Source organism: Dermacentor albipictus, chromosome 2 (genome assembly GCF_038994185.2).
Source record: "Dermacentor albipictus isolate Rhodes 1998 colony chromosome 2, USDA_Dalb.pri_finalv2, whole genome shotgun sequence".
NCBI classification, from domain to species: Eukaryota; Metazoa; Arthropoda; class Arachnida; order Ixodida; family Ixodidae; genus Dermacentor; species Dermacentor albipictus.
The window spans coordinates 109,822,252-110,110,609 of NC_091822.1; the positions used below are offsets into that span (position 1 = coordinate 109,822,252).

General features: G+C 47.8%; 3 protein-coding genes across 5 annotated transcripts; 1 reads left to right on the top strand and 2 right to left on the bottom strand.

The window, feature by feature from the left end:
• Nucleotides 1-29,843: 29,843 nt before the first annotated feature.
• On the bottom strand, nt 29,844-145,096 carry LOC135900770 (optomotor-blind protein-like). 3 transcript variants are annotated; one of them, XM_065430333.2, is made up of 6 exons: nt 144,187-145,096; nt 108,857-109,124; nt 59,763-59,909; nt 46,578-46,654; nt 33,934-34,154; nt 29,844-33,330 (listed from the first exon to the last, which is right to left on the bottom strand). In XM_065430333.2, exons 1-6 carry the CDS (start codon nt 144,591-144,593, stop codon nt 32,477-32,479), a joined length of 1,974 nt encoding a protein of 657 aa, XP_065286405.1. In that variant the 5' UTR covers nt 144,594-145,096; the 3' UTR covers nt 29,844-32,476. The 3 variants fall into 3 exon arrangements, with proteins under 3 accessions (XP_065286405.1, XP_065286406.1, XP_065286404.1); XM_065430334.1 differs by having other exon boundaries at nt 33,934-34,151; nt 59,763-59,912; XM_065430332.1 differs by having other exon boundaries at nt 59,763-59,912.
• Nucleotides 145,097-156,114: 11,018 nt separating this feature from the next.
• LOC135900806 (proton channel OtopLc-like) lies at nt 156,115-157,084 on the top strand. The gene has a single exon (XM_065430385.2). It carries the CDS (start codon nt 156,226-156,228, stop codon nt 157,045-157,047), a length of 822 nt encoding a protein of 273 aa, XP_065286457.1. The 5' UTR covers nt 156,115-156,225; the 3' UTR covers nt 157,048-157,084.
• A 64,407-nt stretch (nt 157,085-221,491) lies between these two features.
• LOC139056035 (uncharacterized) lies at nt 221,492-227,135 on the bottom strand. The gene is made up of 2 exons (XM_070533849.1): nt 225,672-227,135; nt 221,492-221,699 (listed from the first exon to the last, which is right to left on the bottom strand). Exons 1-2 carry the CDS (start codon nt 226,957-226,959, stop codon nt 221,524-221,526), a joined length of 1,464 nt encoding a protein of 487 aa, XP_070389950.1. The 5' UTR covers nt 226,960-227,135; the 3' UTR covers nt 221,492-221,523.
• Between the last annotated feature and the right edge of the window lie 61,223 nt (nt 227,136-288,358).

A 288,358-nucleotide genomic window follows, 5' to 3' on the forward strand; every position in this document is an offset into this window, starting at 1 on the left:
TCTAATGGGGGGGGGGGGGTGGAAGGGGGGGATGACGGTTTAAGGCGCGAAAAGCCAAAGCTGCACCAGCAATGCGAGCGAGGTGCTAGATGGTCGTATATTAACGACCCGGAGCTTGAAGAGTCGCTTATAGGTCGCGTATGACGTAGCTATAGGCATGCAGTTTGCTGGCGTATGTGGAGAGGGAGAAAGGGGCATCCGTTCGGCTTTGGGGAACATTGGAATACTTAATCACGCGTGCTCTGCGTACCTTGCGCAAAGAGAGAGAGAGAGAGCATCAGAGCGAAAGTTCCGATGAAACGCATGCGCGCCTCTGCCCGCCGTAAGTGAGAATCATCGAATTTCCTAAAAAGAGAGATTCCACCTGGATACATAGCAGTAGGGATCGTTTGCCACGAATAAAAGCGTATTTTCTATTTCGTGACCTGGTAGAAAGGAAAGAAAGAAAGCATATGGTAAATAGAACACAACGTACAGCTACACGGATACGTCGCAGTTTATCCCAAGGAAGCCGAACGTATCGTTTCTTGTGCTGCGTCGAGTTCGACACTTCAAAACTTAACGTAAAACCCGTGGTAGTGTTCTTGGTGTACGCTGGAGCGTGTTTTTTACGTTGAGCATAACTCAGCAAGCAAGCTGCTAACTAACTCGGTAATAAACTAAATATTTCTCGCTCAAATAATGTTCGCTTCACCGTTTTTGTTTGTTTGTTTGTCTTCCTTTTCTACAAATGTACTACTCTTCGGGGCCAGAAATAAAGGCCAGCAAGTTCTGATTTCCCCCTTGTGTGTATAGCATGGTGTCTCTGTATAGATATCGGTGACACAGTATACGTACATCTCGACACCCAACGTGTCCGCGCTGGTCGCACATGCCCAACTACAGAGGATAGAAGATATACAGAGCCCCGGGAAACTCCATTCGCGCCATCCGTGTGACTCTATACGCACATCGTCGCGGCGTGCGAGATCGGCAAGCAGCTAGTTTCCCGCCGGCTATAGCAGGCGTTGACAGGGGAAACAAGAGCGTGTGCGACCGCTGCGGTAAGTGGCGTCGCCAGTCACCCGCCGCTGCAAAAAACAAAAAACAAAAAAAGAAAGAAAACGCTTTGTCTGTTTCTTTCTTTCTTTTCTTCACGCTGCGAGAGCCTCGTCGAGCGAGGGCACGCCTGGTCCCGCGCGCGAACTCTCTTATCAGCGGCGTTTAGGCGTCGCGCACCTGCGCACAATCTGTATATGCAGCGCGGTATACGCCAGCGCTCGCGGTGGTTCTGTGTCCGCGCGTGCGTGCGTGCGTACGCGTACGCACACGAGCCCCGGTCGCCGCGGCGTGCGCGGCCGCCACCTCGTCGTCCGGATGCCCGGAACGTGCCGAGAAGCCGAGCGCTTCCTGCAACGTGTCCCGACGCCCTAATGAAGACGCGGCGACGCCTGTTCCCGTGGACCCCCGCGCGCTTTGCGCGGCCGCCATGATCGCTCCCTCCTCCTCTTTTTTTTTCTTCTTCCCGTTCTGTTGAATCGCCAGCGTTCGCTCACCCCCGCACAACCCTCCGTGCCAACTTCAGCGCCGGACGACGTCCTCCCGTGGCGCGCCTGCGGGGCGTTGAGTGGTGCCCATATCGCTTGCTGCTTGCTGCGTTATACAACTCTGCTACATGTGCGTGTGTGTGTGTGTTGATAAGGGGAATGGGGGAAGCGTCGCGGGGCGCGTCACAATGAGTCGCAGGTGGCGACAGCTCTCGTTCGGTCCGAGGTTTGTTTGGTGGCGACGTCCGGGCAGCCGTCGCTGCGCGCCGGCATTACGACGCGCGGACTTGTTTGTCTCCTCTCGGCTGGAATTGTGAAACGTCTCTGTGATAACCGTATGCTAAGCTTTTCTTTTTCTTTCTGTCTTTTATTTTTTTCTTTTTCGCCATTGCGAATTCAGTCGTTGCATCCGCGTGCTGACGGAAAATCTATACGCGTGGCGTGTATACATTAGACGGTCGGACCCGATGTCGAAACAATGACCTCCATAACATTGCGGTTGACAGTGGGCTTTCTTTTTATTTTTAAGAAAGGAATTGCCGGTCAAAGAAGCGTTGGGATTTAGACTCGTGTATATTTGTGTATGTGTGTGTGTACACACACACACACACACACACACACACACTCACACACACACACACACACACACACACACACACACACACACACACACACACACACACACACACACACACACACACACACACACACACACACACACACAAACTCTAGCCGTGGAGTTCGCAAGGCTGATCCACTTGAAACAGATTCTCAGGTTGACACTAGTTTCGAGATATTAATTCCCGAACTTAGCGAAGAGATGCATTGGCGCTCCAGTCACTTTCTTAACAAAGCGTCGTTTTATGCATAGCACTAAAAGAAACAAACAATAGCAGCACCACATAAAACATTGCTGGTAGTTTATAAGAGCGGCAATATATATATTGCTATAGTTTCTCATCATCCATTGTGCAGGAAAAAATATTCCACGAGCATATAAAAAAAAATGAAAATGCAGGTCAGTATATAGAGCCACGCGGTTCTTTCTTGCTAAACATTGTCAAGTCAAAATATAAGAGCGTTAGGAAATTTACAAAAAATTCAATGTTATCGTCAACCAAAACCATCTGAAACGCTTTTTTTTGAGGGGAGAACTGGTGCTTTCTACGCCTTAAAAGCAGTTTATTTTATTTAGCAAAATAGGTACCTGCTATGTGGTGTTGCCGTCGTCCGTTCAAATCTTAGGAGTCCTTCTAACGTGGGTGCGGAAAAGGCACGGAAGATCCATAAAGTTCTGCAAGCAGAAAAGCGTATTGTTTTTTTAGGGGTGTGCGGATATTCGAAATTTCGAATACGAATCGAATATTTTCCTTATTCAAAGCGTATTCGAAATGCATATTCATAAATTCCCGAATATTGGAGGACGGCCGTATAATGGTCGATACGGCGAATATTCGGACAGACTGTGAATCATTTAGCAATTAACGAATTATATTCTTGCTCCACATTCTCCTAAGAACATGTTTATTCACTGAGAGCTTCACATGATCCGCTCATTATCTGTATGCTCTGCATCAAGATGGCAAGTTGGGCCAGTTGGTTGGGATTCATAGTAAGGTTCGTTACAGCGCAACACAAAACAAGGACAAAAGAAGGTACAAAACGACGACACAGCGTTACAGCACTGTGATCTTAAGTGCTGTAACGAACCTTACTATGAATGTGTACGCTCTCTTCCAGTCTATCTGCATCAGGCCCGTGAGACATGATCAGTTTCGATTTTTTTTTTACCAAGCTTTATTCCAGGGCTCTTTCATAACAATATATGATGTACTTTAGGGCTTTGTAAGTATGCGCAATAAAATATGCACCTAGAAAATGTTACCTGAACAAATGTTGTCACAGTGCATAGAGAGCCCTTACTTTCTGGACATGTTGAGCAGTCAATTTTCCTTCGCGATAATCTGTAACAAGCGTTTACCTGACAGAGCATTACCTGGCATTACCTGAGTGCATTACCTATAATGAGTGCCTCTTTAACCTGAAGCAACCTCGTAAAATGCAATATTATTTTTAAAAGGGTAATAAAGCTATTGTTACCTCGTTTTGCAATTTTTTTAAGACTACACATATATTCGATATTCGATTCGATATTCGAAGACAGTTTTTTGCCTTATTCGTATTCGATTCGTATTCGAAAATTTCAATATTCGCACACCCCTATTTTTTATATATTCCATGGAGCAGTTTGAAATTGTAGATTTGATTGCCTTTTATCATACGGCACTCATGTGTTCGCAGCTCGCGGGGTACGCCACGAATGTTTTTGAAAATTGTCAACACGCATCTTTTTTTGCAACTAGATTAGAATTGTTCATCGTCGGTATACTCGCATACCCAGGAATTGTGGACATTGTCCCTTCGACCATCTCTTGAACTTTACCGCAGTGCACAGCGTAATTCAATGGGCAGCAATTAAAAAAAGAAAGAAGATGATATTTCAAAAGATTGGCCGAGTTTCGACATATTTATGTAGGCAGTCGCGAGAGTACCATGTCTAATAACATACGCATTTACGGCAGTTGTAACTTGCCTGCTCTGTTATAGCAATGCCTTTTTCAGGACTAAAACATTCCTCTAACGCAGCATGGAACTTGCGATTAAGTGCCGAAATTGCGTACGCTATTAGAAGGGAGTGCGCTCGCAATCTTCCTGAACTCATCTGACTTTCTGAAACATTATTTTTGAACATGCAGCTGACACTGCATTGCGATTCTCGAATTAATGGCTGAAGGGGCCATCTGTCCAGAATCTCTGCACATGTCTCACCAACCAGAGTATTTCAGTCAAGTTGCAGCGAATTTCCTTAACCAGTGTCAATCGAAGAAGCATCTTTCGCGGCGACAGAATAATAATAATTATAATAATAATAATAATAATAATAATAATAATAATAATAATAATAATAATAATAATAATAATAATAATAATAATAATAATAATAATAATAATAATAATAATAATAATAATAATAATAATAATTATTATTATTATTACATCCAATCATGTTGCAGTTACAAATCCTGCCCGCGTAAGCAACATTCCTTGAGTGCGAGGTTGAGCAGTCAGCGGGTAGTACTGATATGTGTACACAACAAAAATAATGACACACTAAAAAAATAATAACAATATTGCAGAAAAGAAATGTATAAAGAAGCATTGACATTAAAGATAACTTCACAATCAGGCTCGCACAAACAGGTTCGGATAGTTAACAAAATGGGAAAAAAAGCATGGCACATAGTATAAAGCCTTCCGAATTGCTCCCTCCTTGTATACACGCTTCAAAATCCTGAAGAAGTTTAACAACTATGGGCATGACTTATCAGCCATGACCTTAAATGGTATTTTATTTGTTTCAATGTTCCGGCGATATCATTCTCATTCGAATTCTTAAAATTAGCCGGCGCGTAGAAAGCACGAGTCCTCTTGCCGTAGTCTATGTGAACACGAGGTACCACGTGTCTTTCTGTCTGACGTAAGCTGCGAGATTTCACGTTCTAGTTCTTGAAATTAGTAGAAAAACAACTCTTACGCATGGAGTCGAACAACAAAACTTGTTGCTCGACAAACAACATGTCTGACTGGTACACGCTCAGCGAGACATCTTCCCCATGACCAAGTGTGCCATACGAGAGGCTATAGGCAATTTTCTTTTAGGATGCGGTTAATTATTTTAAGTTTACTAGAAGAAGCAAAGCCATAACTTCTTATTCCGTACCTTATGATCGATTCACCGAGTGCTTTGTAAGCCATTTTACGAACATTTACGTCACAGAAAGATTTTAGGGCATACAAATGAGCGCACACAGCACGTAAGCGCCTTGGGTAGCAAACTGGACTCAGTCTGGTTAACCTCCCTGCCTTTCCTTCTTGGCCTCTCTCTCTCTCTCTCTCTCTCTTCAATGTGGACATTCCATGACAACGTGTCATCGAAGTGCAGCCCCAGATATATCAGATGATATCTAGTGGTGATAGCGATAAATCTGAGTGGTATATAGGGGTGGATTCCCTATTCCAGGGCCCCACTGGCTTCTGCGGCTCGCCAGGCTTGGTCGAGGGTCGCCCGCTGGCTTCCTAAAGTCCAGATCGGTGAGTCGCGCCTGCCACGACCAGTTAGCGAGTGAGTCCGTAATTAACGGCGAGACGGTGTGTGCCGGGCCCCTCGGGCATTCGTTGTGATTCGACCCAATGGTGGATCGGGAATTTTTCATAGCGGCCCACAATTTGCTGACTGACAATTTTGCTCTGATGATAATATTTGAGAAGATAATTAATTAACGGTAACTAATTATGTGGTTACGTAAAATACCACAAGAAGTGTGTGACTAAATGCCATGACGTGATGCCTTGACTGAATACATGACTAAAGAAATGGGAAGTTTCACGTTTGTCGCACAATGCTTTGTTGTACTATCTTTTACAGCGTATTGTTGGATTATTACCGTTATGTCGTTATGTTTAACGTTCCGTTGGAATGTCGCGTTAGTATCTTTTGTGTCTTTTTTTAAATTAATAATACTGTTTAACATTCTGGTCTTGTTAATTGCACGACTTCACTGAAAACAATCTGTGTGATTTATCCCTTGTCATTATATTATCTTTTCTTTGTTTCCCTAGTGAATCGTGAACTAAATAATTCTTTTTCATCTCGGTTGCACTTGCGGTTGTAGTTTGTAAACTGATACGGTTTATAGGCGTCATATATTCTATGTACTGCCCCCTTTACTCAATGCCTGACTTTGAGGACTCTAAGGTATTTTTAAATAAATAAATAAATAAATAAATACTCATGGTTGTTTGACAATAAAGTGTTCAGTTCAGCTATTCCTAGCGGTTAATGAAAAAAAAAAAAAAGAATCCGTGTCGCCGGTTCGAACTCCGCACAAAATCGGTTTGGAGCGCTGCACGCTGCTCTTCTTGCCTCCGGGATTAGAACGCACAGTCTGCTAGAGCTCTTCTCATGTAAATACGGTGGCCCCGTATACAGTATATAATACGTAGGCCTCGCAGATTCCTTCGTTAATGCTTACGCATGCATAATCCTCCCGCGAAGACGTCAGCATCGGCGGCGAATAAAAGGGGCGACGGCATCGCGTGACGCGATCAGCGTCCGTTCTGACTCCATCTGTAACCGGACGAGAGGAGGGAGTGTGGAGGGAGGGGGGTGGAGGGTGCAACACCTGCGTGAAAGCAATTTTTTTAAAGCAAGCCGCTCGTTAACGCGACGTTGCCGCCGCCCGACTTCGCGCTGCCGAGGGCTTGACCCGGCCGCCGCTTCCAGAAAACAAGCGAGCACCCACAGAGAGAGAGAGAGAGAGAGAGAGAGAGAGAGAGAGAGAGAGAAAGAGAGAGGCACGCTCATTCAACAGAGACGTAAGCGCAAAATCTGGGAAGCCATAGCATACATAGGAGAGAGAACAGCGCCGCCAGCTACGGACGGACAGACACGGAAAGAAATTCAAACAGGCGCGCATCGCGCTTAATGCCGACCACGACGATATGGATCGTCGTATATAACAGCGGATCGCGCATGTGCCCCCGCGATGCAGCTCTCATGAAGGGGAGAAGAGAGAGAAAGAGAGAGAGAGGGGGCTCGGCGGCCGGCTTCACATCTCTGCCGAAATCTCGCCGGCCCTCTCTGATTCCTTCCATATAAGCTTTTCGCTGGCGCGCGCGCGCGCGCGCGTGGTATGTCTCTTTCTCCCCTCTCCTATTTCTTCGTTTGCTGGAAGGCAATTCGGTATGTGTGCGTGTGTTGCGGCGCCTAGGGGGTGCTTTTGATTGGTCGCCCAGCTCCTGGCTCTGTTTGTTCAACGCCCGCTGTTGTGGTTCAACGCGCAGTTTGCGAACCCATCCGGCGTGCGTGCGCAAAAAAAAAGGAGAGCCGCCTTTCGGGCCCCGGCGCTTTAAACCGGCCTCGAAAACCGCCTCGCCGCTGCGGGTTTCGTAAGGACTGTTGCTCTCTCTCTGAGTATGTTCATCGCTCTCGTCCTCCAACGCGATCTGCCGCTTCGAGGCCGCGGTCGGCTGCCCCGAAGGCGAAAGCAAATGCAACTCACACGCACGGCCGCACGGCTTTTTTTTTTTTTATCTGTCTCTCCGATCACGAGGGCCTTTCCCTTCTTCCTTTTGTTTATTTTACTCTGACTTCTATACTAGACGCTCATGGGCGGCTCGCGGAGCAATCATGACACGCCGTTTCTCGAAACCTCATCCGACCCGCTGTCCCTCATTAGGTTTACACGTTATGTCTCGTTGGGGCCGAGGGTCCTGCTCGTCCGTCTCTTTGATCCTGTTGTTGGTGATCCGTGGACTCCGAGATCGCACCGGCGCCTGCGGTTGCGATCTCGGGAGCCGTGTGTAGGCGGGCGCTTTCGGTAACGTTATAGTCGCCGTGCGAGCGAGGTCTTCGCGCGTTTAATTTTTATGCGGTCCGCGCAGTCTCTACGTGAGACTGCGAATTTAACCTCCGGTAGCGATGCGCTCTGACAAGTCATAGATGGAATCAGTAAGTCCGTGTGCAGGAAGTGCGTAGAAGCTGTGGAGGACCTATAAGCACTGACGCTGTCGCGGTAACTCTGATGTTGTGCGGCTGCCACGATGTGTGTCTCTCTCTCTTTTTAAGGTTTGTCATAATTCGACTGAAACACTATGCATATTCAGTGGTGGTGTTAACCGGCTAAGTGACAACGACATGCAAAAACGACGTCATCCAGCTACAAAAGGTAATCTATGAATGTACCTCCAATAGTCTGTTCTTCTCTGAGTTGATCAGTTGATACACCATCCACATTCATTCATTGGTAGACGAATGCGTGCATCCACCTATCCGTTCATACGTAAATCCCGTTCCACTTCTGATGTGTCAGTCCATATTGGTTTTGGTTCTTTATTTGTAATATCTTTCACTTTCTTTTATTCCCGGTGGCAGCGTCAATCTCGAACCCGCAGGCTTTCTTCCTGAGCGAGAAAATCGTTCGATCGATCAATTCAATCAATCAATCAGTTTGGTCCTCCTCCCCCGATCCTAAACACCTTCTCCTCTATGATGGAGCGAGGAAATAACCGCGCGCATCGGACGGCACGATCAGTCCACCTCCTCCACCTCCTCCTCCTCCTTTTCCTGCGGCGATATCGAAATGCGGCGGAATCGGTGAGACAGGTCGCTACAGTGGGGACTTTACAACGACACGCCGCGTCGCGCTAAGTGCGGCGGGGCGTCTCTCCGCCTTATCTGCCGCTCCTATCTTCCCTTTCCAAAAAGACGCGCCGCTGCCGTCAAGGCCAGGTCAGACCAGCGCGCGGCTATTAGAGAGAGACTTGCCTACACACCAAGCGTATCAGCGTGCGCAAGTTGGTGTATGTGTGTTACTGGAGGGGAAGGGAAGAGGGGGGAGAAAGAGAGAGGCGGGTGGTGGTGGTGTGGCGTTACAGATAGCCGCAAGATTGGAGAAGCAGGTTGGCAAGTGTTCTGCTCGGGTCTCTCTTTCGCCGTCCCTTAGTGGTGGTCACTCACCGCGTCGTACAAGAGAAGTCACGTATGAGAACGCCAATGCTAGAAATCACGTTCTTTACACAGTTCTTTTTTTATCTCTCTCTCTCTCTTTTTATCTTTCCTTTCCGGCCGTTATTCGGCTTTTCGGAGCCCGGAGGTGTGAGCTGCCCCAAAAATGAGATCGCAGGAGGCCAAAGAAAAAAGGGAGAATGAACTCCTCGTTGAAATAAACTGAGAAATAAAGGTAGATAAACTAAAGTAAATGTAAATAAAATAGAAGTAAATGCAGACAAACAACTACATTTGTAGTGTTACAAAAAAAAAATTAACGGCAGCACCTGTATAGACGATTAGATAACACACATTTCAGCGCTCGCGGTGGAATCCTCGGAGGCGGCAGCCAAAAATATATGTAGAGTGTAACGCACACGTTAGGTAAGCGGCGATATGGCGTAAAAGAAGTGCCATCAGTCGCGGACTTCGTGCAGTCATTCACGAATCCCAGAGAGAGAAGAAAACAATACCAAAAGTCGCCGTCAGGTCGGGAACTGACGGTGAAGAAACGGGCAATAATGGGGGGGGGGGGGGGGGGTGAGTAGGGGAAGTGACCTGTCGGGCCTCCGCGAAGTGTCGAGAGACAGCGACCTCCACAACCGCGGCGGCACGGCTATGGTGGCTTGATTCTAGCCACCATAGCACGGCGCCGACAACGAATGACACACCACTGTGAGCTCGAGGCGGCCCTGCGACACTTTTAGAAAGCGACCGCGCGCGCGAGTGTTTGTGGTCGCCCACGGTTGCACCGCGCGAGAAGCGCTGTTCGCGATGGCCAGCACCGATTACAGCGGCCGAGGCAGCCGGCGGTCGGTCGTCGCGCGGCGCTTGCGACACCGTCCTCCGCGAGCGCTTCTCCCACCGGCTGTCGCTTTGTCGCCTCGACCTCGAAGGTGGCCCCCTTCCACGGAGGAAAGAACGTTTGGCGCTGGCTGTGAGCGCAGAGGAAGGACAAAAGATTGTAGGAGGGAGCAGCAGGTGGCAATTTTTCGAAGCCTATGTAGTCATAAAATGTACAACGTAAAGTCTCGTGCGATATAGGCGTGGCTATGCGCATATATATATATATATATATATATATATATATATATATATATATATATATAGAGAGAGAGAGAGAGAGAGAGAGAGAGGTGAGATTTACAGAAAGACAGAGAAACCAAGTGAACTAAGGTGGTTGCTCGGGCTAGTTGGTAATTCATGATAAAAACGATGTGCAACAGGAAAGACAAGCACTGCGAAAGACGACACACACTGCGTCGTTTTTAACAGATAAATAGGCTGGAGCTTGCTGTGGCCTGCTGCTCTACACTGGGGAAATGGGACCGGGACGAAAAGGGCTGATGAATGACGATGATGATAGGAAAAGGAGGTGCGTAATATATACAAGTTCACGGCGTTGTGGCATCTCTAAAGCCGTGCGTCCAGCCCAGTGGCTTGGAGAAAGGCTATAGCGAGACTTGTAATGAGGGCTAATGTGTTTGCATCAGGCCATTGACCCAAAAGAAACTCGTCTGATGGCGGAATACGTACGGAAGGAAATAAACTATGGGAGAAAGAACTTCTGTCATATAGCCAGCTTTGACAAGCGAATTCTTCGTGAGGCCATTTCCACCGCTTTCTCCCTCACCTTCGCCCAACCAACACGTGACCTCTGAGTCTCGACGTCATGTAGGAAAGAAAAAGTTAGGAGATAGCATGACGTCACGCAGCTAGCCTTCGCAAGCGGACGCGCCTTGAAGCCATGGCAGGCCCTGGGCTCAGTGGTGGCCCAGCACGTGACCTCTTGTGTCGAGATCACGGAGCAAGAATCGAGATTTGCTGAGACACTTGGTTCCCACCAGCTACATGGCAGTAGCTTTTATTCGGTGCGCGCTTGAATTCGGCTGCCCTGCCACGCATGGCTCTGCCTGCACAGCGGGAACACTAAAACCAATGACGCACTTTGACGCGCGATCACGTGTTGGGCGGACAGGTGTGGCTTACAATCGCGTTGCGCGATGCTCCCTCGTAACTTTTTCCTTCCTACATGCTCGGCTTATTGGCCGGGAGCGTTTGGTTCCCGGTGGTTTTCAATCAATGCGCACCAATTCGGCTCTCCTGCCATATAGCTCTGACTGCAGAGTGGAAACACTAAAACCTACCGCCCGCTCCGATGCGACGATCAGGCGTCTTGGACCGACACGTTTGGCGTCAATCGTGTTGCATGATGCTCTCCGCTACGTCTTTCCTTCCTCCGCGGAAATACACCCTCACCATGTGATAGGCAAGCGCCAACTTTTAGCCGCCGAGCGTGACCACGGAATACGGGTAGAAGCAAGAGCGGAGAGCATGCAGGTGGCGAGGGCCAATCGTAACGAGCACGATCGCTACGCATGCTACCAGTAACCAAACAATGCTTTGAAAAGTCCGGCAACCTTTGAGGTCCTCATTTGGGATTCCACCGGATTAAGTTTGACCAGCTGGCATTTTTTAACGTTCACCAAAATCTGAGTATACACGAGGGCCGGATCGGGCCCACGACCTCGAACTGAGCGGCGCAACGTCATAGGGCCACTGCGGCGGGTACGCGGGCCAAGAGAGAGAGAGAGAGAGAGACGAAACACGTATACGCAGACGTGATTAGACGATCATTGCTGCGCGCACACGAAACACTCGCTTGAACACACACGTATTGAAGTATGTCTTTGTGAAACACGCACGAGATAACTTGTGTCGACAAGTCCATCGCTGTGTGATGAGTGACCACGCCGGGTACACCAGACTGTGCTTCCTGTCAGTCCCAGCTGCGCGCGCATGGCGCCGCTCTCTGGGTGATGCACTCTGTGTTACGGGCGACTTGCTCGAAATCGAGCAAGTGTGTAGTGTTTGTTGATACTGCTTTTCTTTTTCTTGCTTCTCCTTTTCTTAGGTATGGTTAGTTGGGATTTAACTGGGCAAGTTCACTTCTATGCAAGAAACTAATGAAATTAATTTGAAATAATAATAATAATAATAATAATAATAATAATAATAATAATAATAATAATAATAATAATAATAATAATAATAATAATAATAATAATAATAATAATAATAATAATAATAATAATAATAATAATAATAATAATAATAAAACAAATGCTTGTTATAGTGCCCAGGAAGAGCTACGGAGCCTTTGTACTGGTGCGCTTAAAAGTAATACGCGAGGCAAAATGTACACAGAGGACAAATGTGGTGGACGAAGCAAGGCGAAAGCGGTGAAACGACATTTCCACACTTCGCCCCGCTATCGTCCCACATGCACCGAATTTCAGCCTATAATATAAGATCTACCGCATACAAAATTGATCTTTTGGACATCAAACCGTGCCGCTCATGACCTCCTCCCCGAGAGATTTCGTATATACTACGTTTCTAACTTTTTTTCTTCCTTCTCCTCTTTCAATTCCCTTTCCCCTTGCCCAGTGCAGTGTTGCTCGCCGGGCTCAGCTTGGGTAACCTCCCTGCATTTCCCTTACTACATCTCTCTGTCTCTCTCTCTCTTATTGCTGAACAGTCAAATGGTGTATTCTTCTCCATGTTCGTGTGTACGTTTCGCGGATTTGTCCACTCGTTCATTTACATTTAGACTTACGTTTTATTTACATTTACATTTACAGTTCATTTACAGCCGCTACCACAGGGAACCTATACTGAAATACAATTTCTTCATCGCGAGATCCAGCAAACTTCAGTCGACTGAGCAATTTTCGCGATAATTTTATTGTGTGCACTTACTTATTAGCGTTAACGGTTGCAAAAACATGCTCAAGCGCAGACCGCGAATCTGCGCACACTAGCCATTTATCTGAAGGGCTGACTACTCCTCGATGAGCCTTGCCACTTCGAAAAGCGTGTAGACTTCGGCCGTCGTTGGGTGGTATGCATGCCACAACAGGGCTTGTAAACATGCGCTGCGTCGCTTTATTTCGGGATAGCAAAAGCAAACGCTGGACTGTCTTTGGTGCGCGAGCCATCGGTGTGCACCTGTTTTGCGAACGAATGCTGGCTGTTCACTCGAAACAACACTAATCGTACCGCGACTATTGGTGAGATTTCATATTTTTTCTACATTCTCTCGATGCTTACCTAAATCTCGCAGCTCTGGATACATCCATCATGGCAGTGATCCATCACTGTGTTCGAAAACGAAAACAATTCGTGCCCAACCAGTAGTGAATGTAAATTACGCACTGCCATTTTTCAGTCCTTTACAAAAATGTATTTAGACGGTCTACAGGTTGTCTATAGACCATTCTGTAGAATTTGTCGATAAACATTGTATTACCTGTAGTCGATAAAAAGTGCGAGACTACAAGTCATTCGACTGTCTATGAGCATAGACCCATCTAGATGATTCTTCCATAAACATTATATAGCCAGTATAATTGATAAAAAGCGTCGTAAAACATCATTTGACTAGATAGAGCAGTCTATAAAGTTTGCCTTTAGGCAATTCATCTAACTTATAGACAAATGTCTATTGACTGCCTATATAATACGTAATTATATTTTTTTTTTAATGGGGGGACACTTCCAATACATTGCCTCTCTTCTTTTACTCCTGTTTCCCTTACCCAACGCTGAGAAGCAGATAAGAACTTTCATTCAGGCCGACCTATCACCGTCTCTATCTTAGTAAATGTCTCACTCCTGATAGCTTGTGACGTTGATGCTGAGCTTTTTCTGCGGTTACTTTTTCTTGCCTAAGTAACGAATACGATATTTTTGGGAAGCCTATTGTGTCTTCCCATTCTACGGAATCTAAAACAACAATAACAAAGCCACATGCACCACTCGCATAGTCCGCCCGGGCGCCATGCGAGCGGCGCGAAAACTCGTCTTGCGGGAGCCAAGTTGCGAAACCGACCAACAGGTCCGATTCGGATCTCTCCGGCGAAGGCGACGACGCTGCTCGCGGTCTGTGATGGCACCGCTCTCCTGCTTGTTGGCAGGCGGGACTCGGCGCGTAGTTCATTAGTCATTCGCTGGTACACGGCGGCGGTGTCCCCAGACGCTGTTTCTGTTTGTGTACACAGCGCCTCTCGCCCTCTTTCGCAACCCTTTCCCCCCTTGCTTTTCTCCGTTCCTCCCCACTGAGCGCGCACGTGCGTATACTTAAAGGTCGCTTTCGCGTTGCGTCGTTCCTCTCCGTCTTGGATCGCTGCTCAGGCAACGAAAATAGAAAAGAAAAGAAAGTCACAGTTTCGCCAGAAAGTCGAAGCATCGATTGCGACAGCATATTGGTTTTATAGGCGGTGTAAACTTGTAAACATTCACTTACTGACTAAATTTCGTCGTCACGCGCGCACAAGCGAACGTGAACACATCACACCCGATGACCGCGCGCGCACACATCGCTGTCAAAACGCTGGAGTGAGAAAGCGCGGCGGCAGCGGCAGCGAGCGAACTGACCATCGTGCCGCCTCTCGCTTCAATGCCAAGTCGACGGCCCGTCAAGATCAACGCCTAAAACGGCAAGACGGTGACGATGACACGCCGAAGACAAACGACATGACGGCAACGACGACAGCACGGCGGATGGCACACATGTCGCGAACCCAGAATCGAATCCTTGGGCTACAGGGAAGGACAGTTTTCTTCTCCGAAGTGACTACTCTTGTCGACAAATATGACTGTGGCCAAGATGATGATGAGTGTGATGCAGGCCACACGACAACAACAACAACAACAAAAGCTGGAGGAAGTACATTTAGGAGACTACCCTTGCGAAGCTAAGGAGTAACTAATATAAGATGAACGAGAAGAAAGGGGGTTAACCGAGAGGCCAGTTTTTTATTAGTCATCATAAGAAGCAGTGTTTGTTGGCTTCTTATGATATATATATAAGATGGGCGCTTTTTGGTCGACCGATTATGTGGGAAGGAAATGTCGAAGAAAAAGCGACAACTCTGATAAAGCCTCAGAGCAGCGTGCCAACCGGTCGCTTTCTTGGGCCGTCATGGTCGAGGAACAGCGGCTATTCCACGATAACAAAGGTATATAAGTCCGTGCTGATGGGAAGTTCCATTCGAAAATGCTTAGATCTGCTTGAAATGCGCGCGAGCCTGCAGCCGCAGTAAGTGCGCTTTCGCAAGTGCGAACATGCGTGTACTTATGCTAATGCAAGAAAGTTATAAACTGCGCTTGCGCATACAATAAAGAACTGTGCAAATGGGCAAGGCATAGTCCCGCGTGTCTACAGAGACGATTCGCCAGGAGTGCTCAGTTAACGCACGGCGCTTAATAGAGCTGTCGAGGAAAACAAATAGAGCTTTAAAAGAAGCGCGTGCTGGGGAAAAAAAAAGAAAGAAAAAAGAGAGAAAGAAAGAAAGAAAGAAAGAAAGAAAGGAAGAAAGAAAGAGAATAAGAAAGGGTAGAAACGAAAGCCGACAACGATTAATTACAGAACGCACAGGTGTTTAGAAGAACTGCACAGTTTTATGTAAACACTTATCTGCATCGCTAACTACACCCGCGTACACCGCATGCAGGCGAGTATGTATATGGAGATGGATGTACCTTGGTGGTGCCAACGCGCCGGGGCCGTCGTTAAGTTACGCGACGTTACAGTCGCACTTTCCTCTTGCCTCATCCTTCATCTCCAAGGTCCAGTGGATCGAAAGGCCTTCCCATTCACGCTTTTCGGACATGCAGCTGCGCTCCCACAAGGCGAGTACAGCATAACAGACATACTGGATTGATCGCGCAATCGTGCAAACGGTCGAAGCCACTTTTTAGTGACCATGCATAAAAAGAACTATCGCTTTCTACGAAAAGTTTCTAATCATCGAACAAGCGTCACTAGTGTCCATTCGTAACGGCACTCACGCAGCGCCTGTTCTAAGCGAACGATTGAGTTCGGTGAGGAAGTTCGCCCTTGTTATGAAACCATTTCTCGCCAGTCGCCCTTCTTTCATTATTATTATTATTATTATTGTTATTATTAGTATTATTATTTGTAGCGTTCCTATTTAAAGGACACAGTAGACGTAAAGCATTGCTGTGGAACTGGCGTCCATCTTGTCTACATTTTTATTCCCACTTCCTTCTTCTCTTCTCCTGTCTCCCGGTTCTCGCGCTTCTTCATCTTCTATTCGAAGGCTCATACCGCTTCACCCTTCCAGGTTTCTTTTGCTAACCCCTCCTGGGGTAATACTTGAAAACGTTTCCAATCGAAGCACATTCAACTGCGCCTCGTTCACCAATGTACCACACAGTCTTCAATATTCCTTTCTGAGTGGCTGTCTTTGTCACAGAGTAAGGACCATAAAATTTGGCACTGGATCCTCTTACTCCTTTCCTAACTAGAATGAGGTCGGTGACTTGAATGTCTGGGATATCTAAGCAATGTCTCTTGTCAAAATTTTGTTTCATTCGTTTACGGTACCTCTCCTCCTGCGATTTTTGTTTCCTCTCCTCGACGATCTTGAGATTTTCTAACAGCCCCAATTCACGGTCCGCCTGAAGAATAGGGGTCTCTCCTGAAGAAGCGAACTGCGGGCTACATCCCAAGCCACTGGTGTAGGAGCGATTGTGATGTCGTACAGCTGCTTCTAAAGAGCATTTCCAACCACCAGGGAAACTATCGTACATCCTGATGTATTGTTTTACATCTCGTATAGCACGCTCTGCAAGCCCATTCGCTGCGGGATGGTATGGCGCACAGAATTTGATTGATATATTATGGTCTCGAGCCCATCTTGCTAGCTTTTCACTCTTGAACGCTGGACCGTTGTCACATACAATCGTCCTGGTTGTCCTAAACATTTCCCGTTCGAGAAGGGCGATGACACTATTCGCATCTTCTTTTCCTGCCCGTGCCGCGACCATCCTGGTGCATTCATCTATGGCCAGAAGAAAAGCTTGCGTTTTTCAGACTCCTTCTCGTTTCTTATTCAGCTCGGCAAAATCAAGGTGTATAACTTCAAAAGGCACGTTCGAGTGGCAAGGTATTATCATGGCGTCCGTAGGCTGCTTATATTTCACTTTGTTGACTTGACAAAGGTGGCATGAACGAACGTATTGCTTGACGTCTTCTTTCATGTGAGGCCACGTAAATCTCTTGACTAGCTTGTTGTAGGTGCGCCAAAATCCGTCGTGTCCTCCAGATTCTGGGCTATCGTGGTACAAATAAAGAACCTTTGAAATCAGCGTTGGCGGGACTTGATAGCGACCTTCCATAAACATCAATTGTTCAGTGCCTTCCCACAATTTTACTTCATTGATTTCTTCAGATTGTTCGGCCTGTATCATCAGTCTAGACAATGCATCTGCATCAGTCAAAAGGGGTCCAGGTCTGTGGGAGATGGTGAAATCAAATTGCTGCAAATAGTTCACCCGTCTGGCGATACGTCCCTTAGGTTGGGTCATATTCAAGAGATGAGTGAGGGCTTGGTGATCGGTGAACAAAGTAAACTTCGCACCTTCTAGGTACGTACGGAAGTACTGAATTGCTTTAAGGACTGCAAGCGCTTCCTTTTCAGTAGTGGTGTAGTTGACTTCAGGTGGCTTGAGGGTGTAGCTGTAGTAGCCTACTACGTGTCGCTTTTCTCGGCCGGATGCTTCTGGACATTTCTGGTACAAGACTGCACCTGTTCCATAATGTGAGGCGTCGGTATTCAGTTCAAAGGGTAAAGTGAAATCTGGTATGCGTAGAATAGGGTCAGCAGAGATTCTGTGCACCAGATCACGGTAGACTCTCTAACATTCCTCATCCCACTCAAATGGAACTGCTTTCTGCGTTAGGCGCGTGAGGCATCTTGTTTTTATGGCAAAGTCTTTTATGAAAGGTCTGAAATGTCCTGCTAATCCCAAAAACACACGCAATGAGTGGACGTCATATGGTTTTACCAGTTGGGATATCCTCTCAACGGACTCTTGTTTCGTGCTTTTGGTAGTCCCATCAAAGACTCTTCCAAGAAACACAACTTTTCTTTGAAAGAACGCACTTTTCTTAAAATTAACCTTGAGGTGTGCCAAGCTCAAGGCATTTAATACCTGGGACAGGTGTTCCTGATGCTCTGCCTCTGTTTTGGAGAAGACGATAATATCGTCGATGTACACGTTACAAAAGACACCTAGGAAAGGCTTCAGGACTTCGTTCATTATCTTCTGGAACCATGCTGGTGAGTTTTTCCAGCCGAAAGGAAGCCGGTTATACTCGTACAGGTCGAAGGGCGTGATAAAAGCAGTGTACATTTTTGTTTCTTCGGTTAGCGGGATCTGCCAGAAACCTTTGCACAAGTCAATACGTGAAAAACATCGGCAACCACCTGTCTCATCTATAATCGTGTCTATCTTCGGCATGGGAAATAGTATAAGCTCTGTCTGGCGGTTGAGAACCCTGTAATCTGTGCACAGTCTGAAAGTTCCATCTTCTTTCGGCGCAATAGTTATGGGAGAGGCGAAGGGTGACACCGAAGGCCGGATTATATTCGCGTCTAGCATCTCCTGCAATTCCTTCTTCAACCATATCTTGCGCTCTCTTGACATGTTATAAGGCGATTTTCGGATGACAGTCTTGTCGGTTAGTTCGAAAGGCACCTTGTGTGACGTCATCGCTGGTGGGTAGCTTCCTATGCATACCAGTTCAGGATAGGTCGTTGCAATATCCCTCGCGCACTTGACAACTCGCAGGTTATCTTTTCTATCAGGCTGTGTCTCTTGCCTTGATAGTCCTTCCACTAAAACAGCATCGTCCCAGTAAACGTTGATTTTTAGTTTCTTTATATCTGGTCTGGATAGCAGAAAGTCATACGTCACCCCCTCAATCACCAGTACTTCACTCTCTATTTGATGACCTTGGAACTCGATGTTTACTGAGGCCCATTGATTATGCATTGTCACTTTTCCGTCGTAGCCTTGCACCCGTAGTACTCTTCCACTATGCAGGTGACTTGCATCTACCAGCTTGGCATTAATTATAGACACAGAGGCACCGCTGTCAACCAAAGCCATCATATGTCTGTTTCCCACTTTGACAGGGATGTGAAGTAGGCTAGAGCAAGTTAAATAAACAGTCTCAGTTGTTGTCATCGGGTCGGACTGATTACCCTTGTTTATCAGTTTTGTTGTCGCCGGAGCCTCTTCAGCGTCCGAAAGGAGGGGAACGGGGTCGCTGTCGACGTTATGCACCCGACCTCTGGGAGCGCGCCAACCCAAGTTCTCTGTGCCGCCTGCAAGGCGGCGCGGTTCTCGCTGATTACGGCTTGACCAATCCGCGCCGGACCGTGTGAAGCGACCGCTTGAGCTAGCGTTTATATTTTCTTCTGAAGTAAATGATATGTCGTGAAGGCACTCCAGGAGCCCGTCCATAGTTTTAGGTGACCGTATTTGCACTTGCTTCAGGACTTGCGCGTGCAGTCCGTGCATTATTAGTGCTACTACGGCAGACGGAGGAAGCAGAGGCTCGGCCAGCTTTAAAAGGCGGCATTTGTCAAAGAAATACTCGACGAGGGAGCCTTGCTTGAATTTGAAATTAAGCGCGGCGTCCCACCTTTGCACTGGGTTGCTTCGGAATGTCGTCAAGAATTTTTCTTTCCACTGATTCCAAGAGTTGCCAGCCTCTTCAATAATGTGCAAATCATACCACTTCCGTGCAACACCGCTTAAGTAACTACGCATGTTAGTAATCTTGTCCTCATTAGAGTGCCAGTTGTTCTTCCCAGCAGCATAGTCATAGAATTCAAGCCAACCTTCTGGACTTGATGACATGCCGTCGAATGCATCGGGTTCTACAAATTTAGTCACTGACTTCTCAGCGTTTAAAGAGCTTATAAGCGATGTCACTAGCTGGTTTTGTTGCGAAATCTGTTCTTGTTGTAGCCGAAGTGCTTTCAAAACGAGGCTCACCTCTTCCGTCGACGACTGTGATCCAGAGTCCTGTCGACGCATCGGTTGAAGAACTAATTCGTCGAAGATCACCAGAGGCAAGTTCACGTTCACAGCACCCTTCCGACGTAGTTCATCAGGGTCCATGGAAGCCTTCTCTAAAACCAGGTTCATGAGTTCTGCCGAGTTGAGTTCGCGAGGTAGTTCCACCGCTGGTTCATCTTCAGCTTGGTATCTCGAAAAGATGATCTTGTCCGCGGAGGTCTCCTCAAGGAAAAATCTCACCCACATGTTGGAGATCCTGTCGGCTGCGCCAAAATAATGTAGCGTTCCTATTTAAAGGACACAGTAGACGTAAAGCATTGCTGTGGAACTGGCGTCCATCTTGTCTACATTTTTATTCCCACTTCCTTCTTCTCTTCTCCTGTCTCCCGGTTCTCGCGCTTCTTCATCTTCTATTCGAAGGCTCATACCGCTTCATTATTATTATTAGAGCTTCAAGCGAGATAGCGAGACTGAGCCTACATTACGTAACTTGAGCATTTCTTCTGTTATTTTTTTTTTTAAGAAAGAAAAAGGAGAGCGGCATATCTATAACACAAACGGCATATTCTTTGTATGGTCGCTGCGAGATTACTCAGTCTATTTCTTTTTTAGCTAAATATTTAAATACCAGTTTTACCCGTTAAGTTGTATTCCGTAAATTGTGCAACTTGCTCAGAAACACCCCAGAATCATCTTTTCATAACGTTATCGCTCTAAAAAAAAAGTTTGCATCCCTCGAGGCTCATCATACGTGTCCCCAAACAATAAGCGGCATCTATATCTTGCGTGGCTCTCATGCCTTTAACGCTGAGCACCCGGTACCTACACGTCACGAACGGCATGGACGTTAGCGGTGGGGAGTAGCATCATTAACAGGAAAGTAGCGAGCACACGGTTTTCAGGAAGTAAAACGCAAACAAAACAGATCTCGATTATTGTTTAGGAACCACCCCAAATGGTGGAAGTTTTTTTTAGTGTGTGTTTCTTGCGCGGTTCGTCTTTAGGGGTGCTCTGAAGAGACTTCGCCGACATATGGCAAATAATAATAATAATAATAATAATAATAATAATGGTGATCATGATGCTGATCATGATGGTGGTGGTGGTGGTGATGATGATGATGCTGACAGCTTGTGATTCTGGGTTGAAATGCTGTTAATCGTGTTCCCAAAGGACAAAGTACGCATGCCTATCGTTAAAATAAAATTACGACGCTTCGATTATTCCTCAGTAACGGTGCATTTGTCGCCATTTAGACCTCTGGCGGAAGCCCGTCTTTACAACTGTACGGTGCTGGCACAGCTGCCTGTTTTTTCGTTTGGCATCAGAAGAACATGTAGTTTGACGCAAACGCGCTTCGTCTGTCGCTCGTCAGGCCGCTGGTGTAGAGCGAAAAGAGAGCGAGAGAGAGAGAAAATGGTAATAGAATTAATCGTTAAACTATCCCGGCCCCACAATCCAGATGATGTGTAAAGAGATGCCAACGTCACCTTATACGGTCACATCCAGAAGTAAAAAATAAAAATGGCTGTGGCTTAGCTAAGGTTAAGCCCAGGATGCGAAGCATACTAGCCTTTATTTTAAGGCGACAGCGTTAAGGAGCTCGTGTCGCAGAAAAGCCGGTGTCGTCGGCGTCGGCTCAGGCGTGCGGCGCTTGCTCAGGCGCACATTTCGTTGTCGCGCCGAACGCTGCGTTGCTCGACGCTCACCGCGTCCGATGCGGGGGGCGACGCCGCGAGCGACGGCGCGAGTTGGAGCCCCGTTTCTCCTCTGTCGTGACGTCACGGTGTCACGTGGTATTGAAGGCGACACCGCCGCGCCTGAGGAGCTGGGTTGAGCTCCAGTAATATGCTTCGCATAAAAGAAAAGAAAAGAATACGAAAACGTAAACATGCCCCCATACTTGCATACGGCGCACGCTCCGTCGTGTCGCAACATTTAACCCGGGCATCGGTACACAAGCGACTTCTGGGCAGGGGAAGTCGCGCGGGCCGCTCGCATCTTAATTCGCAGAAATTAGCGGCGCGGGCGCGAGGCAAAACGCCCCCCCCCCCCGCCCCCCCCCCCCCCTCCCGTCCATGCTGCTGCTGCCTCTCCGCCGCTCGGAATAAACTTGGCAGGCGAACGTGACGCACCCCTTTCCCTTCCCCTCGCCTCCTCCGGCCGGGCACCACTCGTCGACTCGTTCGCGGACGTGTCCTCTTCGTTAGAGAAACACGTTGTTGCGAACCGTTACATTACGGCTGCCATGTCGAAGGTCCAGTCGTGAGGGGGTTCGCTGCCGTGTATATACTTGTAAGCGAGTTGCTTTATTTGCGGAGGCATGAACAAAAACTGCAGCACTCACGGCTAGCGTGTGAAGGCGCCACAGATACCTTGGCATTTTAGACAGGCCGCCTGTTTGTAAAAGATAGTATGTATATGTATGTATATGTATGTAAAAGACAGTATGTATGTATGTATAAAGTTCTGGGGGAACTTTAGTAGGAAATTATATGGTGTCTTTATGTGCGCAGGGCTAAAACGACATGCAGAATGAGAGAGAGAGAGAGAGAGAGAGATTTTGGTACGTGTTCTACATTGAAGGCAGATGCGACCAGGAAAAACGTGCGAAACCCAGACGCGCACAAAGACGACTCGCCGCTCTGCGCGGCGCTAATTCGCGTTGTCGCGGTCCCTCCATCACGTCCCGCGCGACGCTATCGCGTAGTCGAGATGTCGCCTCTGTCTGCGCGAGAACTTTCGCGTCTCCGGTTCACTTACGCCGTCGTTTTTTTTTCCTTTTTAGCTTGGAACATGCGTGTCTCGTTTTTTTTTTTTTCCGCACCCGAATAGATCGCAGCGTCAGCCACGAAACTGCGAAGCCGACGCATGCAGCCAGCAGCCGCAGCAGCCGGTTGCAATTAGAAAAGCTTCCCCTCCTGTGTTTCTCCTGAAAGTTGGTCTCCTCTCTGTGCCGCTCTTTTTTTTTTTTCGTGTTTTCTCCTTTCGCGTTCTGTCACCGTGTAACGAACGGCGCCTCTTCTCGGGAGTGTTGTTTTTAGTACAACCGCTGAGGCTGTAGACATCCTGCACACGGAGAAAACCATTTGTCACTTTGTCCAAGCGCCCCTCCTCCCCCTCCCCTTTCCTCTCATCCTACGTCCCTTATCCTCTCTTGCCTGCCTGGTGGAAAAAAGAAAGACGAAGGCACAACAGAAAGACGCAACCGAAGAAACTGCCGCTGCTTTCTTTGACCGTGAAAGCAGCGTGGGCAGCCTGCATAAGAGGCGACGTGCCAATATTCTCCGACAAAATTGGCAACAAGTAGATTAAATTTGCACGCTTTCGTAGCACTTCTGTTGATGCTCCGCAACTTTTTAACGTTGCTTTTAGTTTAGCAGAATGTTATCTCGCGAAACTGCATAGTAGTTAGCTAAAGTGGAGTTGCTGTAGAGCTGGGGGTGGGAAGAGAGAGGGGGTAAAACTGCGAAGGCTTCAAGAACAGCGGTTTGCTTGGCACGAAGCAAGAAAGCGTTGCTTTCCGCTGCTTTCTTTCTCAGAGTGTCACAGGTAAGAGCGTTGAACAACCTGGCCTGTGAACACATCGGCTATAAGTTAGGTTTCAAACTTGACCTCAATAACGGTAGCGCTGCCTACATACAACACTGGCACATAGGCTATTACGGTTAAGTAAAGTGGAAAGTTGGGCTAGTTGGTGCGTGACTATCATACCTTGCTGGTGAAGCAGCGCACTGACACGGACACAGTGAAGGCAAACAGGAAAAGACGGCACTCGCCATCTTTTCCTGTTTGTAAAGTTGTAAAGTTGTAGCGAGTGCCGTCTTTTCCTGTTTGTCTTCACTGTGTCCGTGTCAGTGCACTGCTTCACCAGCAAGGTATGATGATATTACGATTAAGTCTGGCTCAACCACTATGACATATGCTGCCCAAGAAGTGCGACCGCGGCAGCAGGTGCACTACCATCGCCATAGCTCCAACAAGTGCAGCAGTGTCCGGAGCGACTAATTCGACGTGGTATAACAGAAGATGGGCCGATGCGCCAGAAGTAACTGTGAAGAACGAAAAGAGTGCAAAAAAGAAAGACAGATTTATCACTAATGTAGCCTACACACAAACACACGTACACACCACTTATTCTAGTGCGCTTAGTTGTTGTATGATATAGTTGCCGTTACCTGAGATCCGCCAGAAATCTTTCGTATATTTAATAAGAGCGACGCGGTCGCGCTGAGGGCCCACCGCTGCACGCGATCTCACAGTGCTCCTCGGGCTCGGTTAAACAGCGACGCTCGCTTTCCTCCGCATAAGTTCGCGCTGCCGCAAGTTCAAACCCCACTCTTGCGGCGCGCAGTCAGAGCCTCGCCTCTCCCCCTCTCCACCGCGGCGGCGGCGTCTCGCCAAGAGCGCGCGGAGGCGCGGCGCGCAGCCGGCGCTCCTCCCAGCGGCGGCGTGAAATGGCGGCCGCGATTGGACACGCGCGTTACGCGCTTGCGCCACGCATGAACTGCTGTCGTCTGCAGCGCGCGTAGACGCGGCGCCGCCGAGCCGCAGCGCCCGTGCGCGTCTCCATGTGTGTGCGTTGTGCGTTCGTGTCGGACGGCAGAAGGCAACATCCGGGCGCGCGAGAATGATGCGCGCCGTCCCGGAAGGAAGTCGACGCGCCTCATTTTCGTCTCGAAAGGCAGAACGCGCAGCCTGTCTGGGCCGTGGCCGTGCAACCGCGCGCCGCCCGTACCGACGCAGGCAACGCTTGGTGCGCGTACGAGCGCGCAGTGTACTTACGCGAGACGCCGGCTACAGCGAGAGGCCGGAGGACGAGGAAAGATTTGTCGCAGATTGTCTTTCCCCTTATGACCCTCGACGAAAGGACGCACATTTCGGCGTCAACTTTCACGCCACCGCCGGCGCTGCGCGCACATGTGGGCACGACTGGGCGATGTTGTCGCGCGAACCGAGTCCCTGGACCGAGTTTTCTGGTGGGATCGTCTTTCCTTCCCTTGGAACGTCCCGTGAACTTCCAGTTTCGGCGAGCAATGCGATTTTGCCCTGGCGCCTGCCTCGCAAATATATGCTCTCTCTCTGCCTCCTGTTTTCAGTGTGTTTTTGTTTTGTATCTCCACTATAAGTAGGTTGTCCTAGCCGTCGTCGACGTCTTTATATAGCGTACACCGATCGCTTTGGAAAGTGCGACGTGGCTGGCACTGCGACGCTCCTGCAGTTCGTAGTTGTTATTGGAGCTATACTGCAGTCAAGACCGAATTAAGAGCGAAAATTCAAATACTGTATTTTTTTAAAGCAAAGCCCCTTTTTCTCCCCTCTGAGATTCCTTGCCTGACACGCGTTGCTTCAGATTACACGCTGCTTAGAATGAAACCTCAATTGTACGCATCGCAATGAATCGGTTAGCATTTAATTGACCCAATCGCCAAAGTTTCGCTTCACATACAGATTCCAACATTAGCGCTGGATCTGTGGAACTTTTTTTCCCGAAAATACTGCTCCGAACACAACAACAGGATGTTCGATTTTCCGTTGCACTTTTTTTCAAATGTTCCCACACGACTACAATAAACGCACGGCAGAAGGCCATGTTTAATGCACACTTTGCCTAGGCAGTCCGTGCGAAGGGTTTATTTGCCTGTGTACTTCCCAGTCACTCACACAAGCCGTACAAACTTATGCGGATTGAGCATGAAAAACGTATATATTGTCACGTACGAGTTTGTGCCGCTGTGGACGAAATGATGTTGTGAGGTGAAGAGGAGGTTGAAGTGTCTCGACGATCGGTAGATGGTGGTACCGTGACTCCTGAGCTACAACCTCGCAACTGTGTATATTGTAAATACGTATATTTTCTTCCACGCAACATTTTGTTTGTTTTTTTTTCTTCTAAGAGTAAAAATGTTCTTATTCCTACCTTAGCGACGTACGGGGAAATAATGGCTGCACGACACGCGCGAGCCGTACTTCCGCTGAGCCTTCTTGAGGCTTCTCAGTGGCACTATTCGCAACTTTCACGGCCTATAGGGGGCGCCACCTTAAATCCAACATGGCTGTCCGAGAGATTAAGAACTAGAGCAGTCGGTGCAGTGCTGCGGTCGTCTTGCTCAGTGGCATGTTGTTTCGCGTCGTTATGCTGAAATGCCTCTTCAATTTACACGCCCGCTGTCGTTAGCGTGCGTAATGGCTCATATTGGGCGAGCAGAACCCGGAATTCGAAGCCAGCTTCGCTGATCTTCTTGTGTGTTGCGGCATAAAAGCGTGCACGTCGACGTCTGTGACTGTTGAAGGCCTTTGCTTAAAAACTTCGCGACTTCGAAGCAAGCCACATGAGCTGTGGTTTCAGTTTTACCGCGACGGTGTTATTAAGAGAAGTGACCGTGCTTTTTATTTGCTATTCTATTAATTTGACCTCTTTGAGTGGGTACCATGAACTTTTATACGGTGTGGTGCTCTCTGCAAGTTGTTACTTAGACCGCTTGAATAAGCTGCCGTGTCGAGAAAAAAAAAACCTTCCTGGTGTCGCGCGACCGAAGTCATTTACATCGACGGCGTGAAAAGCAGCCCTAAAGCAGCGTTTTGTGTGCGAAAATTTCTTGTCTAGTTATCCCTGCCTGTGTTCACAAAGCTGTATGTTGAACGCCAGAAGTAAACAAAAAACCACATCTGACTGCTTTTGCGAGCTAATACGATAACCGTTCACCCTTGCAATTTGGTTATTGCGCTTTATGCGTGCTGTGCAAGCTACAGTCTTACGGTAGTTTTACAGCCTGCGTGAGTCCTACCGCGTCTTGCCTATAGACAGATCAAGCGATACATTGCCGACATTTACTGGTCCGCGGTAATGCTCGCTTCATTCTTCCAGTTATCTTTATAAAATAATATACACGCAGATCAGCTGAGGGTTCGCTACGCAAACACTGCACAGTAGTTTAACGCTTGTTGGACTAGGATTTGTTACTTTACGAGTGCAGTCATGCGCACCTGTGCACACGTTGCAACCGCGCATCGAAGTGGCAGACGAGGTACGAATTCCAGGTCCCTCTACGCCTGCGTCACTTTGCTTTGATGCACAAATGAGAAACTCGTCTCTCTGTTCGAAAATGGCGGAATGTCAAGCCGGCGTTGCACAGCACGAATGTATGAACGAGAACAAGAAATTTTGAAGCAGGTACAAGGCTTCAGGGAGAATGTTTGCGCTCCAACGTAGCCGCAAGGGCATGAGTGGCAAGAACGCAAGCATCAATCATCCTACAACACATATGAGTTAAAATTGCGCGTTATTTCTTTCCCTGCACATAATATGGTGCTATGCCTGCGTCTTTATGGACGTGCGTCTATTCGTGATTTCAAGTGCTCGGAATTGTCACTCATCTGTCGTATTAAAAAAAAAAAAGTCCTCCGGCATGAAGTACGCACTGCAAACCTTCATCGCTTCTGTGAAACCTTTGCTGATTCGCAGCTTAATAATCAATTTCTTCTTCATGGACGCAGCCGGTGGGAATGAGTGAAGGCTCACATCACCAACCGCATAACTACCGCTCGGCACCCATTGCGGCACGCAGCAAATACGGTTACTTCTATGTTTGCTCATTCTGAGCATGTTAAGTGTCCTTCAGGATCCCACGGGAGCTTTGAACGCGTTAAAACATCAACCAAAGGGAAGGAAAAGCGTAGACAACACCAATACGCCACACTAACGGGCGGCAGCCAGCGGCGAGTATAATCTTTCGATTATTTCCGGCCGCCGCCGCATGACGACGCCACCGTACGTGAAAGTTGCGAATATTAAAAGCCCCGCAAATTTCTTTTGGCTAATGCCCATTGTGCACCATGACTTGTCCGTCGCACGCAAAGAGAAACGTCACAGCTCCGAAGAGCAAGACAGAGTGAGAGAAAGGCAAAAGAAATAAAGCCAGGCACGTAGAGTCGTTCTTGGTTTCATTGTACAGTCGTCGTTCATTTTATTGTTCAGACACGCATCACTCCGCTCATCCAGAAGTGTTCTGTCCCTTGTTTTCTCGCTCCTCTTTGAACAATAGCGCATGCAGGTGGATTTATGTACAGCGATGCGGGTCTCTCCTGCATGGAGCAATGGAGGCGAGAGCGAGCCACAGAAATGTTTGTTTTTCCCCTTCCCGGATTTGCACCCGTTCACACAGTGACACGAACACACGGGAAAGTGCGTACTCACACATACAAATAAAATAAAATAAAGAAAAGAACATACAAAGGAAAGGAACAAAGGAGCGGAGACATCAGAATTTGAGCTTTCGTCAGATGTCACTTCACTGCTGATAAGCAACAATAATTTAAAAAAAACACATATATAGAACGAGATCTATGGCTAGCTTTAAACGCGCAATCCCACAAGAACACTGGAACAAAGAAACGTCCACTGGGCGCTGTCCTCCAAATTTGTTCACAAGCACGCATGCTACAACCTTATCAGGCGATATTCTATCGATGCAAAAACCAAGAACTCAAACAGACGCAAAGAATAAATGGAGCAGCGACACGGGACGAAGAACAGTGAAACGAACATCACCTGACACACCCTATATGTATATACGTCGTGTATGCACACGCGGCCGTAACCGGAATGAAAGTTTTTTTCTCTGATATGTAGAGCGACCGCTCACGATCACGAGTCGGGTGTCCTACGTGATGTTGGTTTCACGCTACTTCGTCACGTGTCACGGCTCGTAGTCCTTTGGTAGGGCAAAAATTTGGTTAGTCTTGTTCTTGAAAAGGCCATGAATGTCTGTCTGTATGTGTGAATGCTATACAGTGAATAAAGTCGCAAGACTGTGCTCTGTCTGCATGTTCATTCGTTCCAGTGTTTTTGCCTGATCCTGCGCTCTGTAAGCTCCTATCAGTTCGCAAAAGATTGCGCAGTCTCGCAAAGCGACGATGTTTTGCACTGCTCGATATACATTTATTCTCCACCCAGAATATTGTGAGTGCGTAATGACAGTCGATTTCGGTTACGTCATAACGTTTCACACGCCCACTCCGTGACGTCACGCTGCCGTCGATTGCACAATAATCGGCGACAAGTTCAAGTCAAAGAATGCAGCGGTGAATGAACCGCTCTTCAAAACAAGGAATATTTGTGTAGATGCTCCAGCCAATTGCATTCACTCATTTCGGTGACATCAGAGTGGGGGATGCATACGTCGATCGATGTCGGCGTCTCTCGGGAACTATGTTTTGGAGCGCGCAGACACAGAGGGGCCGTGTAGAGCGGCTTTCTGGGCGGAAGCTTGCGTAGTGAATTCTTACGTTGCCACTGAAGGTAAGCTTGTCTGGTCAGAAGGGCAAGAAAAAGCTAGCTCATAAATAATTATCGCACGCTTGACGAGCTTTTTTTTTCTCCGTCATTTGCAATCTATCAGTGGAAGCGCAATATATATAAAAGGTACATAGAAGACGCAATCGAAATTGTGATGCCTCCGATCCCTTGCAGTCAAGGAACCGTCTTTGGTAAGACACAAATGGGCGTTCACTGCTGACAGCCATACGTGAGCGCGCATTCTCGCCCGTCGTATATCTTTCGAACAAAGCGTTAGGAAATCACTTTCGAGGTTCTTTCAGCTTTGCTACATGGTATCTTGGTCTTTACGGCGGCGCATTACACGTATTTATATCCCACAGCAGTAAAACAACAAAAACAACAAAAAACCTGTAGACGCTGTTGGGCGCCCGGCGAGACCACACATATAGGCGCGGATGAATGCACGACTGACGCGCCGCGCGAGCGAAATTCAGTGATCGCTGCTACGTAAACACTGCATGGGAATCGACAAGGTGAGCACACTTTTGCATCGAGCTTGCTTCGTTTCTGTTGCACAGCTTTATTGTGGATTTGGCGATGCCGCGCGCAGTGAAATTTAGTCAGGACTTCTTTCAAAAAAAAAAAAAAGAATTATTTGTGGCTTGCTTCAGGTGAAGAAGGAAGCGACGTCTTCTTTTTGTTTTTTATATATGCACGGTGTAGGGTGTCCCGAGTCGGGTATGCATTCAAGACCAGGCAAGGTTCGCTGACGCGTAAGCGCAGAATTGTTCTGCATACTACTGCTTGCATTTAAATAACGACCGCAGACGATCACATGCTGTTTCAGATTGGCGAAACTTCGGGGAATAAGTACAACACTCTCGCAAACGCGAAGCACTGTTCTGGGCGCTTAGCTAATTCTGTTAAGTTGAAGACGAGGATAAGTTTGCGCAGCAAGTTTAGAAACTAGCTCTCATTCCTGTAATCTTCGGATCCCTACAAATAAAAAAAAAAGCGCTCTGGAAGGGTGTTGTAAAATGCACACAACATGGCCTGGCGAGTTTCTAGCGTCACATGCAGCAGTAGCACATGCGCAGATATTGCAGCAGTTCCGTGTCATCTGTATACATATTTATATATTTATACTTTATATATAGTTATGTCTATGTACATATCAACTAGTGGCGGTGTGCCCACGGTTCCTTCTTAAGTTCTCTCAGGGCCTCGACTTTGGGAGAAAAGTCGCAGCGACACTGTTGACACTGGCGTTGTAAGCGTTACAGAAAACGCACATAGCACTTCGTCTTCGTTTCACTCGATTGCAGCGTTGTCGGGAGGCGAGCAAAGAAAAAAGAAAAAAGAAAGATATCTAGGTTTGAGGCTGGAAACAGCGTCGCGACCTGCGGCAACAAGCCTTAACCATCGCCAACCGGCTTCTTTTTTTGTTGTTGTTTTTTTCAGAAATACGTGCGCAGCCTTCGAGGTAACGCGCCTACTTGTGACGCACATGTGTAGTCACGCAGCGTATGCTTCGCGAAAAAACTTGACGACATTTGCTTTAGATAAGAGAGAAAGCAAAAGGACGTCAGTGCACACCAAGACACAATGATTCTATAGCTAATCAGTACGTTCTCTTGAATTTAGGCGATGCGAGTGCCAGCCGAAACAGACGGGTCGCAATGGCTACAAATTATTTCCAGTTACTGCCACAGACCTTTTCTTCTTTAAAAAATAAATTACGGTGTAATATAGCATTGAACTGCTTCAATGACTGCATTGTTCCGAGTCTACAAGAATGCTTTCAGAATTTTAAACGTAAACATGTCGCTTTCATTCACAATTTTCACCGGAAAAAGACATTTGGTGTGAGTTTGGTCGCGAGGACAACGCCGAATACTTGCCGCGAGCGGTATGCAACGACTACCGACCATTCTTTCTATCATTTGAATTGCTGTCGACGCAAGTCGGCGCGGCCCTTTTAGCTTTTGCAACACGCTTACGTCAACCAACCTCAGCTTTACACGCTGAAATGCTCTTAGCTATCCCGGTAACACAAGGCCAGCAAACTTGCCAACTCCGACACGACGAGCGAGTAAAGGAAGTGCAGCTTCTAGTTACGCTACAAATCCGTTTTCCGTTCAGTATATATACGCGCGGTTTCGTAAACAAAACCTTCTTAAGGCAAGTCACGCACCACGCTCGAGTCCATCATCATCGTATTATACAGTTACGTATACGCACGTTCCTTTCGTAGCGGAGCTGAGAGATGACAAGCGCTCCCAGCAGTTGAAACAGCCTCAAAAAAACAAAAATAATTGTAACACACAGGGCACACGTACGAATGACGTTCACGTATACGGCACATAAACTCGTCCCGAGTCCACAGCAGCAGTTTCACGCACATCGTCGGCACACGGGCAGAAAGTTTGACCAGCAAAGCTTTGCGGTCCGTCGATGCTTGAGGACGTGCGTCGTCGCGCACAAACACACGCACAGAGACGTACAAACACAAGAACATTCTATAGAACATCCTGCAGACGCAAACAATGTACACTCGCACACTCCGCCCCCACTTGCTTCGCGAAGCACCCTATGCATGCTCGTGTGTGCGCGGCAGTAAGCATCACTGGCTAAAACCGAGTTTCATCGAGGCGCTATATGGATAATGATAATGCCTTTCGTTCGTATCACCTCGCTGGGTACGAGGAGCAAGGGTCGGGTAAAAGAAGAAGTCTGGTGGAGCTTGCGGTGGCTCCGCTTACATTTTGTTTGACAAAATGACGTAAACGTAAACGTTTGACGTAAACAGGCCGTGACATGCATCGTGAATTTCCCCGTCTTCCTTCTTCTCTTTTTACGCCTTACGGCATAAAAGTAACCTCTATCTGTTACACCTCGCACCTCTACATCTCTACCTCGCACTGTTACAAAACGACGTCCAAGACCGTTGTTGGCTTCTGTCGCAGCACCAACAAACAGATCAAGCGACGTTCACGCACGCGGTAGGGGATTCACCGGCACATGTAACGGCGAGACCTAAACCGGAAGCTTTCCACGAGTGCTCCGCGAAGCCACCGCGACACGGAGTGTAGCGGTGCAGTACAGGCGCGCACAGCCCGAGCGTCTAAGCACAACGCGCATTGCACACGATCTTGTCAACTAGCAGCCGGCCTTGCTGTCCTGCTGCGCGGCAGCTATGGCAGCCGCGGCCGCGGCGGCCATCGAGTCCCTGCGACGCTGCTCGAGTCCGTTCACAATGTTCTCGATGCTCCTCAGGTCGCTCGAGGTCGACCGTGAGGAGAGTGGAGACGAAGCGGGCTTCCTCGTCGACGACGCCGACGCGGCAGCCAGCGAGACGCCGGAGGGGAACCCGCCGGAGGTGCTCCGGCAGGGCGAACCCTCCGAGGACGAGTTGCAGCCGTCGTCCGAGTTCGCGGGCGTGCCGGGCTTGCTCGAGCACGACGGAGCGGCGGACGACGTCCCGCAGTCCGGTATGAGAGGGGGCGGAGAGGTCGACGAAGAAGGGGGCGTCGGGTGCCGCTGGTGTAGCCTCGGAAAGGCCGTCTCGAGCGGCGACCGCGGGGCGGGTGGCGGGGAGCCGTCTTCGTCGAGGAAGCCTCCGCCCGGCCGGAACCGGAACGGAGACTGCGGCGCCCCGAACGGACTGCCCGGCACGGTGTAGGGCGAGAAGCGGTGCTGCTTCAGCCTGGCGGCTACCTCGGAGTAGCCGGCCGGGTTCAGCAGCGGGTGGTTGGCCGCCATGAGAAAGGAGAGCGCGGCGGGGTTTGCTGCCGCTGCGGCGGCCGCGGCCGCGCCCGGGAAGAACAGCTGCGGCAGCGTCAGCCCCGGCGGGTACAGCGACGGCGGGTAGAAGTACGGCAGCAGGGGCGACGGCTGCGGCAGCCCCGAGGCCGCGGCGCTCGCGGACAGCTTGCCGCCTCGGTCGTGCAGGTCGACGGAGCCGGTGCTGCTCAGGGGCGAGCGGCCGTCGAGGCGGTCGTCGCGCCGGTCTTCTGCGGTGACGGAGTGCAGAGGAACGGAGTTGGGATCACGAAAACAAAAGCATCGCTATTTACGCGGTGGTATTATATATTGCACTTCTTATACTAAAAAAAAGAAACGCTTGAATACGTTAGCTTCATGAATTATGACAATTAAAAAAAATTCCCTTATTCAATTGAGTTGCTCTGATGTACTCACGAATACGACTTGAGCAGCTGTCTCAACGATGTATAGCGCCACCACTGTTGTAGAACTCTACTGGTTCCGCTGTTCTCTGACTTTGTTTCCGAGATATATACAGCGTGAATAAGGAAATTGTATATAGTATGCGGAAGCTACGTATTGTGTCAAAGCATATAGCTGTGTTCCCCTCTTTAATTACGCCAACTGTTTACGCATGGATATGCTTTATTGAAATCATAACGAGTAATATATATACGGAGAATGTCGGCATACTCGTACACGCGCAAAAGAGTGCGCTCAGAGTCTCGGCTTCCAGCTTGTAACTATATAATAAGGCGCCTTTCGCAAGCTACGGGCACGCCAGACGCATAAGTTATGCGCAAGACGGCGAATGTGCGCATCGTGTAGAGACAGAGAGAGAGATTCCATACCGGAGTCACGACCTGGGCTGGAGCCGAGCACGCCGTCTGGCCTGAGGTCCGACGCCTCGCCGACGTCCAGCTTGTCGTCATCGTCGCTCGAGTCCTCCTGGCCGGACACCAGCGCCGCGTGGTGGTGGTGGTTGGTGGCCGACATGCGGCCGCCCATCGACGACCCCTGGGAACCCCCGTGCAGGGAAGACGGCGCCTGCTGCAGCAGCATCGCCTGTCTCCTGCGACAAAGCAGAAGGGCGAACCCGACGGGGGTCTTCCTATAGCCACTGGCCGTGTGCAAACAGCGCGAGCCTTTCCCTCGACACAGCGAGCCATGCAACAACGACAACAACAACAACAACAACAACAACAACAGTCGCAGAGCAGTAGTATAGGTTTTGGCTCAGCCTCCAAACAACTTCCGGCCAGAATCTGAAACGGAGTTGACTTCGTCATTAGACATGACTTGAATCTTTCATTGCCATCTACAGCACACATTATAACTGGACGGGTCCAGAGGAACGTCGACCAGGAAGGTAACACAAAAATTGACACAAAGAAACGCGAAATCGACGGAGCTTTCAAGAACTCCCTATCTAGTCTGGACATGGGCGGATCGATGGGAAACTGACCTGATCGGGACGAGCGGGCAAGCGATCGACGCCGCCATCAATAATGGCGTCGAATAGGATTGACCTTTGGGACGGTCGGTGCACGTCAAAGAAGATTTTTAGCGACTTGAACACTTGCGGTGCTCCAAGTCAAAGAACGTATTAAGAGGAAGCTTTAGCTCGGGCCCAACTCCGACGCGGCCTATTCAAATACATGTAAAAACGCAAAAACGTTTTTCTGAGATAACCCCTGGACCGATTTTATGAAATTTGTTGCATTTGAGAGAGACAGTTAAATTCTAGTGACTGTTGGAAGCGGAATATTGATTTAGGGCTTGAATTTTGTTAAAAAGATTTTCAAAAATTCTGAAGTTGGAAAAACATAGAAGCACGAAGTTTACAAACTAATAGCTCTGCATCAAAAACACATATCGCGATTCTGTAAACGGCATCCATTAGACCATTCAAAGCGGACAAATTTGATATGTCATTTTATATGTTACGTGAATTTGTTACGTTATTTCCGAGGGTTCTGCAAAAGTTGTAATAACACATTGACACTTTTTTTGAGGTTCATGTGTAACATATCAATTTTGTCCGCTTTAGATGTGCTATCAGATACAATTCACAGAATTGTGATATCATTTTTTCTTGCTGGGTTACGGAGTTCTAAACTTGATAGTTTCGTTTTCTGAAAATTTGCGATTTTGCCAATTTTTTATAAAAAATTGACAACCTAAATCGAAAATTCGAAACAAACAGTCACTAGATTTTAAGTGTTTCTTTTAAATGCAGCAAACCCCGTCAAATTTACTGCAGTGGTTGCCGAGGAAAACGAATTCTCCTTTTACATGTATTTAGATAGGAGAACTCGAGCTAAAGCTTCCTCTTAAACCGTGCAGCTACAGCTGCCTGTCGAAGACAAGTCAGCAGCACTGCTATACTTCCATACTATAAGCCATCGCACAGAAACGTGGCGCTTGCAAAGTCTCAAGTACATTTTGTGGTTTAAATGCTGAACTGGGGTATGCCTTCGTCCCACGTTAACTTCATTCAAGGGCGAAGCCATCTTATATCCATGACAAAGATTCGGAACGGCCCCAAGCAAAAAGCAATGGTTTAAAATAAACGTGTGGCGATTTGCTGTTTCACAGGGGCCGTCGAAGAACGTTGAGAACGTTCCCAATTTGATCCTAGTGAATAAATAAATCTGCTCTCCGACGTTTTGTAGAAGCGCCCTGATTGGAATGTTGCCGTCCCGTTACTCAAGCGCCAGGTTTATGAAACCACGCGTAGTCAGGTATTCTTTTTATTCCCAATACGCGCATCGCCCGCTTAAAAAAAAATAGTAAAAGATATAGTAGCTATACATAGGTGAGTAGTAATTTGATCCCCTTCACTATTATGCCAAATGTGATTCGAATTCGGCTCTCCATCCCATGCGCACTATAATAATTGCATTTATTAATATTGCAATATTTCAGATTGCAATATTTGATTCGGCGAAAGCCTCCCGAGTGAAGGTTTTCTGACTTTTGCGAATACGCCTTTCGAATTCGACAAATGGCTCGAACAATTTAGGCTCCCAATTTTTTTTTTTAATTATGGGGTTATACTTACCAAAACCACTTTCTGATTATGAGGCACGCCGTAGCGGGGGACTCCGGAAATTTGGACCTACCTGGGGTTCTTTAACGTGCACCTAAATTTAAGTACACGGGTGTGTTCGCACTTCGCCCCCGTCGAAATGCGGCCGCCGTGTGCGGGATCCGATCCCGCGACCTCGTGTTCAGCAGCCCAACACCAAAGCCACTGAGCAACCACTGCGGGTAGGCTCCCGATTCAATCTATGTACAGATACGCCTTGCAAGAAAGTTCTTAGAAAGTCCATAGACACTTCCCAAGACGTCGCCTGGCCAGCTCTATCATCAAGCCCTACTCTCGCCAACTCCTCGCGCAACCCACCCCAGGTAAGCTGGGCTAAGGTAGCCTCTTCCAGCTGCTCCTCAAACCAGACTGCTAATAATGAATCCCTCCTTGAAGAAAATACAATTCTAAAAGCCGAAATTCAAAAACTTAAATTAGAACTCCAATCTCGTCACCCCTCTACTTCAACCTCGGAAGCCCCTCTCTCTAACACGACCCTTTCGACTCATCATCCATCAGCCCTACCTGAAACCTCTTCACATCGCCCTATGGACACTAGCCCCTCCACTGAACGGGAACCGCTTCACCCTCCCCCCAGCAAACGTAAAACTCCGAGCACTCCGCGATCAGAGGACACCCTGGACGAGACAATCTTAAATTATAACGACAGGCTAACCGCTTTGGAAACTAAATTCCATAATATACTCACTGCAATTGAAAAAATCAATACAGATTACACATCCAGGAATGAAAAGCTCGACAAATTTATTGAATTCGTACAAGCACACATCCAACAAACTACAAGTTGGATAGCTGGAGTCACCGCGAATCAACCTAACATAGCTGCACCTGCTCGATCCGCCTCCCCGCCAGCTCCGCTTAACAATGGCCAATAACCCGACCCGCTCCGAGCTTGAAGTGTGGCAGTGGAACTGTAGGGGGTTTCGAAAAAAGAAAGCACACCTCCAGCAGTTTCTAGCCTCCTCTTCTAATCTCCCAGCTGTCATTGCGCTTCAGGAAACTCACGGACTAATCAGCTTTCCAGGTTATAATGTTTATCAGAACAATAAGGTCTCCCGGCCCGATACGGCAATTCTTATGCAAAAGCACCTCACTGCCAATCACTCCCAATTCGACAGCGTTGATATAGAGCACGATTTTCTAGAAATTATTCCTCGCAAAAATAATGCACCTGGCCTTTACATTCTCAATATCTATAGTCGTCCACAAGACAAACATCACCGCTTTGACTCCCTTTTCGCTCAAGCTATTGCCGCTGCCACCCACCACCCCCTCCTAATCCTTGGAGATTTCAACGCACCCAATCATTTGTGGGGTCACTCCGTTTCTACTCCTAAGGGCAGAGCCCTATGGATCCACATACAAGACCACAGACTCACATTACATAACGACATCGATGCACCAACCAGGCTAGGCAATAGCGTAGCTAAGGACACCTCCCCCGATCTTACGCTTACACACAGAATCCAACATGTCACATGGCACAACTCACAAGTTAACCTCGGTAGCGACCATTACATCATTACCATCACACTACAATTCAAACACAAACCCTTCGCACCCAAACGCCTCAGCCTTACCAATTGGGACAATTTTCGAGAGGCCCGCCAGATATCAGCTCCCACAAACATTCAAGACATTTCAGAATGGGTTCAGCAACTACACTCAGACGCCCAGACGCACACTACCACTCTGCCCCCCGAAACCGCTCTCACTACGGTTGATTCCAAGCTTCTACACATGTGGGAAGCCAAAGAGTCTCTTCTCAAACGGTGGAAGAGGCAACGGTTCAACCGAAAACTAAGACTCCGAATTGCCAAATTAGACCTCCAGATCCAGGAGTACGCCACGCAACTGGCCTGCCAGCAGTGGGGCCAGGTATGTGAAAGCATGCATGACAACCTCGATAACAAGCGCACATGGCAACTCTTGCGACACTTATTAGAACCAACCACATCGCGCACACACCACAACCATAGCATAAACAAACTGCTACATGCACACAAGAACAATCTCAACGGATTCTTCGACGACCTCCGCCATAAACATCTGCCTCCCGCTCAGAAGTATGACATGCCAAAATATACTGGCGAACCCAACGAGCTACTTAGCGCCGCTATCACGGAAGCAGAGGTTCGCCATGCCCTCGCCACCCTGCGCACAATGTCAGCACCAGGCCCCGACCTTATTAACAACAAAATACTCCGCAATCTAGACGACAACTCTGTCACAGCCATTACGGCGTACTTCAATCACTGCTTTGACACAGGCACCCTCCCTAGCTCGTGGAAAGATGCCAGGGTAATTTTTATCCCAAAGCCAAACAAACCACTCAACATTTCTAATCTCAGGCCTATATCACTAACCTCTTGTCTAGGTAAAACACTCGAACACGTCATCCTCAACCGGCTCAGTAAATACATGGAGGACAACAATCTTTATCCATCAGAAATGGTAGGTTTTCGAAAATCTCTCTCATGCCAAGATATCATGCTTCGAATGAAGCATGACATCATTACACCTAATAGCAGTCTAGATACGCAAGCAATTCTCACTCTGGACCTCCACGGAGCTTTCAATAACCTTTCACATTCCGCCATCCTCCGAGAGCTTAATCTCATTGGGGTTGGCGGAAAGACATATGACTACATATGTACCTTTTTATCCAACCGTACCGCAACGATACACATAGGCACAGAGCAATCCCTTTCATACGATTTAGGTAGCTACGGCACGCCCCAAGGCTCTGTGCTGTCCCCTTTTCTTTTTAATCTTTCTATGATGCCGATGGCGCAAGCATTGCGGTCTATTCCCGAGCTCAAATTTTCACTCTACGCCGATGATATCACTCTTTGGACGACTGGCGGTTCTGATGGAGAGATTCAAGACACCCTACAGGCCGCAGCAGACGCCGTCGTGGCTCATGCCGGGGCTATGAATCTCACATGCTCCCCTCAAAAATCCGAGCTGCTGCTTCTACCATCCCATCGGGGGGCAGGAAAACACATGTCTAGTATAGAGGTAATCCTAAACCACATCCCTGTTACTAGAGTGGACAGGCTCCGGGTGCTCGGTTTACACATTCAAAGCAACCGGCTCAACACATATACCCTACATACACTCCACACCACAGTCGATCACACCCTGCGCCTTCTAGGGCGAGTCTCCAATAAACATGGCGGACTAAAGGAGGCCGAACTTCTCCGCTTGATTCAGGCCTTCGTCATCAGCAAGATTACATTCGCAACACCATATCTACATTTCCTTAAATCAGAATCAGATAAGATCGACACTCTTTTACGCAAAATATATAAATTCGCTCTGGGAGTCCCCATACGTACCTCCACCGAAAGGCTAATGCTTACTGGAACTTTCAACACACTTACTGAACTCACAGAAGCCCACCTCACATCCCAATATAGCAGACTTTCTAACACCGCAACAGGTCGACACATTCTACAAACTCTTTCTATCACTCCGGCACCCATCATCAAGACTAAATACACCATTCCACATCACATACACGAAAACCTCTGCATCCCCCCACTTCCTAAAAACATGCACCCTGTGCATCACAAACAGCGCAGGAGGCAGCGAGCAAAGGCTCTCCAAAAACAATTCTCCACCTCTAAAGACGTGCTCTATGTTGATGCCGCCGAATATGGGAACAGAAATCATTATGCAATATCAGTCATTAACTCTCACGGCCAGGTCGCTGCGGCCGCCTCCATTCCTGGCTCTTCCTCGGAGGAGGCGGAGGAAGCGGCCATAGCCCTGGCCCTCACAATTCCAAATTCATCAGTTATCGTTAGCGACTCCAAAGCAGCCATACATAACTTCGGAGCGGGTAGGGTCTCTAAGCCAGCCCTTTCTCTCCTCTTGGCCCATCCTTTCCAGCAAACTGTGGCATTAATCTGGACTCCCGCGCATGCGGGCCTTGCCGGAAACGAGGCGGCTCATGCCTGTGCCCGAGGATTTACTGTCCGGGCTCAGGCATCAGATGTGTCGGACCTCGCCACGGAGGAGGCACCGTTTACAGCGCGGGATCGACTTATTACTTACCACGACATCTGCGCACACTACCGATTAGACCGCTTAACCTTTCCGCCACTCATGGGCAAATCCCCGCGTAGGTGTGAAGTTCTGTGGCGACAGCTGCAGACACGCACCTTTCCGTCCCCTTACCTCCTCCACCGCATTCATCCCGCCATTTACCTTTCTCCCTCTTGTAAATTCTGTGTCTCTCCCAAAGCAGACTTAAACCACATCATGTGGGGGTGCCCTAAGCACCCCCTTCCCCCTTTCCTTAAGCAATTAATATCTAGTGAGGAGCAGTGGGAGGCTGCCTTGCGCAGCTCCAGGCCCGATCTTCAGGAGGCCATCCTGGAGTGGGCTGAGAGGATAAAGGAGGCCTACTTAAAGTAGTTCCTCCCCCACCCTCTATTCCATTGCCCCTTCCCTTTAAAGAGGGATAAATAAAGTTTTTCATCATCATCATCATTCTCGTGTGCTTTATTTTGTTTTTCGCTGTCAAACAGACCAAAATGGAGTGTGTGTGTGTGTGTATATATATATATATATATATATATATATATATATATATATAGGCCAGGCATTTTCCACTTCGATCTCTACTCAGCAACTCATTTATCAGAGAAACGAAAGGCGGCGCCTGACGAGACAGCGGCATTAACGATGATCGTTAAAGCGCTTGCTTTTCGATTTCCCCTTATAACGCACGCAGTTGAGGAAGTCAATGGGCACCCGGAAACAGGAATATAAAGAAAGAAAGAAAAAGAAAGAACGAACCACTCGTCAGGGCAGCAGCACGTGCGTATAAACCTCATTTCCATGGGAACGCCCTCGTTAATGGTTACCCCTTTGAGTCATGAACGACGGCGACGACAGGAGCGCGTCGGTTTTATAGCTCCGGAGCTGAGACGCCGCGCGCCCGCGCACGCAGAGAGAGAGAGAGAGAGAGAGAGAGAGAGAGAGAGAGAGAGAGAGAGGCCACCAGCGAAGCCACGCGAACGTGACGCGGCATGCAGCCCCCCAAAACCAGACCGCTTATTAATAGAACCACGAGTTACCGTAGCGAGAAAAGAAAGAAAAACCGATGCAGGGAAGAAGCTATGTGGGGCGTGCACGTGTATGTGTCTGTGTATGTACGTTGGGTTAGGGAGACTCCGGACCTTTAAAGAACGCGTACGTATACACACACCGCCCACGCGCGCTGATGGTTCGGGCGACGTGGTGACGGTTTGCAAGCGCTAGACTCGGAGAACAATGGAGCGCAAGAGAAAAAGCAACGAAAGATGGACGGCGCATGAACAAGAGCGGCGAACTATATATATGTACGCTTAAACCGCTCGCTCACGCCAGCTCCATCAATTCTGGCACTGCTTGACGTACGGTGCGTACGAGCGCGTCTAATAGTCGTATAAAAGGGTTTAGCAAAGCCGCGCCTCCTTACACCAGATGGAGCGGTTACGGCGAGGAACAAGCTCCAGGGCGTGTATGCGGCAAAACCATTTTTGTATAACCGCGTGTAAACGTTCGCTCGCGCTCGGGAAGAGGCCCTGCGAGGTCGTGCGCGCGAATGCAGGAAATTCGCGAGCGCGCTTCCCCGCATTACACATTTGCCCAACTGTAATGTTGTGGCACCCCTCGCAGTTTCAAACAAAGACGAAGTGCTGTGTGCAGCACGTGCTGCGGCTTGTACCTCGCTAACGGTTTTCACCACGAGAGCCGGGTCCAGCTGTCATGAGAGGAGCACAATTACAAAAATGACTCCACCGTAATTAGCTTGGCAGACTGGCTGGCGGCAAAGCTAGCTTTACATTTATGAAAAGAGTCCGCATGCAGAAGTATACTAACGAGCCTGCTTAATGGGGTGGGAGCGGGGGATGGAGTGGAGGCGACGAGGGAAAAGAAAGTACGCTACGTTCGTCAAGCAGGATGACTGCGGCGTAGGTCACGTGGACGTTGCGGCGCAGCATAACTGCCATTAACAGGGTGCACGGCAGTTACAAACGAGCATGGAGAAAAACAGTTGCAGGAGCTGTAGATGTGCGGCGTATGTATACGCTTGCGACTCTCTGTGACCGACCAACTGCGGGCGTTCTTACTTTTATCTAAAGCTCAGTTTTTATCGTAAAGCTTGTCACACTACACGGCAAACAAGCTGGTCAACGACGTTGTCCGCGAACAGCGTACTGTATAGGTTGTACTGTCGCACAGAAATCGAGAACACGTCGTTGCCAGTGATCCTAGCAAGTGCTGCTTCGCTGTAACAACAGAAACGATGTCAGCTCGCCGTTGTTCGTGGACAATGCTGCTCGACTTTTCACCCCGTGTGAAAGTCGCCGTTCGCCCACCCTTCTCCCCAACCCAATCGCACGAGCCCGTATCCACAGAAGGCTCCTACGCTAGAGTTCACAGCCAATACAGCCAATACGGCCAATACTGACGTTGGACATATACTTAGTAACGGTGACCGGCCGACAGCAAAACTAACTTACGAGCGAAACGCTTTGCGAATTCATGCTACGAAGATTTGCTTCTTCGTGGGCCGAAACTTCTGACATATACTTCTTGCGTTGCTTCTCCCACATTTCTTCACGTGCCTTTACAAAAGCTTGAAAGTACAACGGGGTCACGAGTCACCCGTCCCTTAGAGCTGCACGGTGCGAGATCAGTACGCGGGACGAAGCGTCGCGAAGCGCCGCGGCGATAATGCGCGTGCGTCTGCGCATAATGCGAGCAGGCGAAGCAGCTGCGCGTCTACGCTGCGAACGAGGCAAGCCGCGCACGTCGGCGCCGTTAGGGGGCGTCTCCCCCCCGCAGCAGAACGGACGACCCCGGGGGTCGCGGAAGAGGGACGGGGTGTTGATTAACGGCACGGCTTGCAAGGTTCCGCAACCATCTAGTTTATACTGCGCGCCAAAGCGAAGCGCCAGTGCTTTAAAGTACGTAAAGACGAGGAGATAAGCAGAAACAAGCAAAGAAGGGAAATCTGGCAACAACCAGAACGCAGAAGCAACTTTATAGAGCAAGGAGAAGAATAACGACCCGCGAGCGGCAGGAAGCCGCGAGGCGGAGGCGAGGCGCGATTTCAATAATGGCCGCCGCCCCCGCGGATGCATGCGCCCGCGGAGACAGAAACGGCCTATATATCGCACACACCCGTGCGCCTGCAGCGCAGTGCTCGTATAATGTACGCCTACGCGCAGACGTTAACAGCTCGTAATGAATATACGTGACACTCGTACGGAACGAAGCGCGTATATGTCTAGGTACCGGCGCTGCAGCTAATTAACGACGCGTCGCGGGTGCCTTTTAAAGCTTAACGGGCGCGGTCGGGTATGCATAACCGCGTCGCACGCGCGCGAACTACCGGGCGCTAACGGGATTCGCCGGGACATTGCGTGCGCATCTGATCGCATATTCATCGGCGATCCCGCAACGGCGGCGCCGCGAAGCTCGTGCACTGCAGAGGTGCCGAGCGCGGCGTGTAATCGCACGACATGCGTCGCGCGTATACGCACACCGCGGCGACAGACGTGATCGGGGAGCGCGCTTAAACGGCGCGACAGTTCTGCCGAAGCACTCTCTCTCTCTCTCCATCTCTCTCTGGCGCCATTACGGTTGCAGCAGGCAAGGCAACGCGCCGCGTGCGCGTTGTCACACACATGCAGCGACGGCGTGTCGAAACAGGCGACGAATCGCTCGGCGACCGCTGTCGAAACTAACGTCGATGCACGACCTATCGCGCGCGGTGAAACACGCGCCCGACGCGCGCGTACACGCGGTGTAGTAGTACGTCTCCCGCAAGGACGCAGGAGCTCATACGTGCGGACGCGATAACGGGCGCCGCTTCGGCGGAAGAAAGCTCGGGGGCGCGATAGGGCGTGGAAAAAAATGGAACCCGCCCACCGCTCCGCACGCGATAATGCGCCGCGTTGCGGACGTCACCGGCGGTAAGCGCGCAAATGTATGTGCCAATCCGAGTTCGAAAGTCTGCGGCATGCTTCTCCTATCAGCTCTATCGTTATCCCCCACCTCCCCCCGCCCACACGCATATAATACATACGCACGCACACGCTCACAGTTGCAGAAGGTAGCATATATCCCGAAGCTTTCTTGTACTGTTTCAGCGTTGTTATTCCGTTTGGTTTCAAGCGGCACAAAGCTGAACTGTTTATGGGATACGATTATCATTTAGAGCAGTAACCGGAGGAACAACAGGCAGTTGTGAAGTGTACCGGATGCTGTAGCAAAAGGGCTGAGTCACGGAGTGCAATGGTCGCCTTTACAGCGCAGCGCGTCTCAACGCCATTAATCGGCATACAGGTTCGCGGTGGTTCGATATCTGACTGACCGCTTGAAAGCAAAAAGGGTATGCATAACGACAGTAACGACACGATCCAACAAATACAACTAAGTACTCAGCTTCTAAATTGACGATACCATATTCGACAAGAAACGCGCATGCGCACTGCCGCAGCTCCGCCGAGGAGTGAGCGTGCCGCGCGCAACGGTTCACCGAGTCAAAATGCTGACCGCACTCGCCTCGATCGCCATGGTAACGACCACGTATACGGGGAAACCGGAGAGTCACGGGTTGCAAATGGAGCCTCAAAGGAAGCGGTTTTGTTGTTACGTGACTTTCGCTACAATGACAAACTCCCAGCTTAAAGCCCAGCGGATAATTGCCCTCTACGACCCCGCCATGCGTGTACACTCTTGTCTACTCCGTTGAGCCACCGCGGCACTTTGTTTTATTAGAGTCGGCGGCGGCCAACAGAAGTCAGTGGGTTTATGTTGCCTTCACGCTCAACAGAAGGAGCAGGTGGGTCCGGATGTGTAAGCGACAAAGGCAACGAAAGAAAGGAAGTGAACACGAGGACTATATGGCAATGACCAACTAAGTTCAAAGGAAGCATGGACGGGGCTTTATGACGTTACAGACAAGCCAGTGACTCCAGACATAATCTCAATGTATAGGTTTCAAATTCACCTGCCGGTCAAAATACTGCGCCGTTAGCGCGGTCGTGCAATGTTCAACTATAGCGTTAACTGCGGCGCACTTTAGCTTTGCTAATGTAAGAACGTTAACTATAGTGTGTTTTAAAGCGGCTAGCTGAAAAACGTGATTTTCCAGAAAGAGAAATGAGACAGAGATAGAGAGATAAAAGCAATGACAGGAAGGTTAACCAGAGAAGACATTCGGTTGGTTACCCTGTACCGGGTAAGGGGACAGGTGTGCGAAAGAAGAGAGAAGAGAGAAGAAAAGAGAAAACAATACAGAACTGCTCTGCAAAGGCGCCACGTAGTCATACGCAGCGTCGACGTTCCACTAATGCATTCAACGTCACGCAGTGCGCAGTCAGGACTTGTGGCACAGCCCGGAATCTCGTAGATAACGCAGATAAGGATACATGAGAAAAGAATATGTAAAAGGCAGGGACGTAAACAGAAGTGAGCCTTACGATGGCTACATGCACTGACGAAAGAGTGGGAAATAAAGAAAAAAAAAGGAAACGTATTAAGAAAAGCAGGGAACGTTAAAAGAGTTGACGAGCACTGGAGTCGCCGGCGTACTAGAAGTTGGAACCCTCAGCGCAATGTTGCAGACGGAGACGGCCGAGCAGAGCAAACAGACTTACTATAAACGCAGCACTGGGTCATTTGCATCGCCCTCGTTACCGACATTTTCCTTTTCAATTCAGGAACGCCTTTTGTGTGTGTGTCTCCATGTGTGCGCGTTCCGTTTTTTTTTTTGCGTTTTCATCTCTGTCATCTTTCTAACCCCTATCCCCCATCCCCAGTGTAGAGTAGCAAACCGGAGACTCATATCTGGTTAACCTCCCTGCCTCTCCTCTTCACTCTCTCTCTCTCTCTCTCTCTCAATTCAGGACTGTTATTAAAGAAGACTGTCTGTCCAGACAAGCCAGCTTCTAATCTGATAGGCCATGTGTTTTTGTGCCCACCCTTCATGTATCGTTCAAATTATCAGGGCCCACGAGATATTCAATAAATAAATAAATAAATAAATAAATAAATAAATAAATAAATAAATAAATAAATAAATTCCCTTTAGGCTGCAAAAGATAAGAAAAATGTACGGATTATCATTCGATAAAATACCTTAACAGGTCTATTTCCCTTCATCTATTGTTGTCCACATAGGCTACCAAACTGGTTGTTAGCAGAAACTGCATATGCACTGCATATAATGTAATTAACCAATCGTGCACTACCAGCACTTACAGGCTGTCTAAAATCATTGCACAGACCTTAAAGCAAAACACCTAATAGACTTTCTATAGAGCGCGGGCTAACATATCTTATTTTTATTGCGAGGGATCGCGCGACACTCACTTCTTTTCCCGCTTGCCGGCGCCAGTGTCCCGGAATCCCTTGGCGAACGGGTTGTTGTCGATCTTCAGCTGGGTTATCTGCGATAAAGAAACGAACGCGTAAGAAGAATGCAAGGCATCATCGGGCGAACGAAAGCATTCAAGAGTTGCGACTGGACGGTTCTTTACGGACGAGACGTTCTCGTCAGACGAAACCGCAGGAAGTACTCGCGTCATGTGTGCCACTGTATGTGCAGCATTAGCCTGAGACCCCCACCTTTGGGCTCCTCGCACATATATACACGCAAGCAGATTGTGCGCAGCTTTCCGTGATCTAAGGAGTTCCAAGTTCTGCAACAGGCGGGGCTATATAACAACAGGCTCCCAGCATATATACGACGTGTTTACATCCATCTTCCGCCGATTACTGAACGACGAAAAAAGAATCGCTGGGCGAGGGATTAAAAAAACAAACAAAAAAAACCTCCCGTGAACATTTGTGCAGTGGGACCTGAAGCGTCAGTTGCCCAGCGTACGGTATAGAGGGAGAGTTCGGGCTCCCGGTTTCGTTATATATATATATATATATATATATATATATATATATATATATATATATATATATATATATATATATATATATATATATATATATATATATATATATATATATATATATATATATATGAACTTGAGTGGTGCTACAAGGTAAACAGAACAAGTATTTAATTCCTACAGTTTCGATCGGTGGACCGATCTTCGTCAGGGTTTACAAATATGGCAGTACAGTTTCGATCGGTGGACCGATCTTCGTCAGGGTTTACAAATATGGCAGTACGACCGAACTGCCATATTTGTAAACCCTGACGAAGATCGGTCCACCGATCGAAACTGTAGGAATTAAATACTTGTTCTGTTTACCTTGTAGCACCACTCAAGTTCTTTACGTTTGAAAGGTAGCCTGAAGAAACCCTCTTTGCCTACTACATATATATATATATATATATATATATATATATATATATATATATATATATATATATATATATATATATATATATATATATATATATATATATATCCGCTCTCCGACCTTTTTACGTTCGTGCACTTTTTTTAAAGCTCTTTCTGTTCCCCTTACCCCTTCCCCAGTGCAGGGTGGCAAACTGGATATGAATCTTCCGGCTAGCCTCCCTCCCTTTCTCGTCTCTTTTATCTCTCTCTCTCTCTCACACATCGTTCATCAGCTTCCCCTTCTTTCTTTCTGTCTTCGCTATTGCACGTTTGTTCCCTTCCGCCTCCTGCCGGAGCGGAGTGCGTGTCACGTGGTCCGAGACACAGCACCATTCTATCGAGCCCCTGCAGACGCCCCAGCGAGAAGCTCCGCACACCGTGCACTTTGGACGGCGCTTGCATATCCGCGCGGACATCTTCTCTGTTCAACACCCGTTCAACGGAAGCAAAGAACGTCGCGTTACGCAAACAAAAAAGAAAAGAAAGAAAGCAGAAGGCCAACGCGAGGTGGAGGAGGAGGATCGTGCGGGAAGATACAAGTCCCCGACAGGATGGTGCCGTGCCCGCGCCGTGCGTCTCTTCCCGCGCGACAGTTGCCGGCTCCTCGTCGAAGGCTCGCGTCTCCGCCGAGGTGTCGTGTCGCGGCGCCATCGCGTGAGCCTCCACGGTCATTTGGCGCGGCGCCTGAACCCGAGGCCTAATGACGGAACAGCAGCGCGAGCGGTAGCACCGAGGCCTTCCTGCGCGCTCCTTTCTTTTTCCGCCTCGATTGTATCTTCGTTTCTCCCCCCGACGCGCTTCGCTTATAGGTGCTGCGTTGCTCCCGCATAGAAACGCTGGTGCCTTGGCCACAAAGTCCCTCTTGAGCTCCCTGCCTGCGCTCTGTGTCGACAGTCGCGCAAGCGCCCACCTCTGTGCACCTCTTTGCGGTACTAAAGAAAAGGTGGAGCGCACAAAGGAGGTATCGCTGTGTGAGTGTACGTGTGTGCGTGCGTGTGTACACACACATATACATACAAATGTGTGTGTGTGTGTGTGTGTGTGTGTGTGTGTGTGTGTGTGTGTGTGTGTGTGTGTGTGTGTGTGTGCGTGTGTTAGTACTGAGATTTCCGGATCCTGTATCATGCCTCAAAACGATGCACAGGATGTCATAATTGACATCCGGTTCGACGGTATCCCATCGGAAACGTTTGCTTTATGCTCACCGATGTAGACAGCGGCACGACATCGTTCTAATTCGTATCAGAAATCGGTGTATCAGTGCTGTGGCGAACCAATCCCGCGTCGGATCCGATCCCACGACACGATTCCGTGAGCTCTGGAATGCTACGCCATCGTAAGTATCAGACACGACATTCAGGTGTACTACAGCAGAGTCTACAGAATGAAAAAATAAAGAAAAAGAAGAATGTCAGTGGAAACACTACAAAACTTCTATAACCACTCTTGTAAGGGTAGGCTCGGCCGACCGCAGCGGGCGCATCCCAACATTTTTATCCTTGACGATAATGCACGTATAACGGTAACACCGTAAGGGACTCGCATGGATTTTACCACCAGAGCAGGAACAGGAAGCAAATTTCTCTCAAGGACATTATTTGAGTCTAACTAGCGATGAACGGACTCAACTGCGGCTGTAAAGTAGTCCCAGAACACTTTCGCAACATTATACGCCGCTAGCTCTATATAGATGTGACAACCAGATCCATCATCGGCAACACGCACTCTAAACAGCAGACGAGAAATGCTCGAAGTGATCGATCAACTTTTCGCACGACAGCTGACACACGCGGCGTGAGGTGCTGAGCAGCGTGTGTGATACAAATTGGGTGTCACGGTATACCGTACGTCAATCTAACCGCTCGTTGAATGAATGTGCACGAAGCATTTGTACTCTTTCGTTTGCTTAAAAAGTGCCCGCGAGTTTATCTTGCTAGCTCACCGGGCTTATTCAGACGGCACGGACACCTCACTGGCAATCAACTAGATTTCATCTGCGTATACGCACAATACAGGACTCAAAAGCAATGAAACGTCAGAGTAAAGAGATGGCGCATTTACTCTGAATTGTGCGCTGTTTTTGTTGATAGCTGAACGGATATGTCCTATAACATGGGAAAGTTACAGCTTTGTGAAATGTTGGCAGGCCTACAGAAACAGTCTTCCTACGCGCATTGTCTGCCCACGCTCCAAGTTGCATAAGCTTAAATGATTTCGTGTTTCAGACACTTGCACCCTTTTTCACGTAAACTTCGGTTATACGCCGTATATATGGCAAACTATAAATTCAAACAACACACAGGTTTGCAGGAATATGGAGCCGAGGAGATCGACAGCAGTCAATAGTGGCCCTGACAGAGATAAGTTTCCCATTCGAAATGTTGCTTTCAGATGCATCGCTTGTTATAGACATAGAGCGAAGTACCTGCAGGCTTCGCATAAACTTCGCACAAGCCGAGTACGCGTACGAGAAAAAAAGAAAAGGTAATCTTAAGAGTAGTCGGGTGCTTATGGCACAACCCGCAATCAAGACCCCCGGCGCAACAATGACCTTATAAGACGTCCGTGTTCGCTTATAAGACGTCCCTGCACGCCACCTCCGGGAGAATCCGCAGCCGAGCAGCGCTCATGTATATGCGCCTTCTTTTTTTTTTTTTTTTTTCAAGGTTGCAGTCACGACGTTGACGCTGAGCAGATGCCGTGCGCTTACGGGGCAGCTTGTTGTGTCTCGAGCAGCAGCAGCGGAAGAAGAAGCAGCTCTTGGAGGGCAAACAACCGCCCTAATCGCCCGCCGTGTTTGCCGTTGGCCCTGCGCCGGTAATGAACGCGCGCCCAGCGGAAGCGGCCCTGCGCTGACGGACCCCGGCACGTCAGCGTCTCCTTCATCCCGCATACGCAGATGCACGCGCGTCTTCCTCGCTGGGAATGGAGTTGTTCCCGCTGCCTACATCGGCATCCTCCTCTCTCCCAGAGACACGCCCCGGGACCTCTTCGTCGCCTTTTTTTTTCTTTTAAGTCTTTATTTGCATCGGGCACGCGGAGAGACGGTAGACGCTCTCCTGCCGTGATCTCCCGTGGAGCTTCGTGGCAGGTGTGAAGCATAAGTCAGTGCTCTCACGCGATCCTGCGAGGGGGCCGTGCTTGAGGCGGTGGCCGCACCGTCTTCTGCATGTATATACCGTAGATGGAGCGCGGACGTCGTTCGGACAAAAAGCACTGCGGCCGACAGATCGGGGTGCTCGAAACCTTTCTCGATCTTTTGTGAACAGTTGCGAAATTGAAATAAATGGACAACATGTGGCACAGAAAGGGCCTATAATAAAAAGTGGACCTTTTCTTGTTTTTTTTTTCTTGGAGCGGGGCTTCACAATACGAGGGAATTTGAGTACAAATAGTTAGCCCCCATAATTATCCTCGATATACAAAAGTACTGGACTCATATTCGCAAAAGAAGCTAGCGCCAGAATTGTTCGCAAGAGCTATTTTCGGCCAATATAGATGCTGGGCATATTAGCGAAGGCAACCAGCTAGTGGCAAAGACCACTTACGAACCAGAACATTTGTGAATTCGGCCCCAAGGGCCGAATTCATCAATCCTTTGAACTGTACGACATGTGACGAGACAAGAGACATTGAACCCTTTCTGTGATCGTGCTCCTGAAATTCCAAAATGAAAGGGACGCTCCCCTGGAAAATCTTCAACCAAAGGACCATCCACATGCGTGCCTGCGACACCTTGTGTTCGTCGTAGGACCAGTTATAGCTCGCAAAGAAACTTCGCGTCTCCTTCTCGCACTCTTAAGAGAGACTTGTCTGATGGATATGTGGTGAAACAATACTATGACAAACGCTCGGGCGGAGCAGTTGCCAGACTTGATTGCCAGGCTAAACTCGCCTGTTGCTAAGACTCACCACCATCACGGAGTTTCCCGTCTGTAAGTACTCGAGATTCACCACTGCCTGAACTCTGTTCTTACGATCAGGTTTATCGTAAGTACGCTTTTGTGAATACTGGCCCTACAGTTTAACGTCCAGCATCTGCGCACTTGTCCTTATGAGGGACGCCGTGGCAGGCTCGGAGCGCTAATTTTTGCCACGCAGGTCGAATTAAAGGTGTTTATCTATAACTGCAAGGTTAAGATCGCTCTCGCAGCATATCACATTCGGAATCCGACTGTTGCAACTGCGATTCGATTCAGCGACCTCTGTGCCGGCTCAACGAGCACAGATCATAAATCCGTAGCTATTGCGACACAGTGGCAACTGCTTTCTATTGCCTAGTTGCGACATGACGACAACACAGTGGGATAACTAGGTTGATGTCGTGTGCGTAATGTTGTCTTGTTCGCGACTTTCACACGGCTGCTGGATGAGAAGACGATCTAGGTATAACGTGTGCCGGTTCCACCGTGCTCTACGGGCAAAGTTAGGGCAACTGTATACAAAGACGTCGGTGCAGACCCCCGTAGACGCAGCACGATTACCCGAACATATAGCGTACTGCCCTTGACGTGAGAGCATGGCGCGTGCATTCAACTTTCGAACGGCTATGCCAGCGTTTGAAGCACCACGAGTTGGCGAATAACGCAACGAAGGCAAACGCCCGTAGCGAGTAAACGGCCCTCTGACGTGCACTCAGAGCGGTTGTCATCAGTACCCCCCCCCCCCCCCCCACTCCCACACTATCTTCGCAAAAGGATGCGGAGAGCAGACGCCCTCGGCGTGTTGAAAGCAGGCACGTGAAAGGGTCAGAATAAACTTCGTGTTTACGACCCTGACGCCTGTAGAGGATTGATAACAGGCTAACATAAAGTATGCAGGAGGCGAAGAGAGGACAGCTGTTTAAGCGAAGGTTCGAACTGTTCCGCAACCATCCATGCGTTCAGTGAACGCATGAGGAGCTTGTTGATGCGTATCCAAAGTGCACCGTGTTTTCTGTATTTTTTTTCTTCTGTCCCCTCTTTCATTTCTTCTCGCCGCAGGCTCTCTTACTACGCATGTGGCAGACGTGAGGATGCATGGTACGTGAAGTGCATTGAACACTTTCCCGTTGCCTGCATTTATGTTAACAGTCTCGATGCCACTCCTCGAATGACGATTCTATTATGTCGCCGATTCCTGCACTTCGGCTGTGCTGAATGCGGCCCGTTTGGCGCTGCGAATATCGCAAAAGTCTGGAACAGCTCAGTCTCATTCATTGTGGCTGTACTTGAACTACAGCTACATAATGAACGAAGAAGCATCTATATAACCGAACATTTCGTAAAGGCTTTCCAAGTAGACTTCAGTCGCATTCATTCTGGCTCCACTTGAACTAGCTACATAATGAACGAAGAAGCATTTATACACAACCGAACATTTCATATATAGGCTCTCCAAGTAGACCATCGCGAGGAAAGCCCGCAGGCGGAACCCTCCGGGCCTATAATTTTTTATACGTACGCGAGCACGCGTGGTTGCTCTACGGCTAACATGGCGGCCGCATGAGGCAGTAAGCAAATTAACGGAAAGAAAAGGTAATAAAGCAATATTACCGGCGCAGAAGTATAAGAAACAAAAGACAAACGGCTCCTCTCTGGCCATTCGTATACGGCCGTCCGGCCGGCCAGCTCACGCAGGTAGCGGGTGACCCGCCGACATGGTGCAGAGCGAATTATTCATGCGTACACGCGAGGGCAGGTCGTTCGTCATCGTCTCATAAAGCGGCATCGCCGAAACGTGCTGCGCCGCGGGGTCCTGTAGTGACGTCGCTCGTATAACGACGAAGCCCGTGTAGGGCCGGGTTCACGGGCGGCGAAGTCGTCAAATGGTTGCCAACCGCGGGGCCCTGACGTCCGTTTCGGCAGCGTTACGCACGCAATATTACGGAGCGCGCTTAGGCATATTGCGTGTTGCCATGCAGACGTGGCACGTCTTCTGCATGCCTCTGGGCTGTACCACGTACAAAGCCGTCTGCTAGACAGACTTCACCGGAAAACGCATGGGACACTCCTATTATCCTAAATGTCGACTTTACGCAAATGCGTGTGTTCGGTGCGGGTGGAAACCGAACCACCGATGATTTTGTTTAGAGGCGCACCGTTAACCGGCAAACTTTAACGCCGCCCGCAGGAGAGGTTAAATAGAGTGCTCACCGCGCTTGTGCGCGCTAAGTTTGACGGTATGCGACAGAACAAAGCCTTGGGTGTGTTTGAGATGTATAAAGAGGTCGGGCAACAGTGGGGATCGCAAAGAGCTACAAAATGCTGCAATGTGTTAAACGGACGTCAAAATCGCGAATGCAAGGAATCTACAAAATGAGGTTGAGATCTTTAATGAATGGAAAATGAGACGCCCTACTAATTTCAGCAATTGCTACAACGGAAACCCATACGGGTTCCTTCGAAGGAGAAAGCCTCGCTGTTGAAGAAAAATTCGTCCTGGTCCGGCAGTCGAGCCCGGGAACACCGCCATTCCGGGGCAGCCGCTCTATATACCATCCATTAGGTGGAGATCTGTTACTTGCTCGTAATAAACACACACACACGCACACACACACACACACACACACACACACACACACACACACACACACACACACACACACACACACACACACACACACACACACACACACACACACACACCCCACACACACACACGCACGCACGCACGCACGCACACACAAATGCTTTTGAGAGTCTACACTGAGAGCAGGATAAAAGAAACAAATAATATAGAAAACAATAGACAGAAAGAAAGAAAGAGAAAAGACGCTTCAACTAACTGACACACAGTTTCATTTGCCCCGTCTATACTAATGACGAGTGTCAGAAGGATGGAGTGAGTTCCGTTTCAACCACAGCGGCCACCACTTCAGCACTCATTACACAAAGCCTCGTGCTGCCAAACCGCTCGCCTCTTCGCGGCACGCGTTTTATACTATAAGCAACATTTCCGCCGCAGCTAGGCATTTCATTTCGGCAACGCTTATTCATGCCATTTAGTTTCTAGGTTGTCACGCGGGTTTCCTCCGCATTACTTCGGGTGCCCGCATCACGCGAACTGCGACGATCCTGCTGTGGCGTATAGAGACTGCAGCCGTCGTGAATGCAGACGGCATGACGTGATTTAAACGTCGCTCGATATGCAGCCTTTTCTATTACTATAAATTTCGCTGATGCTCGGCGGTATTTTCTCTAACCGTTGCTGCAAGTAGACGTCGTAGCGCTAAATGGACACTCTCTTTTGTGGCTATATTAAGTGACCTGAGGCGCTTTGTACGCGGCTTTCATAACCTGCAATAGCGTGCTCCTGTAATGACGCCGGCCTCACGGACTGCGCTCAGAGGGCTGCATGTATACGTATAATAGCTAAACGCATGAAACGGAAAATTTCCTCTTTGTACGTTGGAACGCTGCTGATTAATGATAGTCACTGTTTACACTTTTTTACGAGAATAAAATACCAACTACACCCCATCTTTCCATCACAGTGCATACTTGGTAAGCCAAGGATAGCAACCAGGTCGCTCCTGGTTTGCTACCCTACGCCGGTAGCAGGAAAGAGAATAATGTGTTCCGTTTAAAAGTTTGCCGTCCATTGGAACAAGGATGCATAAATAGTCACACAAATAACTACCGGACCGTGCCTCTACTGGAACGCAAATGAAAGAGGGAGATGAGTGCCGTTTTGCATCGAGGCTTTCCATAACATGCAATAATCTGAGGTATTATCTCTGGACCTGGCATCGATCTACTCAAGTCCGTTCAAGCAGCCGGACAGATGCGCTTGTCTGTATACAACCTTCGCTTAGCTTTAAGCGACACAATGTCCTGCCGTAAAGTACACGCATTCTCCTGTCAAGCCAGCCTATCACTGTAAACGAAAATAAACCCACCTGGGAGTTTTTAAGAGGTGATGTGCCCTAAAACCTCCCCTCTCAAATATTTACTCCGATGTATGGGAGCAAAACAGCGCCATCCCCTCGTTTCACTCCGCTGGCTAGCTGCGGGAGTATTAAGGCGACATGGCGCGATTTTACTCCGCTTAAAAATCTTTTTCTCCCGTGAAACTCCGACAGGGAGTTTGAAAAAACTCCCCTCCGCCGATACAGGTTGGTCACGTGGCGCTTCCCATGAGGCTGTGCGCTTCTCCAGCGACCGGGCGCGTTCGGCGGAGCGGGCAGTGCTCATGGCTGACGGTTTGTTTACGTCTGTGAAGTGTCGTTCCGTGACAGCGTTTCGTCTATTTGTTTCCCGTATTTCCTTCCAGAAAGTGTTATAGGCATGCCTGAAGCTCACTGTATCTCAGCATCAAGTACATTAGCTGTGATCGCTTTGCTGACAACGATGATTGCAAGAACCACGTTTTCAAGTGCGGAAAAAGGCTTACGTATACCTCGAAGCTGCTCACTGGCTCGTGATGTCGGCTCACGTTCTGGCTGTGTTTTCGTGCTGCGTCACCCTGTCTTGTGTTCTTCAGTACGTGAAATGCGACTTCTATGTCCTTTTGAGTACATGCTGACAACGTCCAGTGTAGTGTGTGAAAGGACCGCGTAGCAATGGCAACAGTAGCCACTGTGCGAGCGACGACATCCGTGCTAGTCGCGCCTGAATGGCGTAACCCAAGTTCGTTGCGGTGCTGTGTTGCCATTGAGAAAGACCGGAGTGCAAGCAACTGTTTTTATGTATCTGTGAACGGATATCCTCGCCCGAAGATAAACGGTAGGACATAAGTATGCGTACTGAAAATAAAGCTTCTTATTGAGCGATGTGAATCGAATTGTTATCGCGCATATATGTTTTGGTCACGTCGTTGCTTCCTATATTGCATTAACATTACGCTCTATCCGAGACACTGATTTAGACGCATGCCTGCTGGCTCCGAGTTTAGGGATTCACTCGACAGATCAGCGATGTAGCTCCTTTTCGCAACCGAGACAGATTGCTCGGACGCAGAGCAAGTAGTGCGGTGTATAAAATGTATGACTGCGCATTTCTTGGTGTTAATTATGTCGGCTGCTGCGGGTCATGCTCAAACGTAATAATTTCTTGCTACGCTACCACTATATCGCAAAAATTTAATTTTGCTATGCAACACATGCACTTACATTTTTCTTGCTTACTGTAACTAACGCACTACTTTTTGGCCGCGAACGCCGGCAGTGTGCGAAGTCGCATCAGCACTCACAGAATGGCATGATAATTTTGAAGAATTACGCCATTAACTTTTTTCTCCCACTATTTTGAATTAACAGTTTTGTGTTGCTTAAGGTATTCTGTTAATTTCAGAGAGAGAGATCTCGTATGAACGAGCATGTGAGTCGTAATTCTGAAAACAGCACAGCTGCTCCCTAGGCGGTTTCGAGGCACACAATATCGTGGCTATATATACTGGCACCGTTGCTTCTTGAGTATCACGTGTACGTGTGATGTCTTTCAAATTTCTGCATTGGGCGTTTCTGAAATGTTTATGTATGTCATGATATATGTGCTTTCATTGACTTGTTCCGTCGAATTCGACGCGGTCTCGTGTGCGTATTTCGAAATTTGACCAGCAGCCTCTGCATGTAAACATGTTCGCGCCAACTCACGCGATGGCTCTTTTTATACTCCCGTTGCACCTCGAAAAAACTCCGTCAATAGCAATGCAAAAAATAAAGAAAAAACAAAAAACCTTTCATAATTCCACGCGAAAATTCTACTCGTACGGAGTAAAAATTCTACTCCGATCATACGGAGCAAAAAAAATCTCCGAACCGGGGGGTCGCTATAGGACAAGCAGTATACTCCCACCTCGGAGTTATTTCCGTTTACAGTGTAGCCTGAAAAGCCGTATAAGCTAACGGAGCGCTCCGACAGTTGTTCAATGGTGCTAAGCGAACAAGCCCAGCGAGCTTCGCCGCACGGCTGTGGCCATGTGAGCCAGATTTTACCGGTCCTCGCGCAGCGCGAATGCCGTTCACATGCGCACACCGCACATCCGGTAACCTTCCGAGGCGTTCTCGACGCCCCTGATATCACACAACTGGCACCTGTCGCTCATCCGGCAGATAGGACATCACAAAATGAGAGAGTAACAGGCTGGAAATGCGCATGCCTGTATCTCCACGCGCTTTATGTCACCATCACACACACACACAGAAAGGTTCCAGAACTATTTGATTTCTGAACCAAAGAAGATTACCGCAGAAGCCGCGAGCTGAGGTCACTCGATGTTCGGTCGCAGAAGCCATCGCTCTCGCCGGAGTTAGGTGTAGTTTAGCCTCGAGGTCACACATGTAGGATGCGTTATGGGGCGATGAAATATTCATCAAAGCAATGCGGCGCGTTCGAACGTTGATTCACGAGCGGGGGAAGCATATGTGTTGGCACATGCTGCCTAAGTAATGCGAAACGTCATCTGCGGAGACAAGGCTCAAAAGATGGCGATTTCTCTGAAACGGTACAGTGGCGCCATCTGTCAACGCGTGGCGTGTTCACCTTGTTTTGCCGTAGCGGGGACAGATGGCACCAATGCTCCTTTGTAGTGACACCGCGAGCTGCCTGTGTGGGACCATATGGGCTGCGCTTTCGTCCCCGGATACCAAACTCAAGAACACCGCCAAGATAACGCCCGAACTCTGCTGACGAGATGATATTAAGCGCAGAAAAAGCCTACAACGCCACCTAGTTATTGTGAAGGGCATAAACGGGTTAGAAAACAGACGCCCGTTCGGCTTGCAGAAAAAAGGTCAGCACAAAGATCTTTCACTGAGAAGAACGGTGTTTTCGTTCCTTGTGTCCGTGTTTGCGCGCATTCCTTTCGGAGACATGAATGCCTATCAACTTGCTCAACTTTCAGTTGTTCTAAGCCTAGGAATGCAGGCCAGGCGCCGCCAAGTCAGACGATGACGCAATTTCCGTTACAACCGTGCAATGGAGGTCTTCGGGAAACCTCGGCAAAATCCGCTCCTGAGGTAAATTTTGTGAGTGTACGCTACAGAAAGTGCACGTATATTTTGTCGACTAATCGCTGTACACTTAACGCACTGGGGATCCTGTGGACCACGGCGGAGATAATATTCAAGATGTCCCAACTATCATGCACCAAGATTCAAAAATATGCAAATTCAATGTAGCTGGAGAGAACCAAGGTAATGTTGTTTGCCGTCGATTGGAGATCTAAGATTATTTCTTTTGCATTTCGCCTAACTACAGAGTTAGTCTTAAATAATCAAATTCTCAGATAGTATAATTGTGACGAAACGTGTCAATGAGAAAATTGTAGAACAACATGAAAAAATTCATCAGCCCTTCCACTCTGTAAAGAAGAACGAGCAGCGAAGCTGTGGTGTATTTTACCTCAATCGAAGCATCGGTGTACATATAGGTTTTATATTATTATTATTATTATTATTATTATTATTATTATTATTATTGAAGGACACAGACAACGAATACCATCTTTTGACTGTGGAGCGATTTATTCTTTTATGCAATAATGACGTGTGCAAATACCGCCGCATGGCATACGGGAATTCCACGATATTCACAACTTCACTGTGAACGAGTAAATGAAACTCGGCGTAATGACAGAGTCGTCTTAGTGGCCAATTTCAGTATAATTTTTTCCAAGATACTTACATTATATTGAGAGCTACATAGCATTCGCGAGAGACTGGGGACGAAAAATTTTTTCGTGTCGACGCGACGCGTAGACGGACGGACATCAACAACCGCCGGAGGGTAGCTATACACAGCTTCGCTGTAAAACCCCCGATACAGCTTGCTGTTGCTGTATCAATGATGCAATACGTGCTAAATAAAATAAAACAGGCTTAGCTTGGTTAAGCCAAGATTGCGTTGCATATTGCGCGGTCTTTTTTTTTTTTTTTTGAGGGCGAGGTATTGCTTGGCGGCACTCGATTTTCGCGTCACGCGCCGGCGCAGCGCCCCTAGCGGGAGGAGCGGTAAGTCAAGTGGTGGCTGCGGCCGCGCGCGACCGCGCGAGTTGGGGCCCAGCTTTTCCTCCGGCTGTCGTGACGTCACGTCACGTGGTTGGTGGCTGCCCGGCCGCGCCCAAGGGCTGAACTGAGTGATTGCAATATGCAACGCATAAAAGTGCTTTTCCCAGCGTGAAGGAAGCCCGCGTATACGGGCAATATTGCCGCGCGACTGGCCGCTCGAGGCACTTTCGAAGGCCAGTGGCACAGGAAGAATAGGGCACGTACCTTCTCGTTCTGGTAAGCAGTGACGGCGATGAACTCTGTCTCCTTGAACACGTACGTCCTGAAGGTGCTGTAGGGCAGCTTGAGGATGTCGTTGGCCCGCACCAGGTGGAACCGCGGCTGGTACTTGTGCATCGAGTTCAGGATGGTCTGCTTGAAACGACGTGGAAGGGAGCGGGGAGAAAAAAATGTCAGTGCTTTAGCTCAGTGCGACCCGCGTAAATTGTTAACAATGCTGTGCATCGGAACGCGAAAATCGGAAGAACGCGCTTGACGCAAGAGAAAGAGCACGCGCATGTGGTGCGCGTGGAATTTCCACCATGCGATGGACGTTAATTCTTGGGATGGGTAGATGGACTGCGCCATCATATGAAATTCGATCAGCGGAAATCTTGCTTCTCTTTTTTCTTTTTCTGGTGATTTTAGAAATGTCTTTTCCATGCCTTAATTTGTCCGCGAATGTATACAGCCGACTTCAAAGCTGACTTCAAAAGTTTTTGAAGCCCAGAATTCGAGAGAGAAAAAAAGAAAGAAACGTTTGGCCGCTGAAGCATGAATTCATATAGGTCGCACGATGTGCATTGTACGGAGGACGTGTGCATTACATAAGATTTTCCCTTCTCAAAACGATACGCTAACAACGCGATTTTTTTTTCTCGGATGCTGTGCTCCGATAACTTCTGCATTTAGAAGCATAGATATTTACGTCTGTTTGTGCAACGCGGTGGCAAATGTGAGACAGGAGAAAAATGGCTACTTTAACATAAGCAACCTTTGCTTCCTCCACGGTGACGGCTCAGGTTAAGGTAAGGGGAGGGAGGGGAGGCTATCAAATTTCTACCAAAAATCTCAACCAATCCCATTCATGCAGATGTCCAAGCACGCTCCACGGGCATTACCGTCGTTGCAACGCTCAGGAAACTGCGACTCGCTTATAGTCGACAAGCGAGTCGACCAGTTCAGTTTTTCGCAGCTATGTATACGTAGAATGCGTGACGCTTGGTTTCGCACTATCCGCGATACTTCCAGAAAAACTCTGTTCTACACGTTCGGTGAGGAAACCCTCTTCTACTCATGTTGTCTATAGGACTTCGGAAGCCTCTTCCTTCCAACACACTCGGAAGCGCTTCCATGACACGGAAGGAGACACGCAGGCGGAGCGATTCCCGGTCAAGTACTGTAAGGATGACACCGCCTGTAGCATCATCATCGCGGCAATCATATTCATCTTCATCAACATTACCACCACCACTCCCATCTGGTACATGCGTGCCTGCCAGTTTTCCACATTGTCCCGTGACGGGGCCATATAAAACCGAGTAGCAAACCGAGTGATGATGGTGATGATTATGTTGCTGGTGTTGTCGTTATTGTTGAGAATGATAACTATGATAATGTACTTCGGAAATGGAGGAAATGCACAGTGGGGGATAAGCCAGGAGTTGGTTGGTATAGTTCGATGAGGGTATGATCAATGAAAATAAGAAAATACAAACTGACCCGATTAGAAGTGAAACATAGAAATGTGTACTGCAGTAGCCCACTTTATTAAAGCGAGATACGAAATGAAAGCAATAAAAGAAATAAAGGAGAGCAAGGAGGGAATATGTTAATGGGATATCACGCATTTAAAACACAAATTCCAGAATTCCTGCTCTTACATTTTGAATATTACCATGTCATGAAGTAGAAAGATTCATTTCTGGTGTACGTTACTTCTTCTTCGCTTCCTCTCTCTCCCTTGATTGGACATTCTGGGAAAATTCTCATACAAAATAAATGTTGGCCCACGCTACGTGCTTTTCAGTAATCCAAGAGCAACAACAATAAGACAATCCGCGGACTTCAACCATTCCTCCACCTACAATCTGATTTGCTGCGACAGGAGGACAACGTCACCTTCTTAAGGACAATTTCTTGTTGCCTTCCTTTCAACTCGTACCTTATACCCATCACGCGGGATTGGCCCCAAGGATCGGATGAATAATGCTAATGACTCTAGAAATGAAATTTCACCTAGAAACTTGCGAAAGAGGACACGGTCAATGTCACAGATGTAAGACATGTCTTTTTTTTCTTACTTGACCCGAATTCAAATGTACTGAAGAGAGAAAAAAAGAAATAACGAAGGAAACAGCTATAGTTAGATTTAGCTGGGCAGCAGCTCGAGGTCAACAACAAAGTCCGGGGACGGCGGCGCAAACATCCCCACGGCTGTACCCGTGAGTCGAAGCTCCGAACGAAAGGATGACGGGAATTGCCAGTTCCAGGCCGAACTTGCGAAACAGAATTTCAAAGATTATTTTTCGCATTGTGTTGGAGCCCGGGCATAACAAACATGAAAAGAAGTGATCTATTGTTTTGTTTCCATCGCAAGTTCTTTGCTAAACCTACAACGTGGTCTTCGTCCCTTGTGCGGTATTGCCTGTGGGCCCCGAAACCGCAGAGACAATTTGCTGTCTCGACAGCTTCGGTACCGGTGCACAGCTGTTCCCGTGTCCACTGTGACGAACCTATGCTAGCCAAGCCTCAGACATGCAGAAAACCAGCTCCGGCGTACGAACCTCGTATATCGTACACACTCCACGGGAGCTGCCGCGGCAGTGTAATATACTTCAAACGACGCATGACAACCGCCCGGCCACAGTCCCAGAGAAACGGCAAAGCGGAGCAAATTGCGAACTGGTAAGCGCGTGCCATGTTTCATTCCAGTGAGCTCTTATTACGAGTACTAGTAGCGAGCGAGCGCCTATTATGGGTTATAATAAAGGAAGGCTAGGACCTCCGGGTGAGTCACGAAACCTCAGCCGCGAGTGCGAAGGCTCGTAATGCGGTCCTAATACGTTGCCTCCCACTCTCCCTCCCTCGCTCCCTCCCTCTATCTCTCTCTCTCTCTCTTCCTATCCATAGAGCACAACTAGCCCAGCTAGAAAAAAAAGCAGTCCATCCCTCGTTAACTAATAAAGTGATTCTATATTTTGCTAGCTGAAAAAGATGCTTTGAGCTGCAAATAGCTCCGCAGGGCGGCGGTTCGCGCGTCATCTTTCGAGATGTATACGTGTCACGTGTTCGGAAAGCCGCCACGAATGACAGAGTGATTTACAGCTGTGTAGCCGCAGCGCCGTTTACAAGGACTCAGCGCTTGACTTGAATCTGTAAGGCTGCTTTTCGCGTCGCACATGACTCACGTCGAAATAATGTTTCTTCCCAAGTTTTTCTGACCTGCCTCTAGCTTGAGTGCCTTGGAACTTGCGGGCCCTGTTCCCATTTAGTAGCCAATATTTTTTTTTTCTCTCAATGATTGCAAAGACCGGTTAGAAAGAAACGCAGAAACTGAGAATCCTCGGTCGCTCTCCATTTCAAAGACGGTATGTAGCACTCGGTTGCGTCATAATAACCAAAATACAACAACACAAAACAAGAATGTATTCTCAGTAACTTCAACGTCCCCGCAATAGCTTTCAGTGCGCGACACATTGGCTCTGAACGTAGTTGCACAAGTTACAAACAAACAGCCAAAGAGTGTTCTGGGCGACTGCACAAGGTATGGGCGTATATGCGGCTATAGCGAATTCCTTGGTGGAACGACTATACGCCCGAGTCTAAGGCGCAGAAAATCGAAGCAACAACGAAATGCGCTTACACGCGGGACTTCTCTTTCGACCACATCGATTTTTTTCCAGGCTATGAATGGACATGGGCTGATATCAGAAGACTACCCTTACCTAGCTGTCATCCTTCATTGGGTGTCACCACGGCGGTTGCCTTTTTTAAAGCGAATATACATATTTGCCTTTTGCACCCGTTTTCGTGGTTGGTGGTAGTCGGCAGTTAATAGTCGGTGGTCGGTGTTCATTCGTTCGTTCGTTCGTTCGTTCGTTCGTTCGTTCGTTCGTTCGTTCGTTCGTTCGTTCGTTCGTTCGTTCGTTCGTTCGTTCGTTCGTTCGTTCGTTCGTTCGTTCGTTCGTTCGTTCGTTTGTTCGTTTGTTCGTTTGTTCGTTCGCTCGCTCGTTCCTTCGTTCGTTTACATCGACAATCACCGTAGATGGGCCTTACGCTTCTTTTTTTTTTATCACGCCGATCGCTACCTGAAGTGGCTTACGCCCGAACGTTTGCCAATGTTGAAACGCTGCAATATAAGAGAAGGTTTGCGGACGCGGATCGTGAAGATCACCTTCTTATCTTCCTTTACAGCGGACACACAGTGTGTGAGAATGCGCGCGCAAGGAAGCAAAGTTACAATGCATGCAAAACGCTCATACAAGATAAAGAAAATGACGCTTTCTGATACATCGCGAACGCTGAACAACAGTGCGCACGTACGGCATATGTTAATCGCGCATGTCACAGCTGTGTCTCGCAGAAAGTTGCCTTTATGTCCTACTGCACAGTCTCACAAACATGATGAAATATCCCCACAGTGAAAGATGTAAGTTCTTAACTAAACTATTTCGAATAAAGCCTGCTTTCGTTTACGTAAGCACATGTGTGTAAGCACCTATATGCTATTTCCATTCATCGGGTATACTGAAGACAGAATGAGTTCTACTCGTCTAGACGGCTAGACAGGCAGCAGAGCGGACAGTGGTTGTCAAAAGTCTCGTACTAATTATGACGAAGTCGCGATGGTTAAGCTATCTCGGCGACAGTAGCATCGAAGTCATAAACGATGGAGGCCGCATTCGATATACGAACAATATGGCGGCTGACCAGCCTGCCTGGAAGCTCCGATGGAAGCTCACCAGCGCACAAGATGACGCAGAGTCACGCTTTCTTACGCGCTTTAAGTGTAAGCCACGTTATCTTTTCCTTAAGTTTTCTCATGCGAACCTTTATAATATAGCAATAAGCTGTTTTCTTAATATAGCAATTTTTTTTGTCAAAGTTAGATGGCTACCAGTGGAAGAGACAAAAGGGATGCTATCATAGAAGAAGGCAAGAACTACAGGCGGGCGCGTCACGGGATCACATTAAAGCCAGAAAAGAAAAAGTTTTAGTGACTTCCACCACCGCAATAAGGGGGGATTGGGGGGGGTGGGGGGGAGTCAAGCTCATGGCACGCTCTTCTGAAAAAAGAAAGAACGAAAGAAAGAAAGACTACGGGTGCCACAGCCACGTAGGCGGCTGCACTCACCGTCACAACGAAGAAATTGAAAAAAATTCCTGGATCTTACGCTACCGAAACCACGATCTGATAATGAGGCACGCGGTACAGTGGGGTAGCTCCGCATTAAGTTTCACCGCCTTTGGTTCGTTAAAGGGACACTGAAGACAAATATCAAGTCGACGTGGACTGTCTAAAATACCATTCCAGAAACCTCGCAACGCTTGTTTTGTGCCAAGAAATGACTTAGCTTACGAGAATATTGCATCTGGGTGGTCCGAAGGCCTTTTTTCGAAATTCAAATATCCCGCCACCCAACCGGGGCAGTGGTGACGTTGCATACGCCATCACCGCCCGACAGACGGCGGCACCGAGCCAAGACAGAGCGGTGGATTCGCCGCATGCAGCTGCTCTTTGGTCAAGTGGCGTAGACCGTTCGGGTACAGTGAACTAGAATATATTCTAGTTCACTGTAGTTCGGGCATCCCGCGACATCACATGGCAGTTGAATTCTCCGCTACTTGCAGTTTGTGCGAGCTTCGCGAGCCAACAAAACCAGCGCAGCACTACGCGATAACGAAACTGCTGAAACGCGAAAGCGTGGGCGGCGCAGAGTAGAGCGAAAACGAAACCTTTCGACCGCCCGCGTCGTTGTGAAGGAAAATTTCAATTAGTTCTTGTTGCTTAAAATGAATTAGAACTGGATAAGTAGCATTTTATTTCGTCTTCTAATAGAACACAATTATGTTTTTTGCAACGAGTTTTTGAGTACTAGTGACAGAGTTTAACTGAGGAGCGCTTTCGTCATCGGGCAAGTACTTTAATGCTCCGGGGTAGTCTCTAATTATGACCTGCATTCACCTTAATGTATAGGTCATTAAGGCTCTGTTCGCGATAACATTGACGCCTTAGAGATTCTTGAGCACTAATCGATCACTATAGCTTGACTTAATATTTGCCTTTAGTGTCCCTTTACCGTGCATCCGATGTATGTACGCGAACGTTCTTTTTTAATTTTTGCTTGCTGCATTTTGTCCCCATCGGAATGTGGCCGACGCGGCCGGGGATCATACCCGCGACCTCGATCTCAGCAGTGCATGCTCCATAGCCACTGGGCCGCCTATATACCGCGGCGGGCACCGCGATGAAGACGATAAGTGCGTATATACGTTTCACTAAACGACCGAAGTTGCGCAAGCATATCGGGAGAAAAATAAGCGCAGAGCAGTTGGCGAAGCACCCCATGCATCTGCGCGTCGATTAAAGTCTATGCCAGGAAGCGAGTAGATTGGGCCGAGTCCACCGAGATCAGGATCACGTGGCGGGCCGATCTCTTTTTCTTTAGAGAGAGAGAGAGAAATATTGAAGATGATGGCTCGACGGAGAGTTGACTCGCAAAGGCTGTCTGCGTCACGCGATCCTTTTTTCTACTAGCTTATTTCCTTCCTCCGTGGGTTCCATTCTGCATGGAGGCCAGCGAATTCCACGACACTGTTTAATTCGCCGTCGCGTCAGCTCCGAGTGGCTTGACGAGGGCGGCTATCGCCCTCGCTGATTGGCTCGGAACGCCCACATGTCATAATTTGACAGCACTTATAAAATTGTATGTATCCGTTGCAAAAGCGCTCAATGCTACTACATTGTTACGTTTAGAGACGTGTTTTCCTGGATGCGTCAATGTAGACTGGCTGTAACAGGCGACATCCAAAACCTGCCGAGCGCGCGCTTCTCCGCGCACACCTAGTCTGACCCAACCAATATGGCGGACGCCAGGCTAGAATCGTATCCGCGTTGGCGTCAGAGTGTGCCCTATAGCGCTCTCACTCCATGCTGCCATTCGTTCTTCCTCGAGAAATTTACTGGCCTCAGTGACCGATTGTAGGTGTGAAGTCACGGACAAACGCACGAGTTCACTGAGAGTGTCCCTCTTCCCTCCCTCTCCTTTCTTTCTTTTCTTCCCTTAAACCCCTTCTCTCGCGTAGGGTAGCAAAGCATACGCGCGTCTGGTTGATCTCCCTGCTTTTTTTTCCTTCTTTTTCTCCTCCTCCTCCTCCTCCTCCTCCTCCTCCTCCTCCTTTTCCTCCTCACAATATAACAAATGCTTCAAAACGTATGTCTTAGCTTCAAAACGTGCTTATAAGTGGGACTTCTGGCCATCTTGATTAAGGCAAGTAACTTCAATGCGTGGGGAAAGCCTGAATAAAGACTCTCATATCGCGTTTCTTTTTTTCCTGGCGAGAGCTGGAAACACGATAACAGAATGGAATGGCCGACGCAGCGCCCGAGTGTCAAAGAGCGAGCCACATATAAGAATGTCAAGGTGGCACGTCGCAAGGCGCAAGTAGGCGAAGCTATATAGCAGATAGCGTGCACACTATATACATTCGATAAGGAACGCCCCGGGATCGGTCAAAGCGAAAATGTCCTCTCCACGTCGTGTCTCATCTCTGCCCATCGTCCGCTTTGGTGACGCGATCCAAAGTAGCGAAGTGTACGCCGTTAGCGGAAACGAAGACCAAAGCAGGAGCCATTAAGTCCGTCTTTCTCGCAATCGTTACCCATTTATCGCCACTTCTTTTTTTCATTCCACGCTTATATCGGCTCCTCCTCGTCTATATCGTAGTAGTGCCCATTTAACGAGCCACGAATTTTTTTTTAATCTTCTATGGCTGGACAGCGCTGCCTTGGAGCGACGGCAGAAGTGTGGTACACTGGGATAGTGGTGGCGCCGAAGAAAAAAAGAAAGCGAGAAAGAGAACAAAGAAACAAAAACTGAAGGTAAGAGATGGAGATAAACGAACACAAGAGAGAATAGAAATGAATAAAAAAGGTGACGCTATATTTTGAAAGAAGGAAGGAGTGCACGTTCTATTACATAACGCGTGCTGTTTCCACACGCATAAACGCTCATGTCGCGCTTATAGCTTCGCGTACTGTAACGTGAGGGAATTCGCGTCCTTGGTAACAGTGCAGGGCATAACCAGCGGGCATTAAAAAGAAAAAAAAAAGACAAACGCGGAAAGAAACATCGTGGTGGCGATCTCGCTCTCCGATGGCGTAAAGTGGTCGGTGTCTGTTACATCACTCGTAAAGTCACAGCACGCGCGCGCGCGCGCGCGTCGTGGATATCTAGATACCACGGGTTAAAAACCACGTTCAGAAATGGGTTGATTGGAAATCCATCTCTAAAAAAGAAAATTCACTGTGAAAAAAAAAACAGAAAGAGCGAAAGAAAGAAGTGTCAAAGTGGTAAAGAGAGTGACCTTTTTTTGTTTGGTGTTTGTCCAAGCCCTCATTTGCCCAAGCCCCAGGGCCCCGTGCCTTGCACGTATACACGGAAACCTAATGAGTGCGTCGGAACGGCTAACCAGGAGCGATAAGGGGGCACTGTTGGGCCACCCCGTACGTATGCCACTTCGAAGAGCGTTGCTGCGCCCCGGGTGCTTGTCTGGCTGACCTGCCTGCCTTTCCTGTCCTTGCTCTTTTGCCAGTTGCTGCGCTGAAGGAAGCCGAAGTTCTGGGTTTCAGTTTTTCGTGACGTATATCGATAATGCCGTTCGAAAAGCAAGCGGCGAGAAACAACAGCGTCGACCAGGCTGTTAGCTAAGGTACATCATGGATGGTCGAATCTAAAGTACAGCTAAAGTTCATCATGGATGGAGTACATCATGGATGGTCGAAACGCGAGCGAACGGGAGCGCTCTCCCATCCTTCCCTCGAGTGTACAGCGGGATCCACTGTTAAAGGGAAACACACGAGTGCAGAGCACGAGCGAATTTTTCGCCCTCTCGCAAGTGTGAAGTCATCCATCTTTGTGTAGTATAGATGACTCGCATTTGGCGGCCAGGGCACTTCTATACACTCCTGCGTTCGCAGTGCATCGACGTAGCTTCATTATTAAATGTAAAATGCGGGAAGCTTGCACGGAGAAACGGTAAGGTATATCCCAATATCACAGCTAGAAAAATCAACAAGAACAAAGAAAAAGACAATGAATATATAGAACACACTCAAATGTCTGTAACGAAATATGCAGCGATGCACTGACAGCAAAACACGTTCAGCGGGCCCTTGCGGCTAGAACTCCAGCAAAGTGAGAGTCGCGCATTCGAGTGTTCCCTTCGACAGTGCATGCAGACCCGTACGAGCAAATACGCGGAATCATTAGTGGAATGTTAGACCCACCTCCGTTTTCTTTGCCCCAAACGCGCGCGCATCGGCGCCAGTCACATTACGGCCGCTCGACGAACGACTCGTTACACGGGTGCCTGCACGAGCCACGTACCCGAGTCCGATACCTGAACGTGTCCACTCCAACCGCAGGCGGAGCTCGTTCGCAAACGAGGCACGGCCGGAACGAGACGGCTGTGCAGACGGGGTTCAAAGAGATCCCCCCCCCGCCCCCCCAAAATAAAAGAAAAGAAAGGAAAAGAGAAAAAAAGAGCCTCACAGTTCAAACGCGTGAAACGCCAGGACAGGAGTCGTGCACCACGGCAACTGGCGCGAGAGGGTGCGCGGGGACCACCGCCGACAGCGCCGGACGTGACTGTAACGACACCGCAGAGGTCCGCGGGTCCCGAGCAAGCCGGCTCGCACGCCCGACCGCAGAGACACGGGACGGCGCCTGGGTCCTCCGCGTTCTGTACAGCGCACGCAGCGAGCGCACGGGCGCCTATAATGGCCGCGTGTGTCGTGCGAGCGCCTGCAGCGACGCATCTCCTCCGACAGAAGCGCTATAATAGGACCAATTTGGGAGCGGGCACACATCCCGCGGCTTCGGTCCCGCGCGCGGCCCGCGGGATCTCTCGGACACCGACGCCCCCCCCCCCCCTCCCCCTGCCTCCCTTCCATCAGCGTTGCGCGCCCGGTCGTTCTAAGGGAGTCCCTGGACCCTGCCGAACTCGCGACGGTCAGGACTTGGCTGCAAGAAGCTCGTGGCCTGTGTGCCGTATACGTATGTGGGCGAGGCGGGATCAGACGCGCGTCGTTCTTGTCCGATCGGCACGATTTGAAATATGAAAATGAGGAGAAAAAGAAAAGAATATTCGGCCGATCTCAAGTATACGTGCACGGGAATCGGTGTTAAGCGAATGATTATTTGATGTTTCCGCAAGTGTTACGCGAATGTAACGCTAATTGACGCAAATAAGCGTCAATTAGCGCTTATTTGCGCTAATTGACGCGCAAATGTAAGAAGAAGCACATGTAACACGATGAAGAAAGTGAGAATGACGCGCAGAAAAAAAAAAGAATAATCAGAACAAATTCCATACGAGCAATGAGCCGAAAGCGTACATGCATGGATATGTAATCAATGTGGAGTTATGTACATTCGCAGCAATTGTGCAAAGTATATTCGCATTCTATGCAGTACAGTCTTTCAAATTTCCATCTACACAGCGTAGCCGCAATCCGTATGCGCAGCCTATGTATAATCGGTGCGCAATCTTTCGGTAACGGTGGCGCAGTAATCAATCTGTGCATCTGTCGGAGCTTTGACTCGACGATCTTGTTACGGACGCAGGTTAACCTCCATGGAAGCGGGATGAGGCAAGCATGCTGGTTTCTTTCGACCTGTTAGCGACTAGTGATTACGAAAGCTCCTCCGAGAGTCGATGGCGCCGTTTGCAGCGCAAGAAAAACGCGTGTCGATACGAAATCTAGTGAACCAGATCTCGATACTGAGGGCAACGATTCCGAAGTATACGCTCTCATTATGAACAAGCGTCTGAAATGCTTCTTGTCAGCACCGCAACTCCATAGCAGGCTGCGAGGTGCTTAATGACATCTACAGGAGCGTGTGTAGACAAGAAACGTAAGGGGATAATATAAGAAGACTCCGAAGAAGCCGGCACTAGCCACAGACGAGGGCGCAAGTCAATGCGTAAGTGCTGCAGTTATACACTATATGAACGCGAGCGGTGTTCGTCCTGCGGTGCCTGATGCCACGTTAGGACGTCGCTGGTGCATTTATATAAGCTTATAGAGTGACAAGGCAATTCCATGCACGTGCCTCGAAATGTCCATCGACGTTCAAGCTATGCACAGCGACTGTGGCTGATATTGCAGTTCAGTAATGCAATGTTCTAAACTAGTTGACTTTTGTACCAGTCTGTGAGGTAGGCACTGACGCAATAGAAAGCGCAGCAGATGAATGCGAGCACATCTGCTCTCATACTTCTATTCTTTTTTTCTCTTTCTTTCGTTTTCTGTTCGTTAAGAACTTCATATAGCCGGTCCATAAATATGCAGTTATTCAGTTCCCAACTAATAAAGAAACAAACTCGAAATAAAATTAATTATTGCACCGCGGTCTGATATAACTAGGCTGTGCTGTTGCAACTGCCGAGTTCGAAAGCTGAATTTTACAAATTTGAAACCTTCCTTTTACAAATTTCTAACCTTAATTTCGCAAATTTAAATCCTTAATTTTACAAATTTCAAACCTTAATTTTACGAGGTAAAGCGTGAGATTCCCGGCTGCGATGGGAGCTGAATGAAAAAAAAAATTAGATGGCGATTTAGCCTTAAATGCATTAGCATAACGTCACACCTCTTGGAGGGCCCGGATCCATGATATAAAGATCAAACTGACAGTGGTCCTGACCAGACCAGTGTCCATGCACAGGGTGTCACAGGGTGTGCACTGTCTATACACAGGGTGTCCCAACAATCGTGCACCAAGATTTAAAAATATGCAAATGCCACGTAGCTACAGGACAGAACCATGGTGACGTTGCTTGACGTCGCTTGGAGGCACTCGGATTATTCTTTGCATTCCGTCTAGTTACATAATTAGCCTTACTGAATTATTCAGCTATATATATATATAGCTGCATAAAGAGTTGCTATATATAAAGTTACGTAGAGAGGCAATGGAAGAGGTCGGAAGGGCGCACGCACGCACGCACGCACGCACACACACACACACACACACAAATATATATATATATATATATATATATATATATATATATATATATATATATATATATATATATATATATATATATATATTCCAAGCTCTTCCATTTCCTCTCTACCGTGCCAAGCTTCCAATAAAGCCCCGTTCACAAAAAGAAAAGAAAGAAGAACGCGCGTGCAGCACTTTGCTTACCGTGCAATCGGTTGCAAGTCATAAAGGCCCACGTAATAAAATCCCAATCCGGAGAGTACGGCGCCCCGGACTCATAAACTGTCGAGCAATTCCAGGTTGTTAACCGGCTACAATTATTAATTTTGCAAATACGCCCTGGTGTCAGCGAAGGCGGCCGCGTTGCCTTACACCGCGATCCGCCTTCCACGGAAGCGCCAACGTAAATTCAACTCGCGCAGCCTGCGGGAAAAGCGACGCGCGAGCTTGCTTCCGCCTCGCGGAATGCTTCTTCAGGCGCTTAAAGCGGAAAGCATGCGCGCAGCGCCTTATCTTTCTTCCCTTGGCTTGGCTCGCTGTGAACTGCAGCGGCTGTCCGGACACCGTATACACGGCATAGTATACATACACAACGCGCTGTTGGTGAGATCGACCGCCAACATCCACACGGCGCCATCTAAGGTTTCATTATCAACTGTGTTTTTTTTATTTCTTTTTAAAGCAAAGAAAGCACGCGGTCACGGGACTTCAGGCGCATCTGCCACAGCGGCAGAGATAAGAGCGCTCGACGCACATGAGAGCCCGGCGACCGTCGCGCTGGTGGGACTCGCACATCGACGCGGATGAAGCGGTATACGTCTCTCCGCCACCGCAGGTGTCGCGCTTACCACCCCCCATGTATATATAGCGCGTGCGGGTTGATATGCATATGCGCGCCTTGCTCCCAGAGTCGACGGACAGGAACTGTCGGCCCGTTATCGGCGCGGTCTGCGCTCGCACAACTTACAAATATACCAACGCCACATATACGGAACGGTTAGAAGATTCGCTTAGACGTTGTCCTAATCTCTCCGAATTAGCAATTCTTACGGTACGGCGTGCTGCGGGGTGCCTTGCGAGGCTATCTATATCTGTCTATCTGAACTTCACATGCCTTGCCGGTTTACACCACCGCGCGCAGGTGGTTGTTAAGGCGCGTGTTCGTATACGTCCCAGACACCGTGCACGAGCGTGCGAATGCGGGGAAGCGCTGCGACGACGCGGCCTCGAACTATATCTACGTGTACCGGCCGTGTCCTCGGCTGGGCAAACCTAACCGGAGGCATCGGACACTCGCGAATTTCGGCCGCGTCTGTTCCGTGCATACATGTTCATCTTCGAAGGAAAACGGCGTCGACATTCCTGCGCGTTGCTTCGCTTGGGAACTGTAGCGGTGAAGCTATATGCATAAACGTCCACAGATCAAAACGAGAGCTTATATATATATATATAACTGCTATACTGTTCTCTCCGATTAAAACAAGGTTCCTTGATCATCACGGATTTGGCCTGTCCCACACTTTATACGAACGGGCTTCAAACGCCATCTTGTTTTACGGGTATCAATCTGTTCGGAGGCTTCAGTTCAGAAACGTATCACGGCAAGTAAAAGAAATAAGAGAAAACTGCCGCATACAGAGTGCGCACACTAAAACATTGTAGCAGCTCCTTCCCGTATAATTCGCCTGAGGTTGCTGTACGAAAAGCGGTGGGGTCATCATGATCACGTGGCATTTGTTGATGAAGATGTCGAGAATCCGCAACAGTGTACCTATCAGGGTATCCGCTGTAACGCTTCAAGGATTTTCGAGACCTGACACCTGCCTGAGACGCTTAAAGAAGACGTTCCTGACGATCATAGTTGTGACGCTACGCAGTGAAAACGTTCGCTGAAACATATATGGCTTAATTTTCGACCAACCCTTCTCGGGCTTGCCGCCTTCACTGCGCTTGACTTGGCTAAGTCGCGCACCTGGCATCATCACTCTATTAAGCATGAAATGCTTAACTGACTGATGTTGTCCGCGAGTATCAAGTAACCTTGGGCCAAAATCCATAGCCGTTATCCAGGCCAGTCGCGAGAAGAAAACGATATCATCCAGGCAGCAAGCACTACTAAAAAAAAATGCGGTCTCTGGCCTCCAACCTTTTGTCCAGGACCGCATTGCATACGCTAGTTACGGCTAAAACAGCTTACAAAAAAATATTGCTTCCGAGTTCTTCTTTATCACTGAAGCTGTACCTTCTAGTACGCTGAAGTTTTATTTGTCATTTCCAATAGGCGACGTTCAAAAGGCAAACACAGGACACCATGCATACACTTCAATTCTGGGAAATGGAATTCGCTGCGGACCTACTGCGTTCGCCGGGCTGCCGTGTGGCGTAGGGCCGGACGCGTCTGGAAGCGCTGCTTTGTCTTCATGGAAGGAGGGAAAAAAATTAGGTCACGTAGCATGCCACGGCAAGCGAACGTTCCAGCACTTTGCTCAGTGGCGGCTCAACAAGTGACCTCTTGCGTCGAGATCACATAGCGATAACCGAGATTTGCTGAGATTATGCTGAGACATTTCGTCGCGCCTCCTTCGGGCGCTTTTCTTCTTCCAGCTGGGCATGCAGTGCGCGTTCGGTCTCCGTGGCGTCTGTCGCTGCCTGTATGGCGCGGTGCTGTGTGGTGTGGCGCGGTGTGGTGGGGTGGGGCGTGCCGTTGCGAACATTCACTGCACCCATCTTAAGATTGTGGCAGTATCATTCACGACCAATCTACTTTGCCAGCAACCATTTCACGCTTACATCTACTCTCAATTAGGGGAGAGCAAGCATTTTTTGTTGTTGTTGTTGTTGCATATAGCGATCGAGCGCCCTTGCAGGATGCGAGATGTTCCACTGCAGCGAGGCCACGTGCTGACCTCAAATTGTGCTTGTGGATCGTTTGTCGATAGACAACTAAAAAAAAAGCGCCAGCTTGCCTTACCTGACCACCACATCTCTGAGTTGGCACGACACTCCTTGCGGCTATTTAAACGAGCAACGTAAAAGCAAGAATACGGGTTCACGTACGGCATCTTACGTCAAACGAACGTGAAAGTATCGCAGAATGTGTTCGATCTATATACAATACCATCCCCGGGAAATGACATCTACAAGCATTGGTGTAATTCTACAGTCACACGAAGCGCATTCGATCGCGGTCGGGCTCCATCGCGATCGAAAGCTCTCGGTGTACCTGAGGTATGGCTGCACGGAGGTATAGTGTTTGCTTTATTCCATAGCAATACATGGACGGCAAAGCTGCTGAAGTATACACTGCAACTGCCCGCAGCGTATCGTTCTGATATAGTATAACAGCGCCGCATACGTATACCCTCTTTCCCTCGGCGCATGAGTTTGTATTGATCGACTGTGGCGCGGAACAAAAGCTCACCTGCGGGACCCCACCGCGTCGAGACCGATCGCCGATCGGTCTTCTTTTTGCCTTCCGAATTGGAAAGCATATCGCTCGTTTCGCGAGTTCGCAAAACGACGGCCGTCGTGGAGATACGGCGCGGCGGCGCAGAAGCCAAACACCCCCCTCTCCAGTGACTGCGAGGGTGAAAGGGGGGAGAAGAAACAGAGAGAGAGGCGGAGAGAAGGAGAAAGGAAAACACCCCGGAGGAAAAAAAATACACACGAAAGTGAAAAGTAAGCAATACAGAGCGATCGCTGCCTTCTTGCTGGCGGCGGCTGTGGTGCTAACGTGTTCATACATAAATATGTTCGCCAAGAAGTCGTTATTGCCGCCCGCACACACTCTGTCCTCCATCTTCGGGCGTGCGTGTGAGTGTGTACACACATACAAAACCGGGCGAGACCGACCGCGCCGCCAGTACCGCGGCCGAGCAATCGCCAAAAATCAAGTCACAAGTGCGAGAAAACGTGAAATGAACGTGAAGCGGAGAGGATGAAGTGGGGGGGGGGGAGGCAATCGGAAGGAAGACGACCTGTGTGCTACGTTCTCCGCCGCCGCTCCTTGTGCCGCGCGGCTCGTCGTGCAAGTGCGTCGTCGTCGATTGGCCGCCGATATACACCTCGGCCTCGCGAAGCGCGCGGATATGGATGGCAGCGGCGGCAGCGGGGCACATGATCCTCGACGAAGAGGAGGCGAGCCGAAGGTTAAGACCGTTTGCGGTTGCTGCTGCTTGCGGCGGCGGCGAGATAAAGACGACGACCGCAGCCGCCACTTTCCGAGCATGCTCCCCCTCCCCACAGTCTCTTCGTCGGCGAAAGAAGTGCCGTCTGCTACGTGCTTCTTTTTTTGTCTTCGCGGCATGTTGTGCGTCCGTGTATGTGCATGTGTGTCGTTAGCGCTCTCGGAGGAAAAAGAAGCGGAGAGTTCCCCAACACAGGCAGTGAGAAGGGAGAGGGCGTGCGTTTAGTGTTTACCTGACCGCGGGGCAGTGAGCGGCGAAGGTGGAGTGCCTGCCTCTTCTTCCTCGCGCGCTCTCTCTCAATGTGCCGCAGTTCATCCGCACGTATACCATAAGCATGCTGCTCACGTATGCCGCGCCGTCGCCCTCTCGTAAAGAGAGCTTTTTTGGCCTAGGGAGAGACAGCGAGGGACCATCGCTACCCAAGCAGCCGCTGCCGCCTGGAGCCCCGCATCCTCCCAAGAACCGGCGTCGGCTTCCGAGTCTGCGAGGCCTGCGTACATGTGCACACGGTGGCGGCGGCGTGGACGCTTCTGGAGACCTCCTCGCGTTCGATCGCGCCCGCAGACCCCGAGGCTGCCGCGGGCAACGCCAGCTGCCGTTCTGAAGGAAAGAAGCCCGCGATCCCGCTCTGTTCGGTATGCCGCGTGCTGTGACCCTTTGCGAATGTGCCGGGAGAAAGGGGAGAACGTCGCTGAAAGGGCCCGCCGACCAGCGTCGCCCAGTGAGCTCACTTGCAACGCTTGGCTTGCGGTCCAACGGCTCGGCTTTTTTCTAGCGCTCCTCGACTGGCCGCACAGTGGCCAAGGCGAGGCGCAACCGCGAAGCACGTAGAAGTAGAGAGAACAATAAACGAAAGACAGATAGGTTAACCAAATTAACTGTTCGGTTGGCTCCTCTGCACTGGAAAAGGGTTGGGTAAGGGTAGATGGAAAAGACTCGTGGAAAAGAGGAGATATGCCTACTAAGATCGTGTGTCCGCGCAAACACCGTGAAGGCTCATTCGCGACGAGTTATAAGCGTGTACGTCTTCGGTCTCCCTCTATCCCTCCCTCATTCTTCCCTGCCTCTCCTTCTTTGTTTCTCTTTCTCTATTTGTATGTGCGCACAGTAGTATAAGCACGCCAGTATTCACATATATAAGGAGAAGAAGAATGAGAAGTGCCATGGAAATCAATGAGCGCGAGGCTGCTGAAACTGATAAACATAACAGACGCCGTTTATCGCCGAGAAATCGGGCATACACGGAGCCACAGACGCGGTCAGAGGAGAAAATGCTGATACCCACGTGTTGTCCGGGTGGAAGGCGTTACCGGCGGTGTTCGTGCTCGAGCTGTAAGATAAGCGGCGAGAACTACCACGGACGTGTGTGTCTTACTTTTCCCCGGCGTGTTTGAGATAGCAATATGGGAGAGAGAGAGAGAAAAAAAAAAGAAAAATAAAGCGGAACCGAGGCGTTTAAAACCGAGTAGAAGGAGAAGGGAGCCGAATACGGGTGCAACAAGCTGAATGTGCGCCAACGGAATTGAAACTATAGTGTTGGTCGAATTCACAAAACGTTTTTGTTCGTAATAACTCTGTACCACTGGTCGCAGCTGCCTTCGCCGATTCACATGCTCACCGTATTCAGACTGGCCGTCGCCTGCTCGTAGTAACGGCATACACAAAACTTGTCTTACACGGCTTTCCCTCACTAACCGGCATACGGGTGCCGAGCAGTCGGGATAGCGATTTGCGTGACAACGAGACGACCCACGACCATAATTACACTAAGTTAGCACTGCCAGCGCCTCCACAACTACCAAAGGAACGCTTGGCTTCAACAGATGTTACCCCGAGAAAAAAACTGCAGACTATGTGACAACGGGAAAACGCACCGTCAGATCCCATACGTGCCCATCTCATACCCACTAGCATGCGTATAGCCCCGTTGTCGCCGACAAAAATAACAGAATTCTGTATGTGGCAGCGAAAGTGACGCATTCGTTTTTTTTTTTTCGTTTCGTTGCTCTTCTATACCTTGAAAGCGCTCGAAATGTCCAATAGTGTCACGTTCCCAGCAAAACCAACTTTCCGCTTCAGCCACCATCACCGCCAGGTCGGAACAGTAGAATCAAAGGTGCGAGAGAAAGATCGCAATACAAATGAAGACCCGTACTCATTCTCAGCATCCATGGCCTGTGTACTACACGTATGTACTAACGTATACGATTGCTTCCTCAGCAGAGGAGAGCCACACCACGCGGCAAGGAAGCTGAGCACTATACGCAGGATTGCGTGTGCTAGACCCGCGCGTGCGTGCGCATATGCATTCGCACGCTATACGTGTGCACTTGCCGCACAGTACGCAAGCGTTGGCACTTAACAGAAACACTTTTCCTTGGGCTACTGTTTGCGCAAATCGTCGTGCTTGCACGCCTCCTCACCCGTTTTATCAGAACGGGTGAGGAGGCGTGCAGAGAGAGAGAGAGAGAGAGAGAGAGAGAGATGATAATAGGCACACGAACACACACACAAAAAGAAGAATTTGGTGGCGAAGGCGACGGACGTCCCGCTCGACGGAGCAGGACGGCGAGATACCGGTGCGGCGCCTCGGATTCACTCCCACTTTAGGTTCCTGCCTACGCGGCTGTAAAAGCGTTCGTGAAAGTATAACCGACCACGCATGCGCGGACGATAATCTCCCGGCTCGGAACGGGCTCACTGCCGCGCGTAATCTGCGTGTCGGTTGAGAAAAAAAGAAAGAAACGAACAAAGAAAGGAAGAATAAGAAAGTGAGTGCTAGCTAAACTAAGCTTTCGGTGCTGTTCGCGCGCGAGTGTACACTGTAGTATGTAGCGCCTGCCTTTGAGTATAGCCGCCGGAAAGTGATTTTCGTGCCTCCGTTCGCATTCCCCTATCGCTCTCTTTCTCTTCTCTGCGTGTGTGTGTGTTTCCGAAAGAGTTTTCGCGTCGAGTTTGTGGGGCTTCTGCGTTCCGCGAACGTGGAAAGCTCCGGTTAAGACAAAAGCACTCGGAGTCGTTTTTTTTTTCGACGCGCTGTCCCATGACCCGAGCGCGAAAAGCGGTGCGGTTTCTGATATACACGTTTCATTTTAGGAAAAAGAAAGAATGAAAAGGGTCGGCGTTGCATAGAAATTATTTTATATAAAGGTATCTCTTCGTAGTTTGTGTTCACTCCACTCTTTCAAAGATGTATATACTCTGGGAAGACTATAGATATAGACTTTATATCTCTATTTTCTACGCTGTTACTACTGCTGCTGCTACACAGACACAACTACGACGGCGGCAACGGCGATGAGAATAATGATGACGAATATACTAATGTATTACTACAAATACTAAAGTGCATAATAATAATGTAACGAGTTCTATATATATGTACTAACGCTCGTAAATGTACTAACGCACATTTACCATCACGGCATGACCTTCAGAACTGCGCGCACGCTGTCAGAAATAAAACGGAGGGGCAGTTCACGAAGAAGAAGAAAAAAAAAAAGAGGGCCCACCATTTCAATGTAGCCCGAATGTGACTCGACGTGAACGCATGGGGGGGGGGGGGGGGGACAGGAAACCCAGTGAGAGACACAAAATGTTCCAGGAAAGACGCTTTACATAATGCGCCCGTGCCTATATATAGATAGCCGCGAGGCCACTTAAAACCGCTTCCTTCACGCGGCCACGACACTCGCGCGACATTCCCTAACGAGGACCGCGAACGGACGAGAGTGCGAAACGCCGCGTAGGCCGAGAAGTAAAAAAGGAAAGCAAAAATATGGATACGGCCAAGCCAAGCCCTGCATCAACGAGGGTCAAGCAACGAAGGAAGATCGTATATATTGAACTTCGCACGCGCTCGGAACCCCGCCACCTCTCCCCGTCGTCGGCGGACAAAAGTTAGCGGACTACAAAAGCACGCAGGTATACGGTTTCTCCGGGGCAAGCTACACCACGCGATTGCGCTGGAACGCTACAGCACTTCGAGCGCGGCCGTGGCTGTATATATATATATATATATATATATATATATATATATATATATATATATATATATATATATATATATATATATATATATATATATATACACACACGCCGCGGCGACAACAAAGCGGCGATTCAAAGCACAAAGCAGACCGCCGCCACCGAAGTCAGGGCGTCGTTCACGGCATCGCACAGATCCGCGATGGCGCTCCGCTGACCTTGCATTGCATACGAGACGAGCGGCGGCCGCAGAGATGCTGCGCCGGAGACGGTGCGACGAGCAGCGGGCGATTTCTCGAGGTCGCGCGCTGCTACGGCGCCCCTGGTGGCTGACTGGCGCACACACGGCGTGCGTCGGTGCAAAATGTGCGCGCAGCTAAGAAGTAGGACTAATTTACGCGTACCTTTGTCCTTTTTATGATTTTTTTGGGGGGGGGGGCGGCGGGGAAGGGGACGTTCACGTTGCCTATGATATGTACAGCTGAATGGGCACAAAGCAGCGGCGGCACGCCTGTATACGCGTAAAAGGGATATAAAGACTACAGAGAGAGAGAGAGAGAGAGAGAGAGAGAGAGAGAGAGAGCTTGACAATGTTTGTGGACTGCGCTTCTGCAATGTCAGAGTGTTATAGCAGAGGCTTAGTATAGCCACCTGGCGAACTACGCCCAGAAGTTCATGCATTTCCCCAAAGGAGCCCTGGACTGAGGACTGCCTACAGCTTAGTGGTCCATTGTAAGATTATTAAACTTTCTAATTAATTAATTAATTAAGCCACTCTTTACCAGGTAAGCAAGGAAAGACTCAAGAGCGAAAGATGGGTGTGTCTAACGCGGCATTAGATTTCCCGGACCAACTCGCAGTGGCGTCACAGATATTGATATCGCCTGTTCGACCCTAGTCAGCTTCATATCGAGAAAAATGAACTACATTGTTTCCGAAAGGAGCCATGCGCCTGGCAAGTTTGAAGGACTGCTATTGAGCTAGAACGGCCCAAATACGGAAGGATGCACTGGAATACATGACGTCACGCTGAATTAAGCGCCAGCGCTGGGGTTCCAGGGCGAAATTAAAAAAAGAACGACGTTCAACGTATTACAACGAGGTTAGCAAAAACAGAGTTTTGAAAGATTACTTTTTCAGTCGAAGTATGTAACTGTTTTCTCTCTTTTAGTGTCAATGTTTTTCGATCGGCGTCAACCGTCTTCTAAACTGTATTCGGCTACTGACAACCGCACCCGTCCTTTCTCTCCGTGGGGAAAAATGCAGGCTGATAACGGAGGTAGTGAATATCGGACTGATCCACGGCGGAGATGAAGCAGGCTTCAAGCACTCCGCCCCTAATAATAATAATAATAATAATAATAATAATAATAATAATAATAATAATAATAATAATAATAATAATAATAATAATAATAATAATAATAATAATAATAATAATAATAATTGTAGTGCGAAATACGGGCGCCAGCAGAAGACGAAGATGCAGAAGACGGTTGTTGTTGTTGCTCGCGCGGCTCGGCCGTTGTCTCTCTGGCAATTCATATAAAACGCCGAGCGCATCTATATAGCTTAAACGCGTACTATCATAATAAATGAAATAAATGAATCAAGACGCATGGGTACAATGTAATCCTTTGTGAACAGCACATGGACTCACGAGCATGTCCAAAATGTCTGTACAACCATCCACCTTTTACTCGCAGGAGGATGCAATGCCCCCCACAGTGGGGATGTCTGTACCGTACCAAACAAGGACGGAATTGTGATATTTACTGTGTATATATATACCTATCCAGGCACACCCAACTGTGGTATGGAGATGTTCACAACCACGCACTCTGCATGGTTTAGCCGTGATGACACTACCCCTACAATCATTGTTGGAGAGTTCAATGTGGCCATTTCAAAATCAGACAAAAAAAAAAGTGGTTCACTGAGTTTGCGACAGCAGAGTTTGGCTTGAAGTGCCACACCAATCCAAGTCACTCAACTACCTAACAACGTTCGTGTACAGATTCCACTTTGGTCAAGATTCTGTCTAAGGTTGTAGCCGAACCAATCAGTGAATATCACAGTAATCACAAAGCTATCGAGCACTACCATTACTAAATTACGAAAATACATACATGTACCCTTCTCTAACCCTGTGTCATATGCAGCAGTCACCCACCTTCACAGAGTGAGATGGCTCCTCTTTTTTTTTTTTTTCTCCTCGTCACGAAATACGTTCACTCTCTTCCTGTATACACATGGATCAATAAGAGCTGGCCTACACTGGAACCAATGAAACTATCAACATAGGAGACAAGCGGAAGCTTTGTAATCACGTAGAGCGTACACTGCACAGCTTAAGCTGCGGCCGCCGCCTGCACAAGAAGCACAAGCGCGGAAGGCGTCAGTTCACGCTTTTTCGGGCGCGGGGGTCGGGATGCGAGGGTGGCCGCTCCCGGACAGGCGCACACAGGTTGTTATCGGTTCACGGCGGAACGCGCAAATGGCGCCTTAATGGGATTTGGCCCGGATTATGGCACCGATCCTGCGCCGGTCGACAGCTTTCGGAGGAGCGCGCGCGTGTATATATATATATATACCCTGCTTTCCTGCTAGAGTCTCCCGGACCGGACTCGTCGACCGAGAAGGATCGCGGGCCTCGCTATGTAATACGGATCGAGCGGCGTCCCTCGTCGACAGCGAGGCGGCCTTCTTCTACAACACGACGCTGCGCCGCTGTGATCGGCGCGCGACAGCGCCTGAGCAAAGCCAGAGTACACTTGTCAACGAGGATGTCCATACATAATGACCGAGAGTATATAGGGCTGGTAGTATACGTATAACGAGATGGCGTATGACGTGACATTTTTTAAACTAAATGCCCCCAAATAAATGAAGCGCATGAGATACAATACTTATTTGCCACGATTCTCGACGACAGGCTCGGCAGCCTGGGACATTGAACGCCGTGTTATAGAATGTATACATCAGTAACGAAGGGCGCACGCAAGCACGGTAAGCTTGAAGGCGCTGGTGATCGAATTCGATTCCGTAACTATGAGGTGCAGTAATGGCCTACAGGCATTTTGGACGAACGGTGCCTTTCGTTGGCATGAAGCAGAGACGTGAATAAGAATGTGAAAACAGACGAATGGTTTGTCCACGTCAAGTGCTTTAAGGATCACTGCAGCCACTGGATCGCGTGATCATATGGTTGTTGTAAGCTTATTCAGTGATCAAGTATTAGTGAATATACGCCGCACACACGCACACACACACGCACGCGCGCGCACACACACGCATAATACGCACACGCACGCGCGCGCGGATCATCACCATCATTTGAGACACTGTGGCAGCCGAATGACCAACAGCTCACACGCGTCTCGAAACTGCAGGCTCATATTTCGTCAGAAGAAATATGTAAACCACGACCTCTAAAAACCAAATTCCACACGGGCTGCGTATTTTTGTGTAATGTATCACCACAGACAGACAGAACAGGCAGTAAATGTTTCTCATATATATGTAAATGCCCGAAACTTATTAATAATCTATACAGGGGATCGAATTTCATCACAAAGAATCACAATCGTATGACGCAGAGCGAGCTGAGCGACGAGGACACGGTCACGAGATGTCTGCATATAAGCCGACACACGTTAAGCAGGCAACGTCATCGTGCAGCTTCTCAGGCTTTATTAGATCGCGGCATTGCATTATACGTAAGCCAGCGCGTGGTGTGTATTCGAAAGAGCATGCGGTGCCCTTTTCCACGGGTCTGCCAATAATGCACCCGCGGAACGCGATCATTTCACCGACCCTTCGCCCTTTCTGCCTTGCTCTCGTCCGCGACGACATATATAGGGAATGAAAGGGGTGGGGAATAAGAGGCGCAGGGTGCCCATAGCTCTGCTGCAACGCAGGCGTCAAATTCTTCCGGCGACCCCGACAACACCCAATCAAGTCAAGGGCTTATACAGTACGCGGTGAGCCAACACCGAGGCTGCACGAACCTCGAAAGGAATCTTGCGTTCTTCGCGTCCTTTCGTTCGCCTCGGCTGCCCCTGTGAACCTCGTGCCAAGTTGAGGCACCTCTCCTTTATGCCCCTCTCACTTTCTGCCCCTGTGAACCGTCACCTTTGCTTCCCCAACTATGAGGACCCTGCTCAATCACGCAAGAGCTGCACGGCGGCTTGCCCGTTGCATGGACGCTTGCGCATACCATGCAGTATAAGTTACGCAATGAGGTCACACAGCGACGTCGAATCCAGGCACCGTTGCATACGCAGCTAGCGCGGCGCAAAGCCTGAGGCCATGCATCCCCAGCTCAGCGTAAAGAGAAGCAAAAGGGGGAGGTCGAAAGTTCAAGCTGTTTCAAGTTCGCCATTCTTTCAAGCGACGCGAGAGATTGGCTTTGGGGCCCGATAATAGGCGACAGGGAGAGAGAGTGAACGCTGACGCTCGCACGCGACGAGCGGTGTCCTGGTGCTGACGTCAGGTGCCGAGGATCAGGGCGCCGGAGCGTTTGATCGGTTTAGCGACGGCGGCTCCGGTGGTCCGCGCTCGAGGCCCAAATGTCGACGAGAAGGGCGCAGTGCTTAATAAAAAAGCAAAAATAACGGAGGAGTACAGAGGGACATTTGTAGGAGCGCCTCAAGGCGTATTACGTACCCGCTACAGCGATTGATGTCGCGACCGTAACGACGACAATAAATAGCACGACTACACACCTACACACCTACACACCGTGCCGGCACGAAGTCGCGAACGTCGCGGATCAGGGGCGTGATAGTGGGTGATGAGGGAGTTTATTTCTTTCTTTCTTGGCACTACTGGGCGAGCAAACAATGCCGGTTATAAATGCGATGATGATCACCTGACACGTTTCAAATAGTGGAAAGGTGCGTTGCTGTAATAGAAAAGTGCTGTTATTTCGAAAAAAGAGAGCAACAACGTCTGCCTGGCATGGCTTGGTGTGAAGTTCGCGCACTTGCGACTCTTTTTCAAACATTCCTCTTGAGTTAATGTTGATCGCGAGCACACAAACATACAACAATGACTAAATGAGTTTTGCGAAAGCCTATACAAAGCTGCAGGGTGGTTCATCAAGCGGATTTATTCAATGGCAGCTTTGAGTGCCAACTGTGCACGTTAGTTGCGTTCTTAAATTAGATTTATTCGAACTTTCATACATATGGTGCTTACATCTCCGTGCTGTGCACAGGATTCATATCTCTCTCTCTCTGTCTCTGCGTGCGTGTGTGCGTGTGTGTGTGTGCGTGCGTGTGTGTGTGTGCGTGTGTGTGTGTGTGCATGTGTGTGTGTGTGTGCATGTGTGCGTGTGTGCGCGCGCGTGTGTGCGTGCGTGTGTGTGCGTGCGTGTGTGTGCGTGCCTGTGTGTGTGTGTGTGTGTGTGTGTGCATGTGTGTGTGTGTGTGCGTGTGTGTGTGTGTGCATGTGTGTGTGTGCGCGCGCGTGTGTGTGCGTGTGTGCGCGCGCGTGTGTGCGTGCGTGTGTGTGCGTGCGTGTGTGCGTGTGCGTGTGTGTGTGTGTGTGTGTGTGTGTGTGTGTGTGTGTGTGTGTGTGTGTGTGTGTGTGTGTGTGTGTGTGTGTGTGTGTGTGTGTGTGTGTGTGTGTAAGCACGTTCCATCAGTCCGTCATTACCGTATGATCTCGGCCCAGATCCCTGCGTTTTGGCATAGGTGTGGACAAGCAAGCCATGCGCGCATCACGGACCGACGTTTAGTTTGCAAGCCGAGCACTATTTCGTTACCATACGAGCTGCACAGAGAAAAATGACATATTTACGGGAAGGGAGGGGAGGCCTTGGCGTTTTGTCAGGAAGATCCATTACAGTAAGTTTACAGATGTCGTGCTAAAGGTCCAAAAGGTGTCTACACACTGCCTGTACGACTTCTTGAGCTTTTTTTTTTACTTTTATCTGCTGACATGCTATAAAAACTGCCCATTTGGGCAACAATAGGACTGAAATAAGTTGACTCGTTAGAGAATTGTATGTGTAGACAGTTTGTATGTTATATGTGGCAAAAAATGGTGTCTAAAAAAGGCAGAGCAGCTTCAACATTAATTAATCGCAGCAACCAATACGCTCTCCAAGTGACGGTTCAATAGGCAATGGCGACGTTCAAAAGGAAGCCCTATATGCATATAATACAAGCGACACTGTAGAGTTGACTGAAGCCACCAGCCAAACCGGGTTCGCAACTTGCGCTGACAAAACAGCACATTATATACATACGGGATCGAAGCCCATACTTACAAGGTATTCAAAACAAGCTGCCAGCAAACTGCTCACGCCCCACCTTCTCATTATAGGTGCAAACAGGCTTATTATCAAATACCAAACCAATCATGCACACCGCTCATCGTATAACAAAATAGCCCGCCCACATTCACGCGCTAACAACGCCACGCGTGCAAGTCGAGAAAGGCAGGATCGAAGGCGCGCGTCAACGTGTGCGGCCGCGCGTGTCATTCATCGATCCGCCGAGCGACTTTGCGAACTACAACGAAACGTGAACCGATCTTCGGAAGAAGGAAAAAAAATTTTTTCAGCAAAGACGGCTCAAATCACACACCCGGCTGCGCAGCGAGCTGTTCGAGCGGGTAGAGCGCGTGGATTCGCTCTCGCGAACTCTCGCGGGAGCGGCTTTCTCGAAAGCCGCTTACGCTAGACGCGTCGGGCACGCGGGCGTTTTCGCTCGCTCGCAAGCAACATCCGAGGAAGTGCGCTTCCCGCAGAACGCGGAAGCTGGTACAAACACAGCGCGCGGCTGCGACCTCGCGACGCGAATTTCTTTCCACGTAGTACACTACACCGGCCGGCACAAGCGAAAAGGTGTTTGTTAGCTGCGGCGGGTTTCTTTACGCGCTCTCCTTTCCTCGCCGAGCCAGATAGAAGAAGGCTTAGTGGGACTAATCTCCAATGGCGCACGGCGACGGCAATCTTCCGTGTTTCTGCGTATCGCCCCCTTCCTCTCCCCCCCCCCCCTACCTTAGCTGCATTCGCGCATACTTCGCGCGTTGGTGCACGCACGTGCAGACACTCCGGGGAGAGCCGAACGAAGCCCTTTGCACTGCGAGCGCGTTGGAAGGAAGCCCGTGCTGTCCCGCTATAACACGAGCCCTTATACACGAACTGAATGCGTGAGAGTCGACGTTTCGCCTCTACCTTTACTGCGCTATGCGGCCTTATACGTAGGTGTGGGTATATGGCGGTGTTCGCGCGCGCACGCGAGATCCCGCCGGCGATTTGAATGCAGCATTTGGAATGGAAGCACGCGTTGTGAATTTAAGCTTCCAGATTGCAGATCGGGGGTGCAGCTTACAAAGAGCAGGTAACGGAAGACGAGGGAAATAAAATGAAATGGGGACAAGCGACTGGGTTCGGCAAATAGCGGTTGCGCCTGGTCCGTTGTTTTGTCGAGCGAGACTTTATAGAACGCATCCGTGCGAATCGTTATAGTACATATAAAAGGCACAGTTCGTGGCAATGAACGTTATGTACTGTCGCATCTAGGAATGTACTAATCTACGCAACTACGGTCACTCATACCTCCATATATATATATACATATATATATATATATATATATATATATATATATATATATATATATATATATATATATATATATATGCGTGCACGTTTGTTCCTCTTCAGCAAAGTGACAGATATGCTCGTCTGTCGTTATCCATTTGCTAGTGTACTGCGTACAGTTATTGTACAATCAGAACTGTTACTCTAGTAATACAGTTTTGCAGTCAATACGAACTGGGTCAGCTGTCGAACGAATAAAAAAAAAATTAAGTGCGTATGGATGTGAGCGCCTTCAATAATTACTATTACTTCAATTATACTTCAATTATTCAATAATTGCTTCAATAATTAGACTTTTGTGAAATTATGCGGTTATAAATCGGATCATCTTGCGTATAGAAGAAAGGGGGCATTCTTGTTACGAGATACTCGACAACAGCTCCCCTGGTGACAATCACTGGAGCGACGTGCGACACAGGAAAAAATTTCCTGTGGTTTTAATCGGAACGAAGAAGTGATAAGAAAAAAAGAGAAGAAAAAATGCAAGAAAAAAAGAAAGGAACTTGCCAGCGATGCGAGGCGAAGCCACATTTTCAGGATTAACCGTTGGGACGCGCTACCAATTGAGCTATACAGACCATCCCTGCGAATTTCTTGGGTAGTCACGTAATATATGGACACAATGTCTTATACCCTGGGAGTGCGTTCTAAATGTAGCCAGTCACAGACATGGTGGCCGATGTCGAAGATGCATCGCTATGGCCGATACAAATCGAATCGTACCAAATAGGAAAGAGAAGCGAATTAAAGAGACTCTTACTTTTTTAAAAAAATAACGAACAGCCATTTCCATCATTTACATCAAACAAGGATCATATTCTGGCATATTCACAACGTTCAAGTTCCTAGCTTCCGTTCCGTTGCATTTCACGAAGCGTATAGTTTATTAAATGTCACAAGTGCAGCGTCAGAAACAAATAAGCAGTTTGTTCGCACATGCACTAGATATAGCGGCTCTTTAGAGATTGCGAATAATCGTTATTTAGCCGCAAAAGTCTAGCGTGCTGCACAGCATAGCCCCCATCGTCTTTTCCCTCTTTTGTAAGTATGGCAGCCAGGATTAAATTTACAAGCGTGAAATTTGCCAATTTTATACGTATGATCGGACACAGCAAACGATTCGAAGTATTTTAAAAGCTAGTCGAAACATATTCTTATTTACGAATAGTGACTAATTCGATTTGAATAGTCGAATCAAATAGGACAATACTGCAATGTAGCCCCGCGTGTCTACAATGTGCGGACGTTTTTACTCGTTTTAGCTTACTCTGCACCATAGACTGTCACGTTCCATTTCACCTTGCAATATTTTTCTCGTTATTATTCCTAATTGTGTGAAAAGGAGTAGCCGTCGCCATTAGACTGTTACGATACCTTTCTTTCATTTTCATATATTTTCTACTCGTTCTTCGAAAATTTCGTATATTCGCGCACCCGTGCACATAAATGTATATATTCTGCCATGCATATCGTTTCCTACAATTATTACTCGAGGGAAACCTGGCGGCGCTGCGATTGTTCAGCCACCGTACATGAGAATGACGGTTAGCGCACGGATTGGTCTAGTCTTCGTGCTTGTGGCTTGAGACGTTCTTGTGGCTTCGCTTATTAAGCTTTATTTGCCTCCCTTCATTCGCCCCTAAACTTCAAAACGATCTGTACTTTTTTTTTTGAATGCAGAATGCAGTAAGACTGCCAACACGCATAATCACTGCTTTTTGCTCGCGATTGTAGAGTAGGTGTGCGCGGGGACAGACAGGCGGCAAGCAGACGGCAACATCAACGCATAGCATATAGCAGCAGCTTTGCTATAGAAAACCGCGCTGAACCACCCGCCAATGCGCCCATTGAGAGGAGAGAGAGGGTGGGGGGGGGGGGGGCAGCCGGTTTTCAGGGAATCGATCGGAAAGGGAGAGGCGGCTCGTCGTAGTCGTCGGTGTGGCGCTGTTCAGCAGGCCGCCGAGCGCGACGGCGGCGGCGGCTGTAAATTGCCCTTGTCTCGCTTATCGTTCGCCGGAATCTAGCGGATAAGGCCTCTCTTTTCCGCGTGGCGGCGGCGGTGCGGTTCGCATGCCAGACGGCCGCAGGCCCGGGTTCCTGTCCCGTATGCGTCGCCGATCTTCACTCGGGCTGCGGTATTCACTCCGCCTGAACACGAAGTCGACTTACCGGACGGTGGACCCTTAAATGCCGAGATACACCCGTCGGGGTGGCTCGCGGGCTACACGGCGGCTTGGCTACAGGGCACTACTAGGCCACGGCTTCGATTTCCAACCACTTATGCACACATAAAAGGGATTTGCTGTCAGGTAAACTGCGGGCCGAATAAAAAAAAATCGTTTGCAATTACTCTTGGCAGTTTGGGGCGGTCGCTTTCGCTGATGATATATATGGCCAGCGACAGGATTGGCTGAAACTTTCTCTTCTGTACGAAGGATTCTTGCGTAAGTGCTCCTCTGTAAATACGGGTGCTGGATACTTTTATCCATTGGGAGATATATCGGACTGTAGCCACCTCCCCGTCCGGGGTTCTGAGACATTCCTCCACTGAACACGCCACCTGAAGAAAGTAGATAGCAGCGCCAGCCCCTCGACAGAAGTGGTCATCGCAGCCTTCACGGTCGTCCACGACAGTTCTTGAGAAGTGCAGCGTGTTCAACAGACGCCGAGGACAGGCGCTTGTGCGCAACACGGCGGAGTAGATGGACGAGCTTCTAATCGAGGATCGTCCGAGACTACGGAGGCGAGTATACCGGATACATGGACTGCCATTCTAGATAACTTGCGTTCGTGTCCTCCCTCAAACCAAGCAGGGTGTTTGTCATTACAGCATTATGTTCGGAGCGTCATCGCACGCGAAACATTAACGCCATACGAAGGTCGCAGGCAAACGCTAGCACACCGGTTCGTATCGATTGTAGAGAAGTCTGACAGTAAGCGAGAATGAAGCGAGAATGCCAGTGACGTTAGGGCGATTGTAATACGTACACCGGGAGAGAGACGACGAACGCGGAAATCATGAAGGCGCAAGTGGATCTGCGAAGGTGAGGCACCACCGCAAGGGGACTGCTAAGGTCCGCTCTGTTGAATAATGAATGCCACGACGTGCGAGAATTTGCGCATGCGTAAATGCTAGAGAGTGGCCACTTCCTTTGTCGCTGTTTTTGCACTCTTCTACTGCGGCAGCGCTTAACATTACGAAACTGAGTCTGCTATAGGGCGCTCCGTTCGGTTCTTTTTTCTTTTTGTTTTTTTTTTCTTCGTTACGCCGGTGGCGGCTGGCCGTCATAGTCGAGTCGTCTTCGTCATCGTGTCGTAAATTCGAGGCCACCTTCTCATCGTCGCATTCACCCGCGAAAGAAGGCAAGACCATTGCTCATTACTGCCACTCCAAACGCGTGCCTTTGTGGTAATGTGCTGCTGGTATATCTGCACGCACACGCAAACTATACGGCGGGACGCCCCTCATAACCTATCAGGGAGGTCACGTATGTCCAGGACGCCACTTCATCTGGAGGGCCAGCAGCAGTAACATGCACTCACAAAGAGAAGTTGCGCACGGTGGTATAAATGAAGGCGATCTCGCGACGCGCATGGTGAGAGCAAAATAAAGAAAAGCTGTCTCACAGGTTGACACTGCGCCTCGGATATTTACGCTCTTCGCGACCTTTAACACCAAACTGCTCAAAACTGCACCAAAAAGCTTTCCAGAGTGCTTCCCGAAGTATAGTGTTGCGTCTCTACCTTATTATGCTTCGTACTTATACCGTACCAACACCCTTCTGCACTAACACACGCATCATAACTACGGCCGAGCAGTGAGATACTTTGCTACTCCGACTGGCCGCCGTCTGAGGAAGGGGAGGACTGGGGGTTAGCCTCCCGACCCGCGCCACCCCTGGACCCCATCAAGGACACAATAAAGTTTTATCTCTCTCTATACTCAATGACAACCTACGAATTCAGCAGAAGCTGTACCCAAATAAATAAAGCAGTACAATTACACGTATCCTACGCGACACTGGTTCGCGATGCAATACATTGTTCTTCAGACCCGCGCCGATATCGGGAGTATATACAGCTCGCATCTGTCGCGACGTCGCTGCACTAGCACAAGCGAACGAATTATCTTCGAGTTGGAGCGCGGCGTACACTTGCCACTCATTCTTAGGTTGTCACTGGCTGTCGCCTTTTAAGTCGCCGTGTAACACGCTTGTGTACGGGACTTTGTTTTTGCCAGTTTTCTGCATGCAGTGGTGGCAAGAAAAATGGCTGTGGCTTAGGTAAGGTTAAGCCCAAGATGCGAAGCATACTAGCCTTTATTTTAGTTGTTGAACCACTGTTTAGCCTGGTGAACTGCTGTTGCTTGGCTATATTTGGTTCGGCTAGACGAAGAAACAACTCATGCATTACTGCTTCGCCTTCAAGAGTGGAACGCGACAGCGTTCCCGTCGACCCGGCAAGGGGTGTAAGACAATGGGCTACAGGGCAGCGACTACGCGCCCCACATTGGACGCGGTGAGCGTCGAGCAAAGCAGCGTTCGGCGCGGCAACGAAATGTGCGCCTGAGCAAGAGACGCACGCCTTAGAAACAGCTCGTTTCTAAGGCAACACCGCATTCACTAGAGGCGCTTTTGTACCGCGTAAGCATCGTACTCGTGGCTCAGTGGTAGCGTCTCCGTCCCACACTCCGGAGACCCTGGTTCGATTCCCACCCAGCCCGTCTGGCAAGAGTTGAGCCAAAGCCACTTCTCCTCTGTCGTGACGTCACGGTGTCACGTGGTTTCATGGCGACACCGCCGCGCCTGAGGAGCTGGGTTGAGCGCTCGTAATATGCTTCACATAAAAAATTAATGTGCCCGAACCCATTTACGATGACTGTCTAACTTATGCGAGAGCATTGACACAGCGCACGCGCTTTTATTTACCTTCACTTAAGCCCGTCTCGGCGGAGCATGCCGGTACAACCGTTCAGCTTCGTCGCTACGGGCAGTGCGCGTCGATATCGCGACAGCAGGATGGCAGCGGTGGTGCTCACCCGGTCGACTGTCTAGTGCGATAGCGTTAAGGGCCCGGTGTCGCAGATATTCCGGAGTCGGCATCCAGCGTCAGACGTCGTCTCGGCAAACGTAACTTCGAACCACGCATACCCAAACACGCAGGCCCTCCATGTAACGCAAGGAAGCTGCTGAACTAATTGAATTTCCCAAGGTAAAATTCGTCACGAAAATCGTAAAGTGCGACTTACACACACGCTATAGAGGTGATAGCGTCGGACTGTAATTTGGATATGCGAGAAAACATAATTCTCTTACGCGGAAACTTAAAGAAACACAAGCCCCCTTTTTAACGTTCCTACCATTCATAGAGCGGACACGGCCTCCGAGATTTGCGCACGCCGGCGCGCGCTGGACATAAAGGGGCGCGCCCGGTTGCTTGCAACACCTCCAGATGGCGCTCGCCTCCGCCGCATCGCGACCCATGCAAGAGTCGGCGTTTCTAACAGAAAGCTCGCCTTCGTGCATAGCGTTCGGCGTCAGCGTTTCCCAGTAAACATTACGGTTACATAAGCTGCAATTGGCGGAAAGCGTGACAAGCACTTAGTGATCTTTGAATACCATCGCGTTCCCCTCTTAATGGCGAAGCTTAAGCATCCTCCATAATTTTTCGTGTCTCGTCCCAACTATACTGGCATGGCGTCGAGGATAAGTACTCGCCTACAGTGCGTGTGGCCCGGGTTCGGTTCCCCGTTTGCAGGGGGCTGGATTTTTCATTTTACGCAGTCATCGTATACCAAGGCCAGAAAAGCAAATCCAAGTAAAATTGCATCGTTGTTGCAATCTCGGAGGCCACGGTATGTATGCCTGCTTTCTGACGGCACGCACTGTAGACGCGGGAGGGTCTAATTTAATGCCTTTATGTAGGAAATGACAATCTGGTTTTTTTTTTTTTTGCTTTTGAGCGCGACGCGAGAAAAAGCACGGCTATAAATCGTACAAGTCCTGTACCTGCAAATCAGCTTTTTGCTTGCCTCTTTTACTATCCTCTTTGTCTTCCTGCATACGCGACCTTGACGCTGGTTAACGCCTGTCACGCGCCACCAGCGTGCGAAGCCTAGACGGCCTGTTTCTTTCTCCTCCACAAGCAGCAATGACGGTGTCGTCCGACGGCCATATATATATATATATATATATATATATATATATATATATATATATATATATATATATATATATATATATATATATATATATATATATATATACACTAGCGGAAAAGCGCAGCTGCTGGATGCAGATATGAGCCCAGTGCGTGGTTTACTGCAATATATTCGATATTATAGTATATGCGTGAAGTTCCTGCATGTGACGCGTGACGGACGCGGCAGTCTAACTATACAGGGCATCGGGGCAATCGCGCGGGTATACAGACAGCGATATCCTCCTTGCGCTACTATTAACGCCGCGGGTGTGCATGTATGCAGACTTTGCCAAAAGTAAGCGGGCTATATATATACATACCCCTTGCCCTCACCATATATGCAGTTTAGTTGTGTGTCGTGGTTCCCGTGGCACTCCTGATGATCGGGACCTCTAATCGGTGTACGCTCGAGAATCCCCAGCAGGACGTCGGAGCTGATACGGCGCGCATCGCAGGAACTCGATTAAGCGGCCCGTATAGTCAGCCTGGCGGTCGCAGGCAACGTGGGTCGTCTGTTCTTTTTTTTATGCGAAGCATATTACGAGAGCTCAACCCAGCTCCTCAGGCGCGGCGGTGTCGCCATGAAACCACGTGACACCGTGACGTCACGACAGAGGAGAAGTGGCTTTGGCTCAACTCTTGCAAGACGGGTTGGGTGGGAATCGAACCAGGGTCTCCGGAGTGTGGGACGGAGACGCTACCACTGAGCCACGAGTACGATGCTTCAAAGCGGTACAAAAGCGCCTCTAGTGAATGCAGTGTTGCCTTAGAAACGGGCTGTTTCTAAGGCGTGCGTCTCTTGCTCAGGCGCAAATTTCGTTGCCGCGCCGAACGCTGCTTTGCTCGACGCTCACCGCGTCCAATGCGGGGCGCGTAGTCGCTGCCCTGTAGCCCATTGTCTTACACCCCTTGGCGGGTCGACGGGAACGCTGTCGCGTTCCACTCTTGAAGGCGAAGCAGTAATGCATGAGTTGTTTCTTCGTCTAGCCGAACCAAATATAGCCAAGCAACAGCAGTTCACCAGGCTAAACAGTGGTTCAACAACTAAAATAAAGGCTAGTATGCTTCGCATCCTGGGCTTAACCTTACCTAAGCCACAGCCATTTTTTTTCTTCATAAAAGAGCGTGCCTGGGGAGATTGAGAAGTTGCGAAACAGAAGCCTGGCAGGTGCAGGCCGCCTGATCTCCAGCTTTCCGTGTGGCGATGGCAGCGCGCGGAAGATGCGAATCTCGTCGTGTAGCAGACGCTATATACGAGCTCGCGGTTGATCTCTAGCCATATATACTGTTCGTTTTCGTGAAGCATGCAACATTATAGATGGCGTGTCACCTACTGTACAGACCGCACAACAGTGATGCTTTCGAAATCGTCACATGTACGACAATGGTCGTCTTCATTGGCAACGCCATAGTATACATAATATACATGACGGTTGATATATAGTATAAGGTTACAGTATAGGTTATAGTACATAGCCGACGCTTTATAAAGCGGTATCTGGTCAATCACCAACTGTGCGTGACCTTACCAGTGGTTATGTCGCGGGATGGTGATGCAGAGACGCGGATGTTTGTCGTTTTCCCCTCCCGTCAGTCGGCTTAGAATGAGCGGAATAGGCAAGCACGACGGTGACTCAGTGCATGGCTGCGGTGTCCTGTTGCTTAATCGGGTGGTCGATGATTCCCGATGAATCGATGGTCCCGTTGAGCGCTTTCTTCTGCGTTTTTGCCGAACTGGAACTACGTATATTTTTTTCATTTTGATTATTTTGGTTGCTGAAAACACTCTGCGTTTACGTAGACACCTTGGTGCACCTGTGTATATCTCGTCGTCGTTGTCAACACCCTGTTTCATGGTCATTGCAGGACCCTTATATTGCGTCAGCTGACTCCAGTCTATGCCTACAAATTTCCTCGTGTCATATCTCACCACCTGCGGTCATCTGCCGCCCTCGACTCCTCTTCCTCGCTTTGGGAACCCATTTTCTGGCTATCATAGACCACCACTCATCTGCCCCACACATCATATGGCTTGCTTAACTGCATTTTTTTTTTTCATCTGAACCCCACACAGCCCAGAGTATCATTTTTGATGCGCTGAATTGGATACCTAAACACTCCGATTTAGGCGCTGGAAATCCACTGCAGGGCTCATACAGTGAAAGCTCGTTAATTCGAACTTCAATAATTCGAATTTATAGATAATTCGAACTGTACGATTTGGTCCGGCCAAGCTCCACAGAAGTCTATGTATAAAAAAGTCCGTTAATTCGAACGCGAGAAGGTTCCCTCACGGATAATTCGAACTACGCTCGCCTGGCACACGGCCAGAGAAACGCGCTTACTGCCTACACCCAAGGCTGTATTGCCTCCGAAACGGAGAGAACGGCGAGAAAAGGCATAATCGGAAAAAAAATCTAACCGACGCGGGGTCAGCCAGAAGGCAGCGGCGGCTGCCGCCTCTCCGTTCTACGTAACCTCCGAGACTTCTTGCCCGTTGCGAATCTCGGAGGCTTTGCAAATCTTGTACAGCTGCTAATGTTGTGCAGAGATGGCACGGCAAGCGCCAAAACACAGCGAATCAAGTACGTCGCAGCTGCGCTTGCAATCAAGAACCAACGAATCAGGGCCTTCGCCACATTCACATGTTCAGCGTCTTTGTCTCGGTAGTCTCCATCGGTTGTGCACCTCTGTTTTCAGCTTAGGAGGTATCGGCCGTAGCGATTCATTGTGATGGTGTTAAGCCTCGGCTAACGTTCGTTTCGGTGGACATCGGTGATGTGGCACAGTCGGACCCAGAGCTTCGACTTGAAGGTGGCGTGTGCCCGCGGCACAAGCCATCACTTTCTGACACGCCAAATTTCTGACATGCCCTACTGCTTCCAAATCGCAGTGTACTGTTGCTCTCCTTCACTTTCGTTAGTTCGAACTTTCGTTAATTCGAACTGAAGCGGCTTCCCCTTGCGGTTCGAATTAACGAGCTTTTACTGTATTAGCGCTTTCGATAGGCCTATGTTCGAGGGAGTTTTCAGTCGTAGATAATTTAGCAGATCAATTACTAATTATTTACCGTGCTAATTAACTGTGATTTAATTATAAAATTTCACTGTTGTTTTTTCCGACCGATATACTTTCTATGGCCGGAAATCAATGGGAACAAATTTTTTTTTATTTTTCTTGGGCGTGTCGGGCTTTGCGGGGTTCGTGTCACCTCTATAGCGCGTCGGCTACTCCAGTTTGCTCTCCTGTCCGTACCACTCATTTCTCCTGAACGTAACGTTACGCAAACCACTTTTTTTTTTGCGTCATCGCTCGTTACGAGGTCTGCCACCGTAACCTACTGTGCCACTGCATGCAAGCGCAACATCAGTCACGTGACACCACTTTCGACTCGCGCACTCCCGGTATCATCCTGCGGCCTGCTTCTCTTGTCAGCACAACTGCGTGCGAGCGCCGTAACCGCCTCGAGCCGACGAAACTTCGCGCACATATACACACGACCAGCTTTCCGCAGATATGTAAGGTCGCTTCATGCGCGTCATACGTACGCCCTACATACGTTTGAACAATGTCGAACACGCATACAGGTATAGGCGCTTCTATACACGCCTTTCAATCTGCCACGTACCTGAAACTACGAAAACGATGTAGGAGTAACAGCTGACCACGCTGATGGCAACGGGTACCATTGCAAGGAATAGTCGCAAGAAATCACGCGGCAGAAACTAGAAATTTAAATTGTGTCCTCGCGCGGTATTGCGGTATGCAATTGGGACATGCACTGCATTGGTCAGGTATACTCACGCGGGTATCGTAAGCCCACGACTTCAGGCTGCCTATTAGCTAAGCTGAAAAAAAAAAATTTTTTTTGTGTAGCATCCGAGCTGCCCGAACATTTGTTGGAAATTCGCGCACGTCTGTTGAATCGGAGAGGCCGAAAGACAAACGATCAACAGTGACAGTTTAGAAAAACAAGCACCTAGAGAGACGAACCCGAACGGACTCGGCGAATCTCTATCAGAAGCCGAGATCAACGGCAACGGTCTGAATCTGGGGTAGAGTGCAAACAATTCGTGGAAACAGATTGTCTTAGGGGTATATATTCTACCGTAAATGCGAAAAAAAGAAATAACTGCATACCGAAGCTTGCTAAGACATAGAACGTCCAGAATAACCGAGCAACAAAGAAGAATCCCGGCAGCGCACAGTTACGCAGCAAGAGCTAGCTGGTCAAGCGCGTCTATAATGCTCTGGTCAGTGCATAAGCGCGGATAAATACACCAAAGCGTTCGCATTTGCTGTTGTAGTTTATCCAAGCCGAGATATGTATGGTACGCAGCTGAGACGCATATACTGTTTGACTTCGCTTGCTTACCACAGCTTTCTTAGGAAACGCCAACTGCGGAGTATATAGGCAAGTTTTCTAGGGACTGCTATTATTCACGGCGGTAAAGTATTCCTCGTCCGTATACTTAGCCGAAATCGGAACCCGGGAGTCGGTACCTTTGGTTAATAACGTCCTTATAATCTAGTCAGTTGATCGATTATGCGAAATACGAATACATTCTATCCACGCGGGACGACTTCCAGGAACCAGGTGTGTACGTGCCACGGAAATTCAAGAGCAGCCATCCTACCTCTCATATCGACTACTGCTTTTCTATTATGTGCATCGCTATAGAGCTGCGATGTATATCTCATAACTTTGTAATAATTTCAACCCGAGCATGTTATCGCTCGCTTTTCATGTGTAATCATTCCGTCGTGCCTTTTCGTTGCAAAGGGACTCTCGAGTTCCTGCCTTCTTGGCATCGGGATAGCAACGCCATCGCTATATTGTCACGAGCATGTCGAGCGGCCGTGTGTGTATATGCTTGGTCGTTTCCGTCAACGCCACAGTGACTTGGCAACCACCGAAATGCGATGTCACGTCCTTTATCGACTGGTCGAGCGTAAATTTCTATTGTGTCCGCGACAAGTTGTTCGCGGAGTCCACTGCGTATAACGCACCTTTTGTGGGCACCAAGAAACGTTCTCGGCACCACGCTCGACAAGACTAACAACCGTCCCCTTATACGGAAAGCAGAACAATTGGACCCTGGTCCCAGCCGAGGTTGTCCCGAACTGCATTAAAGGCAGTAGTTCGTCTTCTTTTCTTTTTTTCTTTCTTTTATTTGAATCATCGCGACTGACAAAAACCATAATGTGTGGACGCATCCTTTCCTTTCTTTTAACTTCTTTTCTTTTCTCCTCATCTTCGCTGCTCTTTACCCCCCGCCCCCTGGGCAGAGTAGCCAACCGCACAAATTTTGTGGTTATTACCTCTGTCTCTCTCTCTCTCTCTCTCTCTCTCTCTCTCTCTCTCGTGTCCCTCGGTTTAGTGCTATACTCAGCGGCCTAAAACTTGTCCTTGCAGCTGTCCTGCAGTCAGTCCTACAGGAAGAGACGAGGCGACGTAACGAACAAATACACGTTTGGTTACATCGCTACGTAAAGAGGGGTCAGCTCGACAAGCTGCTCGTAACGAAGGACGAAGAGCCAAGGTTCCTGCTTCTTGGTGAGGGGGCTTTTTATGGCTTCACGGGAAACGCTCTCCCCCAGGAGAGAGAAGGAATCGTCACTGTATAGGCGCTCGCGGCCCGGCGCTGCCGGTTCGTCCCGGTACAGGCAAGCTCAGTGCGAGTCAGAGACACGGCAGTCAGAGGCATGGGATTCAGAGACAAAGGGTAGAAGGTGTCGCACTGGGGCACGAGCTCATGCCCAGATGCCTACACGCGCCGTCGTGTTTGTTCCCGTTCTATACACGCCCGTTAGAAACACGGGGCTTTTGACGTTTTTTAAACCACCCGAACTGTCACCGTTGCCCGAGCGATAGCTTGAAGAATTTGGCGTCGTTTTCGGACGCGTGCATGACAGGTTCGTCGCATAGCCTTGCCGTAACACTTTACGTCGTACTGTGACGTCTATTATTATCCTATCCATCGACCAACGTTAAGCTGTTCTTACCTTCTATTCATCTTTCTTTGTTAATGTAGCGGCCGTATTCAGATATAGCGGAAATGAAAAAAGAAAAGCGCTTAAGTAGAGCGAGCATTTAGCTGTACGTTAAAGACCTTCAGGCGTTCAAGACTAATCCAGAGAACCGAACTACGCGGCCTACTTCATGGCCAATCTGCCGTTTCATATAGGATGGAAGACCCTTCGGCGTTTGTGTTTACTTCATTCCTATGGCGCCCGTGTTCTATACGCTTAAGCTTTCAAGTCTTGAATATTCAACTCGACCCCCTTTCTGCCATTTAAAGCAAAACCTTACCACCTAATTTCCCATGTTTAACCTCCGAGATATACAATCGTATTGTATGCATATACAGACAACTTGAATCGCAATAGTGATTTTGTCCTGAATCACAAGCGCTAACAGTTAGCGAGTCTGAACGTAATGCTCATTGAAGGCTTTGTGGACCACTGGCCCTCGTTTCATCCTGTCACTTGCCTTAACACTTCCACTGCTATAGTATATATAGGCCCGCTGTTTACTTTTGACTGGTTAACATCCCTGCCTTTCCATATTCATCTCTCTCTCTCTCTCTGGCGCAAATATCGCATCAATCTCTCCGCCTCCGCAAGCACCTCCCGCTGCTTCTTGCTACCGACATGCATGCACGCCGCTTGATGCTCTACCCCTGCGCAACGAGCAAAAGTAAATGCGATATGTGCACGGGCCTGAATCAACGCGTCACACACACGCGCGCACGGGGACGCTCGCTGCAATGGCGCTGCCACACCACTTAGGCGACATTAAGGCAACCTTCGATTACACCCGTGTCCATCGGACCTGTCGTGTCCTCCCCCCCCCCCCCCCCCCGCGCAGAACCGGAGCGGCCAGAAACAGGGCGGATATAAGAGAGAGAGAAATATATGTCTATACGCACAAAAATAAACAGAGAAAACAGCGCCCGTCGACTTATCGAAGAGAAGCAGCGCGTAACTGTGCGGCCCGGCAATTATGTAGGCGGACGCTTTCCCCACGCCTTCCAGCACATCGCGTGTCCCACGCGCACGCGACTATATACGCAGGCTCGGCAATGATAGCCTTCTCAGCAGCCCTTTCCTCCGCGTATGCGCTGAGCGGACGGTTATCCGGGACGAAAGTCCGCGAGGTAGCTATATGGGCATCTACATAAACACTGCGTCCTCGACAGACCACGAGCGACGCCTTTTTTTTGTTTTTCTTGTACAAAGAGCACATTTCATTACACCGGCTCGCGCGGAAAACAGGCACTCGTCCACTCGGCGCCATCGCACCGGGAAGGCCGCGGGAAATTAGCCGAGCGCCCACCTAATTCGCTCCTGAAACTTCCTCTGCTGTTCCCGCGGTTGTCTTGGCATTAAACTCTGTGCCTTGCGAGAGAGCTATGGACAGAACGAGGAGGAGGAGGAGGACAAGTAAGAAGCGCGGAAGAAGGTGGACGGGGTGCATACAGCTTAAGGAGAAAGACGCGAGGGAGGGATAATCAGTAAGTGCCGAGGCGTTCCACGTAACGCCCGTTTTATGGGGTTAGAACATTGTGCGCGCGCGGTTGATCGTATACGAAGTGCGGTGGGCGGTCGGGAGGGGGGCGAGTAACGACCAACTTCCCCGGCTGGCACGCACATGACGTCGTCACGCAGTAAATGTACACCGCGCAACACACAGTGGCGAAGCGCGCAGAGTGTGCCTTTTTATTGGTCGTTTTTATTCCTCTCACTCTTTTCGTTCCTTTCTGTTCTTCTTTCTTTCATTCTTCTTTTTCATTTGCGCTTCGTACATATATATCGTTGCGGTACAATTTGGATAACCAGTCGAGTGACGGAGACTAACGCGTGCGTTGGGCCGGTATGCAGTAAGCGCCGACGAATGAGTTTACACAAGGCTTGTCCGCGAACGGCGCTTGCATTTGGGTTAACTGCACCGATGAGGGAGGAATCGGTCACGTCGGGAGTCTATATACTGAGTATATCTTGTGCCCGGACGAGGAAGTCGGCGCCTCCACAGGGCGCAACGCAGGCTATAGTCGTGCAATCCGAGTACATGCTATAGGATACGACGAATAAACGAAATGATTAGAAACAACAGTTATATAGACCTAATAATGAAGGACAACCGTTGAGCTAAAACAAAAGCAAGTGGCGCAGACGCTGAGTAACGCAAATAGACGGACTAACTCGGTGGCCGTCCTGACCACACATACCTCCCGCGTTAACGCGTTTATTGGTATACAGTAAACAGACGTCCACGGGGACAAAGAATGGTTTAGAGCAAATTTAAGCTCGGTTTTCGTAATAGTGGTGTGAGGGAATAGATACGCGCGATATCTATGGGGAATGCGACTGCATATTTAAAGATCACTGAGGAGGAGTCCTGCAGGCGTAAATGGCGTGTCGCGGATGCTTTTCTCATCGCGGTAATACTGGGTTGGGCCTGTTGTTTCAAACTAGGTATCATTTGGGACACCAGTGCGGAATACTTAATTCTTCGGATCTGCGCGTGTCCGCAAGTTTTCAGGGCAGTGTGGTCGTAACGCAACAGTAATTTGCTCACTCGTTTAAATAAAAAAGAAAAGAAATGCGGTCGTCCAACCGTAGCCTATCTGTTTTACAATGCCTGCCCCGTCACTCCAACGCGCGTGGGAATCAGTGGTTAGACAGCGGCGGCATAATGTTCCAAAGATTCCAATACCATTTGCCCTGTTCCAGTTGTAGGACGAACAACGTTCTCCTTTGCGCTGCCGTATAGCTGTACCGTTCGCACAAGCGCTGAAAGCTAGTTTACAATAACCCTAACCATGCCCCACAAACTTTGTGTGACCAAACCACTTGGAAAGTGGCGTCTCACTTAAGTGGCGCCCGATTTCGGCATCCCGGGGCAGGCACTGAAAATATACAGCAGGCTGTGTGGTACAGCTTCCCAGACTAAACAACAACCGCAACCATCAACAGCAGCAGCAGAGCATATGTAAAGCGCGGAAGGTATAAGAACCCCGTTCGCTCCGACGGACGCAGAACGCTCGAGGCGGAGTCGTGGCCCCCGCGGCCCCGTTTCGGGAGATGGGGCCAACGACGCCCCCGGCGGTCCTTCCAGAATGGGCCCCTTGCCGCGGTTAAGTATTTAAAGCAGGCACTTGCGAGAGGTCGGCGTCTGGATCGATTGAGCTGTAAACCTGTCGACGCCGGTGGGCTTGTTTGCGCTCGCACACACGCATACACACTCTGTTTATTGGATACCCCGACAGAGGCCGCTGAGGGCCGGCGTTTCTCGCGTGATGACGACTAGTGCTTCTTCGTATACACCATTGGCTTTCTGTTCTGACCCCGTTTTTTTCATTCCTTATTCCGGGTCCTCCTCCCGTTTCGCACGGCCTCTGTTGCTCGATCAGCACTATAATCGTTTCGTGGACATTGCGTAAAGTCGAACAAAAATCACTTCAGCTGCGCATTCTTTCCAAGGTCGCTTAAATATGAAGGGATAAAAATATCTGAAGCTTTAACCACTGTTATTGTATAGCACGTGTCGTAAATTTACGCAGAAAGGGTTCCCGTGTGTCTCGGTCGAAAAAGGAACGATGAGTCACGACAATCGAGGTAGGGTCAACCTGGCAACACCTACCAGGACGTTACAAAAATTTTAAAAACGAATTCTGAGCTTGTACCTGCCAAAACCGTGATGTCATTACGGAGCATATGTCGATAGGGGAGAGACTCCGGATTAATTTGGACACCTGGGGCTCTTTGACCTGTACCCAATGCACGGTACACGAGCGTTATTGTGTTTCGCATTAATCGAAACGTAGCAGCCCCGTCCGGCAGTCGAACCCGCAACGTGCTTATAGCATAGCAATGTCATAACAACTGAGGCACCACGGCGGGTAACACGCGCATCTTCACACATTTGTGTTTATGCGTAGGAAAAGCAGTACTTTACCATGCCAAAACATGGAGTTGATCACTTTGTCCGTGTACATAAATATGCTGCTTCTGGCATCTTACAGTGACAGTTATATTCGAATAATTGGCTTTTCAGGTTTAAAACACACATCGGTCAGCAAGAAAGGAACTGCCTTCAGAATTTATTATTTCCCTGAGCTGTCTTCAGGTTTGAGGAGGATACGTGCCACGGCTACGCAACGTTGTGCCACGAAAAGCGAGCGGATGCTTGCACCAAAATTTCTATTTTCACTTTGTTTGATCTTACACTTTATTTTCGCTGCGCGTTTTTCTCAAGGCCCAGCGTTTGTCCTGTCCGGTGCCGCACTTTGCACGTCTCTTATTCTTTTACGTATACAACGAACAAAGACGAGAAGAAAAAAAAAGAGCAATAGCTACCGAAGGTATGGTTTACTCGAGTGACCGCACGTCTCAAATTCACAATTGCCGCGTGCAGCGGGACAGTCACCTGTATATACGGCGTTCATGAGAACTCAGCTGTACGCAAACTTTTGCTGCTGGCGTTGCACAGCTCGCGCCTTGTGTGGTCCTCCTTTTGTCCCCCACCTTTGTCCAGTGCACTGCCACTGCGACAACGCTTTCAACGACTAACGCCGGTGCACAGACCAAATGCACCACGTGCCGCCCCGTCGAGAGAAAAGGGAACCGAAGCTACTTCTTAGTTGACGCGCGCATTCAAAAGAGAACATTCTCGACTGCAGCAACTGCTCAACTGACCTCGCGCTCAACGTCCACCGACACCTGCTTCTCGTCTTCAGCAGAATGAAAGTCCCACTCACAAACGCCCCAAGTACGGGAACGTATATACACATACGGCAAGCTCAGCAGCAGGTGCGAAGGGGTCACGGAATACCGAAGCCAAATGCCAAGACGGCGGACCCGCGTTCGGCTGATCACTGCGAGTCAACCACGCTCCTTCACCTCAGAGGCCTCACACACAGTCAACACCACTCAGCGGCGAACGCGTTCGCATTATAAAGTCGTACGTATACAGTTTACGAAACGGCGCCGGCAAACACGGCTTCCTCGTGCCGGTCGTAGCGCGTGTTTGTATTACACACGGCCCACATAACGGGCCACGTGGCTTTGCAGCGAGTGCCGCGCAGCGTCGACACCGTCCTCGTCGTAGGAGGTCCTTCTCGGCTGACCGTCGGCGCACGTGAGCGAACGTATATGTAGACAACCCTTTGACGGAGAGGTGGCTTTTGCAGACCACAGCGTTGCGGTGCGGAGGAAGAAAGCGTGGAAGAGTCGGCCTTCCCGCGTCACGTGCAGGGAGAATGTTTGTGTATACTCACGGCGTCGAGAGGGGCGATGGTTGAAACGGTGCCGTCGTGCCGCCGCCTAAACTGTGGCGAAGAGGCCACCTGATTTCACAGACCCCGACTACATGGGGTTAATGGAATACTCGAGCATTTGGCTACATGCTCGCGGCTCAGTACTGCATATACTTTGCAGTGAATGCACCTGGCTCTATTTTTTTTTTTGCGAGCAGTTTTACGCTGTAGATGCATATATGAAAGCGGCAATGTGCATGTTGGTTTGATAATTCCACAGAATTTGGAGGGAATATGAGAAATAAAATGAAAAGCGCGAATCTAGAGCGCCCATTAAGTCGGAATTCTGCGCGACTGACTTCCATATTTATTGCCCGGATTCGTTCGAACGACAATACAGGTTTTTGCGTAGCGAGAACGTGCATGCTGATGCACACATACTGGAATAGCGGAAGACGTGGATGGGAACACCAACGCTGGTAGCGGCCTCTGGGTCACTGTGATGAACCATAACCAGCTGAAAACGATTTTGTGTCGCACGACTCCCAGAAAAAGTTAATAAAGAAAAATACTTCCGTGATCGTTATTTACCCGCTATCGACATGTATGTATATACGCCAGGTTACTAAAACACCGTCAATCATTTCCATAAAGCTTCTGTCCGCTTTGATTAAGCTTATCGTCACAAGATGTCACTGCCGGCGGTGACTACCGCGCCAACAGATTGCGATATTTCAGTGTACCTCCACGTTAGTTCATCTATGTTACGCTAAGGCACCATAACATTCAAATGAGGTCTTCTGCTTTGGATGGCAAAACTATACAGCGACGCGGCCTAAGTCCTCAAAGGCAGCATTGGCTGTTAGCGAGCTCTGAGCGGCTACTCGTTCCTTTTAACACAGCTGCAGATTATAGAGATGGTCTACCGCCAAGTGAGCTGAAAAGCTTCCGAAAACGAGCACTAGACGACCTCTGACCTTCCACGATTCACAGGCACCGCCACACGAGCGCGCAAACACAAACGCGCTCTGTGAAGGGGTTAAAAAAAAAAAAAGCTTAGGACACACACGCACACACGCACACGCATGGCACTCGCGGGCGCGCATCGACAATCGTGCCAGGAGCAAGAAAGCGTACCGCCACATCCACAAGGAGCTATCCAGCGAGCGACCTCCGTGGCAGAGGGCAAACATCCTGCGAGAAGTAAGTGGCCGCATCTGGTGGACAAACAGGGGCTCGAGTCGTGGGAACAAAAGGTATAGGGAGAAGGTAAGCACGAAGACAAAGACCTTTTATTTCTTTTCTTTCGGTAGAGATGCTTCCAGAATGGTCGAAGCGGCGGGGAAGAAAGGACTTTCGGAAAGTAGGGATGTTTTGAGAACGAAATGTCGGGGGCAGAGAAGAGGAGGAAGGCAGCTGACTTTCAGGAAGGAACGTTACCCGATACCAAAACGGGTTCATCTGCATTCACCAAAACGGTCAGGCACGTAGTGCGCATGTTACACAGGCAGTTAAACGCCGACCGTAGCAGAGCATCGGTGTTTGCCGCGCACGTCTGCCGTAAATTTATGTATGTGCATACGTTTATATCATACGGTGGTTCTCTGGTATACCACAACAGTCGCGAGAACGAGGGTGGCGAAAAGGGCAAATCCTTCGTGCTTCCCCCATCCCGTCTCCACTCACCTTAACGCCCCCAGTTCCTCAAACCGTGCGAGGGCAAAACTAGTCACGTGGAAACACGCAGAGGAGAATGACACCTCGTGAGAACGCGAGTAACGCACAACACAGTTGCTCACCTCAGCGCCATTTTTCGCTCTATCCTGTGCATACAAGCGTACGTCCGTACGTATAAGAGAGAGAGAGAGAGAGAGAGAGAGAGAGAGCCTAGTATGGAAGACAGAAGCAAACTCGTAAAGAGGCAGGCACAACATCGGCGCGATGACGAAGCAAACACGGCTGAAGAAGAGAGAATCTCTATGGGCGATAAAGGCAGCGGTTCCACTCCTACTTCCCCTCCTCCCGCCGAGCGAGGCCCTCGGGGCGGTCCGAGCACAGCGGCTTCGCTTTATGCTCTGTTTCGTGCAAACAAGCCAAGCTTTCAATCCATTGCCCCTGTGCATACGCGTGTGCGCTGCTCGAGTGCTGTGTGCGTGAACCCCGCGAAGCCAGGTGAACAGCGAACGGAGCGAGGGAGTCTCACGAGCACGCCACACGAGGAATTTCGGCACCGATGCATATGCGTATAGAGAAAAGGGCACGGACAAGACTCGCGGGCCTTTTCGTGCGTCTCAACCTGTTCTTTTTTCCTCGACACGGATGCAGCAAATGAGACGGGCTCTTTGTCTCGTGTGAGCATATACGCGGTGATATCCATGGCTTCTACAAAAGCGTGTGAATGCGAATGATATAGCTAGTGCCTGCGTTACAGGCTAACTGCGCCGGAGAGTGAAGCAGATCGAAGCGAGGGTTTGTTGCTGCATGCTGACATTCACCTCGGCCGGGTAGCCTGACGCTTCATATCCTCGAGGGAAACATTCAGTCACGAACGCGCCGTTTTGCTTGGCCGATAAACGTTCCAGGAACGTTCAGTGGGGTGCACTTGACAATCATTGTTGCCATGTTTATGCGTCTCTATAATGACGCGTGAAATTTACGCGGGCAGTTTCTGTGCAGAGTGAATTCAAAGCGTACGCGGTTTGCTTCACCTTAATTGGAACGTGGCACGTAGATTCAACCTTTAGAGGCAGCCGAATGAATTGATTGAACTAAAGATGCTCCTTTCTCACAGAGCGGATACACATACGCAAGACAGTCGACCATATGCTTTACTGCACAAGTCATTATTACACGTCGGGCCGGTGACGTCATCATCATCATCATCATCAGCCTGGTTACGCCCACTGCAGGGCAAAGGCCTCTCCCATATTTCTCCAACAACCCCGGTCATGTACTAATTGTGGCCATGCCGTCCCTGCAAACTTCTTAATCTCATCCGCCCACCTAACTTTCTGCCGTCCCCTGCTACGCTTCCCTTCCCTTGGAATCCAGTCCGTAACCCTTAATGACCATCGGTTATCTTCCCTCCTCATTACATGTCCTGCCCATGCCCATTTCTTTTTCTTGATTTCAACTAAGATGTCATTAACTCGCGTTTGTTCCCTCACCCAATCTGCTCTTTTCTTATCCCTTAACGTTACACCTATCATTCTTCTTTCCATAGCTCGTTGCGTCGTCCTCAATTTGAGTAGAACCCTTTTCGTAAGCCTCCAGGTTTCTGCCCCGTAGGTGAGTACTGGTAAGACACAGCTATTATACACTTTTCTCTTGAGGGATAATGGTAACCTGCTGTTCATGATCTGAGAATTCCTGCCAAACGCACCCCAGCCCATTCTTATTCTTCTGATTATTTCTGTCTCATGATCCGGATCCGCAGTCACTACCTGCCCTAAGTAGATGTATTCCCTTACGACTTCCAGTGCCTCGCTGCCTATTGTAAACTGCTGTTCTCTTCCGAGACTGTTAAACATTACTTTAGTTTTCTGCAGATTAATTTTTAGACCCACTCTTCTGCTTTGCCTCTCCAGGTCAGTGAGCATGCATTGACGTAGCTTTGTGCGAACCCGTGCACGAAGGTTCGTAGCTTGGACTGACAGACCTGCAGGCGACGCGGCAAGATATACGAATAGGACGTTCTAACTCTGCAGTATACGCGATTCCAATAGCGACGGTTTCGTAAGTGATTCACTCACTGCCTATGTACAATACTGTTGCCCACTGAATCTACGCAAATGGGGAAGAGAAAAAAGTACACATAATTACTCACAAATCCGTGCTTGTCGGAGATGTTGTTGGTGAGTTTGAGCTTGTGGAAGGAGACCACCTTCTGCATCCACTGCTCTCCGGTCGACGGGGAGTCCGGGTGAATGTACATCCGCTTGGGCATTTCGGGGTCGGCCTTGCCGGCGATCATCCACCGGCTGTTGTGGAACTTGTACCGACAGTCGTCGGCGGCCACAATGTCCATGAGGAGGATGTACTTGGACTTCTTGTCCAGGCCGGAGACGCGCACCTTGTAGGCGGGGAACATCCGCCTGCCAGAGTAGGGGAGAAACGGAAACGGCACAGGGCTCAGGAAAGCGGCTATGGGCTAACATAAGGTTCGAGATAAAAAAAATAAATAAAGTATGCATGCAGACCCGACAATAGGAATGTAATAACGGAATCGTTATCTCGCGCATTCTATATGCACGGTATTTCTACGGAACTGATAATCATATGAGACGGGAGTAACCCGCATGCCCCTTCGGCAAATGATTAGTTGTGTTCGATCATCTGAATGTTTACGCGCAGCTTTGTATGCAATTCCGATACACGTAACGGCTAGATCGAGCTTCCTCGCAGTGTCGATCAGCGACAACGGTGAAGCTGCATCTGAAAACCACTTCGTCGTGAATTGACTGATTCAGTGAAGCAATAAACAGCACGCACAAAATAAGCATACGCAGGGCTTTCAAAGCTGCGTTCGATGTTTGTGACAGAAACAGAGCTTCCATATTCTCGACAGAAAGTCTGGAAAGGCTGCCTTATACTCCTGTCACACTGGACGTTTTGGTTTCAATCGTATCGAATGGCATTGGCATCGAATGATGTAATTCGGTTTCTACACAGCGATATTTAATACCATTAGAATCGAATGACTTCCGTAATCGAATAAGTTCGAGAAACTCATTCGGCTTCGAACTCGAAGCGAATGTATACCCTCCACGCGATAGACAAGGCAAAATATAACATTGAGCGAAATGCAAGAACACCCGTGTACCGTGCGTTAAAGAACCCCAGGTGGTCAAAATTAATCCGGAGTCCCTCACTACGGCGTCCCTCGCGCAATCATATCGTGGTTTGCGCACGTAAAACTGCATGATTTAATTTTGTTTAGAAGTCCGGAAGCAATTTAACCAAACAGACAAAAATACCACCCATCATCCGGGATTTAATGTTACGCGTGTACTACATATATTAACTTTAATAAAGTATGACAGGCATACGGTCGCTTAATTGCTTAGGTAATTACGCGAATAATTTCGGACGGTTGCTTTCAGTGGTATCTCATCGTGCTTCAAATACTCAAGACAGGAAGAAGGCGCGGGTAGTGTACGTCACAGCTATAGCGGCTCTATACTTTCCCACGCTAAAACGTAGTATGTTCGACAACGCATCAACCAGAAGAAGTGCACACACGCACACGCATACATGCCAAAGGCAGCAACGATGCGCTCGTGAGCGCAGCGTGCGCTCGTTTAAATACTCGGGAACGTCTCCATGGGCCCATCACGGCCGCACACGCGACGAGACAGACGTTCGTCAAGCGGCTTGAAGGTCGAAATCGAGCGTGAACGCATATACAGAGAGAGTGTGCGGCGCACGTCAAGTTGAAACCGACAACTCACGGTGGCCGCGTCTATGTGGATCTGCAAGAGGAGGACCGGATGCGCTCTTCAGGCGCAACAAACACGTCAAAACACGTCAGCGTTTTGGCGGGTCGCGAGACGTCGGAGCAGGCACGTATAGTATAGACGTATACGAGGGGCTCTCTCTGCACGCATATAGACTAGACAGGCTGTGTAGCGTATATATCATTGAGGCACGCGGCGCGCCGTCGCACGGGCGCAAGTGCAAGGGGGAGGGGGGGGGGAGGGGGACGAGAGCGAGAGCGACTCATTAAACCGTCGTGCCGAATTAGCCGAGCTATAGAAAGAAGACATCACGAGCGCCAATGGGCGATCGAGTCACCCACGTAATTGCACGCCCCGCCGTATACGGCACGGGACGCTGGCTGCTGCTGGAGCAGATCGGCCGCCATCGGCAAAGGAGCCCTGTCAAGGCGCGTCTGCATGAAAAGGAAAATATCGTGCGTGCTTGGGCGCGGCTGCTGTGCCACCGAGAGCGCGCGCACACGTCGAAGCTGCCCGCGTATATAGAGGTGCTGTGCTCAGGGGTTACTGCACGGGGGATGCCGAAGAAGGGGCGGCTGCCGTAGAGTTTCCTACAAAAAGAAAAAAAAAGAAAAAAGAATCCTACAGGGAACCCTGGCGCTTGCGTCGGGAGGAAGCGGAAAGCACGGCTGTTCAGCCAGCCAGTATATCGAAACGATGGTTGGCGCATGAACTTGCCTGCGAGTACATCGTACTTGTGGCTTCAAATGGCCCCGTGACTTTGCAAAGTGATCATTTTCGAGAAAGGCATTGCGCTGCAGAAGCCGCAGCTTCGCATTTATATAGTGCGCACGTGTACGGAGTAGTCTCCACTTCTTCGCTTCGGAGAAACAGTACTGTTTCAGAGTTTGGGCCAATGAAGGCAGACAGAGGCGTGGTAAACAAATCCGCAAGAACGTATCAATCCACAAGCACGAAGCTGAGACAAAACCCGCGTACGACCATCGCTCACATCGTGGCTGAACGATTGCAGCGCCAACCAGGGTTCCCTCCCGCAATTATTGTAGAAAAATCGTTGGGGATCACGGCGTGAATGCAGCGCAAAGCCACTAAGTGCGAGAACGTAGGTGTGTGGAGAGCGGAAAGAGGTACAAACACAAGCGCTGATTACAAACTGAATTTTATTGGTCGTAGAACGTATAAATACATAGGAGCACGGAGAGTGAGAGGGGTTATCGAACACATTATCGCATACACGTGGCGATATGCGTTCTTTGACCACGCCATAAAATGCAGTTGGTAGTAAGAGGAAGAGGATGTTGTAGGCTGTACAGGCGATTCTACAGCCTTGCCAAACATGCCGGTTATATACTGATCCGCCCGAGCGCCTCCCAATGCGCCTGCTGTCCGAAAAGTTCGGCACTGTTCGGGGGCGCGGCATGAGACGGGTGAATAAGGCGGCGTGCCTCAGCGAGCCGGAACAGGACTCGAGCCCGCAACCTGCGATCCATCCCGCGTGGCTGGTAGTCAGCGCTTGTGTTTGTGCCTCTTCCTGCTAGCAACACGCCTATATCTTCCCCGCAGTTCAGTTCTTTCCGCCGCATTCACGCCATTTAGCTAGGACCTACTCGCCCAAATCGCTATCCTGTAATCAAATCTCTATATAGGAGCTGCGTGCAGCCACGGAGTATACGGAAACAGTTGCGTCCGTTTGCAGCAGCCACGGGCAAATATCCCTAGCCGTTTCTCGAGAATGTGGCAGTTTGGGCAAGTATGGCGCTGTGTTTTGATCGTATATCAGTCCCTGTACCTGCCAGTTTGCTTTTTCTACATGGTGGTGGTAGCGGTGTTGCAGCATGGCGGGGTTAGCCTGGCATACATAGCCGGCAATTGTTCCGCCTGACCCTCCTATGTTAGCGCTGCGTGTGTCCCTGTGTGTCTTCTCTTGTCCCGTCTTTTAATCGCGCCACCGTACAACCCTTGAAACTGCATTACCAACAAGCCCACATAGAAACCCTCGTGAGTGTCACTGCGTGCGTCAGCAGGGGTCGAAGAGCTCCGTGTCTCGCATGAAGTCAATCAGCAGTCGTTGCGCCCTCTTCCTGATTGCCGCAGACCCTCCGGGGAAAACGACGACGTCTTCAGAAGTCCTGTGCGGAATACAATTCTTTTGCAGGCTGTCGACCATCGCTTTCCTTTCTGTGTTCAAACTGCGGGCATATCCAAATGAAAAGTTCCATGTCGGCGATCTCACCACAGGAAGCACAGAACGGGAAAAGCGCATCGTCCAGTTTCTCTAGAATCGACACAAAGCAAACAGTCATCCATTATATACATGTAGACTCCGTTTGTGTCTGGTTACGTCCTGCACTGTCTGCTGGCTTCGTCCAAAAGGTGCGTAATTTTTTTTTTTTACCGCAACAGTTACGTCTTACAACTGGCAGTTACAGTTTTCGAAACGAAAACATGCGCAGTGCGGTGCGTGACAAGACCATTTGTGCAGAGCCCCTGCCATCGCATGGCGTCTTCGTTCTTTTATATTCGGAGATCGTTTACGACTTCGCGATCAGAGATATCCTCTCTTGTTTCTCTCTCTCCTCTGATTTAACACGGGGACATTATAGCAGTTATATTGCAGTATACTGAGCGTTTTTTTTTTTTTTGAGCGTCCGTTCATTCGGCCAATCATAAACAGGGACCGCGCTGCATTACGCCACTCATTGTGCTCTGCCGTTGGCGGCGTAAATTATACATCCCGAGCGGCTATACTCGTTTGACGATGTCCACCAACGCGCGACAGATTTTTCTCCCGTTAAGTTTGCTCTGCACCTTTGGCCACCAAATGATGGAGTGATGGATCAGAGGCCATGGCGTCGAGCTGCGCATGGGCGCGAGGTCGCGGGCTCCATACCCAGCCGCGAGGGCCGCGTTACGAAGGGGTCAGAATGGAGGAGGAGGAGGAGGAGGAGGAGGAGGAGGAGGAGGAGGAGGAGGAGGAGAAGAAGAAGAAGAAGAAGAAGAAGAAGAAGAAGAAGAAGAAGAAGAAGAAGAAGAAGAAGAAGGACAACAAGAACAACAACAACAACAACAACAACACTGGTGTGTATACCATGTTTTGGGTGCACGTTAAAGAACTTCGCGTGGTCCAAATAAATCCGCAGCCCCTCCATTATATACGGCGTCCCTCATAAACAACTGTGCAGCTTCTGGACGTGAAAACCCAGGAATCAATTTCTTTCAGAAAGTAATTTATTTGTGTGCGTTCCGACAACCTGTCACCTTTGATATAGTCCACCTGCGCAGCAATACAGCGCTCCCAGTTTACCAATTTGCGAATATGTCCTGGAAGCCTTTCTTTTTTCTTTTCCGGACATTGATCGAACACGTTTCCACGATTCGATTGCTCGGTTTAAGCAATCGTGTCAAAATGGCCACCTTTGAGCGGGGCTTTCAATTTTGAGAAGCGAGCACAATAAGCGGAAGCGAACACCTGACGAGACTTTCACGTCGAAAGTCTTCAAGGGATGAAAACTTGGGCGTACACACGGGGTATACGACGGACGAAGCAACAGTCGACGCAGTGGAAAAGCCCAACGTCTTCGAGAGCGAAAAAAAAAAAAAAAGACTACGCACGTCCGCAGCCCGACGACAAAGTGCGTGCTCGTCGTTTTTCGGTATTCACGGTATACCGTACATGAGAAATCGATCCCGAATGGCCAGACTCATACAAGTGTAAGTTTCACTGCCAAGATTTAGGGCAATGGGGGGGGGGGGGGGGGTCGTCTGGAGAAAACGGACCGATCTCGGGACGAGCTGGATGCTGCACGACAACAGTGCACCCTGTCACAACAGATCACCACACTTCGCACACGCGAGTTTCTCGCAGTAAACGACATCGTTCCTCAACAGGGCCTGATTACCCTATGGGATATGGCGCGGCTGCTGTCACGAGGCCTCGAGGGCCAGGGGGCCCACGAGAAATGTTTCCATGCACGGGCCCCTCAACAATTTCAAAGGGGGCGGTTACGAAGGCACCGCCGGTAGCCTTTCTTATATATCATACAAGTTGCAAAGCGTCACCCAGGCAGCATTCTATCACAAAAAAACTTAGAAATGGTTCAGTGGTAGCCTAAACATGCTATACTAACTGAGATGATTCGATGTTTTAAACCTGCGCCTATCTTTTTTTCCTGAGTGATCCCTGAGTGATCGTGATGGAGCAGTTCGTAGATTTGTGACGAACTTCAAGATTAAGTGATAGCGACAAGCCCGTCATACAGTAGGCACTAGATGATAACCTAACCGAATAAAGAAACACTTCTCGAAGCAGAAACACTGCAAACGTTATATCAAGGTGCAAGACAACCTCGTATACACGTGCTCATAGGCATGTAATGTAACCTTTCTTCTGAGAATAATCATGAAAGCAGCAAATGGGATCTGTAAAAGTTTATATATTTGGCACATTAACCGATAACCGTGATCGTCATTGCCGCTGTCATCATCATCATTGGGGCGTCGAGGCAAATTTAGCCCCGAGCCCCAGCATTTCATAATCCGGCACAGGGTTTCTATACCGCACTCATCAGATGTGCATTCAGCTTACTTCACTCTCTTCCCAAAATAGCAAACCGAGCTCCATTATCGCCATTTTGACTGGACTGCTTTTAATCAACGCTGGAATCGCAGAAGGGTGCTCGACTCTTTCGGATTCCGCAAAGATGACGTTCGGGATGTATCCGCAATGAGGCAGGAACGCCGATAGCGCTGTATTGCTGTGCAAGGGGACTGTTATAAAGATGACGTTGTTTGAATGCAGGTATACAAGTGAATTACGTTCTTTTCCAAACAGAGCCAGTCTCGAGACTTTTTTGATACCATATCCCACTCGATTTCAAATATGAACGAAACATGGTCTCAAAAAAAAAAAAAAGAAGTGTTCTCTCACACTGCAGGTTGCCGTCAGCCACCGAAGCTCGCCAATCAGAATGGGCGCGACCACGTCTGCACGCGCGCACGAAAGCGCGGGAGAGATCCACCCACATGCAAGGGGCGCCGTGTGTGTGTGCGTGCGCGCTCCCTTTGAGGCGTGCCTTTTTTTTTTAGAGCGCAGCTCTTTGGCGTCCGTTCCTGGGTTTCGCGTCGTCGTCGGCGTCGTCGTCGTCGGCGTCGGCCTCGTAACCAGCTCCGCCCCCCTTCGCTGGAGTGGGAGACGAAGGACGCGAGCCGCGAATGGCGGAGACCAATGAGAGCGGCCCCTTCAGTGACGTGCGCGCGCGATGCTGGTGTCATGCGGACCCTCCTTACGGCTCGATGCGCACTCGTGTCTGGTCTCAGCCGATCCGCTCGTTTCGTACTATCGTCTGCTCGCGCCAAAGCTCTCGCCCGCGCCTGTTTGGTTCTGTTGGGTCGGTCTCGTTCGCGCTTGTTTTGGTTGTTATTGTGTGAGATTGTTTCTTAATCTGATTGTATGCGCTATGCGAATTGTATAGTACTTTCTGGAAGCCATGCGGCACCAGCGATCACACTGGAACCTTTGACGAGTCATGTATAAACGCCGGCTCGCTTGATCCGCAGATCAGATTTTCGACCATTACCGACTCTGCTACATGTCTCTCTCAAATTCTTTGCTTCAAAATATCGCGAAATGGAAACACGTATAGAGCTGCGCTCAAATTTCGCATTAGGGAGTATCGTAATCGTCGGATAATTTTTTTTCTCGCCGTACTACGTTCATATTTCGTAGTGCTTCGCGCGCAAAATGTGGCAGGCGATGTCACTGTAGAGCTCGGAAACTGGAGAAAATGAACAGAAAAGGATATACTGTCGGGCGACACGCAGGCCCGGGCGATCAGTTTTAAGCATTGCGGAATTTTTAATAATCGCCTGTCCCAGGTTGCGTAATTCGTGTCCTCTAGTTGGATTGTTCGAAGAGGCGGACACTGCTAAGCACGAGAGATCGAAACGCGCATTCGACTAATTAACAAAAATGATCACTAATTGACTTCTTAATTAATCATTTACAGCTCATATTGCAATTTACGCATTGTAGTCGGTCAGCTTGCAAGACGTAACCACTTGAAATGAATTTCCAGGATGGCACCTGTTTCGAAATATTATTTCCCAAAGTGTGGATGGAAGGAAATACATGGCCGTACATAGCGGTTACGTGATTGAATGCATCAAGGAGCGTTTTGTTGAACGAAAGTAAGTCGAACAACAGCGCATTTTTACGGCAAGTTTGACAGCGCATGCATTCGAACTGGCGTGATTCTGGAAATTCATTCCAAGTGGATACACCTTGCAAACTCAGCGACTACAATTCGTAAACTGCAATATGTACCTTAAAGTAGTAAATTGAACAGCTTCAATGCCACACGCATCGTCCTTGAGCTGCGTTTTCGACACTCCTGCGGTTACTGGAATGCGCTCGCTCTAATTGCGTGAGAGTGTGTGTGAGGGGTATATCATGATGAGCACGTGGCCTGTCAGAAGTTTTATTGAGCTAATCAGAAATCGCTGGCTTCAATTATACTAGTTTTCTGTTTCTGAATCTTTCTGCCTCCCGACGAATTAAAAGACTTGCATTACGGACGTACCATACATACATGTTTTTTAATACCTGCGCTCAAGTACGTGTTTCACATTTCGGGCTTAATCTTGTTTTAATCGAATAAATGATGGGCGATAAATCTTCAAGACTGCAAACAACGGACGTGCGTTGTGACGAATTAGAAGTTCGAAATGACCGCAGGGATAATTTCTGGAACAGTGACGGTTCACCTACTGTTGCTTCTGCAAGTCATTCTTCGCACTACATATTACTTGAGCTTTGGACGACGCTTGGCGACAATCGTAGCGCACCAAGTTAGAGCATAACGTTTTCTCAGTTGTGCCTATTGTGGCACTACGCTCGTGAACCTCTAGAATGTCAAGTGCATCACACGGCTGCATACTTTTCAATCGCTTAATGAGCTAGCTGTCCAGATAGTCTAAAGTGATGAATAAATAACGAAGCAACAATATATAAACGAGAGGAACATGCGCGCACGTGACTTCATGACGGTACAGGCACAGCGCTCCGCGTTTATACAGGCAGCGCCCATTTGTAAAACCTTGGCTCTACAAGGCGCGCCAACTAATAATCAGGTGGGCACCGGTCTGCGAAATGCGAGGAAGACATTCAGGCGCAGAAAATTGGCGCCAGAGAATTAAGACAGGAGTCGAACACTATCGAAAGCGCCTCATATATAAGCGCCATGCAACCAGATGGCGCGTATTTTCGACGCATTTTAGGCGCCTCGTAGACATCGGCAAATGCACGTTTTGAGCAGCGGAAACGTTAAAGCGTTATTCCCACGACCGAAGTAAGCTGCTTCCACCTAGCACTCGGAGAGAACGTGTCTCGCTCCAAAATTATACGGCGTGGTCAACGCGCACAGGGAGACACTACGCGTGATGTACGTACATCACATACATTGCCCCACGGCGCCGCAAATACGTCACATGTACGCTCCAATGTGGTTGTCGCTCCGCGCGTCAGCGACGGGAAGCCGACACAATAAGAGCCGAGACAGGATAAACGACGCCGGAGCAAGGGCGCCCAACAGGGAGGTACACGGGATGGATCCCCGCGCTACGTGGCAGAGCCGTACGCGAGGGAGAAACCGTCACGTCAGTGAAAAACACTTAGGTCCAAATGACACGCTGCCGTCGGAGCGCCGGACGTGAGATCACGGCGGAGCTGTCGGAAATTGCACGCTACGTGCGCGGACAGTGCACGTCGCGCCGCCGCCGCCGCCAGCGCCACCCAGCGGCACACAGAGAGAGAGACGGGCGATGACGTTAAGCGACGCGCGCGTGCGCAAGAGAGCGTGGAAGGCGGCGCCGGCGAGCTCGTCGGTGTGACGGCTGTCGCGGCCGAGAACACGGACACCGAGATAGCAGCGCGCAACGCTGGGCAAAGTGGGTGGGAAACACAAAAGAAAACCGCGAACGGAACTTCTAAAGAAAATGAGAAAGAAAGACACGTGATCGAAAAAATAACAGAGGCGCGCTTGACAAACGCCTTCGACGTAGGCGGCGAAAAAAAAAAACCAACACGACCACACGCCCACAACCTTGATGGCGAAATGATATAACGAGAGGATCCCGGAGTGAAGCCCCCAGCACGGTGGTGTGCGCGGATCAACGCTCACGTCTCACCGTCGTCAAGCGCGCTCTCTCTCTTTCTTTTTTTCTCCGTAGTTTGACAGGACTGCAGTGCTGGGAATAGTTTTCATTCCCTTTTCCTTCTTTATTTTTGCATTTCCGAACTTTCTTTCGTTGCTTAGTCCGTTTGTTTCGCGGCTGTTATCTTTACTTTCCGTTCCCCACGCCTCCCTCTTGCTCATCTATTTAGTACGTGTGTTTTGAAAGAGCTGCTAAGAGTGATTGCGTAAAGAGCACCGTTATTCTTTTTTTTTATTATTGTCTAATTGTGTTCAAGGCTATACCTTGATTTCCTTCCTGTTATTAGGCCAGTGGACTTCCGTTTTGCCTACGTTTCCGCCTTCGCTCTTATCTGTAGCGGGGCGCTTTTGTCGCGTGAGAGGCGGCGAGGAGGTTTAATCTACGGAGAGAGGTGCACGTCACCCGCTCCCGTTAGCTCACCTTCTCTTTCGCTGGCACCTTTGGGTTGCATTGTAACCGAGCCAGGTGGTACGGCCGGAGGAAAATTCAGGCGGACAGTCACTTGAAAGGACTACGAAACAAACGAATAACAGTGTGACCGCCGTACTCGCGCAGACCCAAGTCCTGTAGTAGCGCAGACACTTCTCACCGGCTGATGAGTGCCATACAGTCCGCGAGCACACAGTGGCTCGCACAGTTTGATTCTGAAGTGAAATATAGCACTAATATTTTTTTATCCCATCGTCTTCAGTGCTGCAAACAACTCGTCTATAGCCTCTGATGTGCGTCACGTACGTACATACATACATACATACATACCTACACACATACATACATACATACATACATACATACATACATACATACATACATACATACATACATACATACATACATACATACATACATACATACATACATACATACATACATACCATGCACATGCACGCACGCACATCCGTGTAAAATGTTCGAGTCCACGTGCTCCTATGTGTGCGTGTGAGTGCACGCATGTTTATGCGTGTGCCCTGTAATTGTGCAAGATGGCGTGAACAAGCCGGAAAATTCTTATCAGGCTGACGAAAACAGGTCCACCACGCAAGCTATGCAAGTATCCCCAACTCGGACTACAGCGCGCCTTGTGGACACCGAACGCACCAAGACGTTAGGGTGAAATCGACGAAACGATAACCATACTCCCGAATGTGACGAGCTCGCACCGCATGTGTGTAGAGAGTGCCCGCACATCGAAAAGGAGCGCTTGGAGCACGTGTCGCTCCCCCCCACCCCCCCCCTCCCACCGGCCGAAAGAGAGGAGAGCTCTGCGGGGCGTGATCGGCAGCGAAGCGGCCCACTTGGCCGAGTAGGAGGAGGGGGAGGGGGCGCAGGCTAATGAAGACGTGTCAAACGCCGCCGGCCCATATAGAGGCTTTCAACGTCCCGTGGCACTCTCTCGTCCTGCGGCGAAAGAGCCTGCCTTCGCTTTCCTGCAAGAGGTGATCCGGCCGCGCTCTTCCCGCGCACGCACGCGGGCGGCTCGCTACGTGGATGCGGCGAGGGCGAAGCGAAGTCGTGCGCGTCGCTGACACCCGGCTGTCATTACGGGATTGCGGTGCCCGTCAATGGCTGCCGCTCCGCGTACCGGTGGCGACGCCACCGGCGCAGAATCGGGAGCGGCTGAGCAGCCCCGTGTGTGTGTATCATACATGCGTGCGCGTGTGGCACTCTTCTCAATCGGCTTTCAACGCTTATGCTCGACGCGCTTGTGCATAGCAGCTTCTCTCGTGCTCTTTTTCTTACGTGCGCTTGCTGGTCGGTCGTTTCGTTTGCACCCCCCCCCCCGTTTCGCCCCTTTCTCTCTCCTCCCCCCACCCCATAACCCTCACTACTGTACGCACGCACGCAGGCACACGTTGCGCCATAATCTGGTGGCGAGCAAGCCCGCTCTGCGCGCGTATTTTTACGGCCGGCCAGCATGCGCTTGTAATCGCGCCTCTGACAGGAGCTACAGTCGCGTGCAATATGAGCTGCAACACGGTGCCCGTGGTTGAAGGGGTCCCAAGACTGCAAGCCGCGGCGTCGACATACAATAAATTGCAGATAACTGCACCATTCCGATTCCTGTTAATTATGAAATATTTTTTTTCCGTATGTCGGCGCCGCCGTGTTGCAGCTCATATTGCACGCGACTCTACATATCTATGGCGAGATGACCAGCCGTCTCTAATATGTATATAGAGAAGAAGATGTAAAGAACAGAGAGTACGATGTGAGCTGTACGTCGGATTACATGCAAGAGCAATCTGGCAGGCGCAGTGTCTGTATATATACATCAAGTATATACCGGTTCTCCCACGTAACTGAAGAGCCAAGACTTCAAAAATGAGAAAAACTTCGGACGCAAACTGAACCGAACCTATAGTGTTGGCAGTAACCTAGAGCAACTGCGGCTATTCATTATTTTCGCATAACTAATTGTTTAATTATTTAATGAACTGAAATTTAATTACTTACGCAACTTTTTAATTCGTGGCGTGAGACCGCAAGCGTGATACGCGAATTTCTAGAGCATGTTCAGAAACACCCTACAGTGAACTCTGACTTGAATGAACTTCAAGGGACCCAAGGAAACAGTTCACTTGACTGAAAGTTCACTAAACTGAGTATTCACTAGAATACAGAACAACACATGGCACAGCAGACATCGAGTGAAAAGTGTGAGATGCAATTTATGAAGTTATGTACATAAATGTATACGAAGTGGTAACAGTTACGTTGCTGCCTATCTCATTTTGAAGAAAAGATAATATCCGTAATTTTCATTTGCACTGGTGCGTTTAAAGAGCAAGAAGCAACAAAGCTGTACGCAGAGTATTTGTGTACTTCCTCTGGCACAGCTTGTTGCTCCATCCATCCATCCATCTGGCACAGCTTGTTGCTGAGACACGACGTCTCGCAACTTTCCACGGAATCCTACAGCCTCGGCTAGAGTTGCAGGATTTGAATCTGCCTCTGCCATTGCACCTTCATCGACGCACTATTCTTCTTTGGGATGAACACGGGAAACAATTTAAAGAGCATCCAGAAATAATTTTGTTACCTCTAATGTTGGGGGAGTAGGGGGTGGGGGGGCTCATCTATATGAAGCAATCGCTCGGCGATCGACAGTGTGTGGTCAAAGTCTGTTTACAGTCTCTCGGTTAGATGTTACAAGCATGACTCTACAAGTATCCCGGTGTGTGAAGCGTCTGCTTGCATGTTGAACTTATATGCGTACTATCGCACACAGTGTTTCCTGGTTGTTCCCACGTTTCGTATGTATTCGGCGACACTCCTTAAGGTGTTACGGCCCATTTCAAACGACCTGGTTTATTGGCCGACGAGGTTGCTTGTTTAGACATGGAACGTTTTCGCACTCTGCACGGATGTACCATGTATAATACTGCTTTATATACTGCCGAAGGTACGTGCAGGCCGTCTATTTGGCTACAATTTGTCCGGTTAGAGATGCATAACGACGAGAGATAAATTACGATCGAAATGTTATGCAAGTCCGCGTAAGTAGTGTACGCAATTTTATGAAGAAAAAGCAAATTACTCGTCACATACTACGATCGGCAGTAAGGATGGTATGCCATGACACACACACACACACACACACACACACACACACACACACACACACACACACACACACACACACACACACACACACACACACACACACACACACACACACACACACACACACACACACACACACACACACACACACACACACACACACACTACACACACTTTCGCTCTACTCCCTCATTCCATCTGTATGCTGACCCAACGCCATCCTTCACATTTGGCTCTTTCCCTATTTTATTACCTGCCGCAGACTGTTCGACTAAACGAATACATAAACCACAAGGACACGGAAAATACCTCCACATCACTTTTTGGCCACATATCATCTACACTGCGCCTGACTGCTGCATATGTGGATGCGGTGCTGCTAGCGGTTCGCACGCAGTGTTCGACATTTACGATGTCATGCACTCGGCCGAGATATTCAGCCGCAAATTACACTGTAAATTGGGTCCTCCGACTACGGCTATTATACTGCGTCTCTGAGACAACGAGACCAGGCTTGATATATGGACCAGCTGGCCACCTTCATAACCGCGCCGCATCAAACGCACCGCCAGTCTGTGATAGCATATATCCCTTTTTTGTCTTTTGACGCGGAACCAACAGTGGCATAAAAGACAGCTGGCTGCATTGACCAAGCGACACTCGCGATGGGCTATCTGCTTGCGTGAAACTGCTTTCACAAAGCGCTGTTATGTCATGGTTGGCAGTACGCCTCTGGAATCTGTACGCAAGAGTAGACGTTTATCTAGAACAGTTTGGCTACAGGGGAACCGCGGGTCGCGAGAAGGAAATCTACAGAACGATAAAAATGGACTGGGAGCGCATGTGGCAGGCATTGCTTAATTCTGACTGCAAGAACTTGCCACTGTCCTTAAAAAAAAAAAGGTACAATCATTGCATTCTTCCGGTGCTAACGCGCGGGCCACACGAAGACATGAAAAGTGACCCTCATGACATCTACACAAGGCACGCGTGCACGTATACGACACACAACCGCTATGTGTGCACAAATGGCACAAACGCTGTTCTGCGCTAGCGGTTTCTGTGTTGTGCCCGCTAAGTGCCTGCAAGGTGCTTTATACTGGCAGAGTGTTACGTCAGACCCAGTGAGTGAGTGAGTGAGTGAGTGAGTGAGTGAGTGAGTGAGTGAGTGAGTGAGTGAGTGAGTGAGTGAGTAAAAAGGCGGCACTTCTGCCTATTTGCGTAAAGCCAAAAGATGACGCAAACCTAAATGTCTTCTAAAATAAACCTTCTCTCTCTCTCTCTCTCTCTCGCTATACTGTATGGCACGTAGCGTGACCCGGGATCCGAAACAGATGCCGCCTGACTTCTAACACTTTTCGTGTGAGTGTATATATATATATATATATATATATATATATATATATATATATATATATATATATATATATATATATATATGTAGCACAAGCGCCGATGATGTATGGCGAGTGAAGCCGATGGTCCCACCGAAGTGAAATGAAGCGAAATAAAGAACGTCCTGCCCGTCACAGCTACGCCAGGAAGAGAGCGGAAAGAAGGCAACCCGAGAGCGCGTCGCACCGTAAAAAAATAAGCTGGACGAGCGAACGAGAAGTGACGGGCCTCTCATTATGAGCGACGCGTGGCCCGTCGCGTGGCGTCGTGTGTGTGTGCTTGCGTGTCGGACGCGGGAGCGCGCGTTAGTGCGTGCGTCGTGCTCTTAGCGCGGTGTCGGGCGAAGGTGAAAAGAGAAATATAATAACGCGGCAATGGGGAAAGGAAATAGGTGCGATAACAGATAAGCCAGGCGCGCAAACGCGCCGCGCCGCTGTATACAGAGTCTGCGGCGCCCGCGGTAACACGAAAAAAAAAAAAGAAAGAAAAAAAAAGAGAGAGCAGCTCGTGGAGAACATCGTGCCGTGCAAACGCACAAGCAACTTATGCGGCCTGCGCTCTATAGCTTGTGCCTATAGCCACGGCACATAGCAGAGTTCAACTTTGACGTTTCTATCTATATGTGCGTGTGCGTGTGTGTGCGTGTGAGCCACGGTCTGACGGCACGCAGCTGTGTGTCGCGCGCGACGCGCAAGCTGTCGCATTTGGCGTCGTCGAGCGCTGTCGCGGCGCCGTAGCCGAGAGCCACGTGCTAGGCAGACGCGCAACGCAAGCGCCCAGGTGCGCGTGTGTGCGTGTTTGTGCCAACCTCGTACGTGTTTCACACAACCGGGTTTTACCCTGCCGTATACCATTTGTTTTCCCGTTCACTTCTTTCGATTGTTTTCACGCTTCCGACCGCATTTATTTTAATGCTCTTATTATTTCTTTTTTTTTTTTGCCGCGTGCATACATTTGACTGTATGCAGAGCGACCTGAGGTGGCTTGTACGAACGTTTAGTAACGAAAATAAGGACGAATTTAAGAACGCGTTCTTGTGCGGACTAGGCGTTGTCTGTGGAACATTTAAGAAGGCGTTGTTAAATTCGTTATTATTTTCGTTACTAAATGTTCGTGCAAGGTGCCCCTGGAGATGCGAAAAGCACGTGCGATTAATCTGCTGCCGTTCGCACATTTGTTGTTTGTCTATACGGCGCAGCGAGCATAGCGTGGCGGAAGAGTATACAGTACTGATATATCAGCGGTGCTATATCCTTTCTTGGAGCGATAGTACTTGCGTGCCTCTATGTAGTGGCACAGCCAACGCGCAAGACCAGGAGTCTGGACTACGCACTGGACTATACAGGGTGTCCCACATGACTCTAGCCAAGAATTTAAAGATTAAAGGTTCGTCGGAAGCGAATTGAACTGAACGCATACTATTTGCAATAGCCTATAGAAACTCGGACATTTTTTTTCCCCCATAACTCACTAATTAAGTTTAATTACCCAACTTTTTCATTATTGGCTGAGGACCCAAAGTGTGATCGCAGACTTGTAGAGCACCTTCAGAAACCACCGATCGATCTGTTTCCTTTACAATACGTCTCACGTAGTCTCACGTAGAGAGAGAGAGAGCGCGCAAATGATAAATGAAAGGCAGGGAGTTTAACTAGGACTGAGCCCGGTCGGCTACACTACACTGGGGAGAGGAAAAGGGGTGGGAAAGAATAAAAGAAGAAGAGAGAGTCCACTGGGGTATCGTTCAGTCACTCAGTCCGGATAACAGGTGGTGACTCAATCCGGTAGCTTTCAAATATCGCAGCAGCGCTTTTGTGGCCTTTTGTAGCTGCGATATACGAAGCCATGGTCCCAATATCTTGTTCAAGGTGAAGGGTTTTCTATCTAACTGATTTAGAGCTGTGCAGAGGTCATGTCCTTCATTTTCAAAAGACCGGCAGTAGTACAGTAGATGTTCTATTGTCTCCTCGACACCGCAGGCATTGCACTCGGCGCTATCAGCCATTCCAATAAAAAAGTATATGCATTGGCGAATGCGACGCTCAAGCGCAAGCGGCACAGCACTGTTTCCTCATTACGCGGAAGCCATGGTAAGAGCCGCAGTTGCATAGACGGGTCGAGGGAATGCAGTCGATGTTGGGTGAATTCAGGTGTGTGCCACTTCTCCAATGTCATACGGTGCGTGCGCTAGCTTGCTTAAGTGTTGCGCTGCGTCAGTCCGCGATAGAGGCGCTATGAGATGGCCTGACATAATTTGTCCTATTGTTGTCATAATACCGTCTTCTTCTATCTTGACAGCACTAAATCCATTCGTACGAGGGCCACGAATACCTGTAAGCGTGAACATTCAAAGAGTTTCCACACGCAAAAAATAATAATGCTGAAATAATAATAAAAATAAAAGAACGGACAGAAGACAGTGCATTAACTATCGAAAGAACGAAAAGGAAAAGAGCGAGTATATACCTATTCAACCTGTATGAGTTTTGTTATATCGAGCACAGGCGTGAACAGGCTGTCACAACTAAGTGCAAAAGCAGTGCGGCTCGTAACCATAGAATAAGTCCTATAAACACATTAAATAATTTTCATTGATGGAAAAGCCCTCACGTACAATCAGAGTCAAGCAATTGCCGGTAGCTACACATGCTGCGTTGACTGCGACATAGTTTTCTGCCGTATATGGGAAGATTTTAGGAGACGGAATCTGGTGTCTTCTACACAGAGGCTTTGGGAATATCCACGTAAACACCCGTACATCTGAGAGTTGATCGTGAACTGCGTATGCTTCACCGTCACAATTAACACTCGCGCTTTCCCGCCGATATTCAGCACTGCTGTAAACGACTAGGGAAGAGAAAAGCGGGGAGGATGGGGGCTTTGCAAATTAATGCTCTCTTTCTTAACTTGAATGGCTGGCTCTTCATGCGCGTGCGACCACTGAATGAAGCCGCGAATATGTATGCGCTTAGGAGGCACCTTGTCTGGTTCTCCGAACTCTACATACGTACACTAAACATTTTACGAACGCAACTACATGCGTAAAGAGGCGCGAGAAGCTCTTCAACACAGAAACGTAAGCGGTCTGCTGCACATACTAAGCCTACTACTGAGCGCCTGACCTTTGAGGAATCAAACTTGTGGCTTTATCTCTCATCAACCCAGAAAGTTACGCGAGCATTGTTAACGTATGCCATACAGTGCACAGACTTGAGTAACCGCTTTACCAAGCTGCGTCGTCTCTTGCCACTTCCTTCATTTTCATTTTTGACGTTTTCGACGCCCAACTCCCATTTCTTCATGATCCACTGCACAAACGACAAACGCTCATATGGCTAACATTCGTCTCTTTCCTGATCTCTCTTTCCTCATCTCTCTTTCTCTCTCTCACACACACACACACACACACAAACACACACACACACACACGCAACCACACAACCACACAAACACATATACGCGCGCGCGCGCAGTGCGACAAACTTCTGCTATAGCATTCTCAGGTTTCGAGGAAGTTAAACTTTTCCGAAGGTTAAGCATTTTGGAAATAACTTCCGTCGGCCCCAAAGTAGCATGCCTGTGCCTGTGCGATCGGCCCAAAGTATAGCATGCCTGCCGACCAGAAGCACGTCTGTGCGTCTCTATATAATGCTGACACTTCCTGACACCTCGCGTATATAGCGCGGATGAAATTCCTCAGTCACGAAAGTAATTACCGCCTCGGGTGAGTTATCTCGGCCCGGCAAATGCGTGCTATAATGACAGAGACAGACACTACGGAAATATCTGCGGTGCCGCTTTCACGCCGACCGTCGTGGATCAGCTGTTTCAAGGTTTCATTTTGTATCTTTGTCTCCTACACACACCGTACTGATTAATTGGTATATAGTGCTTTACGAAAGGGACATATAAATAGCAGTCATCCGCCGTGCGAGCCAACAAGACGAAAGGAGCAAACACGACATCATAGGCGGAGCAGACGCTGTAGAACAAGAGCCGGATCCAAGGCAGCCTCAAAGGCGATAGGTGTGGGGGAGATTAAAACATGCAGTGATTTAGAGGAAAGGGGAGGTTGGGCTTACTGCACGCTCAATTTCGTAATCGCTCAAGTGCCCGCGTCTGTCGAAGGGACAGTAATTAGGCGTGCATCTATATATTAAAACCTATACACTACTGAGGACCAAGCTGACCCTCCGTGAAGCGAACCCGAGACTCAGAGGTCACGTGGTGGGCTGACTTTTGGAAGTATGAGAGAGAGAGAGAGAGAGCAAATGCGAAGGGAACGGCTATAAGGAGAGTTTTCAGCACGATGTCATGTTTCTTCCCATATAGTTCCTTTCCTTCCTCCATATTCGTCCCTCTCCATGGCCTCCAGGCACGGTTGCCAGGCTTCTCGAACGAACGCGACCACCGCGCCCTCTGAAGCTGGGCTCGCTCGTAAGCACGGGTGCTATGTAGAAACGAATGATTTAGAATAGCTAATGTGAAACTCAAAAGCTAATACTTTTGAGTTTCGATAAATAGAGTAGAATAAGCAAAACGTAGGGGACGATGGAGAAACGCAGAAAACTGAATCAATGTCATCGAAGAGAAGCGTTTGTCGATGTCATATGCCTTATTTTAATGCAACTCTTCTGTATAGTGAACAAGATGTTTGTGTTTCGTGTTCCCCGGCTTAAGGAAAACGAGAATTAGGCCGAGGGACTATAGTTAGAAGCGCTGTCACACGTGAACTTCGCCTTATTTGTAGATATATCCCTTCGTTGACACAGAAAGTTGTCCGCGAGTACATGTATGCGTATAGCGTTGTTCCGTGCGCTCGAGCAGCTATTGGCAACTTGGGCGAGCTTCGAAATGCGACAGCGTGAACGGCGGAAGGAGTGAATTGTGTGTATACGCCTCTGGTGTTCCCGTCCATCTCATGCCATGGACGCGCAAGAGACAGCAAATGCAGGTGACACGCGGCATGAGCGTTGGCGCAAGTCAAGTGGACATATCTCAATAGGCGCTACGGCCAGCCAGTGCAAAAGGAACGCGTCAGAGGTATTGCGAGAGGAATTTCAGCATTATCAACACACGCATGCGATCCCTATGTACGTTTGCCGAGGCAGGTGTTTCTATTTCTTTCTATGTTACGCAACGTATGCATAGAGATGCTCGTAACACTTTTTCGATTAACACGAAGGGCTCTGCAGCTGTCACAGTTGCACAAAACAGACCTGAGAGACCAGATAAGTCTGTGTATTTATTTATTGCTTGATTACGCAGAACACAAGTGCGCTCACTGGAACTCGTGATACATCATTGGTGAAAAATTCAGTCCTATATATAGGCAAGAGCATCCAGTAAGTTACTTAGTGGCTATATAGGGCGTTGCGTCGCTAAGCACGAGGTCGCGGGATCACATCCCGACCGTATTGTTGCAAGGGCTATATATAAATGTAAAAAAAAAGAAACGCTTGTGTAGCATGCATTGGGCGCACGTTAAAGAACCTCAGGTGATCGAAATACGCCCGTAGTCCCTCACTATACGGCGTGCCTCATAATGAGATCGTGCTTCTGGCCCGTAAAACTCCAGAATTTATACAATAAAGCACAACCCGCTGTGCAGGAATTAGTTATACGCAGCCCAAACATAAGAAAATCAGGGAACCTGCACAGTATCATGCTCTATTTCATTGCGAGATCTCTGCACTTTAGAGATTACTATAATTCGATATTATATGTGCAAGCCTTACGCGCTGATTTAGCGTGTTACTACGCAGAACACAAGTGGGCTCACTGGTCTTTTGCTGTGGGTCAACGCCAAGTTCATATACGTATGCGCCGGTTAGCTGTGCATTGTAAAATAATTTACACCCTTAAAATAAAAAAGGATGTAAATATGTCTATAACTCACACCCTTAGGGTGTTAGTTGCAGAAATCACACCCCAATGGTGTGAGTTATATACACATTTACACCCTTTTTCACTTTTAAGGGTGTAAATTATTTTATAGTGTGTGTATCATGCGAGATAGCGATCGACAGACCGACCGATGCGGAAACCACGGTGGGGCTATAAGCGAAGGAAGCTTCGCGTCACTGAAGAGCTGGGTACATCACGAAAGCGCGAATATCACACGGCGCGCGAACTCAGAAAGGCGAAATTGTGTTGAAATAACTCATTCGCAAAAGAATACTCGCTGTCATGCAACGTCAGCGATCCCTTGACGACAGACGCTCATTCGCGCCGGCTAGCAAAGAAAAAGCCCTCCGCCAGTATCTGATCATTCCTCGCATTCAGTGCATGACACATCCGCGGAGCTGTAGTAATTATTGCCTCAAAACATCACCCGTATACATATACAACCGACCGGTGCACATCCACACGCGTTCAACTTTGCTCTTCACCTCTTGGAATTTAAGTATTCAACACCACCCTCAAGTGGGCTACCTAATTTGCGTTCCATAACAGAGCACATTACTATTGCTGAGCAACCAACGTGCGTGTAATATCGACACGCACGCACACCGTCAGTTACAAAGATTTCGCTCGTCGCAAGATGCGCCTACACGTACCACAACTTTCCTGAATGCTGTCCCCGATCCTATATAGCGAAATAATCTTGTCAATTCAGAGTGTCACTCGTGTTTCCCCGGTCTCACGTTCACCCCGTGAAGAGATATAGCTTCGTGTCTTACAGTTCTGGCACAGCCTTGTTCTTCACCCTCTCCACAGCGTGACAATATGCTTTGTATGCACAAGTTGCAATGAACGTACATACGCACTGTAACTTGCGTATGCGGGCACCTCAAAGCACGAACTCAAACAGCTATAGCATACGCAAGCCGTGAGGCCATGTACTGTATACCCTCGCGTTTCCCCCTTCACGTGGCTCCAAAAGTCGGCCCAAAACGGTACCCCGCACTCGGCGGCCTCGGCGCACTGTGCCTGGGTCCCGGCCGGTTTCAATCGATCCGAAATTGTACGGGAGCTTGAACAATCGCTCTCTCTACTTTTTCTGCCGATATGCCTGTCGAATTTCGGTTGCTTATATATCTAAGTGGTTGTTTAGTAGAAGCAACAAAACAAGAGGTGTGCAAGGAAATTACAGCTGACCGCACTGTAACCGTCTGGCGCGGGCTGCTGATGCTTCGGAACGGATGTACGCTTGTCGTCTTCGATGCAACATGCCGGTGGCGCACTCGCACGTGGCCGTCGCAACTGTTGGCTATTCGGAAGAGCCTGCGCTGAGCGCGGCTAGCCATAGCACGGCGGTGGCAGACACTGAAACCTACTGCGATATGACCACGTGTGGAGCCGACTTTTTCTGGCTTCACTCTTATCCCATGGCACTTGGTTCTAGTTCATTCATTATCTCCTGCAATCAGCGCCCCAGGTGGGGAGCGAGGGCACCGTGTGTGTGTACTGTGGGGGGGGGGGGGGGATGGGGCACGGTATAGGCGCATCCCACATACGAGTCACCATGCCGTTCCAAAGAAGATGCTTATAAAATCTGTCCGACCACCAGGGGGCGCTTATTAATGTCCCCGGATCTTTGAAAGATAGCGAAAGGCTTTGATCTCGCCGCCCGACCAGGTGATGGGACGATAACTACAGCGCGCACCTTGGTATGAATCAGGAGCAGCTAGTACGCCACACCATGGCCTCCGAGATCACCCCCATAGGCGCGCGGGGTGATCTCCGAGGCTTGGTCACACGTGCCGCGCCATGTAATTGTTCTCCATTCGCGAAGAATCAGCAAATGTCCATACAGAGGTTCTGCAATCGAGAAGATATGGGTAGAGCAACACGTGGCTAACCGCCCTTCCTCCAGTTGCCCGTCTCTCCTGCTCCCGTTTACGCAAATTGAAAAGGGAAAGCTATAGGAGCGAACGGCTTTGAAAGAGACGCCGAACTAGGGAATATCCCGCCTAATGTCACACAACCACATTATGTAATACGGCACGTGGGGCCCACGCAATTCAAATCTTTCTCGTGGCACAAACCATGCAGAAGGCACCGCCGCGGCAGTTGTCATACCTTTAGAAGAAGCAGCAGCGTCACGACTTATAGGCTCCGAAAAGACCACCGAAGCGTGAGCTATACTGACAGCGCTCACACGCGAATAGAACGATTTCGTCGCTTCGAGAGTTGGCACGTGCTGTATAGGCGTTGGCACGTGTTAACGCCAGCGCTGAACAGGACGACGTGACTTTACACGTCCTAAACGGCCGGCTATTGGTGCCGCAGACTTCTGTTTGCGCAACATTGAATGAGATCGCGTCCACATTCATCAAGCGAGTCGAGGTGCGTCGCGCGTTTTTTTTTTTTTTCAGCCGCTTGTTATTTCAGCGTTGTTTCACATCCTCTCCGTCACTTCTCTCGCACTGCGCATGCGCAGCATGCCTATCTCTAGTGACGAAGCCATGTTCCCTAGCCGAGTTGACAGCTATAGCTGCACAACGAAAATGCATCGGACGCGCTGATCGCCATATACGACACAATATTTCTGTCTCTCTGCGTGTTTTTTTTGTTTTATTTTTCATGTCACGCACGCGCGCAGCTCGAAAAATCCTTCAGTTCACCTTCACAGAGAACGTCAGACGGCACGCGTTTTTGTACTGCGGCACATTTATGCGTGGTGCGATTAAACAGCGGCAAGGGACTAAAAAGAAAAAAAAAAGAAGAAAAAAAAACGTACGAAGAATGTCGGTGCGATTTTGAACTAACCTTTTGGAGGGAACAGAGCTGATAGCGATAAGCGTATACTATGAGCGCCACTGACGGCTGCTGTACCGACTATATATGGGAACGGCGTTGGCTAAGCGCATAGAAGGCGAAAGATAGCTTGAAAACAACAGTTCGAAATGCCCGTGAGGAATGAAAGGAACGTACTGCTGCGGTTATCTCTACATAGCCAGAGACGCAAATTAAGTAAAGGAAATAAAAATGAAAACCACAAATTAACTGGCAGTTTGGTTCGTCTGGATGGATCGTAACAGGCGACTCTATTCGAAAGATACAGGCATACAGGGGGAAAAGTGCGGATAAATTGGCAAATAAGAAAGCGTATTCAATTTTTTGGAGCTCTTGTACTCCTATGCGGCCACTCAAATATTAGTTTGCTTAGTTACGGGACAAGAATATAATTTACGAAAAATCCCGATGTTCATCGAGGACATGGAGTCTAAAGATGATGAAGAGTAACAGTAAGAACATAATACAACTAATAACCTACAGAGGACGAGGAAAACGAATAAGATCAACAATCAATTGTAAAATCAATAATAAGATCAATAATCAATTATTCAAGCATAATTAATTATTAAATAATTATTCAATCACCATCACTCAATCAATCAATAAGGTCAACAAAGTGCTTCGAGCGGCCAATCCCGCGGCAATTTTGCAGCAAACAACATTACCTTGGTTCTGTCCAGGTACGTGATATTCGCATATTTCTAAACCTTGTTGCATCATAGTTCGGACAGCCAAGGACAGCATATGGGAAATTATCTACAGTTCTTAATTTAATTAAAGAAATGTTAAATAAATGTAAATGAAAGTGGATGAAAAGAACAACTGGTCGCAGGTGGGATACGAACCCACGCATTCGCATTACGCGTGCGATGCTCTTACGAATTGAGCAACAGCGCTGCCGTTTTCCCACCTACTTTCTGGGATATTTATGTTTATGTGCTAGAACTAACACAGGGAGTGTTAGCTAGCGCCACCACTCACAAACCTTAGCGGCGGATGTGGAACATCCTTTTTGCTGCAGGCGTCACGTGTACGTGAACTCTCTGAGTAAAGGCAACTGGTCAATAAATCCCCACATGCTACCTAAAGGCATCAATGTTGCCGGATTCGAGACCCTCGTTATGTAATGAACGAGAAGAACAGGGATTAACGAAGGGGCCCGATTCTTTTTTGTGTGCGTGCGTGCGTGTGTGCGTGCGTGCGCGCGCGCGCGCGTGTGTGTGTGTGTGTTTGTGTGTGTGTGTGTGCGTGCGTGCGTGCGTTCTTGCGTGTGTGTTGTTCAACGTGCCAGCTCCCTATACTTTAATCCGATCAGCTTTAACATACTCAAATAATCTCTTCGGCGCTGTCTTCTCTCCAACCATTCTGTATGACAATTTCGACATGGTCGACTTGTCTTATTTTCTACGTAAATGAACAAATCACGTCTCTCGTGTAGTGTGATTACGCAGGAGTGCTGTCATTCTGTATATAGAGTTTACGTTACCGACGCGCGAACTTTATCCATCCACACACGCAGTAGCACCCTATAGTTAAGAAATCGTAATCACAATCGCGACAAATCTGCCGCTATATTTATTCTGTCAGCCTGCTAATCTTTTTTTTTCTTATTACTTCCTGTCTTATTTCTCGATAATTCAAAAATGCTGAGACTTTCACTGTTTTTGAAATAGTACTGTGTAAAGACCGCTATAATTTGTTCCATCTTTACAATGTCTTCGATACCTGTAGCTTTCCCGTTTCTTAAAACACTTCTGGAAGGAGGCGCGCGGACGAAGCAATTGCCGGCATGTGTTCCAAGGGTCTATAGATGCGCCTGCGGTCGGCATCCCCCTTGCTCTGTTTAGTTTAAATAACGGAAACGATAAGAAAAGGAAGAAATTGACTAAACCGCTTCACTAACGCTTCGCTTCACATATAGGCCCCAAGATGTGCGCTGGATCTACAGAATGTTTTTGAGTCCCATGCGCTGGCTGCAGTGAGGCGTAAACTCAGGGTGATAAAGCGTTCTCTGCACTAGCACTATACCGGAACCCCTAACCGGCAAATAAACACCCGCCCTCTTGGCCTGCCGCGCAAATTACGGGAGCGTCGATGCAAGAAACTGGTGCACTAATAAGGCAATGTTTCTAATAAAAGCACTCTGACGAAGGGAACTTGTGCCCACGCCCACATGACTACTTAACACATAAAAGAAAAAAAACAAATGTTCTGCAGATGTTGTTCTTTTAGTTTGCTAATCCAGCTCTGCGTATAAGGTCTGTTCACGTGACCAGTTAGTTATACAATATGAATCCATTCTATATACGAGCAAGAATCCCCGCCAACACGCATGATGTAGGCTGCCACACGCCAAACTGGAACCCTCGGTTCGTGTTTATAAGTGTACGACGCCACCGATAGAACTGCAACGACTCACAGCCGAAACAGGGCCATTATGTGCCATGTCCTTCAGCTTCAGAGACATGCTGAAACGCTTGTGAGAGCTGCCACAGTTGATGGTTTTGGCCGGTAACTTCAACCGCTATACAGACACTACTATAAGGGAAATATATTCTTTCCTCTAAGGACGCCGAAGATAAATGAGGGAAATACAGAGCGTTAAAGCATGCAGAGCTGTAGGTTTAAAATACCATGTGCATTCACCCTTCGCATCGGGCAACGTTGGTTGTGGTGACGGTATATACTCTCATATGTCAGAGCATTTGGAATGCACTGCGCGACCTCTGCGGCCAGCCAACTCAAAACTCACGATATCAAAGGTAGTGAGGATCTCCTCATCTCCGATTACACTCGTGGAGGAGAAGCTGGACTCGCATTCACATGGATACGACTCGGACGGAATCGTATATACAGTCACTTCATATGCAACATTTTTTTTCCCCTTGATTCGCTATTTCTACGAGATGTACGCATATATAGGCTGTCCGTTTGTGTTGCGTTATGTTGCGTGACAGTGGTTGCTTGCCCTATACATTGTTGTATACAAGCAACGTTCACGCTGCTCTCTGTGTCAGAGCCGCATACAGCAAGCAGTTCGCTGGCATCGATTCAGACACCGCCTTTGAGAGAAAAAGACGCGGCGACCCTGCAGGGTATCAAGTGTCGCTTGGCGTTCGCTGCATCACAGAGATCTCTCCAAAGAACCTGATGGCAAGCCTTGAGCATATGGAGAATCCTTCCGTAAATTTGATCCGTCCTCCGACTATCGCACGCCGAGAGGCATCAGAATACAGAAAAGCATCCGGCTACAGCATAAGGCTCAATGGGGCCTCTACCTTAAGATACAAACACCTCAACTATAACCAACAAAGACGCCTTAAAATGCAAAAAAATTTAGTGTACGTACTGGTCGATGTGCTCAGTGTGCAATGTTCCCGGGGACTTTCAGCACGTTCTGTGTTGCGGCTATACATACATAATGCGCAACGACTGAAGCTTAGAGTTGCGGGACATGCTCGACCCTTGGGAAAGCGTCGCCTGCGCCTTGCACACGAACAAGGTGCCGCTATAGTATTCTTCAGAGCTACAAATTTTAATTAATAAAGCTTTGGGAATAGCTTTAGCGCGTACTCCTTTTTTTATGAGAATGGCCAGAAGCCCACTTTGTGGATTCCTGTGGGCGCAACGAAACACTCGCGCACCTTCTTTGTGGGTGCGCTCGTTTGAAACCGCAAAGAGCAGCCCTCTCCGCCACCCTATATCAACTGGAGAAGCGCGTAATATAGGAAAACTACTTCCTTGGAAACTGGCCTACGCAAACATCAGCGCGAGCCGCTATGATGGCACTGCTGCGTTATTTAAATGACACGGAACTTTGTGACAAACTACGACTGTACATTGTGCGACGTAGGATGGGACGGTGACGCTGTGTAACACTATATAGGAACGCCTTCGCGGACTGCGTGACAATGCCCACAGAAACAGCACTCTACTGTGTGGATGTGTGTGTGTGGGAGGCGCGGGGGGGGAAGGGGGAGGGGGCGTTTACAATTTTTACTCTTTCTCACCTATCGCGTCCCTTTGCCACACCCCCAGTATACAGGGTAGCCAAGCGGAGATAATCTCTGATAACTTCCCTGTATTTCCTTTCCCTCTCTTTCTCTCTCTCTCTCTCCCTCTCTCTCTCTCTGTGAACGTATGGTGGTTTGTGTTTTATATACGTCACAATTCTCGTTCAATAACAGTATCATTCCATATACGGTGCCCCATTTAACGTTAGCCAAGCTGTTCAATGAAAATAATACTAATAATAAAGATTAACAAAACACGCGGTGCGAGATATATATGTATACAATCGTAAGAGGTATACGGTATTCGGTCGTCAACCTGTGGCAACTGAGCATCATAGGCTTTATAATTAATTAATTAAATTCTGGTGTTTTAAGTTCCAATACCACGATATGATTGAGGCACGCCGTAGTGCGGAGACTCCGGATTAATTTTGACGACCTGGGGTCCTTCAACGTACACCTAACGCGTGGTATACCACAGGCATTCTTGCACTTCACCCCCATCAAAATGCGGCCGCCGCGGCCGTGATTCGATCCCGCGACCTCGTCGTGCTTAGCAGCGCAACAACGTAGCTGCTAAGCCACCACGGCGGGTGATCTTGTAATTATATCTTGCACCGTGTTTTGTAAATCGTTTTGTTGTTGTTTCGTTGAGAAGCTTGGGTAACGTTAGCTGGGACAGACGGTATAGGCCGTTAGACAGGCTGACATCGCCAAATTTTCATTAAGCATCCCTTTCCCTCTCCGTCTCTCCCCTCCCACAGAGGTTGCCATTCCACGCTCGATTACCGGTATACCTCAACCCCTTCGTATATAGACGAAGGGGTTTACATGAACGCAGACGCTTCCAGCCATGCTGTCGCAGCTAGTTTATCATCGTCACACATCATCCATTTGCTCGATCACCATTTGCTAAAGACTATGTATATAGACCATTCTTGTATCACGAAGGTGCGATATTCCCAAAGAAGCTCTCACGCTGGAACTAAGCGTTTAAACAAGAATAGATGCCAAGCAACCGTAATGATGTACACGTTATCAACAAATAGCACCGGCTAATAACAAACAGTTCCTCTCTCTCTCTCTCTCTCTCTCTCTCTCTCTCTCTATATATATATATATATATATATATATATATATATATATATATATATATATATATATATATATATATATATATATATATATATGGGTAAAGAGAAATTCTTCAGGCTGTCACGGAAGGAACTTGAGCGATGCTACAAGGTAAACAGAACAAGTAGTTAATTTCAACAGTTTCGACCAATGGATTGACCTTCATCAGGGTTTGCAAGAAAATGGCAGTTCGGCACTGATAGTGAGTACAGCAGACCGGGTGCCCTGTCGTTCTCAGATACATCAAACCGAAAGGGACAGTTGCGACAATGATTGACTTTCTTCCTCGGCATTTTGGCAGATTTACAGCTGCCTCAGTGGCAACGATATATATCTATATATGCGCATGCAATATGGATGAAAACATTGAGGACACAGTTGCCAGACGCATCAAGTGACTTATAAAGCGACGAGCGGACATTATGCGGGAGCTAGATCGGCAAAAAAAAAAGTATATCGACTGATCTCGTACAATATCGCGTGTGGTTCTAAAATTACCTCCGAGGTAAACTATACAATTCTCAGTTTTCGCATCTTAATACGAACGGAGAGCCGAGACGATTTTTCTCCAAAACCCAGTGAAATAAATAATTTTTTGTTCTATTTTTTATTGCGCTCTGATCAAGCTTTAGGGAGCGTGAAACGATGATTTGCTCAGGCCCTGCAATGTTTTGCACAAGGTAAAGGGCATCCTAAGGTCACGGATCTTTGAATCTGCCAGCCTGCAGAACTCACAAGCCAATTAAAGCTTACAGCTGCGTATAACCCGTCTCTCAGTGTCACGTATATACAACGGCACAAGTTACAGGCTGCCAAAGCAGCGGCGTTTATCAAGCCGCTGCGTGCTGGGAAGGAATCGTAAGGTCTATACCCTTTTCTATACTTATGCAATCCTGAAAACGGGCGGATGCATCTCAAAAGAACGCGTGATAGGGGAAAGCTTCAAAATTAAATCGCCGGGCTTACCGCCCTGGAGCTACACACACTGAGTTATGAGGGACGCGCGGTAGTAAAGGGCTAGTAAAGGACATAGTAAAGGATATAGTAAAGGATATAGTAAAAAGCTCCGGATACGTTTTAACCACCTGGTGTCCTTTGTGGAGCACCCACGCCACGATGCACGAGAGTTTTCGCATGCCGCGCTACGCCATCGAAATGCTGCCGTCACGGAACACGAACCCGCAACCTCGTGTATATGTTTAGCAGCGTAACGTCGTATACAAACACGATCCACCGCGGCGATCTTTAACTGAAAGCTTGCGCACGTATTTCGAAGGAACGACGTGCCTCCCACGCTTATAAATTATGCATACTTCGAGCAATCCGCCGTGATACGAGCGGTGTGTCTTAAGAACTCGTCAATATAAACAACTGTGGTTTATCCTGCTGCGCAAATACTCCTGCCTATATATAGCGAGAAACGACAGTGGGCAATGTCAAGGAATGACATTTCGGTGACCGAGAGTATGCCGGAGCTTTTACCTAAAAGCTCGATGAAATGCACCTCTTCGTATTCCTGCCTGCATACATAAGAAATACGAGTTGTGTACCAAAACATAAGCATCACTGCGGTGAACGAAAACGGGGTTAGAGGGAATGACACCATCTGGAATGTTGTCCTGTATTCTGACTCCTTGAAGGAAATCGTCTTCAATATATATGAACGAACGTGCGAGAGTCGACGCCACACTTGAATAAGGACACGAATCAGTAAGCATAGAGTGGTAAAGCGCATTATTTACACGAAATAACATATAGGGTACGCGTCAAAATAAACTGAAATATACCTTAGTTCAGTGCAGTGCCCGTTATGTTAAAGAGCATGTTTGTTAGCTTAGAAATTGCTGCGTCTTGTGATACCAAATTGTGCATTTATTTTTGTGCTATCACCTGACTTTTTCTGTTCGTTCTCTTCGTTTCTTTTTCTTTTCCCCCTCCTTATTGCGTGCTACTGTTTTCAATACGGTATTCTTAGTCTTGCATTGCGTTTTTCGCCCCTCCCAGCTGCGATGCACAGCTATGTACCTTGAGGGTATGACAAATATAGTAGATTTTTGAGTCACTTCGAGGCAAAAACGGGATGCATACGAAGCGGCATCGTCGACGTGTTTTCAACTACATGCATGTAGCCTGGAAGTTACACGCAGCTTAGAAAAGTTGCCGGCACGCTACGATGATAGTAGTTTCAAAGGTATTCGCACTAGTTATAGTATGTATGTGAGATTTACCGCACACATGCTGGCTACAATTCTCGTGCTGTGTTATAGTTGCTTTCTAAGTTGTGGGACTGAGCACACGGCAGCTTGTTGTATATTCTGGGTAACAAGAAACAAGAAATATGGAAAAACAATTCAATTACGTACGTTCTCACATTTATACATCACAGCGACTATGTACATGAGAATTAATAACAATGTCTTTTTCTATTTCTTTTTGTTTATAACGTTCGCGCTATATGGCATTAATATTGATATTCGCTTGTTCATATGTCTTGCCTGCGCTTTTGACGCCTTGTTCTGAATGCGCTGGAACTTTGTTCTTGCGTACGTATCTCTGAACTGCTAGTTTACTTGAATGCATTGAGAGAAAAAGAAAAATATTGTTTACCGGCTTTTGAGCTTCTATTGTTGATTCTAAATGACTTGTGTCCAGTCGCAGGAATTGATGTAATACGCGCCGATTTATTGCTATGCTTCCATTATTATTATTATTATTATTATTATTATTATTATTATTATTATTATTATTATTATTATTATTATTGAACAGACTCTCCACGACCACGCACGTTTGAAAAAAAACTACTTTATTGCCGGAATAGTCTCGTATCACCTTATTATTATCATTCTTCATCACGTAACGATCGATTGTTTGAGGAGAAGGCGGTGACAAGATAGTCGCCAAACTTTGCAAATTCTTTCAAACGAATCAACCAAGAAATTTAAAGACGTGTGTGCCCTTTCAACTGACAGAAAGACGACACCTTAAGGTGGGACTTTCTAGATTTATCTCGCTTTTTTTTTAAATATATATAGTAAATGATAAGCAACAATTAATATATTCGTTGCATTTTCGTCTGCGGCTATTGCATGATACGCGCACGATCGACTAAGATAAATCAGCTCAAAACGGGGACAACAATTTTAATGATTACATATATAACGATCTCTCTCTCTTTCGTATAACCTAAAAGAGATACACATTTTGGTGCTTGAACGTATAATGTGCAGCTGTCTGCAGTGCGTTTCGATCTCAAAAGCCCGCAGAATTCTTTGTATTCTAGCACCGCTGAACACAAGTAAAACAGGAAGCGATGCGTCATATCAGAAGAAATATGATGCGCTGGGACCGCACGTATACATATGTATCTATTTCGCCTTCTCTATAGACAACCATCTAATATCCCGTCATAAAAGCAGCAAAGACTATACGCAGCATGTAGCTTGCCGGTTTAGTTATGTGCAGCGGCTATTACGGTGTTCACTTGCGTCTGGAATAAATAAATTTACATAAAGCTTATGCCATGTCCAAAGTTTCAAGTATGTTCATGTGCGTTGTCTTTTGTACCACTCAACAGTGGTTCATTGATGGCCAAAGTGACGGACGAGTTAAATTAGCTCTCCGAGCGACATACACTGCGATAAACACCGTGAGCAGGGAGTGTACGTTACATTGTGACACGCCCCCATCGAATCGGTGAATTACGCAAGAGACACGGTATCGAGGACGTCCTACAGAGGCACGGAAGAATAGTGTTTTTTTCCTCGTCTCTTTCATGGAGCTGCTGACGTCATTGCAAGCGTCTCCCGAGTTTACACGTTTGGCTGTAGTTCGGGCAGCTATACATGGATAACACAAAAATAAGATGTCGGAGATCGTCGTCACAACTTATCCGAAACAATCAGTCAAGCACCAGAGCATGAGCTCGCGGCCATTTAGAAGGTATGTCATGGTTGTATGAATTCAGCCTTTAGGAAACATCAGTTGAAACTCGAAAAGGCTATGTTAAAGAAAACAGACCTGTCCCGTCTTATGCAATCTATAATCACTGTTTATGAAATCAACAATCATCACTATACCCTGCTTCATCTTCCTGTAGCAAATCTTTCTTAATACGAACTCCACATTGATGCACACAACAAAGCTTATACAACAAAGTTTATACAGATGGTTCGTGTCATAAAAATTCCTCGACTTCAGCATTCGTCATTCCACATTTAGCGCTAGAGCAAACATTCAAATTATCCCGGGAGACATCTTCCACCGTGGCAGAACTATTTGCAATCCTGTGTGCTTTGCGTTTCATAACATCCGAAAAACATTCGCAAAAATGGGTTATCTTTAGCGATTCGCAAGCCGCTCTCACATTACTACAGAGCAATAAGAAAAATTCTTTGAACACTTCGCTATTGTATGAGACGCTCAAAGAACTTACTAAAGCAAACGCAATGAACCACGTAATTGCATTTCAATGGATACCTGGGCACTGCAATATTCCCGGTAATACTGCAGCGGACGCAGCTGCGAATCGAGCGCACAATAACGCAGAGACAACCAATCTTCCCCTATTGCGTAGTGAAGTCCGTCTGATCCTGAGACAGATTTCTTGTCGCCTCAGTAAAACTACCTGGTTTGATCAGCAAACTAAAAACTCGGAGTTATACTCTATAGACCCATGTATAAACTTATCAATGCCGGAAACTCTAAGAGACAACAGAAAATTTGAAACATTGGTACGCCGACTGCGTCTTGGTACTGCATTTACGAAACACTTCTTGTGCTGAATAAAACGTGTCTCTAGTCCGCAGTGTTCTTGTGGCCACCCAGACGAAGATGTGCATCATCTTCTCCTCGAATGCACGAAATACGATACACAAAGAACAGTACTGCAAGCTAATTTGTGTGTATTAGACAGAAGACCATTCACTCTTAAAAAGATACTTGGCCCATGGCCAACTGCGGGCCTTCAAAAAAGAGCACTTCTTGCTCTGAAAAAGTTTTTGGAGGACACCAACATTTTCGGAAAATATTAGGTACCCGATATTCGAATACGCTAAATGAGTTACATAAATGTTGTTCGTGGTCCATAATTGATTTATGTGATGATCGCAACTTTTACGCGATATGTATGATTCTGTTCTGTACTTGCAGTGTATTACATGTGCTGTGTGTTTTGGCTGTTCAAAACAGCTGACTTTATATATGTGTACGTGGACTGAACTAATGCACAGAACTTTGCGACTCATGTACTGTTGGACCGTATAGTTTTTATTCACCCAGTGTTCTACTGAGTGTTATATTTTGTGTCCCTATTCTCCCTTTTTACGTAAATTTGTTTCGTTTGCCAAGTGACAAGGAGTAGCCGGTGCCACCATAAAGGCGCCAACCTCTCCTAACATTTCACTTCAATAAAAAAAAAAAGCCTTCGATGCAAGTTTATACTGCTCCATGCACCAGGCCATGCAGCCGTAAGCTGAAGCAGCTGTACAAAGAATTAGCAGGTGCGCACACAATTACAGGAAAACGAAATAACAATCGATATGATGCTATATAGTGCATCGCCATTCCATAAATACGTGGATGTGCTTCGTCTATGCGGAGCGACACTATATAGCGATAAGCATGGATAGTTTACCGTGAAAACCAAAACCGTTCTCCCATATAGTGTAAATGACTACAAGGTGCCGGCAGGTTTGCAATTCCGTGCATGTGTCTGAGTGGTCCAATGAGAGCCTTTTAAACGGAGTTCACGAAAGATTTCCGCTTAGCCGTCCCTCCGAAACCAATTCACAACAGCCCATGTATATATACACAATTCTCCAGCTATAGCAGCCGTTTTGCTGTGCAGTTAGGATGTTCGATCAGTGATTTTTTACTGCTAAGCTGCATACATGAGCTCGACCCATGGGGCACGGTTCCCTATATCTGAACATATCAAGAATAATGTGTCTATGGCAAAATATAATGAGTCACAATACTTCTTTTTCTTTGACTAGTTTGATGTCGAAAATGCATGACCGGAAGTTTTCTGTGCTCACCAACACACTGCTGCCACAGCACGTATAAAACGCATCACACATGGATGATGCTCACTGATCGACCCAACGCATACATACGTATATGTAGCGAGGTTTACCGCATGAGGTATGCAAGATAGAATATTTCATTCTATCGCGAGCACACGAATACACGGGCGCGTCGCGTTAACTCGAAGTAACTTACAGTCAGCGGCAGTGGTCGCTCTGGTAAGATTGTACTTGTGATGCAATTTCCTGCGTATTTGTGTAGTTGCGTCGTGTCCAATACAGGCGGCAATACATGCTCTAACATTGTCGTGATTCATAAGGCGCGTGTACCAGATGCAGTCTCAATTTCTCATTTTCAGCTGCACCAATGTAGATTGCGAATGCACCTGTTCGAACAGCGGGCATCCTGAGACACTCCGGTAGAACTCTCATGCCAACCTCACAGTACGATTGAGCTCAAAACTTCGAAAGCAGTCAATCCGTCGGCATACACTGTCAACGCGTGCTCGCAGGGCAACAAAACTGCTAGACACACTCGGGGCAGATGGCGTCACACACATAGAGCGAAAAGGGTAAAAACAACCCGGTACATAGGGGGCGTCGTCATCTCACCGGCCAGACTTGGTGATGACCATCTCGGTGCCGAACGTGTGAAACCTCTCCCACAGGTCCTTGGCCTCGAGCGTCACCTTAGGGTCGTCTTGCACACCATCGTCTTCGGGCTCCAGCCCCGGGGGCGGTCGCAACAAAGGTCCGCCGCGGTGGGCCGCGGCCGCGGCGAGCAACTCCTCGGCCGACAGCGGCGGGGGTCCCGGCCCCGGGTGCAACTTGGGGAACAGCGCGGCCGCAGCGGCGGGAAATCCGGCGGCCGCCGCTGCGAAGTACGGCGCGGCCTGGGCACTGGCGGCGCCGCTGAGCAACGAGTGCACCGAGAAGTCCGGCGGCGTCGGTCGCAGGAACGGTTGGAACGCCATCGCGGCGGCTGCGGCAGCGGCGGCTTCGGCCGGCGACGAGCGCATTTCCAGCGGCGGCAGCGGCGGCGGCGCAGGAGGCAGCGAGGGGCAGCCCGCCGCTCTGTCACCGTGCTCAGCCGCCACGGCTCTGTGGGGGCGCCGGGAGGCGCGACACGGCCGCGACACAGACGCACACACTCGCACAGGCGCGTGAGAGAGCGATGCCGACGCGACGCGCGGACGCTGCTGCTGCTGCTGTGGTGGCCGGAGGCGTGCCTACGCCGCGCGAAAATGACGGGCCCCCCTGCGCACGCACGCACGCACACAGCCGAGCGCCGCCGGGGGCCTTCACGCGCGCAGTCGGGGGGGCCGAAGCGCGGTGCGAGAGTGACGGGAAGGTGGGGGGTGCCGGTGGTGATTAGCTATTCTCGCGTCGGGGGCGCCGCCGGCGCCGCCATAGCGGCGCCGGGGCCGTGACGTGGGCCCCGAAGACGCCGCCATTCGCCGGCCCCGGAGAACGGACCGGCCCGGATAATGAGAGGGGCGTCGAATCCGCCACCTCCGACGCCGCCGCGGCAGCCACCCCCTCCTCACGCCACCTCGCCTCTCTCGCGCCGCGCCACTCAAGAGCTAGGCGGCAACGCCAGCTGTGCTGAGAGCGGCACTCTTTTCTCCTTCTTCTCTCCCATTCTTTAATATTTTCGTTCTGTCAATCTTCAAACCTACAACGCCGTTTAGTGAACAGAGAGCCCGAAAGAGACCGACGTTGTCCTTGCCGAAGGTATACACCTGGGCAAACACGGCAAAGAGTCTACCATACGCTTTCTTTCTCTTTGGCCCACCGAGCCAAGAGCCGATCGAAACTGATGCGTTCGAAATTTTTTCTTGAGCGGTCTAAAACGGAGCGTTTTTCGAAGGCAAAGCTGCCGCGGTCGACACGAAACCTGCCGCCGCCGTCACCCCCAGCGCCCCTTCTCCCCCACCAGCCGTCGTCCTCGATAGAGGCGGGGCTTTGTAGTAGGCGGTGCCTGAAGGACTACGTCACGCGTGACGTCTCGATCCGGGGGCGTCGGCAGCGCCGCCGCTCACCGCCGCCTTCAGTCGCGGCTCCGTTCTCTCGCCGGAAGCGTTGCCTCTTTTCTCGTCGAGCCGGCGATTATTCGTGCAGTGACCGCGCCTGGGCGTGCTTCGGCGTTTGGACATTCCCGCTGTTCTCGGCCTTGCCGTCGTTCGCCTCCACTCGCGTGCGCTGCAGCTCCGCACAACACCTCACCCCCCGTCTACCTTACTTCATCCACGTATCGTGAGTGGCGATTTTGCGTGACCCACTTCGCGACGCGCGCGCGCGCGCTCTCCGACGTTATCGTTTGATGGTCCTTCGTTCGCCGCGAAGCGGGCGGGCTCGGCGTCGGAAAACGACGCGCTCGGCGGCAAACGCGATTCGTAACGGTGCCGCCTCCTCTCCCGCCGTACGCTCCTCGCTGTTCCGTTCGAACTGCCTTCCCATTGTTTCACTCAATCCGAAGACGCAAGTTCTCCTTCGCCGCTCTCACGGGGCTGGCTGTGTCCATTGTTTTCGCGGTGGGTGGCGGCGATCCTGTGGCCCGATGTTGGCTCGCTTTCCTGCTACGCCTACTCGGGAAGCGCGCCAGCTTTACAAATATCCACTGGCCGCCGTCGCAGGCACTCCTCGAACCAGATGACGTATCTCGCTTGCGTGCCGAACGCCTTCTGTGCGTCCTTCGTGTGCGCCGTAGGCGGCACGCCACCACCAGACGCGTATTTGTTTCGGGATGATGATGGCGTCTGAGGAGCCTGTGGCTTTCCAGCTCACCGCCGTGACCGCGTATTTTTTTATGAAGCCGCCAAATAAAGGTATGCAATCACTCCTTCATGCCTGTCTGTCAGTAATGTCGCTTGTTGGCCTCACACAGTGGCCGCGACTCGATCGAGGTTGAACGCATTCGTCGAAAGAACATCGAAAGAAATATGAGCGCACTCTAGAAAATGCATCACGTGATCATAACTGAATCGGCATGTCTCCATTGCGGCGTACACTTCTGAAGTGCAGCTTTGAGATGCGAAATGGCACAAATTCAACATCGCTTATGCCCACTGCCCAAACAGATGGCATAAATAAGCGATATACCGATTATTAAATAAGTTTGTATTGTTGGGCTGTTTTCGCAGATTTCTATTCGCAGTGAATTTAGCGGAAAACTGCGTCTTAGCGAATTTAATAAAAGCGGTGCAGATTGTGCAGCGTTTTCTCGTACTTGAGCAATCTTTAGGCTGGTAAATTTTCCAGGTTCAGCATTTGCTTACAGTATGGCCATACAACGTAATCTTTACTGTCATGTACTTTTAGCTAGCCCAACACAACTGACATTCGTTACGTGACGGATTGCTGGTGCAGTAATTGGGATGCCGCTTCACCACCCGAAGTCTCAGTCAATGGTGAGATAGAAACACCTGGCATTTTAGTAGTGTAATGCGCTCTTGAAATAGAGAGGGATCTAACTTAATTTTATGCGTCTTCCTAATGTTAAGGCGCTCGCTTGTAGGATGCGTAGGCTATGTCCATGGTTATATATGGACATAGGACATGGCAAGCTTCATGTTCACTAAAATCCCCTTCTTTTATTTCTTAAAGCAAGAATTCGAGTACTTTAGCACGCCATGCTTGGCATTTCACGGGCATCAGACCCAGTTTCTATCGACGAACCACCCGCAGAGGCTAAAAGGAGCACGTTGACATATGCTCTTTCACCATGTTTCGGGAACGAAATAATGTTATTAACACGCTAACACGTTATCACATTATATGTCCGCTGTGTGAAAAAGAGCGGTTGTTAGCGTTGTAAAACGTAATTGTAAGACACAATAGCAAGCGTCATTCAAGAATGACTAAATGTCTTTTTCTAATTTTCATCTTACTGATAACAATGAGAAAAAGAAAAGCTACGAAAAGGCACAGAAAAAAGGAACGAACCGAGCGAAACTACGTCATCCCTAGAGCAAACTCACATGGGCAAAATGCGTACTAGTTTTGTTTAGAATAATTATACGTCACGGGCGTGAATGAACTTGGCCGAATAAATGTTTAACTATATAGCGCTTCCAAAGATGACGATTTAAGGGCTTCAATCGGCGCACTGCCTTCCAGAGTCGAACGCTACTTCTGAGGGGTGAGAAATCGATGAGGCATTTAAAAGGGGACTCACAGGAATGGTTGGGACGGGAGAGCCGAGCACTGCGACGCGTGGAGCCATCTACGAGAGGAGAAGCGAACTACGTGCAGGAATCATTGATTTCTTGCTGTCGCTGATTCATTGCGTCGGCTTGCGCACTTTGGGCCGATTGAGCAATATGAGAAACGGTCAACTTTGACTGTCGTCGGTGGAGTACGTCGATATCTGAGAGTCCCGCTCTTCACGCGTTTGAGTCCATCGATGAAAAGCGAATGTTGGTTGCTGCGATATACACTGTAAAATAATTTACGCCCTAAAAAGTGAGAAAGGGTGTAAATAAGTCTATAACCCACACCCTTAGGGTCTCCATTATATAGATAACACCTTAAGGGTGTTATAGACACATTTACACCCTTTTTCACATTTAAGGGTGTAAATTGTTTTACAGTGTATGCTCCTCGACCACAGTTCCATTTATACATACCAATCACAACTTCCCTTCTTTGCGCGAAAATTCGTCAAGTAAAACAATAGTATACATGGGTTCTTTAGTAAGACATTCAGTCGTTTATACGCGTGTTTGTGCAGCAAACCTTTGACCGAGAGAGAAAAGGATGGCAAAGATAAGTTTGAAACTTTATCTGAACTATACGTCGCACTGAGCGCGTGATAGAAACTTGCACCCGTGTGTCATTAAGCACTTATGAAATACCGTCAATTTGCATAGAGAATACATATGAAACGGATCTCATTCGGCATCATGACTTCCGACACACCGTTCTACACTCACTTCAGTCACTCTCAACACGCAAGGGCAAACATGCATGTACAGTGCTCACTGAATGAAACGCGTCAATTTAGGGCTAAGTAATGCGCATACTTTCGTTTCAACCGGCTGCACTTCGTGTCGCATCGGCGTAATTCTGGCGCGTACACTTACATCGGAATCATCGTCACTTTTGGTGACCAAATTCCTAGTGACATGACATGGTGCTCTCGCGTACTTTGCACATATGTAGGGTTCTACTAAATGCTCCGTGTCCCATTTCATTCCGTGAGCACTGTACCATTCTATATTTTCCCCAGAGGTTTGTATTTCATTGAACACATGTCTATGTCTCAGTTGTTTAAAGAAGAAAAAAAAAAACACTCACGCGTGAAAGAAGAATAGTTGGAAGCTATAGCGTTTGCCTTCGTCTGTTCATTCGCAATTTGTCATTGTCCTAATTAGCACAGTCAAGATCAAACGGAATAAGCTAATACGCTACTATGTAGACGAAGGCGCAATCTGCAATAAAAGTCATTTTATGCACAGTGCCGTGCGAGGACGTAGCCGGGAAATGCGTTACGGGTTTCGAAACTTCGAGCACCCGTAACTTCGAGCACTATACTTCAAAACTTCGAGCACTATACTTCTGGATGCTTCTGACAGTCTTGCTTTACCCTCCTCCGAATGGCCTGTGACTCGATCCCTGACAATTATCGCGTTGCTCTACACTCGCCTCCGTGCGTTTCACACAACCTCGCCTCCGATCTGCACCTCGTTCACCCCTGCAATTTCTTCGATAGCGCCATCTTTCTAGCGCAACTATCCCGTATCTCGAAGCGACAACTACAATTAGCGTACGGCTGTGCAAATTGTAATTCAAGAGACTGCATCGAATATCGAATAGTTTTCGAATAATGAGCAGCTGCCTTTGTAACTGGTATAACGCAGTGACGTAACGTTAGCACGTTTCCATCAGCACATGGCGCGTTATGAGTTATTGCTCATTGAAAGCAGAAATTAAGCATCAGGAACAAATAAGCTGGTCGTTCGCATACAAAGGGCTCTTAGCAGTGTCAGAATAATGATGGCTGTGTATACCCGGAGAAGTCTGAATCCCTGAGCGGCGTAGCCTGTTCCACCGCGTAAGTTTACATGTCTTATGTTAAAATTAAATTATGGGGTTTTACGCGCCAAAACCACTTTCTGATTATGAGGCACGCCGTAGTGGAGGACTCCGGAAATTTTGACCACCAGGGGTTCTTTAACGTGCACCTAAATCTAAGTACACGGGTGTTTTCGCATTTCGCCCCCATCGAAATGCGGCCGCCGCGGCCGGGATTCGATCCCGCGAACTCGTGCTCAGCAGCCTAACACCATAGCCACTGAGCAACCACGGCGGGTGTGTCTTATGTGGCCGCGGGGATTAAACTTATCGTATTTTTACCCTTCCAGCGGAACGAAGTGAATTCGAGAGGAGGGCTTCTCCTCGCTAAATCCCTTATTGCAGAAAAGCCCCCTTCGACGAAAGGTTCTCAACCAATCGCTCACGCGTGTGTGGACAGGTACCGAGGTACAACGCGAGCTCCGTATACCAGATACCGTCTAATAAGAGCTTAATATTTATTTATTTATTTATTTATTTATTTATTTATTTATTTATTTATTTATTTGGTACATACTGCAGACCTTTCGGTCGAAGCGGAGGGGCTATGGAATGCATACAAACAAAAGAGAACAAATTAGGACCAAGTAAGTGCAAATTTATACAATTTTTAGTCACACTGTGTCTGTAAACTGTCGTTCCAGTCTGATATTGTTCTGGGAAAAAAAGAAAATATAAACGTGTCAGTTCGAGCACAATAGGGTGTTAGTGAGTCCGGATGATGCTGTATTGTGTGTCATGCTATTGCAGGCGTTATGTAAGTCGAGGGTTTCATTTCAAGCCTGTTGTTGAGAAGAAGGGAAAGGAATTCAAGCCTTAGCAGCTTTCGGCGTGATTCAAGAGTTAGTGTGGAATTTTCTGTCATAATTTTAGAGGGAGAGTCCTGTCTTGCGAATTTATGAAATATAAACTCAACTGCCTTTCTTTGTATTTTTTCAAGACGCGCCACATTTCATTTAGTGTAAGGATCCCATGATATGCATGCATACTCTAAATTGGCAAGTTCAAGTCAAAGTAACACCTATTTACACCTATTTAGGCTTTCAATAAAATGCAACTTTAGAGAGATGGTCTTTCGCTTCTGGCCATTCACCGATTTAAAAGGAGAGAGAATGAAGGGCATAAACGTACCTTCGCTATATATATATATATATATATATATATATATATATATATATATATATATATATATTGGTGTGTGTGTGTGCGCGCGCACTTCGCTACAGTCACCAGCAGTCCGTATTATGCAGGAGTGCCGTACTTCTACCATTACTTGTCCCACCACATAGGTGCATTGTGTCATATCTAAAGAGACCGAAAATGCGACTGCAATCTTTATTGACTCGACTGGTGACTGTTTTCCGAATCTAACTGCTTAAGCTTTATCCGTTGCTCTCGTGACTGTTGAAAGCCACTTAGATCGATTGCTGACACGAGCTGAACGTCAGAAGATGGCTCCACCGGCAACCTCCTCAGGCGCGCCGTGGAAATGAGATAAGCGTAGAACGACATTAATTTTGAGGAAGCAGTCGGGAACATTAATGGTAGGAAATTGCAAACTATAGGAGACGCGCAGGCATCTACATGTACCCAAAGAGCGTGTATACACGCAACAGAGGAAGAGGTCAAGAAAGTTGGCAAGCAAGTACAGAAGGTATATTGTAAGTATACACTGTCAGCAAAAAAAATTAGCCGAGATTTCGCCGCTCGTGCGCTTTTGAAAACTCCCTTGTACTAAAAAAATTACTCAGGCATGCTGGAGGAAAATGCGCTACATTACATCGTTTCAGTACTACCTGTAAAGGACGTAGTAAAAGGATGTCATTCGCCGAATTTGCGACGCACAGAGTCTTAGATCACATGGATAGAAACCATCTACAGGGAGTTTAGAACAACGTCGACTAGAACGTTGCTCCAGATCACGTGAGTAAATAGTACCTTTATACTCCGCAAGCCCTCACAAGCTCCATTCCTTCCAGTTAAGACTACACTCGGCGACAGGCACGGTCACGCTATCGGACAACATGACTGGCGTTGCATCGGCCAGAATATTTCGGCGTTGACTTTAAAGGGGTGTCCAAGGGATGTGCGTACGGCAGCACGGATAAGTGCTTGCTCGAGCGCGCACGACTGAACAATATATAATTGTCGGAGCATGGCCGCATTTATTTGTTTACGCGCGCTTGCAACCAGTACGCCTGTTTCAATTCCACTGAAGCTCCAGCATGTCGTAGCAAGCCAGTCATCGCGACGTTTAGTCGTCTTTGTTTCCTACGCTGCCAGGCAATATGGTCCCACCTATTCAATACGAGGCGGCGTATCCTCGAAAACATTACACTTGGCGGCATAACCGGTGAGCTCTCAGAAATAACTTTCAAGAATAGCAGCAATAACTTTGCAAAGGGAGTGAAAAAACAGGAAAAATCCCACTATATGCTCCCTAACAACCTTCACGCGGATGAAAAAAAATACCCCCGTTCTTACATGCAAAAAACACGGTCGGCACGGGAGTAAATTTTTACCCAACTGGTACGTAGTATGAAAAAAAACCCAGAAACAGGAGTGCGATACTGGACGAGCGGTCTATATACTCCCATTGCGCTTTGTTTTTGTTTACAGTGTACAAGTGTTGACAACCCGGAGTCATGAAAAAGAAAATGAGAGAAACTTGAATGTAAAGGATGAAAAAAAAAAGAAGAGAAAAGGAAGAAAGCAAACAAACAGTTCACAGAGCTCTACAAGGGCGGCAAACAAGAAAACATGAAAAGAAAATTTTACGACAGGACAAAAGGCTGAGCCTTGCATGCTTTTTGAGGTTCCAGCTGGCTGCCTGAGGACAAGAGCCATATGCATATTCAGTAGCAGACCCTCGCGACACGGTGAGGCCCGTGTGTCATCGGAAAAATGTGGAGGCGACGCAGCCGATTTTAACGGAGTCGATGATATCTGTCCTGCCTGAGCGGAAGGGCACATCTATACTTTCCAGAAGTGCTATGGGGTTCGAAATTAATGGGCATTTGGTGGTAACTTCTCGGTGGTGCAGATCTGCGCAAGAGACGGTTTGAGTTCTTGGGGAGAGGAAACAGAAAAGAGGTAGTGATTGGTTCGTCAAAAGCATACCGTATTCATTCCAATATAGTTAGACTCCTTTTTTTTTTTCGTCTTCGAAAATGTTATCTGAAAGGAGCCATCGACCTATATTCGTGACCAAAGAACCTCGGCTTCTATATTCGTAAACAAAGATATAGCATAAGTGCCGGGCTAACGGAGTTCCTCCGTCACTCCTGCCGGATCTGTTTTGGTGGAGATTATCCAAACTGGCTTTATAAGAAATGCTGCGCATCCAACGCATCTCGACCGCGCTGTGGACGACGTCGTTTGCGGTGCTGACTATACCTGTGGATCATCAGAAAAGGCCGAATTCTCTGGCAGTTCTGACGATGATGCAGCATGGCGGCATCTACTCTCGAGGTTGAGCAGCCGAGCTTACGGTAAATAAAGACATGTTATATTCAAATTTTCTTGCTTTCCTAACAAGCGATTGGTCGACTTACACCTGAATTACAATTTTATTTTTAAATTATTTCTCGGTGAGTTCAATAAAGTAGGGGTCAACATGGATTCGTGCTCGACCTATTTTCGAGTAAATACGGTAGGTAACTTTACAAGGTGAATTGGCGTATGTAGGAAAAATGCTGAATTGCAATATATAGAGCTTTATGCTATTTACTTATGTACACTAATGGGCCCGCGGAACTTTTGAAGGAAGGGGCGAGAGGGGATAAAAAAATATCGCTCAACACTGCAAACAATGAGATGAATATTCGCACAGCAAACCTAACTAGCTCACACAGGCTATATAGGTGACTATTAAAAGATGATGCTATTCGCTATCATCATAATCAACATCACTTCTATACCTCATGAAGATCACTATCGCTTCCATACCTCTCAGGTACTCCGTAAATGGTATTAAGCGTGCAGAGAAACTAAAGCTCTCTATATTAATATGAAGCTTTTCTGTAACGTACCCTCCACTCAGATTGCAAACTCGTGTACAGTCTTTGCAATTCTTTGCTAAGACTAAATAAAAAGAGAGAAGAAATAAACGTGGCGTAGGAATCTATTACCTCCCAAATATTTGGCGATAACTGCTACGTATTGGGTGAAACAAACCTCTGTAACTAACCAGAGCGTAAAAGCTGTGAGGGCTGCGGGGGTGGGGGGGGGGTGGGGGCAAGGGGCAACACATGTGCTTCCCAGCGCCCGGAAAAAAGATTCCTTGCTGCGTGCGACACTGATAACAGCGTGATTTAATATGCGCATACGTGTTCGCCGCGTGCCCGCGTCCACGTGTCGATCCTTTTCCTTTCGCCGCACATGTTTTCTTGGCAGCTGGGTTTTCGAGACGGATGGTCACATTAATAGTGCGATGTAAACTCCGTGCGTTAGATTTGGATCTGCAAACTCTGTTCATAGCCCGAAGCGCGCTTTTATGTGCTAAATGAGCGAGGAGTCAACAATGCGAATCTTGGTCGAAGGTCGCTTGTGTCTTGCTGTTTCTCTAGCGAATTAATTTTGTTTCGAGTACCTTATCCTTGAGTGACTGGCGACCTTGGAAAGTTCCTTCTCGTTTCCTGCCAAATAAGGTTACGCATGTTTTCTTTTTTTTTTTACATGGTGTACCTGTTAGCGAAAATTAATTTCCGGCATCTGTATATCCGCGTACTTCTATGCCACGAATTCTGCGTTGTCCACTCCCTGGCCGATAAATGTCCGAATGTATGGTGTTTGGCTGTGATATCGGCTGATCTGACGTAAATTTTTCTTTCTTTCTGTTTTTTTTTTCTATCGGACAGCTCGCGACCGTTTGCGAAATGAATCTGCAGGCTTGACGTCACGCTTACAGAATCACCACCATTTGCAGAACGACCAAATACTTACACGTTTTAATCCTCCAACAGCGCGACGAAGATAATGCAAGAGACATTACCGTATATTACGAGATCTTCGGCACACGCCTGCGCGTGCCATCTATTGCCAAAAATGTTTCTTCATCAGCTAGTCGCGAACACTCCTCGAACCTATTTTCTTCTCGTGTTTTCTTTCTTTCTTTCTTTCTTTCTTTCTTTCTTTCTTTCTTTCTTTCTTTCTTTCTTTCTTTCTTTCTTTCTTTCTTTCTTTCTTTCTTTCTTTCTTTCTTTCTTTCTTTTTCTTTCTTTCAGTCAATCGTTTCCACTCCTGCAGCGTTTTTATATAGGTGTATAATCCAAATATTATCTACATTGTTCCAGTCTGCTTGCTTACTGTAGCTCTCTGACGTCAGTGGCGCTATGTATGTATATATCTTACGTGGTGATGAGAATAGGTATTTCAAGAAAAAACGTTGTGAGGATACTTGGTTCATATATAGCTTTCAAAAGATGAGGCGCCAACAGAGACAGCACGCTTAGACAGCACGCGTGCGCTTTCTTAGTGTGCTTTCTCTGTTGGCGCTTCATATTTTGAAAGGTGAGAATAGGTTATGCATGCATACTGCAGATTTTATGCGCACGCACGTGCGTGCATTTTTACATTTCATAGCCGAAGGCAAAGTCGAGGCATCTCCCGAGTTTGCTGCGGGGGGCCTGGAGAGGAGTCTGCATATATCTTCTTGATGACTGCCTGAGGTTGCCTCACTTTCAAGCCTTGCCACGCATGCACCAGGAGAGAAACCAAAGTCCAACCCTTACGCCAGGGTCACATTCGCCGAACGTGCGCATTTTGCGCATTTTCTTGCGGATGCAAATGAGAACTTGCACGCAACACGCAGATTCGGCCAGCGCGATTCCACATGGTACGCATTCGGCAGGTCGTTTTCGAGCGTTTCACAGTGTTTCGGCGGCACGCATTGTATATGAATTCGGCTGCAGGGTCGAAATCGAGCATTCAGAGCGCATTCAACTGGTTGTTTCCGAGCGCCGCGCTCCTGCTCAAAGCGCTCGAAGGCGCTCTATACTTTCGACTATTGACCCTTTTCACGGCGATCCTGTGGGCGCAGCCGTGTTTGATCACGTGTTGCAGCGTCCATTGCTTGCCTCAGCTGCTTGCGTTGCCTCTGTGTTTACAGTGGATGTACATGACGCCGGTGCGCGGCTCTGCAAGTCTATGTTTCGGTGGATATCGTAGACGGTGATTGGGTGGACGACACGCGAAGCTTTGGCTACAGCTTCAAAGGACATGTAAGCGCTTTAGGAGCCCATTACGCTTTCTCCAAACGGCGCGAACAGCCTATACGGAGCTTCTAATAAAAGCGGTGCTAAAAATGTATTCCAAGCTACCCTAACTTTCCGCTTATGAATTGAATCGGCGCCCTGCAGTGTGTTTAGCCCTTCATGCTTTATTCAGCAAATACATTTCAGCAGCGGCCTGATCGCTCGTGGGTGTCCTCAGTTGCGATAGATTTGTTCTTGCTGGGCACAAGGTGTCCAGCAAGAAGTGCACGAGACGCATTCCAAGGACCACCACCGCATCGAGAGGTCGACCGGCGAGCACGGATTGCACCACGATACGCACAACTGCCGCCGCGCCAACATCATGGGCGAGCTGGTGCAGAACGCGAGCCCGTTCCTGTTTCCCTGCACCATCGAGTACAGCCTCATCAGCGCCGGCATCCTGTACATCATGTGGAAGAACGTGGGCTCGACGCAGCCCGTGCCCAACACTCCGGACAGCTCCATACACGTGCACACACCACGCCAGCGGCACTACTACCAGGTGGACTGCGCCAAGGCCAACAAGGGCCTCTTCACGGGAATCCTGGTGCTCGTGCTGTCCATCATCAGTCTCATCCTGTTCTTCGTGCTGATCAACAAGCCGCAGTACCGGAACCTGGCCGTCATGGAGGCCCACATCGCCGAGCTGGCTGTCTACTTCCTCGCCTCCCTGGCCACGACCACGGCGCTGTTCCAGGTGCGCGAGCTGCGTTACAACCGCCTGCGAAACACGGACCTGGACAGCATCCTCCTCATCGTGGCCCAGAGCGGGCTGTACTTGTACACCATGTTCAGCATCATAGGCAGCCACTTCACGCTGGACCAGAACACCATGCTGGCGCTGCTGACGGCGCTCGCCTGCCTCATCCAGGGTTCCCTGCAGACCATCTTCATTCTGGACGCGTCGCGCCGCTACGTCAGCAGCAGCGACCAGGCCAATCGCAAGCCCGGCCGCGAGATGGTCACGTTCCTCATAGTGTGCAACTTCTCCATGTGGGCCATCAACACCTTGGAGACTCGCCGCGCCGACTCGAACCCCGTTCAGATGACCTTCTACGGTTTCTGGGCCTGGACCATCATCATGCAACCCAGCAATCCGAAAATCTCACCAAGGCCCAAGAGCTCGAGAACGCCATCTAGGTAGGGAGGCCTAGGTCTCAAATATTCTGTCGTAAAATAAAGTTTATTCTTCCTCCTCCTCCACTAGGGAAGCCGTGCAACGCGAAGAGACGCCAACAAAGGTTTTATGTATCAGTGATCCGTGAACTTGGACACAAAAGTTTATTCCGTTCCTTAATAAACCAGTCACAATTCTTGCAGCCAACTATACTGCACACGTCTTCACTCTACCGCTCCATATCTTGCAGCATGAATGGAGTACAGTGTGCTAGCGAAAACCGAGTTGCATTTCCGACAGCTGATCTCACAGAAGCAGGGCAGAAGAGGTGGTGGTTTCGTATTCGTGCGCTTTCGCGGAGGCAGTGTGCGGCGCGCCACCGCCGAAAGCGCCATCTCGTTTCTCTAGAGCAAACTGCTTCGCGAAAAGGGTCAATACACTTTGACCTTGGAGCGCGACCGAGTTCTGACATAGTTCCGGTCACGTGGCTTCTTGTAACTTGCGCTGTGCCAGTGACGTCTGACACCGAGGTAGCGGGCAGGTGCCCCGTCGCTTACGCGCCTTGCTTGTTTACAGCAGAAGACGTTCTGACGTGTTTCCTGTTCGAACCTGGAACTGCTCTGGCTAGCGGCTGAACGTTCGACTCGGGCGCTCTTTCTCTGGCTCCGATCAAGAGCGGGGTCCGCATCGTTAGGAACAAGCCAAATCCGCCACATAGGATCAACAAAAAGACAGCGTCAACCCACAACGGCTCGGTAACGTCTAACTCGAAGTTACGGGACGAGAGTACGAAAGTATCAATGATGCAAATTTTACTGCTGCCACAACTCACAGTCGACCCATTTTAATAATAATAATAATAATAATAATAATAATAATAATAATAATAATAATAATAATAATAATAATAATAATAATAATAATAATAATAATTAGTAGTAGTAGTAGTAGTAGTAGTAGTAGCAGTAGTAGTAGTAGTAGCAGTATTCTTGCTACATGAAAACAATCACAGTGAAGAAAGAGAGCTATATAGCTGGCAGCTGGCACCATTATGGGCCCAGCGCCTTCGCGGGTGAAGAAGGAGGAGATAATTAAAAGCAAAGAGAGAAAGGTGGAGAACAACAACGATTAAAACGCGGTTGTGTGTCACACGCTCATCGGGCAACATTTAGAGTGTGGCATATTGTTCACAAATCGGCACAGAAGTTGGAGCAAAATGTTCATAATTGGGAGTATGTCTAAATGTACAATAATTAACGGGCTCCGCTTTGCTTGATCAGATTTGGGCACACGACCAGCGGGAACTATAGTGTTGTCAATTATAGCACACAGTGAGCCCAGTGAATGATATGTAGTGCGACACTCGTCCTGCAGCTTCCACACCAACTCGACGATACACGTCTGCTGATCCGCCGCCACCTGCTCCCGCACAGCACCACGATAAGCGAGTTTCAGCTACAAAATCACTTCCTCCACGTGTTAGTGGTTGTGGTTTACTTCGCTGCTTTTGAGCTGTTTTGTTGAAGCTTCGTGTGTATCTATCTATATATGGGGTGCGTCACTGGGACAGAACGGTTACGCCGACAAGGGCGGGCACTCAGTGCATCCTGCGTTCTCTTCGGTGCAACAGAAACACTTGGAATATTTGACTGACCTCCCTGTGCATTACAGTACGCAGTGGTCTGCACTTTACACGGGACTGCCAGAGCCTCTCTTAAAGGCAAGCATCGTCCATCCTTCATCAAAGGGTCACGCCTCTCGTGGGAGACGAAGCCATGGCGCCGTCGTTCGGCTTAACGTATCGAGAGCTGCATGCGCTTTTTGAACGTGGCATATGTAGACCATGCTTGTTAGCTTGACAATGCTGGCGTAAATATCTCGGATGAACACTATTACGGTGCACGCAGTGGGGAATGCGCAAGTTGGCTCGAAAGGATTGCTGCCTTTTTCCTTCAAATCTGCAGTTTAGAACGCTCGTTTGGCTCATTCGTGCCCAAGGATTATGAGCACTATGGCGCTTGATCGGTTTCGCAGGTATGTCATCGCAATAAGAAGCGCCCGCGACAAGATAACACTCACAGAAATATGCACACGCACACACACGTATGTGCTGCAATGCATAAAACAACGCTTAAAAAAAAATTAACTGGAACGCCGATGCACTTCGTCGGACACTTTAAAGATTAATATCTAGGAACTGATGCTGTTTAGATAATTAATTCCAAGTGGATACGCCATGCGAATCAAGCGGCTATAATTTTGTAGATTCATACATGGGGCGGAATGTAATTAAATGAAATGTTACCTAGCGTGATTACGTTAATTATGCAAATTTTGATTTCTCGTTGAAGTAACGGTCACCTCATCGAATAGTTTAGATGAAGGGTTAGAATTGTGCTAACTGCGATAGGCCATCTTTAAATAATTTGGTGCAGCTAAGAAAAAAGCCGCCCTGTATGTATATATATATATGTGGGTCATGTGGTGGCATCATCCATAGTAACCAAACAGATGGGGTGACATCATGACCTCCAAAATCTGGGCGGCGCAACAAGCCGATCTCGGAGGTCAGGATAATACTTCAGCAGTTCCGTGCGATGATGGGGGTGCACAGTGGCTGTGGCTCCACGCGGGCACGACAGCTATAGGCGCTCAGGTTCGAAGGCGGTAGGAGTGGCGAAAAAAAGTAAGAAAGGTCACGATGGAGTAGCAGAGAAAGCGCAGCTGATAACTTTCTTCCAGTAAAGGCACGCTTAGCATCGTTTTGGAAAAAAAAATAGTGAGGAGGTGCTCTTTACTGCGTTATACAGCCTTAACAAAATTGTTACACGGCCTCTATATAGTTGCGGTCGCTGAACTCGAGCCGCTTATCATTTATCGGTGATTATATTTCTGCCACAAGAAACACCTATGGGCTTAAGCATACCTTTGAGTAGATGCTATAGAAGAACCTGATAACACAAAAGTACACGTGCGAAGTAAATAAAATAAATTCTGTCGTTTTATGCGCCAAAACGAAAATGTCATTATGAGGCACGCCCTATGTAGTCGGGGTTCCGGAAAAATCTTGCGTAGGACTTGGCCAAGCAGCGCTACATGAAACGGCAACCGAGGGTTGGCTCGGCGATGACAGCGCCACAATTGTCGCGAGTGAGGATAGACGCCGCCAAAGCGACCCATCGGGTGTGTGTGCAACATCGCATTTTGCGAGAACTTTCACAAAGCCGCGCGTTAATCGCTCGACTACATTCCTAGGCATCTTGCTCGAGTTTGCGCACTCGACGGTATCGATCGGCGGCCATCATCTTTACTGACCCGGACAACATGATTCGAATACTTGTGCGGTGAATACAGGTGCGGTGCTGGTCATGTCAGGGGCCGCCGTGGGCCTAATATAACCCGCCAGGGTTCCGCTGGCATCCCCAGGAACCCTCGAGGAACACGTTACACTCGGGCTAGTCCACGTTGCCCCCTTAGCGAATGAATGCTTATGTGGAAATACGAGGGTAAGTCGCCGGTTTTCAGTTCCAACATCTGTGCATGCAGACGCGTAACGTAGAAAGGTCCGTCGTATGTACACTACTCTATGTGGAATACCGCATGTCCGCGAAATGACCATAGTCACTTCGCAGACTTGCTGCGGTAGTTAAGTACCTACTAAGTTAAGTAGTTAAGTAAGTCTTTGGCGTAGTGCTGCTGAGCCTCGAGGTCGAGGATGCGATCCCAGCTGCGGCGGTCGCACTTCGATGCAGGTGAAATGTTGAAAAAAGGTTATGTACTTATAGCTTTATGTACACGTTAAGGAAGTCGAGATGGTCAAAACTCATTTGGAGTCTCCAGCTATAGGATCTGTCTTATATAGGGTACGTTAAAGCGTAGGCTCCAATAACATTTTTATTTCTTCGCATCTTCGCCAGCCTTCAATTTTATGGAACGTGAGCGTAAAACATGAAAGATGAAGAACTAAGAAAGCAGGACTGCGCACGCGTCACGAGCCTTGTTTCTTGGCCTCGTGCGTCGCTCTACACGCGCGCACCAAAAAAAAAAAAAAAAAATCAATTAGTACCACCAATCTTTCCAGTTTGCTATACTGCACTCTATATGCATATTCTTAACATCTTTCAAGTTCGACCGTTATGTTCCCCGCCATTATATGATCGGCTCACGCAGTAGGCATTCACACCCACATTTCGATGGACTCGAAACGGGAAGGATTGGGCGACATGAACGAACTCTACATTGTCCAAGAGCCCATTTTCTTGTCAACTGCACGTGGCGAAAAAAAAAAGAGAGGAGGCCCACGTCGCAAGCACCATATATAGATAGGGGAAAAAAAAAAATGCGCGCGACGTTCAGCTCGTGCAATCGTCCCCGTAAGAATGCGTTTCCCTTTTTTTCTTTGTTTTCTTGCCGGGCTGCTCGCTCGATCAGATAACGAGACGTCGTCAGCATCACGGCTGACTTGGCACGCAATGCATTCGGAAGCGGCCGGACGGCGGCGTTGTGTGGAAAGTCGTGGCGCTTGGTGGCGAGCCGTGTACACATACACAGCGTCGACCGCGTGCGCGCGTAAGCACACGCGATGCATGCATGGCTGCCGCTTGCGACGCGTGACGAGCTTTTGCATGCGCACGTCGCCTATATGGCTGCTCTTTTTTTTTCTTTCTTCTTCTGTCCGGTCCCTCCTTCGTATTGTGCCGCTCGTTTAATGCTCGACGGATGCGAACGCTTCGCCTTCGGCGACGAACAACGTGCGTGTGTCTGTGCGTGCGTGGTTATCACGGCCTCGCGCCCGCCGCCACCGCGCGCGGTAACGACGCTCGACCAAGCGTGCAGGCAGGAGCCGTAGTGCGCGGTATGTGCCAGGCGCCGCAGCGGCCACACGTTCGTTCTTTTGTGCGTTCAGCGTATGAGGGGCCGTGAAGAATGTACGCTGTCGTTTCGGGAAGACGTCGTTGTCGTCGTGCTACACGTGTAGCGAGTGTTGCGCCGCGGGTGAACAGAATGGTCGATCGCTTTTTTTCTTTTTTGCGCGCGAAAGGCTCGCTCGTTTGAGGTAAGCCACATTGCTGACAGGTTCCATCCAACGTTGGTGATGGCACGCGCTTACAACTGTGCCTATACTCAGAATTTCCCAATGAGGAAGCCAGCATTGCAGGCATTCACTGAAGGAAAACATGAAGAATAAATAAATAAATAAATAAATAAATAAATAAATAAATAAATAAATAAATAAATAAATAAATAAATAAATAAATAAATAAATATATCCTTTGCTTGATTTATTGATTGAATGCGTGGATGCTTGACATGTCGACTTCTGAGACATAGTTGATCCGGTATATGCGCGAGACAAAACGGTTATGTCGACGACTTCTTGCGCCAATGAAAAAACAGTTACAAACGTGGTGTATAATAACCTTGAGTAGAACTCCCCAAACTCTTAACGAAATACTCTCGACAGCTGAAATCGTGAAATCGCTGGCGCAGGATTTCACGATGATGACCACCTGAACGTATAACCTTCAAAGAGAAGTTAGTTCAGCTGGATTTACCTGAAAAAGCAGATATTACTTGAACGATAAATCGCAGCGTGCTGATAGCTAAGGAACGAAGTTTCGCTAGTTAACATCGTAATTATTCTGTTTACGGCGCGCGTCCTAAATCACGGAATTGAAGACGAGCGTTATTGAAGTGCTAACAATTTAGCCGCCATACCGTTCTCGGCACCAGTTCCGAGAAGCACGGCCTCCGAATTTGTGGCGAAATGCATTGAGGTTCCAATGAACGCTGATCAGCTCTGCATTTTTTCAGTCTTGATCAGTGCAAGCAGAAACACCAGTGCATCTCGCTATGTACTATGACGGTGTGTATGGACCTCGAAAATGGTTCCAATAGCACAGGATGTCTGCTAAATGAACCTGACTTCACTATTTCCCGGCGTGTGTTCTCATACGCCAACTCGTGAACGTATAGCTTCTTCAAGTATAAGGAGCAATTCTATAATCGTGTATACTGCGACAGGCAGTGGCAGCAAGTCCACGGAGCTCGAATCCACAGTTCGCTTCATGCAGCAGAGAGATGCAGATCAGTGGCGTAGACATATTTTTTTTTATTTGTAGCTTAAGATAGCTTCACTGATTAATAAAAGGAAGCTTTATTTGTCCAACTCCCTGGGTTTAATGTGGCTGGCTGGGTTTTTCGCCAAATATGTCCCGCAAAAGATTTAACATAAGCTGTCGTTCGATAACAAAATCAGTGTTCAATGATGTGATTTGAATCGGGGACCTCCAGCGCAGCAACGCGAGGTTCTACTCATTGCTCAGATAGATTTGTAAGGCAGTCAATTATTTCAAGGTAAACGAACAAAGCACAAAAAACATATTAATTGACAAGGCAGAGTGACAAGTTCGGGGGAAAAGTGTGCTGAAGCCGCAATTCAAAGAGTATTGCTGCGGATTTTGAAGATGCTAACGCTGTCTTTGTCAATAATTATCGATTATTTCTACCGGAACATTACTTTTCTACACATGAACTTGATATAGATACAGCACCGTAGGTATACTAAGCAGCTCACCTATAGGAGAGGAAGTGTAATGGCTCCGGAAGCCAGCATTGCGCGACGCATTACACGGCGGCAAGCAGTTATCCAATTAAGTTTTTACACGTCAGACCACGTATACAGTCCTTCCTTGGTGAACAGATGAGTGTGCGAACACTTGCCCTCAACGGCGGGTCCTTCGACGCTCCGAGTGGACGAAGGTTGGCTGGCAGTTTCCCTGGCCTAGGGATCTAGGGAGGACAGAGGGGCTCTCAAGCAGCCGTGTTCGGCTCCTCGGTGTGCTTTGTCTTAGTGATGCTACACTGATGAAATGTAACGTTCTCCACCCTTCATGTAGATATCGAAAATAAACCTCGTACTCCTTGTTCTCGATGAGAGCAAGTTCTTCCATTCAACAACATCCTTAGCGTTGATGAGTCGAACGACGGCATAGGCCAGCTGCCCCTTTTGGCATGCCCGACCCCAACTCTTACAGCACGCAAAAACCACAGAATTCATTCATTGAGCCATCCTCATGTTATTATCTTTTTCATTAATCATGAGAGAGAGAGAGACGAAGAGGAAAGGCAGGGAGGCTAACCAGATATTTCATTAATCATAAGAGTTAGACTACACTATAGCTGAGTGACTGCCGGCACTGCTAATTTCCTAATCGAACCAAGCCGTGTTTCCTCATGGCTACGAAGCCGTATGACAAAGAGCTAACGCCATGGCTATATAAGACGCCTTGTTTGCCTTCGCGTGCACTCTTCCGTTTGCATGCCAACCATTGGCAAAAAGACTATAGCCCGCAGCAAAATTACCCAACAGCGTGCTTCCCTTTGTCTCAGCCAGCTGCCCAACCAACGCGCGAAACACCGACCAGGCGGCTTCTCCGAACGCTTCTGCTGGGAACGCGAACGCGCATGCACGCGCATTCAGGCAGGCAGGCAGGCAGGCATGCAGGCGCTCGCGGCAATTGAATTTGACATGAGCATGCCCCGGACAGCTCCGCTCGGAAGTGAAATCGCAGCTTGACACGCAATGGGTCTCGCTCAAGGCGCGGGAGACGTAGCAGTGCTGCCGTGCCGTCGTCAAGCAGGAAACGTCGAGCGCAAGCTGTTCCCGTCGTTTTTTCTCCTCTTTCGTCTGTCTTTCCGAACGTGCGCACAACTGCGCCCTGCGAAAGCAGTCACAAGAGACCTCATTACCCGCAAGGGCAGAGACAACCTCCTCGCGCATTGTGCAGGCGTGCTTCTTTGTCTCGCATATCTACTTCTCGCGCGCGACAGCGCGCACGCGAGTAAAGGTTAGATAACCTGTGTGGAAACCGGACAAACTAGGATGGGATGGCGCAGTTGTGGAAACGAAACCGTATATACTGTCGTACTCTTTCAGCGAGTCTGCGCAGTGGCGTCATTACAGAGTGTTTTCGCTCCACGCGCACGTAATTTGGTTACCGCGTGTTATAGCGGGCGGCTGGCCGAGGCGTATGCTGAGCGTCGTGAACGTCAGTGCCGGCGTCTACAGTTCTCATTGGTGAAACCATACCAAAGAAAAATGTAACAATGTTTTTATTCGTGACGTTATGATACTGCTTTTCTTGTGGGGATGAGGCGGAGGCGCCGTGGATTTCTTGAAGTAGCCAAGGAGAACACAAACGTCATGTAGTGAACACCTTCTTGCTCTGTTTTGCGACATTTGGCCGTTACGGAGGAAAATAGATCTAGCATTGATCATATAGGACTATTACGTCGATGATACAAAAAGAGAGGACAGAGATAAAAAAATGGCTGTGGCTTAGGTAAGGTTAAGCCCAGGATGCGAAGCATACTAGCCTTTATTTTAGTTGTTGAACCACTGTTTAGCCTGGTGAACTGCTGTTGCTTGGCTATATTTGGTTCGGCTAGACGAAGAAACAACTCATGCATTACTGCTTCGCCTTCAAGAGTGGAACGCGACAGCGTTCCCGTCGACCCGCCAAGGGGTGTAAGACAATGGGCCACAGGGCAGCGACTACGCGCCCCGCATTGGACGCGGTGAGCGTCGAGCAAAGCAGCGTTCGGCGCGGCAACGAAATGTGCGCCTGAGCAAGAGACGCACGCCTTAGAAACAGCTCGTTTCTAAGGCAACACCGCATTCACTAGAGGCGCTTTTGTACCGCTTTGAAGCATCGTACTCGTGGCTCAGTGGTAGCGTCTCCGTCCCACACTCCGCAGACCCTGGTTCGATTCCCACCCAGCCCGTCTTGCAAGAGTTGAGCCAAAGCCACTTCTCCTCTGTCGTGACGTCACGGTGTCACGTGGTTTCAAGGCGACACCGCCGCGCCTGAGGAGCTGGGTTGAGCTCTCGTAATGTGCTTCGCATAAAAGGAAAGATATATAAAGAGAAAAGAAAAGACAGGCAGGTTAATCAGGTTACAACGAATTTTCTACCTACACACTGGGGGACGGGGAAGCGGGAAGAAAAAATGGCCAGGCTTTGCTTGGTTAAGCCAAGAATGCGTTGCATATTGCGCGGCCGCGCGTGACCGCGCCACTTGCGGCCCAGCTTTTCCTCCGTGACGTCACGCGCCGGCGCAGCGCCCCTAGCGGGAGGAGCGGGAGTCAGGTGGTGGCTCCAGCCGCGCGCGACCGCGCCAGTTGGGGCTTAGATTTTCCTCCGGCTGTCGTGACGTCACGTCGTGTGGTTAAATGGTGGCTGCCCGGTCGCGCGCAGGGCTGAACTGAGTGATTGCAATATGCAACGCATAAAAATCTGGAGGACGCTTAAGCTTCGCCTTTAAGAGTGTAACGCGGATAGGTATCCAAGATCCCTGACTGCTTCTCACGCTTTCCGGCAACTGCTGCGCATGTAACCGTAATGTTTACCGGGAAACGGCGAACGCTATGCACGAAGGCGGGCTTTCTGGTAGAAACGCGGCTTTTTGCGGGAGCCGCGATCCGGCGGAGGCGAACGCCATCTGGTGCTATTACGAGGAACCGGACGTGCCTTTCCGTGGCCTCTAAGGTATGCCCGCGCGGGGCGCGCAAATGGCGGACGCCGTGACCAGTCTATGAATGGTAGAAACGTCGGAAGAGGGGTCTGTTTGAGTTCTCGCGCAACATAATTACGTTTTCTCGCATATTCAAATTACAATCAGACGCTATCATGTCCGTATAGGTTGTGTGTAAGTCGTACTCTACGATTTTTCTATGTATTTTAACTAGAGCAATTCAATTATTTCAGTAACTTCCTTGCGCCACGTGGAGGGCCTGGGTATGCGTGGTTCGAAATTATTTTTGCCGTAACGACGCTGGATGCCGGACCCCGACGCCGCATTTTTCTGCGACGCGGAGCCCTTAACGCTGTCGCGTTAAAAGGCAAGTGATAACAAGTGATGCGCGCGCACTCAACACCCTTCGCCGGGCATTCAAAGACGATCACTGAGCCCAATGATCTTTAAAAGTGCCACAGGAAAGAATTCAACCACGTGTGCGTCCAGTTTGCTACCCTATACGGTACATACAGGCGAAAAAAAGTAAAGGCGACAAAGAAGGAAGAAGAAGATAGGCAGTAACAGTGCGCACATTAAGCGAACCGAATTTTCTCAGAATCGCTGCAGCATGCTTTTGGTCAGAATACTACTTCAGGAGCGCAGCACCTGTCTAACCATATGTAGCGTATGACATGGCATATTGAACACAACTAGGCAAGTGCATGTAATAAGCACAGGTCAAGTTTATTAAAACAGAGTTTACTAACGCGGGCCTATAGTAGCCACGCCTTATACAGTTCAGACTTCTTGGGTTAACTGCTATAAATTGCTTCCATACTGCGCAGGCACTGCAGCAGGCCAGGGAGGCGGTTTGGTAAGAAAGTCATCGCTGCAAAATCGCAGCCCAAATTTCGTATTCACGTGGCATTCATCGAGGCGCATATATTCACACGCGTTGAATACGCGGAACGTGTATGCGATCAACAAAGAGAAACAATATGAGAGAGAGGAATAAATGCAATGGCAGACACTAGGACCTTTCACAAAAGAATTCAGTGCCCTTCCACTTTGCGAGGAAGGATGCCCAGCGGAGCTGTGAAATGTGGGCCCCTTAATGAGCAACTGCACCTCCACCGCGGGTCGGCCCGGCCGGTATTGCACTATCTTCGGGATCGGCCCACGTATGGGGAGTGCTTAACGTCTGCTTCACTGCCGCCGCGGGTCGGCGCGGCATTTCACTACCTTCGGGATTGGCCCATGTTTGAAAGAGTTTTGAGCGGTCACCGGGCACGGCTAGAACTCAAGCTTAGACAGCTCCGCTGTTAAAAGAAGAAAAAGGGAGCTTAAGAGGCCACGGAAGGTAGAAAGACAGAGAGAGAGGCTATATATGCTCACCCTTACTTCATTAGGGTGAGCATATAGCATGCCGGTGCGAAATCAAAGTACGCTTAAGGTTTGTATAAGCCCAAGGCCAGCTGTTGGAAAGAAGCTAATAATATTCAGCCGTTTCTGTGATGGCCGTGTGTACCTACACAGTCACAACCACAAGAACCTATGTCACGTTGTTTATTTGTGATTAACAATAAAGCTACTATATCATTCTGATAAAAATATGAAGAAAAAAGGAACCAACACCGGATGGTGTTAAGGAATGCCTCCAGCTTGCTAGTTCAGCAGCGCACGTGCGCTGTCCTGTCTGTTTTTCTTCTTCCCTTCAATTGTTCGTGTTGCCGCACTGCTGCAGGCATTGCTACGAATCCGCACCAACTTGCCCACCTTTAAGTGTTCTGCATTTAACATGCTTTGGGAGGTAGTTATCTGGGACACTATGCTGCACCTAATATCCATACGTGTTGTGAGTGGCGCTCCCTTTACCAGCCGAGTTAACCGGTACTTCCGCGCGTCACTTCCTCAAGGACCAGTTCGCAATTCCGTGCAGCGTCTGCGACCAGAGGCGCAGTTTCTCAACAGCAGCGTCTCAAAACGCTATGGCTGCCACGAGGGAAGAATGTGAAAACGCTCTCCTTATAGGGGCGGTACCAGCGGTACCACCGTCCGGCTTTTACCGCTGTGTTACTGTGCAAAATCTACGGGAATGGACCGCGAAAATGGTTCGACACTTACAGCAAGTCGTGGTTAGTTCAAGTTTATTGATTTCTTTCGTGTGCGTTACGTACATACGCATACGTACTGTACATTACGCTTAGTTTCCAAAGGAAGGTAAACGTATTAACTATACAGCTAGACCCTCAGATCCCTTTAAACTTCTCGCTCAAGTATAGAGTGTAAGAGAGATAGAGGCAATTGTGTACGGTGCACTTGAGTGGAAGAGGAAACGTCAGGTCCCACGCTTAAGAAAAATAAAGATAGAAAAAAAAAACATTGCAGGTGCTCGCAGAAAGAGAGAACGCGTGTTTCCGGTTGCGCGTAAGCGCGTTATGACGAGCTCCCGATGATAAATTGCCTCGTAGGCACTACGGTAAGCGGGTGGCTGCGGGCGGAGTGTAGAAGGGTTATTTCCCACTGAGAATGTCAGCGAGAGAGAGAGAGAAAGAACCAGTGCGATTTGAAATGTTGAATGCTGGCCTTCCCTTAAGAGGAAGCTTTAGCTCGGGCCCAACTCCGACGCGGCCTATTCAAATACATGTAAAACGGAAAAACGTTTTTCTGAGATAACCCCTGGACCGATTTTAATGAAATTTGTTGCATTTGAGAGAGAAAGTTAAATTATAGTGACTGTTGGAAGCGGAATTTTGATTTGGGGCTTGAATTTTGTTGAAAGGATTTTCAAAAATTCAGACTTTTGAAAAAAATAGAAGCACGAAGTTTACAAGCTAATAGCTCGACATCAAGAACAGATATCGCGATTCTGTAAACGGCATCCATTAGACCATTCAAAGCGGACAGATTTGATATGTCAGTTTATATCTTACGTGAATTTGTTACGTTGTTTACGAGGGTTCTGCAAAAGTTGTAATTACACATTACTCCATTTTTTGAGGTTCATGTGTAACATATATATTTTGTCCGCTTTAGACGTGCTATCAGATACAATTCACAGAATTGCGATATCATTTTTGCTTGCTGAGTTACGGAGTTGTAAACTTGATAGTTTCGTTTTCTGAATATTTGCGATTTTTGCCCAATTTTTATAAAAATTTGACAAACTAAATCGAAAATTCCAAACCAACAGTCACTAGATTTTAAGATTTCCTTTTAAATGCAGCAAACCCCGTCAAATTTGGTGCAGTGGTTGCCGAGAAAAACGAATTCTCCTTTTACATGCATTTAGATAGGAGCGCCCGAGCTAAAGCTTCCTGTTAACGTCGTTCTCTACTTCAGCTTCCACAGGGCACTATTCCGGTGACTTAATGCAACATTAGCTGAAGGAGCAATTGAGGAGGAGGAGGAGGAAGAGCAATTGAGTGTTCTTATGACGTGTGCATGCGCACATGCCGGCGCCCACGCATGCGTCGAGGGGCAACAATAACAACGACAAACAAAACCGTCGTTCCAGCGGCGCGTAATGGGAAGGCGATGATGGCAGTCGAGGGCATTGAAAGATGGGCGGGCAGGGGAGTGGGAGTCGCTGCCTTTCTTTTGTGACCGCCCGCGCAAACCGCCACTGTTTCTAGCGCCCGGTGTGTGCCGCGGTCGCGCGCGAGCACGCATGCGTCCCCTTCATCGCTTCCTGTTCTCCCTCGATAGCCATCTTAATGTGGGCCCGCGCCGACGTCCGTCTTCGGCCTCCTGGTAGATGGACGCGGTTGCCCTTCACGCGTCGTAGCGTGCAGGGACGTCTTTGACGCCAGCGGGTGCAGCGCGACAACAGGTGCGCGTGCACCAACATCACCTCCTCTTGCTCCTTTTCCTCGTGACTCGCGAAATATGCCAAGGTCTCACCGTCCACGCTTGTTGCTGCACTTTAAAACAACGTCGAACCAGAGCCTTGTACATCTTCATGTGACACATCCTCATCCCAGCCCGTGTGTCTACGTTACTATACATGTCATGCACATTGCTTAGAAGCTTTTCATCTTCGGAAGCGAAACTTAAGACAAGACTCACACGAGCGCTTGTGTGTGTTTCGTCTTTCTGTTCATCTCGTCTCAAGTTACTGTGCTATGCACTTGAAGAGATGTCGTGCTATAGCAAGGCCGAAGCTCAACCCTTGCAGATTACGTAAGGTTTTCGTCTCGGTTACAATGTCGGATGCGCACGAAATTGTACAGAAGTGGTCTGATCATATCCATGCCGTCATATTGGGTGCATATTGACAGTTATTTGATCGATGGAGTTGTGTAACCGCACATGACCCGTGAAATGCGTTTCAAGTATACCGCAAGATATGAAATTTTAGAATGTGCACATCCATCCACATGCCAACATATATCACACCGTGTTGACATTCACCTTGCGGGGGATCTCGATTTTTACGTCAGAGGACCAAATAAGAGGGTTAGTTTCATGGAGCTGCCTTCACCCCTGTATTCAAGAACGTGCCTCCACTCAACTGTCCACCTTTGATCAAGAAAGTGGATGGCAGCGCCATCCACTGAGCAAAATTGTCACTGCGCTCCATTGATCCTCCGTGGGAATTCTTGAGAAGCGTAGCCTCTTCTTCAGTCGAGGAGCGGCGCTGTGATCAACTGGGTGACGTGGAGGAAAGTTTTCGAGTCAAGGGTCGTTTACAAAAAAGTGAGTCAGTGCCAGACCACGGAATTTCCACAACAATGATGTCGTGTTCATGTACGTAACATACAAGACGGTAATAAGAATCCACTTGTAAAGCAATATCCTCCCTGAGCTGTCTTCGGGTCCTACAAGGATATACGGGAGCCATCCCGACCGACTAACACGGGTGTAAAACACCTCCACGTGTATGTCGGGTGTTTCAGCCAGCAGTTGCAACGGGTTGCGTCATTCGACCGCAATCTCTGCCACGCTGTCTCATTACGGATGCCGTAGACGGATGGCCGTTCTTATCCGGCCGCGGTGGACGTCGCGTCGTCTAACCAGTGACGTCAGAGAATCAATTCACCGGAAAAAAAAATTAAGGAGCCCACCCGAAATGATTCTTATTGCGCCACGTACAACTCTAGATAAGGCTAAGCCGCCGTTCCAGTCATTAAAAGCAGACTACGGCCTTCGCTAATGTAATATATATATGCGGAAGAAATTGAGCGCAAATAAAACTTGGAGGAGACAGGAGACAAGGAGGACTGGATAATCGAACTCTCTCGACATCACGTCTTGTAACGTACGCGGAAGTAAACTTCTCTGTCGACGAGGGTAACGCATACTTCTCCTGCGTCGAGATGCGTCCGAGACACTAGAAATCCAAGCCATGAGCTCACGGATTGTAGAAACAATTCACGCACCCGCAATGAGGTGTTATTTATGCGTCTACCACTTCTACCCTCGCATTACTTTTCTTTTTTTCAATATTGCATCACCCATGTATTTATCATGGGTGATGTGGTGAGTTATGTGTGTGTGTTCTTATTTCTAGCCCTCTATAAAACATGGGCACAATGCCGCATCATTCTACTTAATAAATAAATAAATAAATAAATAAATAAATAAATAAATAAATAAATAAATAAATAAATAAATAAATAAATAAAAAGTCAGCAGTCACATTTAGCCGTAAATTATTGATTTGGCGGATAAGTTCAGAAGGAATTTGAAAAGAAAGTATAGTGAAATTAAATGAAATTGCAGCTGTGGTTACAGTAACTTATTATTTTACTTATTTTCAAGTACACAAATCTTTGGCTATAAACAGCATATCTGAGTGCATTTTAAGAACGTGGAAAGGCCATTAATGATAAACAGCACAGGAAGCTCTGCGCGAATAGGTAGATCTCATTAAACGACTCCCTAAATTCAGAAGCAATAATGAGCACCAACGCAAGTGGACTGAAGTAACTGGAATATTTCTCTGGTGCTTGCAAGATGCGCAGTGGGCGTGTGACTTCTCTGCTCAGAACTGTTTTACTTGTGAAACTGTTCATGCTTACACACGCGGCGAATGTGCGCGTAGGAAGTTAACCAAAGGTCGCACAAAACATTGAAGCGCATATTAAGCTGTGCTGCCAGCTGAACCCAGACGTGTGCCTTTAACTCTCCGTCACGCATGACGTCAGAACGGCAAGACGAAAGCCGTGCTTTGATTGACAGCTTCAATGAGTGTTTCCGACCTTGTGTCTGCGAAGTCCAAATGTGCACGGAACGCCTTGCCGATCATGTCCGAGTGGGATATCTTGCATTGCGTTCTTTTGTTTGAGCGAGGCATATTTCATTCCTTCGAGATGTCGTCCTACGTCAGAGGTGATCTTATTTATGAAATCTAGCTCTTTTTATTTCACCCTTGTTTTTCTATTCATCCCCTAATGATTCAAAGCAAACCAGCATCAATAAGAAGATATGGGTGAAACTATCGTAATCAACCGTAAATGATTATCAAAGTAAGTGACAACTTTCGTATGTGACCCTGCTGTCTGTCTCCATGCCATCCCGATATTCACGGCAAACACGGGCGTAATTTCATTACACAAGACGGTCGTCGCAATATAATTGGTGACAACATTCAAGAAGTTCAATACAGTAGGCGTCGCTTCCGCCGAGTGATAAGCGGATAACAGTGACAATAGGGTGAAATCGGACATTGCACTAGGTTGCGCAGCGTGATTTCGATGACGTCATGCCGCACGTGCCTGAGGTTGCCTTTCCCAACCAATCCAGCGCCCCTTTATCTCCGCTCCCCACCTGCGCTTACTCCTCCACTATAGTTCTCTCCCCCTCCTCATTGCTGTTACCCTCTCCAGTTTCTCCTGCGAGAACGTTGTCCATCCAACCATCTATATCCATATAGTGTACGATGTATACAGGGGAACGTACAGCTTTAAATACTGAATGCTAATGCTAAAAGACTGAATGATCTTGCCATGACAGAAACGCACAGAAGACACGCTTCCGATGATTCCATATAGTATATTCCATATATGCAGCTTCCACCTGTCTTCAGCGATATGGTCATGGAGCGTATCAGAGCAGAACATTCTTTTACGACTTCCTTTCACGGCGCATCATTTTTCGTGTTTGTGCGCCAACAATAAAAATTTCAGTGTGGGTCGATCCCGGAGCTAGTGCAATACCTGGCCCACTCGCAGCGGAGGTGAAGCAGGTTTCAAGCACTCCGCCAATAATAATAATAATAATAATAATAATAATAATAATAATAATAATAATAATAATAATAATAATAATAATAATAATTGAAATAAATAAATCAAGATGCAGTTTTTCAAGTTCATGGGCACACGGAATCGTTTGTGAACAGCACATGGACTCACGACCAGGGGGCATTGCCATATAAGCAAAGGACAAGAGAGAGAGAGAGAGAGAGAGAGAGAGAGAAGAATACAGGAAGGCAGGGATGTTAACCAGTCAATAGTCTGGTTGGCTACCCTACACTGGGGGATGGGAGAAAGGGAAAAGAAAGAAGGGAGCGAGAAGGTGTAGATACGTGCACGGACAGCACTACAGTTAAAGTCGCTCGAGCAAACCAGAAGTTCTGAAAAAAAAAAACACAAAAGTGCCTTCACTGCCTTCTGAGCCGACGATCGGTCGGGACGGTGCTCTAATATTGTCTGTTCACTCAGAGGACGATCATCTAGTTTCCTCAATGTATTGGACAAATACTGTCTTTGTGCTTGAAATTGAGGACAATGGCACAATAAGTGGTCAATGTTCTCCTCGCATCCGCAAACATCACACGCAGCACTATCAGCCATTCCAATTAGTGCTGAGTAGGCGTTCGTGAAGGCCACTCCAAGCCATAACCGACACAGAAGAGACGCTTCACGCCGGTGTAGACCGGCTGGAGGTCTGAGTTGAAGTGACAGGTTTAGTCTGTGCAGTCTTGTGCGGCTTGTATGTACGGTATTCCACTCTGCTAAGGAGATCGTGCGTGCTAGAATACCAAGTTGTCTCGCGGCGTCGGTCCTTGAGAGAGGAATGGGGACGCAGCGGTCTTCTTGGTTTGACGTTTGAGCTGCCTTATCGGCGTCATCATTTCCAATGGATAAATTTGTGTTCAACTATATACCCTTGACTCTCAAGAGAGCATTTCCACCTACTGTGAGATGTCTGTGCCGTACAAACTAAAGGAGGAACTGCGATATCCACAATGTATATATATCTCCAGGCACACTCAAGTGTGATATCGAGAAGTTTGTCACCACACAATTTGCATCGGTTAGCCGTGGTGATCGACACTGCCCCTATGCTCAACGTTGGATACCTCATAGTGGACATTTCAAAACCAGACAAGAAATGGTTCACTCAGTTTGTGCGCCAAACTAGGTTGGCTGGGCTGATTGCGTAGCCATGTCACTACGCAATCGCCTGTAGGGTGGCTATTACGGTTACCGGTGGCAAACGACGGAGTTATTTCGTCGTATGCGACGTTGTGGGGATGCGCGACCCTCGCGCCTCCCCTGATAGCTTGTTTTCCCGCATAGCCCCGTCTCCGTGCGGCGTCGCCGCATGGGCCGCGGCGTTGGAGTGGTACAAGCGTGGTGCGAGAGATGGCGCGAGCGTCGCGCCGCTGCGCGGTTACTTGGGCGCCGAAAGGAAGGCGCTTGCTCTCTTGGGTTCCAGACAGCCAGCGGGACGGACGTGCCGTGCCGCACGTGCAGCGGCCCTCTTTCCCGGCGGGTCGGCGCACGGCGGGGGACATCTCCCGCGTGCGCGCCGACCGATGCATCTGCGAGACCGCCTCGCGTGGCCGCCTTCGAACGCGCCACGATTCGCGTGACTATACACGCGAACGACCAGGCGTTGGGATCCAGCATGGGGCGAACATATTCGCTCGCTTCCGGTCGCGGTGAGTCGGACTTCTAGATTTGTCGCGCGCCCATCGGCATGTTTTGTGGATAGCAACTCGGCTAGCAGGCATTGATGTATGAAAGGTGCAATAAATGTCCTTGTGATTGTTTGCACTACTGTGTTGTCGTTCCTTTGTCCCAAGAGTACGGTGTGAGAATCCCGCATCAGACCCCACAACGTGCATGCCCAAAGGGCTGAAAATGTTACGCATCGCTGGAACATACAATGCACCAAGCAAAACTAAGGCTCTCCAATAATCGATAATGAAACAGTTATGCACGGAACTTTTGTTTACGCTGCTCAGTGATATTGCCTGTGTTACGTCTCGTATCACTGGCAGTGCTGCAAGTTACTTGCGGGATACATTGTAGAAGGAACCGACGCACCGGAAAAACCACCACGAGTGCGACGCGACTCTATGAACATATATATATATATATATATATATATATATATATATATATATATATATATATATATATATATATATATATATATATATATATATATTATAAAGTGCCGCATGTACATATGTGAGGATAATATTGAGCCTGTCTGTAATTCACTGCAAATAAAAAAATCATTTCTTCGTTTAAGATGCTGCTCTTCAATACTAACATTTATGTCTCGAAAACCACACTGCATACACACGCAAACGCATGGTTCATCAGCCACACACACCAAGAACGCGTGGCTTTCGCAAATATCAACTAGAGTTGAGTCTGTCTGCTATTATTATTTTTTCATTAGTCTGCACCTTCTGTTCGCTGGTCAGCCGAGCCATCAAATGCGCCAGGGCGTCCCGTCACCATCACAGCACCAGCGTCCGTCATGACAAAGAGTTTCCTCGCCGGTTGCTCCTAAAAGAAAAAAAAAGGCAGTTTCACCCAAAGGGCGAAGCACTGGCAGCGATAGAAAGGCTTAGCGTTGTGATTCAACTTCTCGGACGGTGTTCGCTGGTGCGCCGAAATTGCTGGCGCTCTTAAATGCTTTACCACGCCGTGTAGGGCAGGCAATGGCATCGCACAGGCGCCACTGTAAACCCCGCCTTTTTTTTTCACAGCATAACATTCTTTGGCTAGGTGCCCCGAGGTAATTTTCTGCTCCGTTCCGTTCGTCCTTCCGGTTTATTGTCCCAAATGAAAACCCTTGGTAATTCGAAACTAGCGACTCTCTCCTCCCCGCGGCGCTTTCCTTCTCGATTATCCTTGCCCGCCGGCTGCGCGCGCTGCACACGGCACCCTTTTTTTCCTGCGCTCCCGCGGACGGGCTGCAGCATTCTATGGAGGCGCGTTATTTGGGGCCAGTTGCGCACCCCAGTGGTGTTGAAAATTTTGAGAAATGCTGATAACAGCATCGACAATATTGAAGGCAACGTTTATGAGGAGGTTCGTTTTTTCTTCAAGCTGTATGAACGAACATACCGATGTAAAAGGAGCTTTGAGGCGAGTTCTATACTCCAGATAATTTTTCTGCCACATGATGAGATGCTTTACTTTGAGCGTCTGATCTAGTATTGATTGTGGCACATCACCCTGCGTGTGGCTTATTAAGCGAAAACGTTAGATCTCTGTTTCAAGGTCGGTTCTGAGGTATAGAAGATGTCACGTCACCCAAGGAAGGCCGGAAGCGAATCAAAGCATGTCCAGCCGTGTATGATTACTGAGTAGCAAAGTTAATTAATGATCGATTAGTGATTGTATGAGGATGGATTGATGTGTATTAAGGAGGATGAAGGTCTATTAAACAGAAGTAAAGTGGATTAAGGTCGATGAAGGTGGATTATGGTGCATTAAGGAGGGTTATGGTGGATTAAGGTGAGGAAGGAGGATTATGGTAATTTAAGGTCGATGAAGGAGGTGAAGGTGGGTTAGGGTGAAATATCATCATCATCAACCTGGTTACGCCCACTGCAGGGCAAAGGCCTCTCCCCTACTTCAACTACCCCGGTCATGTACGAACTGTGGCCATGTCGTCCCTGCAAGCTTCTTAATCTCATCCGCCCACTTAACTTTCTGCCGCCCCCTGCTACGCTTCCTTCCCTTGGAATCCAGTCCGTAACCCTTAATGACCATCGGGTGAAATATGCTGCAGTGTTAAATGTTATTGCCTGCAGAATATTCTCTACATTACGACATCATGACCACAATCATGATTGATTGATGTACTTATGTGGTAAATTAACTTCAAACTTCAAATATCGGCTCGTATTAAATCAATGAAAAGAGCTTCCCCACAGAATAAAACAGCAGAAAGGTGCTCTTAAAACATTCGCTGTTAAAGCGAAGATTCCCTGCCTCCACCTAGATGTCGATATCACCACCACGCGTGCGCGATCACGTGAATAGTCCCTGCACATTGCCTGTATCCGTGAGAAAACCAAATAATCATCAGTCATGCGCGCGTGGAAGCGCAGTTCAAAGCAAATTCCAAAATCCAAGGTGTCCTTGGGTATCGCCTCAAAGACGTGAATCCGAAAGCCATGTAAAGCCTACTGTATTTTACCTTAATCCACCTCCATCAGCATTAATCCACCGTAATCCACCTTAATTATCCTTAATCCACCCTAATCGACCTTAATCCTCCTTCACCAACCCTACTTCACCTAATCCACACTAATCTTCCTTCATGCACCTTATGGCATTTTTCACTGGTCGATCTGGAGCGGCCGCCGAAATCCTCGAGCGAGCGCTCGGGTTTCACAAATCCGAATCGGCCAGCGGAGCGCAAAAACGCTCCGCGGCGGATCACACAGGAAGTCTGTATACACGTCGCACGAACCGGTTCCGAAAACCATGCCCGACTTCCGTTCTGTACGTTTCCACGGCAACCAAACTCGCCGTCCCCCGTGTGTAATTTGACCGTGGTAGTTGCATAGTCCGTCATTCCATGTCGCGCCCGCAAGTATTGTGCATGTACAACGTGCATAGAAGGCTTCGTACAGCACCTGCGTCATTTCGTAATTGCCGTCGTCCAAGCTCTCATCGCTAAACGCGAGCGCTGCAACCATCGCTACAGATGTAATCTAGTAACGTTGGCTGCAACAGCACCGAACGCAGCCATTTTCCGAAGCAACACAATGTTGTGCGTACAGATCGGGTACCGATTTCGCTTGAAGACGGAAGTGACGCGTGCTATTCCCGCCCGAATCCGCGCCTCGGCGGCGGAGCAAGTGAGAGAGATCCGGCGCGGAGCGAGTTGATCCGAAACGACCAGTGGAACGCGCGAAGCCGCTCCAGATCGACCAGTGAAATTCGGATCCGTTGCCGTGGAGCAAGAAATCCTGCTCCGAAGCGACCAGTGAAAAACGCCATTAATCTCCTCTTTTTCTACTTAATACGCCTTAATACATATTCATCCACCTTAATCCTCCTCTATACGCCCAAATCCCCTTAATTCCTTTAATCCACCCTAATCCTCCTTAATCACGCTAATCGATCTTAATACTCCTTCATTAACCCTAATTCACCCTAATCTTCCTTAATCCACCATAATCCTCCTTAATACACCTTAATCCTTGTTCACGCACCTTAATCGTTCTTAACCCACCTTAATACACCCTAATCAACCCTAATCCTCCATAAACCACTTTAATTCAGTCACTAATGAATCATTAATTTGGCCAATCATTAACCTCCTACACGGCTGGACATGCTTTGGTTGGCTTCTGTCTTTCCTGGGTCACGTGATATTTTCTGTTCACAACACGACCTTGAAACAGCGATCTAAAGGCGTGCGCCTTAAGAACAAACTTTAGCTCGGGTGCTCCTATCTAAATACATGTAGTAGTAGTAGTAGTAGTAGTAGTAGTAGTAGTAGTAGTAGTAGTAGTAGTAGTATCATTCCTCTTGACAAGGCCTTATCCCCGGATTACAAGTAGTGGCACCGGTGGCGAACAGGCAAAGCACAATTCTCAGGAACACTGCTCACTAAAATTAACACCACAAAAAGACAAAAAAAATGTACACCAACACTAATTATAAAGAACTCCACAAAATATTTAGAAGTAAACAAAGAACTGAAAACGCTGCGGCGAAAACAAAAACATTAGTAAATCAGTAAAGGCAAAACAAACTAATTGATGCCCATTGATATGATTCAAGATTATGCAGACGGAAGAAGCATCTTAACTTTTTTCTTAAACATTGATTCACTAGTACTTTCTACAGCAATTTCCACAATCGATTGATACACAGGGTTGCGATTCGGTGATGTAAACACTGTTTTCCATAAGTGGTTCTAGATGTAGTGGCGAACAATGCGATAACACGTAAAGCATATGTTATATCCCTCGACAAATAAGTATTACTGAAAGTGTCAAAATCCTGTTTGATTTTATGGAAAATGTAAACTGCCAAGCTCCAGTTATAGGAATGAAAAAGATTACGAATACGACAAGTGACGAAAACATTTGCTTCGAGTGCTTGGCCTGTACACAACCCTGGTAGGGCTCTTTTTGAAGGGAAAACAATTTAAAGGTATCAGTTTCATTGCACGTACCACGTACTATGTTACAGTATACAAGATGGGAATGAACGAAAGAAAAACATAATTGTTTCTTTACTTCTTGTGGAAGAAGATACAATAGATTACGCAAATAGATCTGGCCATTTTCATTCTAATATAATTCAGATTATCTGTCCGCCCTAGGTCGCTGCGGAAGCACACCCCCAGAAACCGGCAGCTATGTATTTGTTCAATACGCGAGTTATTGAATTATAATTTGATATCATAGCTTAATGGTCTTTTTTGCATGAAAGAGCATAAACTTTGTTTTCTTGACATTCAGTTGAAGCTGGTTGACAGAGAGCCAAATTAATAGCTGGTGCTCCCAGGCATTATACTGCTGCTTCAATACTTTAAGATTAGAACCAGAAAAATATGTATTTTTACCATCAGCATACAGCCCAATGTTAGCAGTTAATGGAATGTTGGCAATGTCATCAATATATACAGTAAATAAAAGAGGTCCCAAAATTGAACCCTGTGGGGCACCAAGATTCATCATGCCGAAATTAGATTTTACACCAAGCATCTGTGTGTACTGTGGCCGTTCAGTTATGTAACTACTCACAAGTGCATTTTCAACTCCGCGAATTCCGTAGATGTCAAATTTTTTCCTTCAATGCTTCACAGAGTCGAAGCCTAGGCTTTACAAAAATCTAGAAATATTCCAACAGAAAACGGTGTATTTTCAAAATTGTTCATTATGGTATTTCTTAAATCTAACAAACCTGTTTGAGTCGATTTTCCGGATTGAAAACCATACTGTTGTTGACGAATTAAATTTTTAACTTCTATGAAATTGTTTAGCCGAATAAAAGTACGCGCTCAGCTACTTTTGAGAAAATTGGCAGTACCTAAATTGGACGATAATTGTTCGGGTCGCGTTTGCTGCCTCCTTTGAACAAAACGGTGACACGCGCCGCCACCTTCAGTTTGTCTGGCAATACTCCAGTGAGCAGCATTCTATTGCATATATGCGTAAGTGGGCCAGCGATAATATAAACAACACATCTAATAGGGAAGACAGCATTTTCATCCTCTCCAGGCGAGCACGTGTTCCTAAAGGCATTAATGATCCTAACGACTTCATCTGTTGAAGTAGGTGACAAAAATATAGAATCGGCACTACAGTACGGTAAGTATAAGCCTATAGTCCTGGTTAAATGAGAGTTAACGAATGTATGGTACGCTCCTGCTGCTATAAAGTGATAATTAAGTTTATCAGCAAGTAAGACCCCTGATTTAGTTACTCCGCTGATCGTTAATTTCGAGGAGAGGTCTTGTTTCTTGCTCCCTATCATTGAGTTGATACTTTGCCAACGTAGTTTAGGGTTGTGCAAGATAGACGAAAACTTATTAATATAGAATAAGGACTTTGCCTTCTTTAAATCTGAGTTTAATTTGTTCTGAAACTTCTTAAACTCAGTTAACTCATCCAGATTTCTTGTTTCCAAAAAGCGAGAAAACACTTTCTTTTTTTTGTTCGATTCTTTTCAAAAGTGCTTCTGTCATCCATTCTTTTCTAGTCTTCCTATGCGTTTGCACAATTGTGTCGGAAATGCAGTGTCATAGCATTCTAATACTTCTTTAATATAGATATCGTACGCACGAGATGAGTCTGCGTCATTGTATACGTCAGCCCAATTGATAGCAGACATAAAATTACAAAAGCGGGCGATACTGTTCTTATCATGAACTCTCCGTGGGCGTGTCGGAGCACTTGTTTTCGCTTTCATCGGAAAAATCGGAAAGAAGGGCAAATGATAATTGATTCCAGATGAAAATACACCTGACATATTGCAATCCGGAGGGTAATTAGTCAAACACAGATCTATTAATGTTTCCGAGTGCTGTGATATGCGCATGGGCAAGTCAATAACATTATCGCAGCCATTTGACAGCTTTGGTTCACTCAACCTAATCTTTTGGGGGTTATCTTCAAGCAAGTTGATATTAAAATCACCGAACACAATGATGCACCATTTATTAAGTTTTTCTTTGCGTGCTTCAAAAAGGAATCAATCCACCGAAAGAAGTTATCTAAATTGCCTAGAGGGGGACAATAAACAACCATTACGGCCATTCTGCCATTAACAAGGCAGACTGTTTCAAAGTCATCATGAACGAGAGAATAACTGGACAAGATATCAAAGGACAGCCGGTTATGAACTTATAAAGACACGCCACAACCTCGATTTGCGACTCGAAACACTGAAGATGGGTTTGTAGTCAGCAAACTGAATGATATCTGAATTTGAACAAAACCATGTTTCTCTAAAAGCAATAAAATCAAAAGTAAAGGACAGCTCCTGTAACTCGGCTTTTACTTGTTTTGATTTATTTTTTAAGCTCTGATAGTTTAAATGGCACAAGGATAATGTGTTTCGCGAATTCTAAACACCATTTCTTAAATGTCAGAAAACGATTCGAAAGTATGCCATCGTTAAGCAAGTGTAGGAGAATTCATTTTTCTCGGCAACCACTGCACCAAATTTGACGAGATGTGTAGCATTTAAAAGAAAAACTTAAAATCTAGTGACTACCGGTTTCGAATTTTTGATTTAGATCCTCAATATTTATTTAAAGTTCGCAAAAGTTGGAAATTTTCATAAAACGAAACTATCAAGTTTACAACTCTTTAACACAGCAAGGAAAAATTATATCCCGATTCTGGGAATCGCATCTGATAGTACATCTAAAGCGGACAAAATTTTTATGTTGCACATGAATCTGAAAAGATTAAGTAATATGGAAATACAGCTTTTGCAGAACCCTTGTGCACAACGTAAGAAATTCATGTAAAATATAAACTGACATATCTAATTTGTCTGCTTTGAATGATCTAATGGACGTCGTTCACAGAACCGAGATATCTGTTCTTGATGCAGAGCTATTAACTAATAAACTTCGTGCGTCTATTTTTCGCACTTCGGAATTTTTGAAAAAAAATTTTAAAGAAATTTATGGCCCTAAATGAAAATTCTGCTGCCAACAGTCACTAGAATTTAACTTTCTCAAATGCAACAAATTTTGTTAAATAGGTCCAGAGCTTACCTCAGAAAAGTGTTTTTCTGTTTTACATGTATTTCAATAGGCCGTCTCGGAGTTGAGCCGGAGCTAAAGCTTCCTCTTCAAGCTTAAACACAAAGTGGACTAGCTAGCGCCCATCACTTGCAGTACCACGGGTATAATTGCCACTAATTTTTTCAGGCCCTCCAGGCCTCCATTCGTTGTACGACCTATGCACGCATCGACGTAATCTGAAAATAATAGCTCCTCTACAAGCCGCTATTTCAATTTTCAGTAAAACAGGCAACGGATCCTAACAGTCGCGAAAATGCGATCGAGAGGCTGTATCTTTGCACATAAATATTTACAGCGGAAAGAAGAATCTACAGTGCTGCATTACCAATTGAATAACAGCAGTTGGCCTCATGCGAGGTGATGGAGTCCCAGCAGAATATTAAGCACACTGAGGACAACCCCATCTTTATGCAACCTACTAATTGCTGCACCGAAAACGCAGGTGAGCAGGCCAGAAGAATTAAAAATATGCAGCATTAGGGGGGCGGGGGAAGACAAAGTGGAGGAAATACAGGGAGCTCAGCCAGTGTAAGTACCGGCTGGCTACCCTGTGCTGGGGAAAGGAAATAAAAGGAGAAAGAAGAGGGAAAAAAAGGAAGCCGGAAAAGTCACAGAGTAACGCGAGACTACGCGCTACAACACTCAAAGACGGTCGCACAATTCGCATGTCCTTACAAACTTCAGTAAGGCCCTTACGGCCTTGAGTGATAATTTGATACGAGCATTAAGAAAGACGCCTCACCTCGCAAACAACATTGTTGTTTGTCGGAACAAAGTTCTTTAGGCCAATGTTATGCAGCCACTGCTTCCTGCGGAAGCCGTCACGTTTTTTCTCCTTGTTGTGTCACAAAAGCTGTATAACCATCTTCAGGCTCCTTGCCGCAGTTATATGCACAACAGCACGGCATAGCGCCAGCACATAGAGCAGGACACACAGCGTAAAACCTTCTCTACGCCCAGCTAAAGCGCTGTGCCAGCCGAGCTGAGGAGAAAAATGGCGCGAACCAGAAGGAAAAGCACAAGCAAAACCTAAGATCCGCGCCTTTCCAAGCGCAACGGCAGGAGACCAATCGTCGTGAAGAAAAACGGGCGCAAGGCCGCTTCCAGCAGGGGGGGTGGGGGGGGGAGGCGCAAGGGTCGAGGAGGTCGCGCGGAGCCAGCATAGTTGAAAGAGTGACGGTACTTTCAAATTACCAAGGAACTTTAGTCCTCAAAGGGCCCTAGCGCCATCTAGGCATCAGTACGCGAATTTCTGTAATAGGTAATTTCTGTAGTAGGTAGGAAGAAGACGAAGTGCTTCTCTTGCGGAACACATCTCGCCCATCTCTGTGTTTTTCTGGACTTCTTACTGCACCTGTGAGGTCTACCGCCCCCTTTATCGCGGTGATGGATGTACAACACCCCGAGGATCCTCCCGGTTCCCGTTCACCCGCGGACATCGGTTCGAGGAAGCGAGGAAATACGTCGAGTGGTAGCGAGGACACAGAGCTGTACTGCGCATCAGGTGACGAGTCCTCGGAAGACAGCTTTCGACTTGTCCAGTACCGCAAGGCCAAACGAAGAATTATCAACTCATCTTCGGCGTCCAGCTCGAACACTGTGAAAACAGCTCCTCAGCGATGGCTTCACTCCATCCTGTTTGTTCCACAGAACGCTACCGACAACCTGCGCGTCCTCAACAGGCAAGCACTCTCCATGTATCTAAAAAACACCGTGGCAAATGAGATCAAGGATGTTAGGATAAATACTAGACGAAACATCCAGGCAATCGATGTGATGAACCCGAGTGCACTGACCATACTACAACATGTAACGCAGCTGGGAAACATCAAGGTCCGATCCATCGTGCCAACGAATGGTGTCACAATAACTGGAGTCATCTATGACATTGACAATGAAATATCTAATGCAGACCTCCCAATTCTCATAAAACCAGCAAGCGAACACAACGTGATTGTGCATGTTGGTCGCCTCGGCAACACACGTTGTGTGAGGATAACCTTCAAAGGCGACTGCCTTCCACCCTACGTGAAGGTAGGCCACTTTCGCCACCAGGTTCGATTATTTATTCCAAGACCAATGCAATGCTTCAATTGTCAGAAGATTGGACATTTGAAGGGTGTTTGCAGAAATTCGGCCGTGTGCCCTCGATGTGCCGAACCCCACTCAGAAGACAACTGCAGCGCAACCACGTTGAAGTGTCCTAACTGTCAAGGTGATCACTGCGCCTCTTCTAAAGACTGTCCCCAGATCAAGAAAGAGTTCACCATTCTTAAGCAAATGGTGAGAGACAACTCTACCCATAAAGAGGCCACTGTAAAGTACGGCGAAGACGACGTCACCGACGAAGGTCTTCACGGCGGAAAACATCAAGCTTTCAGGAGAAGTCCCCTCGTCAACCATCATCATCAGCCGACGTTTCCAGCACTCCGAACACCAATGTTGGAAGGGAGCAAACTGCCAGATCTCTCTCCTCAAAGGAATTGCCGTCACTTCCGCGTACACGACCGCCAGAAGAGCCGCAGAAGAAGCCGCCCCCAGTACAGCAAGGTGCTGTATCCGAGGAGTCGCGGAAAACAGATGAGCAAGTGATAGCACTTATTAGGCCTTTAATGAATGCCATTCGCGTGCTGCTAAGCAACATGCACACACCGTCTGCCAGAAGTGCGCTTCAAATACTGGACGCTCTGAGTCCGGTGCTTGCAACCCTTGAGTAGATCATGGCTCCACAGCCACGGTCATTTAGGGAAGAGGTCCGACAAGCAGCTATTTTTCAGTGGAATGCCCGCGGACTCAGAGCGCGCCTTTCGGATTTCCGTCGTTTCGTGTTCGCCAATATGTTTCCCATTATCGTCATTTGCGAGCCGAACTTATCGAACAAAATCAGGCTTTCTGGATATGAATCATTTATGTCGTCAGCTGTTTATGAAAAAAGTAAGGTTTTGGTGTTTATTCGCCATGACCTCACCTACACTCATCAGCCTGTACCACCTAATGACAGTAATCAATATATATGCCTAAACGTAAGGAAAAAGAACCTGGCCTTCACTTTTGTAGGCGCCTACCTATCTCCGTCAAGTGGATTTGATTACAAAAGACTACAAGACATCCTATCCTCAACTTCCAATTCCTGGGTCATCAATGGAGATTTCAACGCCCATCATACACTCTGGGGAAGTCCGATCATCAACGCAAGAGGCAGAGCTCTGGTATCTTTCGCCTCCAGTAATGAACTTTGGCTGCTGAATGATGGAAGTCCTACGTTCTTACGTGGCTCCACGTACAGCAGCTGTCTTGGCTTTCGTCTCACGAAGCCTAGTCAGACGTGCAGGGTGGTTTGCGGACATAGAGACGCACGGAAGCGACCATATCCCCACGTACATCAAGATCAGAAGATTGACTGCTTCCAAATTAGGGGATACGATCCAAAGAGTGGACTGGCCTAAATTTCAGTCTATTATGGAAGAACACTGCGACGCCAATCCATCTTTCGACTTGAAAGAGGCAATCAAGAGCGTGGTGCAAGACACTATGCGTACTCTATAACATGCTCCTCGAAACTTAATGATTTTGATGTGGAACTAGAACGACTTCGAGCAATCCGACGACGTGCTGAACGAAGATACCGACGTACGAAAACAATGGATGATCTACGGACCGCCAGGCGCACGCAAAAGAAGATACAGCGCCGGTTAGAGAAGCTCGAATCGCAACGTTGGGCTGCCTTCTGTGAGTCGCTAGATCCACGCAAGCCTTTATCGCAACTCTGGAGAACGGTGCGCGGACTGCGGACACTTCCCGTACAGCGATTCCCATTCAAGGCACTTGCCCTCTCTCAAAAAAGATCGGAGATTGACGTGGCAGAGGATTTCTGCGCCAGATTATCCGGCCAACTCACAGCTACCAGCATTCCATCGCCTTCGAGCAGCTGTCCGCCACCACGTGATCACCGGTTGGATCTACCATTCTCGATCCACGAACTTAAGGCAGCATTAGCTTTGTGTAGCCGCACATCAGCGCCAGGACCTGACGGAATTTCCTACCGAGCTCTGTCTCACCTGGGGGAGCGAGCGAGAGGGGTTCTTCTTGAGGCGTACAATGAATCTTGGAGAAATGGCACGCTACTAACAACCTGGAAGACAAGTCGCCTTGTTCCACTGCTGAAGCCTGGTAAGTCACCGTTGGAGCTCTCCTCATATCGCCCGATCGCTTTGGCGAGCTGTGTGGGCAAAGTAATGGAGAGGATGGTCCTAGGACGCCTGGAGTGGTACCTGGAGTACCACAACACCTACCCAGATGCCATGGCGGGCTTCCGACGCGGTCGATCATCGATCGATAACGTCGTCGACCTGGTCACCTACATTCAACATGAGAAACGCCGTAAGCGTCTCTGCGCATCCTTATTCCTCGACGTTAAAGGGGCGTATGACAACGTTGCGCATGAAGCCATCCTCTCTGCTCTCGCAGAGGTAGGAGTGGGTGGTTGGATGTTTCAATGGATACGGAGCTATCTATCCATGCGATCCTTCTTTGTAAGCACCGAGGAAGGCCATACTTCTCTACATTATAGCTACCGCGGCGTCCCCCAGGGCGGTGTACTTAGCCCCGTGTTATTTAATCTAACACTAATTGCTCTCCTTGAGCACGTGCCAACCACAGTCAGGCTATCAATGTACGCGGATGACATCTGCATATGGACATCTGCAGTAACACGCCTACAGCTGCGAGCGAGAATTCAGAAAGCCGCGACACAAACTGCTATCTACCTCCGTAATCGAGGCCTGGAAATTTCCTCCGAGAAATGCGCACTAGTGCCATTTACGCGCAAACCCATGGCAAACTACAGTGTAACGATAAATGGCAAAATAATACGACGGGTCCGATCGTACAAGTTTCTAGGTGTCATAATCGACAGGGACTTGTCATGGAGCCCACACATAACTTACGTGAAAAACCGGTTGACAGGCATCTGCCACCTGTTCAAGTTTTTCGCTGGCAAGACCTGGGGAATGTCGCCTAGTGCCATGTTACAACTGTACAGGGTGCTTTTTCTGGGATTTCTGCGTTACAGCTTGCCAGCAATAAACAGCACAGGCAAAACGAATCTCCGCACAATACAAAGTCTTCAGGGTCAAGTGCTCCGGATCTGTCTAGGCCTGCCTCAGAGTGCTTCAACAGTGGCGACGATAGCAATCGCTAGAGACCACCTTGTCAAGACCCACATTGAAATTGAAGTAGTCAGGACCCATATAAGGCATCTAGCCAGGACTCCTCGTCACCATTTAGCCTCTCTACCAGCGGACAGGCCACACACATCTTTCAGCCAAACGATAACTGCATATGATGAATCATTGCCAGTTTGTTTCACTGCGGCTGCGAGACCTTCGATCCCTCCATGGTGCCTCGCTCAGCCAAAAATCAACCTCGCAATACCTGGTATCTCGAAAAAAGCTGATCTGTCATCACCAGCCCTTACACAGCTCACGCTACTATATTTGTACGAGAACTACCGTGACTCTACGCATATTTACACTGATGGATCTGCCCTTCCAAGCAGCTCCGCGGCGGCAATCGTCATACCAGCGAAAGCTACAACAATCAAATTTAAGACGACCCACGCGACAACATCGACGGCAGCAGAGCTCGCAGCGCTCTTTACTGCTCTTCATCACATTGGTGATGAAGCGCCACACAAATGGACAATATTCTGCGATTCGAAGGCGGCACTGCAGTCTCTACTGTCACCTTTAGGACGCGGACCGCACGAACAACTAATATTCCATATTACAGAGACATTACACCATATAAGTGATGCAGGCCACGAAATAACCTTTCAGTGGCTTCCAAGTCACTGCGGGATTGTCGGCAATGAACGGGCGGATCACGCTGCCCGCTCAGCCCATACTGAGGAGCGCCACGTCCCAATTCCTTTTTCTAGAACTGACGCGGCACGGAAGTTCCGCCTACTTGTTCGGCAGTGCACCGCGTCGCAATGGAATGAGCCACATTTAAGAAATCCGCGACTGTACTCACTTGATCCAACATTAAGTCTTCGAGCACCATCACAGCTTCGCCGTAGAGACGCCACGCTTTTATATCGACTTTGGTTGGGCGTTGCCTTTACTAAAGCCTATGCCTTCCGCATAGGGATGACCGACACCCAACCTTTGACCACTGCGGTCATGAAGAATCAATTGGCCATATTTTGTGCACCTGCCCGCAGTACAGTCCACAGAGGACATGCCTCAGCCAGGAACTTGACCAACTGGACGACCAACCGCTATCCGAAAAAAGAATTCTGCAACATCGAAAGGACCTACCGTCACAGAAGAAGGCCGTGCAAGCGCTTTTGCGCTTCTTGCGATCTACCGGCCTGTGTGAACGACTTTAACTGGAACGCCTTTTGTGTGTGTGTCTCCATGTATGCGCGTTTGTTTTTTTTTTGCGTTTTCCTCTCTGTCATCTTTCTAACCCCTATCACCCATCCCCAGTGTAGGGTAGCAAACCGGAGACTCATATCTGGTTAACCTCCCTGCCTTTCCTCTTCATTCTCTCTCTCTCTCTCTCTCTCTCTCTGTAATGCGCAGACATCTGCACGCTTACCGCCACTACTGCAAAAATGTTTACACCCTGAAGGGTGTCTTGTCGCACTGGTAACAAACACCCTTACCGTTAGGGCTTTACTAAAATTTGTAGAGGCCTACAAAGGGGCTCTAAGTAGACGTGCGATGACAAAAGACGTAGAATTGAAAACTATGTAATCATTCTAACAGCCTTGGACGCACAGAAATATCCAACAGAAGAGTTTCATATTTCTCCCCGTGTAATTAATTCTCTTGTGGAATATTTCCATGGGCACCATGTACATCATAAATAACCGTGGGGATAAAGGGCACCCCTGCCTCCGTCCCTTGTTGATATCAACTTTCTCCTGGCTCCTCATCCTTTTCCCATTGAACGCAGACGGTATTTTCAAGGTAAATCTCTATCAAAAGCTGTACACACTCGTCGCCTAAGCTTTCTCCTTCCAGAATATCGTACAAAATATCGCGGTCTACATTGTCATACGCTCGTGTAATGTCAAAAAAGGTATATACATAACGGTCTCCTATATACTCTAAATATTTCATTATATTAAGTAAGCACAAATAAGTTACCATTCAGACGCCTACCTATTCTGAAGCCATTCTGAAGTCCTCCCAAAATGCCGTTATTATCTGTCCATGCTTGCAGCGTTAATTTAATTGCCTGCATTGCTAACCCGTACATTACCGATGTAATGACCAACGCAATGCAATGATCGGTAGGCGCAGGACAGGTAATTGGAGATCGCGGGAAGAGGCCTTCATCCTGCAGTGGGCATAAAATAGGCTGATGATGATGATGATGATGACGATGATGATGATGACGATGATGATGATGATGATGATGATGAATGACCAACGTTCTATATGAGTGAATTGTATCTTTCATCCCCTTACCTTCATAAATTAAATGCGTGCTACTTTGTCGCCAAGGTCTGGTATTCGTCCATCTCTTAAAGTTTTTTCTACTGTTTTCAACAGAGCTTCCTTACTTTTTGTTCCTAGTTAATTAATCAGCCTAATGGGAACCTCGTCTAGCCATGTTGCTGTGCGCTCAGGAATTTTCTCTTCGGTTTTCTTCCAGTCGAATTTTGTCAGCACTAGCTCCTTTTTCATCTGGCTCCCTTTCATGCTCTTTTTTTTTTCTCAACTACAACCTCGCCATTGCCTTGGAAAGGTTCGTCTGTTATTTTTCGGGTGTAATTTAATGTCGGGTCCCCATTAGGTTGGTTCCACCTTCGTCTAGGATGGATGGATGGATGTTATGAGCGTCCCCTTTGGAACGGGGCGGTGGGTTGCGCCACCAAGCACTTGCTATTATACTGCCTAATGCCCTACCTAGGTTAAAGAAGGAAAAGAGAGCACCATGAGCTCCCACAACCAAATTTTCTGACCGCCTCTTGCGAACTTTGCTTTTGTACGTCTCAGTTCTTTGTCGTTTCCCTGCTTTTCTTCCACTAATCTTCCAGTCGCTTTTTACTAATCTCTATTGCAGACATGTTTACTTTTCCACTGCTCTCGCTGAACCCAAGGACTTCAAGGAGACCAGTGGTGTCGAAATCAACCGCTGGGCCGATGTCTGCACATTCTAATAAAACGCGCTCCATCGTTTCCCCTAGCTTTACCGCAGCAAGCACATGCGCAAACGTGAGCACCGTCTTATGGTGCTTCAAGGTGGCTTCCTCCGCCTTCCTTCTCGCGTTCTCTTCGCTATAGCCGTCATTCATCCCCCGCTGTGCACCGTGTTCGCTTTTTCTATCCTCGACGCGCTCGTTCGCTCGGTTACGGCGAGGGACGCCAACGCTTAATACTCAAGGCACTACGCGTATAATACCTTCGCATGTAAACAGTCTTGTGTTTCTGCCAAAGTTTCGTGGAAACGCACCTTCATGCAAAGTCGAACAATGTAGACGTTTGTTTTAGCAGGCGACTATTACGGCCGCATCACGAGATACCACTTTATATAACCTACATAGTTTCTCAAGGTACCTACGAAATTAGCTTTACAATATTCTATTAAATCTTATCATTTTGCAATAAGAAGGTTATTTGCCGCAATGCTGTTGTACAGCGAGCATAAACCTTTATCGAATTCACATTTGAAAAAAAAAAAATTGACCGACGTTTACGATACTCCCTAATGCGAAATTTGATCGCAGCTCTATGCGTGTTTTCATTTCGCGATATACTGAGGCATCTCACCGATCGCCTCACTGGCTCTCAGAAGCGCCCCGCGCGGCGCTATATACAGGCTGTCCCAGCTAATTTTAGCCAGAGCCTAAAAATGTGCGAATACCACGTATCTAGACAGCACCAAGGTAATGATGTTTGCCATCGCTTGGAGATACTCAAATTACTTTTTTATTATTCCGCCTAATTAGATCATTATTCTCAATTATTTAATCAAATTCTCAGATATTATATATAAGATGGAAAATGTCAAAGAGAAAATTGTAGGGCGACACGAAAAATTCCCGATACAGCTTTCTGCTGCTCAATACGTGCTGCATAAGAGTGTTTTTCCGAGCGTGAAAGAAGCCTGCGAATGCACGCAAAACTGACGCGCGACTGGCCGCTAGAGGCACTCCGCGTGTATTCGCGGGCTTCTTTATCAAAAATTCATGAAAGCACTTTTATGCAGCATGTATTTTTGTGTACCAGTCAGGGTCACATATGTTTGAGTGGTGATATGCAGAAATACGCACATGGCTTCAGACACATGTAAATGAAAAAAAAAAGAGGGAGAGAAAGAAAATGAAATACTTAGTGAAACATTGATGCTGGCGTCTAGGGAAAAAATTCACGGTGCGGGATAAACAATTACCACCGCGAACACGTGGCAGGGCCGAATGTTTTTCTGCCCCCTATACGAGGATTTTTTGCCAACCTTTACGTATACTTCTTTCAATGTTTGCACATCCTTGGATGTTTTTTTGCTTTAGTTCGCTTTCCGCGGGAACCCCGGTTGTTTCGTCGGTCGTAAAATCCGCACATCGAGGCCGACGGCAACCAGGCATTTGATTCTGCATTTCAGGGTCGCCGTCCCGTCAACACCTGCCGCGTGGCGTTTTGACGCATGACCCCGCAGCCCTGTTTCGATGTTCCGCAAGTTCAAGGCGAAACCGCAACGACTTCCTTTACTGTCGCTTCTTTTTGTCGATTCGGGGCTGCAGACCGCTGCTCCCTTTGACAGCTATAGAGTGTGGGGGGCTCGCGACATTTCCTCTGCCCGACAGTTCCGTTACAAATGTTCAAGCTCTCGTTGTAGTGACACTGCGACGTTATCTGTTATGGTCGAGACGTTTAACGATCGCCTTCGTCAATGCATTTGTCGTTTACGCCGCCGTATAGCTAGTCGCGCTGCGTCTATATAGGCGAAAGCATTTCCGCGAGTACAACCAAATTAAACCGTGGTTGCGGCCCCCTGCTGAAACGAAGAGGTAAATTCAACGTCCGTCTAGATTGCCCTACTCATGATGCACCGAGACAATGACTAAAACGAGCACTAATGGTATCGGATCACTCACAGCTTCATATATATATATATATATATATATATATATATATATATATATATATATATATATATATATATTCCCAGGGTTCTACTAGGACACATAAATACCCAAGGAAGTGGATGGGAAAACGTCGCCGCGGTAGCTCGATTTGTAGAGCATCGCACGCGAAATGCGAAGGTTGTGGGTTCGGTTCCCAACTGCGGCAAGTTGCTTTTTCATCCACTTTAATTTCCATTAATTCATTGTTTCTTTATTTCATTTATTAAGCACAAGTAATTTCCCCTATGTTGTCCTTGGTGTCAGTGTTTGTTGGCTTCTTATGATATGGCTAGTAAAAATCGGGACACTCGGTTAACCCCATTTCATCTCGTTTATGTATGTATGTATGTATGTATGTATGTATGTATGTATGTATGTATGTATGTATGTATGTATGTATGTATGTATGTATGTATGTATGTATGTATGTATGTATGTATGTATGTATGTATGTATGTATGTATGTATGTATGTATGTATGTATGTATGTATGTATGTATGTATGTATGTATGTATGTATGTATGTATGTATGTATGTATGTATGTATGTATGTATGTATGTATGTATGTATGTATGTATGTATGTATGTATGTATGTATGTATGTATGTATGTATGTATGTATGTATGTATGTATGTATGTATGTATGTATGTATGTATGTATGTATGTATGTATGTATGTATGTATGTATGTATGTATGTATGTATGTATGTATGTATGTATGTATGTATGTATGTATGTATGTATGTATGTATGTATGTATGTATGTATGTATGTATGTATGTATGTATGTATATCTGGTGTGTTCAATGAAAGTAACCACGGTCTGATTATGAGTCATGCCGTAATGCTGGACTACGAATTAACTTTGACCATCTGGGGTTCTTTGACGTACACCCGACGCACGGTACACGGGTGTTTTCTTGTTTTTGCTTTTTTGCATTTCGCCTCCATCGAAACGTGGCCGCCGCGGCCCGAATTCGATCCCGCGACCTCGTGCCTATATAGCAGCTAGCGCCATGCCATTGAGTCACCACGGCGGGTGCTTCACGAAGGGGGACATTCAAGCGTATACAGCGGTAGCGTGAAACAAGAAGAAACAGAGTCGCTCTCTATCTTCCTTTCCCGGTGGAGAGCCAAGGAAGACAAATATTTCTATGAGGGTTGGAGACGTGACGTATCCATGGCTGGGGCGCGTACACTGTAAAATAATTTACACCCTAAAAAGTGAAAAGGGTGTAAATGTGTTTATAACTCACACCCTTAGGGTGTTCCCTATATGACGGACACCATAAGGGTGTGAGCTATAGACACATCTACACCATTTTTACTTTTTAGGGTGTATATTTTACTGTGTATGTGCGTGTTGGTTATTAGGCCGTGCACAGTAGTAAAAATAGAGGTGGAATCGGCGGCAACAAAGAAGCGCGTAAAATTTCGACGGTGGGATGAATGTGTTGTGTTGCCCTGCGCATATCATTTCATCCTTCGGTCGGCGAGACGGAAACCTTCGAGGGAACGTCAACGTCCCGACACGTGTGACGCGAACTTGTCATATCGTTCAGCACAACCTCTGCGGCGGGCCGAGTTCAGGGGTCAATCTAGAGCTTACTGAGCATCCGCCTGGCTGCCTTCGTTGCATGCGGCTTGAAACTGATCAGGGCGCCGTTGTCATGTTTTTATCATTTATTTCGATTATCGTGATCGTCGTAAACGGGCAGAAGTATAGACGCCCGAATATCCCGGGTACCTATACGTCAGGGGCGTAGCCAAGGGGGGGGGGGCTTATGGGGCTTCAGCCCCCCCCGAAATTTTTTCGTGCTGTCATGTGCCGCCAACCAAAACAACTCCCGGCGCCAGAAATCATGCTCGATTTTGTCTAGAATGTCCTTAATTCACGCTCGAAAAGACATTTTAGCTCGAACATTGCTAAATCGGGCTGGATTTCGGGGCAACGCCCATGCATCGGGAGTCGCATACCGTAACGCAAGGAGCCCCACCGGGCACAAAATTTCAAGGGCGTTTTGAAGGCGAGCGGGCTTGTCTGGGCATCTCGCGGAGGCCGCGGAATCTACGGAGCGCTTGGATTTCAATTCTGAAATGTTGTGGGTATAAAGTTCTCATACCATTTTGATGCAAAAAGTCCATTGACATTTTCAAAGTCGTGCTTTAGATTTTCAATTCCGGAACTTTGTGGGTTTAATGCTGTTGTAAACATTTGACGCCAAAGGTGCATCGACTTTTCTAAAGTCGTACATCGGGCCATACAACGAGACAAGCCAAATCAACACACTATCAGACAAGTTGACAAAGCACGCAGCGAGGTCCGATGAGCCAAAGCGTTGTGGTGGTTCATTTGTGCCCTCAGGTCACAGAAAAGAATATAGACATTTTTTTTCACCTGCGCCAAAGCATCCATGTCAAGACACTAAAGCCACCATTGTAAATAAGTTCTTATTTATTTTTCTACCTAGACTTTTATTCGCGAGGATATATTGAGCCTCTTTCTGATTTCCTTTTCTTTATATTTTCTCGCAACCCGCGGTCTGCCGATCCAGCCAGTGCGCGTGCGTTTTTCTCGTGCTGCATCGATAACCGCGCGGCCCACTTGGATGCGCGTTTGTTCTTCTCTGGCCGACTGCATTTTCGCCTGGCAGAGTTTTGGACGCTTTCTGGCTAGCAGACGAGAAAAAGAAACAATGCATAGTCGCTCGCCGCCAGCACTGCGGGGACTCGATGGATTGCAACGCGTTCGCTTGAGCGCAACCTCTCAGGAAAATTTTGTCTCGACGGTGCAGGATACTGAGCAGTACGCGTATGGTTTTCTGTGGACCAAGCGTCACACGTTTTCTTCGATATTCCTTCGGTAGCCACACTAGGTGCCCAAAGTAGGCATTCGATTGTAGCCAACATGCTTTCCTTTGCGTTATTCTATTTCGCCGCCTCCGCCCACACACACAAAAAAAGAACACATTGTTGCGGCGCAGCAAATTTTCGCATGGTGAAAGTTCGATTTTGTTACTTCTTTCGCGGAAAGTAATGGGCGACGGGATGCTTCAGTTGCCGGATACTATTTTATTATTGCGATAGCAGCTCTATGAAGAATCCAGGCACATTCCTGTCGTTGCCCTCATGTTCCGTATAAATAACGGCCAAGGGCGATAACATCGTGACCGCGCGCCGCATGCTCTATGTGCGAGTGAAAGCGTGCGGGGGGGGAAGGGGAGGGGGTGAACCGACGATGGTGGCTGAGTCTTGTGTGCGCAAGGGAGAAAAGCGGGGAGGAAGCGCGCCGCCTTTCGTCGCACGCGATACATTTAGGGAGTGGAGGGAGAGGGGGGGGGGGTGCTGTGATCTGTGAATCTGTGGTTGCGCAACCTGTTTATTTGCCTTGTTCGACGCATTATATATAGTGACTTTTTCTGAGGTACGTAGATTTATTGGTGACTTATACGTATATTTAAATATCTTGTTGCGAGGTTTTGTGCATATGCGCAGTGAACATTGTTTCCCGTGACAATTTTTTGCCCTGTATCAAGCTGTATCTTCACATTTGTACATTCTATTGTATCTTCGCATTTCTTATGTACGAAGGCGAGTCAAATGAAAGTGAGACAACCCGCCACGCGCAATAATGGTTCGGTTCATTATTTTCGAGGCATGCGCGTAGCACATACGCATCTCATTTACAAGTGACATGCAGAGATGAGGTTAAATGTTCTTTAATGCTCTCATACACCGGGTTGAATATGGTTGCGTGACATAATGGACACTTCAAAAGTATAACAGCTTGGTGTCGTGAGGCTTTTGGCAAATGAAGATGTTTCCCAAAAAGAATTTATTCGCCGTATAGCTGCCGTATGCGTTTAACATTGCGTGTCATTGGCCACTGTGAAGCATTGTAGCAAACTGTTCAAAGAAGCACGTGAAAGTTACAAAGACGATCCATGGCCGGGCCAAAGCCACCGTGCAATCACCCACAACGCAATTGACAAAACCGTGGTTGCTCAGTGGCTATGGTGTTCGGCTGCTGAGCACGAGGTCGGGGGAATAGAATCCCGGTCACGGCGGCTGCATTTCGATGGAAGCGAAATGTGAAAACACCCGTGTACTTAGATTTAAGTGCACGTCAAAGAACCCCAGATGAGGGTGACGACTTTTTGTCTGCAATTGTGACCGGGCATGACTCATGGTGCCGCTGCTACTAGCCTGAAACACTACGGCAAAGCTTACAGTGGAAACATTTGAATTCACCACTCCCAAGGTAAACAAAGGCCGTCATTTATGCCGGAAAAGCGCTGACTTCTTTTTAGATCGTTAGGGGCCACTATTGATCGAATTTTCTAAACCTGGAGAGACTCTAAATCGTTTCAGATATTGTGAAAGATCGGATCGGCTGCGTGTCGCAATTAAGAACAAACGACGTGGAAAATTGAGCATTGGGGACATCTTGCTTCACGACATTGCCTGTTCCCACGTCGCTGATGTGGTTAATACAAAACTGGCAAAGTTCAAGTGGGAAATGCTGCAACATCCCTCATGCAGCCCAGACCTGTTGCCTTGCGTCTTCCACATTTGGTAAAATTTGAAGAAACTGCTCAAGGGAACCAGATTCGTGTCGGAAGATGACGTGTAGTCATTTACAGATTTTCGAGGCAGCAACCCAAGGAGCTTTATGAGACGGGAATTACGCGACTCGTTAGTAGGACAAGTGTTTATATACTCATGGTGACTACTTTTAAATAAAGTACCCCGTTTGTCATATATTCGCATTGGCTCACTTTCATTTGACTCGCCCTCGTATATGTTGCAGAACTCCTGCTTTTTATATGTGCTCTCTGTTACGACTATAATTTCGGAGCAATTACGCTCAATGCACAACCGGTGACAGCTGCTCCTGCGCTATACATTCTAACAAAGGAAAGCGTCATTGAGATTTTCCCCTGGTCGTTGCATATGTACAAAAATGTGAACAAAGTTGTTGAATGACATATATATATATATATATATATATATATATATATATATATATATATATATATATATATATATATATATATATATATATATATATATATATATATATATATATATATATATATATACACTGATCCCTCGACTAATTTTATAAGGAGCAGGCCGAGCTGCGCAGTGAGCCCCCCACGAACGAAATTTCTGGCTACGCCACTGCTATACGTGTATGCCCATTGCGGAGGAAGTGCGAGCAACAGTATTCTGCGAAAGAAAGCGAAGCTACAACGTGTCGCCCCTTCGAAGAAAAGCCGCTTCACTGGAAGCTGACAGCCGTGTATCCTGAAAGAGAGCTAGAGAAACAGAAAGGCAAAAGAGGGGGAGATTAATCAGTGAATATCCCCGGTTGGCTAGCCTGTACCGGGGGAGGAGAAAGGGATGCGGAGAGCGAGTGGGTGCATAGAGAGCTTGAGAGATTAACCCAGATATAGTTCTGGTTGGGTACCCTGCATGGCGGAAAGGTCCGATGAGGTAAAGCAAGAGAAGGCGAGGCGCAGGAACAAAGTAAACCGCGCACATAATTCGGCAGCTGCAACAGCTATAAGTCTAATAATAAGTCTATAAGCCTGTGGACCTGGGGAGCTTCGGCAGCGAAGATAAGCCCTTCTGCGCGAAGTTACTTTGGCATCACTGTAGCCTAACACTTCCTGTTCCGACATTTTTGTTCAGTCTTCCAAGCACTGCGTGCACAGTGAGGGTAATTAGTAATTGTATGGGGCTCCATGTATGATAAAGTGCCACTGCATACGTTATCATTATGAACACCGTGAACGACTAGTATAGGGGAGGCCTCGAGATTAGGGTTTCAGTGCTAATGTCCTGAATATGCACCTGAAATACCAGCACACAAGATTTGTTTCATCTCGTCCCCTTCGCAATGTGGCCGCCGCGTCCTGGATTCGATCCCTTTTACGCCGTAGAGAGCGAACCACTCGTATGCGGTCACAACCGCAGATGGAGAGCATCTTTGGTGGCCTTCACACACTTCAAGGAAAACGTCAAGAAACAAGAACATTTTTTTTTCAAGATGGAATAAGAAATGATTGAAAGAAAAGCTGCAGGATACAAAATGTGTAAGCTAGTAGCAAATTCACTGCCAAAAATGCAAGCGTTTTAACTACGGAATTATTGAGGTCGCGTCAAACGTGTTTCTCGTGAATCCTCGCACAAGATCGAAGTTCCCACGCGGGTCCTCGGCACTTTTGACGATCTCGTTCATCGGTTGTGGTACGGGTGTTTATCATTAGGTTGGAGAGCCAAAGAAAAGAATAAAGGTTCGAATGAAAGTCAGAGGCGTCATACCGGTGAAATGTCTGATATAGCGATTCCACCTAAGTACCGAGAGTGAAAACACAAATAGAAAAAAAAAATTTGGTTCCGACTCTCAATGTGGGCTACTAGAGGCTACATTTGCACTGATAGATGGTGAGGGGCGACATGGTCTGGAAAGGGGGGTGGGGGGCAGGGGGGGGGGCAGGGAGGGGAGGCCGAGAAATTAGATCCAGCTGCCGTTGCAGTTAAAACCTGCCGTGACCTACACCAATAAAACGTTCATCAAACGCCTGACTATCCTGTGTAACTGTGACGTGGATCGTTTTTCATAGAAGTCAATGAAACTTTATACAAATGTCGTGAAGCGCACCGTATAGACATGATTTTAAACATAGGAAGTGAAAAACGATTACCATTATTTTGTTTTCAAATGCGCTTCCCGGTCGTTTCTTCTTTCTTTTATTGTTATTGTTTTCCAATAACTAAAAGCGCGACTTCCTTGTGTAGCCCTCCCGGCAATCTCATCTTGCCCTTAGGAGAACAACACCATGTGCTATAGCATATATACAATACCGGGTTTGCAAGGTAGCTGAGAACACGGCTTCAAGTCACCATTGACATTACCACTCTCATTATATCTGTCGAGGCACCTAACGTCAAATAATTAGTACATTTATTCCAGGGTATCAGATTCAAGTCTCACACAGGAGACCAGTGCGTGCGCTTACCTATATAGTCATACGCAAAGCACAGTGATTTGGCGATCGCTACCTTCTTGAACGTTGCGAAGTCTATCTATCTATCTATCTTAGCCGATATATCTTACTATCTTACCCGATACATCTTACTATCTTACCCGATAAAAACTTGTTACGTTAATATCTGTGGGGAGCGTCACTGAGAGGGAGACTAATAGATAGTCACACAATGCTTAAAACTCGCTAAAAGTCGCTAAGGCCAGCTTATTGTGGAGCCACTGGCCAACATCAACACGCACTATATATGTGATCAGAGTATATACGCAGCGGGTATAACAGCCGAATTTATTCGATAATTGAGAATGAAGATGGTTATGTTCAAAGGACTTACAAAACAGCAGTGAAAATTCGGGAAAACAAGAAAAGCCAGAAAAATCGAACAACTACTTCGACTATTGCCTGAAATACACTCGTTGCCATTTGGGAAAGTCGTCATCGCGTCCTCTTGCACCCACCCGGTGCATGCTTCTCGCGTGTTCGGGCGCCTTCCAGTCTAACGTCACACGCTGCAGCTCGCCGTGGACGGAAACACGTCCTAACAATGCGGGCCTGCCGCGTGAACAAACAGAGGCTTGTGCGTGACGGCGGGGGTGGTCCGCGGAATGACGCAAAAGAAACGCGGATCCTCCGCTTGTCAACGAGGCGTGCAACACGTCGCGCGGCGAAGGCCTTTAATCTGCCCGCTTTTTTGTCGACGCTCATTGATCTCGTCGCCTCGGCGCAGCTACAGGCGTCGACGGCCACAAGACACGCCATCGCTGTCACCACGCGCTGTCGGCAGCCTACAGCCGCCATCGCCAAGTGCCTCCGAAGCACTCATCTCGAAGCTGCCCGCGCGGGCCGCCTATACGTGGCTCTCTTTCGTATATTACTTGTGTGTGCGCGTGTGTGTGTGTGTGCCTGTGTGTGACTGTGCTCTCGACGCTTTTATTGGACTGGTGCGTGTCCGCGGTCTGGCGCTTCGCGGTGCCGAAGTGTTGGTGCGCTCACGCCTGAGGCGAGGGGCTCTGTGCTGACCAAATTGCTTCGTGTCGAGAAGACGGGGGGGCCCACGCAGCCACGGTGCGGTGTGTATGGGTAAGGCGCCTCTCGCGAGCACCGGATCACGCGATCAACACATCGGGCCGCTAAGTGTGTTTGGTCGTGGCCCGGAGCGCGGAAGGGAGGTCTGCGCACGCGCATACCGCGCTTGAGCGGTTATAAGCACCCGCTGTTATATGAGAAAGGGAGCTGCGTCTCTTTTACAGTAATATAGTGCCAGTGCCACTGACACCAGCCGCTATAGGCGTGGGAAGGAATTGAAACGTCTAAAATGACGGCTCGAGTATTGGTGGCGTAGAGGCCGGAATTAGGCAGAAGGAAACGACGCTACCACTCTTTACGGCTATAAGTTTACGCTTGGTTCTAATGTTTAATATGAACTACGCATCATAATGACCGGAAGTTAAACCAGCACTAGAGAAATGATAATCAGCTTCATAGCATCAGCCCACTCCCTTTTTGAAATGATATGATCATATCCCTCCATCCATCAATCTACCCACCCATATTCACCCATCCATCGGTCCGCCAGTCCATCGGTCCGCCCGTCCATCGGTGCGTCCGTGAGTGCGTTGAAGCAACGGAAGCGTTAACTTGAATTGCACAATGTTACCGATTTTCTTCCGGTTCTATTGCTTTTCGGGCTTCGTCTGTAGCCCAGCAGTGATCGGCATACTTTATCGCCAAGGTCATCAGACTGCCAGCGGTGGATGCGAAATAAATAGAATCGAAAGAAAGGGATTCTTACGTTATACCATGCAGCCCATGTTCGTTGACATTGTTTAAATTATACAAGCCTGTATATACAGAAGCGTAAGAGAAGGTGCCAAAGAAAGCCTCATACGCATGCAAAGTTTATTAGCACAAATCTGTCCACACAGGTATAGCGCAACGTTTCATTGGAGCATTGGCAGACAGCAGGTTACATGCCTTCATTTTGTCGTCGTCGGCACATTGAATAGGTAACTCGTGCATGCGATAATGGTTGCCACCTGCAGTGAACGTGGACGTGCGAGTGCTGCTTACACTCGCGTAAATACGGCACATAATCTGATGCAACGTGTGGTCAGAAGGCGTTGGTGCTTGAGTCGCGCATGGCCACGTGGCGTCAGACGCTCGCACGATCAAAAGAGGGGCTATTTTCTGTACGCCATCTTTACTCTTTATCTTTTTGTCTTCCTCTCCGAGAAGCAGTGGCCGACATGTGCAAGTGGGTGGTGGGCTAAACTTGTTAGGGCGTAATGCGGAATACGGGAGTGCGTCTAATCGACATGGACGGCGCGTCCTTGCAAACATACTTATTTTGCCCACGCCGATCAGCTACATAGCGGACCGCATGTCACGACGTTCCTCTTGTCCTTTCGTGCACATTCGGTTGCGCGGGCGCTTTCTCGTGGTAGCACTCTTCTTGTGGTTGTATTTCTCTCTTTTGCCTCGCGGCATCGTCCTCGCAATCTCTCTCTCTCTCTCGCGGCAACACCGTTGTTCTGAGCGCCTTCAGTGTTCTCTGCGTCAGTCTTGAATGTCGTTATTCTGAAAGCGGGCAAAATGTACAGAATGAAAAAGTGGAAGCAGAATGCAGCGATATTTATTGATTTCTGTCTGCACTCACTGAACGTTTCATCGCAATATCACTTATACGGAGACGAATTCACGCTACCGCCATCGGCGTGCTGTCCCGCTATCGAAGGCTTATGCGCTGCGAGCGCGCGCGGAGTGTTAAGAGAGTCTTCCGAGACGTGAAGTGCGTTTGGTTAAAAAAGAAAAAAAAACAGTTACAGCAACGTTTCACTTGGTGAGCGCGGGTGACGCGCAGGCCTATCGGTGCTATAGGGCACACGACGCTATCGGCCCTCAGTGCGCCTATACGTCTACACTGTACGCATTGCAGATCGTATTCAAGCATGGGGCTCACGTGGCCGCGTCAAACGCAGCAGCCGCCGGAGTACAACGCCCCGTGGTATAATGCAGTGATTTGGGCTTGTCTTTTCACGCGCTATATGCCTCACGCACCGCGGTAAGCATTCGCTTACTCCCGCGTACAGAAATGCATCTTAACTTGAAGCCCACGCTTGGCTTGACACAAATGACGCCTCATGTGAACGTGCCCAAGACGCTCATTGCGTTTCCTTTGATGCTTTCCCGACAGGTGTCATTTAATTGAAGTCAAGCGTGGTCTCCAAGTTAAGGTGCATTTCTGAGTACGGGGGTTACTATCTAAATTACGTAGCATGGTGTCAGCGCTCACAGGCAAACATGAACACTTCGCACTCGAATACCGCGGACACTCGCTGTTAAAATGCTGGCGTGAGGAATCGCGGCAGCAGCCGCGAGCGAAGCTAGTGACCTTCGTACTGTCATCGCTTCAGCGTAAACTTAGCGGTGAGAACAGAGCGCACACAAAATTACGAGCCGTCGGCACACCATATCGCTTTCAAGATAAAGCCCGCGCGACCGATGTACAACGCCCCCTCCCTCCCTTCGCCCGATGCCATGCGGGGGACTGGATACGGCTCTCTTCCTACTTTGCGCACGCTGCGAGGCATGGCCGCTGTGCGCAGGTTATGCGATATGTAGGCGCACCACACAACGTTCCCACCGAGCTGCTTGCTGTATTTAGGGTGGCAAACCGGTTTTTCCCTTTCGGTTAACGTTCCCGCATTTCCACTTTCTCTCTCTCTCTCTGTCTCTCTAACTTCTTCGAACGTCTTGTCCGTGCAAGAGGGTTATTGCGGAATTGCGACCACACTCTTCAAGCGACTGGCTCATATAAAATAAAAGCAGTTCTCAAGAACAGTTACCAGTGGATCGCGGTAGGAAATTAACATCGCAGAAGAAAAAGAAAGGAAAGACATATGAACGAAAACCTTTAGAAACGAAGTCCCGGATTTGCGAATGCCGGGCGCAATTCACACAGGTTTGTGACGTTTGTTAGGGAAATTGAATTGCATGCACTCCGACTCCAGATATCGAAGCAGACTAAATTTATTTAATTAAAATGTGTAGCTTTATGGAACTTTATTCTCGCACTTGTTTGACCTAATGTCTATGCTACATTTTTCTTGTTCAGGCTGGTCCAACGCTTTGTTATCTTTAAATAGTTGATTCAGATAATCTTGCTGCATGATGATGATATTTGTTTCTTTTGTGTGCTATCATGGTTAGGTAACCTTGTGGTCAGTGCGGTAAGTTACGGGAAGTTGTGTAAAACAGTCATGTTTTCTCTTTCTATCGATTCCTAGCACACTCTTCCAAGCTCCTGCTTGTCCTGCGGGTCAGCAGCATGGCATTTGAGATTATCAAATACTAACATTACCTACCCTAATTCTCTTAATTCAGCGCTTTTACAAATTAGAATGTATGTTAGGCGCCGGCAACGAGGTGGTTACAGTGTTAATGGCTTTTTGGTTTTCAGATTCAATTAGTGGTTTTTAAGGCCCCCGACTGTGGATTAATGAATCCCCAGGCGGCAACGCTTTCGATAACTATATATATATATATATATATATATATATATATATATATATATATATAGATGTACCGGTGCGATGTCCTTGTTGGCCCTGGCACCGCCGATTCTTTCGGCGTTGTTTTCCCACCAACAGGCCTGAATCTCGCCGCATCCTCTATTGACAGGCATTTGCTACGTTTGAGGATGATCATTATCGTTGTCATGGTGTCCGCCGCCGACGCTGTTTTCACGAATATGATCACAATGAAAGAGCTTCAGGCCAAAACACCAGCATGTTGTCAAGAACACCTTCTCTGCGATGCAAAAAAGAAAAAAAAATATATAAGGGATCGCTTTATAGGAAATCCTCAAGGTCTAATCAGATCAATTGTAACTGCTGGTGAGACAGCACCGAAGACGGCTTATATGTCGCACATCCGATGTCGAATCGGACTGAGGCGAATCGACTTTTTTCTGGCAGCTTCTGCCAAAGGAACATCGAAATGATTATGAAGAGGATACACGCGCGACAGACGGCAAGAACAGACGAACATTAATCCTTAAGGCTCATTGCCGCTAAAAAAAAAAAAAAGATACTGCTGTAGCGCAGATTACCATAACAGTTGTTCTTCGAGTTTACGGTTTACGTTGAGAACACTGTGAACGCGGGAGGTCGTCGCACTGTACGGGCCGAATTTGTTCCACGTCCACCACTGGAGGCGTTCTTTCTTCCCTTTCCTTTTTTCTTTACCGATTGTCCGCTCTTTGCCGCACCGAGCGCTTCGGAATCAGGCTCACTTAAAAAGAAAAAATGACAGGCTTTGGGCTCACACTGTTTTAGTACGAATAATTAGCGAGCGTATTGCCTCCCCCCACCGACATTTTCTCCCACTCTTTTTTACAACCATTCCATTTCACTCAGGAGGCAGCTGTCGCTTCAGGTACGGGATGAGAAACAAAGCACTTCAAATGAGTGCGGAGCCTTCTGCTATACAGCTCCCGCAACAACTGAAGGTCGTCTCTTCGCTCTTATTTCCCTTTTGCTGCCCCTCAAGAGGAGCAGGGAACCACGCATCGTTCGAAGCGGCGAAATCGCAACACTGTCCGCGACGACCTCTACCGCGACAACAGGCGGCGTCGGAGGGGTCGCCACGTGCAACGCACACAGAGACAAACGCGCCGCGGCTACAGTTACGCCACCACCACGGTTGAGGACACACAGGTGGGCGGCGCAGACGGGGGAGAGAACAATCCCCCACAGGAGCAGTGAACATCGCGCCGGCGGCGGCGGCGGACGCCGGACGACCGGCGCCATCTTCCGTCATTTTCCGCCACAGCGGAGTCATTCGCGGTGGCGGTCAACTTGGCCTCTCACCTGCCTAAAATGCATGCACGCCGCCAGTTGCTTCCGAATAGCTGCTGCTGCTGCTGCTACTTTAGCGCGTCGTGCTGCTCCTTCCCAAAAGTCTCGCGAAGCACGTACCAAGCGCGACCGCGGCGTCCCCCTGTGTCACGTCCCTTGCCGCGGCGCCGGAGCCGAGACAGACGACAATCACCGGCGACAAACGAAAGAGCGGAGAGACCACACGCATGACGGAAAAGGAAAAAAAAGAAAAAAATGTATATACTCTGCCTCACCGACTTCGTGTAGTGTGGTGAAAGTTGCAGGTCGTATCAGCAACAAGAACTGCCTGCATGTGTTCTGTAAAGGTTCGCCCATGGTCAATAGCTAATCCTTCATCGTCCATTATATCGAAGAACGCGGATCACAACGCCATTTTTCTTTTATTAATACGAAATGAAAGGAGAGTTCGGCACCATTGTGGGCGCCGGCCGCTCCCTGTCGCGGGGCAAGCAAAACAAAAGCACAGAAACATGCTATTCACTGGCGACAGTCAAACAGCACACACATTTTCAAATTTCTACGCACAGAAAAAAAGTGATTGGACATTACGAGACACGTAAAATTCCGTGAACGATAGAAAATGGGCAAAAGATTTTAAAACACGCGCACAAGTCCAGCTCATATCTACGCAACGAGACACAAAACAACATATAACAACGTTAGACGTGAGCAACACACATACAACACATACTGTACACCCGGTGGTAGTCAAAGAAGATGCTAAGGACGTAACAATATTTTTTCAAGAAGTTATTAGGACCTACAGGTGCTCTTTTTTGTAGCTCTAGTGTTGGTCATGGGCGAAGCATTGTTTCGGAATGAAAGGTCTGCATGCGTTCTAAACAAATAAAATCTGCCTGTATAGTCTTTGCCTTGCGGTGTCGTCGTGTCGATTGGTGTGTGTGTGTGTGTGTATATATATATATATATATATATATATATATATATATATATATATATATATATATATATATATATATATATGCTCCTGCTCCCGTTGCGAGGTTTATCTGTGGCGTTATCACTGCAGAACATAGGTATCTTTGAAGGAGGCTATTCTTTAAGGGGTCGCTTTGCTTATATCATCCTGGCTGCGTCTTGTGTTCCCCGTCTCTTGTGCCGTCCGGAATTCCGTGCGGTTATTTCTCAACGCGCCTTCCCCTATGTATCGGGCGGTTCCTTCTTTTGCGAAACTTCGCATTTGCGACTATTTGCAATAGTTGCCTCATACGTAACTTTCGTTCGCTAATGGGCATCGCTGCGACGACTGTCTGGTTATACCCAGTATGCCACGGATTAGGTCCACACCTCTCGCATGGTTCAGCATGATGCACTTGGTCTCATTTAATAAAAATTTACAGTTCTGTCGTGTACATGTAGGACAAATCCGAATTAGTTCTGGGCATCTCCGCCAGTTGGAAAGAAAGTATTCCATTGCTTTCCTTTTTTTCTTTCTGCGTGCGTGTCTGATCAGCCCGATCTTATACGGTGAGCATGCGTCGCGCCTTGTCTGGTATCTGAAACTTTTTTTTTTTTTCATGGTAGTGCACCTCTGCCTCGTGTGAAGGGAGCAGCCGGCACCATCCACTGCTGCCGACAAAAGAAAACCCCTGTTTGTCTGTCTGAATAACATACGCGTTCGCGACGAATTCTGCGTATAAAGAAACCGGTTGCACGTAATTGGATACTGAAAAGCTTAATGAAATTACAGGGAGGCTTACCGAGTAAAAAAGGTAATGGGAAAATTACAATATTAACCAACATTTAATTGTTTACAAGTAATTAAATATCTGTAATTATTTGCGTACTAGTCTAGGCGCAAGGGAGGAAGCTCGGCAAGCTTTGTACGCCCCCTTCCTTCTCGCACTCTGAAAAATGAGTCCTTATCTGTCACAATGAGATCATTTGTCTTTTATCTTTCATATCTTCTTCCTTTCTCTTGCTTTCTTCTCCCGTCTTCTTTATATCCCCTTCAGTCATTGCGTACACGTTTGTGGACGTGACTTATTTTTGCCATTAGTGTGCCGTGGTTGCAAGGAATAGACATCGAACATTAAGCATTGGGTAAACTGAACATTCTGCTTTCCTAAAGTACACACACTTCACTTTTGAGATAAATTTGTCGCTTTAGACGACCGCTTTGGGGAAGGCACTACCGTGTTTGACGGGACGTTTGAAGTAGGGCGTTTAGGTAGTAATTGCGAAATATGTTTTTCCCTTGTTGCAATGCTTGTGCCAAATAACTAACCAGTGCATGTAATTCATTCGAACGGGTGATTCAATATTTTTAATGAAGAGACGTAGCACTACTGATTGTACAGTAAACGAATATATAATTGCCATGTAATTATGGTAGCTCTCTATAAAATGCACAATCCTTCTCGTCCCGCCTTGACTTGCTTTCTATGGAGCCCCCAGCACCTCGGCATAAAATTATGTAAATTTTAAACATTTATCGACAGTCGAGCATAATATAATTCGTGACTGAAGGGGATATATATATATATATATATATATATATATATATATATATATATATATATATATATATATATATATATATATATATATATATATATATATATATATATATATATGTTGCTTTGACATCGCGGGCATAGGCATAAAAGTGCATACTTGGCAGGCTGTGTTTTTGAAAACGGATTGGCTATCTGAAAACCACTTGTCTTAGCCAATAGGCCGTGAGACTTAAAAACACACGGTATTAAAAATTTAAATCTTCGTACTTTCACTCCGATGGGCTCATTTCTTGTTCTTGCTGTTCTTGTCATCAAAATTATTTTATATCGTGGCGAGTCGGTGAACTACACACAACGCCAGCGGCGAGAAAATCTCAACCTTGAGTCAGGGCAATGGAAAAAGTCCGCCGATGCTTGTTTTCGCCAGCCTTATAGCAAGAGCGCAGCTGCTGCCGTGTATTCGCCTAGCTTGCAAACGATACGTGCTACGCGCAGTAGCTCACGTCGCAATCCGCGCCCTGAATGAGAGGCTGGTTGAATTTGTGTCAAGTTTGATGTTCAATATCTCGGAATATATATACAAGCGCTCCAGGATAATTATACGAAGTGGCCTCCAAGCACGACTCACTCGACGTTTCCAACATGCACGCATGCCAAAGTCGTAATATCGAAAAGGTTAATTAAGAAATCTTCGTTAACTATGCGTCGGATAACTCTCTATGCGTTCGCGAAAGTTGTGTGCACCAATGCCACCTAATAATAATACTAATGAACCGCGCGTAGCTGATCTCGTGTATGGCTATAGCACGGCATTTTTATTAAATTTCTGCTAATTCAACTTTGAATACCCCACACATGGCCTCGCATATTGTTTCGTAACGCGCTTTATTCGCCCGAAATCGCGGCGCTCTAACGCTTTAGGCAAAAGTGCGTAAGCGCCTGTGTATACTTCTGAAATTCTGAGCAAGTATAACCGCGGCGGCTTCGAGGAACGCCACCTATACTTCGAGCCGCGTATTTTGTTTTTTATTTACCTCACGGGCTTAAAAGGGCGGTGGTGGTGGCAAGCAGAAGGGCGGCAGCGTTTGATGTTGCCGGCGCTCATCAGTTGTGGTGCAGCCAGCGAGAAGCGACACGCCGCCTGGCGATGGCTATCTCTCTTTCTCTCCCGCGGGCAATGCCGCGGTGTCCGCGGTGGTGGTCGTGGTGCGGTCGGCAACTTGACCAGCCCGTGTAGGCGCGACTATACAGCGTGTGCGCGCGTGTAGTACTTGCAGTGCCGCGGAGACAACACGTCGCAGGTGGTCAACACGGCCGCGACGCGTCTCGGAACGACCTACAGCTGCTTCCGACCCGACCGAAATCGCGCCGTTATAGTGCCTCGATGCGCTCTGCGTGTGGCATACGGAAATCTGTTGATTTTTATCTTTCTACGCCATTATAATGACGCCCCCCACTCCGCACTCTTTCAAGATTAGTATCTAAAATATATAATCCCATAGGCCATACGCGCTTATTGATTGCGGATTTAAGTTCGCAGGTGAACTTTCTTTACATAGTTGGGATGGGGCGTCGGTTAAATATCGAGATCCATATGCTTGGGCGAAATCTTCGTATACTCGTTAGCTTCGTGGAAACATATATGTTGGGCGCGTCCTCACCTGGGTTTCGGTCAGGGCCTCGGGTCGAGTTCACAAAGCTATTATATGAGTGAGTGAGTGAAGTAACTTTATTGTGGTCCAGAGAAGACGCAGGGGAGACCCCGCGCAAGCTATTATATCGTAAAAAAAATTCTCGTTATTGACCGGCCACGTACCTGCGGTAACATTATGTCAGGCTGCCACTAAGATTTGCTGCCACGTGCTTTAATAATCGTCCGGGCGTAATAATGTTTCCTTTTTTAATAGATTGACCTCATAACTTGATTTGACTGACGCCGTTAAACGTGTTTGTGTGCGCGTATGCGTCTTCGATCGGATGCGGCTGCGAAGAGGCCGCAGTGTCCCGGAGATCTACGCCTCACCTTTCACGGATATATATATATATATATATATATATATATATATATATATATATATATATATATATATATATATATATATATATATATACCCGAATGTAGCAAGAAGTTGCACTGGAAACCCATACCGGTCTCCGCCGAGAAAAAAAAAAAACAGCTTCGTAGTAGTTAAAGAAACGTTCGTCCTGGTCGGAGATTCACACCAGGGACTAACGTCTTTCCGGGGCTGTCGCTCGACCATCTGAGCTAACGATGACGCTAGCAGATGGAAGAGCGAGGGCCAATTAATCGGCAGCTCGAAGCGCAGGGACACACTCATTCGGGTGGATCACAATTCTGGCTTTCATGACACTTCCTATACACCTTGCCGAATTCCAAATACTGAGTTGCCACATATGTATATCGACATCATCACCACCATGAGCAGCATGCTATGTTTGTGTACACTGCCCAGGACGAAGACCTCTCCCAGTGATCTCTAATTATCCCCGTCTTGCGCCAGCTGATTCCAACTTGCACCTGCAAATTTCGTTATTTCATCAGCCCACCCAACTTTCTGCCGTCCTCGACTGCGCTTCCCTGCCCATTGCAGCCGTTCTGTAACTGTAATGGTCAACAGGTTATCCATCCTATGCCTTACATGGCCTGCCCAGCTCCATTTCTTTCTCCTAATGCCAACTGTCGGCTATCACCGTTTGCTCTCCGATCCAAACTGCTCTTTTCCTGTCTCTTAACGTTACGCCTAACATTTTTCATTCCATAGATCTATGCGAGGTCCTTAACTTGATGTCGAACTTCTTTGTTAACCTCTAAGTTTCTGTCCCATACGTTAGCACCAGCAGAATGCAATAATTGCACAGTTCTTCTTTTCAACGGCAGCGGTAAGCTCCCAGTCATGATTTGGTAACCCCTTCCGTATGCATATTAGTCTTGAACCCTACTTTTACACTTTCTCTGTTAAGGTCTTCAATCATTGCTGCAATTCGTCTGCTCAGTGCTCAATGCATAAGGCTTAAACACTATATGTATATACATATATATATATATATATATACCAGAAACAAAGCAGTTCTGGGTCCGGGTAAATATTCACAGTGAAGTAGACGCGCGTATGAAGCGTTTTATTGACGTCTCGGCCGGGGTCCGGCCTTCATCATATATATATATATATATATATATATATATATATATATATACGTAATATGCATATCATGCATTTCAATGTCCGCGTCTTTCCATGCCCATCATCATCCGTTCTCCTCGGATTCTTCGCTGGGCGCCGCTCGTGCTTATATAGATAAAAGAGCGCCGGTTGCCGTTTGAACAACGGCCTGCTTATATGTACATGCACCTGACAGCTGGTTACACAACCGCCACAAGTACGTATTGCGACTTTCAAATCACTCAATCGACGCTGTCCTTCTCTCATTGCAATCTATAGCTGCGCGAGAAGTGAGCGGTGATACCATTCTCGTCCTTGCTCGCATACTGCCCTTTTCGACGGTCGCGCGTGTTCGGTGCGAGAAATCGAAGCGTGTATCACCGCTAATTCAGGACATGTAACCATGTTTACCTTTTATGTTTGACATGGGTCCCGCGTGACGATCCCTACCAATGCATGTGCGTCATGTAACTTGCTGTTCTCGGAACAGGAAGAAGGGACACCGATGGGCCAGTCCTGGCCATCTTCAGGTTTCGTTCGAATCTACAGGGAACGGGGTGAACCAAGTTTATCGTAGTGTCTTCGAATCGCCATACGCGGACGCTCTTCAATATGCTACCACTGAAACATATATGCATAAAATATAGGCATTCCGCAGTAAAGTTAGGCCCGAACGGCACACCGGTCGCATTTATACCAAACATTAACAGAGAACTTACCGGAGCAATTCAAAACATATGCTCTTCTGCACACTATTCTAATCAAATGTTGCTGTTGAGAGCAAACACGAAATATTGAAAACGCCAGAACCAGCACAGGTTACCATCATTATTTATACGGTATAAGCAGGGGCGTAGCCAGGGTAGGGCTTATGGGGCTTCAGACCCTCCCCCCCCCCCCAAAAAAAAAAAAAAACTTTTATCGTGCTGTCATGCCCCGCTAACAAAAACAACCCCCTGTGTCGGAAATAATTCTGGATTTTGTCTAGGATGTCTTTTTCACGCTCGATAAGACATTTCGGCGCAAACGTGACGAACTCTGGGTGGATTTCGCGGTACCGCCCATGCACCGCGAGTCGCATAACGCAAGGATTCCCATCCGAGCACGAAGTTTCAAGGACGTTATGATGGCGAGCGGGCTCGTCGCAGCATCTCGCGGAGGCTGCAGTATCTAGGACCGCACGAATTTCACTTCCGAAACTTCATGGGTATAAATTTCTCATAAACTTTTGATAGCGAAAGGTGCATTGACATTTCCAAAGTCGTTCTTTAGATTTCGAATTACGAAATTTTGTGGAATTGATGTTGTTATAAACATTGGACGCTAAAGGTGCGTTCACTTTTCTAAAGTCGTACATTGGGCCATACAACGAGACAAGCCAAATCAGCACATCATCACACAAGTTCACAAAGCGCGCAGCGAGGTCCGTTGTGGTGATTCATTGGTGCCGTAGTATCACAGAAAAGAATATCAACATTTTTCTCACTTGCGCCAAAGCATCCATGTGACGACACTAAAGCCAGCAACGGTAACTACGTTCCTATTTATTTTTCGACTTTGACTTTTATTTGCGAGGAGACATTGAGCCTCTTCAGTTATCTTGTTCTTGGGCTGGAGAGCCAGCCAAAGCGCATGCCTTTTTTTCGTGTTGCCTCGACCACCACGCGGCGCACTTCTGTGCGCGTTCGTTTTTCTCTGGCCGAGTAGTCTTTCGCCTGGCATAGTTTTGGAAGGTTTCTAGCTAGCAGACGAGAATTGTTGCATGGTGAGTTAGATTTTGTTACTTCTTTTGTGGAAAGTAATGGGCCACGGGACGCTTCAGTCGCCGGATACTCTTATAAAATTATTGCGATAGCAATTATATGGACACTCCAGCTGCATTCCTGCCGTCGCCCTCATGTTCCGTATAAAGTCCAAGGGCGATAACACCGTGACTGTGCCCGGCATCCTGTATCTGCGAGTGAAAGCATATGGATGGGGGGTGGCATGGGTGAGGCGACGACTGTGGCTCAGTCTTGTGTGCGCAAGGGAGAAAAGCGGGTACGAATCACGCTGCCTTCCGTTGCGTGCTATACATCAGGGGTAGTGTAGGCAGGGGGCAGAGGAGGGGGGAGGCTTAGGTCTCTGTGATTTGTGCATCTGTGATTGAACAACATGTTTATTTGCCTTGTTTGATGCACTATATACGCTGACTTTTTCTTAGATACTACGTAGATTTATTGGAGACTTATATACATATATTTAAAGGTCTTGTTGCGAGGTTTTGTGTGTTCGTGGAGTGAACTTTGTTTCCAGTGACACTTTTTTGTCCTTTATCAAGCTGTATCTGCGCATTTGTATATTACATTGAATCTTTGCATTGCTAATCCCTTATGAAAATGGTTATGCCCTTTATGTTTACTGTATGTTTCCCGCAGTTCACATGAGGAAATGTCCTTTATGTTTCCTCCATGTTGAAATTTGGCCACTGCTTTTATGTTTCCTTCGTGTGTCCTCCCTTTATGTATCCCTTATGTTAGCGAACTTTATGTTTCCTCCATGTTGAAATTTGGCCACTGCTTTTACGTTTCCTTCATGTGTCCTCCCTTTATGTATCCCTTATGTTACCGTACTTTATGTTTCCTCCATGTTGAAATTTGGCCACTGCTTTTATGTTTCCTTCGTGTGTCCTACCTTTATGCATCCTTTATGTGGCCGCAGTGATGAAATCCTGTATTTTACGTAGACATGCATACATGAAGAGCTCCGTGTGCACATTTTATTTTTATAAACATTTCCTGAGTTAAAACCTTTTGCATTGGTTTTCATTGTAAGGTTACTGTTCCCTACATGATGCAGCGCACAGATTGGAACTCTGCTATGGCACAGAAATTCATGCCAATTTGTTCTAAAATTACAAATAATTAGACTTCATAGATTATTTCAGTATAACACTTGGAGTGCCATGTGTATGTTCCTCACTGCAGTGCTGCTGTTTTAGTTATGTCTTTGTTACTAATATAAAATATAATATTTGGATAGAAAGATCAGGTTGGATCAGTGCTTGCACTTTTAAAAGAAAGTTTTGACTATACTTTGCAAAGGTTTGTCTGAAACTACGAACAGTTTATTGGACTATCTGGATGTTACTGCAATTTGCCACGTCTGCTCACAGCAGACCTCTGGAATGTGGTGCTTGGGACCTGAAAAACAAAACAAAAGCCAATCTTTTTCACTAATTCAAAAATATTCATATAAGCAAGAACAGCCTGGCCTGTATGCACACAGCTAAGAAACGTGGAGCAGTCAAAAACAGCTCATAAAAACATCAGGGCAACGCAGAAGCTTTTAACTAATTGTTGTTTGAAACAGACTGAGCTGCCAGTCCACTCAGGTATTAAACTGCTCACAAATTCTTTTAAACATTTCTGCAGCAGCTGCTAAGTAGTACATGACATTTAGGAGTAGGCAACTGGCCAACAAATCTTTGTGTGCCTGCTTGTACAGATGTCTCGTAGTTATATCTCAAGTGGTTACACTGTTATATGGTAAAATTCAGGCGGGAATAAAACCAGCAGCAAACATCAGACTACCTGGGAAATTATCACCAAAACTTAAATATCTAGTAAATCAAAGGAACAATCGATTACGAAGGGTCTAAAACCTAGGCCGCGATTTTGTAGCGATCCCTTTTCCTATGCTACTCCTTTTGCTCAGTGATCTGACCGACATTCGGCTATCGTTATTAACTAGAACAGCCAGCCATGGAAGGTGGGTTATAAGAGTGGCAAACATCGAGCGGAAAGCATCGCAAGAAAATCGCATCCCTTATTAGGCAGTGCTACAAGCCACTGTCTTTAACAATCGCAGGCACTGACATCCTGTTCTTCGGATGAAAATATTAATGAAAACGAGCGTCTGATTGACATGCCTCGATTAAAAAGAAATTTCGCTGTTGTTATGTCGGTCTATATTTGCCCTACAATATAAAAGACAAATACGCGAGCACGTCGAACACAGACAATGCAGACAAGTTCTCGCGAAGCTGGACTTCAAACTGAACACTATCAATAAAGTAATCTTCACACAAGCAAATATCTGTTCAAGTGTCAAACATCGCAGTCGCGTACCAACTCGCGATGCCCGTGACACATCGACATGCATTACACACGTAACTTGCGGAAATTCATATCTACGGAAAAATTTCTTGCCGGGAAACTACCGAGAAAACAGTAACTTTCAGCGTTTACGTAAATATTTGCCCATTAAGTCTCAACGATCAGCGGTGGTAGCACATCACTCCATAAAGCAAGTAAGCGGTAAGAAATAATACATTTCACGGAAACTCCCCTCGTGAAACGCTTTGCTAAATGTGCAGAGCAACATGGTCAACATACGCTCAGAACGTGTTCTGTTGTCGTTCCACAAAGCTTACTACATGAACCAGAAGCTGCGAGAATGCGCGCAAGCGTCAGACCTGCTTACCTTCAATGTGGTCGGCAAACAGCTCCTTCGTCTCGCAGGCACCACGCGACGACGCTCTTTCCGGCGCGAACACTGTCGGATTGCCGATGAACACCCGCGCACGAAAGCACAACTTTCAACAAATTCTTCCACGCACCATAATTCGAAGCCACGGTACCAGGTATTCCACGAGCGAACGCGGACAGGCGAGAACAAAGGAAGCTCGGACGGGCGCTGTAGTACACATAAGACACTGGCGTATCACAGGAAACATAAGGCGAAGTAATGGCGTTACACGAGTCCAGAGGTTTCTTGATGGTTAATGCACACGGTACGTATCACAGTTTGTTTAGGCACTTCGAAAATATGATTAAATTACCGTGTAACTGTAACCAACACAACGTGGCCCAGCTCACCGTCAACCGTTACACTGCGGCAGCGCCGCACTGCGGTTAACAAGTGAATTTAGCCTCCGAGATCTGCATTTCCTTTTAGGGCGTACAAGTTGAAAAAGCACGGCCTTCGAGATTTAAAAAAAGTCGTTACTGGAAGGAAGGCTGGTATTTAAACACAAACTATTAATTTTAAATTGTCTTGGTGTGGTGCCTCGTTTTTTTAAAGTATATGCAGAGATTTTAGGGGAACTATGCGCGAACTTTTGCCGGCCGACACGAGCCAATCAGGGCGCATCATGTGCAGCTCCGTTGCTTGTGATGGCGCACGGTGGTCGGGCAGCCGCGATAGCTGTGACACCCACCGATCAGAAATTCGGAATCGCCACACATATAAACGCTTCTTATGGCGCCCAGTGGCGTGTTTTTTAGAATGTCAGGCCTTATCTTGAATAGGTGGAACCATATTTGCTCGTAGCGTAAGGAATAAAGGCGACAAAAATGTGGCGATTGCTGGCTTGCAGCGGCAGCGGAACTTCGGCCAAAGTGAAGCAGGCGTACTGCTTGCATGCTCGCGTAATCAAATACGGCCATACCCCACACACAACTTTCATACTCAGCCAACTCACAATTATAAATTATTCAGTTGTGCGCCCAAGCAAGCATTACGGGATCCGCGCTGCCCTTCTTCTACGCGTGCTAATATCGACACAGCAGTTACTCGTACTTGTGGTCAGCGCGAAAGCAACGAGAACAGCTACTTAAATGGTTGTATAATCGCATACGCTCACTAGCAAAGCGGCAGATTGGCCGCGAAGGCGTCCGCCTCTATTGCGGTTCATGTAGCGCAAGCCATCGAACACTGCGCGTCGTGCCACCGAGTCTCCAGCCGCCGCGCAATTGTTATTTGTCGTGAGGGATTATTCGCTGCATGAGGCTTTGATGTACGTATGTAGTGTTGACGGCGCGTGGTGGTCAATACGGCCAAGATAGATGGGGAGGGGGGAGGCAGGTGCACCCCCCCCCCCAATTTTTTTTTACTTTGATACGCCAGTAGTTAAAGTTAATACATCGTTCAGGTAGACGATCTATCTGTAGCATGTGTAAAAAGATAATCACTATATATAAGCGCACTCTATCTTACCTGGATGCGCACTCGAGGGAGTACACAGCCAGGTAACATAGAGTGCCCACACAGGTAACATAGTGCTCATATATATACATATATATATATATATATATATATATATATATATATATATATATATATATATATGAAATATGAAATTCTTGCATATTAGGTTAAATACTGCAGATTTCTACATATGGCTTGCTACTGGAGAATAGCAGGTTGAAAAAGTAAGAAATACTTTATATATTAAGAGAATGCATGGCATAAATCATTAGATACACCATCCTATTTCATGGCATGCTCGATTTTCCGCACAATATAGCCACAATTATTGCCGGTCGGCATGTCTAGTGCGAGGGGTGCAAGCAGTGCCTTTTCCTTGAATCTGCCAGTGAATAACATACAGTACAGATAGCGCTAACTGTACTATTCGCAAAAGATGCTTACTGCGCACATTCTGTTACCTACATGTGCACTCAAGTGCACATGTAGGTAACATATAAAGAGTGCATGCACCATATATAGATTAATGCTCTATGTTACCTACGTGTGCACTCAAGTGCACATGTACGTAACATATAAAGAGTGCATGCACCATATATAGATTAATGCTCTATGTTACCTACACGTGCACTCAAGTGCACATGTAGGTAACACATAAAGAGTGCATGCACCATATATAGATTAATGCTCTATGTTACCTACGTGTGCACTGAAGTGCACATCTAGGTAACATCCCGCCGTAAACACAAAGGGCACATACTACAATAATTATAATAAGGGTTGTTTTCTTGGGGCAAAGGAAAGGATAAGTCAAGATTTAGTACTTACAATGACTCTGCAGAGTGTATCAACGGCTGTCACAGAGTACAGATATATCTGCCTGTATTATATGTACAGACAGTTGTTATGTGCACTCTATGTCACCTACATGTGCACTCAAGTGTACACTCAGTAACACATAGTACGCACCCAGTTAACATCCTGCCGTAAACATAAAGGACACATCCTAGAGGCATAATAAAGGTCACTTCCTCGAGGTATACGTTAGGATGAGTAAACATGTGGTACACACAAAGTTGGCGTCCCGGAGGTCACACAAAGGACAAGGAATCATAAAGGTCACATAGGGCACAAGAAGGAAACATAAAGGAAACATAAAGGCAATGACCATTTTCATAGGGGATGTACGAGGGCGAGTCAAATGAAAGTGAGCCTATTCACTCCGCGCAATAATGGTTCAGTTCATTATCGGCGAGGCATGCGCGTAGCCAACAGGAAATGTTCTTTAATGTTCTCATACGCTGAGTTGAACATGGCTGCGTGGCATAGTGGACGCTCCAAAAGTTGAACAGCTTGGTGTCGTGAGGTTTTTGACAGCTGAAGGTGTTTGCCAAAAAAGAAATTAGTCGCCGTGTGGCTGCCGTGTACACGTTGAACATTGCAGTTCATTGGCCACTGTGAAGCGTTGGAGCAAGCGGTTCAAAGAAGGACGTGAAAGTTGCAAAGACGATCCGAGACCGGGCCAAAGCTACTGTGCAATCACCCCCAACACAAGTGGAAAGGTTGATGAGCTGGTTACACAAGAACGGAGTATAACCATGGATGAACTGGCAGAGCGTGTGAACATCAGTCATGGTTTGGTCCACCCCATAATTAATGAACATCTCGGTTGTCGGCTCTTGTGTGCGCAATGGATGAACCAGATTTCGAACTACCACTAGAAGACAGACAGAAGGCACTGCCATGAGTCATCTGATCTGATATCACAGTGAGGGTGACGACTTCTCGTCTGCAATTGTGACCAGGGACGAATCATGGTGCCGCTACTACGAGCCTGAAAAACGAAGGCAAAGCTTACAGCGGAAACATTCGAATTCACCACTTCCGAAGAAGGGAACCGCCGTCATTTCCTCCGGAGACTTCTTTTGTTTTTTTGATCGTCCGGGGCCATTACTGATCGAATTTGCTAAACCTTGAGAAGCTATCAATCGTTTCTGATATTGTGAAAAGTCAAATGGGCTGCGTGTCGCAATCAAGAACAAACGACTTGGAAAATTGACGAATGGGGTCATCTTGCTCAACGACAATGCCCGTGCCCACGTCGCTGATGTGGTTAACACATAACCGGCAATGTTCAAGTGGGAAACGCTGCAACACCAACCATACGTCCCAGACCTGTCGCGTTGCGACTTACACATTTTGTGGCAATTGAAGAAACAGCTCAAGGGAACCAGCTTCATGTCGGACGAACACGTGAAAGACTCAGTTACAGTCTTTTTGAAGCAGCAACCCAAGGAGCTTTATGAGAGGGAAATCACGCGACTATTTAGTCAGTGGGACAAATACCTAAATGCTCATGGAGACTACATTTAAATAAAGGACCCTGTTTGTCATATATTCGCATTGGCTCACTTTCATTTTACTCGCGCTCGTATATTTTGCAGAACGCCTGCTTTTTATATGTGTTCTCTGTTGCTACTGTAATTTCGGTGTAATTACTCAGAATACACGACCCGTGACACCTTCTCCTGCGCAATACATTAGAACAAAGGACAGCGTCACTGAGATGTTTCCCTGGCCGTTGCATGTGTACCAAAATGTAAACACGGCTCTTGTATCGGAAGGTTGCCTTAAAATATATGTCCTCAACTTGTTCATCTCACGGCCTTTACATTTTTCATATCAGCGGCACGCACTACTTTGCTGGTTTCGAACTGATATATTTCTAAAGTTCGTGTGATATTTTCTTTACTTAATAAACAGACAGAAAACATGGAAGCATTGATATCAGTAATTTCGGGCACAATTTTTAGGACATACGGGTATATTCGTTCATGAAAAAATACACATTTTACTTTTTTTTATTGATATGATATAAGGAGATGTTGGCGCACAACTTAAGGCACCGGCTACTCCTTATCTCTTGGGTGGTTCCATCATACATCATACAGGGTTCAAGATTACATATCGAATAATCTTTTCACACGAGCACCAGGACTTATGACGCAACGTTTCCACAGGAAGACTATGACGTAAAGAACACATGGTACATACAATATACAAGATAAATGTCTCCACACTTATGTAGATGAGTCTCAAAAGTACAAACGATGCTGTCGCCTAATAACACATTGTCTAGTCAGCGGGTGGTACATACATACATACGTACGTATGATACATCGTGTAAATTCATTATCACATACAGTCCCAACAGAACATTCAACATAACATAATTCACAAACAGATGCATATATACAGTGACATTGAAATGAAGGGAATAATGAAAGCGCTAATAACGTCCAACACTGCCGCTGTCTCCCAGAAAAGTATTTAGTGCTTTTAAAGCGCTCTTCTGCAAGGCCGCTGTGGGCCAAGGGTCCAAAAGTTTCCTTAAACTGAAAAGTCAGCGGTCTAATGTAATTAGCGCTTATTTAAGAGGGCATCTTGGTGTGTCATGATGTGGGCAATCTAGAAGGAGGTGATATGTATCTTCGTCTACAAATCCACAATCACATTCGAGGGTTTCCGCTCGGCCAATTCTGCGTAAGAAATGCTTTGTGTAGGCAGTGCCTAGCCTTAATCGATGAATAAGGCTTTCCATAGTTCTATCTAATGACAATAACAATTTGAATTCAATAAATGGATCAATATGGTGTAAGTTCGAGCTCTTAGAATTCTGGTCAAACCAAGTGTTTCTAGACATTTTGAAAGACGTTGTCCTTGTAATGCAGCATGGCATGGCAAGAACTTTATTTTAGTCCAGAGAAACTAGGGTCCGAGGGCACAAGCCCCCGGGCTATGTTGGTGGCTCCGCCCACGTAGGCACCGGTAGGCCAAAGGCTTTCCCGATGTCGTGAGCTCTCCGGACGGCCAGGAGTTGATCTTGGAGGACATCGCTGGATATGCGCCGACTCCAGTCCTCCTCGCTGTTGAGATCCGAAGCCCTTTGGTTGGGGCACAGCCAGAACATATGATCAAATAGACACGGAGTGTGTCCACAACTTTTACATTCCGCGGGAAAGTCCCGGTCAATTTTGTTAAGCACAAAAGGTGTGGGATAAGATTTAGTTTGAATCATTCTTAATGTGACTGCCTGAGCTCGGTTGAGCTTCTGATGGGGGGGAGGAAAAAATCTCCTGCCGTCCCTATAATGTGAGGTGATCTCGTGAAAAGTAGTAAGTGGGTCTTTGTAGGAGCCGCAGTCATCCTGGAGCAGTTCCTGATCTGATGCGCGGCATGTGAGATCTCGCACAGCAGAGTGAGCTTGCTCGTTAGGATTGCAGCCACTGGGGCTGACCGAGTGGCCCTGATGAGCCGGAAACCAGACTAGGTGTGAGCTATCCAGTTGGTCGTAATTATCAGTATTAATACTGTGTTTAAGTAACTTGTGTGCTTCCGCTGAGATGAAGCCGGCTGAGTAATTCCTAATAGCTGTACGGGAATCGGAGAAAATTGTGGAGCCTCTCCTCATTGTAATTGCAAGTGCTATGCTTGCTTCTTCGGCGGCATGAATGGAGCTCGTTCTTAGTGACGCCGCACTTATTAATTTACCGCTCTCATCGACCACGGCAATAGCGTAGCGGTTGCCCGATCCATAACGAGTCGCATCGACAAAAAGAGCTGAGCTGTGTTGTTGGTGCAGTTTACCCAGAATGCATTTGGCCCTGGCGTCCCTTCTGCCTTTGTTGTACACAGGATGAATATTTCTAGGTATGGGGTCCACAACTAATTGTGTCTCCACCTCCTTGGGTATTTTGAGCTTAGAGACGTCTCCTCCTCGAGGCAGTATTCCGACTTCATCTAGAATTTTACACCCTGACTTAGTGTTGCAGAGTCTTGCAATTTGTGACATCGAATGCGCCTCAATGAGCTCATCTATAGTGTTATGTAGTCCTAACTTGTTGAGGAGTTCGGTACTCGTTCCGTGCGGGAGTCCCAGAGCCCTTTTGAGTCCGGAGCGTATAAGTGCGTTTAGCTTAGCCTTCTCTCCTTTCCCCCAGTTCAGGTATGATGCAATGTACGTCACATGACTGATGAAAAATGCATGATATGCTCTGATGAGATTGTCCTCCTTGAGGCCTGCATTTCGGTTTGAAACCCTGCCCAGGAGCTTTAAAGTACTGTTGGCCTGACCTGTGAGACGGTTCAGGGCTGTAGCGTTACAGCTCCTTGCGTCAATGAGAAGACCCAGAATTTTTATTTGCTCTACTCTGGGTATGACCCGTCCTGTGTTGTCTGTGATTTTTATTGGCAGAGTTTCTAAAGGCACAAGGTTTCTAACACCTTGTCTCCCCTGTCTAAAAAGCAGCAGCTCAGATTTACTAGGTGATAGCCTGAGTCCGGTGCCCTTAAGGAAGGATTCTGTGGTGTCTACCGCTGCCTGTAGTGTCTGCTCTACTGCTGCGAGTGACCCCCTTGGGACCCACACTGTGATATCGTCAGCGTATATGACGTGCCCCAAGCTCGGAATTTTGGACAATTCCTCCGAGAGCCTGTGCATGGCAATGTTAAAGAGGAGTGGGGACAATACTGAACCTTGTGGTGTGCCGTTGTTGCCTAAATTGTATGGACCGCCTGTGACTATCCCGAGTTTGACCCGAGCTGTCCGATTAGCTAGAAAGGACCTCACATAATTGTAAAAATTGCTTCCCAGGTTCAAGGTTGAGATTTCATGTAGGATATGTTTATGTGCAACCGTATCAAATGCTTTGTTAAGATCCAGACCCAGGATGCCCTTTACGTCCCTGCTAGGGTCGTCAATAATAGCCCGTTTGATCATGAGCATGGCGTCCTGTGTGGATAATGCCTTCCGAAAGCCTATGAGATTGTGCCTGAAAAGCTCCTGGTTTTCTATGTGTTCTATTATCCTGTTATGAATAGCATGTTCGGCTACTTTGCCAATACAGGATGTAAGTGATATGGGCCTGAGGTTCTCCTTTGTTAGTGGTTTCCCGGGTTTCGGTATAAACGTCACCTTGGCCTCCCTCCATTCCGGTGGGACAGTGCCGGATCTCCAGTGACTATTAATTTTGACCGTGATTATGTCTATGGCATCATCATCCAGGTTTCGCAAAAGTTTATTTGTGATGCCATCCAGACCCGGGGCAGATCTCCCATTTAAATTAAAAAGTACATGCCTTACCTCAGCTGCAGTGAAGTCACTGTCCAAGTCCGGTTGCGATATTCCGGAGTAAGGTTCGCTTACTTCTTCTTCGTTTTCATATTCATCTTTAAGTGGCAGGTACATGTGTGCGAGGTCGTTTGCGACCTCTCTTGCTGTCCGCCCTATAGCTATCTGTTTATTGACGAGTCTGTTTATGGCGAGGTTTGTAGTACCTCTGGAGAGCTTGTCATTAAGTAGGCTCTTCAATAGATTCCATTTGCCTCCTCTGCGCAATCTGCCGTCTGTTTCTGAGCAAGTTTCGTCCCATTGTTGACGTGAAAGCTGAGCCGCGTATGTCTCGATATCACGATTAACTTGGGCAACCTTGGCTCTAAGTCTTCTATTGAGTCTGTGACTCTTCCATCTGGTTAGGAGAGAATTTTTCGCTTCCAGCATGTGAGCTAGCTTGGAGTCCATTTTTGGGACTTCGATTTCTGTTGAGACTGCTTTAGTAGCTTTCTTAATCGTTGCCTTTAGTTGATCTAAGAGCTCCTCATAAGATTCGTCATCTATGCTGGTTTCCTTACGCAACTTACGGAAGAGATCCCAGTCCACATACTCATATTTCCTTAGTGGTGGTGGTTGCGTCTGTAAGATGACTTCAATTATGTAATGATCACTTCCTAAATTCTCCTGCAGATTGTCCCATGAGCCTTCAATTCCCCGAAGGAATGTAAGATCGGGGGTTGTATCTCTGGTAGTAGAGGTACCAGTTCTCGTGGGGAAGTTAGCATCTGTAATAAGAGCAAATTTTAATTCACTTGCCGTGGTTGCTAAATTAGTACCCTTGACGCTCTGATGACCATAGCCCCATTCTTTGTTAGGAGCGTTGAAGTCCCCAGCCACTACAAGTGGGGCTGTATCTGCCTTACTGGAAATGCGGCCCAAGACGGTCTTAAAATCCCTTTTCCTATCTTGCGGAGAGCTATAAACGTTAGCTATATACACGTTAGCTGCTTTTTTGTTCTTCAGAATGAGTTCAATCATTTGTGCTTCTAGACCAACCTTGTACTTGGGAAGCTCGTGAGTTTCATAGGAGGTACCCTTTCGAACCAAAGTCGCTATTCCCCGTCCCCCTGGAATGGTCAAGGTTTCGGAGTTGTAACCCGGTAGAGAGATATCCTCCTTAGCTAGTGTTTCCTGTAAGAGAATAACGTGCGGCTTAACTTTGGCCGATCTAATAAGCTGCTGCAGGGGAGCCCTGCGCCTTCGGAAACTCGCACAATTCCACTGCCATATTTTAATGTTATTGTTGTCCTTTGAAGCCATTATGATACCACTGGTTGATTGCCCGAACCCCTAGAGTCCGCGCTCGGGCTGCCGTTTGTGCCTCCGTGGACTGCCGATGCAGTCGCTGCGCTTGCCTTTGCCTTAACTTTGGGCCTTTCTAGTTGACCCACTCGAGCATCTAGATTAGTGATGAGCTCCATGATTTTCGCCAGAGTCCTGTCTATTGTGGCTAACCTTGCGGCTATTCTGACTTTTTTGTTCTTGGGGGGTGCCTCACTCTCTCCCATCTCCTCTGCCTCAGAGGTTTCTAAATCTTCTTCCTCTGTTTCGCTAATGGGAACGGGGTGGGGGGCTTTACGTTTAGGTTTGCCGGCCAAGGGTTTTGGAGCCGTTGTGTCCATCTGACTACGGGGTGTTTCGGACCTTTCTTCAAAGGATTTGAAAGCCTCCCTGAGCTCAGACAGTTCTTGCCTTAATTTCTGGTTTTCTGATTCTAATGCCAATATTCGGGGATTTGACTCACGTTCCGGCTGTGCCCTACCATTAGTACTCCTGGACCTTGCCCTTGTCGGTTGTGCTGGTTTCCCAAGGCCTCCGTTCTTGACTCGATCGGCCCAGGTTGCTCTTGGGGTCGACTGTGAACGGGACCTCGATCTTGACCCAGGTCCTCGGGGTTGCGGGTCAACACCAGAAGATTCTCCAGAGCTGGGTTGTCCTCTGGATCGAGAACGCCCCCTGGAGCGGGAGCGCCCTCGTGAGCTGGAGCGTCCTCTCGTGCGAGAGCGCAAGTTGGCGTCGTTTTCTAGCATGACCCCTTTGCGCTGGGAATTGTTGCTGTCTTCAATGTCTTCGACAACCTGTGTACAGCGTGCTTGCTGTCGTTGGCGCCTACGACGCCTTTGCCTCACAATGTAAGGCATCTGGAATCTTCGGCTGCATTTTCGGTCCCCAGTTGGGTGTGCGCCACCGCAAATAGCGCACTTGGGATCGCAATGATGATCTTCAGGTGGGGAAGTGATTCCACAGCCCCTACTCTTTCTAACACTTGCCGGATTGGGACACACGTCGGATCTATGTCCGATTTCACCACAGCCGTAGCACACATCTATCTGTCGTCGGTAGAGATAACAGGGCATGAGTACGTTACCACAAATAACGTGGTTTGGCACTCTTTGTCCTTCAAAAAGTACCACCACCGTTGTAGTCTGCTTGATCCGACGTACCTCGACGAGGCCCGGATTTCGGTGATTGACGAAAAGGGTTTTCAGTTCCGCGTCGCTAATGTCCAGGTCGATACCGCGAACAACACCCTTACATGTATCTTCTCCTGCTGCGGTGTAGGCCGCCACTTCGAAGGGTCCATCCCTCGTATGGATCTTGCGTACCTTGGCGTAAGCTCTTGCGTTTTCTTCCCGCGGAGTTGATACCACCAAGATGTTCTGACAGCCGTTCGGACAGTACGTGTCCTCCGTCGTGTCTTCCGGCGCTAAGGCTGCTGCCATGGCCAGCGCTCTGGAGAGATGCACCAGGCTGAACTTTTTAACGTCGAGGCCGCCACGGGGGCGGACAATTATCTTGATGTGATCCCTCGGTAGCATCGGGATCCTAGAGGCGGTAGCGACGCGCTTAAGCACGTTCTGCGAGGTGGCCGTGCGGCGACTACCTTTCCCGCCATGGTTGGTATCCTTTATAGCCACGGATTTCCCTCCAGCGGCTAATGCGCGTCTCCTTCGGCGAGTGATGGCTGTCATCCATCCAATATCTTCCTCCGGGGTGATCTCCATGCCTTCAACAGCTGAGCCGGAGGCCATGCCTACACTCCGTCGTGCGCGTGAGGCCTAGGCCTGCAGCGCGAGCCAGGGGCTGGCACCTTTTCTACGTGGCACGCAGAAAACAGTTTCCAACGAAGCGAAAAATGGACCAACCGGTAAAAAATGGGCATCCACGTAATCCTTGTGATACGACGCGTCGATCGCCACCAGGTTCTCAGGGGTGGCACAACAATTCGGCGCAAGAACATTGATCGAAGCGGGAGCCGATGTTTGCACGACCGCACTAGTCGGCTTCTTCTTCTTCTTCTTGTAATGCAGCGTAATCCATTCTTTGATATTGGGGGCGGAGCCGTATCATCTTTGAGGTGCGCTTTTCGTGCTGTTTCATCGGCTGCTGTGTTGCCAGGAATGTTGCAATTCCCTGGTATCCACTGGAATACTATTGCATGTTTCACTTCGCTTGCCTTTGTCAGGTTTTTAAGTGTTTCTTATATCATACTGTTACTGAATGTTTTCCCCTTTGTGTTGCAGAGTGATGTTAGAGCCGCCTGTGAATCGCTGAAAATTACCCATTTTTGCGCAACACTTACTGACAATATAAACTTTATCGCACATAGGATTGCGAACAGTTCAGCCATTGTGGACAAATTCACACGAGATAACTTAAATGATTCTTGTTTATTGAGGTGCGGTACAATGAATGATGAAGTTGAAGAGGTTGCTGTACTGGAGACGTCTGTATAGACATGTGTGTATCCTGAATACCGCATATATATCTGGTATAGTGCTAGTTGTTGAGCAGCTTGAATGAACATGTATCTTTTTCTGAACTTCCCATCTACTGACAGTTCGATTTTCGGAACTGTAAGCAGCCATGGAGGCTATTCGATGTCTGAGTTCAAAAATTGATTTCTTGGCAATATGTGAAGACTTTCTTGAATTTTTATATGAACATAACTTCTATCTCTTTTCATTATGTCTAGAGCCAATGGGTGGTTTTTATGCTGGGTTTGAAGACGGAAATAATGCCGGCATGTTTCTGTAGTTCGCATAACTGGAAATGGTGATTGGCGAGCCTGTGCTATTACAAGAGAACTCGAAGTCACTCGTGGAACTCCCAGACATAGGCGTAGTCTTCTAGCTAAAGGTCTTTGAAGTCGCTCTTCTGACGTGTGGGAAAGTCCGTGTAAGATAGGCGCGGAATACGCAATTTTTAGTCGTATTAATGCATTGATCAGTATCGTCAGCATGGACGATACTGATCCGCCCCATGATGTGCTTGCAAGTCTGCGAAGTACAGTCACTATGGCATTGACCTCGTTTTAGAGTTTTTTTTTATGTGGGGTGCCCAGGATAGCTGCCTCTCAAGTATTATGCGAAGAAATCGATGCTGTGTGACAATCATTAGAGGGTAAACGAGAAGAAAGGGGGTTAACCGAGAGTTAGAGGGTGTCCTTCCAGATTAAGAGTGAAATTTTTTAACTGCCTACGAGTGGAGGGCAATACAGCTGTCTTTGCGTGTGATAGTACCATTCCTTTCTCTCTCAAAAATTGGTTGATGATATTTATGCCGTCTTGCAATGCCATCTAAAGTAGTTGAGCAGTAGGCCCAGATGTCCACATACACACATCATCTGCGTACAGTGAAAACTTTAACTGTGATGGCAGCCTTCTTGTTATATCAGCCATGACGCAGTTAAAGAGGAAGGGGCTGAGTACGCTTCCCTGTGGTACTCCCTGTTTGACAACATATTCAGGACTCTTTCCATCACCCGTCTGAACAAATATTTTGCGACCTGATAGAAATTCAGAAATCCATCGCAAGGACCTGCCAGACAGACCAAGTTCCAACATGCTTAACAGAACATGAACGTGACTAACAGTGTCAAATGCCCTCTTGATGTCTAGGAATACTCCTATAGTCAAGTTTCCACGTGCACGCTCGTGCTCCACACAGGTTACTATATCTAATATTGCATCCATTGTGCATCTATGCTTTCTAAAACCTACTAGGTAGTTGGACAACACATTCGTTTCATTACACTACCATTGAAGTCGCGCGTCAATCATTTTCTCCATTACTTTGCATAAACAACTTGTCAAACTAACAGGGCGGAAGGATTCAAGGCACAAGGGCGTCGTACCAGGTTTTAAAATTGGTATGATTCGAGAGACTTTCCAAGATTCAGGTACATTTTCGTGTATCCAAAAGTTAATATAGATGTCTAAGAGAACATTTGTACCTGTCGGTCCGAGGTTTGTTAGCATATTGTACGTAATGCCGTCCGGCCCAGCACCGGACTTTTGACGACATGATGCAGTTGCACATTGAAACTCGCTTAATGTGAAAGTATGATCTAATTGAGGATGTTGGGCCCAGTAGCAAGCAGTAATTTTTCGCTTAGCCAACACTACTGAAATATCAAATTCTGCACATTGCGATGAAAAAGCAGATCTGGAAATAAGCTCACAAAATTCATCTGCAACTATTATTTCACACGTGTTCCAAGCTACAGCGAGAGCACGAAATGGGAAGCTCTGTGTTACAGGTCCGCTTAAAGAACGAATTACTAGAAAAATTCGTGGGACAGACGTGTGAGGAGACAGCGTGCCGCAGAAATCGCGTCAGCGCCGTTTTCCTAAATTTTCCATTCGTCTGCGTATTACATTGTGTATTTTCTGAGCGTTTCTGTATGCTTCTAAACTTCCGCTCCGTCGGTAAGCTCTTTCGGATCGGCGTCGGATGGCTCTTAGGTGTTCATATTCTCCGTCAACTGCATCATAATCTTTTGGTATTGGGACCTTCTTTGTGCATATGTTCATATTATCCTGCAAAAATTCTGTAAATCTTTTCACTATTGTACGTTGATTAATTTGATCCGTTAGGCGGTACCGAAAACCTTGCCAGTTGGTTAGTCTGCTGTAACGCCTGATATCATAGTGCATGCTAGGGTGGTTAACAAGGATGAGAAAATGATCACTTCCGCGCGTTTCCATATCTGTTGTCCATCCCACACCATTCACTAGATCATGTCAACACAGGGTAACATCTATGCAGCTGCAGTAATTATATCCACGAAGGAATGTTGGCGACCCATCGTTTAAAACAGTCAAGTTGCATGTATCTATGGCGCACTCAATAATGTTACCCTGTGCATCACAATGATCACTGCCCCAGATGATGTTGTGTGCATTGAAGTCGCCACATATAAATACAAAAGAGTGAGCTATTTTGAAGATATTCACTAGCGCTTCTACTGAAATCCGTATTATAGGTTGTAGATATAGATTAATCACTGTTATACAGAGCTTGCCAAAGGATACTTTACATGCGATGAATCCCGAGAAGTCTGAATCACTGGATTGAATTTGATAAGATGGTAGGTCCTTTCTGGCGCACAGGAGTACTCTGCTAACAGCACCTTGACAAGAAGTCTTGTATATCACATAATTGGAGAGGCGAAAGTCGTCATTGATTCCCGCCTCTTGAATGCAAAGTATTGGGAGGTTATATTGCACAAGCAGTTTACGAAAGTGACACTTCCTTCGAAGACTGTTGGCATTCCGCTGAAATATGGAGACATTTTTGTAGCGGTTATTCATGTACTGCCTGCCGCAGTTTCGGCCCGTATTGTTGACACAATAGTGCTTCTAGAAGCAACAAGGCTTTCACTTCTGGTAGGTTGTTTGCTTCCGGCAGAGCAGATAGGATTGCCTTAAGAGCTGCGAAAAGCATTGGCAAAATCAGCTGTGTCACCGATGCGATGGTATGTTCGCCATTAGCTGGTGTTACTTCTGCAGTAGATGCGTAAGGTCGCTGAAAGAAATGTGTGCGAGTACTGGAGCTTTCTTGTATATTACTTTCTGCCTGTTGGCGTCTGGGTTTCTGTAGCACTGATGCATAAGACTGGGCGCTTGATTGTGATCCTCTTGATTGGTCTTTTGATTGCACTGTTGGTTGTTCTCTAGAGGAGGGATAGCTTGTTGGTGCTCTTGGCTGTGGTGGTTCCGGTGCCCGCTGAGGTGGGTGATCTGGCACTGGATGAACAATCTCAAGGTTTGGTGCGGGTGGTCTTGACAGTGCGTAGAGTTCATTTCGTTTGCAGCATCTTTGGCGATGGCAATGCAGTTATAATTCATGTTTTTGATCTCTCGATAAATTCTATAAGGATGAGGCGAGGCTGAAACGTGAGCCCCCCGAACGAAATTTCTGGCTACGCTGCTGGGTATAGGTAACGGCATGGTTGTTATAACCACAAATTAAGCATTCGATAAAGCTTGCTCCGTAGCACCTTTGTCATGTTCGTAACCTTCACCGTAACTTTTCGAGTTGCCACGATAACCGTGTGGCTTTACAGCGCTCCAGGGGAACGCCGCAACTCACATTTCCGACTGCGCAATTTGTCTGTATACCGCGCTTGCATGCGTATACGGGCTCCCTATAGTCTCGTCGATGTGTACTCGCGGTTTCCCACGCGTCACCTGCGCGCTTGCCCGCTCGTCGCCGAGCGTACGTTCCGGCATCCCGTCGGCGATGCATGCGTGCGGGCTCGCCGTAAGAAGGCAGAGCCACCGGCCGCGCAGCGCGCACCCGAGAGGCAAGGAGGTGTCACGGAAAGCAGTGCCGCCGCCGGTAGCGCCGGGCCGCCGCCACTTTATGGCGAGACAACCGCCGGGACACATATACATACATACGCACTACTCAGCAGCACCACGGCCATCTTCTCACCGCGTGCGACGAGCGCCTCTGAGAGCCTCCCTACACGCACCGCGGTTTGCCGCGGAAGAAGCGGACGTGCGCGCTCGTCTCGACGACGCCATTACCTGCCGCGGACGCACGGCGCCGCAGTTTCTTTTTCGCCCACGTCTTATATACTCACACACTCGACGCGGCGGATCCCTTCTCTATACAACTCCGTTGTTTCGGCTTTGTCTTTGTGTCTGCAGCCGGCCCCTTTCTCGGACTGCTCGCTCGCGACCGCGCGCTTATGCATTTTTGAGGCCCTTCAAACGATGCCGACGACGCGCCGTAGGCAAGTGAAGGAGCGCCGCGCTTTTCGACTGCTGCTGTCGCGGTATGGCGGTAGCAGGCGCTTATAGCTTGCCTGTGGAGGAGAGGCGACAACGACGTTTCGGCTATGCGGAGTCGTTCTCCGGGGACTTTTCTCCCATGCAACGTAGAGAGCGGCATATAGCGTACGTGGCCGTCTGCTCGAGAAGCGCCGCCGGCGCCGTCTGCAAGGCGCCCTTTTTTTTCCCCGAGGCTTCGTCTGCTTTTGTCTGTAGCGCGGAATATATATGTAGTTTCCCACGCCGTGTTCTTCTATGGCCCCATTGCTTTCCTCTCTTTTTTTAATTTTGTGTTGCAGAAGGAACGAAAACCTCTGTCTGTCATTCCGCTTTCCGCGAACTCTCCGGAAAGTGAACCGGAACAATTATGTAAAGGCTATAGTTGATTTTGCTTGAATGTCACATGTAAAGACTAATTGAGTTTGTGTCAATGTCCTCACTCGGTACGAACAGAAAAACATACGGAAATTCGAGAGGGCTCATTGATTATGCTCCTTTCTTCGCGTTTTTGTTGGCCCTCTTGACACTTTCTTTTTTTATCCTGTTGCCAGGATTTCACATCAGCTTCGGGAAGCTGATGACGTTAACGTCGTGTAGACGGGTCTTTGGACACTTGTGTGTACTATCGGAACTACAATGCCATGTACGATGTAATTCAGTCGCCCAAGAAGCAATTAAAGCAAATCGTGAATTCTCGTGCGTCTGCGCGTTGCTATACGTTAACATTCGCTCTCACGACCTGCGATGATGAGTGGGAGAATGAAGCCGGCACGTATGCCGAGCTTCCGGTGCAGCCGTCATTACCAATGCAAAGAGTCGGTGTAGCCCCGAGGTGACGCCGTCGTGGAAACCGCGCACTGTGTACACTGTACTCGACGCAGCGCTTCCGACGTGTGTGACGTCAGGCAGGCCAAGAAGACGCTGTTGTTTCTCGGTATACCGTGACTTCACCGGCTCTGTCGCAGCCACACGCAACCTTTCGGCAAGTTTTAGCGAGCCTGTCGTGGTTAATTTGCAAACGATATCTGCGCGGGTGTCCTACAGCGATTTCCAGCGGAACTGGTAGCCCCGCCACGTTCAGGGCAAGAGCAGAGAAGACGGCTGCTCCAGCCTGACCCTCCTAAACCTCCTAAATACTCCCATCTTGACACCCCATGCACTCCTCACTCCTTAGCGGCGAGGAATGAATAGTCCAGAGCGTAAGTATCCGTTAAGAAGCATAATAAGTAGTGTTTGAAAAAAAAAAAAAACGTCTCATCACTTCGAGCTACACATCGCATGCAAACCAAATTCTTTGGCTAATGTTTAACTTGGCGAGGACCCGCCAGGCCACTTCTGAAAGTATACTTGAACCATGCGTATTGCAGATCTTACCGTATTCAGACTACAGAAAGGCCTATAGCCACGCAATTATATTCAGTCAGTCCCTATTGCCAAGCGGCCTCTTGAGAAGCTGAGAAACCATTATTTAAAGGGATTACGCGAGCACATGCGCAGAGAAGCACCTCTGTGCACGTGGATGCACGTATCAGTGCCCATTGTGTCGATTCTTCACCCTGATTAGCGGTGAATTCCCATGCTCACTATAAATGTACTTCACGGGGACTCATCGTCGTCAGTGATGACATAGTGCTATCTCAAACAATAGTATCCATTTCCTTAAAAATTGAAGACAACGACGAGCTGATTAAGTCATAGGTGCGTGATGCAGCACGCCGTTGGCTTCACGTTAGACCTGATATTTCTTTTCTTGTTTTCGAACATCCATTCCGGTTGAGAACGCTAGCCGTCCGAAGGGCGAAGCATCGACTGTGATGGCAACGTTTAAGCGTTGCGCTTGGACTCCTCCGACGATGTCCGCCTCATTCGCGAGGTGCGGCACGTTGACGCGATGCAGCACACAGAAGCAACTTATGCTGCGCGGAAAGAACAGCGCCCGCGAGTAGCTAGCAGGCATCTCACAATGCTGCAGTGTCCTGATGAGGAGCGCCACCAGGGGCGTTGCGGGCGCCGCACCTGGATGTCGCACGAGATTGGACCGATGGTATAACCGTTCGCATTAGTCAGCGCCAAGTGAAATACTATTAGATAATTACAAAGACGTCGCCGAATAAAACAACACACGAAGAAGGGAGACACGAGACAAGCACGTAGGCGCACTAACAACTGAGTTTTTTATTTCTTGACATAGTAATATATAGCTGCTGTCAAGTATCAGAACAACAAGAATAAACAGGGCAGTCATCTGCATCGCACAAGGAAGCCAAGATACAGAAGAACTTCTAACTGTCGCTCTCAAGATACGCCAGTTCCTTTGTCGAAAGAGAAACAGGCTTCACTGATACAATCAACACCACGCTTTTTGATCTCAAGCGCTTCCAATATCTCCCTTGTCAGTTGAACATCAGCTCTGTTCAAAACACGTAGCAGAGCCACGCATATGTTTTTTCAACTGTGAAAAAGACTGCGGAAGCGAGCGAGTGGATTTTTATCGGAGAGCAATGACGTCACACCTGTGCCCCGCCGCGCCGCTCCTTCTTCGCTAGGCTCCACAGACTCTCGCCGCGTCGCTATGCCACGCGATGCTATTTTTATACTCTGCTTTCATTCTCTCTCACATCTCTCTCCCCCAGCTCGGCGAAGCTGCGGACCTCAAGGGAAACCCAGAGAGGTTCCATCATCATCATCATCATCATCATCATCATCATCATCATCATCATCGTCAGCCTGGTTGCGCCCACTGCAGGGCAAAGGCCTCTCCCATACTTCTCCAACAACCCCGGTCATGTACTAATGTACCATGTCGTCCCTGCAAACTTCTTAATCTCTTCCGCCCACCTAACTTTCTGCCGCCCCCTGCTACGCTTCCCTTCCCTTGGGATCCAGTCCGTAACCCTTAATGACCATCGGTTATCTTCCCTCCTCCTTACATGTCCTGCCCATGCCGATTTCTTTTTTTTTATTTCAACTAAGATGTCATTAACTCGCGTTTCTTCCCTCACCCAATCTGCTCTTTTCTTATCCCTTTACGTTACACCTATCATTCTTCCTTCCATAGCTCGTTGCGTCGTCATGAATTTGAGTAGAACCCTTTTCGTAAGCCTCCAGGTTTCTGCCCCGTAGGTGAGTACTGTTAAGACAGAGCTATTATACACTTTTCTCTTGAGGGATAATGGCAACCTGCTGTTCATGATCTGAGAATGCTTGCCAAACGCTCCCCAGCCCATTCTTATTCTTCTGATTATTTCCGTCTCATGATCCGGATCCGCCGTCACTACCTGCCCTAAGTAGATGTATTCCCTTACCACTTCCAGTGCCTCGCTACCTATTGTAAATTGCTGTTCTCTACAGAGACTGTTAAACATTACTTTAGTTTTCTGCAGATTAATTTTTAGACCCACTCTTCTGCTTTCGTCTTCAGTTCAGCGAGCATGCATTGCAATTTGTCCCCTGAGTTACTAAGCAAGGCAATATCATCAGCGAATCGCAAGTTACTAAGGTATTCAACATTAACTTTTATCCCCAATTCTTCCCAATCCAGGTCCCTGAATACCTCCTGTAAAGACGCTGTGAATAGCGTTGGAGAGATCGTATCTCCCTGCCTGATGCCTTTCTTTATTGGGATTTTGTTGCTTTCTTTATGGAGGACTACGGTGCCTGTGGAGCCGCTATAGATATCTTTCAGTATTTTTACATACGGCTCGTCTACCCCCTGGTTCCGTAATGCCTCCATGACTGCTGAGGTTTCGATAGAATCAAACGCTTTCTCGTAATCAATGAAAGCTATATATAAGGGTTGGTTATATTCCGCACATTTCTCTATCCCCTGATTGATAGTGTGAATATGGTCTATTTGTGAGTAGCCTTTACGGAATCCTGCCTGGTCCTTTGGTTGACAGAAGTCTAAGGTGTTCCTGATTCTATTTGCGATTACTTTAGTAAATATATTGAAGGCAACTGACAGTAAGCTGATCGGTCTGTAATTTTTCAAGTCTTTGGTGTCCCCTTTCTTATGGACTAGGATTATGTTAGCGTTCTTCCAAGATTCCGGTACGCTCGAGGTCATGAGGCATTGCATATAGAGGGTGGCCAGTTTCTCTAGAGCAATCTGTCCACCATCTTTCAACAAATCTGCTGTTACCTGATCCTCCCCAGCTGCCTTCCCATTTGCATATCTCCCAAGGCTTTCTTTACTTCTTCCGGCGTTACCTGTGGGATTTAGAATTTCTCTAGACTATTTTCTCTTCCATTATCGTCGTGGGTGCCACTGGTACTGTATAAATCTCTATAGAACTCCTCAGCCACTTAACTATCTCATCCGTATTAGTAATGATATTGCCGGCTTTGTCTCTTAACGCATACATCTGATCCTTGCCAATTCCTAGTTTCTTCGTCACTGCTTTTAGGCTTCCTCCGTTCCTGAGAGCATGTTCAATTCTATCCATATTATACTTCTTTATGTCAGCTGTCTTACGCTTGTTGATTAACTTCGAAAGTTCTGCCAGTTCTATTCTAGCTGTAGGGTTAGAGGCTTTCATACATTGGCGTTTCTTGATCAGATCTTTCGTCGCCTGCGATAGTTTACTGGTATTCTGCCTAACGGAGTTACCACCGACTTCCATTGCACACTCCTTAATGATGCCCACAAGATTCTCGTTCATTGGTTCAACACTAAGGTCCTCTTCCTGAGTTAAAGCCGAATACCTGTTCTGTAGCTTGATCTGGAATTCCTCTATTTTCCATCTTACCGCTAACTCACTGATCGGCTTCTTATGTTCCAGTTTCTTCCGTTCCATCCTCAGGTCTAGGCTAATTCGAGTTCTTACCATCCTGTGGTCACTACAGCGCACCTTGCCGAGCACGTCCACATCTTGCATGATGCCAGGGTTAGCGTAGAGTATGAAATCTATTTCCTTTCTAGTCTCGCCGTTCGGCCTCCTCCACGTCCACTTTCGGCTATACCGCTTGCGGAAGAAGGTATTCATTATCCGCATGTTATTCTGTTCCGCAAACTCTCCTGATAACTCTCCCCTGCTATTCCTAGTGCCTATGCCACATTACCCCACTGCCTTGTTTCCAGCCTGCTTCTTGCCTACCTTGGCATTAAAGTCACCCAATAGTATAGTGTATTTTGTTTTCACTCTACCGATCGCCGATTCACGTCTTCATAGAAGCTTTCGACTTCCTGGTCATCATGACTGGATGTAGGGGCGTAGACCTGTACAACCTTCATTTTGTACCTCTTATTAGGTTCCACAACAAGACCTGCCACCCTCTCGTTAATACTATAGAATTCCTGTATGTTACCAGCTACATTCTTATTAATCAGGAATCCGAATCCTCGTTCTCGTCTCTCCGCTACGCCCTGGTAGCACAGGACGTGCCCGCTTTTTAGCACTGTATATGCTTCTTTTGGCCTCCTAACTTCACTGAGCCCTATTATATCCAATTTACTGCCCTCTAATTCCTCCAATAGCACTGCTAGACTCGCCTCAGTAGATAACGTTCTAGCGTTAAACGTTGCCAGGTTCATATTCCAATGGCGGCCTGTCCGGAGCCAGAGATTCTTAGCACCCTCTGCTGCGTCGCAGATCTGACCGCCGCCGTGGTCAGTTGCTTCGCAGCTGCTGGGGACTGAGGGCCGGGGTTTGATTGTGGTGTTCATATAGGAGGTTGTGGCCAGGTACTGCACCAGGGTGGCCAATCCTGCTCTGGTGAAGGAGTGCGTTACCGGTTCTGGTCACCGGGATCAGGCCACACTCCAGGCCTGTTTTATGCAATTTTATCAACACGCGGATTTTTCGAACCACGGACCTCTTGCACGCGAGGCGGGTGTTCTTCCTCTACGCCACCGCTGCATATGAGGTTCCATATGAGGTTCAGAGGTTCCAATAGCTCCACTGTAAAAAAAGGATGGGCGGATCCCACGCACTGTGGGAATCGATGTAAGCGAACTTTGGATGCTGTTTGGTTTGACTGACGATAATTAGAGAATGTGTAATTTGATTATGTCATTTCTTCAGCGTTTAATCCTGTACGAGAGTGGTGAGTTGATGTAAAACGTTTCCTTGCGTGCACCACTGTTGTTTGTCTGAGTTGTCCACAGAACACACAGGGAGACTTGTTTGTTTGAGGCGTTGTTGTCCGTCATTGATCATAATCTCTGGGAGGGTTGAGCTTTATCATTGCCTCACATGAAACACCGTATCGTATCAAAAGTGTTACATTTTAATTGAATTATGGGGCTGCGCATAATTTAATTAATTGTTATAACTGTATGTATACATTGCAGGGGGCACGCCACCGCACCGAGCATGGTCATGATGCCGACTTTGAATGCGCAGGCGCTGCTGCTATCATCAATCACCTCGGCTGCCTTTCTTGGTGGAACCTGCCCTTCATCTTTTACTCGCAACTGGAATGTCATCGCCTGCCAACTTCCCCTGCCTTCGGACCAAGAAACCATCTTAGCCTCAAGCCCGCCACTTCTAACTCAAACCGTGCTTTCCACCTGGCCACAGCGAGCAACTTCCGGCGTGGGAGACTCGCTACTTCTACTTAAGCAGCCTCCGTCTTGGGACCAGTTGGGGCACGCCACCGCACCGAGCATGGTCATGATGCCGACTTTGTATGCGCAGGTTAGTTACCTACCTTGTGCAAGATGTGTTCGTTCTAGCGACCGAATGTTTATTGCGGTGTCGTGCCCCTCTGACACATTTGATGCCAATCGGAAAGTTTTGTGCCACTTGCTATGTTCATTTTGTGTGAATGCTCACCTCACTTTCCTTTTACTAGCCCTTTCTGGGGACATTGAGCTTAATCCCGGTCCTCTTAATGACATCCCCACTCCGGTATCCCTTGAATCCATTGCTAGCGCCCTGTTCCGCTTAGAAACCTCTCAGAACACCGTTCTGTCTGAGCTCGCTCTAATTCGTGCTACACAGGCCACCATTGAAAACCAGGTCGGCCGTCTATCCGCCCGTGTCGACGCCCTTGAGAAAATTGTAGACGTTGATAGATCAAATCACTCGATACCTGCATCTAGTGACAATACTGACATAATTAAACTCACTTCCCAAATAAACGACCTCGTACAGAAATGCGATGACTCTGAAAACCGCCTTCGCCGAGACAACCTACTTTTTTTCGGTGTTGAGGATGCGCATGATGAAACTTGGGAGCAATCAGAGTCTCGCGTTATTGCACTGTGTGCAGATAAACTTCTAATTTCCATAACCAAAAATGACATAGAACGCGCACACAGGCTTGGCCGTTTCCAAGCCGGTAAAAACCGACCAATTATAGTAAAACTTGCGCGGTACAAAGATAAGTGTAGTATTCTGTCTGCCGGGCCAAAGCTTAAAGGTACGGCAATTTCTATCCGGGAAGATTTTTCATCGCGCGTCCGGCTTGCAAGGAAAAAGTTGTACGCCTATGCGAAACAAAACAACGCCTCCACTTTCAAGATACGCTTCGATAAACTTCAGATGAATGATAGACAGTTTTTATATGATGTGCAATCAGACTCAGTTTTACCAGTTAAATCCTAGCCATCACTTCAGGCTTGCCCAGCACTCTCCTTTCCCTCCCAGCCGCTACTAAACCCTCTTGAAACATCACACAATCGAGTACTTTCTGTTATACTGGCTAATGTTCGCAGTTACATGTCAAAAAAAGATACCATTGAAGCCATTCTCGAGGATAATAACACAGACATGGCCATTTTCACTGAGTCTTGGTTAACCCCTGACATAGATAGCACTGAGCTATTACATGCAGATTCCCCCTACACTGTTTACAGACGCGATAGGAGGGAACGAAGGGGTGGTGGCATTCTTGTCTTCACGAAAAACAGCATTCCTTATTACCAGCTCCCTAACAGTTGTACTCACGAAATTCTTTGTGTGCACATATCCATGCCCACATGCACCTGCATTCTCATATCATGTTATCGCCCACCCGATTGTGACCCTTCCTTTATCGACGAACTTCACACTGTCATTTTAGATGCATCTTCTCTATTCCCGCGTGCTAACTATATTATTTGTGGTGATTTTAACTTTCCGGATATAAACTGGGACACTCTAACAGCATCATCCCGCCAGTCAAAAGATTTCCTTGATTTAACCTTAAACTTCAACCTTACACAAACAGTAAATTTACCTACACGTGGCTCAAACACCCTTGACCTGGTCCTCACTTCCCAACCCGAATACATTCAGTCTATAGCATGTGTCAATGGGCTGAGTGATCACAGTATTGTACTTTTCAATTTAGAAATCCCTGTTCCAGTCAAACAGCTTTCAATAAAACTAATTCGGGACTACAAAAAAGCTGACTTTTCCATAATTAACACTGAACTGAATATTTTTTTTGAATACCTCAAAGCAACTGCCTTCAGAAGGTCTGTTGATACTAACTGGCTGTTATATAAGCATAAGCTACTCAGCTTAATCAATAAGCACGTACCTCTTGTGTGTATTCGTGGTGTCATGGGAAAGCCTTGGTACACAAACCAACTGAAAAAACTAGCACAGAAGAAAAAGGGGCTTTTCAGAGTGGCAAAAAAATGTGGTTTCGCCCCTAAATGGAAGAAGTATTTCACCTGCCTGCGCGAGTACAACAGCCTTCTGAAGCTTTCTAAGAAAAAATTTTATCACCAGGATCTTCTCAATATCATCCGTGTAAACCCGAAAAAATTTTGGAAAATACTCGCACCAAATAGAAATCAGTCGCATAACATTACCATAACTAATCCTAATGGGTCCCATGTTCCAGTTGAAAAGCGTTCTGACGTCTTCAATTCATACTTCTCTTCCGTCTTCACTTGTGAATCTTCCACCAACATTCCTGTTTTACCAAGATTTTGCGGCAATGAAATGCCTCCCATTGATGTAACTGCTGAAGGAATCGCAAGCCTAATCAATAAACTTAACATATCTAGCTCCCCCGGACCTGACAACATACCGGTAAAGATACTAAAAGGCACTAACGTCATTTCTAGCCAGATATTACAAATCATTTTTTCCCAGTCTATAAGCGAGGGTACTATTCCCAAAGACTGGAAACTAAGCAAAGTAACCCCCGTTTTTAAATCTGGTAAGCGCTCCGACCCATCCAACTATCGCCCGATCTCACTTACATGTATTGCCTGTAAACTTTTAGAACACGTCATTTATTCCCAAATAGCTTCCCACCTCGACAGAAATTCTTTTTTCTTTAGCAAACAACATGGCTTTCGTCCAGGCTTATCATGCGAAACACAACTTTTCGAATTCACCACAGATCTCCACCTAAACTTAGATTCTTCATTTCAGACTGACGTAATTTACTTAGATTTTTCAAAGGCTTTCGACCGCGTCCCTCATCACCGACTAGTGTCCAAACTTTCTTGCCTTCATCTCGACCCTCTAATCCTATCATGGATCATTTGCTTCCTGACAGATCGCCTCCAGTTCACCTGTGTTGGCGGTCGCTGTTCAGATACTACCAAAGTAATATCCGGTGTACCACAGGGATCCGTCCTCGGCCCACTCCTTTTTCTAATATACATTAACGACCTCCCAACAGACATATCATCCACAATACGTCTATTCGCCGATGACTGTGTTATTTACCGTCGTGTCACTACTAACACTGACCAATCCATTCTGCAAAATGACCTAAATTCTATTGACAAGTGGTGCTCACGCTGGATGATGGATCTAAATGTCTCCAAATGCAAGTTAATGCATGTATCACGTAAACGCTCTACATCCAAATTTCTATACTCCTTGGGCTCTGTGAATTTATCCGAGGTCGACAGTTACCGCTACCTTGGCGTTATCATCACTAACAAACTAAATTGGTCGAACCACATCCAACAAATAACCGCCGATGCTTCAAGATCCCTTAACTATATTAAAAGATCCCTATCCTTGTCTCCTCCGTCGATTCGTAAACTAGCATATGAAATTTTCATCCGTACCAAGTTAGAATACGCGTCTGCAATTTGGAATCCACATCAAAAGTACTTGACTGACACTTTAGAAGCTACTCAAAATCGTGCCTCCCGCTTTATCTTATCGAATTATGACAACACTATCAGCGTTACTAACTTAAAGTTATCCATTGGTCTACCCCTTTTAGCATTAAGACACATAATTTCGCAACTCTGCCTATTCCATAAATTGTACTATAACTTTCCTGACCTTCGTTCCTCACTTTTATTTCCACCCATTCGCTCATCACATCGTCTATTCAATTCTTTATGTATAAAACGCCTTCATGGTTCTACAAACGCTTTTAACAAATCCTTCCTTCCCTCTGCAATAGAACAATGGAACTCGCTCCCGGAATCCATTGTTGTAGAGCGAAACCCTTCGAAATTTCGAGAGTTACTAACCACCCATATTTGCAGCTAATCACGCAAAAACGTGTACTTCTAGTGTCTTTTCAGTTGTTGCCTTTGTCTTTTTGCTTTGTACATGACTATTCATTCGATGTTTGTATTATTGTTTTGCCTCCCCCTTATGTAATACCCCAAATGGGGCCCTTAAGGGAATAATAAATGATGATGATGATGATGATGATGATGCACATAAATTCACGGTCTGCAGCGTGCACGTTTCGCTGTGTAGCGAAGACGCTCCTGTTCTACGCGGCGTTTCTTTCGGGTCTGGGTGTCGAGCTCGACGCTGGGTGCACGCTTTGGAGCCATTTTGCTGGCGCGTGTTTACGTGCTCCTTCAGCATACGTGGCCAGCACGCTGTTGAGACGTCAACTCCAAGCGCTCTCTTCGCGATATGGACGAATGCAATGTCTACACTATCATAGTCCAACACGCCACCTCTCCAATCCGGCACCTGCATCTTGTCGCACAGGAAAGCAAGCACAAGGTGCAATACGCATAAACTGCGAAACGCTGCCGCGGCGGCGCATTCCGGGATGCGCGGAGGCTAACGCTGCCATCTGGTGGTGTTGCATGAAACCGAGCGGTACGCGCAGCAAGATCGTAACAGCAGCAGCAGCGCGCGAGAAGCCGGGAGAATAGGCTAAGAAAGCTTCGCCTTAATACTTTCTTTGAAATGATGAATTTACACAATGTCACGAAGCCGTTTGAAGCCAGAAAAGCGAAGTTTAGGCTTCGTTTTTCTGGCTTTAGGTACCAAACATCACTGCCATGGTGATTGACAAAATATCGCGTCGCAGGTTCCTGCGCCCACAAGCTGGTGGCGGTAAGCATGCACAAGTTTGCGTATTCACAGAAACTCACCAATTGAAGCCCAGATGGCGTTACGGATCTTTTGGGGCACGAAACAGACGGACGGACGGAACGGAGCAGAGGATGACCTAGGGCATCTAGCCAAAGAATGCTACGCACCAAGAAGTACTGCACACACGAAGCTTTCAAATGGAACGAGAAGCGTCCACGCCGTTTTTGATTTGTATAAAGGTCACGTAATCGTCATCGCCGTGATAACAACACAAACAAGCGCGCCACAGAATTTAGCTGTCTTCTTACGAGTGGCGAACACTAGAATATTTGTATGCATAACCTGGACCAAGTGCGTTCTTGCGCTCAGAATGAGACAGCAGGCTTAAGGTTGTGCGATCTTGAACAATCACAATCCAATTTCGAGCGAAGCTGTTTCTCGGGGCAATGCGAGGTGATATTGTGTAACGCCTCAGTAGGACCATTTTACTTCGCTTTCCTCACACAGTTCAACTTACCCCCACACTTCACCGAGGAGATCGTAAAAACCAACTACACGCCTAGTATAACGCATGAAAATTGGGTGAATACAAATATTCGAGTAGTTAGTTTCAAAGCTTTCGTCTAAATATGAAATCTGCCATCTTTGCTCGAGGCGGAGAATCTCGGTAAGCGTTTCATATAGCGCCTCAAAACAGGCCGAAAACGAGGGTTTAACAATTTTTATTTAACACCTAATTAATGCGCACACTTCAAGATTTGCCTGCATCTCGCCCATAGCATTCGGCACATTTTTATTCTTCACAAAAACAACAAAAGGCCTCGTGAATAATTTAGTTCTATTTTTTTTTTTTGGTTCTGAGAACCGCGAGAACGGGCATCTAACGTTTTTGAGAGCTTCCAAAGTCGCAATAACAGCTTCGTAGCGAAATAGTTACGTGTTCTTTTCAAGGATGCTGGATTTGTAACCTTACAGTCTGAACATACCTAACACGAAGTTTCATCTGCCGTCATTTCTTCTTCTGTAAGCATGCCAGTAATATGAATGCCCTCTGCACGTTGCTAGTAACTTTATTGTTCAATCCCCACATACACGGAACACTCGAGAAACGTAATACATCTGTGTAGAGGCGTTACACCATTTGAGCTTTATAACTTCTAAAGCTGCGTAAATTACAGGTCACTTGAGAGTTTTACCTACAATTCTAGAGACTTTGCATAAGAATCAAGCGAAAACTTAATTACCTTGTGTCTGTTCAGCGAAACTATAAAAAGAGATGTTCGTAACACTGTGTATAAGAACCAACCATAACGGGTCGTACTATGATTCATTAGAATAGCCATTTTAGAAAAAGCTTATTTCAACAAGAGACGATACGAAAACTGAGTCACTATCACGGCACAATTCCACCAGGATGATAGCATATACAATAGACGAATTATTGTATACGTGGCACGCTTTCAAAGAAGTGTCCGAGTCTACATTCACTAACACATAACCACGTAGACCCACCGAAACGCACATTTACACATAAACCAATTGTCACATTACACAAAATGGTGTTCAATATATACAGTGTACACAATGGTTATGTACAAAGACGATGTGACTTTACATAGTTTTGTATTGATGATATTAGATGTGCAGATACAAAGATGATCATGCATACGAAAGCACATAGAAATTCAGTGAATACTTTCACGACGTATTTTACTCACCACGCACTTTATCACAAGGGTCAACTCTGCTGCAACTCTTCGTAAGCCCGGTTTTAATCAACCTCGCTAGTTTCTCTGGCAGTATGGTTGACTTTCGTGCAAATGTACTATTAAAGCTTTGCACACAGGACAGATGCCGGCGTCTGTCCTGTGTGCCTTCTTTCTGCGTCCTGTCCTCAAAACGCGCCGTTATCGTCTGTCGTACGTGCCTTCTTTCTGTGTCCTGCGACTACTGTCCTCAAAACGCACCGTTATCACCATGTTCCATCAAGCCAGCAACCAACTAGGCCATCCAAGTCTGTAAATCACTTATATTAATATTCTAAACGTACTCTTGTCCAGGAGACGTGTCCTTTCCCCTTATGAAAATGGTTATGCCCTTTATGTTTACTGTATGTTTCCCGCAGTTCACATGAGGAAATGTCCTTTGTTTCCTCCATGTTGAAATTTGGCCACTGCTTTTATGTTTCCTTCGTGTGTCCTCCCTTTATGTATCCCTTACGTTACCGTACTTTATGTTTCCTCCATGTTGAAATTTGGCCACTGCTTTTACGTTTCCTTCATGTGTCCTCCCTTTATGTATCCCTTATGTTACCGTACTTTATGTTTCCTCCATGTTGAAATTTGGCCACTGCTTTTATGTTTCCTTCGTGTGTCCTACCTTTATGCATCCTTTATGTGGCCGCAGTGATGAAATCCTGTATTTTACGTAGACATGCATAGATGAAGAGTTCCGTGTGCACATTTTATTTTTATAAACATTTCCTGAGTTAAAAAGTTTTGCATTGGTTTTCATTGTAAGGTTACTGTTCCCTACATGATGCAGCGCATGGATTGGAACTGTGCTATGGCACAGAAATTCATGCCAATTTGTTCTAAAATTACAAAATAATTAGACTTCATAGATTATTTCAGTATAACACTTGGAGTGCCACTGTACGCTCCTCACTGCAGTGCTGCTGTTCTAGTTATGTCTTTGTGACTAATCAAAATGTAATGTTTGGATAGAAAGATCAGGTTGGATCAGTGCTCGCACTTTTAAAAGAAAGTTTTGACTATACTTTGCAAAGGTTTGTCTGAAACTACGAACAGTTTATTGGACTATCTCGATGTTACTGCAATTTGCCACGTCTGCTCACAGCAGACCTCTGGAATGTGGTGCTTGGGACCTGAAAAACAAAAAAAAAAGCCAATCTTTTTCACTCATTCAAAAATATTCATATAAGCAAGAACAGCCTGGCCTGTATGCACACAGCTAAGAAACGTGGAGCAGTCAAAAACAGCTCATAAAAACATCAGAGCAACAGAGAAGCTTTTAACTAATTGTTGGTTGAAACAGACTGAGCTGCCAGTCCACTCAGGCATTAAACTGCTCACAAATTCTTTTAAACATTTCTGCAGCAGCTGCTAAGTAGTACGTGACATTTAGGAGTAGGCAACTGGCCAACAAATCTTTGTGTGCCTGCTTGTACAGATGTCTCGTAGTTATATCTCAAGTGGTTACACTGTTATATGGAAAAATTCAGGCGGGAATAAAACCAGCAGCAAACATCAGACTACCTGGGAAATTATCATCAAAACTCAAATATCTAGTAAATCAAACGAACAATCGATTACGAAGGGTCTAAAACCTAGGCCGCGATTTTGTAGCGATCCCTTTTCCGATGCTACTCCTTTTGCTCATTGATCTGACCGACATTCGGCTATCGTTATTAACTAGAACAGCCAGCCATGGAAGGTGGGTTATAAGAGTGGCAAACATCGAGCGGAAAGCGTCGCAAGAAAATCGGATCCCTTATTAGGCAGTGCTACAAGCCACTGTCTTTAACAATCGCAGGCACTGACATCCTGTTCTTCGGATGAAAATATTAAAGAAAACGAGCGTCTGATTGACACGCATCGATTAAAAAGAAATTTCGCTGTTGTTATGTCGGTCTATATTTGCCCTACAATATGAAAGACAAATACGCGAGCACGTGGAACACAAACAATGCAGACAAGTTCTCGCGAAGCTGGACTTCAAACTGAACACTATCAATAAAGTAATCTTCACACAAGCTAATATCTGTTCAAGTGTCAAACATCGCAGTGGCGTGCCAACTCGCGATGCCCGTGACACATCGACATGTATTACACACGTAACTTGCGCAAATTCATATCTACGGAAGGATTTCTTGCCGGGAAACTACCGAGAAAACAGTAACTTTCAGCGTTTACGCAAATATTTGCCCATTAAGTCCCAACGATCAGCGGTGGTAGCACATCACTCCATAAAGCAAGTAAGCGGTAAGAAATAATACATTTCACGGAAACTCCCTTCGTGAAACGCTTTGCTAAATGTGCAGAGCAACATGGTCAAAATACGCTCAGAACGTGTTCAGCTGTCGTTCCGCAAAGCTTACTACATGAACCAGAAGCTGCGAGAATGCGCGCAAGCGTCAGACCTGCTTACCTTCAATGTGGTCGGCAAACGGCTCCTTCGTCTCGCAGGCACCACGCGACGACGCTTTTTCCGGCGCGAACACTGTCGAATTGCCGATGAACACCCGCGCACGAAAGCACAACTTTCAACAAATTCTTCCACGCACCATAATTCGAAGCCACAGTACCAGGTATTCCACGAGCGAAAGCGGACAGGCGAGAACAAAGGCAGCTCGGACGGGCGCTGTAGTACACGTAAGACACTGGCGTATCACAGGAAACATAAGGCGAACTAATGGCGTTACACGAGTCCAGAGGTTTCTTGATGGTTAATGCACACGGTACGGATCACAGTTTGTTTAGGCACTTCGAAAATATGATTAAATTACCGTGTAACTGCAACGAGCACTCTCATCGCTCCCAGCAACACAACATGGCCCAGCTCACCGTCAACCGTTACACTGCCGCAGCGCCGCACTGCGGTTAACAAGTGAATTTAGCCTCCGAGATCTGCATTTCCTTTTAGGGCGTACATGTTGAAAAAGCACGGCCTTCGAGATTTTAAAAAATCGTAGCTGGAAGGAAGGCTGGTATTTAAACACAAATTATTGAGTTTAAAGTGTCTTGGTGCGCTGCCTTGTTTTTTAAAGTATATACAGAGATTTTAGACGAACTATGCACGAACTTTTGCCGACGGACACGAGCCAATCAGCGCGCATCATGTGCCGCTCCGTCTCCTTGTGATGGCGGACGGTGTGCGGGCAGCCGCGATAGCACTGATACCCACCGATCAGAAATTCGGAATCGCCACACATATACACGCTTCTTGTGGCGCCCAGTCGCGTGTCTTTGAGAATGTCAGGCCTTATCTTGAATAGGTGGAACCATAGTTCCCGTAGCGTAAGGAATAAAGGCAACAAAATGTGGCGATGGCTGGCTTGCAGCGGCAGCGGAACTTCGGCCAAAGTGAAGCAGGCGTACTGCTTGCATGCTCGCGTATTCAAATACGGCCATACCCCGCACACAACTTTCATACTCAGCCAACTCACAATTATAAATTATTCAGTTGTACGCCCAAGCAAGCATTTACGGGATCCGCGCTGCCCTTCTTCTACGCGTGCTAATATCGACACAGCAGTTACTCGTACTTGTGGTCAGCGCGAAAGCGACGAGAACAGCTACTTAAATGGTTGTATAATCATATACGCTCACTAGCAAAGCGGCAGATTGGCCGCGGGGGCGTCCGCCTCTATTGCGGTTCATGTAGCGCAAGCCATCGAACACTACGCGTCGTGCCACCGCGTCTCCAGCCGCCGCGCAACTGTTATTTGTCGTGAGGGATTATTCGCTGCATGAGGCTTTGATGTACGTATGTAGTGTTGATGGCGCGTGGTGATCAATACGGCCAAGATAGATAGGGAGGGGGAGGCAGGTGCACCCCCCATTTTTTTTTTTTGCTTTGATACGCCAGTAGTTAAAGTTAATACATCGTTCAGGTAGACGATCTATCTGTAGCATGTGTAAAAAGATAATCACTATATATAAGCGCACTCTATCTTACCTGGATGTGCACTCGAGGGAGTACACAGCCAGGTAACATAGAGTGCCCACACAGGTAACATAGTGCTCATATATATATATATATATATATATATATATATATATATATATATAAGCCCGATATATAAATTAAGTAGATTATTTCCCAAACTGGAGGCGAAGCGGAGCATCGATAGACGCCTGCTATGAGAACCGTCTTAAACACTCAATCAACTATATTTGATAGCCTAGCTGGCGCACAACTTTCGTGAAATTCTTGCATATTAGGTTAAATACTGCAGATTTCTACATATGGCTTGCTACTGGAGAATAGCAGGTTGAAAAAGTAAGAAATACTTTATATATTAAAAGAATGCATGGCATAAATCATTATATACACCATCCTATTTCATGGCATGCTCGATTTTCCGCACAATATAGCCACAATTAGTGCCGGTTGGCATGTCTTGTGCGAGGGGTGCAAGCAGTGCATTTTCCTTGAATCTGCCAGTGACTAACATACAGTACAGATAGCTCTAACTGTACTATTTGCAAAAGATGCTTACTGCGCACATTCTGTTACCTACATGTGCACTCAAGTGCACATGTAGGTAACATATAAAGAGTGCATGCACCATATATAGATTAATGCTCTATGTTACCTACGTGTGCACTGAAGTGCACATGTAGGTAACATATAAAGAGTGCATGCACCATATATAGATTAATGATCTATGTTACCTACGTGTGCACTGAAGTACACACCTAGGTAACATCCCGCCGTAAACACAAAGGGCACATACTACAATAATTATAATAAGGGTTGTTTTCTTCGGGCAAAGGAAAGGATAAGTCAAGATTTAGTACTTACAATGACTTTGCAGAGTGTATCAACGGCTGTCACAAAGTACAGATATATCTGCCTGTATTATATGTACAGACAGTTGTTATGTGCACTCTATGTCACCTACATGTGCACTCAAGTGTGCACTCAGGTAACACATAGTACACACCCAGTTAACATCCTGCCGTAAACATAAAGGACACATCCTAGAGGCATAATAAAGGTCACTTCCTCGAGGTATACGTTAGGATGAGTAAACATGTGGTACACACAAAGTTGGCGTCCCGGAGGTCATACAAAGGACAAGGAATCATAAAGGTCACATAGGGCACAAGAAGGAAACATAAAGGAAACATAAAGGCAATGACCATTTTCATAGGGGTCAGGCGATAAGCGTCGTATGCAAAGAAAAAGAAAAAAAAAGTTCTTATATCAGCTTATAAATGAACATTACAATATTAACATCTCCGATATAATTTCATTTCCTTCTGGGCATGCCACAAGACAGAAGCATGAGCTAACTATTAAACCATTCCGCGTAAGAAATAATTGTTTTAAATATTCCTTTTTTTCCCAGGACTGTGATTGAATGGAATAACTTGACTAATGTACAAGCTACTCAGCCTTCGTTGTCTTCATTTGCTTATAACCTCTGTTGAATGGGTTAGAAGCTCAATTATGACCATCTTCATCACCTGTATTTTTCTTTGCTGTGTTTTAATCAAAACCGACATTGTTTGTATGATCAATCTATTACGTCTTGCTTTGTTTTTGTTGCCTGCATTTGTACACTGATATATTGTACTTCCGCCCTGCTAAAATCCCTTTGCGGATTGCATTATCTGTAACTAAAATAAAATAAAATAAAATAAAATAAAATAAAATAAAACTGTAGCTGTAGACCAAATTCTTCCGCCTGTGGCTCTTGCCATTGGCGAGGGACCATCAGAAAAATGTCTGTGCGAACGACGTGGCTCGAACGCATCGTTTGCTGAGCGCCAGCAACAGGCACCAAGAGGGAGGCGCGGTTATCGCTGACATATATCGAACAAGATGCTCACGGTATAAACTGACGGAGCGATATTGTTACGAGGATTAATCCCGATACACAAAGGTAGGTAAGACTACTTACGGTATGTTACGGTGCATTTGGATATGACCGAGTGCGCAAAAGGGAGACGAAGAGGAAGTGGTAGACTGTCTCCTGGAGTTGTGACCTTTGTACCAGCCTGCAGGATTACCTCTAACTTTTCCCCATGTAAATAGTTGTACATACAGTGGTGCATCGGGCTTCCTCCTCGTAACATGTGGTGGAGGGGCGAGGTATTACCAAGATTGGGGCATCTCACACTTTATGTTAACATGCCAGTGTACACATTTGTTCGATCACACACGTGTTCTGGACAAGTATAGAGTTGGAACATGTAGGCCTTCATCTTGTTAGGAGGAGGAAGCCCGATGCAAAAAGGTATGTACAACTATTTACATGTGGAAAAGTTAGTGGTAATCGCGCAGGCTGTATACAAACGTCACAGCTCCATGAGTCAGTCTACTGTTACGTCTCAACACCACCAAGGGTGGTAATTGAATGTTTGCCACGTGTCAAGCCACCGCATCTCCTATCTAGACGTCAACGCGACGTGGACAACGACTAAAAGCGCTCACCCACTATTACCTGGAAACCGGAGAAAATGATGAAGGGGAGAGGACCAAGACAACGAACGGATAGGTGCAGTTAATTAGACGAGTCAAATCACCACCCATCCCTCAGCACTTATCCAAACGTCAAGACAGCGTGTAAACCGGCTGTTGGAGGGTTCCGCGAAATGCCTTTAGCCCGCCTTTCACCTGGAACACAGCGAAGAACCGGGCGGGCAACGACGAACGAACCAGGTGTCGCCGGATGATTTCTTTCCACAGATTCCAAACGAGCTTCTTCGAGGCGGAGTTACTGCAGGTTATGGATATCATGGGCGTGGTATCGCAACGGAGTCGACGATGGTGATTTGCTGCTGGACAGCCTTCAGATTCCCTAGTCGACATTGCCTAGGGACGACAACTGGATTAAAAGCACATACTTTTCGACGGTGAGAACAGAGGGTCCTGATGTGAACTGAGACGTTCAACTTGCTTCTGCATGGAGTGGGTTCCCGTACTGGGGCCATGTAACTAGGCTAATAAACACTTTTTCCTATATTTTCTGCACGCCTGACGTAGTAGTCGATGGGCTTGGTGGATTCCATACCCCGAACACCACGCTAGCCGCAACACTACCATTACTATTCGTCTCCCTGTTGCGCACACGGTCCTGTCCAAATTCACCGTAAGAATATTAATACATGTAAAGAAACTGAGTAGATAGAGATTCTTGCATGGCCTCTATTTTATTCGACTACTACTATTTTGTTTTCTCTCTCTTTCTTCGCACCCGCAATAGGACTTAGGTCGTAGTCGTCTTCTAGGTATTGCGCAACTTCTGGGACTCCCGATTCCCCTCCTACTGGGATGGCATGGGACAATGTGTCCAATGGAGCTTTCCGCTGCTATTTTCCACGCACACACACGCAGATGCCCACACACACGCACGCACGTACACACACACTCTGAAACTGCTCTGACGAGGAGCGACTCTCGAAACTGTGGGCATAAACAAAATTTCAGTTTTAGTTTATCACTACGCCTCTGTTGGGCCATTATTTCTCATACGTATATTGTTTATTGCATTCCATATTGCATTCCATATCCATATTACCATATTGGTGAACTTTGTACACACACACACGCGCGTATGTATATATATATATATATATATATATATATATATATATATATATATAATACTTCAACAAACAATAACACGAAGGACAGGCAAGTGGAAATTATTTGTAGTTCCAAACTGAATTTAAAAAATGTTAAACAAATAAAATTGAATGAAAACACAAATGGCCGCAGGGGGCATACGAACCCACCTCTTCGCATACCTACGCGTGCGATGCTGTTCACTATCCAACCTGCGGTCAGTTGTCTTTCCTCCGTGTTCATGTCCAATTATTTTTTATTTGTTTAATGCAATTGAAAACAACAACTAATTTCTCCTAAGCTGACCTTCGCGACATTGTTCATTGGCTTTATGATTTGACTACCAAAAATCAAGCGCCTCGGTCTTCAATCTTCTCGTTCACACACACACACACACACACACACACACACACACACACACACACACACACACACACACACACATTTTATATATATATATATATATATATATATATATATATATATATATATATATATATATATATATATATATAAAGTTCACCAATATGGATCGTAGCATAGACATTTCGTTGGGGCCGCGGAGCCGAGTCCTTTTCTGAGGAGGACTGAGCTGCCAGGATTTGTCGTATGTCAAAAAGGTCCTTGTTCTGCAAAAGCCCTTTTTCTTTGCGGAATGGTACTTTCCCGACTTTCTTTCGCTCAACAGGCGTTGTTTGTTTTCATCAAGATTCGTTATTACGCATGGTCGGCTTGCTTTATGGCCAGGCTTGACCAATAACCAATATTTTAACCAATATTAAAAATCAAAGGAGTTTATTTTTCGTTAATGTTGCTGTATTCTTTCGTTTTATTTCATTTTATTTTTCGGTGCCTAGACTTCCATACCTGACCTGTCCTCCCTGCGTAAAGATAGAGAAAGAAAGCTGAGCAGCACCAGACGTCGTACAAGAGCTCGGCTCATTTTGGCCAAAAATATCCTCGTGACGTTTAAAAGACCGCCGTCGTAGCCAAACATACGTCACGTAATCAAGTCACGATAGCATCTAAACACTTCGCGTCCCTAGGATGTAATGAAACGCAGTGTTCCTACTCGCACTTATGCAAGATCCTGCGTATCTGCCGACAAGGCACTCTGCCACGAACACCACGCAGTGCAATCACGGACGTTACTCAACGTAACACCAGTGCTCGAAATTATGAGATTGCCCACCACACCCCGGAAAAGCTAACGAAACACATATTACTTCGTCAGCGACAAACCTGAAACCAATAGAAAAAAAGAAAACAAATCGCGGAGAACGTCTAAGCGGGTGGCGCCATCTGCACACGAAGCGTCCAACTGTCTTTTCGCCGTAGCTTGGTGGCGGCGTTGTGCAGTAGCTGGCGCTTTATGCGCTGTCGACCCCGTTTGCCACCGCGAAACTCGCGGCTCTTCTCCAGCCACGGTGGTGGCGGTGGTGCAGTAGGCAGGGGTTATTACCCTGGCATGGCTTGGCCGGCAATTGTTCAGTCCATGTTGCTTAATACTTGTTTGAGAACGAGAATATAGGCTGCATCGGGGCCGGCTATCCCAATCCACGATTAGGAAATTCCAAGCTACCCATTTCCGCGTGCAGTTATAACAAGCGCGCACACATTCTAGAGACAAAGTAGCGTACTAAGTGCGCAGAAAAAAAGAAAGCAAAGAAGGAAGCGTCAACAATAAAAGAACAAATGATTGAATGACTAAATTAATAAATAAATAGATGGAGAGTCCTGCCTGTATATGCGCTCGCATTAGTTAACATTGCCTCGGCCCACTCTGCAATCAAAACGCTGTTATACGCGCACACACGAAGGCCGTATTGTTACAGTTCTAGAAACAAGCACAAAACATATATATCTAGACTTTGCAAGGAGCTACAAATGAGAGAGAGAGAGAGAGCGTAAACTTTCATTTCAAATCAACAAGATTTGAGTCCGGCGTCTTATTAGCGGGTCTGGGCACCCGCCGTGGACGCGGTTCCGAGACCTTGCCTCGAAGCGGCTAACAAATGAACGTAAATAAGTTAGGTTGCTGTGCACAAGGGTATCCCTATTATAGGGCCTGGACACATCGCGCATTGTTAACATGGCCGTCTCACCAAGCGTTCACTAACTCGGACGTAGACAATCAAGAGGCGTAGAGGATCGTTCAGGATTTTTCCGGGCCCTCTCAGAAAACACTATGGGTTTCGAAAGCGGACGTGTGGAAGACATGTACGAGAAGGTTCGGGCTGGAAGGTTCGGTACGCTTACGTAAGGGGGGCCCTATAGGCTTCCATATACTCTACAATGTAACGCTTTTTTTATTTTCCACGTCGAAATGCAGACACAACCACACGAAATGTTTCACATCATGATCATCATCTTCTTCTTCTTCTTCTTCTTCAGCATCCCATTTTATGTCCACTGCAGGACGAAGGCCTCTCCATGCTATCTCCGATTGCCCCTGTCCTGCGCCAACCGATTCCAACTAGCACCCGCAAATTTTCTAATTTCGTAGCACCACCTAGTCTTCTGCCGTCCTCTACTGCGTTTCCCTTCTCTTGGTATCCATTCTGTCACCCTAATGGTCCAACGGTTACCTAATCTGCGCACTACATGACCTGCCCAGCGCCATCTTTTTCTCTTAATTTCTATTAGAATCTCGTCTATACCCGTTTGCTCTCTGGTCCCAACCGCCCTCTTTCTGTCTCTTAAAGTTATGCCTAGCATTCTTCCTTCCATCGCTCTTTGCACGGTCCGTAACTTGTTCTCAAGCTTCTCAATCCATGTATTTACCCATCGTCTATCTCCCCGCAAGGTCGAGTTAGGCGGAAGAGCGAACCAGGTACACAAATAGCGGCGACTATTGTGGTCAACCGTCCTCCGTGTCCTTCAATCTCGTCTCTTCTGCCACCGCTTGTCCACACGGAAATACTTCGCGCATGTGTGCTCGACGCACTCACTCACGATGTAGCTCGCGAATCGGTGAGCGCTCTTGATATTTCTAACACCTAGGAGCGGCTCCATCAGTGCTCGAGCACCCGACAGGAAGGGGAACACGTGTGCCGTGACGTCACATGCACCCGAATCATGCACGTGCTCTCGAAGTACATGCACCCGAGTCGCCCGCGCACACCTATATACGCGTTGACTTCGTTAAATGTCACCGCATGCTCTCTCTCTCTCTTTCTCTTAGGCTTAAGCATACAGCATAAGGAAACTTACGCACCGCGCCGAAACGATGTACCGATTGGTAGCAACGACGAAAACCTTAGTTGGGAGTTTTCTGAAGCTATCGCTACGTCGTTGAGTTTCCTATACGAAAATATGTAGAGAGAACGTCTTGCGGCTATGGTCCACACAATATCAAAAATACGGTGGTTCAACTATGGCTTGCCTATTAGGGGTAATACGTGAGTTGGCCTAAAGCTAGCCCTTTCTGTCTTCAAACGGCCTTCACAAATATTGCATTATAATTGCCGCAGTTCGCACTGATTAAGCTTGCTCTGGATAAGAACCTGTATAGTTGTGCTTTGTTTTTTGGATTTAGCAAAAGCGTTCGAAACTGTAAGTTACGATATTTTATTGGAAAAGTTGTTTCTTTTGGGTTTCAGGGGAACCTTTTTTGACTTTATTTGCAATTATTTACATCACAGGTCACATGTAGTCATGGGTAGTAAAGAAATTGTTAGCGCTAGGAAACGCATCACAGCTGGGGTTCCACAGGGATCCGTGTTGTCACCTCTCTTATTCAATTTATTTATGAACGACTTTCCCACGATAATTACGAAATCTATGGTGTATCAATATGCAGGTGCTATGGTTCTACTCCCACGCCATGTGCGTTATGAGGAAGCTATTAAAGCCCTACAGAATGCCGCTCATAACGCCATTCAATGGTTTGAAGAAAATTGTGTATATATCAATGCCAAGAAAAACGAAATCATGTCCTTTCGAAGTGCATTCAAAACTCAAAAAATAAACCTGCCAATCTTTCTACATGATGAACATTGTACTTCATGCAAATGTAGTGCTATAGAATATCTGGGGACATTCAAATACCTGGGTATAACGTTTCACAGCGGCATGTCTTGGCAGCATCACATGGCGTTTTTATGTGGCAAACTACGCAATGTTGCACATTTAGTTTTCAACATAAAGGGTTTAGTACCTGTACCAGTCAAGAAAATTATAGCTTATGCACTAGCGTACAGTGTGTTGAGGTATATGGTACAACGATATTCAGCTTTTGTGCAGAGCGCTGGAAAAATCGGATTGATAAACTACTAAAAAGTATATTAAAGAATGTTGCTTATGGTACCACACTACATGACAATAATATTTTTCATAAATTAGAATTTCGCACATTCGACGATTTATTTACCAGAACGGTTATTACGCGGCGTAATTGGAGCGATGAATTCAAAGAGGCATACAATGCACCTCGATTGTTAAGAAAAAAACATGTTTGAAAGTACCCTGTTCTAGTACCAAGTATGGAGAAGCGAGAAGAGGTGTATACACCCTAAAAATATTTAATGATTTTGCTGATGAATTCTTTTTGGCAACTTTAAAACAACAGTTGAAGAAATTATTGATGACATGTTGAATTTTAATCCTGATTATTTACTTGAGTTATTTATGTGTTTGTCTTTGTTTACTATATTATTGTATGTTAAGGAGTAATGCTACGAACCATTCTTCTGAAAGTTGGGAAAAAATATTTTATTTTATAACTGTCTACCTTTTTACCTATTATGTAAATATGTAACCACATCGCTGTACCGACTGTGCCAGGCAAGTAGTCGCACAAATCCTTGTGGACTTAGACAGGCCCGTCGCTTTGTTTTGCTTGTGTACGTGTGTAAATAAGCTATTATTATTATTATTATTATTATTATTATTATTATTATTATTATTATTATTATTATTATTATTATTATTATTATTATTATTATTATTATTATTATTATTATTATTATTATTATTATTATTATGTGTGATCGGTTGCGTACGACCGCATCACAGCGTATGACTCATTCGTACTGTGTGTTCCAGAAGCCCTTTCGGTCTGGTTCTACCCTATAAGAGTGCAGTCGGAGGAAAAGAACAGGCATAACTATAGCTTTTCTGGCTTAGCCTGTCAAGCAGGAGAAACGCCCTGGTTCAAATCAAACACAAAAAACGAAGGAAAGCCTACACAAAAAATGTACTCTATTATATCATTAAAGAAATTATGCAGTCTGAACAATCTGCAAAGTCACAAGGTGACAGTAATAGAAAGAACTAGATAGCGAAGTAAAAGTCGTGGCGAAAGGTAATTTTGGACGACCTCGCCTCGCCAAAATATATCAACAAGGAAATGACAGTAACCCAATTACGAACATCAAAACAGGCGCTGATAGAGCAGGCAAGGAAATGTGGCACCTTAGTGACAAGTAGTCACAAGGCTCAAAACAATGCTCCTTAACTTATTCGTTTTTTGCATGAGTATACCTTTTTTTTCATTCCATTACATTGTCGGCTAGCTTGTTGAATATAACAAGAACATGATGATTATTTGCACATTTGATTGCGGTATTCAGTCGTGCAGCGTGATGTCTGGCAACGCCATCTTTACCAGCTGAACGCCGTATTGAGGGACATCCAAGGCTAAACGGCTTCTGGGCGCCGTCTTTACAAAGATTTTCGTTCACGGACGGGACTTATCTGTACCGCGGCCAGCGAACATGCAACGAGGATAAAATCTACAATCTAACGTAATATACGAACTGCTGTTTCATGTGATTGCGCAGGAAATTAAGCGTGAGTGCAGAGATCCTGGACATCAAGCTAAGAAAACCCGCGTAATGCATATGCAACCACGAAAACCCTTTCGCGTATAGATGCAGAAGACGTTAGTGCGACAAGCGACAGAATCTGGCAGTGAATGTGCAAGGGGGTGCATCGTGTACCTAGTCGCGTGTAGGTCACGCGACTAGGTAGACGATGCACCCCCTTGCACATTCACTGCCAGATTCTGTCGCTTGTCGCACTAACGTCTTCTGCATCTATACGCGAAAGGGTTTTCGTGGTTGCATATGCATTACGCGGGTTTTCTTAGCTTGATGTCCAGGATCTCTGCACTCACGCTTAATTTCCTGCGCAATCACCTGAAACAGCAGTTCGTATATTACGTTAGATTGTAGATTTTATCCTCGTTGCATGTTCGCTGGCCGCCTGTATGGACGGTGTAGAGGGATTTTCTTCAAGCCGTTCAAACTAAGTTTCGCTCATATACGAAGTTTTATCATTCATAACAACTTGTCCCCCCCCGACAGCTCATTTGGCGGTGGACGTTGTGTAGGAGCCTCGTGCACGAAGCTCCGTCGACGCGTTACGAAACGCGTTATGGGGGCTCTGTTCTAACTTGTATGTGTGTGAGGTTTCGTTATCTCGACATCTAATGAGGCGCATCGACGACAACGTTCCTTCATTTTTCTTTTTTTTTCTTTCTTTCTTTAGTATTTCTTTTCAGGTTCTGACGTCTCGTGGCCTGCCCTTTCTCTGCTATGTAAATCGACGCGACTGGTTACATAAACGGCACACTCTGTTTCGGTAATTTCGCCACTAGGCAACCGAACCATTTTCAGAATCGAAAAAATGTGCGAGCCTGTGAAGTAGACCCTATGGGACTGACTGCTGAACTAGTTTGGCTCGCATCGTTACTATGGTAACATAGCCTGTACACCGGTGCTCGCACTCAGACACACGCATACGTACACACGCACGCACACGCACACACGGACCCACAACAGATGCAAAATACAAAACCAATAAGTTGCGCAGGCAACCGTCTGCTAGGCTCTCGGCTGAAAGCGGCAGTATTGTAAAATAATAATATTAATACCCATCCCACATGTTGGCATCTGCGAAGCGACGCATTCGTGAAGCGTTTAAGGAATTGCCGGGCAATTAATTATATTCTACACAGCGTTTTTGCAACATATCGATACTGCCTGCCTGCCAGTGAAGATGGCAAGATGAGGAAACTCCCACCATGTGATCCACCTGACTGTACATTCTAGCGTCTCCGGGAATGGCCTCTTTTGCTGTGACACTGTATCCAGGGAAGTGTTGCCACTTCGGTTTCCGAGCGTTCCACCTTAAAAAAGGTGGAACGTCTTAATATCCACTGGAATCGGAATTTTTGTTAGCAACACCGCCAAATTATCCACTAGCGTATACTACTGTAAAGAAAAGCAATAATAAAAGAAATTGTAAATACAAAAGAGCAAGAAAAGTCCTGTAGTCACGAGAGTAACCTGAACACATTACATATTTACTGAAAATAACAGTAATTATATTTACAAATGAGAGAGAGAAAGTCATGATGCTTGGAAGACTAGGATTTTAAGTGGCGGCTAAAGTTATGTTGAATGTCAGTCTATACTAGCGCAGAAAATGTGACACTCTGGCAGAAATGCACAAGATGGTGAAGGCATTGCTTCCACCCGACAATTCTCTTTCGTTTTTGACCGCAGCACTTGTATTTTTCGGCGCAGGTACAGATGCACTGAAGCGTCAAAATAGCTATAGTTTAACTATAGTTTATAGTTTATGTATAGTTTATCGCCGTCCATGCATAAGCCTGGGTTTCCCACTTGGCTATCCATATGTTCTGACTGGATGGCAGCGCCAGTTGAAGTTCACGGCCCAATCACTCTTCTGTTTGCAGACGTGATGTGTGCCAATGAGACGAATAATGTGTGTAATGCCAATACGCAATTTGTTCGTAGGAGTGGTACCTTTCACCTCTCGGGTTGATGGGTGACACGCGGTGGAACACATTTTCGAATAAGTTAGCGATTTCGAAGGTAATATTATGTTTATTTTCAATGCAGACGATACGGAATAGTCTGGTTTCGCTGATCTCATCAAAATTAGGAATACTGAATTGGACGAGTACCCATTCCGTATGTGCAGTGTACGGGAGATTAGCGATTGCGCGTAACGTTATCTTCTCCTGAATAACAATTCAAGTTGGGCTCATTAGTTCTACCCCCATACTAAAGAGAAGTAATTTAGGCGAGAAGCAAGCTAAGTGCTATGCATAAATAACGTCATAGCTACGGTGGCAGCATGGGTCTGTTATGACATCCGGCTGCAATAATTTATCTGGCACAGTTTTCGAGGGCTGTGCATCCACCTGAGTCGGTTGTTGCATTTCGGCATAGCGTCTGAGCGAAGTAGAGCATGTAGGTACTACATCGCTATTCTTATGTCTGTAGACATAAAAATCACATCTATATAAAACTCCAAACTTTGTCGTGGATAAACATCAACATTTCATCGGATTGAAAGTTTCATAGTATAAAAGTAAACAAACTTTTACGCGCTGCGGTTGGATCTAAAACACTGGTTTACACGCTTCACTAAACCTTCGGTTCCCATATATTCCAACATGTGCGCTGTATCGCATATTCCTTTTTCTAATTATTTAATGATACTGCATTTTTTTAGAAAGCGTGGGTGATCTGAAATCACCCACGGTTGATTTCAAATCAGCAGACAAAAATTACACGAACAGATAAGGGACGCACATATGTGCACACACATAAGAGCAACCATTAGCGGATACACGCTCGCACACGCACATACGGGCGCACACATACGCGAAAACAAAAACTTACGTTCAAGACATTGAAAGCGATTAACATGAATCAATGTCTCTGGTATAGTGAACGTGAGAAAACGCTTCGCATAATCTGCACATAAATGTACATGTATGAATCAAGCTGTCCTTTTTTGTTTTGTTATTAAAGCACGCACTTTCATTCAAGAAACTCTACAGAGCAAATTGACAGCACTGCCTATACAAGGTGACCCGCGAAACTTGAGCGAAAGATTAAATATATGCGAATGCCACGTAGCTGTACAGAACCGAGGTAATGTTGTTTGCTGACGCTTGCAGATACTTAGATTATTTTTTTCAGTCGACCTAACTAGATAATTAGTCACAATTAATTAATCAACTTATCAAATATTATGATTAGATTGAAAGTGCCAATGAGAAAATTGTAGAGCAACATGAAAAACTCGCGATACAGCTTTCCGTTGCTCGATGCGTGCTACATAAAGGTGTTTTTCCGAGCGTGAAAGTAGCCCGCACAAATGCTCGCAAGGTGCCTCGAGCGGCCAGTCGCGCGGCAATTATGCGTGTATTCGCGGGCTTCCTTCACGCTCGGAAAAACACTTTCATGTAGCACATATTGAGCAACAGAAAGCTGTGTTAGGAGTTTTTCATGTTGCTTTAGAATTTGCTCATTGACACGTTTCATCTAACTGTAATATTTGAGAAGTTGATTAATTAATTTAGACGAATTATCTAATCAGGCGGAATGAAATAAAAATTTTGGGTACCTCCAAGCGACGGCAAACAACATTACCTTGGTTCTGTCCAGCTATGTGGCATTCGCGTATTTTTAAACTCTGGTTAAAGTTATCTGAGACACCGTGTATACATGAGCTGCTACCGTAACATGTTCATTCATCATGGGACTGATGTGCTGCATATAGTAGGCAGATTTGCCTATATATACTTCGTTCTTCCAGCTTCCAGCTTCGAGTGATCTTGTAGATTGCGGTAGTACTTTCTCCAAGCTCCGTCTTCATTAAAGGTCTACCACCATTGCTAAACGGCTATGACTTCCTGCTGCTAAGTGCGATATCGCGGGTTCGATTCATGGCCTGAACGGCCGCATATTCCGTGCGTGTTGTTGGGATGCGAGAATGCTATTTGTGCCGTGCATGGTGTGTACGTTGAAGAACACCATGTAGTCAAACTTAGCCGCGACGCTAGTTCGTACATAGCCCACGATGTAGCTTCGGGACGTTAAACCTGCATACTTACATTAATTTTTGTTTGTTGTTGAAGATTCGTTACATAGCAGTAATAGCCCTCATTTAGCCTCTGTTTTCTTACAATCGGTATCCCGCAAATTGACGATAACCGGCTAGAATGGACTGTAATTTATGAGAACTATCACTTTCGATCATAACGTTGCGGTGTCGATCAACATTGCACGCTATCATTGATAAAACGCGATAAGGGCCACATGATATAAGCTCGTTCTTTTGTGTGTGTGTGTGAGAGATGTGCACAAGCCACAAGATGAAGGTTCACAAGCCGCGAACAGTTTTGAAAAGCGGCTTCTTCTACGAAATGATATAGTCGATGGCAAGCTCCAAAGGTACCCCTCGCACACGATCGTCCTGACAGGAAATATAACGAGAGCTAAAGCAAAATATTAGATCACACAATAAACGGCACAGTTCGTGTGCTTTACAACCGAGTGGTCTGTGAGCGCTCAAGCGGCTATGGCTTGCTTTTTTTATAAGTGTAGTTCCGGTGACTACGATTTATATTTCCCGCCTTCCTCGCAATTTCAAAAGCGGTATTTGTGTATTCATGACACATTTTTTAACTTGCACACTGCAGTGACCACTGTTAACTCGTTCTCCTTCGGAAACTACGTCTTAAGTGTAAGAGAGTACGTACCTGCGAAAACTTCTCGAGTCAAGGAGTAGTTGTTTTTGTTGACCTTAGTGGTTCGTTGTGGCGCATACCTGCAGTTGGGGATTTGGCACGGGTCGGGCGCGTAAATTAGGTGTATAAAAGCGAGGGAATTCTCAATTTTAACATTGGGGCCCAGAAAGTAAAGCTTTTGTGAGAAGATAAAAGCAATCAGAAAAACCACGAATTAAAATAAAGAGAACTCATAATAAATAAATAAATAAATAAATAAATAAATAAATAAAACAAAGAAAGCTATTGTGGCGGGCGGGGACGATCAGTCTAGCATGGTAATTGATTAGTCTCAATCAGGTAATTTTCGAGTACCATGCAAACACTTGTGTAGCTGAACCCAATAATAGAGGGTCCAAAAGGTAGGATCACAGGCACAGATAACAATCTAGGTCATCCCCCCCATCCCGCTCCCATGTGTAGGGTAGCAAACCGGCTAAGCTAAACTGGTTAACCTCCCTGCCTTTCTTTCTCCACTTCTTCCTTCTTTCCTTAGGCCAGCATTGCGGAGTGGAATTTTCCAGTAATCTTTTTCTTATTACAGAAAAGCGCCTACAATTAAGACAACAACAAAATGGTCGCTTGTCTCTGCTTCGCCACGGAATGAGCATAATGGTGAGGGCACCTGCAGACCACACCAGTGTATATAGAAGTTTCATGTAGGTATACGGCAGCGCAGCCTCGTAACAGACACGCCAATTTTTTGTGTTTGGCGAAAATGTCTCGGCGCCAAGGGTATAGACGATGTCGGTAATTCAGAGTTTTTGTGATTGTGCGGCCTGACACTGCCTGCAAAATGACACTCCTGCGAAACTAGCAGCAATGACATGAGCAGTCAAAGGACAATACAAGATAATCGCGTGCCGCTTATCGACGCCTTGGTTAGAAAATGTGCAATTTCACTTTTGATTAGTCCTTTACGGCCAGGCGCCCAAATTAGCCGCACACTTTTCAAGTATCTAGGTACCAATTAATGGAACGCCCTCGTTACACAAGAGTCACGAGAAGCAGTAAGGGATGAGCACAGCGATAACGAATCAGTGACTATCAGGGCTGATATAACTGATAGACTTAATCTGCGTAGAATCAGCAGCAGTGCCATGAATTCTACCAGAACGATGGATATAACATCTGGCAGCCGAAGGGAAAACGTCAAATCAAGAATCGAGGAAAACGTACCCACACCTAATTAAGCACCTGTCGTAATTACGATGTTTGCTTCAAGGCTGAAGGAGCAGCCTGCGCCGTATTAGCACGCTAACATTTTTTTTTGTATCGTGGATAATAAAACAATTAGTAAGATAGAACGCGATAGTTACTTGACAGCGTCATGGTAAGTTAGCACACAGATGAGGCACAAGTTTGCAGATGCTTTCGGCATGCGCCCTTCAGTTTTCCTATACTCTGACAGCCAGCGAGGGAGTGGGCGAGCGAAGAAAAGAAAAAAAGAAGGAAAGCTGCTGAGTCACGAAGGGTCACAGCTTTCACCCGCAGTGGTAAGCACCAAAGGGCGCCGCCATCCCGCATATATTTCGAGTGTTTTGGGGCATCGGCTTACACGTTTCGCCACTCCTGGACGCAATAAATCTCGACCACTTTTACGCAGACCTTTTTCGCTTGCCGGCTCGCGAACGACAAATATACTCGGGCCGTGCGCAGACGCCGCCGCCGCATGCGCGCAGAAGCCGCCAACGTGGTGCGGTGCCGGCGAGCAAACGAGGCGGCCGGCGTTCAATCTTGGCGTCGCGCCGCCCGATGCTCTTGATCACCTCGGCTCAGTGTGCGCGCCCCGGGGGGAGCCGGATATACAAACACCGTCCCGGAAATTCGGTGCACGGCCGTGCAGGTACGTGTAGCCCGGTTCTGAGCCGGCCGCTCTAAAGAAGAGCCTAATGAATCGCGTCACAGAACCTTATTCGGCCGCTACGACCGAGGGCGCCATGACGGTTTAAAGATTCCAGAATATTATATTTAAATTACGCTTCGAGACCTATTCGATGAAGTGGAGAAGGGGAAGGGAAGTGTGGCTTGAAGTGGGAGAGCTACACAAGCGAAGCCCCACAGCGAGTCAAGTTCGATGTAATAGTTCTGCGGAAACCCGCAAGGGGGAGACCAGTAATTGATTAGTGAGTTAAGCGCCTCTTTGACGTCATTGTCCGTGGTCGGACACATGTCATCGGACGATGTCAGCTTCTCGAGCCGGTACATATCCCGGTATGTTTCGAGTCCTTCGCATTCTTACGCGACGGTGTGTGAGCATCTTGAGTTGCCTCCTTTCAGCGTGTGTATAGCCATTGCAACTTGCGGAGTTGATTGCGGGCGCTCGGGGTCGTAGCGTTGCCGCCATAAGGCAGCGGCGATGCAAAGCCCGTGGTAGCGTTTTCGATTCGCTCAGTGAATTTTCAGTCGTGAATAGCTCAGCAAATTAATTAATAAACAGTTAGTTGTTCATTATACTAAATAAATTTATACTCAAACAACATTTATTCATTGGAGAATGAGGCACTTGGTTGGAGTTCTTTTTGTGTGTGTTTGTACATGTTCACGAAGTGTGTTTTATCGTTGGAACGCTCTTTCCCATCTACTGATGCTATTATTATTTGATAATTGGAGAAGAAACACCTGAACCCACTATGAAGTCAAGTTACCGCTTTCATTAAAATAGACCGTATAGCACCTGTCACTTATCGTCACAGTTTCGAAACTCCGGTGTTTGTGGCTTCATAACGGCGATTCTTCAGAAAACGTCTACGAGAAAACGTTGTGCACAGAGTCAAATGTTCGTATAGTTCGATCTCAAGCCGAGCTTGTAGATATCGGAATCGTGCATCGGAGTAACCTACCGTGTAATGTGGACATGAGAAAAACGTGATCAACTTCTGAAACGTACAATTGATACGCGTTTATATACAGCAATGCTTTCTGTCACAATGGACAGTTAATTAAATCGTGATCACCGACCTCGCTGTAGACCTGCATTTCTTTTTTGTAGTTATAACTAAAGTTTTAAAAGTCGCGTGTGACACACGTAACGCTGTTGCGCTTACTTATGTGAACTTGTGGACGAGGTGGAGATTATTTGCGTAAGAAATTGCTCGTCCAGGCGGCTAATTAAGTTAATGAACCTTTTCTTACTCACTTTAGGCCGCATGTTGCATGCAGTTGCGGAATTGAAGCTGATCTGAAAGGAAGTCATAATTTGCCCAGTCGTATACGGGGAGCGTGGCCTCCAGCTTCGTTGGTATAAATAAGGCTATTCGCGTGCTATAATGCAGTTTTTGGAGCTCACCGGTGTGAGTGAGTGTTTATATGCCTCGTTTGCATCTTCTGTCACGTGCGCCTCGTGCTCACTCTCTCCCGCTTTTCCTCTTTCTATTCGCCTTATCCCTTACACCCTGTGTATGTAGGGTAGCAAACCGGAAGCTCGTCTGCTCGACCTCCCTTCCCGTCCTTACACTACACCTCTTCTATCTCTCGCTTTTAGTACTGCACACTGCAAACCCATTAGTAGGATGATTCCTTTCCAGTGGTGCTGAGGGACGAGATCCCTGTGGTGTAGCTTGACCAGGGTAGGAAACGTTGAAGGAGTGTGATGAACTGTATGTACAGGCAGACTATTTAGGTTTACAGAGATTACGAAGAGCAGGACCTCACTCTTCTGCACCTCGCTGGAGGCCAGAGCCTAGGACGCTGCGAAGGTGTACGTAATACGGAGCCTCGTCGTCCTACCGCTGCGTGGTTACAGTCCAGAGTGCCCGTGACTGTTGCGCACTGCGGTTATAAAGGCACTGAAGAAAGAGAGAGAGAGAAAGCAGCAGATCGCGGTGCGGGTGGAGTTGGGCTCTTTCTCACTGCTTAAGGGTCGGTTGTTTACCTGGCCTAGAGGTGCTGTATATGTAGACTCCCTTTGGGGAGCCTGAAGGGAGCCTATAGTATATACAGTTGCTCTAAACTGGCCTTGCTCTTTCTCTGTTCGCGGCTCTGGCATTCAGGCGCACCTCTATTGATGACGAGGGCCCCGTATGAGTTATGCTAGAAGCAAACAAGGCTTTAATCTGGTTAGAAAGCTTGAAGTTAGCATAATTCCCGTTAGAAACGATAGATGAATTTCACTCGTAAAAGGGTGCACTATTCTTTAAATGTTCGGGGTGTCTTCCACACAGGATGACTTGATGTCGAAGGAACGAACTCTTTTCCAGCGGTACAGAGGTAAATTGTGATTTAGAAGGTAAAAGGAGCACTAAAGAGAAAAAAAAATAAGCCCGTGTTCATTACTAAAATACTATTTTCTAAAATACCAAGGATCTTGCTTAAGCGGAGGCTCGATAACCAGAAAGTACGAGAGAACGAAAGAGAAGACGGGTGGCGACGCTGTCTTGAAATACCCGCACCATCGTCATGACGTCATGGATTTCGATCGCGTCTTCTCGGACCTAACTAAATTTTTCTTTTTACCCGCAGAGATGCATTTTATTCCAAGCGAGCAAAAAAAAAAAGAAGACTGCACATAGCAAGTTTGAATAGCTTTTACTGCGAAACAACAGCCCAAATGTACGAAAAAAAAAAAAGAATGTTCTTTGAAATCTGCGACGTCAGACTGACGTACAGGCGCTAGAGCTCTGGCGAGAGTTCAAATAATGGAACTTTGAACCTTGATTTAATTTCTTCTTCCATATAAACAACCTATTATACTACGAAAATAAGAAACATTGTTTTGAAAGAATGCGTCACCGCTCTAAAACTTACTAGGTGCTTCTATTTAGCGCCCCCTTAACCCTGTAATGCCCTAAGAGAGTTACACATCAGGAAAGCTTAAAACAAGTTGTTCACAATTATTTCTGTCACCAGAGAATAGAAACTTACAAAAAGAAGAAACAAGGAAGCTCAATGTTGAATGAAAGCATTAATTATCATTAAAAAATTCAATAATAATTTAGTTTGTTAACCATCCACAACTGGATCTTCGCTCCAGTGAATCGAAACTCTACCATAGGCTACGTGCGAAGTTTGCCCCGCTTGCATCCGAATATCGAAGCATCGAAATCAGCGTATTGCGTGTAACTAATAGCTTCGTGCATTACGGGGTTGAGGTAAAGCAGCGGACTTCCGTGCCGCAGCATGTCTCTTTCGGCTCGGTGTCGTTGCATCCAACTAGAGGCACGGCGGAACCACAGAGGCGAACGCAGCGACCGGCGGAAGCGTAGACGGCCGTTCAACGTTCGCTTTTGTCGGTACGCCGGCGCCGGCATCGGGCGGGCGTCCCGCTGTGACGCCGGCTCTGATCAGAGCGGCACCCCGCGCCGTCTTCTGCGCCGGTTCCCCGTGCTCGGCTCGCAAGTCGAACGGGCTCCTGGTTCTCTTCAGCCACTGATCCTACCTTTCTTTTTCTCTTTTTGTTTTAGCGTCTATACGCTCTCTCTCTCTCTGCGTCAGCATGTCCCCACGTATTGGCTCCCGCTGGCAACGTCCGATCGAGATGGCGGCACAATAGAAATCGGAACACGCATAGATGCGGTGGCCATTTTCAAAGCCTATTGTAATGTTTGTACATTTTTTTGGTACACCTCCTCTTCACTGTTCCGTCATGCTGAACGAAAGCGAACATGCCCAGCTTATCGCTCTGATTGCGCCGCACTATTGAATAATGTCGGTATTTCAGACAAAACTTGTTCAGCACCACGCAGCTGTAATTAAGCGTGGAAGATTTGAACGAAATTCATATAACAGGTAAAACCGTGGAGGCAGACATGTTTCGTGCGCGTAATCGCAATCTGAGTACGTACTATTTTATTCCGTCATCAGGTAATAGAGAGCTTTAGCGCGTCCGGTATTCGCGCAAGTGCAAGCGCACTGGGCGTTCTACCGGACGAGCGGAGGCGCAAACGTGGACGTCCTGCACGGTGCAGGCACCTGGTGGCGCAGGTCTCAACCAGACAAAACACAGCTAGTATTGCAGTAACGAAGTATATTCTACTGCTTTGCTGGCACAAATTTTCGGGCGCGGCGTAATCGTGTTGCGGCCAAAAACTTACGCCAGCAGCAATGTAAAATACACTTGGATACTGCAATATTAGCTGCGTTTCTGTGGTTGAGTTCTGCGCCACCAGGTTGCTGCACCATGCAGGGCGCTCCCATTTAGACCTCCACCCCTTCGGTAAAACGCCCAGTCCGCCTGCATTTACCAAATATCCTACAAGCTAAAGCTCTCTAATGTAACCCGCAGTGTAGTGGCTTTGGCGTTGCGCTGCTAAGCCCGAAGGCGCGCGACCAAATCCTGGCCGCGGCGGCCGTATTTCAATAAGGGCAAAATGCAAGATAAAAAAACGCCCGTGTACCATGAATTGGCTGCAGTGTAAAGAATGCCAGGTGGTCTAAGTTAACCTGCAGTCGGCAATTACGACGTGCCTCATAATCATACCTTGGTTCTGGCACCTAAGCCCAAGAATTTGATTTAATTTGAGAACTATACAATCAACGTACAAGAACACATACCTGGAATCATAGGCTCTGCGTAGCCAAGGAGGTGTTACAAGATCAACGCTGCAGGCACGACTATTGTAACTGCAGCAGCCGCCAGTAAGTCACTGTAACTCTAGCTGATGAGCGAAACGAGAACAAGATGAATGCAGGAGCGTCCATCTTCTTCTCGGTTTGCTCATCATCTTGAATTTCCATCTCTCGCGTTCCCCGTGTTATCCCTGGGTCTCACTCATGCTGTGCGGTTCAATCCATATAGTTCTTCTCAGTGCTGGTTCGGAAATAGTAAGATCACGGTTGAAATACGACGATCCAGCCAAACTTATTCAGCTAATGGACTAGCTTCTTTTTAGAAAACAGCTATCCATGCGGAGCATTTTTAGCACAGAAGTGTTACTGGAGCAGTTCAAGTTCGCGTGAGCGGACGCGACGTATTTTAGCATGAACAGTGCAAAAGAAAAAGAAAGGGGGGGGGGAGGGAGAAGGGCAATACAATGTTCATTATATATTCTCAAAGCTTATTGTCACTCATAAAGCCCACAATATACTCCCAAGATCTTCGCAATATATAGAGAGTGGCTGCATGGTGTGAGACGTAAGAGTACGCATCGTAAGAATAAAAGGATAAAAAAAAGAAGCAAGAGGCATCCACTGCGAAGCGCGACTAAGGCGTGCCGAATCGTGGCCGCGCGAGGTCTTCGCTTAACGACGCGCTGCCGGCTCTTCTGCGTGAACAACGTCATCGTGGCCGGACGCAGAAGAAATGCGCTCACAATGGCAGTTCGGGCTTCTCTTTCAGAAAACGGTCGGTGACGGGCCGCGCGTCATGCATAATAAATACACACGTCCGCGCTCTTGCAACAACGCGTGCCGTTCGTGCCACCCCCCTATCGTGGTCCGATGCTGTTCTTCGCGAGGTCCGGGCACCACCGCCTCAGCCTTGGCTCGCTGGCGTGGAGGCAAACATGCAGAGAGAGAGAGAGAGGCGTCGGCCGCAAGGCGGCCTCGTATCTCGCCCGCAAGGGACCCTAAAAGCCGCAAACTGCCCGACCGGAAGCCCAACCGGAAGTGACGCCGGAAGTGCCGCCGCGGAACCAGGGCGCTGAAAGCCAGGCACTTCCTATTTGCCATGCGACGCGTGGCGCTCTCTTCCCCTCCTTGCTCGCAGAGCGAGCGGAGTGCAGCGCGCTGTACCGCCACGGAAGAAGGGCCCGGCGCGACCACGCAGTAGCGCGACCGCCACGATTCATTTCGTCCGCGTTCTTCAAAGGCTGCAGGCTCGACGAGTGCGTGCTTGCGTTCGGCGGTGTGGTATACATACACGATGGGCGAAGCCACGCACGCACAACGCCAAAAACGAAAACAAAACAAAGTACGTAAAGCGTTGGGTGGGTGAAGATGGCTACAGCCGTCGTCCCACACGACCCGTGTCAAGCCGCTTGCGTGGAGCGCCGAGAAAAAAAGGCGGAGGTCGCTGTGGCTCACGCGAAGTCCTTCTGAGAGCAAGTGTGGCGCCGGCACTTCTGTCCACTTCCGACCGGCGAGGAAGTGGGCCGGAGGCAAAGAAAGGACATCGCACCGGGAACCTCCTCCGTCCCATCAGCTCCTGCCTTTCGCTCGCTCGGTACCACTGGGACAGGCCGGTTGCGCGCAAAACGGGGTTGTCCGGAACACCCTACGAGCGGCAGAACATTATTGTCAAGGGGTTGGCAGAGCTATATAGCCGAGACGAAGCTCGAGTTTTGTTCGTCTGGAACTCCTCTTCTTCGCGCCGGTCTGTCTGTGGTCTGTGGAGCCCTGACCAGTGCAGGTGTTAGCTGAACTTCCTATCGTTGTACACACTAATCATAGTCGTTAGTCACTTTGTTGCACACACCAGTCTAGTCAACTTGTCATTGTCACTGCAATTCCAAGACCTGTCTTGCTATAGAAGAGCTCTTCCTATAGAAGCGGTCCCGAGCCGGTTGCTACATACGCAGCCTGAATGTATACACCACGCCACGTTTGACCGGCTGCGTAGACGCAAGCGCCACGCACACCATACGACGAAGCAGTGTTTGTATGGTTTTCCCTGTACCGGCCACTGGCGCTATATAGCTGTATACTGGCCAGATACCGCTGTGGTTTACCCGTAACAGAGGGACAATTTCAACGGGACGCGACTCTGCATCTATTAGTACGAAGCGCTGGCCAACATTTCATGTTTCCGTTCCGAGTGGGTGCTTAAACGAGTTCATTAGAAACTAATTGAGCAAAAGGCGCAATTGAAAAATAGACAGAAAACATGGTTACGCGCGACCTCTGGATAAGGTAAATGTATTCCTACGACTGGCTACTCTTTATAAAACGAAGGAGCCTCAACTTTTCAGAGATTTGAAATGTGCTATATCGCGGACCATAAGTCGTACGAGGCTGAATGCGCAAATACAGGCAGCATTGTCGCTCCATAAGAACGAGTACATCCGATGACTCCGAGTGCTGATGACTCTTATTCTGCCTTGGTACACTTAGAATGTCGATCTCGACCGACACGGTTGGACAATTTCTGGGATGGACCTGCATCTAAGATGGCTGATTGCGCCTGTTGAAATTAAATATCGGGTTTTACGTGCGAGAACCGCGATCTAATTATGAGGCACGCCGTAGTGGGGGACTCCAGATTAATTTTGGGAACTTGAGCTTTAACGTGCACATAAATCTAAGTACGTGGGTGTTTTTGCACCTTGCTCAATGACAGAAAAATATAAGCAGTCACCAGCAAAATTTGTCGTTGCTATAGATGTGAGTCATCGCGCACTGCGACAGTAGGCACCCGAATTTCTTAATGTAACGACCGGTCTCTATCGTATGTCATTTCGTACCCTCTATCGTTTTTAAGTGATATTTTTATGCATTGCTAACTCGTACTTGCGTTCTTTCAGCGCAGTGAGAACAAGAGAGCGCAGGGAAAATATCTTAATGGACTGAACGGAATCCTCTTTTTTTTTATGATGATGTGAATAAATATGGAAAGGGCCATTTGACATTTGCCTTTTCAAATGGAAAGGTCAAACCTCTATAGGGCCGGCTATCTCAGTGTCCCGAACACTACTGAGGAAAGAAATAAAATGTAGAAAACTAGGCGAAAGGTAACAACAAACGCGGCGCGCACTATAACGCAAATAAGTTGCCAGCACACGGGTATATAACGTCACCAAGGACATCAACTCTTAAGCGCGGTCTAGGTATACTTGATGCAGTCGTCGCATCGCTTTGAAAGAAACCCACACAGCTCTCAGCAAATATAAGCGAGAGCTTCACTTTGCCGTTTTACAAGTGAAAGCATAACTCAGGAAAGGCATTCAGACATCAGAACTTGCACATAAAGTTCCAAAATTGAACAAACTGCGAGCACGGACAAGCCCCAGTCATGGGACGCAGACGGCATAAAGGTGCGCTTCGACTCACAACCGTCACAACGTAACTTGAGCCAAACATTAAAAATATGCAAATGCCGCGTAACTGGACCGAACCAAGGTCTTGCTGTTTGTCGTCTCTTGGAGACACTCGCACTATTTCTTGCTTTCGCCTAATTACATAATTAGCCTTAGTTAATTTATCAACTTCTCGAATATTAAAATTCGATTAAAAGTGCCGATGAGAAAATGGTAGAGCAACATGAAAAACTCTTGATACAACTTTCTGTTGCTCGATACGTGATACTCGATACGATACACAAGAGCGTTTCTTCCGAGCGTGAAAGAAGCCAGCGAATACACGCAAAATTGCCGCTTGACTGCCACGGCCGCTCGAGGCACTTCTGTACAATATGGACAACAACTCTCTCTTTCTGATAGAGGCGTAATTTTTAGTCGTGGAGTGAAAGCGCATCTGCCATGACAGTGCAATACAGGTGCGCACCAATTGAAGCTGTACGTGGGTGTTGACATGCTAAGTTATTCACTGATCCCCCTGTAATTCCAAACGTGGCGTAGTAGTAAAATAATAATATTTGGGGTTTTACGTGCCAAAACCACTTTCTGATTATGAGGCACGCCGTAGTGGAGGACTCCGAAAATTTTGACCACCTGGGGTTCTTTAACGTGCACCTAAATCTAAGCACACGGGTGTTTTCGCATTTCGCCCCCATCGAAATGCGGCCGCCGTGGCCAGGATTCGATCCCGCGACCTCGTGCTCAGCAGCCCAACACCATAGCCACTGAGCAACCACGGCGGGTGTAGTAGTACAATGCTCGGACATGTAAACTGTAGGTCAAAGGATCGAGACCCATATTTTGGTAAGCTTTACAGCCAAGCTGTTAGCCTCCCGTTGGTCGGCATTATTCGTGACCATGTCTCTGGCCAAAATGCCGGCTGACCTCGGAGGTTGTGCGATGCCGGGCCGACCCGCGGCGGAGGTGAAGCATGCTTCAAGCACTCAGTCAGGAGAAGCGAAAATTACACTCACTCTTTGGAATCACGCATGAAGCATAGAGAACAGTATTCGTTTCAATAAAGAACAAGCGCAAAACAAGCATCCCAACGAAATAATTGATGATAAGGCGCTCCTGATCATAATGCGAAGCAAGTAGCGCCCCCCCCCCCACTCCACATACGCTTTCCGGTAAAGATTATTGTTGCGCAAGATGCCAAGGAGACGGCAGCTTTCGACGTGGCGAGTGACGTCACTAGCCTTTCCTGTATAAAATATTAGGCCTAGCAATTAATTTCACTGTTCTTGCAGCACCGCTACGGGTAATTACGAGGATCGCGGCAAAGGGAAAAAGAAACGGCCATACGACAAGGGGCCGCGTGCTGTCAAAATTACAAGTACACACACTACTACATTTTACCGTTATACTGCCATTGCTCTAAAGCAATAAACCATTGCATAAGCCACTAATATATATATATATATATATATATATATATATATATATATATATATATATATATATATATATATAATATATACACGAACAGTTGTAGCGGTGGGTTTTACTTCAGCTTCGGCGGACGTCCACTTTCGTAAGGCCAGGATGGCGAGACAATTTTTTTTTCAATGTTACATTTCTCTCTTGTTTTAATCGCATAAGAAATGCTGCTTGCTTTCTTTATTTGAAAATATACGTGCGGAAGCCAGACACCGCGTTTTCCTCGCTCCAGCAGCTGCTTTTCGCACCAATACCTTCCAGAATGCCGCGCCAGTCTAGCGCTCCAGCATGTGGCGCGCGGCACCGGGCCCATATTCCGGCATGGCAGTGGACATTGGTTGCAAAAAACTCGCTGCATGGCACGGCCGACGGCACAAAGAAAACGCCGTGGAGGAATATTAGTGAAATATACACTCTAAAAACTAAGAGAGTGCCGGGCACTCCCTTTAAGGGAGTAGCGGCTTGTCCCATATGTCACTCTCTTTTCGAGAGTAGATCGACCCTCTTTGAGAGAGAGTAGGTCAACTCCTGTTGACAGAGTTTTGTTACTCCGCCGCAAGGGATTGCTAGTACTCTTCTGCAGAGTGATACTCTTCCCACAGGGAGTGCTAGTACTCTTCCGCAGAGTGGTAATACTCTCACCGTAGGGGTAATGGCACTCCACCAGACCGAGTACTTCTACTCCCCCAAACAGAGTGCAACTACTCTTCCCAATACCCTCTTAGCGAAGTCCTGGCCACGCATGCAGGCAGGAAATCAGATCAAATTAGGGTCGCTGATACACCGTTCTCTAGGCGGCTCTTCAGACTCAGTGGCCCGATTCCAAGCGGCCTTCAGAATAGGCGTGCGCAATGTTATGCAGGATTTTAAAGTCATTTTTCCTGGCTATTTGCTGCCTACCATGAGTCGTGACGGCTCGTAATCGGCCTATGCGTATGTGTCCCGAACGCCACTGCGGAGAAAAAAAAGCTAATTCACATTTAATCCGCAAATATTTTCGCATATTTCACAATTAGGAGACACATAATCTAATTAGAACACAATAGTCGAGGGAATCACACACTTATACAGAACTGCATTGCTCTATACATCACGTGGATTCGAACCCCTGTACACTCGCATCTATACAATTCAAAGCACACATCCTAACCATTACACCACAAAGCCACCACGCTAAGTCGTGTTGTTTTAGAGCTTATATACATAACAAATGTATTTGAGAAATCGGCTGCGGTGGTTGGAGTTTTTCTGCAGTGTGCTGTGCTGTTGTGTACTGGAATGCGTTTGCGTTTGCATCATTTCCATTCCTTGCTACGACTAACGGAGGAATACAACGTAGACGACGACGTGAGAACTATTCACGGCTTGTCGTCACCCCAGGAAAATAACAAATGTGCCGTTCAGCTCACGATCGAGTGCTTTTCCAGTCCATGCATTATATGTTCTCCGAAATTACGCGGATACAAAGTATCGTGCCAACCATCCACGTATGTGAATTTAAGTCGCGCGTATACTGGTGAGCATTTCTGTTTATTTTTTCCGCCAGTTCCATTCGTATGTGGTCAACTGCGATGCCAGTACCAGGCATTTCGACGTGCCTCACGCTGCCGTGTAGGCGTTCTTTTCAGGTGCATTAGTTTAGAGTTTGGTTCAGTCCGCTGTGAGCTGTTGTCCTGCATTAGCAGCGGATCGTTAGCGTTTTGAAGAGCACGCATTCCAGCATTTGGAGACTGCTTATGCCGATAGCCGCGTCACATGCATTGGCACGCATGTTTAAATGAGTAATGTGTCCACTTGTTACGCGTGCACTGCTCGTATCCTGTGGCAGTGCTCGTTCTAAAAGCTTCGAAGACCATCTACATTCATACGTGTGTTCAATATATATGCACAGGATAGACTTGCCGGCTAGTTGGTTGAGCATTTTAGAAGAAACAGCGCAACACAAGGACCACGCAAAAACATGGACAACACCATGAAGCGCTGGTGTGGTCGATGCTTTTTTTTCGTCCTGGTGTTAGGGGGGATCGCCAGGGGGCGCCGAGAAGTGCGGACGCGCAAACATCGGCTCCCGTTTCCTCAAATGTTTTCGGTGGTGCAGTACGCGAAAACGCTTGAACACTGTGTATCATTCGACGCAGTTTGTTGCGGGGATCAAGCCGATACCGGATTTATATCGGTAGGTGCTTTTCTGGAACGTTTATACGACCTTGAACTTTTCGCCACGCCGGGCGGAGCTAACCCTAACGGGTCAACGCCGGTGAGGAGTACGGGCTAGGCCTTGGCCTAACTCCGGGGTGGTGGGGCATCATGCCCGAAGTCGAGATGGTGGAGGGGGTGGCCATCACCCCCGAAGAAGCAAGGTGCCCCGGCTGGACCACGGCAACGGGCAAGACTAAGAAGGCAAGGCAAGACACTTCCAAGTCGACGCCGAGCCCGGTAAAGCAGGGAGGCGGCAGGGGCGGCCGCCGCACGGCAGCCCCGCGGAACGCGCTGAAGAAGCTAGCCGCAGCCTCAAGGCTCCCGAGACTGCCACGGGACCATATTCGAGTCATCGTTAGGCCAAGGGGTGGCCTCGACGTGAAAAAGATAAGCACTATTAGAGCGGCACAGGCGCTGGCTATGGCGGCGGCGCTTTCACCCGACGAGGTTGGCGAAGACATCGTCTGCCCAAATAGCGTGCAAAACATCTACGTCGTCTCAACACCAGAAGAAAGGAACGCGCGTGCTTACGCGATGGTTCAACAGATCCACCTGCGCGAAGGGGTCTTTGAAGTGGCCGCGTACATGGCCGCCTCGGACAATACATGCAAGGGTGTTGTGAGAGGCGTCGACGTCGAGTTCAACGACGCTCAGCTCCGCGCAATGATCGTACACCGGCGGAACCCCACCGCGTTGGAGGTGCGTCGCATCAAGACCACCACTACGGTTATCGTCCTATTCGACGGACTGAGGGTGCCGAACTTTGTCATGTGTGGAGCAGGCATGCTGCCCTGCTCTCTATACAGAAGGCAAGTTGATGTGTGCTACGGTTGTGGGGAACTGGGCCACAGGGCCGATGTATGTCCGACCCCGAGTGTGAAGAAGTGCAGGGGATGCGGAGCCACATCCCCCACTGAAGGCCACCAGTGTGAGGCGAAATGCGGCATATGCGGCGGCCCTCACCCAACGGCTGATCGTAAGTGCGCGCAACGCTTCCAAACGCCGTATGTCGTCAGGCAGAGACGCCGGAGGCGCCGGCGGAAGAAAACAGGTGACGCCAAGAAGGCCGGCAACGCGGCACGCGAGATGAGCCAGGCACTGACGTCAGCGCTACGGAAGAGGAGCTCTTCGAGAGGACGCTCCCGCTCGCGCAGTCTTTCCCGTTCTAGAACGCGCTCCCGCTCACGTGGGCGCTCCGTGCAACGAAGGCGCTCTCAATCTAGGGGCCGCTCCAAGTCCAACGTGCGCATCGCAGGAGGTCCCACCTGGGCCGACAAAGTGAAACAGACGAAGCAGACGGGCCGGACGCAACACGCCGCCGCACAGGAGAGCGAGCGGGCGCATGATCCCAGGATCGCGCAGTTGATGAACGAAAACGCCAGCCTCAAGGAGGAAATCCGGAGAATGAAGGCCGACTTTGAGGCCTTCCGAAACGCCAGCGCCGTTCAAGCGGCTGCGCCAAGGCAAATGTCTACGGAAGAAGGGGCCACAGCAAGAGCGGTCAAGCGCAGAGCCACCTCCTCCCAGGGTACTGTTGAGGACGTGAGCACGGCGGAGGCTGCCATGCAGAGGTCTTTGGACCGCATGCAAAAATCCTTTGCCGAGCTGGTACAGAGTAACCAGGCCCTTCTACTCCGAGTGCAACTGCTTGAGAACGAGCTTGCCAAGCGATGTGACGTACACTACGGCGACGCCGCCAGGCCGGAGGCGGTGTCCAGTGAAATGCTACAAGACAACCAGCAGTCGTGGGCTGACGAGCAAAATGGCATCTCAGCCCAGCTCCGGTCCAACATGCCCAACCATGGCCAGACCGGATAGTAAGCTCATCGTGTGGCAGTGGAACTGCGCCAGCTTTCGGAGGCGCAGGCCTCAACTGGTGCAGTTCATCAAGGCCCGGGAGCCGCAAGAGAGGCCCCACGTCATTTTGCTACAGGAAACGGGAATGGAAACAATTTCCCTCCAGGGGTACCGAGCTGTCTCGTCGTTGGCGGAGAACGGGCTCGGCATCGCGATACTTATTGCAAATAAGTGCGCCTTCCAGGAGCACGATCTCCGTCTTGGCAACACCAAGCTGGAAGCGTTGCTCGTCGAGATCATACCAAACAGTTGGCTCAAGAACAGCGTCTACGTTATCAATGTGTACTGCTCGCCTAGGGACAACCGGCAGACCTTCTACAGCCTAACAACCAAGGCATCGTCCAAGGCGAGGGAGACGCCGCTTGTTCTGGCTGGAGATTTCAACGCGCCGCACGAAGCCTGGGGCTACGTGAGAAGCATTCCCAAAGGCTGCAGACTCCTGCAGGCAGCGACTGACAGCTCCCTAGAACTGATAACCGACCCCCATTACCCCACACGCATGGGAAATTCGGTCTCGAGAGACACCACCCCAGATCTGGCCTTCGTCAAGAACGCGCCGGGAGCAGAGTGGCACAACTTACAAGAGAACCTGGGAAGTGACCACTACATCGTGGAAATCTCCCTACCGGTCAGCGCGGCCCCGCAGAGGTCCTTCGAAATAGTCGACTGGGACGCCTTCCGAAAGAGAAGGAAGGACGACCACGCGAAATACGAGTCGTTTGCGGACCTCGTGGCGCAGCTCAAGAAGGATGTAGCTGCGGTCACCAGGACCGTTGAAACAGACCTCAAGCTCGATCGCATGGACGCTCGATTGGCGCACCTGCTCGAAGCTAAGAATTCCCTCACGGCCAGATGGAAGACGCAGAAGCTGAATCGCAACCTCCGGAGGAGGATTGCGACCCTCAACCGCGAGATCGAATCGTACTGCAAGGAGCTCGGCCAGCAGCAATGGAACGAAGTGTGCGCGTCCGTCGACGGCCAGATGCGTGCGGGAGGCAAGTGGAACCTCCTCAAGCAGTTATTGGACGACACCCAGTCTAAGAGAAACCACACTCTGGCTATCGATAGGCTGGTCCACAAGCTTAACAGCGAAGGCGCATCTATGACCGAAGTGATGGACGAAGTCGCGCGTCGCTACCTCCCCATCGGGCAGTCCGGGCCAGAAGATTACCCGGCCTACGGCGGCAAGGCGGACGAGGAGCTCGACGCCCCCTTCTCCGTCTCGGAAGTCAGAGCGGCCCTTCAAGGCCTCAACGGAAGATCGGCGCCCGGGCCGGATGGAATCTCGAACAGACTCCTTCGAAATTTAGACGAAGGCTCGATCGAACTGCTCACCAAAGAAATAAACAATGTCTGGGAGGCCGGCATCGTACCGGATGCCTGGAAGGAAGCCTCGGTGATCCTAATTCCGAAGCCGGGCAAGACACCAGCCATGGACAGCCTGCGACCCATTTCACTCACGTCTTGCGTGGGCAAGGTGGCGGAGCATGTCATCCACAACAGAATATCGAGGCATGTCGAGGAACGACACCTCCTCCCGCCGAATATGGTCGGCTTCAGACCCTCCCTGTCCACTCAAGAGGTCATGCTGCTGATCAAGAGGCAGATAGTCGACGTGGTCACGAGAGACGTCCGAGGCATCTTGGCGCTGGACATCGCCAAGGCCTTCGACACAGTCAAGCACAAGCACGTCCTCGACTCTGTGACGAGATTGAACCTCGGCGAACGCTTTCACGCGTTCGTGAGCTCTTTCCTAAGGGATCGCAAGGCCACGATCAAATTGGGCCAGGTCAAGTCGGACGGATACGCGCTGGGAGCCTGCGGCACGCCGCAGGGTGCGGTGTTATCTCCACTGCTTTTCAACATCTCCATGAGAGACCTATCAGTCCGACTCGAGCGCATCGGGGCCGTCAATCTCAATCACGCTATCTACGCGGACGACATCACCATCTGGTGCGGCGGTGGGTCGGACGCAGCGGTGGAGCGGGCCCTGCAAGAGGCCTTGCAAGTCACGGAAGAATTCCTCGAGGGCACGGGACTCGTCCTCTCGCCGACTAAGTCGGAACTCTTGCTCTATCGACCCGACAGAAAAGGCCGCAAGTTCGACACGACGCTGGACCAAGTACCGATCGAACTCAGAACGAAGACGGGTCAGCGCATCCAGAGGGTGGATTCTCTCAGAGTGCTCGGACTGGTCCTCAATGCAAAGGGCAACAACGCGCAAACGATCGCGCGCCTGAGTGCGAAGACGGAGAACATGCTTCGACTTGTTTCGCGAGTGACGAGCAGGAGGGGGGGCATCAGCGAAGCCAACCTCATAAGGATCTACCACGCCTTCCTTATGAGCCATATCAACTACGTGGCTTCTGCGCTAAACTGGTCACGTTCGGAGGAGAACAAGATCGACGCACTCATGAGGAAGAGTATCAAACGAGTCCTCGGCATCCCCATGACGACCAGCACGGAGAAGTTGATGCAACTCGGGGTCCACAACACCCTGAGCGAAGTCGTCGAAGCGCAGAAAACGGCACAGATCGTTCGCCTCTCTACCACCAAGGCCGGCCGCCGAATACTCGAGATGGCGGGTCTGGCAGCCATGGCCGAGGAGTCGTGCGCCGTCCCGCTTTGCCAGAGTGAAAGGGAAACCTTTCGAGTCTCCCCCTTCCCGAGGAATGTTCATCCACAACACAACGAGGCCCGGCGCGCAGCCAGAGCCCGAGCACTCATCAAGACTGCCCTGCAAACCCCAGAGCGCTCGTCCTTTGTCGACGCGGCGCGGTATCCCGGATCAAACTCGTACGTGGCCACGGTGGTTGACCCCCAGGGCAAGATCCTGAATGCGGCGTCTATACAACGTTCGACGGCGTCCGTCGCAGAGCAAGTCGCAGTGGCGCTGGCTCTGTGCGAACCCGGGCGCACGCATATCTTCACGGACTCCAGGTCGGCGGCGATGGCCTTTCTCGCCGGCTCTGTCTCGGCCGAGGCTGCGGCGGTGCTGAGGACCCGTAAGACAGGCACGGCCGGTCATGTCATCACTTGGTTCCCGGCTCACATGGGCCGGAACGTCTCCCCCGGCTCGATCAACCCTAATGAGCTGGCCCACGACCAGGCGCGAGGTCTCATCAACCGCGCCAGTCCGAGGAGCCCGGCTTCGCAGGGGATCGACCGAACCACGGACCCGCTGCTTACTTTCCACGAGATCACTACTCATTACCAGCTGGGACGCAGACAGTATCCGGCTCCTCACCCGAAGCTGGGCAGACCCCAGGCCTCGGTGCTGAGAATGCTGCAGACGGGCTCCTTTCCGTCTCGCTCGAGGCTGAGCCACTACTCTCCAGGTGTGGATCCCCGCTGCCCAGACTGCGGCGAGGAACGGTCGACCTTGAACCACATGCTGTGGCAATGTTCTGCTTTGCGCCACTCGCCTTTAAACCGGCAAGAAGACTGGGATGAAGCCGTCAAGAGCACCGACCTTCAAGTCCAGCTTCGGGCTGTCCAAAGGGCCTGCGACAGGGCTGAAGATCACGGTCTTCCGCCCCCGGCGCAGGTGCGGCCCGCGACTACGACACGGTAGTTCCTTAGGACCAATTAAAGTTTCTTGTCTGTCTGTCTGTCTGTCCTGGTGTTAGCGCTGTTTCTTTTTCCACGATACACGCACACCACAGGTACGCGAAAGTTTAGGAGTATAGGGCGTTAACTTTGTTTTCCCCGTTTCCTCTCAGTGTCAATGGCACAATGCGTTGCCCGAAATAGTGCACGCTTACCCCCATATTCAGAAATGCATCATAACTTGAAGCCCATGCTTGACTTCATCTAAATGACGCAAGTCGTGAACGCACCAAAAGAAAGGCAGTGAGCGTCTGGGGGACGTTCGCACCAGGCGTCGTTTATATAAAGTCAAGCATGGGCTTTGTATTAATATACATTTCTGAATACGGGGCTTAGTCATCTACTTCTCACAGAAAATGTCGAAGAAACGCCCACCAAAACCAGGCACATTCGTAAACCTAACTAGGCAATACGAAGCTCCATAGAAAAAGAGTGGTATTAAAAGCTTTCAGTATTTTTCTTTACTCCAAAATGGTTGCGCTCTCGTGGTTTCAATGTACAGAGATGATGCAGCGTTAGCTAAAAAGCATGAATTTCCGAACTCCATGCCAAAATAAGCTTGCAAAATTATTTAGGTGCTAGAAACCAGGGTTTGTAGCGATCCTTGAAAACCCTTTATTTCTAAAATGCCATTTTCAAGGCATTTAAAAGCCTGGAATCTTTAGAAGTACTGGAAAGTCCTTAAATTTGTACACTTGACTAGACATAGCAGACATTGCCAAGTGTTTTTTTTTTCCCTTCTGTGACATTCTTCGCATGTCACAGAGAATTGTCTGTGGAGGTAATAGAAGGAAAGCGACATCCTTAAAGTTCAAATTACAAAGGAGCTGCAGATACCAGTTTTAGGCACATGGAACCGGCGACAAATGTACTTTGAGGAGCAGAAGCAGGAAGCTCTACGGTTGAGGCATTCAAAGAAAAGCCGTGATGACTAAATTGAGAGCTACAGACACAATAAAAGATCACCTTTCTCCGGTGCTGTCCCTACTGCAAAAACCAGCGCCACTGGGACCCAGTGCGCCGGATTATGGGCCCAGTGCAGCGCGCTGGACGCTGGGGCGCTGGGAAGGCGCGGCACTGGCTACTCGTGCGAAAAACAGCTCTAGCGCGTTAAATATGCGGTGCCTGGACACCGTATATATGTCTTTGAATACAGAAAGCAAGGAAGAGCGCTGTAGCGCAAAAAAAAAGAAAAAAAAAACGTAAAAAATAAAATTGCTACGACAAGGATTCGAACGAACGACCTACAGATCTCAAGCCCGTCACTTTACCACTACGCCACGCCGCCACACGGAAATCAGCGGATAATTTGCCATGTCAAAGCCGAGGAACAGTTTGCTTCGCAGAGCTACGTCTCGTACAGTCATGGTTGATGCGCTATTGCCCGGCAACTAAAACTCACGCCTGTACCAGAAATGAAAAGTGGCTGTCCGTATTCAGCAGCATGCTTGGAAGTGCCACACCATCGATTTTCACTTGCGATTGCTATTTTAACTACCCGCGCCGAGATCGCTCCCCACCGAAGCTTAGGCCTAGCGTATCCGCCGAGTCCATCCTCTGGGAGTGTCTAGGCGCAGGAATCAAGGAATCTAACAAGGATAAATCACTCTATATGTCAGCTTTCGCTTCGATGTTCTTAAATAAACATTTTTTTCATGTCTACAGTGCCAGCATAAGAAGCGATGACCGCAGATGTGACGCGTCATAAACACAGGTATGTGTGCTATCGCCGAAGGCTCCCAGCACTAGCCCGCGCTTCTCTGACGAAGATCTATGACTAGCCAGGCGTCTTGACTGAAAGGCATCACTGTACTAAGGAAACGGTGCATATCCTTTGCGTGAAGAACCAGAAATGGCTATCGAAATCGGCAGTAACAGGCCATACACCATCTCCGGTCGGCGGTTCATTTAGGACTTTTTTTCGAAGTTAAAACAGCAATCGCAAGTGAAAATTGATGGTGTGGCACTTCCAAGGATACTGCTCAATACGGACAGCAACCTTTTCGTTCTGGTACAGGCGTGAGTTTTAGTTGCTGGGTGATAGCGCATCAACCATATCTGTACGAGACGTAGCTCTGCTAAACAAACAGCTTCTCGGCTTTGACATGGCAAATTATCCGCGGATTTCCGTGTGGTGGCGTGGCGTAGTGGTAAAGTGACGGGCTTGGGATCTGTAGGTCGGTCGTTCGAATCCTTGTCGGATCTATTTTATTTTTTACGTTTTTTTTTCTTTTTTTATTGCGCTACAGCGCTCTTCCTTGCTTTCTGTATCCAAAACAATATATACGGTGTCCAGGCACCCCATATTTAACGCGCTAGAGCTGTTTTTCGCACGAGTAGCCAGTGCCGCGGCTTCCCAGCGCCCCAGCGTCCAGCGCGCTGCACTGGGCCCATAATCAGGCGCACTGGGTCCCAGTGGCGCTGGTTTTTGCTATAGGGTGTGTTGTTCCGCCATCTTGAGCGCGCGCGCGCGCGCGGTGGAGAACTCCGAGTGAAAAAGTAGAGCGCTCGCTACGCGTTCCTTTGAACTGCGGCGGCCTGTTCTCTTAGAAGCAAAACGATGTGTTCTTTGCTCAGCGTGCATGAATGATACATTGCCATGTTCGGGGCCAGCCACCTACAGTTGAAGCAGAAGATCACGCTGCGTCTTGTTCTCTATTGCCGCAAGAGTAGAACTACTCTCTCTCTCTGAAGGGGGAGAGTGAAAAGCACATTTCACTCTCTCCTTGGTGAGAGAGTGAACAATGCATTTCACTCTCCTCGACATTTTGCGAGAGTAAAACGACGCTTTGAAGAGTGAACCGGCCGCTTCACTCCTGCGATACCCTTCCTAGTTTTTAGAGTGTAGCAAGTGAAGCAGAAAGGACGACCCCTTTCCGTTTCCGACTGAACGTGTATATATATGCAGACTGTCCTCACATTGCAACGAGTTGTCCCTAGTTAGCGACACGAGAAATCTCGAGGGCCGCTCATGGAGGACCTGAAGAAGCATCATTCAATCCGTTGAGTGGTATCGAGCATCGCATTCTTAGAGAGAGGACTCAGTGGACGGGCTGTGGCAATGCCTTCAACGTCCTGCCTCGTCAACTCTAAAAAAAGAACAAAAAAAAGACAGACAAAAAGTATGTACTGCCCACTCCAAGGCGAACTTCGTTGGCGGTGGCACTGGCCACGAAGGACCAAGAAAGTGATGTCAGCGAGCGTGAGAAGAGGGACGCGGCACAGGGGAACAGGAAACATTGCGGGATCGCAGGCGGGGAGAAGGGGTCCGAAGGGCGGAAAGAGGGTCAGTCTTCAAGCGAACCAGGGTGCACTCGATTCCACGGCTGACGTGCTACCGTCCCTGCGGAGTCATGCACGTACACACTCGAGAAGCGGCTAGTCGAAGACCGAGCGACGAGTTGGTCGATCGACCACGACATCTAACTGTTGTTCGTGTACGTTTATGATCTCGGGGCTAGGGAGTGGGAAAGAAGGGGGATAGGAGAGATACTATGGAGAAACACAAGTGCCACACCACCGCGCGCGCTTCGTGCCAGAGCAGCACCGCCACCGCCGCGGTCCGGTCAAGCGCGCCGCGCCACTCGGCGGATGGAGCGAGCAACGTTCACGCCTGGCCGCGCTCTACGAACCGTCCTCCCGCGCCGCCACTACTTCTTAGGCCTCGCCGTTGTCTCGCGATGGAAAGTCGAGATTCCAGACTTCAGTTCTCTCTCTCCCCCCTTTTCCTCCCCGCACCGTTCTCCCTACAGCTACTGCTTGCGGTGGTATACAGGCGGCCCTTGTAGGCAGCAGGCGACGCAGGGCCGAGGGAGGATGGAGAAGCCGCCGCGTGCTCGCTTCTGGTGGCGTAGCTCCGCGCGCGCGCGTGCGTGCGAGAGGCTTAAGCCTCGGGATTCTAGCTGCCACGCCGGGGATCAGCTACGGCCAGATTTATACCCGCCGCTGACTCGAGAGCCCCAGAACTCTCGGCGAATACCCCCAATAAATACCACCACCCTCACTCACCGCGTTACGTCTCGCCGCTCAACCGCGCCCTCATTGTCCCTAGCTCGAACCGCTCTCTCCCCCTCTCTTCTGCGAAGACCTCCTTTTGTCGCTTCAAGTGTTTCCCTAGAAGCTCTTTCTCTCTCTCTTTTCCAGATGCAAGTCGTTCGGGCTGCCTGCTTTCGTAAGTGTTTTGTTTCGAGTCTTCTTTAGGGCGACGCGGGGGGCACTGTCTCGCAGTTGACAACTTGTCTGCGACCTTTGTTTTTGCTTCATGTAGCGTGTATAGAAGGCAAGCAAAATGGGGAAGAAAAGGGCACTTGCGGAGATGGGAGTATGAGGGAATCGCGGATTAGGGAGGAGATTCGAGTGGTGGCGCGGCGTGCTCGAAAATTGACCGCCACCGCTGCCGTCTACTTCGGGAGGGAAGAGAGAGAAGCGAGCGAGATAAAAAAAAGGGAGGGGGGAAGCCTCTCGGCCGTGCCGCCGCCGCAGCAGCAACTGCCTTCGCATGACGCTATCCCTAAAGCGGGACGGCGGGAGAAGAGAGATGGGCGAGGAGAGAGATCAGGTTTAAACGCCTGTGCCCGCTCCTCTTTCTCTCCGCTTCGGCGGCGCGCCTCTGCGATTCTTGCGCTCGGCTGGCGCTGCAGATCTTCTTCCCTCTCGTGTTGCTAGCTGCAGTGCTTCCCCTCCTCTTTTTGCCTCTTCTTTTGAATGACTGCGGCTCGGCAGAGCCCTCGAGGCTCAACAGACTGCTCGCGCGGGCTGTGTTATAGTTCGGGGCGAGAGAGGTTAATGGGGAGGGAAATCTCTGGCGGCCGTTCGACGGCTCCGCGCCGAGAAATCTTTCTGGCGGCCGCGGCCCCATTGTGACCTCGCAGAGAAGCTTGGTGGCAGTTGCGCGGGGTTTATTCCTTTTGTTTTTTTAAATCTTCCTATTCTGTAATTTTCTTCGTTTCCCTTGACCGACGCTCCATTTACGTCGTGGCGTGATTCTATTATTTCGCGAAGTTGATCCGAGCCGGTAGGACACGAAGAAAGAAGAAGGATATCAACTGTCCCTCGGCGTTTTTGTGCAACGACGACGACGATCATTGTCTCGTCTCGCGCGGTTTTCTAAAGCGCGATAAAACTGAGCCCGCCATCCCCTATGCCCCTCCCCCCCCACCATTCCCCCCCCCCTTTTCCCCTGCTCATTTCTTGAACATGCCGTATTGCCATAGTGCTTTCTTGTACGTTTACTTTGTTGTTTATCTCTTTTTTTTGTAGTCGCGTTTCCGGATCGATCATCCCACTTGTGGTGGTGTACGGTCGAAACTTTTTGCGGGCAATGCGCGGTTGGGCAACGATGCTTCCCCGCCCCCAACCCCCACCCCCTGCTCTACGTGTTCCCCCCTTTCGCTTCAGCACATTTCTTTGCAGTGTCTTCGGTGGTTGCAGCTCGCGATAGTGCGGTGCTTTCTTGCGAAAGACGGTCGGTCGGTAGAGAACTCGCGTCGAACGGGGGGGGGGCGTAGAGGGCAGCGAGGTTGAGACCGCGGTCGATGCGGCGTGAGAGAGGGGTTAAAATTTGTGGTCGGCGTGGCGACACGGGCGCTTTCTTCGCGGCCTGGTGCGCCCGCTTGCACACCGAGCTGTACATGAAGCCCGGTCTCGATTCGCCGCTGCCGAATTTTTATAGCGCGGTCGCGGCCAAATCCGCGCGGCGGAGCTTGCGCAGTGGTCCGAAGCGAACGAGAAAAACAGTAATAATGATAATAAAAAAAGAAGGGTAGAGTGCAGCGCATTAGTTTCGGGCCTCGAGTTCGTTGCGCAGGGCATTAGTTTGATCACGCTTTTGTGCTGTTTCGCTTCCCGGGGTCTTTAAACGTTCTACCCGCGCTGCGCAACGCGGTTTTGCGCCGGTCCGGGCCAACTTAGCGGCGAGTGCGGAGTCCAAACTGACTTATAATGTGGCGGCAGAAATCCGAGCGGTGCACAGTAGAGCAGCAGCAGTAGTACGTCTTGTTTTTTCTGCCAAGTGGACGGTAGACGTCGCTCCCGTCGCCCATACATTTCGGTTCTGCTACCAAAGGACTGCGCCTTTCTTTATTTCGTGCGTGTGCGTGTGTGTTTTGTTTCATTGCGCTTTCGGCGTCGTATAAAACCCGGGACGACGAGAAGCTTTTGAAAGGAGGCACTGCACGTATGGCCCCGACGTCGAGGTCGGGCTGCAGTGATTCGCGAGGCCCCTCCGCCGAAAAGCAAGCCGC

Excerpts from the sequence above, each read along its gene's own strand:
- LOC135900770 (XM_065430332.1), bottom strand. The coding sequence starts at position 144,593 with ATGCGCTCGTCGCCGGCCGAAGCCGCCGCTGCCGCAGCCGCCGCGATG. Across the intron at positions 34,155-46,577 it reads GCCGGCAAGCGGGAAAAGAA|GAGACAGGCGATGCTGCTGC; the intron begins GTGAGTGTCGCG and ends GCTTTGTCGCAG. Across the intron at positions 33,331-33,933 it reads CAGCCCAGGTCGTGACTCCG|AAGACCGGCGCGACGACCGC; the intron begins GTATGGAATCTC and ends CCGTCACCGCAG.
- LOC135900806 (XM_065430385.2), top strand. The coding sequence starts at position 156,226 with ATGGGCGAGCTGGTGCAGAACGCGAGCCCGTTCCTGTTTCCCTGCACC.
- LOC139056035 (XM_070533849.1), bottom strand. The coding sequence starts at position 226,959 with ATGGCCTCCGGCTCAGCTGTTGAAGGCATGGAGATCACCCCGGAGGAA. Across the intron at positions 221,700-225,671 it reads TGGTAGGGCACAGCCGGAAC|GGCTTCGGATCTCAACAGCG; the intron begins GTGAGTCAAATC and ends CCCCAACCAAAG.